The sequence below is a fragment of the Parasteatoda tepidariorum genome, chromosome 2 (genome assembly GCF_043381705.1).
Source record: "Parasteatoda tepidariorum isolate YZ-2023 chromosome 2, CAS_Ptep_4.0, whole genome shotgun sequence".
In the NCBI taxonomy this organism is placed as follows: Eukaryota; Metazoa; Arthropoda; class Arachnida; order Araneae; family Theridiidae; genus Parasteatoda; species Parasteatoda tepidariorum.
The window spans coordinates 4,811,334-5,038,213 of record NC_092205.1 but is presented as its reverse complement, the minus strand read 5'-3'; the positions used below and the strand labels follow the sequence as shown (position 1 = coordinate 5,038,213).

Genomic DNA, 226,880 nt, shown 5'->3' with positions numbered 1-226,880 from the left:
TTTAAGAATGGCTGACAAGGCATGGAATGATGTGTCTTCCTCTACGATAATGAATGGCTTCAAGAAGTCTGGATTCATTAAAGATCACAAAAGTAGTCAAACAATCAATATCGTTAATTCTGCTGAAAACCACTCCGAAAATGATTGGAACAGATTGACCGGACTCATGAAGTTTGATGATATGGAATTTCATGACTTTGTAAACGTAGATGATGCAGTAACAGTGATGCAGTCAGTGGGATGACAATGATATCATCACTCAAACAAAAGCTTCTTGTGAACTATCAGAAGAAGAGGATAAGGAAATCGAAGATTTACCGCTCAATGTTACTAACAAACAAGCACTTTCTGCAGTGGATACTGTAAGGAGATTTATTGAGAGGCAGCCGAATATGTCAGAGGAGACATTTAAAGCTGTAGTCCACTTCGAAAGTGTTATAGACAAACTTACTTACATATCTCTAAAGCAAACAACAATTGAAAAGTGTAAAAAGTGTTTCTAGAATTAATATGGACTAGTAAATAAGGTATGTAACGTGCATTTTTCTTTATTCTACCATCGATAACATGCGATTTTCGATAATTCGAATTTTCGATATCCCGAATTTTTCTCCTCTCCCTTCAAGTTCAAGATATCGAAGTTTGACTGTAATTAGTTTTAAGTCCATAATTTGAAATAATAACATTGGGGAATAATTCTTTTTTTTTTTTTTTTNTTTTTTTTTTTTTTTTTTTTTTTAAAGTTTTCGATTACATGAGATTTTTGAACGTATTTTGATATTTTCGCATCGCTGACTTTATATCTGCTATCGGTTTTTCTCTGCAAGTTACAGTTTTTATGGAATTGAGTAACTAGGATGTTGGGTTTTTTTTATAACCAAGAACCTGGTTAGGATAACCAAGTTCTAACCAGGATTTTTTAAAATACCCTCGAGTAAATACTAAGACGGGTGAATACTAATTCGAGTGAATACTATTCTGATATCTGACCCCTAAGATATAAGGGGCAGCTGCCGCAATCAGGGAAACAGGGTCAGGAGAGCGATCCAAAGTTAGGACGCCTCAATGTTCATTTTACTTTCTGCGAATTGCGCCGTATCTCGTGCACTTCTTAAGCGATATGAGAAACTTTTGTCCATAATTAAACTTCGTTTATCCTAAGATAATTCCATTCACAAAATACTTTACATACTTTAAAATGACGTAAGAAATTGTGTACCTTAAATTTCAAATAATTTGTTTCGACTATTATTAAATAGAGTAATAAAAAATAATAAATACTTACTAAAATTTATAGTATGCATGGATTTATCTTTGGATTTTATAATTGTGGGCAAAAGTTTTCTCAATTCGCTTAAAATGGTCGCGAGATATGGCGAAATACGCAAATAGTAAAATTAACATTAAGGAGTATATAAACTTTTAATCCCTCACCTGACCGAAATACTGAGACCCTATTTCCCAGATTGAAGCTGCCGCCCTGTATTTTGGGGGTCAGAAATCCTAATCCACCAAGGAAAAAAAAACTGAGAAAATACGTTTTCGTGTCTGATTTCGTAACTTGAAATATCACCTGCACTAATTCATTAGCATATTTGAAGTCATCCCCTTAAACCATTAAGAAGTCCTAGTACATGAAGATGCAGTCATTAGATCAAAAGTTATTCAGGGTGGTCAGTTTATTTTTTTGCGCGCTATAGAAGTCGTTTTATAACTGCTATATCTCCCTGACCATATTAATAGACGCACTATAAGATTCTATATAAAATTATAATTATCAGGTGATACTAGTATTGTTTTTACTCGAATGAAACCGGTTTGCATTGGTTTACGCTCCTGTATCAATGGGTCAACATTGTAAGGCAATTCGGTTAAAATAAATACAAATAGGAAGTACATAAAAAATCTCCCGAATAAAAACCCATTGCATGTATGAATAACTATAAAAGTATTGCCTATAAACTCGTGCAAATCATGTCATTATTAAAAAACTACACTGCGTCTCATCATTTGATCTTATTATTATAATATACTAATATAATGCTTGATAGAATAAATATTCTTTTTTTATGTAATCGTCAAATTTATATTCTATATCGTCTCATTTTACCAATTGATACACAAACGTAAACAAGTGCAAACCGGTTTCAGTCACATAAAAACAATAAAGCTGTGTAGTGTCACCTGATAATTAAGATTTTACACAGAATCTCAGAGTACGTCTAATAATTTGGCCAGGGACTGTAGTTGCAGTTACGGATAATTTATTTCTTTTGATTGAAAGGTAGTATTTTATATTTTCCAGTTAAATAGCATAGCTCATAACTAAAATATCATGAGGAAAAAAAGAAAAAAAAACTTCTTACAGGTGTTACAGAAAATCATCATTAATAAAAGATGCCTCTCACTTAAACATCATCAATGTTGTCAACTTTTTGAAATTAATGACGTTGAGATATAAAGNGAATAGACCAACAAAATGTCTCATTGCTCTGAAAGTTTTTCAGAGAAGTAGGACTAGTACTGCCATCAATTGAAAATTTTTCGAGATTTTTTATTTCAAATCATATAGGTAAAACATACCATGTTCACATGTGCCCCCTGTTCACATGTGCCCCCCTCTCCCCTATATAAAAAATCTCCTGAATAAAAACCCATTACATGTATGTTTAACTATAAAAGTATTGCCTATAAACTCGTACAAATCACGTCATTATTATAAAACTACAGTGCGTCTCATAATTTGATCTAACTATTATAATATAGTACTAATATAATGCTTGATAGAATAAATATTCTATATTTATATAATATATCGTCTAATGTATACTATCGTCAAATTTATATTCTATATCGTCTCATTTTACCAATTGATACACAAACGTAAACAAGTGCAAACCGGTTTCAGTCACATAAAAACAATAAAGCTGTGTAGTGTCACCTGATAATTAAGATTTTACACAGAATCTCAGAGTACGTCTAATAATTTGGCCAGGGACTGTAGTTGCAGTTACGGATAATTTATTTCTTTTGATTGAAAGGTAGTATTTTATATTTTCCAGTTAAATAGCATAGCTCATAACTAAAATATCATGAGGAAAAAAAGAAAAAAAAACTTCTTACAGGTGTTACAGAAAATCATCATTAATAAAAGATGCCTCTCACTTAAACATCATCAATGTTGTCAACTTTTTGAAATTAATGACGTTGAGATATAAAGACAATCTTCAAAATATTATTTAGCATAAAAGCATTTTTTTTTTTTTGCACCGTCGAACCTTCCCCACATAGTATGAAATTTTTAAGTTGCTCGTGCTTCTTAAAGTAATTATGATTTCGAATTTTTGAAGTCAGCGTAATGAAGAAGCACTTTAAATTGCATTGGCAAAACCTGCTCTATAATTGAGGACAATTAAAGTTAGAATATAACCCATTATTGTCTACAATATTATTCATGGGAAGGTTGCAAATATGCGTCAAAAGTTCACGGAAAATATTTTTTTTTAACGTAAATATTATTATTATTATTATTATTTTTTAATCCTCATTGATATCACATAGCAAGCATTTTGTTTGATAATATAGACTATTTTACTTTAAAATCGGACTTGAATCGACTCAAGTCTCAAGAAGAAAACTGGTAATTTAAATCTATTAAAAAAAATTAAAGATTTTTATAAATAAATTTGTTTAAATAAACTCATGTTTATTTCGATTAATTAAGTTATCATGGTTATTTTTGTGAAACTCAGATTTAAACTTCATAAAATTAATTAGGTATCTTAATATTAATAATTTATTTTAAGGAATAAATTAATTTTAAGTATTTTGCTTGATAATGTAGTCTGTTTTACTTTCAAGTCGGACTTGAAACTAGTTTTTGCGTCATGTCTAGAAGAGGAGTGGTAGCTTAAGTTATCTATTAATTAGGCTATTATAGTTATTTTTTGTAAAATTCAAATTTATTCTTTTTATGAAAATGATTAAGCATTTTATTTGATAATGTAGCATTTTCTAATTTCTAATCAGACTTGAAACTAGTTTTTTGTAAAATCAAGAAGAGAAGTGGAAATTTAAATTAAGAATAGTATTATAAATAAATTTATTTAAATAAATTTAGGTTATTTATATTTGTTAATTAAGTTGCGTTTTGTGAAACTCTTATTTAATCTTTGTAAAAGTAATTTAGTATCATGTTTGATAATGTACTTTTTTTACTTTGAAAAAGACTGACATGAAACTAGTTTTTCGTAAAGTAAAAAGGAGAAGTGGTAATTTAAATTCAGATTTTTAAAAATAAATTTATTTAAATATATTTTGGTAATTTAATTTTATTAATTAAGTTATTACAGTAATTTTTGTGAAACTCATATTTAATCTTTACAAAAGTAATTAAGCATTTTGTTTGATAATGTACTTTTTTTACTTTCAAGTCAGATTTGAAACTAGTTTTTCGTAAAATCAAAAAGAGCAGTGGCAGCTTCTATTATTTATTAATTAAGTTATTATAGTTATTTTTTGTAAAACTCAAATTTATTCTTTTTATAAAAACAATAAAGCATTTTGTTAGATTAATGTTGACTTTTAAAAATTAAAAAAATAAATAAAAATCTGATTTGAAACTAGTTGTTTGCAAAAGAGAAGTCTTACCTTAAATTACTTATTAAGTTATTCTAGTAATTTTTTGTTAAACTCAAATTTAATCTTCGCGTAATTAATTAAGCATTTTGTTTCATAATATAGCCTTCTTTATTTTCAAATCGAGCTCGGAACCAGTTGGTCGTTATGTCAAGAGGAGAAGTGATAACTTAATTTATTTATTGAGTTATTCTGTTTTTGTTTTTTTATTTATAAAATTCAAATTTAAACTTTATGAAAGTATTTTTTAATACAGATCGAATTTGGTACTTAAAGGATATTTTGTTGGATTTTTTTTAAAGAAAGAAAAATGAATTTGCTTTATTTATTTGAATTGGATTTTATTATCTTCCGGTATCCAATGCTTCATTTTTTTTCACCCATTGGCCAAATGGGTCTTGTTTTGGGTTTTATGGCGTGCGCACTTTATTTGGACGTCATCACATTTTTCAACTGTGTTCAAGAGTAATAGTAAACAGTGCGCATGCGTCGTCATTGCATGCGTTGCTATGGCGACCGCTGCTGTTTTTCTTTTTATTTTCACGCAGGCATTTTTAATGTATTTAAGTAATAATAATTTAAAGTAGCAGGCCAGGTGGCCGAGCGGTTAGCACGCCTGACTGCGAAGCCATTGGCTGCGGGTTCGAATCCCGCTCTGGGCATGGATGTTTCTCTCTCTCTCTCTCTGCTGTCCTCTGTTGTGTGTGTGATGTGTGGATGTAGCCCACCCTATAAACGGGTTTGTGGCAGTGTGGCGTGGGCAATGTTGCTCGCCTCCGTGACTTTGGTTCACAGGTGCCCACTGGGTAACGCTAAATGAGCAAAAATTCTGGCATCTTCATAGGCAAAGATTCAAAATACAGTGCCTACCATTAGAAAAAAAAATAATTTGAAGTATTTTTATGTTCCTTTTATTATTAAATTATAATTACTGGTGGTGACGGTGATTTCAATATAAATATGAATACTGATGAAGGAAAAGTATTTTGTGACGTCTTGAAACACTTACACAGGCTGGATTTGAAAACCAATCCGACGACAACCATCCATGGAGACAGTTTTTGCAACCCCATGATTTGAAATGTTTAACGGAGTCAATCCAAAAAGGAAAAATTCTTTGACCAATGGGTAACCAGTGATCGTAACTTTTTCTTCTTTTTTTTTCTCACTTTTTTATGAATTTTGTCTCATTTACGTGCTTCGGAAGAGTTATAATATGTAGTTCAACTTTTCACAGTTCTTCGGTGGTAGTAGATTTTGGCCCGAGTGCATTCTTTGTGATTGAATCAAGAGTGTTTGCATTTTATTTCCACTTAATCACTGTAGAATAAGAAAAACGATGGTGAACATTCAGAACCCGTGACTGAAGAAGATGTAAAAAAGGGATCAAAACTTAATTGTTTCCAATTTTTATTTTCATTTTTTATTTATTCATTTATTTTAAGCTGAATCGAATGAAACCAAACCCAAATCGATAGGAATAATAATTCAGAAGTCTTAAAAGTTTTCATGCATCTTTCAAAGATACCTAGAGCTCATATTATTTATCTGGAATATCAATACGAAAACCAAAAGCATTTCATCTCTACATTTTATTCAACAGAAATAAATGATCCGTAACTACAACTACCAACAGCAGTTATAAAGGAACGTGGACATGAATCGATTTGAAATATCGAATTAACTTAAATAACGCCATTCTTAGAGGAGGCTATAACGCGGAAGACTCTTTTCATGATAAATTCCCTTATACCTGTACCTCCATTTTGACCTGAAAATTTAAATTTTCTGTTAATAGCCAGCTGTCGGTAGACTCAAATAACTTAGTAGCCACTCTTTCTTCCAATTTAATGGGTCGGTGACTGACATCGATAGGTCCTTTTCATTGAATGACCACTTTTTGAAAACCTTCTTTTTTTTTTTGCTTTGATAAAATTTTATTTTTAAAAAAAATTATAGTAGAAATAATCTATGGCTACAAGAAGTTAATTCAACAATAAAAATAATATAAACGTATGACAAAATTTAGTTAAACACACTGACTTTAAAGAACTTTATTTAAACTTTATTACCTTTAGAACTTTATTACCTACCGTGAATGACAGAAATCAAGAGAATGTCGACTTTCACATAGTCTCTTCGGTGAATGTCAGCAATATTTGCTATATCCGCTTTGACATTAATTTATTCGTTGATATTATTATATATATTCGATATTTTAATAACTGCTGAGGATAGATTAGGAGAAACATCAATGTTCGAAGTACCGGTTAAATGCTGGGCGGTGGCACTTGATCTTAAAAAAACATTGATGTAGGGCATACCGGGTAGTGGCACTTAATTAGACCTATATTTCGGACATTTACTTTATTACCTACTTTGTCCGAAATATTACCTAGTATATATTTCGGACATTTACTAAAGCGACTATAGGATTGTCAACATTCACTGGTGGAAGTCAACAACCACCGTCAATAATTGAGAATGCTTCCACCAAAATCACGTGCATTCACACCATTTTTAAATTATTTTATATGAATGAATATTCTTGAATTAATACGCACAAATATTGGCATACTTTGGATATCGTCAATAGACTGTTTACAATAGAGTATATAATGCTGTGAGTTTGCTGTTTTGCACGCTGCTATAAACACTGTAGAAAGTGTGATATTGTTGACAGATGCCGCTGTAATCGCAAAATAAAAAGGGGTACAATTTTTAAAAGGGACGTACCTTAAAAAATACATGTCAGATCGAAAAAAATAAAAAATAAATGTGTTTGAGGTTTTGGCGAAAATAATGAAAAATAAAATCGAGCACTTTATGTTTAATCTGCAGACTAAAACCCATTCATAGCTATCTAGAATTTTTATAGCATCAGTAATGTGTAATAAAAATTATTTTTGGAATCAGATTATTATTTTTAGCATTTTAGTAACAAGCAAAACAATTTCATGGCTTGTGTAGTAAAAGATGTTATGTTCTTCAAGTTGTAACATTAAATTGTTTATTATCTGATTCGCTGAAAACATTCATTTTCGATCTAGGAAAACCTGAACAATCTAAACTAAAGCTTGGAAAATCGGTATTGTAAGTATCAAAACAAGATTTAATAGAAAANCTATCGTCAGTAAGTATTAAAATATAGAATAAATATAAATATATCAAATAAATATAATAATATTGACGAATAAATTAATATAAAATTGGATATAACAAATATTTCGGACATTCACCAAAGCGACTATGTGATTGTTGACATTCACCGGTGAGAGTCAGAAATAAGGGTATTTAGCAAATATTTCGGACAACCACCAAGCGACATTCACCGGTGAATGTCGACATTCTCCAGATTTCGGTGTTTCACCGTAACATATATATTATACGATATTTTAATATATAATTAAAATTTAATTAATATATAATTAAATTAATAATTGAAATTTAGTTCAAACAACCGGACTATAATGCTAATTATTTTTTTAAATAGCGAATCTACATACTGCATTTAAATGTGGACTGTGCCATTATTTACTTTAAATGAAACTACTTCGATTAGCATGTTGAAGCATCCATTTTTCATCAATCAAATCAATATTGTTCAAGTTTACGTACAGTGCTTCTTTATAATTATATTTATATTTTTATGACTTTTATATTACCTCGTTTGTTACTATTCTCTAATTATTTCGATGCTTAAAAATGTCTAGTAAGCTTTAGACATGCATTTTCTTATATTGAATTGTTACTAAAGAAAACGTTTATTTCATTTTCCTGTGAGTAACAAAAGGTATATTAAAAAAATTGCATAAAATTTTTTTGTTCAATAATTTACCTCTAAGTAAATATATATTTTTATATGCAAGGCAATATATATTCAGATAACTTTTACAAAGTTGTGAGTCTCAAAAAGGAAATCTTCTCAAATTCTTTACTTCAAAAAAGTTTTTTTTTCTTTCTTTTTCAATTATAATGCATCATTAATATTCCATTTTGTTTGTATTACTACAATTCAAAAACAAATATTGATAGTCATATTTGTGTCAATCTAACAAAAACATATCTAAATGATACAGAAAAATGTGAAACAGCAACAATAGATAATTTCTTAAAAACATACAATAGACAAATGAGTTGGCTTTAATTTTTTAGCAATCATAATTTTTTTATCATCTAATATAAACGTTTTTTTTTAAAGAGATATTTCGAAAAAATAGGGCCTTAGTTTTTTAATAAAATAATTTTGCGAAAATTCCACTTTTCTTTTCTTCTTAAAATTCCAAAAACAAGGGCTTGGCAGCAAAAAAAATAAAAAAATAAAAAAATCATCGATTGACACCTATAAAATAATTATAACAAATCCAACAATTTACAGACGCCATAAAGTTTCCAAAATATCAAAAAGGACGCTTCAAAAATTACAAACTCCATGGCTTCGATTTTTTTTTTCTTCTTCCTGTTGCTCAAATGGTAGTTGCAGTTTGCAGTGAACTTAAAAATTACGCCTTTTGCTTATTAACATTTGATTTGCGAAGGCCGAAATACGATTATAAAACTGAATATTTATATTTTTATTTCTACCCCACGATTCATTTTTTTTTTTATATTACAAACCTAATATATATGTTACTGTGAATGACCGACATCAAGAGAATGTCGACTTTCATCGGTGAATGTTAACAATCACTTTGGTGAATGTTTGAAATATTTGTTTTAACCGATTGATATTAATTTTATTCGTTGATATTATTATATTTATTCGATATTTTAATATCTGCTGAAGATAGATTAGGACGGAGAAACATCAGTGTTTGGAGTAAAGGTTTAATGCATGCCGGGCAGTGGCACTTAACTTTAAAAAAGAATCAGTGTAGGGTATACCTTTCAAATGTATACCATGCAGTAGCACTGAATCTTAAAAAAAGCATTGATGAAGGGCATATCGGGCTAATGTATACCTGGCAGTGGCACTTCACTAGATCTAGTATATATTTCGGACATTTACCACAGCTCTGTGATTGTCAACATTCACCGGTGGAAGTCAACAATCACTCATTTCGGCCATTCACAGTAACATTACAATTTTAAAATGTGTGAATTGTGAAGGAGCTTTCCTTTCACATGAATCTCTCAACCACAAATTTTTGGATTCGGAAGGATTGAAATTTTGATTAGATACATTATTGGACATCTTGATCGAAATTCTGTTATTCAGAGTCTCTTTCTACACTGATGTACTTTTATCATTAAGGGATTAAAAAAAATACAATGGGGGGAAAATGAACAGTTGATTATTTAATTTTGCCACTTTCTTTAACCCACGTGGTGGTTAATGGGTGGCGAGTGGTTATTTTGAGATCTACCTCCATTGGTAATTTACAATTTTAAACATGCAAAAAATAAGTTCGGATAAACTATGAAATTTCGAACATAGATTTTTTTCTTTTCAAACTATCAAACCGTGAACAAATTAATTAAAAATTGCTTCTCCACAACATAATTTCAAGTAATTCTGCCATAATTTGTTTGCATTTTAATCATATGAAAAATCCATTCTGATCCATTCTTTCTTAATTACGAGTATTATTATTATTATTACGCTTCATTTAATTAAATCAAAATTACTACAATATTTAACGTCAGACCTTCTAAAAAATGAAGGAAATCATAAAGGTTAATCTCGTCACTAGAGCAAAAGTTTTTAAGATGTTAAATTTTTTTTATTTTTTTTAATGCCCTGTACGACAATTTTATTCAGCGAAAGCTAGCCAAACGCGTAGTTCTAAAAAAGCAACTAAAAATTTCCCACGTTGCAACCCTGCTCTTTAAATGCATTTTTAGTATGTTTTGAGAAGATGGTACTTTACATTCAGTGATATCACCTAAATACCCCTCAACAAATATGGAGTACATCAAAATCTCTTTATCTGGTGCCGCGAGAAAGTTCTAATAAAGTCTATAAGACCGCGGGGTTCCAGGTTAAAGTGATGCCCCTTTCAACAAAGAGCGAGAACAACTGAGTGTGCAGAATGGAAAGAAAGAAAAAAAAATCTGCCGCAAAAAATAGAATGGAACACAATAAAAAATTTCTATTCTGTTCGAGAGAAAGTTCTATTTTTCTTTTGCACCAGTTGATCGTGATTTTTGGGACACCTTAAATTTTATGTTGATTGTTATTCCTGTCATTTAATTTTATGAGCTTTTCGATACCCTGAGTTACCAACGTCTGTAGAACTGTCGCTTCATTTTGCGGGACAACATATTTTGCAGGACCGTCTAAATATTTCATTTCTGTGGGGGACAACCCCTCTAGACACAGTGCCATCTAAATAATTAAAATAGATTCTGATTTCCCTCGAATTCAATATCCTTCGTAGAATCACGGTGGCTCAGGGTATAGATTTCTCGCCTTCCAATGAGGTGAACTGGGTCCGAATCCCAGTGATAGCTAGTCGATACGAATTCCGCACCCGCCTCGCACCGACCGAGCTGACGTAAAATATCCTCAGACGGATCATGGGTTATAAACCCCTTGCTGTCAGACGAACCGTGGGAGGTTTTCCTGGTTTTCCTCACCCTGTAACGCAAATGTGGGTTAGTTCCATCGTGAGAGTGCTCCACGAAGGCAAATTTCTCCCAATACGTGATCCAAGAGTTCCTTTGTCTTCTGGATTGGGTTAAAAAATTACAAGCTTGCGTAGTTGAACATTAGGAGTCGTAAACCCAAAATTGGTTTGGCCGTTCAACGACGGTTATAAAATACAATAAAATATCCTTCGAATCGAATCGAATAATACCATTCGAAATAATCGAATTTCCTTCGTAAGAGTAGTCAATTTAACTTTTTTTTATTATTAATATTTTTCATTTGTTATTGTTATTTTCAAATTTATACTAACTTGTAAATTTTATCAATCAATTATCGAGCGAGAGACACTTAAAAATAGAAGTATGAAATTTTGTGTTAAAGGGAACCGCTTAAATAATAACCTAAAACTGCTTGGATTTATATTATTTTCTAATTCCAATGTTTCGATTTTTTTCAGAATAGTTTTCTTTTGTGGGGAGCCTGAAAAAATGAGGAGAACCAGTAAATTTAAAAGCCACATAGATTATCATGTAAGAATCAAATAGAAAACAAATGTTACGATTTCGAGTAAGAAAATAAATTCAAGGGCATAAGGCAAAAGAACGCAAGCCCCTCTGCATTGCCTTCTTTTGCCTTACGGTTAATAAAACACCGGCCTTCTTTTGGGTATGGTTAATAAAACAACGAACATCTTCATAGAAATTTCATAAATCTTTATTTTTAGAAGCAGAATACAAATTTCTGATTTTTAACTCCTATTTATTTTTTTCGCTGCTATAAAACTCTTCTTTCTTCAATTATCGACCCCAACAGTGACAAACAAAAGTGCATTCAAACATTTCAATTCTATTTTCTCTCTTAAAAAGATTAGCAAAAATTAAAGAAAAAGTATTAGTTGAAAGTTTTAAATTTATGACGTAATCAGAGAATACCGGGCAGTTTTTCCGGGCCCCACATCAGACCAAATCGAATTAAAAGTTTATTTTACGTTTCCTTCTTTAATGAACTTTTTTTAAAACAAATATCAGTACAGTGTAAAATCCGTTAGTTTTATGTTAGCTTCTTCATTAATCTATCGTATGGCACAAAAAATCTATATTTACTAAATCTATTGCTTTCTAGTGCGGAATTCAGTTAAATTTTCGCAATGACGATGGACACATTTGGCCAATGAAAAGCCTATATATCGCAACACTTTTACATATCGCAAGATACGATATGTTTACAAAAATACAGGCTTCTGGTCAGGGACCTATCAAGACAAATTCAGGCCCAAGGCCCACAAAATTTTCCCGGCCCCTAACAAAATATTTTGAAATTAAATTTCTGAAGAGTAGTCCTAACAATAAAAAAATATCTATTGAATTGCATGATTCACGAGAAACTTTCTCAAAAATTTTGAAAGCAGGCAATTGAAGATTATTTTTCTAAGATAAAATTTACGCATCTAAATATTAAGGCAAAATATAAAATGTTGTGTGAAAATAAAAATAGTTTGGCGACCACAAACAAGTGAAATCGGTGATTTTTGCTAAAAATCACTGATTAGCTGAATTATTTTAAAAATTGTAGCCTTCCATCTGCAGCTTTACATATTCGTTAAGAATAAGTTTTTAGTTTTTGTTGACACTAATCATTTATAAGAGACTTTGCGAATAAGCATTCTCGTTACATTTGCTTAAGCAGTTGGAGTAAAATTCGCACCAATTAAAATTCAGCTGTACTTTCGAATTTGATAAGTGCAATGTTTACACGAGTTTGGTTTGTCACAATATAAAGAAAATTTGAAATTAAAAAAAATGCTCTTTTTGAGAAAAACTGTTTCTTTCAGTATTTAAAAAAAAGTAATATTGTGGACTTTTTACTAATTTTCGAGGCCCCCAGAAAGTGTGGGCCCCAGGCCCGTGCCTATTGGGCCTAGGCGATAATCAGGTCCTGCTTCTGGTTGGCTAAAGTGAGCCATCGTAATTGTGAAAATTTAGCTGAATCCGCCCTAATGTCTGCAAGGATATGAATTTTTCGCAGCTAGATGACAAAGTTAAGAATCAGAAAGCTGCATTCGGCGTGATGGACACACAATTGTCGAAAAGTTAATAAAATGGACAGAACGATATTTCGTCTGACCATTAGAGGGGGAGGAAATTTATAGCTATTTTAGGTTCTAGTCAATTTTCTTTTAGGTTCTAGTCAATTTTCTTGTTCAGATGTGTATAATGAGGTGAAAAATTTAAATACCTCCATAAAATTCATTTCTTCATTACGGAAGTAGTGAAGCAGAGGGGGGGGGGCAAAGACGTTTTTACCTCGGGCCCCAATTAGGCTAAGTCGGGCCCTGGATGTAATATATTCTTCTGAATGTACATAATTTTTAAAAAATAATTCTTTTCAAATAATTATTTAATTAAGTTTCTTTTATCAAATAATATTCATTTAACGATTATTTTAGCGTAAATGGCATACAAATAAATGTTTAACTACCATAAGGATCAAACGAAAGTTACGCCGAAGAGTAAATTAAAAATTACCATTTACACGTTAAATCCACCCATTAAGATTTACTCAACTTTTATTTGAGTTTTGATTTGAATCAAGTATTTAAAAAAATATTTCTTTTGATAATAAAATGTAATTGTGAAAGAAAAAACAAAATAAGATTTTTAAAATTGTAAGTTTTAAATCGCAAATTTATTTTTTAATCAGCATTATTCACAATTTCATACAGAAATCAGGGGTGCTGCCATCTATTGAAAATTTAAAAAACTTGAACAGCACCCGAGATATTTTGAATAGCAGGAAAATTTTCTTATTTTCCAACTTTATTAATGACACGGCTTAATAATTTCTGTTATCAACCTATAAAAAGGTTAAACTATCCAAATTTTTTAAGCATACTCAGAAACTTCTGAGAAATTAAATTTTAAAAAAATTTATAAAAATTATTGAAGATTATATATTAAATTACTGTATTTAAAAAAAATAATATTGCTTTAGAAATTTTTTATTATTATTATTATTATTGCTAACGAAAATAAAGATCAATTTCAATTTATCCCAGAAGAGCTCAAATGTAGTTCAATAAATATGTGCTAATAGATTTTGCCCTAACGGACATAGACATTTCAATACACATGCATGACAAAAAGTATATTATTATGTATATATTATGTGCTAGTAAGTATATTATTATGACCTCCTGAATACAAATGTAAACACTGTTTACTTCCACCACCTATTGTTTTCCGGGCACTCCCGTCCCCATTTATCACTGTGTTTATCACTTTCCGATAATTTTCTGTTTATGAATTTGATTATCGTTTAATTTCGTATGAGGTGCTAGAGAGATGAATAGTTCTAAAACACGAAGAGTTGAAACAAAAAAAAAAATACTTTCCTTTTAAAATGTAAGGAAAAATAAATTTTAAAAAAACTAAGAAAATAATTTTAAAAAAAGGTTTTTTAAAAAAAGAAATTTTTCTTCTTTTTTTTTATGGTTTTGCACGAAAAAGTAAAAAATTTAAGATTGGGTGGAACATAAAAAAAAAAATAATAATAATAATAATAAATAAATAAAGTTTATGTTGTTTCAGTTAATTTTTCAGACATTATGTTCATTTTGTACGAAGTTCAAACTAAAATGTGATGAGAGAATTTCTTACAAATTTTTTAAAGAAAGCTACATAAGATATCGGTGGTTTACATCATGATGGAAGTTTACATGTTATTGTTATTTGAAAACATCTAACATCGCTTTTTACATGATAAATAGTTTTTATGCCCTGAACAGCAAGAGAGATAAGCATTTTATTTACGTGGCACTAGAGCTGCACTGTAGGCAATTGCCTACTATCTGAGAAACATCCCTGAGAATGATCCGAAGACATGTCATCACAGTTTTGATGAAACGTTTAATAAATACGCTCTTAATGTTGTTCAAGCATAAATGGAACACTGTCACTGCATGCGACTCACATATGCCATTGCATGTAAATGCAATTCCCTCATATGTGATCTTACCTCGATGCGATTTCTGCTTATGCGAGCGGCTCGTCTTAAAGGCTCGTTTTAAATTTCCCCTTGCTTTTGGTTTACGCATTTCCGATCACAGTTAGAAAAAATGGAAAACCTGATTGGTGCCTTTTTTCACTTATCAGGTTCAGAGCCGTGGTGGCTCAGGTGGTAGAGCGTTCACCTTCCAATGAGTTGAACAGGGTTCGAATCCCAGCAGTAGCTGGTCGATACGAATTCCGCACCCGGCTCGCATCGACTCAGGGCTGACGAAAAATATCCTTAGCGGATCATAGGTTGGAGTCCCCTTGCCGTCGTGCAAATCGTGGGAGGTTATTGTGGTTTTCCTCTCCATCTATCGCAAATGTGAATTAGTTCCAACAGGAAGTTTTCTACGAAGGCAAATTTCTCCCATTACAGAAGTTCCCTTCGCTTCTGGATTGGGTTCAAAATTACAAGGTTACGGAGTTGAACATTAATAGTCGTAAAACCAAATTGGGTCGGCTGTTCAACAACGGTTATGAAATAAAAACTAAGCAAGCTCAACCCATGGTGGCTCAGGGAGTAGAGTGCTTTTTTCCCAAGGAACTGAACCGAGTTTGAATCCTTGTGATGACTTGTTGATATGAATTCCGCACCCTGCTCGCCCGGACCACAGTGCCAACGTGAAAAGATATCCTCTGTGGTAGACGGATCATGGGTTAGAGTCTCCTTGCCATCAAGCTAACCGTGTGAGGTTTTCATGATTTTCCAATCCACATAACGTAAAGGTGGGTTAGTTCCATCAAAAAGTTCTTCTGGATTGGGTTCAAAATTACAAGACCATGGAGTTGAACATTAGTAGCCGTAAATTCAAAAAATTTGGATCGACCGTTCAACGACGGTTATAAAATAAATAACTAATCTAGTTCTCATTCTTCCTCGACGGCGACTGGAATAAAATCGCAGATGTGATGTTTGGAGATGTGAACGAGATTCTGATTGGCGAATTTGCGTATGCGAAATTTTCACATCTATTGAGAAAATGGATAGGTAGCATCCCGAAATGAGACCAAAGTTGAAGGTTAGCATTAGCAATATTCATTATGTAAATTTTAACTGTCACTGTCACACGTTATCAGAACTGAGCGATCAAGCTTTCTTGTTGACGTTAATTTGAGTAGCCGAAAATTCACGAAAACTATTTATTTCGATTTCATTTTGCAAAAATTTTAGTGATGGAGTTTCCGATATTAATATATCCCCTTTTGTAGCTTTTGCGAAGCAGATTTTCTGAAACGTATAATAACGGCGCATTGCTTTTACTCCTTAACTCTATTTTATCTCATATTACTTCAAAGGAGCCCTTTTAAATATCCTATTGATTAAAAAATAGTATAAATATGTTTGGCTCATTAAAATTTTTTTTTATTTTACACTTCACTCTTCTTAATTTGAACTCAAAAGTAAAATTGTCCAGCACTAAATCAAACTCGAATAATAATTAAGATTAAAGCAGTCTAAAATTGTTCCTTTCCTTTTTAATAATATATTTCACTTTTCGATATTTAAAATTCTGTAGAAATAATAACTTATACTTTGAGTATGATGATGCAGAATATATCTGTTGACTTTCATTTTGTTAATATTTAATAAAAATAAAGTTTTTAAAAATGAGAATTAAAACTGGAATGAAATGACTTGACAGAGTTGATATTTTCTAGAAAAGAAAATGCATGGATTTTAACATGTTATGAGTAAAGAATTGTATTCTATATTCTCATAATTATCAAATCTGAACCTGAATATTTACCAGAACAGCTAATTCTTTTGTTCACTGTGCCTCTGATTTGAATTGACTGAAAATATGGGAAAAAATTCCAGAAGAAAAAAGTTATGAATTAAACATGTTTAAGACTATGTTGGGTCAATGTAGCCACAACTGGGAAGAATTATTTTTTCTGATTCTTATCTATTAATATATATATGAAAATGTAAGAAAATATATCTAGATATGTAATTATGATGATGCTGAATATATCTGTTGACTGGCATTGATTAAATATTTAATAAAAATAAAGCATCTAATTATGAGAATTGAAACTGGAATGAAATGACTGGACAACGTCGACATTCTCTAGAAAAAAAAATCAATGGATTGTAGATGTAATGAATAGAGAATTGCGTTCTATATTCTCATAATTATCAGAAATGGACATGAATATTGACTAGAACAGTCAATTTTTTTGTTCAATGTGTCTCTGATTTGAACTGACTAAAAATATGGGAAAAAATTCCTGAAAAAAAAAGTCAATAGTAAAACATGTGTAACATAATGTTTGTTCAGTGTGGCTGCAATAAAGGCTGATTTATCATGAGGCGTAGAGCTCCCTTATTTTCTGGGGCCTCTTAAAAGTCACAATTAAGTTGTTTTTTTATGTGTGTGTGCTTTTTGTCTATTAGAATAATTAATTAACGAAGAGTGAAGTAGATATAAGCTCAAATTTACTAATATATAGAAATTTATTTATGTTATGAATAATTTAAAAACGCTGACAATTCTGTGCCTAGGGTCCTCACAATTCTAGATCAGGCCCTGGCCACAACTGGGAAGAATTTAAAAAGTAGTAGAGAAAAATTGATATAATTTTTTTTTGCTGATTCTTATCTATATATATTTGTAAATTAAACAAAGTATATCTAGATATATTAACTATCTGAATCCCTGAAGTGAAATGAACATTTTTGAAGTTTCCAACAGCTTCGTGAAACTTAAAACATTAATATTAAAAATATTTTCTCTTTGTGACCACTGTGTAGTTTGATAGAAATATAGAGAAAATGTAAAAATATACATTATAAAAAATTAGTTGAATGATTTTAAAGTAAGACTGTTTCAAGTTGAAATACTTAGCATTTAAATTAACGATAATATATTTTAGATGCTATCTGAAGCATCTTTATCCTAACTACAATTATATACTGGTATACAATGCAAAAGTACTTTTGTTACTTTTACTCTTGTTGATTCATCTTCATTTTGGCCAATCCTGAAACAAGAGAAAAATTCATAGTTTATGAAAAAAATTATTAAAGGCACGCTATAATTTGAAAATTATAAAAAAAAAACTAGCATTTACAAGTACATTTTTAAAAAAAAAAGATTTTTATTTAAAAAATACTTTTAAAATTGAAAGTTGCTTAAAAATTTATTAATATGTCTTCCCCTTCCTGAAAAAAAGAAAAGCAATTAATAAGTTTAAAATAATCCTAACAAAGTAAATATTTGTAATGGCAATCAGAATTAAGCGCCGATAATTTTACCAGTGTGTAGTTATTATTTAAACAATGAGTTATTATTATTATTTTTTTTTTAAGATGGAATAAAAAAAAAAGTGTTTTAAGGCAGTGTTCCCCAACCTTTTTATCACCGCGGACCTGTCAACGTTTGATATTTTTACTGCTGCTCTCTGAGGGGGGGGGGCATTGATTGTTTATATTTTAGATTATTTTGATTTATTAATTTTAATTTAATTGTATTTAACTTCAAAATAACAAAAAGTTACACAAAAAAAATATAAAGTGATTTAACATTTTAACTTACTAGAACTTTAAATCAATGAGAATCCTGAGCTTGTTTCTTTGCAATGAGACGGTTCCATTTGGGGGTAATCGGAGACAATGACACATTACAAGCATTAAAAAAATGTATGTCACTACCTTCGAGGGCCCCTTTTTTTAAGTAAATAAAATTTTAATGGAACACAGATATTTTTAATTTGGGTTATAAACCTAGGAATTTAAATTTAGTTTCAATGAAATGGGCGGCCCTGTACTATTTGATCCACGTTTGCTCCCCAACCCCCGGTCCGCAGACCCGGGGTTGGGGAGCAGTGTTTTAAGGGATGGTGGTTTAGGGCGTATTTATAGGGCTCAAAAGGCAGATAGAGCAGGCCACTCTTCTCAAAATATTTCAGAAGAACATTGTATATTAGATTATTTTTTAAGCTGTGTATGATATAAAACTATAAATATTGTTTAATGGTTTTTTTTATAAGATATTTGATAAGATATTCTTTCAAAAAATGTTTTATTGATCAGGAGAAAATACCTGATTTATAAATAAGGTTGAACTTTATTCAGATCCATCAATTCGAGAAGATAACTATATCGATGCTTATGCCAGTAATTACCACTGACAACCAGGCAATGAAACTAAAAAAAGCATCATAGGAAGGAACCACTTTGAAGGGTTTAACTCATACTTACCCTCATGCAAATCTTTACACAGTTGTCTTTTTAAAGTTTGATAAGTACATAAATTATTTTGCACAATGACTATAATAGATGGTATAAAAAGTTACCAATGCAGTAATATTTCATTCACGTCAGATGCGATAACGTTTAGTTTGAAGCATAATTCTATTATGCTTTAGTCTAAGTTGATGCATGATTTTAAAATTATTTATTGTTATCTTTTTATTTTAGTCAGCCGATCTGCACACAGAGGAAATTTTTGTCCTGTTTGTGAGAAAAAGTTCTCTTCGAGGCAGCGGTTGTCGAGTCACATGGATACTCATAAAGACGTGAGACAGTTGCACAGATGTTCCATCTGCTTGAAAACATTCACCTTAAAAGATAACCTTAAAAAACATTTTAGATTATTCCATCAACTAAATATGGATTATTCATCATCAAGGAATCTTTTAATAGGATGAGTTTTTTTTCTACATTACACATCCTATTTCATGGAGAAAATTTTTTTTATCAAAAAGGTCATTTGACACTATATTTCTTATTAATATTTGTAATAGTTAATGTGATAAGTTAACTCGAGTTTCCATTTTTCAAACTTTTTCCAGGAACCTAAAATACTTTGGAGGTTTTCTTCATAAAATAACTTCCAATATTTTTTCTGTTTAGAGAACTTTTCCTCTTGATCTGATTTTTTTCTCCTTATTTCTAAAACCATTCAAACTTATTCTTTTAATCCTTTTTTATGACTCAACAAAAGAAAAATCCGTGTGAATATTCATTTTATCTGGAAAAATAAGAAGCTTTCTCGATGTATAAGATAAATTGATATTTACTTAAGTGCAAATAAATATTTTTTAATTGTATCCAGTGTTTATAAATTTGAAATATATTTTGTGTTGTTCGGAACATGTTTAAAAATTAATCTTCATTGTAATAATTTTTTGTGAAATATAGCTATTTTGCTAAACATAGATTTGGCTGTAACTTTTTTTATAATTGCCATTTTTCATTCCCAAGGTTTTGTTTGTATTAATTTTATATTAAAATATAGCTCTGACTAGCGTGATCAATTGGTATCTCTTATTTGGATGATTAAATAATTAGATAACCAATAAAAAATAAGTTATTTTCTGAAAGAGAAGAGAAAAAAATTGGTTTTATTGGTAAATTAATTCATTAATTACAAAGAATTGCCATACAAATATTTTCACAATGTTTTCTGCTATTTTTGGATTTACGAATAATTTTTCATTTCTACTTTGATTCTAACTCATAGAGGTGCCACAGCTTTGAAATCTAAAAGCTACACTTTACTTATGTAGTTTTGACAAGAGTTCTGCATTGTTAGTGATATGAATGATTGAAGTATGAACAATTGAAATTTTGTTGTATTAGAACACATATTTTTAACTCAATATGCTTTCATGCTTAGTATTTTTTTTAAAAGCCTTTTCAAATCTGATGTTGAAAATACTTTTTTTGAATTTGTTATTGTTATCTTTTTGTGTTCATAATATTTCTTTTTTCATGTCATTTTAATTTAATTTATAAATAGTCTAGAGTTTAGTTCCAGAAATTGTTCCTTGATGGTATTATTATTAAAAATAATTAATTTGTAAAATGCAATAAATTCAAGGCATTTTATACTGCTCATTCTTAAGCTATTAATTATAAAATTTACAAGTATGAAGTCCTAAAATTTATTACAACTCTAATGCTATTATGCTTTAAAAATTTTTTTTGTACATTTGCATTAAATGTGTTAATGTCATCAAAATTATAAATTATTTCTAAATTTGCATTAAAAGTAGACATGATTTTCTTTTATAATTGTTTAAAATAGTATATATATTTTGTAATTAGTATTCTGGCCTTAAAATTTTTGTTGTATTTTGTAGCCATTTACTTTATTTTATTTATCGATTTTATTTTAGTAAAAAAAAATCCCAGTGAAATAAAAAGAGTTTTAGTTTGATATATTTTATGCATTTAGTATTTCTGCAGTATATATTTAAAAGCACATTATGGAAAAATGGTAGAGTTTAAATTATTTTATAGGGTAATTGTATGCATAATATTGTTGCTGTAAAAAAAGGTTTTGTTAATTACATTAAAATAAAAGTCCTAATAAAGTAATATGTTTGATTATAAATTAGTTCTTTTCTCAAATTAAAGTACCTTATTTATTAATTTGTTAAATTTACTCTGATTTTGTTTTATTGAATTGATTTATTTGTATTAAACTTTTTCTCTATATAAAAGAAGAAATTTAAAAGAGCATTCCACATTACCTACCAAAATTCTACCTATAATTTTGAATTGTGATTTGTTTTCTTTGTGATTGTTTATTTTTCTTAAGTGTGTTTCTTATAATCATTTTAAAGGTGGGGCACATTGATCACTATCTTAAAAGAATTAAAGACTGAAATTGAAAGCAGGGGAATTATAATCTTAATTACACGATAGATAGCAATACACTACTACATTCTACAACTTTAAAGGAACTTCATGTTTTATTATGAAATTATCGATAAATAATCAATTTTTTAATTAAAATTTTAATTTCTTTCCTCATATCAATAAGCAATAAGCAATCAAGTTGACTAACAAAAAATGTATTTTTTAATTTGATTTTATAAATTAAGATTGAATTTTATGAATATCAATTTATGATATACAAGGGGAAAATGAATCATTGCCTATACCTTTAATTTGTCAATTATTTCCTCAATTTTTTTTATTCATCAGCATTATTCATTTCCTCAATCAGTTTTAGTCTCCATTGTGTTCTGTGTAAAATTTCACATTAAATTGTAAAAAAAAAAAAAAAAGTATGAAATACTTCATTTTTACAAACTTGTACTACANTACTATTATTTCTTCAATTTTTTTTATTCTTCAGCATTATTCATTTCCTCAATCAGTTTTAGTCTCCATTGTGTTCTGTTTAAAATTTCACATCAAATTGTAAAAAAAAAAAAAAAAAAAAAAATGAAATACTTCATTTTTACAAACTTGTACTACAGGAATGATTTTTTTTTATTCTATACAATATACAGAAAAATTTTGTATTGCAACATTAGAAGTTGGCAATTTTATCAATTCCCTAATATTCTTGATAGTTTGTATCTAATACAGTCCAACTGATTTTTTCATTTTAATTTTATTATTTTTCATTGAAAAGGTAATTTTTTTTTTCTTCTAGTGATATTTGCTGGTAAAAATGTTATTCATTGCTATATGTGTGGCAAGACATTTTCTTCGAGACAACGAATGTTAACTCACGTGGATACGCATAATGACATCAGAACATTACACAAGTGCTGTCATTGTAATCGTACATTTACAAGAGATGACAACCTTCAAAGGCACATTAAATTGACTCATGTGTTTGGAAAACTAAAGTAGTTTTAAGGAGTACTGAATTACTGCAATATTTCTATGTATACTACTTAAGTGATTATGTTATAATTGTTTGTCAATACATTAATCACTATTCTACTTTAGCAATTAATGTATTGACACTAACATTAGTTTCTTGATATTTATTTGATAATTAATAAATATTTGCTTTTTATTTTTCTTATAGTGATATGTGTTGACAAAAGAGCTATTGAATGTAGTATATGTAGCAAAACTTTTACTTCCAAATGGCGAATGAAGACTCACATGGATACGCATAATGACATCAGGACATTACATAAATGCGTGCTTTGTGATTCCACATTTACACGAGATGATAATCTCCAAAGGCATATTAAATATGCTCATTTCATCAAACATTGTTAAAAGTGTTCTAAATCAGAAACTTATGTAAAAATATCTCTTTTGATATTTGTCGAAAGAAAGATAACGTTCTAAAATGAATGATTGAAGAAATAAAAGAGGCTACTCTATTAAAAGGGAAACCTAATATACCAGACATTGTTTTTTTTTGATTTTAAAATTTTAAAATAAAAAGCTGGACTGAATATTCTAAATCATTATAAAAAGATTTTTTATTTCAATCACTGGGAGATTGTTTTAAAATAATCAAATTCAGTGATTACAATATGAATTTAAGAATTTTCAATTACAATTGTTGCACATTAAAGTATATTTATAGAAAGGTCCCAATTCAGTCTGATGCAACATTACTGTAACTGCCAATATTTCAGCATTTTGCAGAAGCTTTCTGCATAGATTCATTCCTTTCTGCTTTAAGGTTGTAATATTCGGTATTTTGACGGTAGATATTAAAATTTTGTAGATTTTTCTAAATACTCGTGTATACACGTGTGTGATAGTCTGCCATTTCTTTGTTTAGCCAATGACAACTTGAATTTTCACTGTGCTTCATCCTGATTGATGTTAACAATAAACAATTAATGCAAAATATAAAATTTTAAGCTTCTGATTGTTCAAAAAAATATTTATTTTCTCTTTCTCATATATTTGATCTGATTAGTGTTAAAACAGTATGTCACACTCGAGGAACACTATATCCCAATAACCTCTGCTGACCGTTTCATCAATTTTTTTTATAAAAGCGTTTAAATTTTTTAAGGTTACTCAGAAACGTTGTGGACAAACCACGACTTCTTTGCTGCTAGTAAAGGGATAAATAATTATAACTTTCAACTAGATGTATTATTTAACAGTTAAATATGTTTAAACTATCATTTATAAATTCAGTAAATGTTTTTTGTTGAAAAAAAATATAACTGTAGTGGTTTTACTTTGAATAAGAATAAAATGGAATTTTTTATTGAATCTTATGCATTTTTACAAAATGGGAGGTTTATGTATTTCACAATTCATTTGATAAACATTGTTTCCCACCAAATTATCTGAAACTTTGTTTCTATTTTTAGTGTCTAGTGCATTTAATAGTTGAATATAGATTTCTTTTCCTAAATGCCAATGAACTCACAAAATTAATTTTACTAAGTTAATGGAGTGTAAAGGATAATTTCACATGTTTGTTTACAAACACAAAATATTACTTACTTATTAATAAAAGAAGCTATATGATTTGTCTTCTCACAAGTATGTGTTTAAAATGAGTAGACCTACTATTAGATAATTAGTCAGGAATGTTATATGGTTGATAAAAAAGACTATTGAACTTTAAGTTTTGGATAATAATGCACTATAAATACAATTTATATAAGTAAGGTAAAATAAAATGATAAATAACCTCTAAATATTGAAAATAACAATGGCTTTGATCCATGGCCTAGAGAAGTTGAAACATCTGTTATTCATAGTAATGTCTTATTCTATGAAATCTGTAGTTATCATTGTAATTCTTTCATTGTGGTTTTGGATATTTAAAAAAAAATCAATGACTTTTTGTTAATTTGCTTTCTTGTTTAAAATAAAATCTAACATGTACTATATTCTTGCTTTATTTTAGTTACGTAGCTTATAAAATCTCCAATTAGGATTTAACTGATTGTATGAATTTTTAAGGACTTAATTTGTTGATTAATGCAACTTGTGTCACAACAACATTATTCAGTTATTTGGCGATATTTTATGATGTATGATTATTATTTATCAGCAGTTATTATCTTTTCCTTTTTCATTTATTTTTAGAAATCTACTCTGATGGGAAACAAAGTTTTAACTGCATAATTTGTGGCAAAAGTATGACTTCAAAATTTCGATTGATGACACATATGGATATTCATAATGACATCAGAAAATTATATCAGTGCCAACATTGTTATCGAACTTTTACTTGGCCTGAAAATCTTCAAAGGCACATAAAATATACTCATGTTTCTCATAATAATCACAATTATCAATAGCTTGTTCAAATGTGGGATTGAAAACATGTGCTCTAAAAACTAAATAAAAATGGAAGTTCATATTAATTTTAGTTGCAATATTTTTTCAAGGCATTTGACAATAGATATAAAATTGTAAATTTGCATACCCAGATAAAAAAAAGAAACAGCATTCAAATCATGTTAATTGAAATAGATTACTCTGGGAAATAATAATTTCCCTCTTCCAATTTTTCTCACAGTATAGAAGCATTTTTAATGTGAAAAATAAAAACAGCGCCATTTACCATGTAAAAGTTTGAGCCCTATCCATCTTTCATTCAGCACAATCGTTTGTGGGTCTGTTTACAGAAAATGAATGCTTTTTTAACCAAAAAAGTAAAATAAAAAAAATCTATTTGCATTGTTTAAATCAGTTGACATCAGATACAACTATTTTTCAGGCTGGTAGTTCTTAAAACAAGACATATTTTAGCTTCCCTCTGATAGCTCTAATCTGTCTTCGCACCAGAGAATGCATTTTAGTAAACACCTCTACACAGTTGGTGACACATTAGAACGGCAAAAAATTTTGTTATATGCAACTATTTCATCGGCAGTCTTTAAGACTATGATCATTTTTTTTTTTTGTTAGTTCTAATTTGTCTCTGTACCAAAAGATTCTTAGTAAAAATCTCTTCACAGAAAATGACTCATTACATCGGAAACTTATTCCCATCTGAAGTGTTTTTGAGTTAAAATTTATTGTTGTGTTAAATGCTATATGGATCAGCTGTTCAGTTAAAATAATAAATAACGTTTGCAAAGTTCAGACATACCATATTTACTTGCTGTTAATCTCTAGAACAAATGTTAGATTCGTTTAATTTCTTTTTAAATTTTATTCAAATGAATACTTAAAAAATTTTTAACAATGCAGGTTAGTTAGACTCTCATTGCAATTACTAAATTTTCTTTTTAAGTTTTAATTTATTAGTATTTAAGTCTGCTGTTTTTTTTAATTTCTGAATGAGAGCACACATTTTGCAATGGATTCTGTCTGACAAATAAATTAAAATTTTATGGCACCAATTTATTCTTAATCCCATACTTCTTTTTGTTCCAAAAGTGTATAGCTTTTATCTATAACCCATCAAGCTTTTTCTTCAGACTATCTGTTTGTTTCACCATGATAATCTTATGAGGCATATAAATACTTATTTGAAAAAGCTTGCATTGGGAAATTCCTAGCAAAATTTCAATCTAATGTGTGCTTCGATCTAAGATATTAATTAACTCCTAATTATCTGCAAAATTAGATAGAGTGATAGCCACAGATAATCTACAAAATATTCAAATAATTTCAGATCTATATGTTTTATTATGTTTAAAAAAAACTGCTTTATTGTAATTGTCACTTTTTAACAATATTTTTTAATGCAAAACGAAATTGTTTAAGAATATGAAAGTAAGACAAAGAGCACACTCTTGTGCAGACGTATACTAAGCCAACAAATTCTTACAAACAGGGTGTTTTGAAAAAAATTCACCCGGACAAAATATGAAATAAAATCTTACCCAGGGATAATCTCTTGACAAAGTACTATCTTTCAAAAATTATATTTTTTGTAGCAAGAGTTTATCCTAGAACCTAATTGTGTAACAATCGTAAAGCAGATAATTTACTTTTTTTTCTTCTATCGTTAAGAATTTCAATTTTCCTGAAAAATATTATTTTTTAATTTTTTTAGAAGCTTTAATTCTACAATAGATGAATTGTCTAAAATAATATGTATCAAAAAAAATTTTAGTTACCTAAAATGTTCTAACTTCCTATTTTATCATAATGATTAATTTTTATATCTATTATGAGCAAAGTTTAAAATCTGGCACTCTTTTAAACATTAGACATTTTATAGATTGCTGATTACTAGGTGGCTGAGTATGAAATATATCAAGCATGCTATAAAATATCTAGGTATTCTTTTGAATCTTATGCATAACTGATAACATATAATAGGTCTCTTTATTGGATCTGCTGTTCAACAACGGTTATAAAATAAAGTAAGTTTCCTTAATGGCAGTCTTTCTAAATTACTTCAACATAATGTTTTTAACAAACTGAATGTTATTTAAATAATCTTATCTACTTTTTTTTATACTGAGCTTAAAGAACTTTTTTTTTTAATAGAATTCCTAGATATTTTAATTCAAGGCCTTGGTTAAGTAACTAATAATACTCTTATTTCATATTTTAAATAAAATGCCAGACGTTCTATAAAATGCATAAATGCCGATGTTTCTTACTATGCTGATAACATGTCAACTTTATAACTTATTTATGTCATTACAGATTTTTGTATGTCCTGAAAATTTGTTTTGCATAATAATATTTCTTATGTTTACTATAAGTTTTCTATTATCCCTAAAACTGTAAAAAATATTAATTTCCTGTTAAGTTCTCTCCCTTATTGCTGTTTTTTAGTGCACTATTCTGGAAAAAAGAATTTCAGCTGTGAAACTTGTGGGAAGACATTTACTACAAGATACCGGTTAATGACTCACATGGAAATTCATAAAGACATTAGGAAAGTGTATCAATGCTCTGAATGTGCTCGGACATTTACTTGGCCCGAGAGTCTTCAAAAACATATGAAATATGCTCACATTTATAAATTTCAGTTCTAAAAACATATAATTTTGTGCTTGTTATGGGAAATAGGGTACAGAGATGTTTTTTCACCTGACAAACAATTGGTCTATTAGCAAGCTGATTATGAGTATAAATTTAATTCAGCTCAATGTTTAAGACAAACACAACTTCAATTTCAGCATAAAGTTTTGAATATTTAAAGCATATATCAGTACTATTGATTTCCATCATTTGTTGGTTGGTAATGATCATTTGTATAAAATATTGAAAATTTACCCAAATACTTGGTCATTGGCATGTATTCATTAAATCTCTTGAAATTAACTATCATTTTTGAGTGCAAATAATTTATTTTGTTTTGTTTTTATCATATTGTTTTATATAATTCATTTTAATAAATTTTTATTATGTCATTTGTGAAAGCATGATTCTCACTTAATTTTCATTTTGTTTGTTTGCTTTTCTTCATACTATATCTACAAAATTTTCTTCTCTCGCCAATTTATTTTGCATTTCTTTTCTGTATTACGTGAAACTTTTAAGTTGCCATGCTATATTGTTTTATACAAATCTTGTGTGTTTTTATATCTGGCTAATATATATTTGTTAATATACCAAACGATGAATATATGTAATATCTTTTTTTACCATTTTGTTTAAAGTAATATATGCTTTTTATTTCACCAAGTTTAATTATTAATGATGTTTAATTTTATGTTTCCATATTAATAAATATTACTATAATTGCAAACTGCTAGAAATTCTTTAGTAAATTATACTGAGTATTTATTTTAAATTTTGTTCTATTTATTTATTTTTTATTTTTTTGCTACTCAAACAAGATTTTTATTCACACTTATAATATATTTTAGTTTCTTTCATGATATTTATTTTCAGTTCATTTTTTGACTGCAGATAATCTATCAGCATTGTTAAAATATTAAAATTTTCTAATTCATGTACCACAGAGACGACGATGAATTTAAAACTAAATGATAAATTAAAAAGCTTGTAAATTTTTAGAGTTATAAAATATGCCTGCTTTATTAATAATATATATTTCTATTGTATTATAGATGATATTATACACTGCATAGACTTCAAAATAATGAACTGCTCCATATTTTCTAAGCCTAAAACTTTTAATTTTGTTGTATTTATCACAGACATACTTGTTTTAAATAATGCTATAAAAACCATTTGAAAATTTTTTTTATTCCGTTTTATACGATGGTCAGTGTTATATAACTTGAAAAAAATTTGCAAATTTAATTATTCATTTTCTTCTTCTGAGGATGTGAAGTTAGTAGTTTAATGATATGACTTTTATAGATTTAGTTTTCTTCAATAAGGAGAAATTTATTGGTCAATATTTACTCTGCTCAGGATAATGAAGTCAATTAATTTAAATTTGGAGTCTTATGATGAAATACTTCATAGGTCTTAAAATGATCTAAAGAGTTATCTTTAGATTCTGAAAATAAAGCAAAATTGATGAAATTAATTTTATAATTACTGTATTTTGATGAAGCGCATAAAAAAATTTTATAAATGAAAAAGATAAATCATTTTTAAATCTTTTTTTTTCTTCACTTAATCCATTAATATCCGAATTACAGTTTTTTTCTGATACATAGTTAGCACATATGGAGAAATAAATTTGAAATTATTATATTTCCAAAATTATTAAACATATTACAAGAAATGATGCAAAAAATTTACCAAGTTCTTTTTTCAGACACATAAGTTCCAAGTTGAACTTTGAACTTACGTGACCGCTTATGTGAGTTACACAACAAATATCTAAACTGTTATCCATTTCATTTCATGCTGCTAATTATTCTTAATGCTGCACAAATTGTGTTCTTTATATTTGTGCCATGTTTTCAGCATTTTGAATGATAATGATTCATCCAAAGAGATCCCCTAATCTTATGCCATATAATTTCCTTTCATGGAGTTGTGTCAAAATAAAAATTTCTTTTAAAAAAATGCATTTTGTGCAACATTAGTAACCATTGTCAGTGTGAAACAAACTTTCTTCACAGATGAAATATTTGTTGTGTAACATTGGACATTTGTATAATTTTCTTTAGTTTCATATCATTTATTGTAATTTTTGAAATAGTTTCAAAAACATCATTTGTGCTAACAATATATTTCGTCTGTTGTAGGAAGGTTTTATGAATCTACTATAATTGTGTTCATTACAGGATTATTGATTGTGAAATCATTCATATTACTCGAATGAATATAGATATTCATTTGTATGAATGAATCCAATTGTTTGATAACACCTTTTAGTATTTTCTTTATCTTTTCAATAACTCTACTTGCCTAATGAATTTTTTTTATTTTTCTCACTAAGTTTAAAATTTTAAAGAGTATAAAATTTTATTTAGTCCATGAGTCACAATGACTCAGTGATTAAGGCGCTGAACTGTCGTTGTGAAGAACTGGGGTTTAATCCCCAGCGGAAGTTAGAAGCTCCCCCAGCGTCACATCAATAAATACTAGCTTGTCTGAGAAGTAAAGCAGCCTGTGTGCAGTGCTGACCATATTGCCACAATCATGCTATTGGTCATGAAATTGTAAGAGCTTTCACCTCCTTGATTGCCCTGGCCCACAACGGGCTGTTACAAGGAATGCTTGACTTTTGCAATTATTAATTAATATTTGTCAAAATAATAATCATTTCTCTTGGCATTTTTATTCCTTATAACTCCTCAGTGGTAAATGTTTTATTTTACAAAAAAAATATATAAAAACAATTTAGCTATTTTTAGTGACTGCAATGTTTTAGAAATAGTAGGAATATTTTGTTTGAGTGAAGTGTAAGCGTAAAAAGTGCATACACATGGTTTGAATCTCTAAAATTTTTATGATGTAACGAATAATTGAAAACAGATCTGGTATCAATTACTTACCTTAGATGACAAAAAAGAAAATACCACTGCAAAGTTAGTCATGTAATAAATGTTGTGTAATCTATCGCTAACCATTTTATATAAACATTAAAAAATTCGCTCTTTCATTTTGAGAGATTCTCTAAAGAAATAAGGAGGTTAAGCACTTTTGCCTTATAAAAATAAAGTTTTCATTCAATGCATCTCTTAAATTGTTGTAAAAAACATGTTACAATAGAACGTAAAGTTCAAATTTGTAAGTGTTAGAATTTAAACTTTTTTTTCTTTAGATGAGTCAATGCATTTTAGTGTTTTATTTAAGCCTCTTATTGAAAATAAAGGATGCTTATACCCTAAAAAGGAATAATTGCACTAATGCCCAGTAAATCGACTTGTTATTAGAGTTTATAATTCTAGTATGTTCTGATGTATTGTTAAATCTTACAGGTGCCATTATAATTCAAGCCTACTCCATCAAAACCTTCCAGTGTGACATTTGTGGTAAATCATTCACTTCAAATCAGAGAAGAAAAACTCATATGGAGATTCATTCTGATGTGAGAAATCTACACAACTGCCCATTATGTCATAAATCATACACACGCAAGGATCACCTTTCTGCTCACTTGAGACTTAACCATACAAACTATCTTTTAAGCAATTAACAGAGAATGTTTGGAAAGTATTTTTTATCACTTCTTAGCTTCTTCAAAAATTCTATTACTAGTTGTTTATTGTTTTATCCGACATTTAGAATGAATAATTATCTTTATAGGATTTTAAAATGAGGCATATGCATTATCCTCTCGAATTGTAATTTATAATATACAGTAGGGAACCGATTATCCGGAACGGTCGGGACCAACGCTGTTCCGGATAACTGATTTTTCCGGTTTTCTGAATCGCTACAAAAAGCCGTTTTTTTTATTGTTAAACACAACTAAAAAAAAAAAAAAATTGGAAATAATCTTAAAAGTAAGAAAAAACGATGAAGTAATACACTAATGATTATTTCCAAAATGTTGGTAAGGTAAACATCTTTAAAAAAAGAGAAAAAAAATCTTAAAATCTTATGAGGAAAAAAAAATTTTTTTTTAAAAATGGCGAGAAAATTTATCGAATATTGTTCCGGTTTTTCGGTTTTCTGGGTTCCGGATAACGGGTTCTGTACTGTATTAGCTAGACTGACCAAACTTCAATGATGAAACTTTTATAAAACTGTCCCGAGGGGTTGCAATGTCACTTGATGTTTAGGCGCTATTCTAAAACTTGTCATGAAATTTGCTTGAAATTTTGCTATACATCAATACCTGCTTATCCAAAGTCCAATCCAGTTATGATCATAAAAGATACAGAATGTCGGAAATTCTGATGTAAATAAAAAAAGAAATGATTGCCTGCATAGTATAATGGGAATTATAAGCTACTAGTTTGTGATTCTAATGTACAATATTTTGCTTGCAAATTTTTCTCAGTTTTTCAAATAAAAAATAAAATAAAAAATCTTCTCAATTGTAGTTTTTGAAATGAAAATCAGTTAAGACCATCCAGAATCTAACCTAGAGTCTAACCTTACTATGATAAACCCTGGATTCAGTGAACAGGCAGTTAAAGTACACATTTTTAGTTGTCCTGTCGGAATTGTTATTTAATGAATGATATTTCATAAAATTATAGTGAACAGCTAAGTTCATTTATAGTAGACTCAAATTCCTTTTTGCATGAATTTAATAAAATTCTATTGAGTTCTTAGTCTCTGTAATAAGTTCAAAAATATGTAATTATTTCTTCTAATCAAAAGTGAAATAGCGTGCATGATGGAGGATCTTTAAAATAAGCCATTTCTCTAGAATCAATAATGCAAGTGGTCCCAAAGTCAGGCACATGGGAGTGTGTATTGGTAGCACAGAAATCACAACTTACTCTGAAAATTATAGAAATAACGAAGATAAACATTTAAAAAATTTCAAAAGTGGCAAAAATTTAAAATATAGATGTCTAAAAAATTCTTTAAGGTGACAGGCACTTTGTTTTGTTAAGAATATTTCGAATGTAATTTAACAATCTGATTAAAAAGTTCATTTTAGGAAGAAATTTACTGTTTGGAAATAAAGCTTTATTATGAGGGGACTATACATGCTCAGTTAGTTAAAAATTTATTAAACAAATTTTGTGCTATTGCAATTATGTCCAACCATGCTACTGCAAAATGCTAAAACAACGATTTTGGACAAAGTGTATCATCATTTATAGTGGACTCATTTCTGAGTCCAGAGACAATTCACTGTAGTGGGCTGACTGTATATTTATAGTGTTAAAGTTTTTTTTATTTTATCTTATATTTTTTTTTTTTCAAATTGAGCTGAATAAATACTTCTGTAGTGTGTTTTGATATTAACTCAGTATAAGCTTTTCTTGATTAATTTAAAAACTTCTCAAAAATTTTAAACAATGAACATACACTACCGGTCAAAAGTTTGCGAAAATTTTGAAATCTACAAAGAAAAGGTCTAAATTCAAATGTTCANTTAGAACATATCAAATTTTCATGCCATTTGAATGATTTTTCGCAGTTCTATGAACATTTGAATTTAGAACTTTTTTTGGTAGATTTCAAAATTTTCGCAAACTTTTGACCGGTAGTGTATATCTGACAAAATTTGTTTTCATTTGTTTGTTTCATACAGATTGCTTAGTGTAATAAAAAAATATATACTTAAATTAACAAAGAACTTATTACCCACCATAAATTATTGTTTGATAAAATATGTTTTAAACTAAAAAAAAAAAAAGAAAATGAACTAAAAATTTTATGTGCTATTAATTTTTTATACAAACCATCTCCAAATAAAGTTTCACTCTAATGCCTTGAATTTTGTTGTTAATATGAAGAAAAAAAGTATATTTTCAAAATATAAACTAAAAGAGAATAATTTGAGCAGAGAAGTATTCGTAATTATGAAAATAAAGGTTAAGATTACTTGAAATTTTTTTATGATTTAATTTAGATATATTTTGGTTTTTGAAAATTTTTAATTCTGTTTTAAAAGTCAAGGGTATGTTACATCATTTAACTAGTATGAAATATAGTTGAACTTTCACCTCAAGTGCTTTCCCTCTCATTCAATCTGTCACAACTTCAAATGAGATAAATTGTTACTTATTATATAACTTGTTTATGGTAAATTAATTTTGGATTTTCTTCAATCTTGAAACTTTATTAAATTAAATAGTATGAAGAATATGAGAGAACTGTTATTCCTAATTGTTTTGTTATAAAATTACTTGCATTAAAAATTAAAAAAAATTATACATTTTTACATATGATCTTGCTTGTTCTTATACTAAATATGCTATGTACTCATAACTTTCACTAACAGGTGGCAAAAAAAATTTTTTTTTATAATTTTTGTTTTATAGAGAAAACTAATTTTTGAAAATCCTAAATCAGATATAATATTAAGGAACACTTTTGTTTTCATAATTATTTGCTTATATATATATATATGCAAAGTTAGNTATATATATATTTATATATAAAGGATATTTGAGGAAATTCTGATAAATGTAGAACAGGCCTTTCCAAAATTTGTAGACTGTAAGAAATTCTAAGACTGTCCAGAAAGAAGAATTTCTATCCAGTGAGAGTTATCCAATATTTAAAATTATGCAAGTTCAGATATATTGGAAGAAATTTCTGTTGAAAGTAAAATTTTAATGCTTGGGGGTAATAAGAAAAAAAATTTCCTAAGTGAGTTACATTATATTTCTAAGTATTCAAATTCATATTAAAAATGGGGGTAGGGGAGCATTGAAGAAATTTTTATTATAAATAAAATTCTAACATTTGGGAACAAAAAATTCCTAGTAATGAAATACCTAATGTCAGTTATTCAATACTTCAAGAAATATGTTCAATTCCTTTTTTTAAGAGAGTCCCATTGTAAATGTGTATGCAGTGTTATAGTTATATAATTAGATTAATTTCTGATGGCTGAAAATGTTTTAAAAAATCAATGTTTAAATCAATGAAGTCTTGTTTAAGTGAAAAGTAATTTTTCTTTTAAATTAGTAACAATTAAGAAATAAGTTGAATGTCTGAAAATAAATCGCATGCTTCTACTGTCACTGATAAGTCTAGATTGATTCATATCATTTTACATTTTTTTTATGACAAAATTTCTATCAGATGAAAATTCTAAATTCAATGAAAAATTAATTGCCTCCAATTATAAAAGTTATGATTGACTAGCTCAATAGATAAGGAAAAAGCTAACTAAATAAACAACATCTAGGCCCATAGTCATTAAATAGTCTTGCCAGATATAGTTCCTATTACCATATAAAAGATGATGTAAATTTTCAAAAACAATATTACATTTCTTACCAAAATATTATTTGAATTTTAAAACATTCTTTAAGACACTTTTCCCTTTCGATTGTGGTTCTTTTAATTTTTTTATTTTTTATACCAGAATTTCAAAGAATGCTTTATTCTTTTACAATTCTTTTAGCTTGGAATATAAACAAGTAAAAATTTGAGCGATTTTCCTTTCAAAAGTAAATTTTTTGTGCCTATGAACTGTACAAGTGTTTAAAAGGCTTTAATGAAAACAAGATAATACATTAAATTAATGTTTTATTTTTTTCACTTTTATGATTAATCAGTTTTTTTAAGAGTTAAAATATTAGATTACATTGTTAGTTACATTAGTTATGTTAGAACAAAAAGGTTCACATTGTAAAATTACAAAGATTATAATCTTGAATATGTATTAATACATAAATATATTTTTATATTTTCTTTCTTGAATTTATCTAAAGTAAGAATGCTAATACTAATTTTAACTGAAATGTGATGGACTTATTATTTTATGTATTTTAAATGTTTTATTAATGTATATTGTTTATTGTTTTTATGGGTTATATTTCTCAGTTGTTGTCATTGCAAAAAAAGTAACATTAGTAAATAAAAATTAATTTATATATTCAATTGATGTATTTTTGTTTTTATTTAAAATATCAATATGTTTTCTGTTCAAAACAGTTCTATAAAATCCAATATTTAGTTTTTTGTAGTATTTCCCATACATTTATTACTGAAACACAAAATAAGTTTGAAAGAGTGCTCTTATATTTTAATGTCTATATAATTTTAACTTTTCAGATTCAATTCTCGGGTTTGCGCTGAAAATTCCCCAATGTCCAGTCTGTGGAAAAACATTTGCTTCTAAACAAAGAAGGGACACTCATATGGATATTCATTCTCAAGTGAGACGAGTTTATCCTTGTTCTGCCTGCAACAGAACATTCACTCGTAAAGATAATCTGCAGTTACATGCAAAAATATATCACTTAAATAGAAATCTTTATTCTTGATCAAACTTTTATATATCCTGCTTGCAACAGAACATTCACTCATAAAGATAATATGCAGTTACATGCGAAAATATCATTTAAATTGAAGTCTTATTCTTGATTGAACTTTTATGTGGGTTGATTCTTTATATGTTGATACTATTATTATATTTTAATGCAATCTTTATAAATTTCATATACTTCTGTAAAAAAAAAATTTTTTTTCGAGATAAGTTCATTGTCTTAAGATTTGGTTATTTATTTTCGTTTTTACAATATATTTTATGTTTAATACATTTATACTGGGACTCTGAAATTCATGTACAAAGTTGTTTTGATAGAAAACATAAAATTATAATTTTTATTTTATAACCAGCATTGAATAGCCAACCCAATTCTGAGTTTACGACTATCAATTTTGAACTCCGTTGCCTTGTAAATTTGAATCCAACCCAAAAGACAAAGAAACTCGTGTATCAAGCATTTTGATAAACTAGCCATTTTGGAAACCTTTTTATTAGAACTAACACTAATTTGTGTTACATTGGGGGAAAAACTAAGAAATCCTTCCACTATTAGCCCTACTGCTAGGAAATACTGACCCTTGATTACAAATTTGTGTTGTATGGAGAAGAAAACCACCCATATTTAGCCTGAGGGTAAAGAGATTTTAATCCGTGATCCGTCTACCACTGAGGATATTTTAGAATTAAAAATTTGGATTTTTATTGATTCATAACTTACATGGTATGGAGTTATGTATCATATCAATGAACCCTCAGTTTTACTAGCACATTCTTTAGTCAAACTTTTTAATGGCCTTTTTTATAAATGCGGTTGAATTTTGTAATTTCGTTCTCAGTTATAGGTGTTTTTTTGGCAAAAGCGTTTGACTTTAAAAAAAAAGACTCTTTAGCATTGAGTCACATGATCTGGAGGACTAAACTTGATCACTAAAACCAGTGAATGTCTCAAAATATTGCTCACCAATGAAAATGAGTTGTTTGATAGTCAGGGTTCATATGCACCGTGAAAAGTCAGGGAAAACGAGATGACAAAAAAGTCGGAGGGAAACCAAATTTTACCCCAAAACCTAGAGTTGTCATTTTTCACCCTATCAAATCTCTCACAACATGGTATTTCATGCTTTTATTTGATACTGTGAAAAATGTCAAAGAGTAATGAAATTAATCTTTTACTCTTTAGCATTTGTGGAGACAACAATTCCAATTGGTTATCTGTGATTTAAAAAACTCAAAACTTCTGTTTTTACGTTGAACGTAAGAACAATGTAATAAAAACAGTGATAGAGTGCAATGAATTTTATACATACATATATGGATGTTCCTATTATAATGATTTTATTTAACTAAATGCTTTTCTGATCATTAGTGAGAATTTTTTCAAATATTTATATTTGTGTGAGTAATATTCCACCCTATAATTTTATTATAATACTAGACTAATAAAATTGTTTCTTTATTTTGATTTACACCTATTTTGTTAAAATGGGTAAATCATCTTTATTTTTTGAAGATTTCAGCTCTCTTTTGAGAAACTAAGAAATTTTTTAAATTAGTACTTTTTTGAACAAATTTGACTTAAGTTTTTGTTTAAGAAATTATGTTTTGTTAAATATTGATTTTTAAACATTCATTCCTCTATAATAGATTTTATTTATTATTTTATATTACACTGTTAAAATTATGTTATGTTGTAATTTAAGGTTTTGCCAAAATAAATAAATTGTTTTTACCAAACTACTTCCTATCATTTTTTTATTATTAACTGTCACTGGTATTACAAATTAATGTAAACTATTTTGTATTAATTTACTATACATAGATAATTATATATTTTTTAAAGTAACTAGGCCTTTTTTCTTTTAAATATTTTGATAATTTAAAAAGCGTTTGTATCATATTATATGAGCAACTATAAAAATGTCTTTGCTGTATTCGTTATTATTATTACAGTTTTAGAAATTTTCTTTGGTAAGTTTACATGACATTGATTTTGTACATTGGTAATTGTCATATTTTGAATTAATTTAGGTACTTGAATATTTTTTTAAGAAATAATATATATTACTTGAGTAAATTATGGATGTAATTATCACATTTAATTATTGTAAGTATTATTCTTGTACTTAGACAAAATCATGTGCACACAAAATTTTAAAGTAATACAAAATTTAAATTCTAATACTATTTGTATTTTGTCACATGATACTTTTCTATGGGAAATTCTATTCCTTGGTGCTTTTACTGTAATTCTACTGCTGCTTTTTTCTTTTTCTTTTATGTTTAAGTCTGAAATTAGATTTTGTTATGTTTAATAAAAAATAATCATTATGGTTAAAAACTAAGTCTCATAAATTATCAATGCATTACTTTTTTTTATATAATAAAATAGTTTATTCAAGGTGGCTACAGAGTAGAGAAAAGTCAAGAAATTTTATAAATCTGCAAAAATCAGAAAAATATCAGGGAATTTAATTTAAATACTCAACAAGTCTAGGAAGATGAGTTAATTTGAATTTGGGGTTCAATAACGTTTTCAAAAATATTTTTTAGAAAGATAAAAAATTTAAGTGTTTTGTAAAAAAATTTGGGTGAATGAGAATAATGCGTAACTGTGAAATTAATAATAAAATATATGTGACCATTTACTGAAATTAGGGAATTTTCATAAAATCACTGGAAAAGTCAAGGAATTTTTTTTTCTGAGTGTTTGTGGTCACCTTAGTATTTCTCTGTAGGCTGTTTTTTTNTTTTTTTTTTTTTTTTTTTTTTTTTTTTTTTTTTTTTTTTTTTTTTTTGTTCAAATTTGTTATCTAATTGAAAAGGACTATAACATTGTCAAAATTATTTGCAAACAGTCTACAATAATAAAATACTGTGCCTCAAAACTTACAAATTTATAAAAAACTGCATCAAATAATTTGGATAAATCAAGTCTTTTGAATTATCATAATACTTGATTTATTTTTATCTTGGGGCAAGTTTTTAGATGTTGTGAGCACATAAAACTAAAATCTCATTTAGCAAAAGAAGTATAAGTTCATATAAGGTGTGAATTAATTTATATAGTTCCCTAAAAATAGCATATTTTCATAATAGGTTAAATTCTTTATTCTGAAATATGTTAATATTATTCTATATATTGTTCTTTTCATTACGATTGCAATTTTCACCTAGTAAAAAATAAAATTTTAAAAGATAACAAAATTATTTATTTTGTCCTAAAATTAAACTCAGCGGCGCGACAGCCCATGAGGGCCAAGGCCTACCGTGCCCATCTCAGTTTTCTTGACCTTGGGCTCTGGGGTGCACGAGCAGATGTTCCGGTCAGGTGGTCAGCCGAATGCGGAACCCCCAGTGTTTAGTTCCCAAGCATGCTTGGTACTCATTTATCGACCCACTGAGGGGATGAAAGGCTGAGTCGACCTTGCTCGGCACGAGGATCAAACCAGGGACCTGTGACACGACAGCGCGAAGTGTTTATTGTGTCCTAGTAGTTATTAAAATTCAACTAGTATGAATTCATGGCGACTCTTAAATGACATGTGAGGACATATGATAGGTATCTAGTATTAAAATTTAGCACCATATCTTAATAAATACCTTCTTCTTTGTTTGTCAATAAATAAATAAAAATGATGAATTTGACACTGATGATTGGTACGCTATTGCATTAATTGTGGACACAATTTTTATGTTTAATTTATTTTGCTATTTTGATTTAACTTATTACTTTTCTTTTATGAGTTATTTGAACTTTTTGTTTTCAATGCAATTCTTTGTTTAGTATTGCCATAATGAAAGAAACAAATTCAGCACTTTTCAGGGTTATTGATTGCCTTGACAAAATTTGTTTTGAAATCAAGTACTTTGCATAAACACAAAACTCAACACATGTAGTAATAATCTAAATGAGGTTTGTGGCAGAAGTGTTCAGTATTTTTTTGAAAATCTTTAAATTTATTTATTTATGAATATGCTGTAAGCATAGAACAATAATGTATAATACCTAGTCTTTGAATAGTGCAATTTTTAAAATGAAAAGTCATTTTCATAAACTCCTTTTCCAATGTTTTAATTCTTTTTTAAGCCATTTATTTTTAATTCTTTAAAATAACATGTTCTTCCAATAAGCTCTTTAATTGCAGTCATGCCTTGTATTGACTGCATGATTCTTTCTGATTTACTCATGTTGCCATGGTAACCAGTTTATTAAATTACTTAATTCATTGTAGCAAGTACAAAAGTTGAATTAATTTATACTTTACTCCATTGTTCATTAACCTACAAATGCTAAGTTGGTAGCAAAGTTGTACTGAAATCCAATGCACACTAATTTTTCATTGAATATCATGCACAAAATCTGTTTTGTAAAGCAGGAAAGCCACCAGCTTAATGTTAAGAAAGAACAGAGATTAATTATTGATGCTTAATGCTGAAGGAAAATATAAACAGGAACTTTACTTATTTTTCGTAAAGTTTTAACAGTTTCTATTCTTATGTATGTATAATTTATATTTGAATAATTTAGTTTACAAATTTCTTCATCATATATATAACTTTATTCTGTTTAAATGTTTCAAAAAAATGTCAATATACACAGTATTTTAACTTAAATTTTGTTATTTATGATGTTTATTTAATACATTATTTCCTGAGAATCATTTATTTCATTATTTAGATGTTTTTGATATGAGTGTTTCGAAAAATTGCTCATTTCATTCTAAAACTCGAGCCTTAAATATAGTAATTATTGAAAACATATTTTTTAAAGTTTTTTTTAAATATTATTTATTATTTTGCTCAATTATAAAAAAATAAAAAAAGTTTAGTTTCAATTAAATTAGTTTGTGTTAATGATATTATAATAAATTTTTCTGTATTGAGTGGTTACTTTGTATTAATGGAAAAAATTTAATATTGAAACTAAAATTTCTTAGATTTAAATTATGTATTGATTTATTCAGAATATATTTTGAAGAAAAAAATGTTAGGCTGTCTGAAGAAATGTTGAAAGTTTCCAAAAGGGACTTATAATTTAAAAGAAAATTAATGTTAAAATATTTCTTATAATTACATTAACTTAGCACTTAGGTGTTTGTATAACTTTAATTTTTATGAATATTATTAATTTGAAAAATTAGATGAATTTTAATAAATTTTCTCTTTTTTTTATATCTTAGTTTTGATTGAAAATTTTATAAAAATTAAAAAATTTTCTATCTAAAAAACTATTGGTTAAGAAAATTTTTTATGCAGTGTACATAACTTACTGAAAATGGTTTAATTGTTTAAATAATGCAAATGTTTAAAATATGTTTTGGAAAAATTCTTATTTCATTTTTTAAAAAAATCCTCATTTACTTTTTGTTGTGTAATTCATTTGTGTCTAAAAATTCTTTCCTTTTATTGATTTTTTCATGTTGACAACTACAGTATACATAACGTTTTTGCTGTTTTTTAAAGAATTATAAATGTTAGCAATGATGGCTGAGTGGTGGTGCTTTCTGCTTCTGTGCCACAGGTGCTGAGATCTATCCTTGGATCAGTTGTCTCAGGTCATCTCATTTTTGGATGCCTCTGTAGTGTGTACCAAAAATGAGTTCCAAGGATGCTTGTGGACTAGAAACGAGGCGTTCCGCCTTTGGCTGACCACCCAAATGGAACATCCACCTTTACTAAAGTAGAGAAAACTGAGATGGGCACAGTATGTCTTGGCTCTTCATTGCTGTTGTGCCACTNTTTTTTTTTTTTTTTTTTTTTTTTTTTTAATGTTAGCAATGATTAAATACATTACTAATTGTCAGAAAAACAAAGATGGGCACTGTAGGGTTTGGCCCTTCATGTGCTGTTGTGCCATTGAGATTTTTTTTTTTAATGTTAGCAATGATTACTAATGATTAATATGCCATTACTAATTGTAATAAGAAATTGACACTTATAAACTTGATATATTTACTGTTCGCTTTTTGAAGACTAGTTCTGGCATTTTTAAACTTTGACTTAGTTACTTTCCTACAAAAATAAATCTTAATGTTATTCAAAGAAAAAAATAGTCTATGGAGTTGTAATAACTAAGCAGGTGGCAACAAAAATATTCACTATTTAGGGAATTTTGTCTGAGATTCAACAAATTTTAGAAATTCTCCAATTTGCTAAATGTGTTTCAAATGGAGCTAAAACTCCTTTTTGATTTAAGCAACAAGAAAGATCTGCTGTGTGTCTTAGACTCCTGTAGAACATGTCCTTCACCTTGTTGCCAGTTCAATACTTAGATTATTTAAAAATCGTCTGCATTCATGGAGTTCAGTCGTAGAAGTTTTGGTCATCCTCTGTGTTCTGATACCAATTGGTTTGTGTTTAAATATTTTATGTGCCCTGTTTTATTTAAATAACAAATGTGTCACATCTCGTGCTGTTTAACCCTATAAATTTTATCACATCAATGTTTTTGTAAATTTCTATATTTGTCCAGCAATTATCATTCTATTTAGTTTTATAGATTTATCAGATCAATGTTCTTATAAATTTTGTGAATTTATATATTTGTTTCACTTTTGACTACTCCAAAATGGTTTCTTTGGCAAAGTCCTTGTTTCGAATGCATAGATCAGGAATAGATAGTTTTGTATAATAGTTATGTTGCATCTCTTTTTATGTATGTTGATATGTGCTGTTGATCTAACGCCATTTAAACATCTGTTTCTGGATATAATTCGTTTTCTAACTTCATTTTTCATGTTAACTAAGCTCATTACCAAAGCTAAATCAACAAAAAAGTACCAATTTAATCTCAAAAACATAAAAAAATTTGATAATGACTAATTAATTTTCGTTTGACAAAAACTGTCACCAGGTGGTTGTTTCTTTCACTCTAGTCAAAGTCGAACATTCTTTTCACAAATTGTATAAGATTTTATTGGTTTAATTATGGGCTGTTTAACATTAAAATTTTGTTTGACTGATTTGGTTCATTAGGAATCCCCCTCCCACGAACATAAGCTTATGGCATTCGTAACCTTAAGGAGTTACTTTTAAATTAAAAAACTGTCTATGAATGACAATGTGCTTCTCTGGTTAGAATCATTCAGCATTTCTCCTTCAGTCTTTTGGTGCATTATAAATTGTTAATTATATTGAATGGGTGTGCTATTAGTATGATGCTTTAATTTTGCAGGTTCTTCTAAGAAAACTTCTACAAAACTCTTTCAATGTGAAATATGTGGCAGATGCTTCTCTTCTAATCAGAGAAAGAAAACACATATGGAAACACATTTGGATGTAAGAAATCTGTTCACTTGTTCTCTATGTGGGAAGACATTTACTCGCAAAGACACTCTGCAATTACACATGAAGATCGTTCATAGGGTTGTTCCTATAACATTCTAATACTTGAACTAAGCACATACAGTTATTTGTTTCTTCAATTCTAATTATGTCACATTGTTAAAATGTCTGAATCATTGAAAATAATCATAATTTGATTTCTCATTACATTTTTAAAAGGTATCAAAACATATGTGAAAGTGTATATATCTGTTTTTCAACGTGTTCATTTTTGTTATTTCACTATTAAATATGTTTATTTATGCTCTTGATTAATTTTTAACAGTTGAACTGATATAAGGAGAATCTTCCTTAAATCTGCAATTATCTCCTCTTTTCCTTTTCTAGTTTTCTAATTTTTATTTCATCTAATCCTAATTTTTTGTTACTACTTTTCAAAGATGTGGGAAAATTTGGGAAAAAAATTTGTTTTTAGGAAGAAAAAAAAGGGGGAAAGACATATTTGTCATATATTCTTATTCAATTAAGAAAGTACAGGAGTACATGTAATCAACATTATGAGCTGTATTTCCTAACTGTATGTTTTTTGATATATTTAATTTATGACTTTAAAACTATACTATTTCAGCTTATGATTTATTTATTTTTTAAGTTACAAGGGTTGGACGAAATAATGGAAACACTTCTATACTAACACGTTTTTTGAGCTTTCCCCAGAAATACTCAAGAGAATCATTTTACAAATTTAGAATTGTTTAGGTTATGGGATTTCTCATACTTATCAATGAAGTTTAGAGGGACAGGCAATAAATTACAATTTCAAAATTGTGTTATGGAACACCCTATGCCTGCCAAAAAATATAGCGAGACGTTAGTGACAATTATTTTGGTTATTATATGTTAATTACACAAAATTTTATAAACCTAGCTTAAACATTTATGGATATATAGCCTTTTTTTATAAAAAAACTCACTTTTTTTTGTCTTACATTTTTTTTTCTACTATAACTTTAAAAATATTCAATAAAATTAAACAAAATTGTTGGACTAAATTAAAATTAATTACAAAATTTGTGAAAATTTATTCGAAACTGCGCAAGTTCCTTTTAATCAAAATTGTGTGTTCATAATTTTAAATTTGTTTTTTACAGAATCATATTTGACAACTAATTAAAAAAAGTTTGATTTGAATATCTTAAAAAGTTTGAAGTCATTTTCTAAGTAGTTTTGTACTTTTTAAAAGAAAACTCAAAATGATAAGGGGTTTTCAACAAATTTCATTTTGTACAATTAAATGTGATTTATTGAAAATCTCCCTGCCATTGTTTTATATCTTTTCTTTCCTCATACAAACATATTTCAGTGTATGAGCGTTTATTATAAGGTATTATCATTTATTATTTAATTTTGCCGTATGATACAAAATAATATTTGCAAAAAACCCCTTATCATTTTGAGTTTGTTTTAAGAAGTAAAAAAAAACTACTTAGAAAATTGCTTAAAACTTTTTAAATTTTTAAGCTATTCAAATCTAAGTTTTTTTCATTAGATACCATTCTCTACAAAATTATGAAAAAAGAAAGCTACATTTTTTCTTCCAAGCGCAGTATAAAAGAATTACTTTCATTACTTATATATTGCACAGTTTTCAAGGAATTTTTTTCAAATTTTAACACAAAATTTTTTTAATACATTTTTAATTTCTTTAAATAGTTTTTTTTAAAATTTTATTGAATACTTTTATTGTTATAGCAGAAAAACATAGGACAAAAATAAGTTTTTTATAAAAATGTCCATATCTCCTTTAATATTTATGCTAAGCTTACAAAATGTTGTGCAATGATTGCATATGATCAAAATAGTTGTTGCAAGTTACAAATGTATAGCTAAATTTTTTGGCACAGGGTGTTGAGAAATACTATTATCCTTTTGTTATTTATTCTCAGTCCCTCAAGCCTCAAAAAGCTATTAACTTCATTGATAAGTGTGAGAAATCGTATGATCTAAACAATTCTGAAGTTATAAAATTATTCTTTTTAATTATTTCTTGAAAAATGTATCCGTGTAGAAGTGTTTCTATAATTTTGTCCACCACCTGTAACTCTGTTAAAATGGGAACTCAATATTGATCAGGAAGGATAATGTAACTTTATGCCGAACATTTTCGTATTATTTATTTTTTATTTGCAATTATTTTTTACTGTACCTAAAATAGTGTACTTTATAGCAATAGAACTCCAACAGGAGTTTTCTATGCTTTGTTTGTGCTATGGTCCATATAAAGTTGTACTTGTTGTTAAAAAGCATCAAGTAGTTTTTATTCTCTTGTCTTAAAGACTGTAATGATATTGTCTCTCACTTGTTACTTTAAAAAAAATTATTATAATACATTTTGTTTTATAATAAATGACAAATTGTTAACTCGAATAAACATTTTAAACCAAAAATATGTCATGACATGATTGACTCATTATTTTAGATATTTTGTTCCATTATTTTTCTCCGGTTACATTAAATGTTACCTGCTCTTTTAAAAACACTCGTCTTTGCAATCTTTATCAAAAGCTTTTTTTTCTTGTTATAATTTTTAATGTACTGATCATTTTTTTTATTTAATTATGATTTTAAGTAGTAAGAATTAGTTCATTCCCTAATTTTTAAGGATTGTACTATATTAATAGATTTTTATTTTTCATTGGTGTTGCAACTTAAACTATATTTGTTTTGTTATAGTTTCAAAAATTCTTTCAACTTTGCAGGTTCCATTAGAGCATTTTCCATAAAACAGTTTCAATGTGAAATATGTGGTAAATTTTTCTGTTCTAATCAGAGAAGAAAAACGCACATGGAAACACACTTAGATGTAAGAAAACTATTCACATGCTCTCTGTGCAGCAAAACATTTACACGCAAAGACAGTATGGGTGTGCACATGAAGCTTGTTCATAGAGTTATTGCTTATAACTGAACACATCTTTATCTTTCTTTCTTTTTTAACATTTAAATTTGTATGGTTTTTATAAAATAAGATTTTAAAAATTAGTAATTTGAGCTTTAGACTCTTTTGTGTTTTTTTGTAAAATTTAAGTTCTTTTTTTTATGTACGCAAGACTTATAATGATTTTTTTTCATGCACCAATTCTTTGTTTATGTGAAACAAGTTAAATATTAAACTTTTATGGTAATATTGTTTGTTTTTTATTACAACATTTGGTTGCTTTAATATGTTATTTTTGAAAAATAAGTTTTAAATATTTTTTTTTAAGTTACTATTTTTATTGCTGTGAATATTAAGTAAACTGTGTCCTCTAAAAAATATGTTACTATTTATTTCATTCTTTTTTTAGAAGAATGGGTAAATATGTATTTTATGTTTTCTTTTTTCTCTTATTTTTGAAAACATCCTCTGCAATGTTTATTTGCATTAAAAATTATTGCTGTTACACTAGAAGTTCATGTAAAGGAAATATATTTTATTTTTAAGTATTGTTTTACGAAACATGAAACTAGAAAAAAAATTAAAGCAGTTCTAATATATTATTTTTTGTGCATGGTTAAAATTTACAAAAAAATTATTAATTTCCCTAAAGAAAAACTATGATATAATATTTGTTGCTAATTTTTAAACATAAATAATGTAATTTTGAACTGTGTGATAATTTGAAATTTTTTATAAGTAATTTTAACAATATTTTTGTATTTTCTGATAATCAAATAAAATATTTTTCAATTATTTGAAATTATATTTAAAAAATGTTGTGAACAGTAAAATAAAAATATGTATTTATTATAAAACTAAGGCAAACAACGTTAAAGAGCACAAAAATATTTATAAAATACAGACAGCTGTTTCGGATGCTCAAAGGGCAACCTTCATCAGTGCAACAGAAAGATCATCAGTGCAACTCTTCCTGTTGTACTAATGAAGGTTGCCCTTTGAGCATCCGAAACAGCTGTCTGTATTTTATAAATATTTTTGTGCTCTTTAACGTTGTTTGGCTTAGTTTTATATTTTAGCATTAATGTGGCTCACTTGTGTATTTATTATATTTAATTTTGTAATTTTTAAAGCAACCGTTAGTTTCTCTTATTGTATAACATTAAAATAGCTTTTAACAAAAAGCTATTTCTACCTTAAAATTATAAAGAAAAGGGGAAAAAGCAAACTCATGACGTATTTAGTGTATTTTAAAAAAATCAAAATTTTATATATATATATATATTTTTTTTAGTTCAGGTCAATATTAATATATTTAAACCTGTAAAATTTATTGTATTTCTTTATAATGATATAAAAAATTTTAACATTATATTTAACATGCACTGGTGTCATGTTCAACTGAATTTTAAAGTTGCATATTTTAAATGTTACTTCCTAATTTTACTCATAGGTGAGGTTTACCAATCTGAATGGAAAATTTCTCCAAAGCAATTTTCATGTGAAATATGTAACAAAAGTTTTACTACAAAACGAAGATTCCAGCAGCACATGGAAAGCCACTCTGAGAAACGCAGTATCTTTTCTTGTCCTATTTGTTTTAAATCGTTTACTCGCAAGGACAACTTAAAAAACCACATGAAATTAAGCCACTGAAGGGCTGTCATGCAAAGTTATATCACTGTTTAGTACAGTACAGAACCCGTTATCCGGAAATCAGAAAACCGAAAAACCGGAACGGAATTCGATAAATTTTTTCGCAATTTTTAAAAATTTTTTTTTTTTCCTCTTAAAATTTCAGGATTTTTCTTTCTTTTATGAAAGATGTTTACCTTACCATCATTTTAGAAATAATTATTAGTGTATTACCTACTTTATCATTTTTTCTTTTTAAGATTATTTCCAAATATTAGTTTTTTTGTAGCTGGGTTCAACAATAAAAAAACGGCTTTTTGTAACAGTTTTGTAGCGATTCAGAAAACCGGAAAAATCAGTTATCCGGAATAGCGATGGTCCCGATCGTTCCGGATAATCGGTTCCCTACTGTATCTCAAATCAATATGTATAAAATAAGTCTTCTAATGTTAAAGGAATTTCCAATCTTTTTTTTTTATTTTTTATTATTTTTTTTTTTAGTCAATTCTGAACCAGTGACTAGTTCAACTTAGTAACTTTCAAGGAGTTATTTTAAAGATAATAACTATAAATTTTTATGTGAAATTAAGTGCTTATTTTTAAATCCAGTACATAATCAGAAGGGTTTTTTTTAGAAAAAGTTTGACTCCATTAACAAAAGTTTTATTTCAAAGACAATTCCTTCAACAAAACAAAACTCTGCTAATAATCATAATTTGAAAATAAAAAACTTCTTGAAAGATATGTTATTTGTATTTCTTTCCCCAACTAACAAAACTTTATTTTTGCTTATTCGTAAAATTCTAAATAGCTTTTTCACTAATGCGGACCTTTCACAAAAAGTTAAAACCAACCACTAATCTTTGAATTTTTTTTAAAAAAATCAAAAAAAATTTTTTTTTTAAACTTGACAAAATATTAGATTTTTCCAGACTTCATAAAATGGATTTCAAGCGATAAAATGAAACTAATTAACTTCCAATGTTAAAGCAGAAATGGACAACTAGTCATCTTATAATTTTGTTAAAAGATGACTAAGCTTACAGACAAAATGCAGAATTTACCTTAATATTTTAACTTCCTCTGAAATCTAAACAAATGCCGGTTTTGAATTGTGGTTGTTACTCTATTAACAAGACTTGTTACATAACAGAACTGCTTTGAATAACAAAACTTCAAATATTTACAATGGAAAAAAAGAACAGCTATGAGGCTTCACCCCTTCCTGTCGTCTTTTCTGAATCATTTTTAGTTAAGGCTCAAAACTAATGATCTGATCAGCTGGATAATTTTCAAGGATATTTTTTTTTAAACTGACTAATCTAATTTTTATTTCTAATTTTGAAGAAAAAAACAGTAACCAGTGGATAAACAAATGGTGAGGTTGAATTTTTATCTATAAATCCTTTATTTTTCCTTCTTATTTTTCTACATGTTTTACAGGAAAATTCTCTTTGTGTAAGTTTTGTTCACTACCTATATGTTAAAAAAAACTCTTAAGTTGTCTTATTAGGAAAATCTGCCTTTATATTTTTTAAATAAGAAATATAGTAAAATATAACTAGTCTAGTACTATATTTAGTATGTATAAACAAGTTATTAAATATTTCATCCAAGAAGATTTGAAGTTTATTACAAAAGAATAATTTGTTAACTATACAAATGTCTCTGTATTATTTTGTTCGAAAATAATATCTTAAAAGTGAGAGTTAAACTGTTATAACAGTGGTTACTTTTATTAAAAAAAAATTTCAACTTTATTCTTTAAGGATCTTAACTATTTGGAATTGTTTTCAATTTTAAACTTTTGTTGCCCGATAAATTCAGTAGAAAATATACTTTTTGAATTAGAAGTTGTTCATTTCCTTCATAATTAATATTTTAAAGTAAGAAAATAACAAAAATTTTTGAAAAAATAATAAGTATAAATTTGAAAAATAACTTCCAACATATTTTTTTCATAGAAAACACAAATGCGAAATTTTCATATACTTTAACATTAGAAGACAATGGCTTTAACTTTACATTTTTTGTATTTGTGTTAAATATTTATTCAGGTCTCTGAGAGAACTTGCTATTTTGTTAAAATGTTTTGTTTTTTTTCTCTTCTACTGCAATATTAATTTAATATAATTCTCTATTCTCCTATCTTTCTATTATTTAAAATATTTTCCTATTTGATATATTTTCCCCTTAATTTAATATATTTCCTCAATATAATTTTTTTCTTATGATTATTTTCTATAATGAAGTTTTATTTTGAAATGAAACTGTGTTTTAATAATTGATCTAGTTATATGTGTTTCCCGATTTTATTTTAACTTAAGGTAATTGCTTTAATTTTTTTTTTTTAATGTATAAGAAACGTTTGACAAAATTGCAGTTAATTATAAGATATAATTTAATTTTATTGAAAAAAATTTTTTTTGAATATTTTTGTTTTGTTTTTGTAAGTGGTGTTCTTTACAATTTCATAATAGTTACATCTTAATTCCTTTAAAAAAATTTGTTATTTTTAGTTCAGTTTTTTAAAAAAAAGATCATTCTTTTGTAAGCTATCATTTTTGTGTTACAATCTCGAATTTTCAAAACCCTGCTGTAAATGATTTTTACAATAATAAACAGTGTTAGTATAATTCCGGTGTGTAATTTTTGTAAGTTTTATGTTTTTATTTCATTTTACTGATTTTTAATGTTTCAAATCTATTAAATTTTCATTTCAGATGCATTATAATTTAACCTGAACTATACAGCCTTCTTATAAAAAAAAAAATTACTATATTCCTTGTTGAATTTTCTAAAAAGGCGTAAAAATTGTCGAAAAACTTTCTTTTTTTTTTATAGAATTTGATTACTAGCTGCATGATATGTAAAATTCAGATATTTTTATTATGAGATTATTATCGTAAGTATTTGTTGTAATTATTAATGATAAATTAGAATTATCCCGCTGGTGGCGCTGAAACGTTGTGTGCGTCACCAGACGCCTGAATGCTGTATCTATTCAACATCTCTCGTTTTTTGTGTCCGTGCTGTCTATGTTCATAATAAAATCTATTCCAAAGAAACCGGCTCAAGGTAAGCCTATTTATTTCAAACTTATTTAAAATTAGTTGATAATTGAAATATGAGATTTGTAAAGTAATATTTTACAGTATTTCCTTGGTTGCGGACATTATTTTGTACTGGATTTGGCTTTTGTACTATTTCATTCTATAGCCAACCTAGTCACCATAGCAACTATGATGAAAATGTGCCATCTAAAACGTTTTCTTTTTTTTTGTGTCTTTTTTTTAAGACAGTTTTACTTTGGTCACCTTGCATATTACATTATTTTACTTGTACTAGTGACAATCTCCTTAGAAGCTCCCTATTTATTTGGCAATCATATTTTACATTTTGAAATTAATAAATACTGTTAAGGGGCCGTTCAAAAAGTACGTACACAAAAATGGAGAAATTTTAAACCCCTCCCCCCTTCGTACATTACCGTACATAAGGTCTTACTCCCCCCATTAGAGTACGTACATTTTATTAGTCTACCCCCCTTTTTAATAAAAATTAAAATAATTATGTTTTAAATAAAATTAAATATTTACTTAAGGAGTGTGTAGGATGATGTCAAATTTAAATTTGGGGTATGTTTATAAAGTACGTACTTTGTATAAGACCTCCCCCCCTCCCCATCGTACAAAACCGTCCATAATAGCAAATCCCCTCCCCCCCTTCGGGATGTACGTACTTTTTGAACGGCCCCTAAGTGTCCCTTTAGAACGAGGTTACCGATGGAGAAATATATCAACTATATTTCTTTAAACTAATTTTCTTAAGCTAGATAATTATGTATTATCTCGATAGTTTGAGTTTCCCATTAACGGGAGCTAGTGAAAAAAAAATAATCAGTGTAGCTCCCAAATAGTTGCTCCCCCTTCCCGCACACACAATGCATAGAACGATTAATACGGCTGGTTTGACTGAGACTGAATGTTGAAAAATGAAATTACAGTTAGAGATCACGTCATTGATGAAGACCATTCCAAATTCACCCTGATAAAAGAAATTTCTGGTTGTGAAAACACTGATGGAACGGTGGCAGACGAAAAGCTAACTAGTGATAATCAATTAGTGAAAAAGAGAATCTGACAGATTCCATGCAATGAATGAGTCACAGTGAGGATCTCTCTGCTCTAGAGTCTGCAATGCAATACACAGAACAACAGCCTGGGATAACTTTCGCCGACAATATGCTATTTCGATGACGAANATTTTCTTTTAACTAATTTTCTTAAACTAGATAATTATGTATTATCTCGATAGTTTGAGTTTCCCATTAACTGGAGCTAGTGAAAAAAAAATCAGTGTAGCTCCCAAATAATTGCCCCCCCCCTTTCCCGCTCACACAATGCATAGAACGATTAATACGGCTGGTTTGACTGAGACTGAATGTTGAAAAATGAAATTACAGTTAGAGATCATTGATGAAGACCATTCCAAATTCACCCTGATAAAAGAAATTTCTGGTTGTGAAAACACTGATGGAACGGTGGCAGACGAAAAGCTAAATAGTGATAATCAATTAGTGAAAAAGAGAATCTGACAGATTCCATGCAATTCATTTCCAGGGGAAAATTTGAATGAATGAGTCACAGTGAGGATCTCTCTGCTCTAGAGTCTGCAATGCAATACACAGAACAACAGCCTGGGATAACTTTCGCCGACAATATTGCTCTGTAAAAAAGGAACAGTGTGTAAACAAAGCATTAGACAATTATTAAGTACAATTAGCCTGATGCAGTAATGTAACTTGGTGTAATGCAGTAAATGTACCCTAATCCCCCAATGTAAGTAAATTTTCTTTAAATATAATATATTTTTCAATTAAAAACAGAAATTTAAAAATTGCCTTACCATTTATTTTAATATTTATTAAATTTTATGTTGTGTTTTCGAAATATAAAAACTATAAAAAATTCTTCGAACTATAAAAAATTGCACACAAGTTAAAAATCACAACTGGCTGTTGACACCACTCATTATTAACTGTTAACTCTGCAAAAAATGGCCAATAGAAAAATACATAATCGTAAATTTTCATGGCTAGCTTTGTCTTTAAATAAAATTTTTGAAAATTTCGTTTGTTACAAGATATTTCTCATTAGAACGCGTACTCCTGCTGAACTGTTCCCGTACCCCCAGGGATACGCGTACCACACTTTGGGAAACACTGAATATAATTTTCCATCAATGGAAAATTATACATGTACAATAAGTTCATCTGAGGAAAGTAGGTAGTATGTTTTTTCCTGTCAGATTATCCCTAAATAAGAATTGATCAATTAAAAGAGTAATTAATGGTTACGCTGTTGAATTTTTATAAACTGCACCAATATTGGCTTAAAAAATAAAAAGTACAAGCAAAAATCTATCTGGTCTTCTGTCCTTACTTGACAATGAAACATTAAAAAAAATCCTTTTAATTTCTTATTTGACTTGTAAAATTTTTTGTTTCATTTTGCATGTAAATTTAAAGAGTATTTTCGTTGTCCAAAATTTGCGCTATCTTATGTATGTTTTTTTTTATGCAGTTTCGGTCAGTTGTCATTTTCAATGTGAGGTGTGTGGAAAAGTTTTATCCAGCTGGCAAAGAAAGAAATTGCACATGATTTCTCATGAAAAATCAGCAAAACTTTATATTTGTGAAATTTGTGGGCTAGAATATTCTTGGAAAAAAACCTTACTACGTCACAAAAGACAATCTCATGACATTGTATGAGCTGATATCCAATGTGTAATATTTTATTAAATATTTATTATTTTTGCCATAAATTTTCCTTATTATATGACTTAAAGGTAATATTTATAATCAGTTATGTTTTAGCTTCTATTGTATTTTGTATGCATTATTTGAAAATTATTTGACTAATGTGTAAAGACTGTTTCTTTATCGCATCTATTTTTAATCAGGGTAATAATGTTTTGTGCAATGTCTAATTTGTGTGGTGTGTATGTTTAAGACAATAAAAAAGACAATATACTTTGTGCGAAACATATTCAGTGACAAATTACAGAGTTGGCATATAAGTTCATACAGAGTGTTCGAAATTAAATTAATGGTTTTTAAAGTTTTGTAACAAAGCAAAAGTGTAAAATGAAAATATTCTTGCTGTGAATTAATGTGTTCCTTGTTTTAGTTCAAAAAGTTTTTGACAGATGATGCTGTATGTTCTTTTCCCTGATGTAAATGGTGAACATTTTAAAATATTGTAATTACTATTTTATTATTAAAAGATTTCAAAAAATTTGATTTTTCAATTGGTTTTCATTGATTTATAGATATACTATATGCAGTGTTTTCTATCTTAAAGGTTTTGAACTAAAACCTGGTATTGTGACAGGATAAATTAATTAATTCCCTTTCAAATATGAATTTGCTATTTGTGGCTGGAATTGTTTTAACCTTAACCCTTTTTGCTAGTTAAAAATTTTTGAAATTCTTTTTTTACAATAATGCTAAAAGAAATCATTTTTTATTGTTATTATTTTTCTGCATTTTTAACTTTGTTTGCCTAAACATAATTTAATATTTCAAATCAATATTTAATAAATTACATCATTTCAAAGTTATACAGTTATTTTTTTTAAATTTGCCTGACCTTTTACATTGCACTCCATGTTTTTGAAGACTTCTTAATCAACTGTATTCAATTTGCTTTAATTCGTGCTAAATTCTTCAGGTGAACAGGTAATAGAATAAATAAATTAAAATTTGTGTGGATTTTTTTAAAATTTTCTTATTTATTAATGAAAATTATTTATTAATATTAATATTTGAAGCTTTAAAACATTTGTATATTAAGAAACAAAAATAGGTAGGCCTAGCAGAGATTGTTGTAATAGCAATGTTTATTTTTTATTATTTTGTTTTAAATTATTCTAGTTTTAGTTATAAATGGGTTCAAAATATTTATTTATAAATGGGTCTTCAAAATTTCCATTAGAAGGCATGTTATGGAATATGTTAAATTTTAATTAAAACATTGGGCACCAGCTAAGATATTTTAGGCACTGTGATTCCCAAGATGTGTGTAAATACCTGTATTTATGTGTCGTAACTAATATTATGAGCTCTAGCTATGTTCTATAACTCATTAGTTATGTTGTAAACAGATATCTTTAATAACCCACCTTTTGAATGGGTTAAAGTATGAACTTTTTTTTTATAAGTGTGAATTATAAATTTTTTATAAGAGACTTTCATTTAACATTTCAATCAAGTGTTAATTTAATTTATATTAAAACAATTTTGTATTACCTCGTTACGTCCTTTTCAAGAATTCCTCAATTTTCTATTGATATTTTCTATATTTAATTACAATAGGTCCAAAAAGAGACATATATCTTAAATTGTCTATCGTATAATGTTCATCAATGTTCCATGAGTTAGCACTTTTTATAACCAATAATATGTTTTGAAACCTCTAATTATATTTAGTTTACAACCAATAATTAATAATTTATTTAATTTTTTGATTGCTTTTATGAAATTATTTCAAACAAAATGCCAATGAAATAGAAATGGCATTTTTTTTGTAAAGATATTTCTAATAACAAACAACAAGTATTTATAAAATATTGCATTAGTACTTCCTATCGCGCTTTTCAAATCAAAATTAAAAAATTCTTTAATAAAGAAATATGTTTCCTTAATAACCATTTTCAACTCCATCTCCAAGTTATTCATAGTTTGGTTTATTTTATTCACTCATGTTTACAGACCAAAAACAAATTCATAACTAGACTAGAGATAGAACAAGGACTGCAAATTTAACTGTCGGAAATAAAACCCAATTTAAGATTATTAATGATAAAACGAGGAAAAATATTCTTATCTTCATTTATTAAATCGGTCTTTCGCGAAAGGGAGTTAATTATTTAGAGTTCCGTAGCTGCTATTTCAACTCTGTCACATGGCAATGATGATATATATCGGATATTTTCAGCTTTGAAGTGGGCCTAAGTGAAATTAAAACTACAAATGACTAAGATATTTGTATGCAGTTTTGATCATTCTTCATTAAGGATGCTTTAAAAGAGTACATAAAACTTTCCACATCTTGTGCCAATGACTGAAAATTTATTATGCATACTGAGTGGAGGAAAGCAAAGATAAGAAGATAATGGAAGAGAAAGGAGAGGCAGAAAAACAGGAAAGAGACCTGGAATTACTTCAAAAAAAATAAATAAAGAAATTAAAAGGAAAACTACAGAGATGGTGGATATTGAATTGAATTAAAAGAAACCAATACACAATGATATGAAAGAAAAAGCTGGGAATTAGCTGAAGAAATCGCCAATCGAATTAAAAAAGTGAAGCTAGCGCATGGTATGCTAATGGGTGTCCAGAATATGAAATCCAGTGAAAAGACAAAGGCAACCAAAATTAATAAAATAAAAAGGAGTCTTGAAAAGAAGAAAAAAATATTACTTGAAAAAACAAAAATCATTGCATCATTTTTTTTTCTAAAAAAATTCTGAGACAAATAATTTAAAAATTGTTGGAATATTTTTGTTATTATACCCAGATTTTGTTATTTTATAGTCAATTATTAAAAACTAAATGTCATGAAAGAAAATACAAATATTATAAAATTTGCAGTAAAAAATATTAATGAAAGCAGTACTCCATCCAGGACCTCAACCAGCTTATTTTGGCCGGTTGCAGATTTAAATTAAATTTGTTTTGTTGCAATTTCCTTTTACCATAAACTTCTAGCTATATAATCTGATAATGGTTTATTTGTGGGAACCTTGAGAAAGAGAAATATGAACATTGATTAGCAGCTTCAATGTTCGCTTGTACTAGTACTTGAATTGCAGTAAAAAAATCACTATAATGCATCGAGTGACTACAGAAAAAAGCTACTTATACTTTAAAAAAATAATAATAATAATCGCCTGTTATTATTAATTGCCTGTGTAATATGCTCAATATCTTTTTAAATTAGCTATTATTTTTATTGTATTGTCATTTTCTTAATTTCAAAATTTAGGACTTTTAATGAATTTTTCCATGGATACCTTGGAGTCATTATGGTTTGCCTTTAGGGTAAAAATTTATTAAAAAATCCGATTAAGCGTATGGGCAATTTCACCATCTACAAATTTCATGTTTCCACACTTCTCAGTTAAAAAAAAATCAAGCATTTCTAATAATATTTGTTAAATTAACTCTTGTGTATCCTTTACCCATAATAATTTTATAAACATTTTGAAATTTAAAATTTTTTTAAAAATTAAAGACTGACTGTTATGAATGTAACATATTGGGTTACTTCCACAACACCCAGTTAATGAAATTTTTTAAATACGAAAGTTATAAATTAGAGTAAATGTAAATGACGCCAATAGTTGTTACCAAAATAATTTGAACTGCTTGATTTTTTTAAACTGAGATAATGCTTTTTAAGTGTGCAAATATGAAATTCATAAATGTTGCAATTACTCATATTTTAATAAGATCTCTATTAAGTTTTTATAAAATCACAAGAAACTAGCTTTGTGTAATGTAAGGATTTTTTTAAATTAATCATTAATTTGGTTATTTATAATTTTTATTTTGATGGTGTGTAAATTTATTATGTAATCAAGTAAAAAATTTGAATTAGTAAATATTATTTTGATAATACAACATTAGAATTATTCTGTAATTTTATTTAAAAATCATTGAGATAGATAATATTTGTGATATGAAATACTATGGTTAAGATTTTAGGAAGCCTATTTGTGAAGCAGTTTGATTTAAGGTAAGAAATCTGTTAATGAACAAAGTGTTTTTTTTTCCATTATATTTTATATTATACAGTTTTAATAATTTGCCATATTACTCTAATTATAAATTTTATTTGTTTAATTTTTTACTATGAAATTATACTAAAGCGTTTTCCATGAATTAAATTAAAAGTGCCATTGATTACTGTAAAATATGTTGCATTATTATATATGTTTCATTTAACTAGTGTTTCTAATTTTGTAAATTAGTATATTCTATAAATTTATATTAGTTTTAAATTTTGAATAAATTAGTAATGTTTACTTCTAATAATTGCTTTTTTTTTACAATTAGTTTTGGTTAAATTCTGTGAAATAAATGAAAATCATTCTTATTAGTTTATTTGTAGTTTTTTTTTTTAATATTTATCTTTATTATTATACCTTACATTACAAAGAAGAATAAAATTATGCATTTTATTTCTTGTATCATTTTATTAAATTATTACTATTCTACTAGTAGTTACTAAAATTATTTTGTGATGGCTAAATTGCAGTTTCTTTTATGACAACATTGTATCTGTGAAAATAGTATTTATGTTGGACGGAACATTAAGTTTTATTAACTTTCTTAGTTTACTTTTTTTTCCATTATTGATAGCGTTCCTCTTTGAAGTCTTAAAACTCATTGATTGTATAATTCTTGAAGAAATCTTATTCATAATTATAAAAATGTTGCTGAAATATTAAATTTTTTTTAAATTCTCTGATTTTCGCTTCTTGGTTAGCTTGATCTGCTGCAACTTACAAACAGCGTGTGCGCTATCTGTGACCTGCAGATGGGCTAAGGAGACTTGACTAATACATCAATAAAACATTAAAACTACTAAGACTAAAAAAACTAAGAAAGAGACTAGAGAGAAAGAGAGAGAAAACTAAGAGACTACTGAGATATTTATAAATTAATTATTTGCTAACTTTTTTGTACTGATTATATAAACCTGGAATTGATTTGACATTTATTTTTGCTAAATATTGTATCACATTTGTGGAATATCAATTCTAAAAGTTATCATTTAAATGATAATGCTTGGCAATTTAGAGTTTTAAATTAGTTTAATAAATTTCATAATTTTGGTGAATTACGAAAAATAAAATCTGAAATGTACTGAAATCTTATCTATGTTTTTTTCTTTAGAAAGGAAAATTTTTAAAGCATATATTGTATTGCATTTTGCTTACTTGCCTATAGGTACTAATTAGTCATTTTCTAGCTAAATATATTTACATATTTATATTTATAAGCTTTGATTCTAATTAGGTACTATTTATATTGTACATTAACTGCAACGATTTAAGTACAATTCTGAAAAAAATAAGTTTAACCAGTTACAGTCTTTTCATAGAATTATATGTAGTGAAAAGTTCATTATCAGAATCCTCGACTTTTTTGAACTAGATTTTTCTGGATAATAAGTCTTTAAGACCTATTGCCGATAAAAATCTATTTCTTACATGTAATTCTTATACATAATTTTATTATACTTAAGATTTTTTAACAAATTGCAAATGTAAAATAGGATATTTGTTGGAGTGTGTGGGGGGGGATGAAAATTGTTTATTTTGATTTTTAAAAAATGGAATTTTCCAGAACACAGACGTCCAAAAATGGGATTTTATACTTTACTTTCTCCTGGATTTAATTAATTTTAGTCTAGAAAAAGCAAAAATGTATATAAAAATTGAGAAGTTGTAGATACAAGGTTTAAATTCAAACAGGTTATTTTGTTGTGCCTTTAAAGTAGTATCTCAAAAAAAAAATAATCATAGATCTTGTGAACTTGAAGAGCTTAATGAAAGGCTTGTGTGATATTTTATTAAATTTAAGAAAGTAACCCTTATATTCTATAGAAACATCAATTACAAGCATGTTTTTTTCTTAAACCTTAATGACATTTTCCTCCAATATGCTTTTTATTAGCATACATGTATGTAAAATGGGCGGGGGACATGATTAAATCAATACTCAAATAACACTAAAATTATGAATAAGTTTAAAAAAAAGAGATGGATTGCAATTTGCCGCTTGCTGCTTGAAATGCAACTAGGAAATCAACAGTTAGCATTTAAATTGCTCGAAGCTGAAATATAAGTTTCCGTTTGCATTTTACTGCAGCACCTTTAATTGGGGATAATGTAATTCATCTCCAGGTGATGCAATCTTCAATCCGTATTACCAATACTGTCAACAATTTCCTACATATATATATTAGTTAAATAAAGAGAATGCATTCTTGGTTATAACATCAACTTTATTATTGCCACTCTATTTTATGATGGCTCTTTGCAAGCAAAAAAAAAAAAAAATTCTTTATTTTAAAATGTGTTTTTTAGAGGAAAAATTCGAAATAAGATATAAGTAGTGTGATATATATTGTTACACTAAACAGGCAAGAACATTAATGTATGCATAAAAATCGTTTGGAATAACACATGATAGATGCAATCAAATAAATAAGTTTTGCATTCATTTAAAATAAATCCAAACAAAATCTAGCCATTTATAAAAATGTGCCAAAAATAATATGTGTAATTATAGATAGAATAAACTGAATCTTAGGTCATAAGACTTTTTTATGCACTGCTAGTTAAATTAATTATATAACCTCTTACTATATTTAAAAATATTTGAGTTCACGTCTTCACTGATAAACTGAATCTTAGGTCATAAGACTTTTTTATGCACTGCTAGTTAAATTAATTATATAACCTCTTACTATATTTAAAAATATTTGAGTTCACGTCTTCAATGTTAACCTGTTCGCACCTTAAACCCCAGCCTATTAAAATATGATAAATGATGCACAAGCTCCCTTAGTAAGCTAGTGCATTTCATATGCGTGTAATTTTTATATATATAAAGGTTGTTAATGTTGTGTCTTATTGAATTTACCTGTATCTCTGCAACTCCTCATTTTCATTCATAATGTTAGTAAATTTTCATTCCAAGTAAAGGTTTTTATTGATTTTGATTTTATTGATTTCAGGTTTTTGGGACATTGAAATGTTAGATTTGAGGAATCTACAGTGCCACATTTGTGGTAAAGTATTATCCAGGAGACAGACATTAAGAATTCACATGCAAACACATTTAAATTATAGGAATGTCTTTGCCTGTAACATGTGCTCTGCAGAATTCATGTGGAAAGAGAGTCTTAACAGGCACATGAAACTCAAACATGAATTATGTTGATATTTACAGTGTTAAAAACACACCTCCGTGAATATTCATCTAGAGCATTCTATGTTCTGGATGAACACATTCCTGATGATGATATAGGACATTCTGTGAATATTCATCTCCCTCATATTTTGTTATATTGATTTTCCTAGTCATGTTATATTTAATAAATCAATACAAAATTATTCAATCATAGAAATATATTTTAGCCAATGTTTTTTGTTAATATTATTAGTAAATTTTATTCATGATCTTTAAGTTCAATTTTTATTTTAATTAAGTGCAACAATAGAATTATATTGTAGTTGTATTTACTTTGACTAGAATTTCCTATTTTTATTTAAAATTATTTTTATTCGAATGTTTTAAAAATTATCTTAGTTGCTATAGATTTTATTGTATCTACATTAATTTACTTAGATTATAGTATTTAATTCATTGAGTCTAGTCATTTTTTCTGAAGGTTGTTTAATAGCCATAAATAAGTTGATGAACATGTAAGTGACTTATCTGATTTGAAGTATCTTTATTTTACATTAGTTTTACCTAATGAAAATGAATTCCTCCAAATTTAAATATAATTCTCTATTTTTGATGCATTTCTATTTCTCTTTGAGGATAGGTTAATATTAGTTAAAGAAATATTTTTTCTTAACAGATAAATATCTAATAAAATTTTTTAATTTTTTTGAAAAAATATTGTTTAAAAATAAAGCAATATCTATTTCAAAATATTTTTTTAATCATTTTTAATACAAAAAGAAATTTTGAAATGGGCTGTTTACAAAGCCATGTAATTTACTTTATTTTTAATTGTAACTTTATATTAGTGATATATTTGTATAAATTTTAATTTCTATTTTTCACGCATCTTATTTAAAAAAATATTAACCATTTTTAATTTAAATAAAATGAATTTGTTTATGAAATGAACTTGTCTAAATTTATTAAACTCTAATGTGATACTAGTTTGATTACTCAACACTGAATGTGTTTATCGAGGATTAAATTTTTCTCTTGCTTGTTCAGACTACTTCAAGTTTTTGCATAAAACAATGTCTTATTTCAGATATGGATGGACTTACGTGGAAGTGTTCTGTATGTGGAAAAGATCTTTCAACAAAATATTCTTTAGCTAGACATATGCGTAGACATTTTGAAGAAAGACCCTTATATTCATGTAAATTGTGTGGTTTGCAGTTTTCATGGAAAGAAAGCTTAAACTTTCATATTAAAAGAAAACACCAAAATGCTTCAGATGCAATCTTATTAGAATATTAAAATAAGTGATAATTATGGTGATGAAATGTTGATTCTAATCAAATTATATTCCTATCATGTCTTGTTACGTTTTGTGTCTAATAACAATGAAAGCAAGTTTGAAATTGAGACGGAAAAGCGAAGTTGTAATTTATGCTCTCACTATTCTTAACGGGCAGCGGTTTGATGATCGAACCGAGGTCTGAAGGACCAGGGTTTGATCCTCGACACCGCCGAGACCCCAATCAAAAGTTTTAGGGTCAGTCTCTGAGCAATACCATAGGTGCAGAGATCTGAAGAAAATTTCTTTCCCCTTCAAATCTATGTCTAATTTGAGGAAGTGGCCTCGCGAATAAATGATGCTGCCATCTATCCGTGGGATTCTGAGCAGAAACATATTTTCCGACATTACGGTACTCTCTTCTTCAACGAAAGGCTCATCTTCCTGAATTAATTCGCAAAAGACCATTGGCTGGTAAGCTTTGACTTCTCCAATTGTCATTAGAAACAGCAATATTCTTAATTCTAAGTTTTTCAACATTATTGACTTTTTCTCGGGTAAAAAAGAATCCTATATATGTGTTAAACTCTTAAAACATTGGATGGTCATAAATATTTTGCTCTTTCCAAAAAAGAAACTTGCATAAAAAAGTTTTCTTACCAGTTTTAGGTTTTTTCCGTCTTGAAATATACAAACTTAGAGCCCTGAGTCAAATGCTAGTCATATCAATTTGATCTCGTTTTATATTTATAGTTTTCTAGTATAGCCAAGAAAGAAAAAATTATCTTCATTATGAACTTTTTCTTGCATATTGTTGGTAGCTTGTTTTGTCAATTTGTTCTTAGAAAGTTAAGTTTTCTTATTAATTTTTATTGTTTTTTTTTTATATTTACATTTTTATGAATTTTTGTATTGAGTATTTGTATGTTTCTGTAGAGCAAGTAAAATACATCAAAACAACTATGGTGTTTGTTTCAAAAATGCTTATTTTTTGCATATTTATCGAAAATTAATATGTATCTGTATGAGACTATAATTTATGAATGTGAAAAAATTCAACATTTTTATTTATTTGACCGGTTTTTGTTTAGATATTGTTAATTAAGAAATTGTAAAGAAATTCATATAGAATTTTTTTATTCTATTTTTATAGCTAAATATATGAAGAACTCATAAATTAAATATGTATATCCTAATAAATTCAATTTTATTAACTTCCACCTTGTATAACAGGTGTTAAGTGCCAAATCTAAAAAGTTAACTATTTAGCTAACTTTTTGGCTGTGGTATTATTATTTATTACTAACTATTATTAATAAATGTTTAAGTAATAAAGAAATTACATATATAGAAACTCATTTATCTTCTTGAAAATATATGAAATTAATGATACTTCATTAAATTGCCTAACCTACTGAGAGATATTTTGTTTCTTGTGTATACATAATTATTAAATTAAACCTGTAAAAAAAAAATGCAATGTTCATAATTTTAAAAGTTATAAAAAAATTTATGTGATTTATGACCATTTTAACTGAATATTAATTTAGGATTTGTTTTTAACTTAGATTCTGGTGTGTGGAAAAGACAAGAATGGCTAAACATGTTTAAAAAAAAAGTCATGTCTAAATTTAAAACATGTTAAAAACAAAGAGTGATCAGAATACTCCTATTTATCCTTTTTTTTTTTAATCTTCGATGTTTATTTCTTTGCATAGATTGTTTATTTTAGTTATTTATTATTTTAATTTTATTTAAAGATAAAGTTTTCTAATAACTATTTCTTAAGTCAGCAGACGCAATTTTTCAAACAATAATTTATTTATCAATCTTACTGTAAATTTGCCCATTTCCACATAGATTTGAATAGTCCAGGAGTTCTCAAAATATGTTATGGCACCCTGGGGTGCCCTAGAGTGAGACAATTGTTTAGATTTTATGAACAATTGTTATTTTTTACATACAACTGCCAAAAATTCTAATTTCAGATTATTTATGTATATGCATATCTTCTTCTCTCTGAAAATATTTCGTTTCTTGATTTAATATAAAGCTATTACCAGCTATCACAAAATTACTTTGTCTTAAGGGGTCTGAAAAAAACCATCTTTCAATGTGAATTTCCAAAATTTTTCAGAACAGTGTTCAGAACTAAATGAAAATAATTCATGCTCTATGAAGAAAGGAAGAGCAGTTTATGTTCACAAAAGCTGATTTAGAGAACTGATTTTTCACATTATTGAATTGTTAAAACTTAGTAATTCTCAAAATGCAACAGATAGAAATCAAATCTTTATTTTTGTGAAAAATGGACTTCAACAGTTTTTTCCCCTTGGTCTTCAAATTTAAATTATGTTAAACAGTGTGAATAAAGCACAAATAATGATCCAAAAACAGATATTTAAATTTCTTGATTCGATTATCGAAAAAATCCTCACTGTGGAACACTGAATCAAGTGGAACTCCATTGTTGTCGGAACATTCTGACATTCAGGAAGGCTTATATTATCTTGATTTATATATCTTGATGATTGTTGTTTATATTTTGATGGCAATATTTTTTTTGTTGTTAAAAATAGTATACAAAATGTGCTCTTATATATATATTTTTCCTTTTAAAACCTTTTAATCCTCACTATTTCAAGGAAATGTTTCAATATTAATTTTATGCATTTAACTTCGCTGAACAATTTTGATACATCTGATAGGGAATCACGTGAATTCCTCCTATCACACATCATTTCTAAAATTATTATAATTCTACAATCCTAACTTCTTCAATCCCAAATTAAAAGATCTCCCGATTGCTTTAATTTTAAAAGAGGTTTCTTTTTTAGATATAACTAATTTTTTCTTGAATAATTAATTTTTGTTGAAAATTTAAATCATGGGTTGTATTTATCAATGTAAATTTTTTTACAGTTTCTTTTAGATTTAACTAATGTACGTTTATATTACTTTTACTAATTTTAATTGAAAATCTTTTATTATTTGCCTTATGTCAAATGTTATATGCATCATCTTATGTCAAAATAATAAAAGACTTCTTTTTTACTTAAACGACATCTAGTTATTATCGTACTCTATTTTCGATAACTCCAAAATATAACAATCTCAACATAAGGGGCCTAAAATTTTAATTGCAATTGGGCACCCGAGTTTTACCTATCCATGTGTAACAAAATGACTGAATAAATAAAAAATATAAAGTAAAGCAATTTTAAAGAAATAAATTCTAAAATTCCATATTTTAATTTAGTTTTGTTGACATCAGCAGCATAAGGCTTCCTTTTTCTCAAAATGAACATCACATGGGTAGGATGTGCAATAAGATAATTATACAATGAATATCTGTTCATCCATCACTATTACACTCATTTCTAATTCCCCTCTATTTTCAATGACGCCTAAATTCCATTAATGTTCAAGGTTTTAAAACTTCAGCTTTCTGGAAAAAGCATTAATACATATATATTGTAAATTTATAACGTTTTCAAACTTTATTCATACATATTGTTTTTTTTTTATTACTTTATCACATAAAATCCAGTTTTTAAATGATATAATTCGAAATTTACTTAAAAACTACATTGATGTACATATATGAAAACAAAACTTTTAAGATTAACTCATCCCCCGTTATTTTGTGGCACATGGCCGTGTCATACAAACGATATAGAGTTCTTTTAACATGCCTGTAATTTTTCATTATTATTATTGTTAAATATTGTAAGCATTTTTCTCATAATAACGAAATTTATATGTATTTAGTTTCGATTATGATAATTCAGATTTTTAATTAATATTTTTATTATGACAATCAGTAACTAAAGAAATTATAAATCAGAATTCAAATATAGCAGATATTTAAATAAAAGTTTTATATATATATATATTTATTGGAGTTGCAAATATCGAACTTTCCATAAAAATGACATTGTCACTTGTTTAAAATGCTTATCAAATAAGTTTTCTCTAGACAGGCACGTAACTGATCATAATGAATTAAAACATAACTACGAATTCAATTTGTGTAATCAACCTTTAACTTGGAAATTTAGTATGTTACGCCATATAACATTTCCTTGATGCAATTTTTCTAATTTGGTGGGAAATGTTATAAATTCCCAAATTAACATTTTTTTTGTATTTATTTTTAGAATTGGACACAAAACAAATTCTTTGCAAAAATGGCAGCGTCACTTGTGTTGAAAATACTTATCGTATAAATTTTTTCTAGGAAAACTTGTAACCAATTAAAAATTCACACACATAGTTTTTTTTTTTTTTAAAGTCAAATGTTTAATTATGAAATTATAAATAATATTGCAATACAAAATGGGACAAAAACTATTAGTATTCAAATGTTGCAAAAAAAAGTCATATTTTGGGAGTCAATTTAGATGACTTAGCTAGAAATGCTATTTTAAAATAGATTTCTGAAATTTTTAAATTTTTGGGTACAATTGGGAGAAATTGGAGCATTTATGCTAAAAATTACATAATTTTTCCAAACATTTCTTAAACTCAATGCCATGTTCAATAAGGAAAAAAAAATATTTAACTGATAATTTTAATTCACTTTAGCATATTTATTATTCTAGAAAATTACAATATTATAGGTTTTGGTATGTTTTAATAGGTTCTTAGTGCATTTAACAATAACTTGGTGCAAAGAACAATAAAAAAAGTAATATTTATGTTAGCATTTCTAAACATCAACATATAATCAAATAAAAATAGTGATTATTTAGAACTACAGCAATTTAAGTGTAATACTATCTGTATATAAGCAACAAAATTTTTTTCAGAAACACGTGATACTCCTTAAGATTTTACGACTTTCAATTTTACCAACTTTTGTTTCAAGTTTTTTAAATGTATTTTATAACTATTAGAAAAAGGATGGCTCTCCTCCTCCAGACTGAAATTATAACACTTTCTCATCTATGTATGCATTTTAATGGAGAATGTTAAGAAAATTCTTTAACCCACGGGAGGCTTAGAAAATGGGTAAAATTGAGAGAATGTTTCACCACAATATACTATTTCCCTATCTAATAACATGGAAAACCAATTATGCTATGCGGAGAAGACTGCAGGTTAAATTTAAGATTTGTCTTTTTTGTTAAATAAATTTATTTTGTTAAAGAAATTCACATAATAAATGTAAAATTTATAATCCTTTAGAAAGAACCATAGTACTTTTTTAAAATCAATTATTTGAATATTAAGATAGCAAAGAATCGTTATATATGACAATGATTTGCTAAAGAGTAAATTAATAATAGATATAAAATGTTCATTGAAACTGAATAAATAAATACTTTAACATTTAGTGAATGAAGGTTATTTTACTACACTACATTAAATATACACATTTACAGATACATAATATATTTATACAAATGAAACACATAAAATTACAAAACATTTTAAAACAAAACAAAAACTATAGTTAATAACTAGACTTCCCACACTCATTTAAACAAAATAAAATAACTATAAAATCAAAGTGAAAAAATATTAACAATACTGAAAACAAAGTTTAATTTTTTTATAAATGTAATTGCAAAGTGAAGAAATCTCAAAAACTGCAATGGATAAATATATACAGTTTTGTTTAATATATTTTTTTTTAAATACAAAATGTATACATAATTTTCATAAATACATTTACATACAAATAATTTTATCATAGCATAGAAAGTGTAATGTTAAATACATTTACATGTGGCGCAAATTGCAGACTTTAAATCATAGGTCGATCAACAAATTTAATATTAAAAACTAATCAAAAATGTTAACGACTTAACATATGATTAAATTTAAAACCACAATGATAGCATGAGAAATGCTTATCTCGAGCGATCTTGTGCATTAAATAGAACTTGTCCTCGTTGTTAGAATATCTAGTAGTATAAAAAATAACTGATAATTTAAAAAATTCACTTAAAGGAAAACATAAAGAGATAGAAATGTACAGTTTGCTGCTTTCCACTTAGGAAACAAAGTGTTTATCCTCGCCTATTTTAGGACTAGTTAAAAAGATACGCCAACTGTTCCAAATTCTGCAAAATATTTTAAAAAGTGGCCGAGAACTATAAACTAAAAATTTTGCACATTTTCGATGAATTTTGTCAACTCTTTTAAAGGCTCTGCGCAAAATAACTGGCGAAATTAGGTTTCATAAAAGCCTTTGAATAAGAATTATTTATAAGCAGTGATGGCTAAAAACCCTACAAATAGAATTTACTAAATCAAGAATCGTACATTAAAACATAAATGTTACTACTACTAGAAAATATCAGCAATCTGAAGCAAGTTTGCATGTCTGGTAAAAAGGTTTGGCAATAGATGGCGATGTCTACTTCAGCACAGCATCCCACATGTTTAAGTACATATGTTCTATACTAACTGCGCTGTACACATTGCCTGTATGTGCTACTAAGTACTAAACCTTTCTAATATTTTTTGCTGCATATCGGACCAACCCAACAAAGATCTTGGCATGGGTATCTAAAAATGTTAACGTCAAACTGTGCTAGGTTTTTGCAGTAATGCTTATTTTGAAAACATAGTTTTTCTCTGTAATACTACCATTGAAAAACATATTAAATTAGNAAATCTTAATACTATCAACTCAAAACTCTTTATTTACTACGAAAAAAAAATACATTTTGCAATGTCTCAGTTACCAGCGTAATTCGACTTAAAGTAACATCAGTGTGACTTCTGTTGTTGCAGATTAGATGACAAGTAACTTATATTAGGGTAATAAGATGTTAGCTTAAGCAGGATCGGTTAATTTTTTTGCTAGTTATTTATTGTTAGCTTGTGAATTTTAATTTAATTGGTAATATGCTTCATAGTGAACTTTGTGATCGGTGGCGTGCCCAAAATATTGTGTCACATGCCATAAATGGCACGCGTGCCATTGGTTCGCCATCCCTGTTCTATACTAACTGCGCTGTACACATTGCCTGTATGTGCTACTAAGTACTAAACCTTTCTAATATTTTTTGCTGCATATCGGACCAACCCAACAAAGATCTTGGCATGGGTATCTAAAAATGTTAACGTCAAACTGTGCTAGGTTTTTGCAGTAATGCTTATTTTGAAAACATAGTTTTTCTCTGTAATACTACCATTGAAAAACATATTAAATTAGTTTTAAATCTGGGTGATCTTTTTCTATGCAGAATGCAACAAATTTATACTTTCTTCTGTTTTTTATTTTTTAAATAGTGTGTAATTTTTGGGATCCTATAACATATTATCCAAAATACTTTTGTTTTTTCTTTATATTAATCTGATTTTTTTTATCTCGTTGACTGACAAATGCTTAATTAAGTTGATAAGATTTCACGATATTGTGATTTAATTTTTGTAATGAAATTCAAGGTTTAATTCAGAGAGATATGCCTGATGATTTTTATTTTATTATTTACTTTGGAGGCAGTATGATTATTTTTTTAATGTAAATTAAAACTTAAATAACAGAGACGCATATTGCGTTACTACTTTTTCGATTCCAATTCAGGGGGCAAAACTATTTTTAGCACGCATATTCTAGAAAATATCAATCGATCTCGACACAATTTGTTTTTATCTCACATTGCTCAACTCTTTAAATTTTTTATATCTTAATCATTGTAGTAAATCCCGTAATTTTAATAACACAATTCAAGAAGCTTTAAAGTTTATGCAATTTATAGGTGAACGTTACATATTTTTTTCTAACATAATTAAATGAATAACCGATAGGATTCTTTTCAGTCCTTTGGTTTACTTTTATGAATAAAAAGATATCTATAATATATCTGCAGTTTCTAGACATTTTGAATCCTTTCTGTTTCATACTTTATGTGAGGGGAAAAATAATGTTATAGCTTTTCCAGACATGCAAATATAAAACTCTGCTTCTGAGTGGTAAGATTACCTTATTTCTATGCTAGAAATTCGAAACAAAAGGTGCAACCTGACAGGAAAAACAATTAATATTTTTACTTGTTGAGCATATGAATCTCAAAAGTTTGAATGGTGATAATGACTTGATTATAGGATGGTTTTCACAGGCAATATTACCATGATTTTCTTTTTGAGAATTAATTTTAAAAACGGCTGCTTTTATGGACGACAATGTCACTGTTTTTTATTTTATTACATTAGTAATGATTTGTTTGATAGTTTATCAATTCATAATTCTGTGAGTTAATAACTAAAATATTGTGAGTCATTCAAAACATTTATTAAAAATGAAAGCCTCATTTGTGATTATTCTTCCACGAGTCACTCAAAGCCCACCATTGAAAATACAGTGTCTAAATTAGAACCCCTTCAATATTTATTGTTTGGTATTAATAGAAATAGTTTTAATCAATGTAAGTCATTTAAAAAACTACATAATGTATCATAACTATGATGGCAAATATGGCCAAAACGTTTGATTGTAATTGGAACTGATAATAATTAAGGTTAAGCTAGAAATTGTTTTAAATGCAATAGGGTTGAAAAAAATGACAAATACAGCAATTGCAGAAAACTTCACGCTTTACTTCTAATGACCTCTCTGAGATGTTAAGATCAAATGTAAGTTTTACTCTCCCAGAACTAAATTAGCAGAGAGTCTCTTGATAAATGCTTGGCACTTACTGCTCTGCATCCCCTTGTAGGATTCACCAACTATAAATGTTTGGAACAACCCGAGTACCTGAGCAAAGGTTTTGGGATAGTCGAGTGAAAATGCGTAATACGTAGCAATGAGAGTGATTAGAGCTTCGTAGAAGTTAGTCGTATCGGTTGTAATGACAGTTTTGTCACCAGCCACATATGCTTTTTGAATCTTTTCACCATCACTAAAAATGTACAGCAAAGGCGATGAGTTTTCTATACTTTGTACATTCTGCAAGATTTCCAATTCTGGAATGTTCTGAAAGAAATATCACTGCATTTAGTTGCTAGAAGGTGCAAAATAATTAAAGCAGAATATACATATTGAATCGTGACAATTTTTTACTTCTCCTTTACTTTAAATCTAACCTTTTTAATACAAACTTAATCATACTTTATTAATGAATAATAGTAATTATCACACTTTTTACTTTTAACATAAAGAGTAGAAAATATAGTTGAAGAAAGATCAGTTGGTCTCAAAAGATAGCTAGTTATAAATAAATCAAAATCATATAGAGTTTTGTCATATCTTCATCTGTTTCAGATATGGAACACAATAAATACAAATTATTTATTGATTTTAAATAACCTTTTTTAGCAAGTTGTTACAGTTACATAATAAAATACAGAAGACAGCAAATCCCTATACAACTATAAACAAGTTTTCATTTTAAAATTTGAAGTAGCAACTTTTGGTAGGTATAGTACTTTTTTTTAATTTTTTTTTATTCTAAAGTTATCAAAACAATATATAAAGCTATAGTCTTTTTATTTCTGAACATTTTAAAACATAAATTAATTATTTCTGATCAAGAAATATCTAGAATTTATGAATGAAAACAAAAGAAAAAAAATCAAAAATGTTTTGATGAATATTTTCCAAATACCCAATTGTGTACAGTACATATAAAGCACTACTCAACTGATCATTTCATACAAAACACATTTAATAACGAGCAGCGAAACCTTTGCATAGAATTTGACACATAACTGTGTGACTTATTGCAATAAAATTATCACTGAACGGTAAATAATAAACATTTATGCTCTTGTGGAAGCTTAAACACAGATAAGATCTCACTGATACTTTCCCGCTTCCAACTGTGTCCAGACGATCATCGAAGACTTGTTTGGAGACGCAGAGGGGGGATCCTGCCTTCACTATTGCACGCCACACCGGCCCTCAACAAGGCATTATGGTCTGGGGTGCCATTTCCTTTGACAGCCGGACCCCTTTGGTCGTCATTAGAGGTACACTTACTGCACAGCGGTACGTCGACGACATCCTAAGACCTGTTTTGCTACCGTTCCTTTTGCAGCGCCCTGGGCTGGTTTTTCAGCAGGACAATGCCAGACCACATACGGCACGTGTTGCTATGAACTGTCTGCAAGCTTGTCAAACTCTTCCTTGGCCTGCCAGATCACCAGATCTCTCTCCCATCGAGCATGTCTGGGATATGATGGGAAGGCGATTGCATCTGGCACGGAATGTTGATGACCTCGTTCGACAATTGGATCGAATTTGGCAGGAAATACCGCAAGAGACCATCCGGGAGCTTTATCGGTCTATGCCACGCCGTGTGGCAGCTTGTATCCAGGCTAGAGGCGGGTCAACACCTTATTGAACTTGTTACTGTAACTCTGCAATAAATTATTCAATTGTTCTGAAATTTTAATCATTTACTATTCTGTATATTGTCTTCCTATCCACCAATTTTCGTTTCAATCGGACAACTCCTTGGTGCGTCGATTTTTTTGTTATAGAGTGTATATTAAAAATAAAGCGATTTTAAAAGCAAATGGAAATTGCTAGGTTAAACATGAAACAACTGCCAAAAAAACGTTTAAAATGACATTGATTAACAACAGCATAGTTGTGAATTGAGCGTGTCAAAAAGTGATCAGTCAAATTTGAAATTCGGGTGTCGTAAAAATATCCTTATTTGAAAAACCACGAAAAAGAGAGGGCAAAAACGAAAAATAACTGCTGAGAAAATGATGTGGATTAATGATGCAATAGTGGCGAATAAAGCTCATCAAGAAGTGATTAGGTACTCAAATTCAAACTTCGGGTACCACATTATCATATTAAAAATACTGAAGTTTAAAGTTCTTGTGGGGAAAGATTAATAAATACCGAAAAAATGATCAGAAACGAAGAGGATCTATGATGGAAGTATAGCTATTCCTGAAGAAGCAGTAACTCTAATTCAAAATTTGCATGTCAAGATAATATCGTATTGAAATTTAAAAAATCACATAAAAGAGACATATAAACCGTCAAAATTCCAGATCATCAGAAAACACTAAAAATTTTTTCTACTAATTTTTTCTTTTTAACTAGCAATTTGCTAGTCACCAAAATAGCGTGCATATATTAAAACATCAGAAAATCATTTTGCTAAGAGAAAAATTGACAGGTATGATATTCTTATTAGAACAGGCACTAACTTACTAAGGTTCAATTAACATTTAATCTCATTTAAAGTTAACATATTTTCTGTTTTTTTAGTTCATAAAATTTCCCTTTTACAGCATGTTAATATCATATTAAAATTATAGAATAAGTAATTTACGAAAATGTCAAGCTTTAAAGGTACTTAATTATGAAAAAATGTAAGTATTACTTACAATTTTATGAGCAACAATACTTTTGCAATGATAACTACTTCGACCTTTATGGAAAGCTATTTGTTCTTCAATATATTTCAGTATTTTTATATTTTCCTTAAAACTCTAAAAAGAAAAGAAAAAAACAATGGACTTAATAGATCATATATGGTCTATTTAAATATTTGTAAATAATAAAATGGATAAGTGTGAAAAAAATCAATTTTAAATACTGACAGCTCGATAATGTAGAATGACTCATAAAGTATTGTTTTAAAGGAAATTTCAATAATGATAAATTAAAGGGTTGATGGAACACTTTGAAACCTTTTTTTTCAAACAATGTTTTTCACTGTTAGAATTCGAAGCCTTTTCATACCTCTTACAAAATACAATTTAATTATTTTATTTTATTAATTAATTTTTTTTAGCCTCTAGGCTAGGAGTGGCCAATCATTTTCACAATAGTGCTTTTTCTGAGGAAGGAAGAACGTACCTAGTTCAGAGATTAAGGAACTAGCTCTTACATTAAAACCTTAACTTTTTTTTATTAAAACCCATCAAGGCATTTTTTTATTAAATAATTTTTATATAATCTGCTTGTGATACTAATACAGTGAAGATTGACTTTACAAATGTGCTGAGTTAAAAAAAAAAAAAAACTGTGCTAGATTAAGACAAATAATGTATTGTGAAATTATCCAGACACCAACATTTTTACAAATAAACTGCAATTTTGATATTTCATTTCCTTTAAACTATTTCTAAAAAAAGGGGATTGAAAATAAAGAAATTATTTTAAATTATTTTAATTTTTTCAATGGTTAGAGCTAAATTGTTTTTCGGTATATAGAGAGAAAAGTTGTAGAAGTCACAGTGAAATTAAAATAAGGAAACTTAAGTTTAAAAAAAAAATCACGGCATAAGTTATTTTCTTGATTTATTTACACCTCATCCTCTTTCGTTCCATTTTAATTACATTTTTCTCCTTTTTAATTTTTGAATTGTCCATTTTATTTATTTAAAGTCCTGATAAAAAAAAAGCTTTGTTCTATCAGGTACTAATAGCATCTTATCATATATTTTTGGAATTTTTAAGAAATTATGACAAATATTTATATCAGTGTCTTAAACCAGTATCTGAAAGATATTAAATAGCTGATCGGACTTACTGAATTATTTACAGGAGGATCCATCAATGCTCCAACAGAAGAAAACAGTGATTCAAATCTTTGTAACATTACTAAAACATCTGTTTTATCCAAATGCTCAAGAAATTCTTTTATAACCTATTTATGAAAGTCACAATGAAAATGTTACAGCTCCAGTTTAATATGTAATATTAACAACTTCAATTTTTTTTAAAGTACCAAACTAAAAATATCTAAGCCCATTTTTTCAATGTTACCATAAATAAATCAGCCTAATTTTGTATAACCCAGTGTTTAAGTACAATTATTTGGTCAAACAATTTTTACTACAAATTAATTTTTACACAGTATTAATTGGTTAATTACAGAAGTTAGTTTCCTTACCTATAACTAAGTTGATTAACTTGTAGCAATTTTGCAATGTTAATTGTTTCAATTTCATACGTTTATTATTACTGTCAATGATTTATTAGGTCTAAGCTGTCTACATATAAGGTCTTACCTGAAAAAGCTATCCTGCTTATAGCGTTGGAAGACATTGAACTAGAATTTATAGAATTTTGCAAAAACATCAACAGCAAATCATTTTAATGCTTACATTGAATCCTAAATTTGAGATTATTTCATAATAAAAAGGGCTATAAAAACTTATAATTCAAAAAAATTAATTAATGGTAGTTCACCACACGAACAATATGACCATAACAATACGACAATCATTCATTCAATAGGATGCCTTTTTCTGTGCCGTAAAAAAAATCAAACAATAAAAGCAAGACTATTGAACAACAAATATCTTTTAAAAAAATATTATTGTGGGGTATATCGGGCAAATGTGCACCGGGTAGTGACATTTAACCTTGAAAAAAATGAGTGTAGGGCAATCAAACACCTTGATTAATCTTTTGGAGATGGATGGTAAAACAAATGTTTAAACAAGTGCAAAAACATAAATTTTATTTAGTACTTTGAATTGACCTACTAATTTTTATTAAGAACTTTGACATTTGAGAGACACAGACATATAATACCAAGCCTACTTTGAAAGGCATAATAATCATATAATTAATTACTAGTGAAATTAACTTCATTTTACGCTTAGGGTGACCATAAAAATAAGATTCCATAGTAATAGTTCCCTCTCGTTTTTGGCGATTTGCAAATAAACGATCATATTTGTTAATAAACTAAGAATCAATTACATAAAGGTAAACATAAGTTGCGGTAACCTGAAGGTGACGTCATTGAGAGTTAAGACGGCAAAGTATATAATGGTAACCAGAAATGGGATTTCAGCAAAACTGAACAAAAGTTATCGGCAAAACAAGGTGTCCCCGATTCTACAACAGAACCAATTCTATCACAGATCTGGTAAAAAAAACTTTATTTGTAAATGTCATATTATGACGTTATTGAGCATTGGGATGAGTAGAAGAAGAGAAGCTAGATTTTTATTTCTCTCTAGATATTATTCTAATAAGAGACAAGTGATCTAGTTCAGCCTCTAGTATTGGACATCTTTATTGGAAGCCATAAAGTTTTTTTTTTCGTTCTAAAAATATTTTTCTGTTTTAAATAGTACTCCATAGAAAGGATAAGATATGAAATATTTAGAATAAGTATAAATTACCAGAAAATATCCCTGTTTAAATTAGTTTCTTCTTTAATTAGCAAACATAACATAATCTCGAATTTAAAGTTAACAAATACATTTATAACTAATATCTATCATTTTAAAACTTTCTATCAATCTTTAATGAGGTAACTTATCCATACAAAGATAATATACTTACATATTTTCCAACTGAAAAGCATGGACAGTCATTGACTAGAGATGACATCTTTCGATGTGAACGGTTTGACAACCAAGTAACTCGACCTTTGTGAGTCGCTTTTAAGATATCGTAAATTCGAGTCTCTAAGATAGTATCGTTATACCATCCTATGGAAAGCTCTCTTAAAAGAGCTTTGTAGAGCTTACTTGGTGTATACCTTCGATCAACTTTTGGCTTATAACTATGAAACTTTAAACTATTCACTCCTTCCTTAGCCTTTATGGGTCGCCTAGTTGTCAATCCAAGTTTTTTTCGCTTTAATTTCCATTTCATATGGCGAATTTTTTGGCTCAATGATTTGCAGAAAAAGGACTGTAAGTAAAAAATTAAAATAAACTAATGTAAATTTCTTAGTAAATATTAAAATAATAAATACATTAATTTGATCTTAATACTGATAAATAAATGATAAAATTATAGTTGAGAATATATTTTACAAAATATGTGAAATTAGATAAAATTTAAATGCAGGAACTACTGAGCAATTAATACACTTAAATAGTTTTTACATTTAAATAAGTTGTATTAACATGATAACTTGGTGTTCAATTGCTAAAATAATGTTCTTTGCAAACAAATTATGAAAGTCAAAAAATTTAATAGATTCTAAAGACTAACTGACAATATTTAATTTATTTTGTACATGATATTTACAACAAATTCTTATGACTAAAAATTTTTTCACAAATATTTATATCATTAAATCTCCGTATCTGTAAGTCTGCTGCTAAAATATGGTGGCTATAAAGTTTTAGAAACTGTCTATTTTGTTAATTATGTATAAGAAAATGATGGTCATTAACAAAACAATTGAAAAAGCACTATTTCCCCATTTCAGGGACACATTGCTAAGCTATGTCAACCAGATAAGTAACTTTCTGTAAAGCTGTTTTTTGAAGGCTCCTTTGTTGCATGAAATGATGCTTTCTTAAGGAATTTGATGCTTTTTTGCTATGTTTAGAACTGCTGTGAGTTTGCAACTGTTACTCGTGACAATTAGATGAAGTTCAGCCTATCTAAAACCAGTGCTGTCTACACTTATTTTGAAAATGGTGCAAAATGTCAGTATGTAGAAAAGCCACAGTTTTGTGAACATGAAAAGTGTTTGTGGTCTAATTTTTTAATATTGAAAAACTTACTCCGATGCTGCATTACCTGGACTCATAAAAATTGCAAACACTGAGAATAAGGCAGTGATTTTGATAATTTTCATCAAAGTTAAAAAATTTCGTTAAATTGACGATTCTTAAAAAAGGTTTAATAACTTTTAAAATAAGTTATTTGTCTGTTTTAAAGCCCAGATAATTCTTCACAGCAAAGATTATGTACATAGTTTAAAATCATTACATTGCTTCAAGAGTAAAGCACTTACACTTTGGCTTTTTTTTCCCCTGGCGACAGAGCTTCGAAAAGCAGCGTTAAGAGGAAACAATATCTATACATCTACTACTTCATCTATAACTCAATTTTCGATAATTCAAGACAGTTTTATAATTCTTACTGAATGCACAGGCTTAAACCCTTGACTACTAAATTAAATTAATGTTACTACAGTAGCTTATAATTCAATGTATAGATCAGAAAATAAAAACATACATATTTAATCAAAACATTTCAGAGCTACCAGTATATTAGGACCAAAATAGTCAGTACTGAGAGACCTAATAATTAAAAATTAGAGATTTTTTTTAAGATCCCCAAAAATGCACATAATTATTCAGGCAAATCAAATATGTGTAGAAAAAATTAATTATCAAAGGAAACATCATATTTTTTTTAATTAACCTTTTTGAAGATAGAATAAAAAAACACATTTGAAATTAATTCAATTGAATGCTCTACTTCTACATAGACTGAGTTACATGTAACAATGAATGGTGTGAACTTTAAACTAAATAAAGAGAAGACTTACACCTCAGTTATAAAAGGTTATTTTAAGGACCAAATTTAAAAAAATATAGGACATTTAGGAAAGTAGGGACCAACTGACAGCCCTGAAATTTACTTTTATTTATGACAAAAAAAACAATGTAGCTTGCAAAGAATATTGATTAATTTCTTTTCAAAAATGTCCATAAGTGATAAATGTAACATTTGCCTTATCGAAGACGTTGAAGTATTATGTTGGCAAAACAAGCAAAAGTCTATTTCCCAAATGTTTAGTTATCTACGGGTAACATTGAATATTTTTTTATTGCTAAGAATTCAATGAAACAAATTGCTCAATAACCCAAAGAAAATTTTTCACAGCCACTAGATTCCAAAAATGAAGAAACCAAGAAATACATGAGAAATGAAAAATTAAAAGTTTGAAATATAATTGAGGAGACTATTTTATAACTTTATGAACTAAATATATTACTGTTTAAATAATGATTCATATACCATGAATCAAATTCAGTATCATGTAATATTAATTATAGTACATTTTCCAAACTTAAAACTTTAGATTTGATATAGCACTATTGAATCAGCAGGTCCAAAAAACAATAGCATCAGAAAAATGTTAAAATTACCTTAGGATGATGATGTAATAGTAACATATAGTTTAAATTAAATAAGATTTAATTGCTACATAAAAATAAAACAGTTTTAATGCGAAAATTTGATCAAGCTAAATAATGATTCTCATTATTATTCAATCTCAGTTTATTAGCAATAATTATAACTTAACAAAACAAATTAGTGTATGATCTTATACTTTAAAAAATCCAATTTCTCAAGTCTCGACCACAATCTTTATCAATCAACGGTTGTAAAGAATTATTTAAATAGTTTTTTTAATAAATTTTGAGAAATTCATAAAAGAACACTACTTTTTGTAGAACAGTTTTTTTTTTAACATTCTTGAAAACTAACAAAATGTTGGAAAATGGTAAAGATATAAATATATATATATAATCATAAAAAGAGCCAAAAATCACAGATCTGAGGAAAATTCTCACTCCTTGTTTTGCCTTCAAAACATAAAATCTCCTCTGCCAAGCATTATTCTTCAATATAAATTGAAAAAAGTTAATACTAATACCAAAAAATTTCCCTATCAAAGTTCTAGGTACAGAAAGAAAATAATAGCTGTAATTTCGATAGCTGTTACAAAACTATTAACGCGTTTGAAGATCAAACTGAACAAAATAAAAATTAAATTGTTCAGTTCTATAGTCAGGAACCATTACCTAGAGAAAATTCAGCATTTGGAGATGAGTTCTTAAACATTCTTAGTATTGTTTTTACAAGTAATTGTTGAAAAATTAAAAAAAAAAGCTTAATTTCTCTTGAAAAGTTTAAAATATAAGCTAACATTTTGTATGTTAGAAACATAAAATAAAAATAATTAATTATACTCTGTTCATCGAGAACTGATGGGTAAATGTAAACAAAGCCACCAGACATTTGGCATTGCTTTTTGCCAAATTCATAACAAGTAGTACGATTCTAATGAATAGTTAGTTAAGAAAAAAACCACAAACCCTGCCAGGAAGTGGCAGATGTAGGCAATGTTGATAAAAAGCAGAACAAATTTCTTGTTAATTTTTAACACAAAGTAAAATTTTTCTTTTTTTAAAGTTTTATTCTAAAAACATAGTTGGTAAAGTTTCATATTTTTGTTTAAATTTAAAAAAGACCTATAAAGTGAAATATTTAATAAAATATACACTATTAGAAAAATTGGATTAAATTTTATTGTTTAAATATTATATTAGAGTATAAAATTACGTATAATAGATATTTACCCATGGTTCTTTTCCTTCATAACCTATAGCAGGATAAGTTTCATACATTTTTCGACCAATTGCTTGATATTCACTACTATTCTGTATGTTAGGGTACTTTCCAAAATAGTACTTGGCACATTCATCTACAAAAGTTCCCCAAACAGCACTCACATTATTTTCTTGCAAATGATCATATATCATATCGCTAAATGTGGGCAGAGGGGTATCAGCATTAATAATCGGAAATTTTGAAGCTGAAAATATAAAACAGTTTTTGATTTTAGAAAAATTACCAAGAAAAAAACTCTTTTTTTTACATACAGTTGCAGGCTGCACATTAAAAAAAATTATTTCAAAATGACTGAACAAATAAAAACAATAGAAGGAATTATAATAACTCTGGCAATTGGAAGTGAGACTGGTTTATGCTCATCAAGGAGGATAATGTTTTCGGGAGACAAAAACAGGTTTTCCTACCAAAAACGTCCTCCTCCTTCCTCTACCAGAAACAAGTTACACACTTCTGGTAAAGGAGATCATGATATTATGTCTATTCTTTCTTGTTGGCTTATTATTAAATTTGTTAACAAGAAAAAACTTCATCAACAGCTTTAACTAACATACTATAGTGAATGCTGCAATTCAACCTGCAATACCACTAAATGTCTCTAAAAATATTAAATAAATTATCTGAACTTAAAAGAAAAAAATAGATGGTTTTTAACGTATACCCACTTACCCCAACGTATATAATTTTAGTTCATCTGAATAGGTTTTTTTTTTTTCTTTTTTGAAAGTGCAACATTTTTTTACCTTAAACTAATAACATGCATATTTGTTATTATTAAAAGTATCTTGCAGAAAGATATCAGTGCTAGAGAGGTTTGTAGCAGAAAGCCGGAAAAAAATTCTGTTACAGAGATTGGAACATACATTTAGCAGTTGCATAATTTAATGTTTTACAGAAATGTCTTAAATGGTGATTAAACTTTATTAGTAACAGACATTTATATAAAAAATTCAGAAATTTTTAAACAGCAATTTTAAAATAAAAAAATACTTTACTATGTAGGTAAGAAGATTCTACAGCTACATAATTTAAATATAAACCTTCCTATGTTAAACTTTAAATTGATAAATACCAGGAAAAATGTTCAATAACAGACATAGCAAATGTATAATATCTGATCCAAAAAAATTTCATTAAAAATACTTCAGAAAAAGAGCTTAAAAAAACGCCTAAGACAAATCATGTGTGTTTAATAAATTTTTAGGTTTTTATTTAATTAAAAAATTTTTTTTAATTGCAACCCTCTTGGCAAAAAATTTCCAAACACAACTCTTGTACAACATCACATTTAAAACTTGAAAAAGAAATATTAAAATTGGGGTGATATATAATTGAAACTTAAAAGCCTACTTGAATTATCAAACACTTCATCCAACACATCAGGAGGCTCTACTTTAATTTCTGCGTTAGAATTACCCAAAGAAAATTCATTCACGATTTCTATTTCACTGGGCTGCTCCCAAACGCCACTGTTAATGAGAAAGAGTTGAGGACCAGAAGGTAGAGATAACGGCAACAAAATTTTATTGCCTGATTTAATCATTTGATTTTTATTTGAAGTAGTTGAAAGAACATTTATACCTATAAAAATAAAATACATTTACCGTTTTCAAAATTGAATAAAATTACGTTAATAAGAAAATAAATAATGAAAAACTGAAAGGTATTATCTATAATAGACCATTCTTTACAGCATGCCATTTGCCCATGAAATTCCTGCATGTATGAGCAGTTCCGCTTACATGTAGTTTTTAAACTCCCATGTGCGTTAAGGGCAATCGGATTCAGTAAGAATAGTCTATTAACTATGCATTAATTGTGTACAATAAAATAATTATTTTTATAGCTATTAAATGAAACTTTAGTTTTGAAGTAGGACATAGATGCTTTCTGACATTGCAAACTGACAATTCAAAATAAAAATGATATCATGTAGGGAAATTTTTGTGCAAATTTTTCCAAGTAGCCTGATAGTTAAAATATTATATAAAATAATTATAAACTATTTTATCTCATTATTTATGAATTATATTTCAATTCAAATCAATAATATAAATATAACCTATATAAGTTAAAATTATAAACCTTAAATTATAAATAGTAAAATAATTTAAATCAATAATAACACCAGAAAGATATCTTTAAAAAATACAATTAATGTTAAAAAAGATGTCAGTTTAACATTTAAAATTAAAAAATTCAACTTTTTATTAAAACTACACTTAAAAATAAATAAGAATTAGATATAATAACTTCAATATCACAATTATATAACTTTATAACATTAATATAATAAATAAACTGAAAAACCATGTATACTTTAAACCTTTCTTTCATAAAATTGGTAAGTACACATGAAAAATCGCATGCATAATTTAATAATATACATAACAAAACCTGAAATCAGTAAAAATGAGAATTTCTTAAAAACTAACTTTAAGTGACCATAGCAACTTTCTGCTTACAATGCTTCATTTAATTTATTAGGAACAATTAAAAGAATATAATGCAACATTTAAACACAGTATATAATACAACATTTAAAAATAAAAACGTGCTTTTTTTCCAGTAAACATTACTATTTAATAATTACAAAACACACTTTTTTCAGCATACTTTTATCTTACATAAAACATTTTTTTATACTATTAAATCTTTTCCGATAGACAATTCATAATTCACATTTTCATTTATATAATTGAATTTTTCATAGATTAAAAATATAAAATACATTTTGCATTACAACAACAACAAAATATTTTTGAGAAAAACTTCATCACTAAACAAAATTTTACATTGAAAAATGTTCTTAAATCATTAAGTAAATGATACAATACTGTTTCATCTCACAATAAAATTTGCATGTTGCAAAAAGCTACATCAGACTTAAAAATTGGAAGGTATGCTGAAAAAATTAATCTCTTTAAATAGGGTGTCAAACAAATATCCAGAACAGGGGTCTGCCTAGGCTTAATTTACTACCCTTTAGCGGTACCTTCAGAAATTCAACTTTAGGAAAAACGGTAGTAAACGATTAGCAAACGGTTTCACAAAATACTTTTTCTTAAAATTTTATTTTTGTATCCCTTAAGAAACGATAAAATTTTCACCATATTTTTGTGTTGACTTTTCAATATAATTTTTCACACATTATGTCTAAATTTTCACAAAACAGGTACCTCTCAGAAAAACCTAGACAGATCCCTACAGAATTTGAATGATGCATTTAATAAAACAAAAATAAATAAATAAATATATGGTTATTATACATTATCATGAATTGTTTGATTTATCTGTCACTTAAATGTGAATAAAATAACAGCAACAATTAAATAATATAATCATAGAGTAATTAACTATTTATTGAACAATGAATTTTGAATAAAAAACTTTCAATGTTTAAAAAGATTTATCCATAATATAAAAAGGTATAGATATAATATTTTTTATCTAAAAGCTTAATTTTACAACAACATGATTTTTTAGTAAAAATCTAATTTTCTTCTAAATTTGGCTTGTAAATTTTTGATCAATGCACACGTTACGTAATTTGCGGTACTTTAACAAAACACTGTTAACATAATTTTACAATTTCAAATAACAGTAACTGAAAATAATAGTTTGAATCAGATAACACCTTCATAAATACACTTTAAGTATAATAAGAAATGGTGTTATAAATTGCGAAATTAGTATGTAGGATAAGTAGATTAGTATTGTAAAATAGGTAGCACAATAATGAATGAAACAGAGGGGAAATAGATTTATAAAAATTAAAGCACATATTCTTTTAGAACAGTTAGCATAAAAGAAAATCTTCATTCTGATAAAATAATACAGTTTAAAAAATACATAATTCCACAAAAAAGTACTCCTAAAACTGCGAATAAAATAACTAAAATATTAAAACACCGTCGAATAAAATAAATGTACAATTTGCATTTAAATACAATTTAAAATAAATCTTTGCTTATTCTATATTTATTCAAAAAAAAGAATGATAAAAACGAATACGAAATAACACAAAGAAATAAAAAAGGAATCACGAATAATCCCGAAAATATTTGATTAAATTTTATAATTATTGACCAGACGCTAAATTTTGAACACAGAAACATCGAAATCAAAACTACGAACGGCTTTTACAGTTACAGTGTTTTGAAGAAATTATGAAGGAAAGTTAGCTTAACGCTCACTCATTTTCAAAGGAATAATTTTTGAAAAACAATTTTCCGCTCCGCAGTACTGTGGCAACAAAAAATTTTTATTTGTTTTGATTTTGCAGGGTCGTTAAAAAAAGTGTTCTGGATCTATTTTCAAGACATTACGGTTTTATAATCGATTAATGCGCATTGCTGAAAATAAAATTTTACTTAAAATTTAAAAATTTTATGAGCATTTATTAATTTATCCAAAGTTTATCAATTATTGCATTTACATACTTGTTTATACAAACTGCGACACTTCAGCTGTGTTTTATCTTCATATTTATAAATTGTATTTGTGTTTTGTTGCAGAATAAAACTTTATAGCTTTGAGAATTAGCTGCTTCTAAGATTTTAACATGCTACGCTTTGAAATTCATTCTGACATTTTACCTTGATAAGATGAAATCGTAATTTCTGATATTAAAATTACGTTATTCATAACTCAGTTATATACTCAATATATCTGCTAAACGCCGTTGATTTGAAATAATTTAAAATTTAATCAAGTTGAAAATTTTATTGACCACTTCTCTCTAAAACCTTAATTGTTTTCATGTTTGTATTTTATTCCTGGATTTTTTTTCTAAAATATTTTTAACAATAATGTTTCAGTATTATAATCAATATTTTTGAATTGAGTTTTTCCACAGCATGTGAAAAAATTTTTATGATAATTTATTTTGTGCATTATTAATTTATATTTATGCCAAGTTTTTTATGTCACCAATATATTTCTAATTATATTGCTATTTATGAGATTTAATGCAGAATGTATTAATTTTGATTTGAACCATCTAAAAACGATAATTCATTTTTTAAACTTAATTGAACATTCATAGTGATCATTATATTTCTAATATAGATTATTGGTAAATATTAAGCATATATGCTCGTATGAAAGTTTAAATACTCAAATGCATGATTCTAAATATGTTAGTAGTGATAATATTTAAAATAAATAGATTTTAAAAACATGTGGAAATTGCTGGGGCCAGATGCATCAATAATGCATAAAAATCATGATATTTCTAAACTTCACCTTTTCATTTAAAACCATGTTAGAGTAAGTTATTTTCTGTTTTTTTTAATTTGCATTTGTTGTTTTGTAATTTTATGCATTTTTATTTATTATATCTATGTTGCTTTAACATTATGTTATGTAATATTTTCTTCTATCCTTATTGTTTAAATTTCTATTCATTGCATTAAAATATCAGCTTCATTAGTGTGAATTTTGTTTCTAAATATGAATTTTTAGGTGTCTTTTGTTTGTTACTATCTTTGTGAATTGTGTAATAGTGTTTCCTATTTTTAGAACGGGAATTGTAACCATTGTATGTCATTACCATTATACAGTGTTTTATTTTATTATATTGTATTTTTGAAATTGATTTTTTAACGTTTTAAAATATTTGGTTCTTTTGATATAATACTAATGTATTTTCCTTACTTTTTTTTTTTTTTTAAATTTAAATCGAATAAAAGATGTTAGGATTTAATCTTTGAAATTCTACCAGTTTAAGGCTATTTATTCTGATAAGTAGTTAAGAGTTTCAATTTTGGTGAACATTTAAACAGTCTTAATTTTAACCTGATACAACTTCTGTTTTTCGTATTTTCATACAAATAAATAATTTATGAAAAATTGTTTTCCATGTAGTACTAATAATTTGTGCTGATATTTTTATAGTTTTCTCTTATTAATATCTGAAATGTAATTTCTCACTTATATATTATGCTATATATAAATGTCTGATACATTAGTGCTTATATATAAATATATTGAATACATATGTGATGAGATTTGTGTCAATAAATAAACCACAAATTTTGTAAAAGTGTCACACATAAACGTATAATACACAGCTATTCCACTCAAGTGCTATAGCATGTCAATTACTGCAGAAATAGTAAGGAGGACAGGGGAAAAAATTATGATGTATACACAGTACTCATAATAGCACACTAGCAGATTTATTAGGGCAAACTTTAAAAAAAAAATTTTTTTTTTAAATCTTGTTCTTCTATATTGTCAGCAGATGTAGAAAATGGAAATAATTTTGAGTTGAATTGATATAGAAATTCTGGTTTTAATTCTTAAGTTAAGAGTTTTAATTCATAGAATTATTATTACTGGATTTGCAAATTAAATTTTTTTCTTAATCATAAAAGATTTCATTTTTATGCTTATGAATAATGTAGAGATTTTCATAATTTTAATTGGGGACCCTCTTTGAGTAAAAAAGGACCCAAAAGTTCAGAAAGTTTGCAAAGTCTAGTGGAATCACTGATACATAAGCAAAATCTCCTCATATTTTTTTCTGATGTTTATTAAATTATGTTATAGAAAAAACTCCTTTGCGTCAGCTGCTATAGACCATAAAACACAATTGTACTCTAACTACAGTGGGTCTTCCTTGTAAGAGAGATTCTAGAACACAATATTCATTTAAATTAAAAAATTTTTTGAGAAAATATAACATACTTTTAGGACATGTTTTATTTTCGATAAAATATTTTACGTAGAATTTAATATAATGAATAAGATGGGAGGCATGAAAACACCTCACTATTTCAATTACTGTAGAGCAAAGCATCTCAGCCTAGTGCAATACTAGAGTTTACAGCTTGGGGCCCATCCTGGTTTATATTTTAACTCAAAGTGACATTTGAACTTCACTTATAATTTGTATATAGCAAAACTGCACACCTGTTTTTTGTTATGTATTTTATCAATAACAAATATATAACATTGTATAGGTAACATTGTTTTGTACTATTATATATATCTATTGCATTTTACTATCAAAAGTTTGTGTTTTATATTGTGTTAGACAATTTTATTACCAATTATGTACGACATATATTTTTACAGTATGGAACCGATTATCCGGAACGGTCTGGACCATCGCTATTCCGGATAACTGATTTTTCCGGTTTTCTGAATCGCTACAAAAAGCCGTTTTTTTTATTGTTAAACCCAACTTAAAAAAAAAAAATTGGAAATAATCTTAAAAATAAGAAAAAATTATGAACTAAAACACTAATGATTATTTCCAAAATGATGGTAAGGTAAACATCTTTAAAAAAAGAAAGAAAAATCGTAAAATCTTATGAGAAAGAAAAAAAAATTTAAAAATTAACAGAAAATTTATTGAATTTCGTTCCGTTTTTTTTGGTTTTCTGATTTCCGGATAACGGGTTCTGTACTGTATTATCAAAATTAATCTATGTTTATTTTTTAATTTTTTTTTATGTCATAAAAATTCTTTATACTGAACATTTTTATGCATCCAATGAAAGGGCTATTATATTATTATATTTTAAGTGTGAATTTGACATAGTTTACTCTTGATCTCATTAATATATGATTACTGAATTTATTGGTAAACTTACTAGACTAGAATTGATAATGAAGTAAAACATTAGTAAAGGTAAACAGTTATAGTTAAAAATTGATGAAGTAGCTAATAAAAACGCATGCCAACAATTTTTTTAAAATTTATTATTTTTATTTGATCTAAGCTAATTATTAAGTACTAATCTAAATAAGGTCTAGCTTACATTATTCAAAGTAATAGTTACTTCTTATGATATTGAATAATAATATGTCTATTCATATTTTATAATAAAAAGTTTTATTTTAAATAATCTTTTATTGAGAATATTTATTACAATTTTTACTTAGCAATCTTTTGTTCTTTTAAATATATTTGATTTATTTTTTTGAATACTTGTTGAATAAATTTATATTTAATATCTAATATATATAATTTATTAAAATTATTTAAATATATTTTAATATTAATATGTTTAAAATTTTAAATATGTATCAAATTATTTAACAAATATATTAATATCATTTAAATATATATTAAATTCTTTTTAGTGCTATCAATTGAAGAAATACTTAGTGGGCTACCTTCAGAGTCTCCTTCTTGTGTGTTATGCTATCAAAAATTTTTCAATAAAAGCAGTCTTCGTAGACACATGGAACGTCATTTGTTAACCAACCGAAAACGATTTCAATGTGACATATGTTTCAAACTTTTTTGTCGGAAAGATTACGTAAGGGAACATAAACAACATATGCATGGCTTTAAATTTGAATCAAAATCCTCTTCTGAAGAAGCACATGCAGAACAGTTTGCAAAATGCGAGCTTTGATGAGAAATTTTATTATGTTATTGCTTTCTATTATGAAAGTACGTGCTTATAAATTTTAAAAAAATATATCAGTTACTATCTATTGCAATATTTATATTTTATGCCAAAGTATTTATGAATAAATCTTTATTGTATACAATTTGTGAAATCATTAACATAGTTTTTAGAATCAGATTATAGCTTGAAAAATAATTGAATATTTGCCTGTGACCATTCTGATATAGTAGTTAAAGAATGTATTTAACAATGTGTGATGTTAATGTTATTCATTTTTATATTTTTGAAGTAATTAAGAATATAAAAATAATTATAAATTACTTATTTCTTTCTCTTTTAAAACAATGTCTATAATATTGTTGTTTCTAATTTATTTTTTTATGTGCCGAATTAACTAAAAGCAACTTTTTTGTTTTAAACAATCAAATAGAATAGTTTTAAATTATATTTACGAAGAGAATGTTTTAATTAATTATTTTAAATAATAATAATGTAGTTTTAATCAAGTTATATTTGGCAATGAAGCCATTCAGAAATATGTTATATATATTGCTTAAAAAAATTTTAGTGGAGACATTTGCTGCATATGTGTTATTGAAGCTGTAACCACTATCCACTTATCTACCATTATATTACACTATAGTGATGCCATTTTTGAATTATATAATTAAAAGTATGATCCACTATTGCACCAAATGTTCAGAAATTTTTACTCAGCCTTTTCCAAGCATTGCTTACAATAAAAGTTGTTAATTGATAAAGATAATGCAAAATCGTCAATACATTCAGATAATATTATTAATCTTATTCAACCTATTTATTTATTTAAATTTGTTCAAATATATATTTTACAAATTTTATATTGTGCCATTAATTTTTTAGTCTAAAATATTATTTGATAATACTTGTTTTAATTGCTGTTGAAAGTTTGTGTTTATATGTTACATTCCTATTTTATTTAATGTGTGCAATAAATACAAATTTACACATTTATTTATTCTCGATTTGGTGGAATTTGTAGTTTTTAACCCCTATCTTAAGATTATAAAATTTCTCTTTCTATATTTGTATACCTCTGTTTCTTTGCTTTTTTTTTAATGTGATTGTTTGTTAAAGTTTGACGGTGCATAATTTTAACACGAGCCTTTTAAAATCTAATACATACTAGAAAGCAAAAACCCAATCTTATAAATAATAAATTATAAGGTAAGTTTAAAAACATAAAAGTTCTTGAAAATGAGTTATTTATTTTATGATAAAGCTTAGTTTTTATGATTGTTTTCTTCTACTTGTCTTAGCGAAATTTAAAATAATGGTTTTCCTTTTTTAATTGTTGACTATATGCTAAAGTTTTGTAGATGAAAATTCTTAAAAAATTATTTTTTAAAAATTGAGATATCTGTGGGGAAGATCTTGTTTTGGACTCATCAAACTAAACAACGTTAATTTGTTTTGCATAGTCTTTAAATTTGTTTGTTAATGAAAGCACTGAGTAATGATCCTTAAATGTTTTCAAATGGAAGATGGATTTATAAGTTTATGCATTTAGATGCTTGTGGTATTACTTTATTCAATTTCATTTCCTATTGTCGATGAATAAACTTCAAGGATAATTTACTCTTAAGTTATTAAAATATCTCTTTGAACCTTCATCCCTGTAGATGTTCATATACAATAGCATGTTTTAGAATTTATCTTATAATTTATTTCATGCATATTTTTATTTCAAATCTTTGACTTATCCCTTCAGTATTTGAATTTCTATAATTACAATTATGCTTAGAAGCTATTATGCATATTACAATTATGCTTAGCTACTATTTATGCTTAGAAAATACAGTGAAGCCCTGATTATCTGCAGGATTGGTTAACATTGGTACCACAGAGATGTAATTTGCAGATAGACTAAAAATAAAACTCAAAAGTAAGGTAGAAATATGAAGGGGAAAAAATTTGAAACATATTCTTACATGTGTATATATATTTTACACATACCACAGAAGTTTTTGTTCTACATCTGAATTGCTGAAACAACAAATAGCGTGTTCAGTTACACTCTTTTTTTAAAAAAATCAATGATCAATCGTGCACAATATGATTTCCGATTTCTTCATGGAACTCACGGATAAGAGCTCTACTGCACAAAAAATCATAATAATTATTAAATTTAAAATATCAAGAGCCAAAGATTAGAATTCTAGCACCTGAACCAATTTTTATCCTTTGTGAAAATCAATATTAATGCACTTGTTACCATTTTGCCTTACAACAGTGTTTTAGTTTTTTTTTAAAGAGAAAATTATTTTGTTTTAAATAAAACATTTTAATTCTCAACTTAATATAAAATGTTGTTGGAAGAGTTTCTGTGAAAAAAAAGTTATGTCAAAAACTCATATTTATTCCTAAGAATAAAAATGAATATATATATTAACCTTTTACTTAAGGCTGATTTAATCAGTGACCCAGAATGAGAGGCTTCAATATTCTAATCTTCTCTCTTTAAATATTACAGCATATGTTGTGTACTTTTAAGCTAATATCATAAATGTCAACTTTTCGACTTATCACGGGGAAAAAATTCTCAATCATAACGAAGCAACATTTCATCTTTATTGTGCAGATTAAATATAATTACCAAACCTCTTATGCATTTTTGTGTCCCCTTGTGATCATAATCATTTTGAATCACATTTCTTAAAACAATAAAATTTGTTATCTACATGCTACTATTTTATGCTGCATTTCTCTTCTCTTCATTATTTCAGAGAAAAGAAACAGACTATGTTTGTTGAAATGTTAAAGCTTACAGATAATTACACAGTTTTTAATTTGAACAATTCCAAACTCATATTTCATTTTTATTTACTTGTGTGCTTTGTTTATATTAGCATGATTTCATTTGTTACATTTTGTTTGTTTTTGTGAGAAAAATTCTTTTTTGGTTTACATGAATTATTATAATAAAAATTTAATTAGAGTTATTATTGTCTTCTATATTTTTATAATATGGCCAGTTCTTAACCTCGTGTTTGAAACAATAATATGCAGGCAAAGTTTCAAGCTTAGATAAGCTCAAAAATATTTATCAGTCCTTTCACTAATTACCTACAAATGCAGACCTAGAAACAAGATCAAATTATTTTCTCCCATGTGCTCGATTTGCAGAGGTTAAATTTATTACAAATCGGACAAGTTTTTTATCATTTAGGTTTAATAGATATAGTTAAAAATACTTTTAAAATGTATAAAGTATATGTTCGAGACTGCTTCAACACATTTAAAGAGGTCTTTCTTGATTTGTACGGATTCCACTTTTTGCCCATAGTTTTTTCAATGGTAGTGTCTACTATTGCTGATAGTTTGCTTATTGTATTTCAGATAAAATTGATTCTTAAAACATTAGTGTATAAATGTTAGTTTTTAAAAAAAGCAACAGAGAGAGGATCTAGATCTGCTTTTAAGATGTGCACGATTATGGGTAAACTTATGCTATTAGAAATACATAGTTGTTAAATAGCTAAGTCTTGCCAAACACGGGAGTTGATACAATCCTCTGAACATCTAAGGACATTCATAGGATAAATAGACCTAATAAAATACGGTTAGACCAGATTTTAAAAAAAAAAAATTGTCCCTTCGAACATTTAAGGTTCTTGTGAAATATTTTTTCATTGTAGTGAACTAACTCAGAAATTTTTTTAACACGAATAGAATTTTTACAACTGTCATCAGCCTATTCAACTGTTGATTTATTTGTTTAAATTATTTTTAAGAAATGGTGAACAAATTCCTTTTTATTGTAATTTATCAAAATAGTTCCTAAAACAACTTTCAACTCTAGAAGTAAATCATTGATAGTCTCGTCTTTAGTGCACTCTGACTGTCACATTGAGGTTGTGTCCTCAAAAAGAGCTCCTCTCTAAATAAGAGCCTCACACAAATATTTTGAATGCATTTTAATTCACTTATTTGTTTTGTTAAATTTTTCGCGTTTCCCTATATGACCTTTTCCACATTTGGTGCACATATTTGCCCGGTTGCTAGGAGAGGTTTTAATGGTCTCTCCCAGAGGTTTCTTCGAACACTAAGTCTATGGAAAAAATTCTGTGCCTCCCAAAAGTGGTCGCTACATAGAGATCGTTTTTCTAGAAGGTTTTGTATATATATAATACGTTGAAACAAAATACAAAAACTTTAGTTCCATCACTGAGAAGTTCCATTTGCTGAAACTTATAAAATAAGTAGTGTATACATAGATATCAAAGAACTCGATTTTTGTTTGCATGAAGTTAAGTTTCATGGCAATTACATTTATGAAGTGCTAAAATTTCATTTCTATACATCTGTTATACATATTTTTTTAAATAATAAAACACATCAAATAACAAAAATGTTTTTAACTATCTCCATACTCTAGCTGAGAGGAAAACATTATAAATATATTTTATTCCAAATTTAGAATGTATCATTAGTGAAAGTCTGATTAATAGATTTGACATTTGTTAGCGTGGGTTTCTTTTTTAAATTTTTACAGTTTGTTTTTAAATTACTTTTTCTATACAAAAATGCATCTTTATTGATATATAGACCTATTCACTGACCAGTAAGTGTTTGTATTTTAATACTTGATTAAATTACAGCAAAGAAAAATATAAAATTTTATTTTATAGCATTTTGACTCACTTTAATAATATAAAATCAATAATTTCAACTTTTCAGAAATATATATCATATTTTGTACATTATTAAACATTTCTTGAGAAAACATTAAAAATAATATTTATTAAATAATTTCCTAAAACAAAACAGTATAAAATTTGTTTTAAAATAATTCGAACACAGTATAATTGCAGCTATATCTCTTTAAATTACAATAGAATGTAACATTCTTTTGTGTGTCATTAAATAATGTCTTCTAGAAAATGTTTTATGACATAAATCACATCTAAATCTCCGGGGGTTCGACACGTGTCTCTCCAGCACATGGCGTTTTAGTGTTTGTTCAGTACAAAATCGTCTTTTGCAATATGTACAATATGGAACACTGTAGCTTACATCTGCAATAACTATGCCATCTCCATCAAATTCCACATCTGAAAAAGAAAATATGACTAACTGATACAGGTAGTTTATTTAAATCTAATATTTCAGGCAGTTAATTGTTGTTTTTTTTAACTTTCATTTTAAGTCATTTACATTTTTTTACTTCGAAAATTATTAAAAACAATGAATTCTCAATTTTTGCACATTTGTGTGAGCCCAAAATATGCTTGTGATGAAGTAGCGTTTCTAATAATAAAAAAATCAAGTTACCAATGCTTTTCATTATTTATATTGTTATAACTGTTGTGAGCTAGTAACAGATGATGATAATTATTTTTCTTGTACGCATTTTGAGCCATTCTCATAATTACAGCGTTGAAGGCTACAGACATAGACTAAACTAATAATTATCATCATCTGTTACTAGCTCACAACAGTTATAACAATATAAATTTTTTATCTAAAATGAAATTTTTCAGAAAAGCATTGGCTGCACACAATGTTATCATTTCAAAAGATCTGGTGCCAAAAAAGTGATACACTTAAGATTTTTTTTTTAACTTTAAAAAACAGTCAACAAAGTATTTAATTGCAATTTTCTTCTAAGTTTTAAGATTCATTCGAAATCTATCATTTTATTATGTTTCACAATAATAAAATGAAAGTGCTGATTCATTGTAAATGAAAGGAAATTTAAAAATTATGATATTTTTAATGCATATTCTACAAGTTGAGTGATTAGTTATTAAGTAAAACAGGTTTATGTTTGAGAAGATTTATACTTTCGTAGGGGAATTTATTTTTTTTCCTATTTAAATATGGCTATAATTATAAAAAATATTTCCCATCCCAACACGATCTATGCAATATTTCAATTTGAATAAAAAAAATAATATTTTTAAAATAAAATTAAAAAGCTTACACCAAAACAATATTTTTTTTAAACCTAGAGAATACTAATATGCGAAAAAAACTGGACTAAAATTAATTATCTGTTTAAATTTAAAAAAAAAAACTTTTTTTAACTCATTCATGTTTAAAAAAATCTATAATTTCACACAGTATTTTTTTCTTCCTTTTTAAATATGGCCTATAACTATAAAAAAATATTTCCTGCCTCTATACAATCTATATATATAAATTAAAAATTATATTTCTAAAATAGAATTAAAAAGCTAACATCAAAACAATATTGTTTTAGACTGATAGAATGAAAATATGTTTTAAAAAAATTGGTCTGAAATAAATTATTTTTTTAAATAGTTAAAAAAACATTTTTTTAACGTATTCGCCCATTGTAAGATGATGATTAAAAGCCACATCATAGTATGAATTCATTATTTCAAATCAGCAATGACATAAAAATGCTTTTATGTCAGGCCAAAAAAGCTTCATACAGATAAAAATTCTATAGATCAATAATCCCCCTATTTATAAGTCAACAATCTGAAGGTCAATCATCTTACTGTTGATGGATTTAAATTAAGGGTAGAAAAATTAATTGAAGAGCAAATGGAAGAAGATAGCAAATATCATTTTGCAAAAATACTAAATTTTTGTTTAAAAAGATGTTATTAATAGCTGTATACATTTATTCTGCAATACCATTAAATAAAAGTTTTTATTAGGATAATATGCTTTGTAAAACAACTTCCTGCTATTGCTATGTTTTCCACAGCTAATATTTCTAATTTCTTTAAAATAAATTATCATTTGGAACCTTTTTCCACTAAGCACTTGAATTCAATATTTCATATGCAATAACTATTAGTACATAGGAGGTACAGCACACCATGACTATTTGTTTCTAAAATTGAGTGCATACCACATGCCCATGCATGATATTTCACTCTACTTTGTGGTGTAGGGCACTATGACCTGTCACAATAAATGGCAATCTAAAAACTTACATTTTTTTGACAAGGTGTCCTTTACCTCCAATGTACAGATATAAATTTTACAAATGTATATCAAAAGTTTATGAAAAATGCTGCACTTTAATTTTTCTCTAAAACTTATTCTGAAACTTAACACATTAAATATGAATGCATATTCAACAAATGGGTAGCAACACACTTAAAAATTAATATGCCTACAAATTTTATTACTTTCAAATTTATTAACTTTCATAACCTAAATGGCTATTTATTCCAATATGATAGAAATGTAAATCCAAATAAAAGCATTCATTCTCAATGAGTTAAGAAACAAACATACATGTTTCTTCAAACTTTAGTTCAATATTTAGAAGACAATTGAACTCAGGAATATTTTTAAATATAAAAACCATAAACTAAACTTGAATAAATAAATTTAATAACTTGTTCATATTTTATGTACTAAATATCATACGAGCAAAAATGTTAATTAAGGTGATTCAAGTATAATTTATAAATGGCAGTTATTTGGGACACAATTTAAACTATTAATTTTAAGTGTTATCACATTTATGAACATTTTTATACCATAAAATAACCTTAGTAAAAACAGTTTAGTTTTTATAACTTTTCGAAAAGACAAATTACAAATGTTGAGGTTTATTAAGTTTTAAAATGAAGAAGGCATACAATAAAATAACAGATGACACTGCGAACATTGAGTTTTGGAAATAGAAGAATAAATATTAAGAAATTTACAATTATGAAAACAGTACTGAAAAATTTCCACATAAATTCAATCAAATATAATTTAAGATAAATTTAATTTCAAAATTTATCTTAAATTATATTTAATTCAATTCTCATTTACCAGATTCATCAATTAGCATTTTTGCTAAAAGTTATAACAGGAATTCTTAGATAAAACATATTTTTGATTTAATATTTGAATGATATCCTATTAATTGACCATAGTATTTTATCAGCACAAAATATGTAAATAACACCGATCCTGTCCGATTATTGTAACTTTACTTAAAATTGATTGCATATTTTTACTTATTTCAGCATATATTTTTAAATAGTTTATGGTAAATATGATGTAATATCTAACTAATCTATACATAATAACACCAATATGAACTAAAAATATATATGTATTATCTCTTTACACTCATAGTAATTATCTCATCATTGCCAAGAAAGCAATTTTATTTATCTATAAATTATGACACATTATTCTTTATTAATTTCAAATATTTTAAGGATCTTAAATAATAAACAGTAATATTTCTCATATTGAAGTGAAGTGTTTGTAGTAGCTTCATGTGATTAAAACCAGACTAAAATACTTTTCAAAAATATAAGCTATGAAAATAATAAAAAAACAAACTAATATTTAACAAAGAGTGCATATCCTTTGTTTCAGCAGAAAGAAACACTATTGTGAGAGAGTAATATTTATTAAAATATGAGTTTACAAAAACTGATAAAACAATCAGCAGAAGCTAAATGTTACAGTAATCATAAACTTAACCACTCAAACAATGGTGTTATAAACTCGAAGGGACACAAAGTCTCATATCAAAAATTGATAATTTTTTTAACAATTCAATTCAGTCAAAATAATGACAAAACTGACGAAGTTGTAGGGCATGTATTTACTCCAAAAATAATAATAAATATTAATTTATTTCTAACAATGTGAATATCTTTGCTTTTTCATTTGTTTTTACGTATTGAAGTTCTTCGATTTATCATCTTCTTTTTTTGATATATCTCAAGATACCAGAGCCCAATGATTAAGATTATTTCCAGTTGAAACATTTTGGTAATCAGTTAATACTTCCTCATAAATATCAGTTTCTTTTGGATTAATTTAATTAACTAGTTATTTCCTACTTTATGAAAAAGTATTCCCATCTATGTACATATCTTGCCTATCTACTTTTTTAGGAAGTGATAATTCAGGCAATTTTTATTATTTTAAGCTTTTCTTATTAGGATTTCAAGAAATGATTCATAAAATTTTATATTTTTTATATATTGGAATTTATAAAAGCATTTTAAATTGTTCAGAAATTGGAGAAAAGTTTTGGAGATGAAAAAATCCTTTGTGAAATTAAAAGTCTCATACTTAAAGAGAATTTTTGATTACCGACAGAGTAAATGCATAGAGAATGTAGATTTTTTGTGATATCAAGATTTGACTGCATTTGTGTTCATTTAACAATTTAACTGAGAAACTTTACTGGTATAGGACTTGGTCTATCCCAAATTGAGTTATATCCTGTACTACAAATTAGATTTTTCCAATATTACCCTAAGTATAGGAGAATTTTTTCATTTTATTATTTTACCTGAAGAAATAGTTAAAAAGTTAAAAAACTGAAATAGACATAATTATATTACAACAGGAATATAATTTATTGTAAAAACGAACAATGAAATAGAACTTAAATAGATCAAGTAATCATACAACAATAAGTAATCATACGATCAAGTAATCATAACTTGTAGCCAAATGTAGTCTGCTAGGAAACCATTTAGGTTTCTATGTAAACTTCTACTGAAACTGTAATTGAAAATTGTATAAAATAGTGTATAAAATATTTTTAGAAATTTTTTTAACAAACTCTGATGTAATATCTAAACTATAACAAAAGAAATCCTAAATAATTAAGTTGATCATTAAATTTTTAAAACAAATATAGTTAAAATGTTAATTTTAAAAACAAAATATGCAATTAGTATGCAGTTAAAAATATTGATTTAAAAGAAATTTACGTATAGAGAAATGTTTAATTTTGTAATAAAAAATCTGTGCAAGCTTTTTAAATACTTTTAAACTGTGGCACGCATTTGATAAATATGTATCAAAACTTTTAAGTAGAATAAGGTAATTAGACATTCTCAAAAAATCGAATAAGTTCTATTCCATAGGAGCAATTGCTCTTAATTTATATAATTTTTACATCATTGCTACCCTTGGAAGAGTAATTATTCAGTCCAATTGCTCTTCTTTCAAAAAGATTGCGCATCACTAGCATACATTATATAAACAATTTTATCTGAAAATATACACATAAAATAAAACGAATTTTTTAAAAAAATATATAAATACTTTTTCTAAAATATACTTTTGAGAAGAAAAAAGTATTGAAGTTTTTTTTAGCAATCTATTAAGAAATTTTAATTGCGGCAATACACTTATTTCACTCTTTTATATTCATGAAATTTCAAAAAAGTGTGCTGCACAGATATTTTTACATATGATACAATATCATTGGCAAACCTCTCATTCAAAGTTATAATATTTATTTTGTTATTTTTCTACGGCTATTTTTAGGTATAGAGTATATTTTGTAAAGGAAAAAACATAAATCATAATATTATAAAAATTTACTTAGGCCTAAAAATTTTATAAAATATTAATTGAATAATGCAGAATAATTGAATAATGCATTATTCAATTAATTGAATAATGCATATCAACAACATTTTGCAGTTAGATGATAAATTTATTATTAAAACAAATAGATTTTTTCTGCTATAGCTTTTAATTTATTAAAAAATAAAAACAATACAAACATGCTGAGTTTTAATATACATATGATACTGAAAAAGTGGAAAATACTGACACTGCATAAGTGTTGGATATTTTAGTGCTAAGTATGAAATTTGAAAATTAATATACACTTTACCTTATCGAATAAATGGTACAATGCCATACAGACCAAAAAATGGCCCACACACCCTTAAAAAGTTATTAACCACTGTTAATATGATTATTAATAATCTATGGCAATTACTAAAAATTCACATCCTTATTATAAAATAAAACAAAATAAAATAAAATCTACTGGTTGCACCAAAAAATTACTTTTAAATAATACTAATTGATATAAAAATACTAAATATAATTATGTAATAACTTTTATTTCTGACTTTGATGACATTATGTTTGACATTAAATATAATTACTCGGCAGGTTTAGAAAAATGTTTAATCATTTCATTTTTAGCTGGCATATACGGTTCTAATTTTAATAAATTGAAAATAATACATTTTGATAAAACTAAAAACATGGAACTTAGTAAGCAATGGCTAAAAATAAAATAACAATCCTTTTAGGGTTTACCACAAGAAAAGATTAGATAAAAAATGTGACTCACAAAAAGTTTAAATTAATTTACATAAAAATAAAAAGGAGAAATATTTATAGTATGTCATCAAATCTACAATATTGCAAATAAATTATGCAGTATGAATTTTTTTAAATACTATAAATTTTAGAGAGATTAAAATTTCTCACAGGACAATGATACCAAGTACAGACCTCAAAGAGCTTCCTAAGCTCGACAAAAATAAGTGAGAACACCAAGCCTAACTGAATACAATGTAAGATTATAAACAAAATCTGCTTCATCTGGCATTTATGAAACAGTAAACAGCTTATTTAAATATAAAACAGACATTTAAAAACATTAAAAAAAAAATTGCTCAGTTTTTATACAATATAAAATATATGAATGTAAATATACCAAAAATGCGTAAAATTTTAAGTCACTTCAAATTATAAACTAACTTCAAAATAATTTATTTTTTATTTAAATAAAAATTATCGACTTATGTATATGATTAAAAACTATTATTGTAAAATGTTGATGATTGTATTTCAAAGTTAATTAATAAATTTTACCAAAAAATGATGAATGAGACTTTAAATTTTATGAATCATCTTTTTGTGGATGCTAACATAGTCTTTTCTATGAAATGTCTTTAAACAAATATCGCATTGCATGGTTAGTAGCTCAGGGAAGTGTTTTTCTCTCAGGTGCCTCTTCAGTGTTTGTTTTGAAAGAAAGCTTTTTTCACATAAAATGCAGAAAGGTTCTTCGGTAGAGTCAAGGAGAGCCTCAATCGCAGGGTTCTTCGGTGGTCGCTTATTTTTTGATAAAATTACTTCTAAAAATATATTAAATTTATTAATTTATGTCACTCAAACAAAACTAATAAGTACAAAAATGAGTGTATACAAATAACAATGAAAATTCTTTCAATCCCTTAACACTTTTTTAAAAAAAAGTTTAATTGTTTTTAAAAATCAGAAATTGTTATGTTCGATGAGATGTAGATGAAAAATAAACTTTTCTAAGCTGCATCCATCTTGTTTATAAAATATTAGAACAATGAATCTTTTTTTAAAAAAAAATATTTTTAAGATAATTCTTCAGATTTGCTAATTGATTTAAAATTGCTGTTGCCTCTTTTAAAAACTTTAAAGGGAATTTTATTGTTGATAAACATATTACAGTCAGTATGAAAAATACAATAACTTTCTTTTTAAACTAATAACAACCATTGGTTTCAATTCACACAAGCACATCTCAAGTTTTATGATGAAAATAAAAATAAATAAATAAAACTTTTTATATGAAAATATATAAAGAGAAAAATTTGCAAAAAATACTGAAATTAACAAATGAAATTTTGACACAGTTGGGATTAACTCAATTTTGTCGGTTTATACAAAATAAGACAATGAAACTAGCAGTTTTTAAACAATATGTTATTTTAAAATTTAACTTTGTAAAATTCAAAATTATGAATCTAAGTTAGAAAATTGTATTCTTTATAACAAGAAGTAAAAAAGCTAAGTCTAAATGATCTAGAATATAAGTTTGTTAAAAAAAAGATTGAAAGGAGTGAGAAAAAACTGAAACATCATGCTTGCAAATAAGATTATTTTTTATAGATCTAATAAATGCATAAACACTTTACAATGCTTCAGAACTCATTAAACACACTAGAGTAAGAAAGTGGTACAATAATTAATTAATGCAATTTAAATGCTACAATCTAAATTAAAATAAAAGGAGATGCAGCATCATTTAAAAGTAAAATTCAACTAAAATGTTTAAAATTTTAAAAAAAGACTTTACTTCAATTAATTATCAATATTTTCTAATATAAGGAATACACATATTATATTTACCTCTCATATATGTAATGAAACGTTTTCCTACAGATATTTATAGAGTTGACTAATGAAGACACTGATAGATTTTCTTGACATAAAATGTTCATTTATTTGAGAGTAAACATGCAAGATATTCATATCTAACTCTTTTATGGTTTTGTACCATTTCAATATTTTGTTTAGTATTTATTTCATCAACTGTTATAACATAAAATTCAATTTTTTTTATATTGCAGTTAAAGATACCTTTACCTCTTATTGTACATAGAAAAAATATATACATAAGTTGAAATTAACATTTATTTAGTAATTCTATTAATAATTTCCTAGGATTTCATATAAATTTTAAAATAAATTTAGTGGCCCAACAGCCCATGGAAGACTAAGGCCTACTGTGCCCGTCCTAGTTTTCTTGACCTTGTGCTCTGGAGTACAGGAGCAGATGTTCTGATTAATGGTCAGTCAAACACAGAACTCATCCCCAAGCATGATTGATGCTCATTTTATAAACATACTGAAGAGATGAAAGGCTGAGTCAACCTTGCCTGGTCTGGGGACAGAACTCTGTACCTGTGACGTGGGAGTGCAGAGTGTTACACCTCAATACTGAGCATCAATTTAACTTTTAATAGAGTTTATAGGTCGAAGTCAAATTCTCAGGAAAGTTTGAACTTGAAAATGACACCCTTCAAACTCAAACACTATACTTAACAAATCCAATATTATAAAGTTTAAGAGTAAAACAGAATTTTCATAAATATCACTTGTGATATTTATATATGTTTAGAAAATGCCTCTTTTGTAAATGTCTTATCACAATAAATACATTTAACAAGGGCCTTTTGAACTCTGCAATTTGCTATGTGATTTTCATACCGTGTAGATTTACGGTCAAAGTTTCTATGACAAAACTGACACTCTTTTAATTGCGACTTATTCGTTTTTAAGGTGACCGGTTCATCGGGATCTCTATCTTTTAAAGTTGCATCATCTCTTATATAAACAGTGGGATTATGACTTAACCGTATGTGTGTCTCTAGATCTTTTTCTTCAAACGTCTTCTCACACAGAGAACAATTCTTGCTTAATAACTCAAACGATACATTACTCTCTGCATCTTCTACAAATTCAGATTTCAGCACAACATCCAGAAAGTGTACACCCTTCTTTGGCCTTTCAGCTTGCATAGATTCCTGAACATAAAAATTTCCATAGCCTAAAGACTGTTTACCACATTGAACTCTCAGGTTTGGATCAGATTGATTTAATGAACAGGCAAGTTGACTAAAGCAGAAACCCCCTACAAAAAAGATAAACTTTAGTGTTAAACTATTCCAAAACAAGTTGAATACTGTAGATATTGATATCTTAGTAATAAAACCCACATTCTTAAGAATATAAAACAATTTTCGTAAGAATGCAGTTGTATATAATAAAAGTGAATTTGCATCTGGCTTTCTATACAGACAAATACATTCTTGTGAAACTTAGTTTATATTCATAAGAATGCATGTGTATAGGATACAAGTTCAGGAATGGACTGGAGGACCCCATTTGGTATACATAATAAAAATACAATTAGAAGACAGAATAAATAAAAAATTTGCAATATAAATAATTAATAAATTTAATTTTTGATAAACAAAACTATTTTAATGATATATAGTGAATTATATAAAGCATTTGAAACTAAAGATTTATTCAAACTTGTTTGTAATTATAAAAATGATGTAATATTTTTATATTTGTAAACAAATTAAATTTAAAAAACATGTTAGTTAACAAGTAGAATTTGGTAGCTTCATCCAGATGTTAGAATTACCCTACATCTTATTATATAAATTAATCCCCATTTTTGATAAGAAATAGCTAGTTTTTTGTTTGAGAGGTGTATAACTTTCTGCCAATAAGTCGATTATTATTCCTATAGACTCAAATGATACTAGAGGCATGACAAAATGTGAATTCACATGTTATTGTGAAATTATATTAAAAGTGTGGAATCTCGAATTCTTTGATGTGGGTTGAGTCGATGACTCAGTAGATGAGAATGAAGTAAAATTCATTGCCAATTGAGACATATATAATAATACGGCAAACTTTATTGAATCCAATACGGGTATGTTTTGAAATCTTTAAATGTGTAACTTTAAGGTACGTTTTAAAAGCTTTTATTGTGTCATATTTTGTGAAGTACTCTTGAACAAATTATTTTAACTTTTCTTATTCTTAATTTTTCAGAGTTATTCATAGCTATTTAATTGTTCATAATGCATTAATATTTCACAATGAAAGAATGTCTAACTTTACTAACGATGTATAAGTTATCCCCCTGATTTCTGCCAATTTTGGGGGCTCGAAAAGTCGACTTAAGCACCAGGATACACGATACTCAATTTTCGAAAGAAATTAAACACAAATAAATAAATCATAGGTAACAAGGGAAACTGTAACGAAAGCAAAATAACTTAGATAATATTTTAAAATATAAAGAAACACTATATCTATTAACAGGTCAACTAGGCTAGAAAATGGCAGTAGAGACGGCACACTTGAATATGCTCCGATGGACCAGCCTATTCCTGAACAAGTCAGATTTATAAGTGGGGCAGTTGTCGGGACAAAGCTGAAATGTAGACTAATTAAAAGATCAATGAACTACTTTTGTTTTAAAGTGTAAACAATCTGCCTACTATATTTCTACCACTAAGTTCTTAAAAATTGTGCCAGGTTTTCACTTTATTCTTTCAGCATAAAGTTTTAGTTTTTCTAAACAGTTTAAAATAGATCTTGAGTAAATCTTACAAATTTTATCGGTAAGGTAACGTATTTTTAAAAGTTTACTTGGCAGTATTTTTGCACACAATTTAGCATTTTTCCTTTTATATAATATCATAGATTAAAATAAATATTTATTATAATTTTATTTAAACAATAAAAGTACAAATTATATGAATCACAGTAGAGAACCGTTTATCAGGACACCTATTAAGCATATTAATCCGATTTCTAATGAATAAAAAGGCCATCTTTATTCTCAGAATCCATGAAAGTTAAAAAAAAATGGTTTCGTTTTCCATTGGTGTCCCTCAAAAGAGTGTACAAGTAGAAAAAATTTTAACATCACACAGACAAATTTTTTTTCAGAATTTCAAATTTGATCCAGAAATTGATGGGGTCTTCATCACTGATGAAGTTGGCTCGACGGACATTCTTAGCTAAAGAAAGCATTAAAATTTTCAAATGAGAGTAATCTTACATCTGAAAGTCCTGAGGCAGGAAAAAGTGTAACAGAAAGTTACCGAAACCTAATCATATGAATTTTTCCATAAAACAGATCAGTCTTCATTCGATCAGTAATCGTGACTAAAACCACAAAAGAAAGCTAAACTTAATTTTCAAACTATATCAGTTCTAAAACATACTTTGAGTAGATAATAACTAGATTTAAATTAATTACAACTCATTAATTAATTAAACCGTTAATTATATACAACATGAAAATATGGATATACATTAAACAATAATGAACAATACAAAATATGAAAAATACAAAACAATGTTAAAAAAATTTTCAACTGCAAAATGAGTTTCAAATTTTTAATTAAATATTTAAAAATGAATTTAACATTTTTTAAACTCCATGAAGAGTACTTATATGAAGCAACAAATATTCTTTTCTACAATAAAATTTATGACAAATGTGGCACTGAAATTTTTTGGCATTAGCTTTTTGATGAGTTTCTTTTACATGCCGCTTCAAATTACTTTTATTTGAATAGATTCTCTGACAATATGGACATCTATAGTCACCAGTGGCAAACTGTATACCACCTAAAAAAAACATGCGTTATGATAAAAATTACTTAATATTCCCACAGTATATAAATACATAAAAATATATATTTTGTTGAAAACATAAAAGTTAAAAGAAAAAAATAATAATTTTCAGTCAGTGATAAAACAAAAACACACTTTTCTTTTTCAAAACATTTTTTATTATTTTCATAAAACTTAAGGATCTATAATTTCATGATTTTATATAATCAGAACTTCTTATTAATGATAAAAATTTATTTTAATTGATCAAACTTAGGATGTATAATTTAATAATTTCATACTACCAAAACTTTTTAGTACTGGTGTGAATATATTTTAATTTATAAAACTTAGGATGTGTAACATCATGATTACTAAATACAATAAAAACTAACTTTTATAGCATAATTTTATTTTAATTATATTTTGTGCTGAGATTATTTTGTTTCCTTCCTTTATTTTTTACATTATCACACATTTTTATGAAATCTTAATATAATTGCACCTAACTTATTTAATGCAGTTTCTGTACAGAGAAATGGAAAAAGTAAATATTATAGCAGCATCTATTATAATTTAAGGAGTTTAAAAAAAATGTAATAAAAGTAACTAAACATAGTGTCCAAATTATGTGAAATGACAAGCAAAATATTTTAACATGTAATTTAGAAAAACTAAAAAAGTAAATGCCATTATTTTAATAAAATAGCATAAAAATTATTCTGTAAAAGGGGGGCCTTTTTCTTATTGCCCCTTTTAAACAAAATTACAAAGTTGCCAAGTATATTCACATATTTTTAAGTCATTATAGTAAATCCGTTTATTAAAAATATTATTTTGCATTTAATTATTAACAAAAATATTGTGAATACATAATTAGTACAGATGGTATTTATTACACCTTAAAAATAAGAAACTTCACTAGATTTACCTAACCATTGCAATTTGATTATTATTACAATTTGAATAACATTTTAAGTTTATCGTAATTAAAATTGGAAAAATTTTAATAATGAGATACAGTTTTCTTTATATTGCAAAAGAAATTGTTTTTTTTTTTTCCTCCTGAATATATATGCTGAACGTATATACTTTTCCTGAATATAGATGCTAAAATGCTAGAACTTAAAAATTTAACTTTTTTTAAAATTTAATATCTAACTTAATATCTTAGATAAGAAGGGCATTACAATTTATCTTCAAAAACTTAGATAATTCTAATAAGTCTTCATACACTCACATTGTTGCTGTATCAATTTTTCAAAGCTTTGTGAAAATATGTTTGCGATAAATCACTCAGCCCAGAAGTAACATTATTAAAAATAATCAAAATTAAAATAAATGCTACAAAAAAATATAAAATTTCAACTAAATTTACTTTGTACTAAGAAATATTACTCGAAAATATACAAAGAAAAATAATAAAAAAATAAATATAAAAATAAAAGAGCAAAAATTGAGTGAAAAAGGTTTGAAGATTTAAATCTCCAAATAATAGGGTCTAAACTTTATTCTTTATTAGACTTTTAAAAATATACTTGTTTATTGATAGTATTTAACACAATTTATTCTTATTTATACTTATAGTTTAACCATCTAGAAAATTTCCTTGGGTTGATTTTTATGTTTCTTTATTGTATGCAGTACATTTGCATGCACTTATTTATGTTTTGATTAAATTAGAAATTATATTCAGTCAAATGAAAACTTTCGCTCTTTCAAAATGTTACATTATGGTACTCCTGGTAACCTGAAAAAGATTTAAATAAAGAACTCAAAATCAAATGTGTAGAATTGGGAAGAATGGAAGGCTGCTTTGAGTCAGGTTCAATTCCTTAAGAGACAGTTAGATTAATGAGTAATTTCAGTTTTAAGTAATAGGAATTTAAACTTAGGTCTTTTTTTGTTAACACTCCTAAACAATATTGTTATAAATAAAATAACACAGTTGCGTGCGACAGATTAAATATTTTTTTAATGCCTTGACATAAAAGTAATCAGGAATGTTACAAATTGAATCAAAATTCTTCTCATTCTTTATTAACCAAATAATATTTAATAACTTGATACAACCTTAGCTTAAACTAACTATCAATGGTAAACAGTTTTTCTCATAAAGAATATAATTCCTACAGTTTTTAAAATGCAGTTTCTTCTTTCTTTTTTACTTAACTAGGATGTTAATCTCATAACATCTGCCATCCCCCCCTCATAAAAAATAAAAAGATATTGGAAACAAAAATGTTCCTCAAAGTTAAACATCATCTATTTTATAAGAATGGAATTGCAAAAATATTTATGCACAATAGAACTAATTATACTAACATAAAAGAAACATAGGTATATTTATATTCTAAATATTAAACATTAAAAAAATCACAGTCGTTAATATGAAATAGGAACGTATTTGCTCATTAAATATAAAAAAACAATTAACAGATTCAATTAAATTAAATTAATAATTAAGTAATCTTAAACTGTTTTTAAACGAAAGAAAAAATATATAATTTAGAAATGGATATTATATTTTCTTTCTTATGGGTGATAAAATCTGTCTTAAAATTTAAAATATTAACAAGAAATTTTTGATTCAACCTTGGGTTCAACCTATCTCTGCAGTTTTGAATTCAAGATTAACGCAATCCAAAAACATAATCTTAAAAATAAAATAAAAAATGGAAAAAATAATGAAAAGAAATATTTCAGAAAATCAGGTCAGTGACTAGAGCAACATTTAAAGAGACTATATTTATAGTCTCTTTAATTTTTTTAAATAGATAATTTTATCTATTTAAAAAAATATTATCAATTTATGAACATATTATTTAAATAAAATAATAATAAAAATAGAAATAAAGGTGTAACATAAAATGTTTTGAAATAAAAAACATTAAAATATAATAATTACTCAATATCTAACTTTTTGAACTCAAATGTAACTATTGTTAAACTAATAACTTTAAACAAAACTAATGGCTCCTACAACTAACAAGATAACTTTTTTTTCAAAATCTTAAAAAAATAAAATGTTTAAACTAGTATAAATTTGTAGAATGAATGTCTGTATCCATGCCTATTCTTCAACTTATCCTTAATAATAAAATAATAATTAAAACTAATCAATACAAACTATTGAACTAATTACCAAGTGCAGATTTTAATCTTTTTACTTCAATTTCAGATTTTAATCTTAATACTTCAATCTTAGATCTACCTAGTTCATTCGAATAACTTTTCCTTTTTTTTTTGGAATTTTTTGGTGGAATTTTATGAGAAATTTTTTTTTTTTTAATTTACCCCAAAAGAAATTGCAAGAAAGAATCATGCAATTTTAACAATAAATTATTATATTGATTTTAACCATATGATTGTGCTGTTTATAAATGTTAAAATATAAATGCAATAAAATATATAAACTGTAATGAATAGGCATACATTTAAGATGGACATTCATATATAATACTCTGTTTCTGAATAAATTTCTCAGACATGTAATAATAACAACTTATAATGCAGGCATATAATAATCATAAATTGTATTATGATTTAAAGTCTTGTTAATCGTAAATCACATCACATTATGACAGAAGATATCTTTGTGTTATAGAACAGTTCAAACTCCATGAACTGTTTGCAAATGGAACACAACATAGTCTTTTCTCAAATAACGTTTATGACAAATTTTACATTCATACTTCTTTGGATCTATATTACTATGAGTTTCAGAGATGTGGCGCTTCAAGGTAAATTTTTTGGCATACGTACGAAAACAAAAGGGGCAAACAAACTCTTTCAAACATGAAGGATTTTCAATATCATAAGAACAAATCTCACCTAAAAAGAGAAAAATACAACAATTAATATTAAAAAAAATCATTTATTAGATAAAAGCAAAAGAAAAAGAATGACAGTGAGTCTGCTTAAATGCTATAGCATCTGAAATATGCAAAAAAAAAATTGTACAGGACACACAAAAAAAGTGATCTTGTGTCCTCTGAAACGTGAAATTCTCCAATGTAAAAAATATGAGACAATAATAAATGTAAATTCTTTTAAGGAATTAAATATGACATACATCATTCACATATTTGCATAATAAAATACATAAAAAATAGATAAAAAAGATACAGTATTTGCTTTAATATTTTACACGTAAAAAAGCAATAAGAATTGAAACAATGTATAAATTTTGCTCACCTGATTTACATAAAAAATTCTATCATATAAGTGGAAGTATTCCTCCTCAAATTATTTAAAAATAGTTTCAACAAACTGAAATAAAGTTGATCTTAACTCTAACCTAATTTTTACACTCTAAAAGAAAAATTAAAATTAAATAAAAACTAAAAACAAATAAATATAATACTAAAACAAATGTGCAAAATAAATGTATGTAATACAGTCGAACTCGTTTATAACGAGCACAAAGGGACCGTAACATGTACTCGTTAAATCCGAGTGCTCGTAATAAACGGGTACTTAAGACAGGCGTGCAACCAGAAGAGGGGGGGGGGCTTGGGAGGTCAAATGATTGAATTTACTTAAAATTTAATTAATACTTACTTACTTTAATTACATTAATTAATTTAATCGCTTTTTTTTTTATTTCGCGCACATTTCTTATCATTTTGAAAAAAAGATAAGACAGAAAGACTAGAAAGATGAGAAAAAAGATTACAAGACGGAAAAATATTGCTCTCTAAAACCGGGTCTTGCTCGTTAAAAGCGACATCTGTTCCATAGACTTAACATTGATCCAACCAAATATTCTAGTTTCCCTCGGTAAATCCGAGTTCTCGTTAAATCCGAGCTCGTTATAAACGAGTTCGACTGTAGTTATATTTTCAATTTTAATTTTTTTTAATTTTTGATGAAAAATCCCTCCTCTATTTAAAGAAAAAATCTTATTTTTAATAAATAAAACAATTAGTTTAATTTTCAAAATAAAACAATCAGATTAAATAGAAATCATTTATAATTTTATCAAAATAAAAAAAGTTTTGAAATACTTAAGAACAAAACAATAAACACTCAACATACACAGAGGAATTTAAATACCCTTTCTTTTGAAATACAGATATAAAAAATTTAGAATTTAATGTAATAACAAATAAAAAATAATTTTAAGAAACATACTTAGCCACAAAAAGTTTTAATACATCAGTTTAGTAACAGAATTCTTAATTTAACATTTTTAGCAATTTAAAGTTATTAGTTTTTAAAAATATTGTAAGGTGTACATTTGAGAATTAATGCAAATAAAAACTAAAATATAAGTAAACAAGTATTTAAAGGTTTTGATGAAATAAAAATTTCTTAGTGGTAGCTTTTTGTGATATAAATTTTGGTTACAAAATTAAATTTTGTTTAATATTTTCAGTTATTAAATAATTAGAAGAATAAATGGCATCATCATGTTTAAGTACTTGACATCCAAGCAAAATTTTTACAAATAAATATTTAATAATTTCAATCAATAAAAAGAAATTGTTTTCCTAAAGTCGGAAATAGATTTAATTCAAAAAAACATCAGGTACATAAATAACTAAATTCAATAATTGCACTCTGATAACATAAAAAAATTTTAAAAATGCATTTTTGTAAGCTAACACTTTTATTTTAACTTGCTTATATATAATGTTATTTATAAACAATGAAAAAATTATTACTATTTTGTCACTAACTAAATAACAGCAATAACACTAACCATAACGCTTTTTTTTTTACATTAACTATATTTGGTACTTTTCCATTTCGCCGGCACAAACATTAAGTCGTCAGTGCAAAGTCACCTAGCGCTAGTAAACTCAACTTTTTTTTCTTCTTTTTTTTTTAATTACAATGACGACATTTTTTGCAAAAAAATTTAAAATAAAAAAAATACAAATTAATAAAAAAAATAGTTGAATTTACTTGCACTGGCAAGATAGAAAAGTACCCTACATTTAATACATAAAACAAATTCAGTTTACATGAGTTTGATAAAAAAAAAAAAATATATACATTCGTAAAAAAGTTTGTTAGAAATATTAAATATAAAAAATATTAGGTATAATAATATATTTCTTTACTGACAAATAAATTTATAGTCAAAGATAACTTTTTATAAATCGTGTATCATGTTAATTAAAAAATCGTATAAAAATAATATCATACTGAATCTTTGTTTCCAGAGTTTCAATTGCAAACTATTTAAAATTACAAAACATCTAAGTTTAAAATTACATAACTAATAAATGAAGCAGATATACAACAAAATATTACAGAAAGCAATTTCAATAATAACCTTTTATACCAAAAGTAATTTTTTTTAAAAGAATGATATGCTTCATAATCAAGGCAGTTCTTCAGTTTCAAGTATGCCTTTCTGTTCAATCATTAGCATATTTACACATATATTCCTCAATTTAATTTTACAAAATGTTAACTATAAAGCAAAAATAGATTTTTTTAGACTAAATTGAATTCACATTTAAAAAAAATTCACAGCAATACAGAAAACAGAGACAAAATTACATTTTTTACAATTATAAAGCCAACAATAAATACCAAATGATATGATTTGATACTAAATGAAATGATTTGATACCAAAATGACATTGCTGTCATTATAAATTTAAAGGACAGAAAAAGTTCTCTAGGAAATTTGTTTTTGATAACATTAAACACTATGGTAGATTAAATATGTAGTCAAAATAACAATAGAATTTAAGAATAGAAATTGAAGAATTTATTAGAAGATCAAGAAATTAAAATATTAAATATATAAATCTAATATATTTTAATACATAAAAATATTCATAAAAATGTTCCATTGTTGTGGAATTATTAATTCTGGTATAGATAACACAATAAACATTTTATATTATGAGTTGATAAAACAAATCACCAATTGTAATTCTACTTATAAAAACTTATCCTCCTTTAAATTTCATTTTATGCAATCAATAATTGGTAACAAGATTATTTATTAACAAGAGATTTTTAAGTTTTCAACGAAGAACAAATTTATAATTTCAAATTCAATAATATTCAATATAAGAACAAATTCAATTTCCTGATATATAACATATTAAAATGGGAAAAAAAGCACTAATATAAATAGCATATATATTTTTAATGTTACAAAAAAATTTAATATATATATTCTGATTTCAATAGTACAACTAAGTTTGATTTATGATATAAACTATTTTTTATTATTGGAAAACCAATCTAGTAAAAAACAAAAAATATCTGACTCCAGCAAATTTAGTCATTTATACAGGCAAAAAACTTAAACACTCTAATTTGCTAAAAAATGTTTTTTTTTTTTAAATAAATCAATAAACTAATAATTTTAACACAAAAATTGGACATTCCTAGGATGAAAATTGGACATTAGACATACAACCAGCCTTCTATTTTTAAAATATGTTGTGCTTTGTGGTCAAAGTAGAAATTTACTGCAATAATTTTTTATATTAATTACAAATAAAACATAATTTAATCGAAAGGGATAAAAGATACAGAGAAAGTTGAGCAAGTTGGGCAACTTTAATTGTTTTGCTAGTTTGGTACTTGATCATTCAGATCCACTAAGTAACGTAAGTGATCAACATACAGAGGTTGTCAATATAACAAGTTTCATGATAATATGCTACATTAAAAAAAAAAAAAAAATTAAACAAATGTGTGTCAAAATCAAGGATATAAATAGAAATTAAAAAAACTCATTAAGTTTTCATAAGTGATTCCTACTCAATAGAATAAAGTCCTTCAATGAAATTTACTTAAGTGTTGAAACAAACCAAAATAATTTGTATTAATTAATATTATACATAATTTGCAATAATTTCTTTTATTCATAAAATAAATGAATAATATAATGCATAATTAAAACGAAATAATTTGTTTAATTCATAAAAAAATTTATTAATAAAATAAATCAAATAATATAGCATAAAAATTTTAAAATTAAAAAGGTATTTTAAGATACAGTTGTTGTGCATCCAATTTTCAAACAAGTTTTTCTTACTCTTAAAAAGGATATAAAACACCATATAGTAACAAATATAAATGTATTCATGTTCATCAAGTAGTAAACAACAGTTTTAAAATTAAAATGTTTATATCATTGTCATACAAATTATGAAAAGGCAGAATTAAAAGTAATTTAATGTATCTGGCATAAGAAATAGTGAAAATGTTGTCATACAATACACATTAAATTTATTACATTAGCTAGAAAGCATTAAAGTGGAGAACAAACATTTCAAATCCCAAAATAAAAATTAATTTTAAATGCCTAGTTAAATATTAATTTATTTTATAGTTATAATGAATGGTCTGTTTTTCAATGAATTTCATTCCAAAATAATCTATTCTATTCTATTGCAGTTCAACTTAATTTTTACATTTATGTCAATTTATCAGTTAAAAAACTTCAGTTCATATCTAAGATTTAATTTTAAAACTTACAAAAACTTTTAAAATTATGTATATTTATATAATCCAATTTTATTTTCCTTCATATGACCTGATTTATGTAAAACTTTATTTCTATAAATTAAAAATTTCTTTCAAATTAAATTGTTCCTAATGCTAAAAACAATTATGTCATAATATTTCTTAATCTTTTTTCTTCATTCCCTAATTATGAAAAATAGTGTTATATTAATATAGGAAACTAATATAACTATTTTTTTACATAAACATCATGCTTAAAAATAAATAATCTGATTTATCTTGATAAATCACAGCAAAAGTGTCAATAAAATAAAGCGATTAGTACTCAAGAAAAGAAAATAAATTTTTAAATTGAATGAAGAATTGGGTATTAAATTTTTGAAGAAGAAAATTTAGACCGATGAAGTTCCGAATTAAAATTCGGTTCGAACTTAAATAAATAATGCTCAAGTCTGAGTTAGTTTTGGAATATTAAAAAAGAAATTAGCTATTATACTGTATCCATAATATTGAGGAAAACAAATATGTATAGGTGACTTTACAGCAAGTCCATTTCATAGTCAGAGGCTTCATAAAGGTTAACTTATTTTTCTAAGAGCATAGCGTGAAATATACAATGTACAGTTCCTCACTCAAGTAATTTTGCGAAATTAAATAGAATTAATATTTTAAACTATGCAACAAAAAATAATAACTTACTTTTCCAGTGGATTATCAAATTTACTATAACTGATGAGGTGTTATATTCCAATGGTATTAAATTTATTACCTGATTAAATGAAAAATAAAATATTTTTGTCTATTTAAACACAACTATTCAAAGGTGTGTATGTAAATCTGAAATACTTTAATATAAATTTTTAAAAGTGAAGTAGTACGAAAACTAGAAATTTTCACTAAGGTAATCAATTCCAAACTCAAATTATTTCAAAACTCATTTCATAACAGAAACAGATATTTAACTACTTTTTGACAATAATTTTTAAATTCATAGCAATTTTGTTTTCAGTGTACAGTTTTTCAAAAAATAAAGTTATCCTTTATACATACTTTCCGAAAACTTTAACAATATCTTTCTGTTCTTAACTCGGATGAATAAAAATTTACGAGCTATCACAGCAATGAATCAAATAAAAAAAAAATAAAAAAAAGAGTGTGCTGAAAAAAAACTATCAAAGGTATATCAAATGAGTTCAAATAAACAAAATCTCTGTTTAAATGTCTTCAATCTAATTTTGAACTTTGTTGATTTGAACAAAAGCATTAAATGGGTGAAAGAACTTTTGCACAAGTAAACATTTTATAACAATGCCAAAATTTACCTAAAAACTTTTTAACAATTTTTAATGAAATTAACAAAATTTCTATTACAAAAAGACAGGCAAAATACTTTAAAACAAATTGGTTAGGAAATTTAAAATTTTTTAGCTATAAGAAGAATTAGACTATTTTTAATATTTACTAGTTAAAGTATTAAAACAATTAAAGTCTTAGAACTTGCTATAATAAAGATTTTGTCTAAAATTAGATGACTGTTTTTTACTGCAGAGTAATTCTATCAGACCAATTGAATCCTAAAAGTTAAGGTATTCAAGGAATATTGAATATAACTTTACAAAAGGAAGAAATAAACTATATTGAAGGAAAAAAATTTCAAGAAAATTTTTTGACAAATATTATTTGTTAGTTAATGTGCAATCACTCTTATTCTGTGTTTAATTAAAAAAACAACACAATAAAACTAAAAAGCTTCATATATGGAAGATTTTTTATTCATAATTGTTAAATATACAAAAGGTACCCATATCCAGTCAAAAAAACAAAAACTTACAAACAGATATAAAAGAATTTTGATCATGATTCATTTGCATGTTTGATCTGCCAAACTTAATATATGTAACAAAACCAACAAAGTAACTGCATATACAAAGTATGATATGATATAACATTTCATTCACAAAACATTTAAAGCAAAAACTTTAAAAGATATACAAGATAAAACATCAGCTAAACAACTTGTAAAACAATAACATGTATGAATTAAAGAAAACATAAACAGATAAAATGCTTATTGAAAAAAAGATTGCAGTCTTCCATTGTTTAATAAAAATACAAAGCTAGTACCCATTTAGAAATAAATGGAACCACAATTTTTAAGTGCAATTGTGCACAATTTTGTACTTTATGTTAAAAGTATTGGCAAGAACAATTTTAAAAAACTATCAACCAATAAAATATTGAGATGTAAAAATAAGAAACTAATTGCAATCTACTTTTTTAACACATTGATAATTAATTTTTAAAATACTCTTAATGCATACACTAATAATGCACACTCACAAAATTAATTCCTTTTAAATAATAAACTCAAAATTATGACCTTAATCAAATTTTACTTAAAAACAATGTAATTGTTTAAGATAAAACAACAGAAAAAAAATTATTTACATTTAGGCAACATCTTGTTTTGACACTTTATTACCAACAAAGAATAAAAATGTTGATGTTTTCCTATTACTATAAAGTTGTGATACAAAAATACACAAGAAAAAAAAAATGCTTCATAAAAATTGAAAACAAATTACATAAATATTTATAAGAACTCCTTGAGTTATAGCATAATTTTGATTGGACCAGACTGAAAATTGGAAATGCATGCAAAATAAAAATAAATACGAGTTTAAAATTTCATTATTTATTTATTTTCAATATCTTAAATATTAAATTTATATTTTAAAAATGGACAGATCCTCATGAAGTTTGAGGATTTTTTTTAAGGTTTTTGAGAATTTTTACTGAATAGTAAGCTATATAAACAGTATTTAATCTTACTAATGTCAAAATATCTAGACACAATGCATTTTAAACATACGCATCACTTACATAAGGCACAATGGTATTATAGACATAACTATTGATTTAAAATATAAAGGCACTTGTTAAAGTTTGTATATTAGTACATTCAATTATAAAAATTCAACAAGCATGCAAATTGTGAAAAGCATATTTTGTAGCATAGTAAAGCTTATAAAAGATAATAAAAACAATATATTTTATCGCATACTTAAAAAGTATTTTTATCTTAGTATCGAATTGTAACTACTGAATACTTTCCCAGAGTATTACAGAAGATAGCATATTTTTTCACCCAAAAAATATTGCTCAACTTAGAAGTGGTTTTCTTAATGGGCAACACAGAAATGAACATTGTTTTAATTCTTATATATTATTTTTACTAATAAGTGAATTTTTAGTTTCATCCACCATTTAAAAAAACTGTTATTGGCATTGAAAAAGCGGCTTTTAACAAATATATCCCATTTTTGACAGCAAGATTGAAAAAAGATTCAAGTTACTGTTTATAAAGTTATGTAACAATGAGTAACATCAATTATTTACAGATTGCATGAAAATTAAGAACAAAACAATGTTTACAAAAAAATGAATAACAATATATACATAAAAGCAACTCGGTAAAAGTTAATACTGTTTTATTTACTGGCAGAAGTATTTTTGAAAGAATTTAAACTTGAGCAAATATATCTATTTTAACTTAAACAGGCACATTAATTTTAAAATGTCCCACCATAAAATTACAAAAATGAAATTAAAATCCATTTCATAAATGAAGAGTATGAAAAGAAAAAATTTTTAAATATATTTCTTTCATGAGAACTTGAAAAAATAAACTAATGAAAGATACAAGTTTTGATTTATTAATTTTAATCAATATGTCCTGTTTATTTTTTTATCTGTTCAAAATATTAAATTGTTGCAAAAAAATGCAAAATTTTAGAATAAATACTGAAAATGTTATAAATATGTATATTTCATAGGGCAGATTTCCATATCATGATCTGCAACAGAATAATCACCAAGCCTTGACAACTTCAGGGTAGTGGTTATGAGAAATTTTAAAAAATAAAACAAGAGGACCCATTAGAAGGGTGTAACTAGTAGTCATCCCTGGGCAAAAATCTTTTTTTTTAATTTATAAGTTTAAAATCTATTTGGCGCCTTGGTGATTGTAGTTGACGTGACAAAACACGATAACCCCCATTTCATTACATAGTTTTCTCTCTCTGAATACAATTTCAGCTTATTTTCACCATTTATTTAAACTTTTTTAATGAACTCCAAATTTTACATACTAATACAGTGTAAATCCCTACCTTAAAAGTTGATACAAAAAATAATGTAAGTAACCAATTATTGGCAATAAATAAGAAAAAATTTGCCATAGTTTTTACGTCATTCACACATAAAATTTTAATTTCAGTCACCATGCAAGAATGAACATCTATAATCCTAATTTTTACAAACTTACAACTGATTTACGGGGAGATTCATACTTTTTAGTACTACTGAAAAACAGCCACAAAAAAAAAAATTAAGTATCTTCCATATTTATAACATTCATGAGATATTTGAACCAGAAATTCGTATTTTTTCCTACTACAAGACTTCGGCATAGAAACGGATGAATTATTTTACGGATCATAGTTATCAAAAAAAATATTAGTGAAACAAAATAACTGTAAAAAAAACTAGCAGAAAAAAAAATAATTAATGAAGAATTCAAAAAAATAATTGTATTTGAATACAACCATTGAGCTAACCAAAACCTTGAGCTTAAATATCTATTATGAAGCACAATAATAACGTCTAAATGACACAATCAACTTCGCATTACCGCTCATCCCCAGAGAAAACATCTTTCATTAAACATAAAGGATTGTTCCTGAAAGTATCTTTCATGCTATAATCCCTGCAGTAATCATCGTTCGTCGTTACCCGTAAAAACTTCCACTTGTTTTTAGGACTGTGTACAGTCATTTTATGTTCTTTCAGATAATCTTTACGCTTGTATTTCTTTAAGCATATATCACATTCAAATCTTTTACGATCGCTCATGATGTGAATTTCCATGTGTCTCCTCAAATTACCACGGCTGGAGAATATCCGTTTGCAGTAAGGGCATATTGGTTCATCTAATTCGGATAGTATTTTGTCAAAATCGGCTCTCTTCAGATTAGGATCTTTTTTCAAATCTAAAAATACAAATGCATAAAAATTATTCAACTTTATATCATCAAGTTTTTTACAGAAAAATAAAGGGATATTTCTGTAATGGATCCTTATTGTGCCACTGCTTGGCTTTAGCAAATACACTTCATTAAAATTTATATGCAGAATTGGTTTATGCCTCATTCTGTGATTTTTTATTTAAAATTTATTTTTTTAAATAATCGCAGATTCTGGCACAGGATCCTAAACAGAATTTTCCCCCAAAATCATCTTACAAAACACAAGTTATTTTAGATGGAAGATTTCCGTATCATGATCTGTGGCTGAATAATTGCCAAGTCTTGCCAACTTCCGGGCAGCGGCACGTAAGAAACTAAAAAAAAAAAACATCCCAAAAAGGGACCAACTTAAGGGGTATAACGCATAGTCAACCCCGAGCAAGCCTCTATATTTATTTTTTTTCAATTTTCCCCCCGTTGAAAATCAATTTGGCGCCTTGGCGATTGTAGTTGGCAGATAAAGATACAGTAATATCCCCATTTTTTAAAGCAAAGCAGTCACATTCTCAAATTATAAACTGATAAAAAAATAATCAAGCAAAATACAAAAGCTATTTAAATGAAAGGAATAATACAAAATATGAAAATAAATCATTATTATACCTTAATATACAATATAAAAGTAATAATTAATGAAAAATTCTACATCGTAAAAAATGTACATAAAAAAAGTAGATAACACAAAACTTGGAAATACTAAGAAACTATGAATAAAACTTTAAATCAAAAATATAGATGCATAATTTAAATTGAAAACTAATAAATAATTATGAAAACATAAGATAAAAGAGCTATAAAAATGAATAACAATAACTATAAATATAAGTAAACTATAAAATAGCTAAAAAACACATAACTAAAGAATAAATATTTTTGTATAAAACTGAATGAAATAAAAAATTGAACAGGATAACAAATAACAAATTATTGCAAAATTATAAAATGAAAATATACAGTTTTGAGAAAAATTTAGACAAATTATAAAGAAAACACACAATAAAATGAGTCATGAAAACATGCATAGAAATATTCTGAAACAAAATGTGTATTATGCATAGAAAACCATATTTTTTAAAAATTATAGTTCAATAATTCAGTCAAAATTATAATTAATAAAACAATCAATCAACAAACTTAATTAATATAAAACAAGGATAAAAATAAAACAGTAACATCAAATTAAATAGCCAAAAAGAATTAAAAATTATGAATAAAAGCATTTTTGTGTAATGCTAAAAGTTTTATAATATTTCAAACACGAAAGTTTACAAATTAAAATTACTAATTAGCAGTTTATGAAGTTAAAATTTTCCGCAGAAAATAACCTAATAATTAAAACATTGAAAATAAATGTTAAAAGTTTTATAACGGATTAAATAAATAAATAAAAACACTTAATTGTTTATCAGTGATTAAATTAAGTCAGTTAAAAATTACTGATAGTCAATCACAACATTAGAATCAAATTCAAGCACAAATAAAAACAAAATTCTCAATATTCTCTCATTTTTACAGTATTAAAAATTTATGCTTTCACATGCCCAGAAAAAATTTGTTTATTTACATAATTTCACACCAAATCTAAGTTTTATGCAAAGGTAAAACATTTGTACTAACTCACGATTTGATTGCGCAAATAATTTAAAATTTATTTGTACAACTTGGTTGGAAATATTTTTAAATAATTTTATGGAACACGAAAGCAAAGAGGAAATAATAAAAAGTTATTTCTTAGACCCTTTCTCTACAAAAATGCGCTTTTAATAGTATATTTTTTTGCAAGAAAACCTGCACAAATTTTTAAAAAAAGTTAAATAATGTGTTTTTGAACTTAATAATATAAATGGAAATTAATACAAATTTTTAAATTTGTTTAAAATAATAAGCAAAATAAATATTTCTTTTGTGCTATCACACTTATAATAGAGTTGCATGGGTCAGCGCTCAAGGTGATTAGTGAAATATAATAATAATAATAATAAAAAAAAAAAAAGTTCTAGGCTCCCACTAAAGTATAAACAAAATTCCAGCATTCCAAACCCCATTTACTTTCGAAAATATTCACTTTCTGAAGAACATACTACACTCAGCCATCTGGTGGCAACTTGTGCGATTCAAAATCTACCACCTGTATAGCCGAAAACACTATTTTGTGTACAGCCTGTTAGATTTTTCTCAAATATCTTTCTAACTTCACAAACAATCTTCAAGATGATCTCGAAATATCGAGTCAACAGGCAAAGGTCTCCGAAATGCGCAGAAACGACGATAAAAAAAGTTCTATACTTACCTCCGGGAAACAGTTTTAATGGCGGACGCCAACAAAACTGACAATCCGCCAGGACCGTAGAGAAAACGATTCGAGGGGGAAAAAATAAAAAAAGAAATGAAAAGAACTCCGGGAAAGACGAAAGCGGAAAAAGAAAAAGAACTAAACAAAAAAGGAAACAACCCAAACAGGATATGGAAAAGACATGGGAGTCAACTTTTCTCCTCTGACGTCACGGAATGTACGTGCTGTTTGAGCTGAGACGCCTGCTCCAGAAAAAGAAGGAAAATATTCGCGTAGCCGGTTTTTTCCCAGCCGTTTTTAGGCCAGCCCAATCCGCGGTCGCACGAGGAACAAGTTGCAAGAATTGCGAAACCCTGGAGTTCAGCAGATAGCTCTCTCTATACAAGGAAAAACCGACAGAGTGAATCATTTTCCTTTCCTGCGAACTTATTATTTCCCTCTCCTTTTACTCGCCTCTTTTACTTGTTACAAAATAAATCGACATTTTAAACATTTTTTTTTTTAATCCTCTACTAACAAATGAATACTTTAATCAACGCATACATATATATTTTGAATTTTTTAAAAAAAAGCAGCTTCGAAACAAAACGAATCTAAAAATAAGTTAATGCATTTTCTACTGAATAAAACTTTTAATTTTTCAATGAATAATTATAATTTAAAATTCATCATTTAAGAAAAAAGTTCTCGAATCATCCTATTTTTATTAAATCTTAACTGGGATGAAAGTTGAAAAAAAAGAAAGAAACGCCGTTAATGAAACGAGAATTTATAATTATTGAAAATAATTAACGAATGATTTAAAAAAGCGGCATAACTTCATTTAAAATGCAACTGCTATTATATAATAAACGTTAAATGTATCAAATCTATTAGCAAATAAGTCATAAAATGTTTTTTAATTTGGAAACAAATTTTAAGCATTCCGTTCAACTGTTCCTTTATCTAGTTTTAAACTAAAAAAATAAAATAAATCTACGTTCCTGAATATATAAAAGCAATTAATCTGTTTTTAACTATGGCTTTATTTGTTTGTTCTTAAAGTTCTTTCTTTTTTACGGGTTAATAGAATTGGAAATAAAATATTCATTTTAAGAACATGTAAAGCTAAATGCAGTGTATTTACAATTAACAAGGTTTTAATAATTATTACTGTTACTATCTCCGAACTTTATTATAGTAATTTTAAAAACCTTTTTACAATAAATGAAATTTCTATGTCTGATTGCGAAGTATTATATGGTCACAAAATTTAAATTCGCATCATTTCGATTCATAAAAACAATAAGATTTAGAATTTTTTTTCCCTCTGTTTAACAAAAAGATATTACTTTAAAATATATATGTTAAAAAATATATACTTTAAAATATAAATGTTTTTTTTTTTATGTTTTAACAAAATAGTAAAATGACTAAATTTAATTAAGGCAGTCATTTTACACAAAATAACTGGAATTTAAAAGATTATATAGTAAATCATTTATTTTTCTGTAGCTATTGACTTGTAATCGTAAATTATATTTTCACGGCATATTTCTAAGACAATCCAAAGGATTTTATACCCGCTGCATCAGTTATCACTTTACGATTTATTGATCACAAACAATACTTTTCCCCTTTAGCCTTTATTGATAGGTGATAGCTTATTAAAAACTTATGTAACTGATTTATCATAATATTTACCTTTTGTAGATTAAAAACAGAGGCGTAGCCATAGCGTCGTGAAGGCTTTTAGGGATCACGTTAATCCAAAACTACATTTTTAAAATTTTCATTCGGAAAAATACTTCCTACCTTTTTCAAAAACTACATTTCAATAATAATTTTCCAAAACTGTAGATCTTTTTCAATATTATTTCTAAAATAAGAAAACGAACCCCACAAATAGATATTTATCAATAACTAAAAATTTTAAATGGTTTATAAATGATTAACAAAATAATTTCATGTAAAACAAGCCTTAAATATTATTTAATGATTTTTTTTAAATTGAAGGTTCGAAAGAAACCATTTCAATTATTCAAAATTCAAGCACTATTGCTAGTGTATGATTGTAGTTAGTAGTTATTCAGAGCAGTTTAATAATATGTGTATAGATATACATAATTTGTTCTTGTAATAATTTTTCAATATAGTGTAATAGTTTTTATAGATACTTATTCTTCTTTGTTAAACTTTTATTAGCATTGAATTTATTTTTATTTCAAAATGCTCAAATTGTAGAAGGAGCTTGTTTTAAATTCGAAATTTATCTTCCGATTTATTTGAAGTATAAATTTCTACGGAAAAATTAATTAATGGAATTATGCTTAATATTCTTATACCTTTTAACCAGTTGTTGCCATAAATTTCTTTTGAAAGGAAATATTCTTTTTTAATTCTAATTAACTTTAGCTTAAGATTTTTATTTAATTTTATTTTTTCAATGTTTGAATAAAATGTGTTCTAAAATATTTTATTAAATTATCGAATAGCCCCTTGAAAATTCGGCACCGAACTTGGAGAAGACCGAATGGTGCAAAGCTTGTTAAAAATTTTCAAGTTATATAAAAATATGAAGTAAAAATTTCATTCTTTTAGTTTCCTATTCACGCATTTCGAGAGAATTTTATGGTTAAATTAGGATTATACATTATAATGAATGCTATTTTCCTGAAATGTCCCAAATAAAAGATTAAAATAAAATCAATTTATAATAACTTTTTCCCATGTTTTGGATATTGATTTGGACTCTCTTTTTTATATCCTATATCCATAAAATTCTTCTTTAAATTTTAAGACATATTATTATTTTTTTTTTTTTTNTTTTTTTTTTTTTTTTTTTTTTTTTTTTTTTTTTTTTTTTTTTTGCGTACATCTTATATAGTATCTTAGTTTTAAAAGAAGTTATTCCATGAATCATACCTTGCATTGTTTCACTTAAAATAAACACAACTATATTTGCTTCAGTATAAAGAAAACGTGTGCATCCAAATTTCTTCCACACTACGCCTAGTTTTTAATTAAAGAAGACTCCTAAATATAATACGCAAGCAACATTCACGCTTTCAATTTATATCCCATTATACATATTAAATTCAAATTTTGCGCAATAACCTGAGCCACACAATTACTTGACTCGCAATTAAATGCATATTTTATTAAATCATTTACTTAATCACATTGAAACCTTTTAGACATAAGCTAGTATACAAATCACGTTACACGCAAAATAAAATTTTAACCGTGAAGGTGTTTTAACGAAATATTAACATAGTTATTGTTGTGTACGTAAAGTTCCTTAAGTACACAATAGCCTGTGTCGGTTAGTTATTTGTTAATTTTAATGCTTTGATCTTCCTTTACTTTTATGTAATGAATTAGTTAATAACTTAGCTTATTAGGCTTTGTAATTATTATTTTCTTCTAGGCTTATCATTAAATACACCCGCACATAGTGTGGAGACACAGAGAACTGTCTGTTGCCAAACTTGAAAGACTCTACCATAATTAATTAACATTCCCCAAATCTGCATTTTTTAACGAGTGATGCAGGCATTGCACATAAGAAGTATTTTATTTTTTATAACCGGCCTTAAACAGTCGACCCAATTTTAAGTTTACGATTATCAATATTCAACTTCGCAGACATAATTTTAAACCCGACCCAGAAGACAAGGGAGCTCCTTGATTTAGCATTATTACAAATTAGTTTTGTGATGGACTTTTTGATGGGTCTAACCCGCATTTGTGCTACATTGAGAGAAAAATATTCCACTGTTAGCCCGACGATAAGGGGATTCTAACCCACCACTCAGAATATTTTACGTCAGCACTGTGATCAGAGCGAGCATTGAGCAGAATCAACCAGTATAACTAAAAAATGTGTATCAACCAGTTACAACTGGATTTCGAACCTGTGTCATCTCATTGGGAGGTGAGTGCTCTATCGCCTGAACCACAGCACGTATCAAGTAAGAAAAATAAAATTAAAAAAAATATGATACGTTTTGAGGATTCATATTTATTTTAAAAGGGAAAAAAATGAAGGTGTTTTAACGATTTATGCCACTTAAAGCATTTTTACTAAAGGAATACTAACTCTTCGTAATTAGCAGAAAAGATTGTGATTACTTTGTTGGATAAAATAGAATGCTCAATGGATCCACTCATGGGGCCCTAAAATAGGTAGTTAAGCATAATGAAAGAAAATAGAAACGTATTCAGGTATGGTAAATAAGGTTACAAAACTCTACCAGTAATAGATTTTATCAGTCTGGTAAAAAGATAACATAATAAATGATAAAAATATTTTTTTTCACGCAAAAATATATAAATAAATAAAACTCATTTATCGGTCACCATCTGAGACCCTTTCAATCCAAAAAATCTCCCCGCACCCCCTTTTATTTCCAAGGTCGCCCCCCCCCAAGGCAAGGATGTCAGAAAAGTGATATTGTCTGAAAAAGTCAATAAATGGACAGTTACATTTTGCTTCAAAATATTATAATTTTAACTAATTATACATCTTTATTATGTAATAATAATGTGCCAACTGAGCAGTAAAGTTGAATTTTTAAATCTTATGCTATTGAACTAATATATTTGCATGGTGTATTCTGCAAAAAAATAAAAATTATTTTAAAATTAAACTAATAAATGAACACAAATACAACAAAATTAAAATAATAAAAAAAAAGGAATTTTCTGTTTTTCTAGTTCATCTATTTAAATAAGAGCGTCATTTTTACATGATTTTTAAAAATTTAAATGTCATGCCTTAAACTCTGGGTTTAATAGCATTTATTAAATTTATTTGTGAAAATTTCCAAGGGAGGCATGTAAAAAAAAATTTTTTTAAATTAAAAAAAATAGACAATTTTGGATTTTATTTTTATTTTCTCTTGGTGGCCCTCTCTTAAAATTTTTTTTTTGAAGTACCCTTGATTCATCTACGTGATGAACGTTTTTGCCGTAAGAAATACCTAATTCATTAAAACATATGTGTAATTACAATTAATAATTTTTTTTCAACTAAGTGTAACATTCACCAATATTACTAACCAAATTGTCATTACTCATTCGCAAATATACTTTTCGATTTTTTCTTTTTCATAAAAGAAACATGCGAGGGTTTTTTGAAGATGAGCTAATTCATGTCTTGACGCCAAATTTCTGATGAAACTGGCTCGTTTGTATTCGTAAATAGAAGCTCCATGACAAGCGATTGAAAAAATGGCCTCTTCAATGACGGTATTTGATTTATTGCGGAAGATATATAAGAATTATGGAATGGATACCTCAACTGATACTTGTTGTATATACATTTTTATTATTGCTATTTGAAAAGGTTAAATAAAGGTATAATATCGACTCATTTCACAGTACATTTTAAAATAAAGAGAGAGAACATGAAATTTCGTTCATTTGCAGAATGGTCAAACGAATTATAATAATATTTGATAATCTTAGTGATAATCTTTGGGAGGTCACAGAGACATCGCGTGACCTCCCATCCCGGCAATTCTAGATGTGTGTCATAAGCCCAAAATCCAGCTAAAATTTTAAAATCCTCAGATTGACACACTGAGTCGACGCGATACGAATGTGATAAGTAAAGGTTTCTTTTCCAACCTCTAAAATCAAATAGAATACCTAAATTATCTAATTAGACTCTGGCAAAAGTGAAATCAGTTTATTAAGAACTGAAGGTATAAAATCATTTTAACTAAGCTTCAAACTCCTTTTTTCAGTTTCTAAATATTTTAATTAACAAAAAAAAAAATTGTGTCATCGCTGGATAATGGATACTTAACTTAAAATATATATGTAAGGAAATAAACAAACAAAGACCACAATTCAAATATATCAATAAAAATAAAATTGGAAACATATGGATACAATTAGTATTTAGGAAATTATGCTTTTAAGCAGTTTCTTTTTTTGTAGAACAGCAGCGAAGCGCAATACATATACTGAAATTTTGAAATTCGAAACTAAAGAACTTTAAAAATATTATAACAATTGATAAAAAAAGAAACACATTAATAAGGACTCCCAGAGAAGGAAGGGGGATCTATTATTTTGATTTTAAATTAGATGATAGAGAAGACTCTTGTTTCTTTTACCCTTCCTATACTCTTTGCGAATAATTGAATGACTGGGTGCTGCTTTCATTTGTAAAATCTATAGAATATGTAGAGAAATTTCAGAAAAGGTAAATATCCATTCTGAGAACGGATTAGTGCGCGAAGTTTTTATAGGGTTGGTCTATAAATTAAGTGAAACCTGCTTATAAAATTTATCTCCACCCTTTTTTTTCCTCTCATTTTTCTTTACTTTTTGAAAAAATAAGAAAAAGGGGGAGATTTTCTTTCGTTTTCTTAGCCACATAATATATTTCTAACAATTTCTTTTTTTTTAAGTATATGCTTACACCCCTATTTTTTACCACCCCATTAACATCCACCCTTCTCCGCTTTTTCATTTTTTTTTTCTTTTTAGCCACAAATATATTTTAAGCATTTTTTTTCCCGTTTCCCGTCCTCTTTCGGTTTCTTCACCACATAAAATATAATTATAATAATAATTAAAATATTACTTACTATTATTTTAAATATCAGCTTCATAAATAAGTAAATTTGATATAATTTCTAGTAACATTCAATGTAAAAAGCATGCATTAACATTTGTGTAGATTTTAACCTTTTTTTTTAATTTACAAGTCAATTTTTATTTTAACTTCTCTTAGTTTTTGCAGAGCAAATAAAAAAATCAAATAATCAATGAGTAATGTTATAGCAGGCATAATTTCAATTGACTTATGCGAATTTTGAATTTCTTCTTAAAAGATCTTTTAAATTTATGGATTCCTTGGGATTGTTATTTTCATGGTTTTCATTGAAGCATATCATGTGCTCCCTCAAAGTCCGCAAACAGATTCATGTTTGAAAGTAACGCACATTTTAAACAAACAAAATTTTAATTTAATTTTTTTCCCAACTGCTACAGAAAACTAAGAATGTTTCATTATGTTCATATTTAACTTACTTTATCAACCCATTTTTAACGAATGTGGCTTTAATTTTTTTTTTTCACTGTATAGTATTTTCTGTTTTTTCTACTTATAGTTTCTAAACTTTCGCCAACTTGAAAGTAAATATATTTTATAACCATCGTTAAACAGGCGATCCAATTTTGAGTTTTCGGCTACCAAAGTTCAATTCCGTAGCTTTGTAATTTTGAACGTTATTCGGAAGACAAGGAAACTCCTGGATTAAGTATTGGGAGAAATTAGCCTTCATAGAGGACTTTTTTGATAGAACTGATCCGTAGTTGCGTTATATGGAGAGGAAAACAATGAAAACTTCCCACGATTAGCCAGAGAGCAAGGGGACTCCAACTCATGAATGATCCGTCTACCACTGAGGATATTTTAAGCCAGTAATATGGCTGGTGCGAGCCGGGAGGGATTCGTATCGACCAGCCATCGCTGGGATTCGAACCCGCTTCACCTCATTGGGAGGCAAACGCTCTATCCCCTGAGTCATCACGTACAGCCGTTATAGATTAAATCTGTATGACACGGAATCGATTAAAGAAAAATAAAATGTTGACTAGATCAAAAATAAATTTTTTTAAAAATTGCACACTTAAATAAGTGTTTGTAGAATACGTTCCTGTGTTATCAAGTCTTTAAAGATGCGTTATGTTAAGAAAAAGTCTTTTTCTTATTTGAATTGATTAGAGGCTAAGGTTATCTAATGTTTTCTATGTCCTTGAACAACGTTTACATTAATACAAGGAAAATCAGGAAATAGAAGAACGATATTTGTTAACCTACCTGCCTGATATCATTTGTTCATCAGATCAACTTATGTAAGACATACTCGCATTAACATCGGGGGGAAAAAGATCATATTGCATCAATTGTTTGAAATATAGCTAACTAATATTTTCAATTTGAATTGGATCAAATGAAGAGTTTAATGGCTAAAAATCCGAAATCGGCTATACTGCGCCAAAAGTAAACGACACTGAGTAACATACATTAGATAAATGAACGGTGCACAAAACAAGTATGACAAAAAAGAGGGGGAATAGAAGATACTCGAAGCTAATCGATCAAGTCTTTGAAAAATAAATTAAATTTTTTTTAAATCAGTTATTGACAAAGCACTTTTTAACTTTAAAATAGGTTTCTCTCCGCTAGGTGGGGCTGAGCTCCACCTAGCACCACTGTCTTCTCTCTCCCACTTGGGTACGGGCCTGCATCAAATACACTAATAATCATTTCTAAAATCTTTTTTCTAAGCTCTCATTAAAATACAAAAAAGAAAGAAACACTGTGATAATGGAGCTTTAAAGTTGTTTTTGATGATCAATATACAAAAAGAATTTTACATGTAGGTAAATAAAAGCTTTTTTTCCAGAATTTTTTCTTCTTTCTTATTTGTTTGAAATATCTGAAAAATAAAAGAAGCAACACATTCTTGACTCGGTTCTGTATTCTATTTAATTTAAGAGAATTAGTGATACATTAAAAACTTTTCAGGGTTATATTAAAATCGGAAATAGTTTCAAATACAAAGAATAATAGCAAATAAGACATGCATCTTCATTATGAGAAAATAAAGAGTAAAAAGATATATATATATACTGATGCAGATGTACTTGTTTATTCATCGCTACGCAATTTTAGATTAATTGCAAATTTTTTATCCTCATCTCCCTGGCTAAAAATGAATTAATTAACTAACTAACTTCTGAGAAATAACAATTTTATGTTATATCTCAGTGGTCACAAACTGGCGGTCCACGAAACCTTTTTTTGTGGCCCGCGAACTAAAATATATCAGTTGTTCTTTCTTGCGGACAATTTTTGTAAAAAATCTATATGGGTTTAAAATACTTTTCTTTCGTTTATAAAAAACCTATATAAAAAACCTAATTTCTTCATTTCTGTGAAATTTAACATACCAATGGTGCAAAAAAAATTTTTTCTCAGGTTTTGCATAAAAGAAAATATTTATTCAAGAAAATATTTATTATTATTTGTAATTCAATACTTCTTGTTTAGTACAACTAGATAAAAATCTGACAGTAATATTTAATGTTCCTTCAAACATTAAAGAGTCCTATATAAAATTTTGATAAAGTTGCGGCCCGCCATTTGACTGGTGTTTTTAATTGCGGCCCCCGGCCTCATGTAAGTTGGAAACCCCTGTTATATCTACAATCAAAATACTAAACATTTTGAAATCAATAATTTTGTTTTAATTCTCAGGTGTAATATATAAAACAATTTCAGTTCTTGAAAAATATAGACTCATTAAGGGAAAGGAGAAGCAAAATCTAAAAAAAAAAAAAATTTAACAAAAAATCAAAATCTACTTTAAGTAAGCTCATCCAAGGAAGGGAGTCATATAAAAAAAATCACAAACAACAAAATTTATAAGAAAACTATCACTTACCCATGGAGAATCCCCTTGCATTCTTTGATACATATGAAATCAGCAAACAATAAAGTGAAGTTGCTCAGCACCAACTTCAATACAATCAAGTGAAATTTCAGATATCCACTGATTTCCAACCATTGCGATACATCTGGAAATAAGAGGGCACACGGGATAGTCGAACATCCTCCTTTTGCTTCCAGAGTCGCCTTTTGCCCTTCCTTATAATCAAATTTATTCCTATATTGATAGGGGGACTAATTTGTTAAAAACAATCCAAACTGCTGATGCTGTAGGGAAAATGTGGTCCAGCCTTGATCCCATTCCCATGGACTTACCTCGTCTAATTTTCTCTATAAAATTCAGAATTGTAAATGGACATGCCTATCTCTAAAATCGCAATCGCCGTATGAACTTTCTCCTAACTGCCTCCTGCATTTCACAGGAGAGGCTATGAACTTAAATCACTTGACAGTTAGCTCATCCGTAAATAATATTACTAATTCTTTGATCATTGACAACTTTCATTGAGTTGCTCACTTTGCTCGGGGCTGCTAAAAGAAAAATAACCAAAGCGGTCGACTATCCACATAGGAGAAAGACATTGAAAACAGACAGTCATTTGAATACAAATTTTTTTTTAAATATATCCTTCAGAGAAGACGTTTGATGCAGTGATTTTTGTAACGTTAAACATTTTAGAAATAATAATTTAAATATAATACTTATGTTCATTTAGCAATCATTTGAAAATTCTTTTTCATCAATATTAATGACCAAATTTACTCTTTCAGTACTATTACAGAAAGTATAAAAAGTTTAAAAATTTTTTTATTTAATTCAATTTTTTTACGTATATTAATTTTTTTTTTTTCAAAATATTTCTCAGGAAAATATCGAAGTTAATCACTCTATTATGGTTAGTCTTAGTACTTAAAGATTTTTCAGCAAATAGCTGAAGTTATTATAAACGAAAAATTTAAACAAAAAACAACCACAAATTAAAAAAAAAATATTAAGACTAAGAGGCCATTAAAAAAGTTCAGAAATTGGATTTTTTTTCGTAAGTTTTTACTTCTTAGAAATTTGAGATCTTAGAAATTGGAACTAAAATCTGTAGTTAAGTGGCATTTTTGGTAAGTTAAAAAAAAATTAGATTATTATGACAAAATAATGAATGATTATTAAATCTGGATACTATTTAACCTAATTTTTCCATATCTTATAATTAATATTTCTTTAAGAATAATCTAAAGTAATTCAATCGATCTTTCAATGCAAATAAATAAAGATTCAAACTTATGATTCTTTAAAGAGTAGCATATAAATTATCTTAAATTATCCAGAAAATTAATTAAAATAATTATTTTATCATAAATCTGAAGCAAACATAATCGTTTATTAAAGCTGTATATTTCCTTACAAATTCTGAAAAATAAATTTAAAAAAAATCATGATAAAAAGAGATTGCCTTGATTACTTAAACTTAGTAAAAACAAATCTTTAAAAGGAAATAGTATTAACATATATAAGAGATAAATCAAACAATTAATTATTCATTTACTTATTACGATAGTAAAATGAAATATTCATTTTTATATGTTTTTAAAAAGATTTGATAGTCAAATAAAAAATTTATTGTTATGAAAAAAGTGGAAAATTTAAATATTTAATGTATTTCAAAGAGAATTTAAAATTGAAATGAAAAGTTTTAAATGTTAGATATATCAAAACACAGGGTGTGTAGCCAGATTTTTCAACAAGAAATAAGCACCTTTTAAGCACTCAAAAAAATATTTTTAATCACTGTCCAAAAAACAAAAAAAAATCCTGATTAAGATCTGTGCAGCAATAAAAAAATTTTTTCTTCAGTGGTTTGAAGTTCTTAATTTATGAACAGAAAATCAATAAAATTCAAAAACATTTTCACAAACTTCACATAATCATGATAAAATAACTAGTTTCTGATAAATATTGCTGAGAAAATCAAGCATTTTTGTAATTTAGAACGATAATCAACACAAAAAATCTCTTTTTAAGCACTTTTTACAAACCCAGAATAAAAAAAAGCATCTTTAAGGGATTTTCAAAAATGTAAATCAAAAATAAGCACTTTTTAAAAACGTACCCTGAAACAAAAAATCTTCAAAAGAAAACAGGAGATGAATCCAGAAAAGTAATTCAATGATTCATAACTTTTTACAATAGTAAAAAAAATGAAATATTCAATATTCATTAATACTTTTTTTTAACAGAATTTAATATACATAGGTAAAGTTAATATTTATTTTGCTTAGTATCAAAAGCAGGTTTTATACCTATTATTAAATATAAATTTTCAACTAGAAAAAATTGCAAATAAATTCTAAACAAAATAATATCTGAGTCAACTTAGCTTTATAAATAATTTATTTTCAGTGCTTATTTACAAACATATATTTCATAAAATTTAAACAAAAAAAAACACATTAAAAAAATAATAAAAGTTAAAATAAACATAGGATAAACATAAACTTACAAGTGTAAGATAAGACTCCAGTTGGAAAGCAGCTTCTTACTTCAAACAAAAATAAAATAAGCAAACAGGCAACTTTGATAAAAATTTTATCACTGTTAAACACTGTAAATAAAAAGCGATCATCAACTTTTTAGAGTGATTTTTTGTTCCAGAGTTTTTTGTCGTTTGATACGGAATCATATTGCTTCCCGTGAACACACATCATGTGTGCTCTGAGATTATCTTTCCAATTGAAATTTGCTTGGCAAACGGCACATTTGTAAGGTTTAAAATTAGGATTATGAATCGTTTGATGCCTGCGTAAGGAATAGGAAGTAGTAAATTCTTTGAGACAAATATCACACTGGTATGCTTTTGCTGATGATGTCAGCAGACCTGAAGCCATCATATGGAATCTTATATCTGGAAAGGGATCTGGAAAACAATAATACATTTAACTCATTAAAATAATTTTAATGGGTATAGTACTGATGGATTGGGGATATTTCTGTATTGGCATCTATGCGTACTAACTACAATAACCAAGCTGCGGTGCACAAATTTTAATAAAAATATGTTGAATATGTATTTGTAAAAATATGTATATGTTTGCTCAGGAGTGGCAACAACCTCCCTCAATGGGTTCTTTTCTAAGATGTTTAAGTTTCTCATTAACTACTACCCAAAAATGGCCAAACTCAACGTTTTTTTTTGGCGTAGATACGGATACAGAAATTTTCCCAATTGATTAAAAAATAACAGATGTTTAGAGCCTTGAATCGAAACAAGTTTTTAAAATTATAAAAAATTTTCATTTTTTCTTAAAAAAGAGAATTAAAAATATTTGTACTCCAGCCACTAGACACTGATACTGAAATTTTCCCAATTGATTAAAAATAACACATGTTTTGAACCTTTAATCGAAACAATTTTGTAAAATTACAAAAACATAATTTTTTTTTTTAAAGAGTATTAAAAATACTCGTATTCAAAACAGTAGATACTGATACGGAAATTTCCCTAATGGGTCAAAAAATAACATGTTTGGAGCCTTGAATTAAAACAAGTTTTTAAAATTATAAAAACAATAATTTTTTTAAAAAGAAGTATTAAAAATACATAATTTTCTCTGTAAAAAAATTTTTTGTCTCAGAATTTTGAACGAGTTTAGCTTCCAAATTAAATTGTACTTCATCCAGTAATTCTTGAACACCAAAGCTCAAAACATTTCTTACTACATTTTATATGGGTGTTATAATATTGTAGAGTATAATCATAAACTCAATATAAGAATAAATACTAAATATAATAACACCTAGATATAGATACAATATTAATTATAACATCTATACAGTACCTGTAAATTATATAGTATATTATAAATACAATATAGAGATGTTCCAAATACTTAAAAGTTATAGACAAAAAGATGTTAGAACACCTACATACCTACAAATAATATAGTATTATAACAGGTATGTATTATATATACAATATTTAACTGTTCTTATACTGTAAAATGCAATCATAAACTCTTAACTAGTATTGTTGATAGATGTTACAACATATGGATATAATTATAACAGGTACACTAATTATAATTAAAACATCAACTAAATATTAAGTATCAAATATAAAAATGCTATTAGTCAAAGTTGGCTAATATCTTTTGATGCAGACAGTTATTAATGTTTTAAAATAAAATAAATCAATAATTAAGAAAAAAAAACTTACAGTAATATACTTACATTTAAATTATGCAGCATTATTTAATGCAGTTCTTCAAAAACTGTTTAATCTTATTACAATACTTAAAAAAGAAAATACTGAAGCTTTAGAGTAGAATTTGAAAATACAGTAAAGCCTCGATTATTCGGGAAGAGGTCAAAAATTATACTGCACATTGATCATCTAAAGTGTAACTGAACACTTATATGTATGAACTTTTATGTATGAACATTTTTATGAATTGTGTGCTAATTTCTTCTTTACCATTCATTGCTATAGTGAGACAAATATTTTTGTTGTTGGTTTAAAATATATCGAACTTACTTTTTGATTTTTTTGGATTACTCGCGATTTTTTTTATCCGCAATGCCCAAGACACCCGATTCCGCGGATAATCGAGGATCTACTGTTGTACAATTTATTTTGAGAATTGCAATATGAAAGTTAATCTATTTCAAAAGACTTCGGAATACCAATTAAATATGTATTTACTCTCAAGATAAAAAATACAGAAAAAAAACTATAATATAATTAGTTGTAGGGTTAAAAAATTTAATACTGAGAGGGAAAAAAAAAGCAAAATAATTTTGTGTCTGAATATTAAATTAAAATTTATAACAAAAGTAAGCAAATCTTAAAATAAATAAATAAATAAGTAAAAATAATGAAACGTATTAGTCACAAAATAAGTTTTCACACTTGCATTAAAATGTTAGACCACATTAGAGAGAAGATTTATCATTACATGCAATATTTGTTACCATGCACATGGGAAATTTCAAAATAAATTTTTTGTCATTTTAAGAAAACTATAAAATAATGAATATGAAAAAGGAATATAACTGTATAAACAAATTTTAAGATTTATAAATTATTACAATTCTATATTAAGTAAATTCCGCAATAATAAATGAGAAATTGTAAAGGAAAATATTTAAATCTGAGCAAAGTTTGTAAGAACAGCAAGAATTTGTATATTAATGAACCAATCGTGACAAATAAATACTGTACTGTACTACCAAATTAAGTTAATAAAAAAAAATATGAATAAAATTATACTAAATATTTCAGTAGCTTTGCATTATATTAAAGATATAAAATCTCTGTCACCTGTTCAAAAACTTCATTCAAAAATTATCATCAAAATTTCCATGTCATCACGGAAATATCAACATATTTTAACCCTTCTGACAGCTTTTTCGAAAATGAATTCTTTTCAGTTAAGGGCTGATCAAATATTTCATAAGCAACAGAAGGGGGGGGGGGTTGTGATTTGCCATTTTCGCAGACTAAGTGGGAGGAGTATAAACAATGTTTATGTAAGCTCTTAAAATCTGTTTTTTTTTCCTTACAAAAAAAATAAAAAATAAGCCATAAAAAATTTGAAGAAAAATTTCATTTGGAAAATTTTAAATAAAAATTAAATTGGAAAAAATGAAAAAAATTTCTTCAAGGAGTTTAAAAATTTTATGAACTAATTTAAATGTAAAGCTTTGTTTTACACCAAGTTACATCTTTTATTTTAATTTAAGTCTAAAATTTTTAAAATTAAATTAAGAAATAAACAAGGGAAGATTGTGATTTGTTTATTTTTGCTGACAAGGGAAAAGAAGGAGTCACTCATTGACAAAAACATGCTTACATAATATTCCAATGGCTCTTTAGATAGAGCATGTTGGAATATTTTTGGGCTTGACACCAGTAGGATTAACACTTAAAATTTCAAATGCAAATAACATGATTAATCCATAAAAAAATAACAAGAATAAGCAGGTTTTTGAAAGCTATTATTTAAATAAGTAAGTATTAACACATACATATACATTAATAAGTATATAAACAATTAAAAACATTTAAGGACTCAGTTTCACTAATGCATTAGAGAATTTGCTACAAAATGAATGCAGGTACATCTATAAGTTTTTAATATGTGAAAGAACAACCTCCACTGTGCTCTTTTTAACAAATCAACACATTTTATGGCACTGATTATTTCAGCAATTTGTTTGAAAGAGAAAGAATAAATACTAAAAACAGCCATAGTTTCATAGCCAGAAATAATTGTTCTGTGTTCATTTTATAGCAAATTCATTCGTAGTTTATATTCTAAACTGAATTTTGAAATTCTAATTTACAATAAGCACATAAATATTATTTTGTCTAGTTAAAATAATAAATAAATGGGTACTTTCAAGACTAAATTTAAATAATTCAAAACTTAATATAAATACTTCAAGACAGGATGATTACTGTTAAAATACAACCTCAGACAAGCAGAAAATGTGTGCTTTTTTTTCACATTTTGTTACTGCTCTGACACAAGTCATCATTGGTTAGTAAAGCTACAAAAATTATACATGCAACATTTATAAAGTGTTATTCAAGTATGACAACACATCATGCTTTATATTCTTCAAGACAACAAAATAATATAAAAGGTCAGTCAAAATGAATTTCATAGATGCAACATGTAGTAAATGTGTTAAAAAAATGTATGTGCATGCAGAGGTAATTTTGAATAGTCCTTATCCAATCCTTATCGACATTTCAGCAAAACAAAATGCGCAGACAATCAATGCTACATCAACACCACAACAGTAGATGGGTTGCGTATATACCGCAGACAATGCACTCTTGCCTTAGCCACCATGATCTCCAAAAATCACATTTTTTGTGGGAGTACATACAGGGCTGTCTTAATAGCAAGCAAGGGCCCCCGGTCACAGAAATGTTTTGGGACCTTATAACAGGTCATACTGCTTAAAATCGAACTAAAAAAACTTCACATACACAAAATAAAGCATTTTTAACATACGCAATAATTTGAACAAATTTAAATACATTTTGATTTAAATGTATTTAAATTTGTTTTTAGTAGACACAAAAAAAACTGAATTCACAAAAAAACTTCCTTGGGACGTAGAAAAATAGATTTCGGCTGTTTTCTTAAGTTTCCCTGGTGATTAACAACTAAATTTTTGTTGTTTGTATGATAATCAATCACTATTTGTAGAAAGAAAAACAAAATACACACTTTATACAATAGAAAACATTTATTTTAAAAAAATATAAGGCAAAATTTTTTTTTTTTTTTAGTTTTTTAAAAAGTGAGATTTTCAAGGGACCCCCGAGTGTCTGGTGGCCTCGGGCACTGCCCGGTGGTGCCCATGCGTGAAGACAGTACTGAGTACATAAATAAATTGTGTGTAAGTGCTTTCAATTTCAACAGTTCGTATCACAGCTGCGTTCACCAGCATAAAATGCAGGGAGAGAGACTTAATGCATGTCTTATTTAAAAAAAAAGGAGTGCATATCAAACATTTATGAGGAGTATATTCAAAACTTGCTTAGATAACCAATGTGCACATTTTTAAAGAATACATTTATTACACTTTCGTAGTGTACTTATAATATTGTGGCATTCATCTTGACTTCATACCCTGTATATACTAAATTTGTAATCAAAAGACTGAATTTCGTAACCTATATCACAAATGTATGGAAAAAATAATAATTTCATTCCACTTCAAGGAAAAACATGCAAACACATATTTAATTTTTAACTGCGTTAAATTATTACCTTTGTTATTGTTTATGTAGAATCACACAAACTATTCGAAATTTAAAAAAATCACAAACATGCAATAAACAAGTTTTGAGAAAAGAAAGAATATATTATTAATCTAAAATAATTAAATCAACATTCTTGAAATGAAGTTTGTATCAGTAAGAAGTAAAACATGGCAAACAACTAAGCATAATGAAGCCACTCAGCATAGATAAATTCAATTCCTTAGAAACTTTTATTATTTTTTTATTTATTTTGGAATTTTAATTAAATTACTTCTTACTAAAAGAGAGTAAAAATTTGTTAAATTTTGTAATAGTAAAATAAAATTTGAGAATTTTTTTAAAATTTTTTATTTACTAAATCTTTAAGTTTCAATCAATTGATTATCCTTCCCAATATTTTGAAATAAATATATAATGCGGAAAAACTTTATAAATGCATCTAGTTAAAAAAACATAAAATATTTCTTTTTAAAATAATTTTTAACGATCAAAAAAAAAAAAAAAAAAAAAAGATTGAAAAACAATATTTTTTAAAAAACAGTTTTTAAAACGAATTTCATGCTATGTGAAGCAAGTTTCAACCTATTAATTTTACTTGTAATTAATTAAGGTAAAGCAGTTAGATTACAGCAGAAAAATTTCAGCCAATAATTAAAAATTTTAAAAATATTTATGCATAGAATTCATTTTAGAAATCTATTTTTTTTCAAGTCCGAAAACCAAACTATAATTATAGGGATTAAGAATCTTTCTCTAAAATCACAACAAATTAAATGGAAAAAAAATCACACACACAATAAAGATTCAAGGTAATTAATGAAACTTATATAAAAAGAGTGTAAAAAATTTAGATCTTCGATAGCAATAACCTGAAATCAAAGTAAAAAGTTCATTCAGTTTTATTTTAAAAAATAATATTTACAGTATAACACCATTAAACTTCTAAGCAACTATGTTATGAGAATTAAAAAGATGAAGCTTATAATGATCTGGCCTTTTGAAAGTAAGTTCACAAATAGGACATTGAAATACTGGTGCATCAATATGCATAGACCTGATATGTCGATACATGTTGGACTTGGTTGAAAATTTTGCAGAACAAATCTTACATTCATGTTCACCTATGAAATGAATTTAAAAACAAATCAATTAAAGTAAGCAGATATTTCAATAAGCTTCTTTAAAATGTAAAGGATAAAAATATTAAACAGAGAAGCGATAGGGTAAGGAAAGAAATGAAATTTAATTATTCATAAACAAACAATATTTCATTATCAAATTATTTAAGAGTTAAGGATTTTAATTTAAATAAGGGATTACAATTCATACTATGAGTTGTCCACTTACAAAACTTCATAAGCCCCATAAATGAGAATAACTTGTAAAGACAAAACACCCTGTTGCAAACAATAACATTAATTCAAAAGAACAGGGTATGCTTTGTGCTACGTAGATTAAAGTAAAAAATAACCTGAATAAAGCACAAATCAAGAACAGAAATGAACATGTTTTTGTATCACTTTTCTAGATAGAACCTCAGTGTCAAAACATTAAAAGGTGTTTAAACACTGAGGATGGTGGCTATGTTGTTTTTCACTTTAGAATAGCATTAATTAACTTCGTTAGTAGAAATTAACCCACATTATTATCATTAATTTTTAATGAACAAACAATCTCACATTTTTATTTCTGAGTTCATATCAAGATTGCAAACTAATTAGTTACATTTATTTGAAATGATAAAGGAAAAGAAATTTAATAACATACTTTTTCAAATTAAATTAATTTATAATTTGTGTATATTCCATATAAATATTAAGAACTGAATATTGAAAGCTTACTGAACTTGTAAAGCTTATTTTCAGAAAAATTTATTAGATGCATGTTTTAGTGTACACTTTTTAATTTATTTATAAAAAAATTACAACCAGTAAAAAAAAAATTGGTCTGAACAATTAAAATCACAGTGATTGTAATACATTGTTGCCCTACATGGAGGCCCACAGTTTATTTATTCATTTTTATTTTATGACTTTAGTATTAAAGTTTTCAAACGTCTTCATTGTGAAAAAAGATATAACAATTTTTCAAGAAGCAATATATGTGTGTCTAAGGAAATATTGTTTAACTAATGAAAGATGTAGCAAATAAAATATGCAACTAAAACATGACAAATCAAAATTTAAAGCTTAATATAAATAATAATATAATATAAAGCCTAAGAAATAAAATTATGAATAGATATGATTTCTTTCTTTATTTTTTAAAAAAATTAACAATACATTGGAAATATTTAAACCATAATTTTATTGGGAAAATAACACAATTACAATTATCTTTGGCTATCAATTGAGATTTTCACATACAGTATAATATTTCAAAAATAGTTTATCCAAGAAAATTCCATTTTTAAAGGATGAAGCTATAAAAATTCAAAATATAGTTCAATTACACTTCACAATAATCAGTCTTGGTTTATTAAATGCTAAATATGTTTTATAATCAAATAAAAATGAGTTTAAAACTTTCTTATATATTTTTAATAAAATTTTTAAAGGATGAAGTAATAAAAATATAGGTCAGTTACACTTGATAATCAGTCTTGATACATTGAATATTAAATGTGTTTCGAAATAAATATGTTTTATAAAACAGGATCTAAAAAACATTCATACTTATATTAAATCAAATACAATTAAGTAAAAATCTTTTCACATCATACAACTTTCATAAAACAACAGCAAGATCAGATATCCTTATGATTACATGAAAAACAATGATCATTATTGCTTGATAAATCAAAAATTGTTTTTGATTGAGATGGCAAAACTTACTAGCTAAACTAAAGAACTTTCAATTACGAATAATAAATAAGTATTACATTAATCAGTATAGGTTCTAATCTACTCATCAGAAACATTTTAGTAATAATATGAAAAGCTATATAAACAATAAAATTAGAATTTAAAAACAATAATATTAAGCTTACAATTTAAGCTTTTATTTTATTAAAATATTCAGTACAGTAGCTGGCTTGTTACATAAATGAAAGAACATTACATTGGAAGACTACCTTTTCGTTTATCATATAAACATCAAAATTGTTAATGTAAAAGGTTTTAAGACATAATTAGCAAATTATTTTGTTGAACTTTTATTTTTTTATACTAAAAATTTGTACAATGGATTTTATCAAATTGAGATAAAAATACTGAGTTTATTTACTTAAGAATGTTTTTAAATGACAAAAAAATAAAAATGTCAAAGCAAATCAAAATCATATTGGAATACATTATACATATGGACATGCAAGTTTATAAGGGGAAAAACTATTTTATAATATGTATAATTAGTACTTTCTCACATGTAAGATTAGCTGAATACAGAAGAAATATAATATTTCCCTTTATTATTTTGCTCTCAATTAAAAATATTTAAAAAGAAATTATAAGACTACTTATTAATAAAAAGTAATGAAATGCAAAAGAGAAAGAAAATTAATATTATTGAGCACATATATGATGATTGAACAAATAAATATTATTTTATACTTTGTTTATAATTGTTCGAATGCATAAGTTTTTTTCCCATTAATTAACATTTCCGGTTTCTGAACTTTAAATGAATTTATAATTAAAAGGAAAAAATTTTGTCACAAAATATAAAAAACATATTCAGAATACATGAAATAGTATTGGTTTGGCAAACACTATTTAAAAAACAATTATTGCATAACAAAAAATAATGCATTCCTCTAAACAGGAACTTGTAATTATATTTAAGAGAACACATATATTATGAAATTGTAATTGAGGTTGCACACTTCTTGAAACTGGAAAAAAAATTCAAGGCCTTGATATGTTTATAAATATCAGTTCAGATTTTATATTAATGTTTTTGATCATGACAAAAACAATGACAATTGAAAAAGTTAAAATTCCACAATTAATTATGGTGCTCAAATTTGAAACAAAATCAAATTAACGTAATTGAAAAATTCATAAACCTACAATGAGTGTTAAGAGTCTCTATTTTCATTAAAATTTGAAGCACTAAAAGTTGATGAAGGAGTTCTATTAGGTCTACTATTAGAAGGCAGCTGCATATGAACAGTTTGCATATGAGTCTTAAGATTACCAGGCCAATTAAAAAATTTCTGGCATATTTGACACTGGAATCTACGGTGGAATGGCTTGTGCATCAATAAATGTCTCTTCATACTATGCTTGGTGGAGTAAGTCTTTAAACAAATTGGGCAAACATTTTCCATAGCAGGCACTAACGCCACTGCAGAAGGATGCCTCATTTGCTGTAAGTAGCTAGTATATTTCCTTAAAAAATCTTCAACATTTGCCAATTGATTATCAGCTAGAGATATAATAACAACAGAATCAGTTACATTTCATTATTTGAGTCATAGTAAGCATGAAGATTTCAAGGTTATGCAAAACTGCGTGATTGTGGTGTTGGCATTTAATCGTTGGGGAAATTAAAGTTTAAAAGATTAACAAAAAATTCATTCTTTGAGGATAAGATTTGCATGCTAAGCTAAAAATTGTCATATTTGATTTAGAGATTATCACAAGTAATTTCCTACCATAATAATTTAAAAGTTTTTAAATGGTTATAACCATTCAAGAGAAAACTGATTAATCTTTTTTAATGCATTTTATCTAAAAAAAAATTTCAATTTAATGTATCTTCTTCCATTTGAGAAGGTAATTAAATGATCAGTTTTTTTCTTCCTTTTTTTACAAAAAGAAATTCAATAAAGATAAGGTAAAAAAGGTTTATAACTCACACACAATCACGTTCACATAAGCCTTTCACAAGCTAAAATATTCTATTCCACTTTACAATTCATAAAGTTTAAAAATTTACAAAGTAGGTTAAACATTAGACCTTAAAAACATGAATTTGCAAGTAGATTATACTCTACCCTAGTTTTTTTTTTCGAGATGCTAGTTTGTTTATTTTTTTTATTTTTACAACAAATTTATCAGTTTCTATAATTTTTAGCTTATGAAAAGCTTATATATAATTACTAAGGAAATGACTGAATTTTTGAAAATCAAACAAGAAAGATGATAATAGTCTAAATGTATATAACAATAATCTAAACTAAAAATAATATATAATTACATAAATAGGTAATTTAATAAAAAAAGTTATGATAGCACTATAAATAATAAAAACAGTAGATTTTTTAAAAACTAGCAATTATAAAGTACAATGAATTTTATTTCATATAAGTATTAAATTCAATAATAATTTGAAGTATTTTTAAAACAAAAGTTTTAATACATAATTTTAAAACAGTGAATAAAGTAAATTAAATATAACTAAAAATAGAATAATAAGTATAAGTTAAATTACTACACATGTATCTTAAGAGATATCTTACAACTAATTGAATTAATATTTCCACATCTAAATAATTTTAAAAAACCATGAGTAAAGTCTTAATAATGGTGTAAAATAACTCTGCAGAAAATATTTATTTTAAAGTAACAATTTTAACAACAAAATTGAAATAAAAAAAAGCAGTTATTTTAACCTTATTCCACACAAGCAATTTAGCAACTCAAAAAATTCATTTAAATTAGAAAAAATATTTTGCATTAAATGATTCCTTCAGATACCATTAACAATTTTTCTGTTGTTTACAAATCATTTGGTTCTAAAGGATTGATTTTACAAAAACTGCAAATTTGCCAAAACAAAAATCTAAGCTATGAAATCATTTAATTTTTAAGGTACAGATGGAGTCTGTTATACCAACAAAGTGACAATAGAAAAAAAATTATCCTTATGGTGAGCTTATTATTATGAGCATACATATACATATCTTTAATGTTAAAATCGCAGTATAAAATACTAAAACAAGAAATGAAGTACAACAGCATTTGACATCATTGATAACACAAAATGTTGATTTCAACAGTAAACTGTTAAGCTGTCAGAAAGGGAAGTAAACAGTCGAAATGTGGTCAATAAAAACACACATTCTTTTGAAGCATATTTACCGAAAATAGCAGAATTTTTCTTTTGAGAAAAGAAAAATAACTTTGAAAATGATAGCCCACATGATTGCTTTACAAACATAAAGGGTAAATATCGTAGATAGATAAAAAAATTATGTAAATTTTTCCCTTAGCTGTATTAACATACGATACTAATAAAAATGTCTTCCACTTTACCTTTTTTTTGTTTAGCAACTCTCACTTAAACAATAGAAAATGCATTTACCTCCAAAAAAAATTTTTTTGTCGCAATAGCGAAAGTCTAGAAATTTTCAACTCATTATAAGCATAAAAGTTTTTTAATCTTTGATATTAGCATTTTGAAGATGAACTGAAAATTTGTCATAATAGAAAACTTCTCGTAAAATACCATACTCCTTATATTGTATAACTGTATTTAAATCAGAAAAAAAACTAGGAGAATGTTCATAAGCTCTATGACAATGAGTGAAAATGCTGTGTTATCTAAGATTGTATAAAGAAAGCACACAAATCCAAGAACAATGCTAGAATGCTAGAAAAATTTACCAAATGCTAGAATAACTTTGACATTTTAGATTATCAGACATTTTTGCAGATTTTAATCAACTGACAAGCCATATCAACAGATAAGAAATGTTTAAAGATCATAACCAAAACAGTTTCCTATTACAATCATAAAAGTTATCATAAAAATATTTTTAAAAAATTTATAATTATAAGTTTTTCTTTTGTACATAAGAATAATCGCATTGAAAAATTACTTGAGCTAAGGAATATAAATAGTTTCTAAATTATATGACTATATTATTTTAAGAGTATACAACTAGGTTAAATTTAACTAAGAATTGGTATAAATTAATAGAGAATCAAATTCTTAATCAATTATAAAATATCACTGATAATTTTTAAAACTATAATTAATAATACTTACCAACTGAACTGATTGTTAAATACCTTAAGCAAAATGTTGAATTTTCATAATGCGTATCATAACAAAAACCTAACCAAAACAAATGATCAAATACAATAAATATTTTTGCATTCAATACAGTATCTAAATTGCTTCAAAACTTTGAAAAATTTCAAAATTTATTAAAGGAAATGCTAACTAGTATGTTACATATTGAAAACACAACAAGACACATACATTTATAGCAGGAATTAGGTTAAAAACAGTAGACTACAGTTTTTAAAATGCTTTAGATCTAGCATTTTAAATCAAACTTACAGATGGGAAAACTATGCTTCCTAAATGGATCTCGTAAACTTTTTTAAAAAAAAGTATTAAAATATAATTCTACATTTAATAGAATCCTTTAATAAATTAAAGAAAATTTTAATATATTTTTAGACTTATTTTTCTTGCTTTAAATGTTATCTATTTCCAACCAGACAAATTAAATTTTCATACATTTTCAAAAGATTAAAAAAAAATTTATTAAACTTTATAACTGCATAAATTTTTAAAGTTTGCTAAAGCTGATTCTCTGGGACATATATGCAAGCAATTTAGCTTGAAAAATTTGATCTATTTTTATTAACATTTGACTTTTACGGTGGAAACAAGACCTATATCAGACAGACCAAATCAGAAAGACATGCATAAACACCATAAATGCATGAATCATCTTAGTAACAAAAGAAGAATTGATAATGAAGATTACAATAAAACTGATCATTTTTGTTGTTTGTTCATTACTTACAATTAAATAAAACAACAAAAAATGTTCTGAATAAATTTCAGAAAGCAATTTAAAGTAAGCATAAAAAAAAGATGTTGTTGTCTAAATGAAACTCAAATAAACAAAAAAAATTTACGTAAATTTGAATATAAATTTATTATAACTTGAACTTATTTACAAGAAACAAGAATAGTTTTACAATTGCACAACCCTGATACTTCTTTACAATATTTCTATATATATTCCTCCAAATATCTTTACAATAAAAAAAAATTATATAAAATAACGGTAAATATTCAAAGAATAACAAAACTATTAGACGAATGCTGTAATTACAATTTTTTAATAAATTGCAGTTATACTCTCTGGTGTATGAGGTTAACAATTCAAATCTAAAATATATATTTCAAGAAAAATAAATAAAAATGACAGTTGGTAACAGAAATATCTTATTTTTAAAAACAAATGAAGCATATAAGCAAATGAACCTATTTACCATTTTCATATTTAATTTATTTTAAGGAGAAGAAAAAAAAATTTCTTTTAAAAATTATTGAATTATTTAAATTATTGTTTTAAATTATTCACTTTAAAACAATATTTTTTAAGTTTTATTTTTAAATTACATTAAGATTAGCAGTAGATTGCTTCTAAAAAAACAATTAGATATAACTAATGAGAAACATGGCATAATATAGTTTGTGTGAAAGTGCTAAAATACAGGAAAATTCTATTCATATTTTCTGTAATAAAAATGGCACCTTTTCAGAGCCATTTGCTAACACTTTTGGTTTTCATTTTTTATTATTGAAAAAATAAAACATATCTAGATAATTTAAGTTTACCAAATTATTCTCAGACAATAATTTACTAGTTTTGAAAAAGCTGAAAGTTATTTTTACCATATTTAATTTTTTTTTCTTAAAAAAAAAGAAGAATGCACAGTTATCCAATATTTTAACATTAGATGACAATACCCTTAGAGAAAATGTTCCATAATTAGGTATATACAAAATAACAATTCAACAATACTCTAATTTAAGGTAATTATTAGAAAAAGGTTTAAAATTGATTTAAAAAAATTCAATTTGAAATAATAATGAATATTATATAACAAGAAAATAAATGACATGGCAGTTGAAATTTATTATAGAGAATATTTTTGAATATAAAAGATCCATCAGCATGTTAACATAGTGCATGAAAATTTTGAATATTAATTCTATTACTGACTGAGATTTTTCTTATTGTTTTTTTAATTTCTTTTCAATATTATTTCTTACAAAATATGTAAAACACATAAATTGGAAAATATTTAACATTTATTTACAAAAACCAAGTATTAAAACTTCTAGAGGATATAATATCAGGGATACCAACTGCTCTGCTTTCAGTAAAATATTTTCTAATGTGATAGAGAATTAACCATTAAATTTCCTGAATTTTAGAAAGTTCTGAAAATACTTTAAAACCTTCACTACATGGTAAGTGGCGTTGAATAGGCAAGTTTGAATAATGTATATGTTGCGGTTACCAAAATTTACTTGAATAACATTTATTAAACCAGATCTTAGATATCATAATAACACAACATTTGCTATCATTATGAAAAAATATCTTTCCAAGCTAAGCAAGATGGCATCTCTGTGACACAGGTTTTCATAGTTTTCAACAAATAGCTAGAAAGCAAAAAATATATACATTTTAAAACTAATAAATTAGGAGATTAAGTTGTGAGTTTTTTTTAAGTAGCTACCAAGACAAAAAATGATCTTTATTCACATTCTCATTTGAAATTTTATTTTCATATGCAAACTAGTTGTATTTAGAAGAGAATAAAAATTAATCTTAACACTCAAGGGCTTTTTATCTTAAAATATTCAAATTAAGTGGTGAGAATTTCAAATAATGCCAAAGCATAAAATGTAAAAAAATAAATAATAAAGCAAAACAAATTAAGAAAACTATAAAACAATGATATTAATCTGATATATATATTTATAGTTTTGATCCCTGTTAAAATAAATTGGAACAATATAATTATGAAAGAAATATGAGACATGATTATACAAACTAACATTCTACAAAGATAATTTTCTAGGCATTCATTTTAGAATTAAAAGAAACATTCTTGAAAAATAGACAAAAAGTAACCAATCTATATCACACAGGTAGATAGTCAAAATAGTGTCTTGTACTCTACTATCTAAACATCACAGCCATTTAATTGCACTTGTAATAAAACAAAATTTTTAATAGTAGTTTCAAGTGGTGTGGTTTGAAGGGGGGAAGAGGGGAAAATGTTATATCAATACAAGTATCAAACCATAAAACATGGAAATGATAAAAAAAAATTATATATATATATATATATTAANTTTAAATTAATCTTTCTTTATTAATATTTTTAATATATATATATATATATATATATAATTTCATAATAAAGCCACAATACAGTAACAAATGAAATTATTTTCACCCAATTTCATCTTTTTATCTTGCCTGATTGTGCTTTTATCTTCAAATAATTTAAAAGCTTCATTTTTCGATAAGGTCACTAAATTTTATAAAAACTCTAGTTTAATTAAATACAGGCTCAAAAGCCCTTAAAATGTCATAAATTAGTTTTGTGATAATTTATAACTTAAATACTTATAATTGTCATAATATTCTTTCAACTAATAATTTTAATCACATAAATTATAAACATTTAATTAGATTATTTCCGTGAAATCAAATACTTTATTGTTTTTTTCTTTTAATTAATAAGACCTGATATATAATTAACCAGAGTGTCTTCTGACTCCAAGACCTGGTAAAAAGTTTTTGTGAGGTCTAGGAAAAATTCAACTAATAAAGACTGTTGACATCTTAGAAGAAATTTGAAGTCTCTAAACCATTTTTGCACAGAATGCTGATAACATTATCAAATACTATAAAAGTTTTATATGAGATCACAATTTAATGGTTATTATTATTAAACTTACGAGTAAAAATACTTAATTTATTACCGAAATTAAATCATACTTTAGGAATAAAAAATAAAATAACATACTACAAGTAAAAATTTTAAAAAAAAAATTGATTCCATTATCCATGCATACAAAAGGCATTTAGCTTTTTTAGTTGACAGCAGAAAGAACATCAAAATAAAATATATAAATATCTTAAATTTATAATGCATGGTAATTTCAAACAGAAAATAAGCAAATAAATAATAAATAAATTAAAAGAAATTCTTCAAAAATTTAACATGAATAAATTCTGCCTAAAAAATAAATATTGTAGATGAAAGATCAACAAGCTTGAAAACTCTTACCCTTATATTAAACTTGAAAAACATCAAAAAGATGTGAGGCATTGCTGTTAAATAATAAATTAATTAGCTTACTCTAAGCATCAAATGTTATTGATTTTATTCACGAGATGTGGATGACTTAGATAAATATGTTGCTTCAAATTATCTTTCCTGTTATAGATTCTTGGACACCAATTACATGCGAATGCTTGTGGGCACGGAGCGTGAACTACTTGTTGGTGACGTCTTAAGCTTTTCTGTCTAGAAAACACCTTATTGCAAATATCACAAAACGGCATAGTGCTGTACGTCTTTTGCGTTCCAGTAATTGCATTTTGATACCCAAGAAGATAAGCTATAAAATATTACAAAACAATTTAATTTCAAATATTTAATACAGCTGTCTTTAAATTTTGAAGATTGTAAACAAATAATAAACTAAACTTGAAGCACAATTAGAATTCATATCTAAACAAAAGGAAAACATTTGTTTAAGTTAAATTATTTAAGTTTAAGAGTTTGAATAAATATTTTTAAAAAATGCAATTAAAAAATGAATAATTAATCAAATTATAATCAATTTAATCATAGAAGTAATTTAATGTTATCTATAACAAGAGTCATGTTATAGATAACAGAAATTTAAGTAAAAATTATTATTTAAAAAAACTCAATTATTAATATTAAAAATTAATTACTAAAATGGGTATAAGTTAAATATTTTTAAAAACAAGTTTAAAAAAGGAAAAGGTAGATTTTAACATTTACAAGTAGCATAACATTTTACAATATCTGAAAGAGTTTAAAAAGTACATAAAGTATTTTCGTAAAAGTATAATAGCTAGATTACAAAAAAAAATTAAAAGGATATAAATTTACCATCAACTACAAAATTATCCCTTTTATAAAAACAAAACCACAAAAACAATATTTTTCAAATAAGCAAATAAAATTACTTATAATATAAAGAATTATAATTTCAAATTCAATAACTGTTGTATTTCATAAAAATATTTATTATGTTTATAATATTTACAAAACACATTACTTATAAATTAGCAAACGTATAATAAAAAGATAATTTTAAAAAAAACGTATAGTGTTGGACAACATTTATTACATAGAGGTACAATATATGTTCTATGTTATAAATATAATTTACTTATTATCACATTCTTTTAAATTATGACTGCCATTTTATAACTACAAATCATCTTTCCCTAATAATTCAACACAAATTATGAATTTTAACATGTTTTAAATATGCTGATGTTTCTGATAATAAGTAACCTATTACTTCTAAACATTATAAGGTTCTATACATTTTGTTCGATAGTGAAAATTACAAAATAGTTTTAGGCTCTCAAAAGAAAAAATTAAATTAGTGGTTAAGAAGTGTGAAGGAAATATATTTGTTGCTTAAATTTATGAAGAATTAAGTTTTATATAGGTATTGGATAACTTAACCAAATTTTTATGCACAAAAAGACAAATATTAAAATGATTTATGCAATTTAAGATTTTCACAAGTTGTTAGTTTATTCAATTCCTAAACATCAATGTTTCCTTTTATGATTAAACAGAATTTAAGCAAAGAATGCAAAGATTAAAGCCAGTCGGGTATTAGCGTATTGGTTCATAAAATAGAAGATAGATTAAATTTCGATCCAAAGTATATTTAACTATAGGAAATATTAAAAGAAATATTAATATTGGACTATACAAGAGAATACTATTTTATTTCAATAATAATTTATTTTGTAAAAAAAAGAGGCACTAGCAAACTACTTCTAGGGCAATAGATACTGACGTAGAGGTTCGCAAAATGGGGATTTATTTAATTTCAAATATTTCGTTTTACAAATTTAAATCTCAAGGACGTTTAATTAATGAAAATTAATTAATTTACTTTTAAAAATTAATTAATTTACTATTGAAATATGTGACAATAATTTTTTTTTTGTTTTAATAATGATTTATTTTTCTTAATAAAACATACTTCTTAAGTTTATAAATTTTTTGGGAATTTGATTTCACAATCCTGCTCAAATTATAATAATTTTCAAATACTTCTCTAATATGAAATTATGCATTACAGCTTATGTTGGTAAGTTTAGCTTCCCAGACTTAATTAAATACATGAATTAGAAAAATTAGACAATTACATAGAATACAAAAAAAATATTACAAATTTGAAGTAGAATACTCAACTTAATTTTTGCCTATTAAAAACACACAAGCGAAAACACAATATTAGTAAATGTGTTTTATTCAAAAATACCGACATTAATTCACGTGTGGTTAAATCTACAATATTCACTACTTAATTTTTAAAATTAAATTCCAAATCCATTATTATGAAAGCTACCCATTATTACATTAGTGTTTTAATAACCCTTTTACAAATATATAGTATTCTAAAAAAAACATATACATTAAATAAATAAATCATTTTTTAAAAAATAATTAATTAAGTATAAGTAATTCCTAACTAAGCAAAATTTAAATAACTTTGACTTAAAAATTAAAAAGTACAAATTCTTTTAAAAGCAAAAAATTTTATATTCGAAAGAATTACTAAGATATAAAGATTATACTTATAACAACGAACCCGCTGTTACCTTTATAAATTAATTCTGTGAAGATAAATAAAGATAAATGCATAAATCTGATCATAAATATAAAACAAAACAAGTACATAAAATAAGTCTAATAAAATTACAATAAAAGTCATAGTTAATAACAAACATAAAAAGAACAGAACATGATAAAATAATAATTTTGAACTCAACTCTAATGTGAAAAAAAAAAACATTTAAAAAAGGCGTTTAATTGATAAAAAAAAAATTAAAAAGGAAACAAAAAAGTATAGAAAATGAAGAAAAATTCTTAAAGTGCTCTGAATAGCTGAAATATACAATAGTGAATTAGAGAAAATCTGCAAGAGAATATATAGAAACATCTGGATGTTGTTTGAAAAAAACATTTTTACCAATATTATCCTCCTAATTCAAAAACTTCATAAAATAAATAGACTTTCTTTACTTACAGTTGAGTATAACATGTTCTTATACTTAGAAATACAATATTTTCAAATATGTTTTATATGCAAAACAAATGGCATCAGTAAGTTCTTTAAAATAAATTATGAATTCAAAACTTTACTTATGAAGAATATAGCAAATGTTCATTAAAAAAACACACACACAAAAGATTTCAGATTTACAAAATATAATTATTTTTAGAGTGATGTAAATTTTATTTTAATGTTAATAACTCATGATGGAAAAGATAATTTAAACTTATAAGCTTCATAACTATTTTTAAACAATAAAATAGAAAATAAAGAAATCTTTGCACTCTAAAGTAATACATGATTACATTAGAAAAAATATTTTTATTTTAAATGATGAATATGTAACACAGGTTATATTAACAGCAATAATATCAACTAAGGCATAAAAATATTAAGAATTAAAATTTCAATTTTTACTCTCTACTAAACATACATCTCTTCGGGTCAATGGCTCCTTATGGCTCATAACTATGCAAACCCAACAACATTTTCTAACTTATAAAACAAAAATACAAAACATTTCTCATAATAAATATAAAATAAAAAAAATATTAATTTCTTTATAATAATTATTCCATTTTTCAAATTAAAAAAATGTAGCTTATGGTTAACTAAAAATTCAACAATGTCAAACGTAGATTCAGTAGAAATAAAATATGAATAAAGCAATCAATTGAGTTTATAGTGTATTTATAAAGTTTAACTTTATAAATACACTTAACATTTTCTTTCCTAAGTGTAGACATTCTGGTTTATAAAATCAATCATCTCATAAAATTCAATGTTAACAGAACGAACGTGAAATTTCGGATTAGATTATCTAATCAAAGCATCCAATGCTGATGCAGAATTAATTTTTTTTTAAAAAAACACCAAAAAAAATTAATGAGAAGAAAAAGACATTAAAGTAATGAACTCAAATAATTTTTTCTAAATATTTGCTATGTAACCATACGATTATGATCAGTGCTGTAGTTAGGAGGGGGTACGCTGCTTAACAAAATATTTAGTTTGCTTTAAAAAAGAAATTTAAAATATTTGAAAGAAATTTCTGGTCGAGTAAACAACCCTGAAGATGCTCCGATCACAATTTTGATCCAGTTTAACGAGGACCGATATCCCACACCCTCGGTCCCTACACAGGCTGCTCAAAGTGGTCACCCACCCGCTTACTGACCGCAACCAGTGATGCTTGACTTCGGTGTTCTACTGCGAATCGTATCTTTATGATAAATCCACTGCGGGACTATTTATTTATTATTATTTTTACGCAGTGAAACAAAAATTTATGATTGGTTCTAGGGAAAAACAATTCCACTTTGACAGAAGTGCAGATTGTACTAATCATATTCAAAAGCACAAGTGAGATTTCAAATTTGGATGATGCAATTTTTTAACTCATCTGTAAGCAAGCGCAACGAGTCCAGTTAAAATAATATATATAATTTCGGAAATGCTTGAAATTTTTGACAGAGCTCAAAAGCTAAGCAATCAAAATAAATATTTACCAGCATTTAATGAGAACAAATTCTTTATATAAGGTTCCTTTTAGTTAACTTAATGTGGTTTGTAAAATTTTGAATATTAAATTAAATTATTTTTCTCTACATACTTTATATTATGGTAGGCAAGGAAATCAATCTAAGAGCAAATAATTATGTTCAAGCAATTAAAAAAAAGAGCTAAGGGAATTCACTAACTTTTTATTTCAATACAGACACTTTTAAAGTAGGTAACGTAAGTTATTACTAATGTTATTATGCTATCCTCTTACTGTTAAACTCTAACAAAGCAGATCTGTATCTTTTTTGTATATATGGATGCATATATTTTCTTCCTTCTAGCTATGTGTTTAACAATTAAGTAGTTCATAGTACTTTTCAAGTACTATTAAAGAATTGTGTACTCAGTAATATTTAATAGAAATTTTTATAGTTCACTATATCATATAATTATTTTACCAATAGCTTTTATGATGAATACACCAAAGATAAAAATAATGTAAATTGGCAAAAACCACCTTTTTTAAAAATATAAATGTCTGTTTTATATTAAAGCTGGCCAAGTCGGTCATTTTTCGACTCATATAAAAATCAGTCAACTATAACATACACCCGATAAATAGATGAGAGTTTCCCCAAATATTTTTTTCCAACTGCAGCACTGATTATGATTATAAATGAACAATCAGTATAGTTGTTAGAAACAGAAAAACTAAAACTGAGAAGGATGAGTTTTGGAAAAAAACAACCAAAAAAAAAAACTGAAAATAGAAATGTAAAAATGATGTGCAAAACACATTAGAAAATAATAGAAAAAAAATCTCTTAAATTTGAGCAAGAAAAATGTGTATGCATATTGAAGAAGCATCATAGATCCATTCATAAAATCAACATTTTAATAGAAAATATCAACATGCAATTTTTTGCGTGAATATAAAATTCAAAGTGAGATTTTCAAATCCTGCAAATATGAACTACAATGTTTCAAGTTAAATCGTGTGAAAACAAACCTTGATATGCGTTTTTAAATTGTGTGAATATGGATCACAACGTGAGATTTTAAATAGCATGAAGGAAATTATAAATCACATTTACAAAGATAGAAAAAGCCCAAAAAATAAACAACTTTTAAAAAATAAAAATATTTTTAGAGGGGATTTTATTTTGTCTTTGGCAAGCAGAACTTTCTTTGAGAAAGGGGATTCTTTTTATTAAGTTGAAGGAAAGAAACGGAATTCCACCAATTAACTGAAAAACTGTCCCCCCGATTCAGCATCATTTTTTAGTATATAACAATTTTTTAATTCTCTAAGCAATTCTTTGCATTTAGGCTCGAAGTCTGCAGATTTATGTAGGTTAAGCAGTATAATATTCAGAAATGAAGAAATATGTTACATACAGTTGGTGAAAAAAGTCAACTATATCTAACATATTTTTTCAATTCGGAAATAACGTACTGAATTTGTTAAAATATTGTTTGTGTTCATGATAGAAGTCTGCATGTTTGACGAATTACATTGATTCTGAAATAAAAAAAATATGTCCGATGCATTGGATGAAAAAATTTATCAAAAAACAGTAGAAATACAACTTAAATGATTAGCTATATCTGTAAAGATTAATGAACCTAAAAATACAATCTAGTTGTTAATAATAAAAGAAAGAGATATAAATACCAATACTTAAGTTCAACAAAAAAAAATTTACAAAACTATTTAATAACTGTATAAAATGTATTTTCTTAAACATTTAACATAAATCTAATTAAAAATTAGTTACATTCAATACAATATTAATAAATAAAAAAAATTTATAACTTTAGCTTCAATATATTCTACAATGCACAAAGAATTGCCATGTATTCAAAGGTAATAATGTTATTAAATATATAATTGATACAAACAAATTTGAAGTATAAATGTATGGGATTAATGAAATCAACTGCAAATAAAGTTACAGCTGCAAGAACTAATCCCAAATTTAATTTAAAACAATAAAATTTTAAATAACTTACAAGAACTATAGGGATTCAAGTAAGTTCCAGAATTTAATGTCTTCTTTTAAATAAACAATACACATGCAAATAAATATCTTTTTTAATAAAAAAAAATTATAGCTATTTACATAAAGCAGAATTTTTGTAACATGCATAGTAGACACATTCACTTAAAATTTTTAGAAACTAATAGGTTTCTAGCTGTATATATATAAGGGTCACTTTTAAATTTAGAACTGATTGCGCGTAGTGTCTGTGCATCATGTCAAGTGAGGTCAATTCAAGGACGAAAATTCTCATCAAGTCTCACCCTACGCCATAACGTTTCACGTCTCTACGGATGTTGCTTGTATGGTTACACCTTTTCGTCAGTAACCTAATCCCACCAATTGTAAAAGTGCGTTCAGTTATTCGGTTTTTAAATGCAAAAAAAAGTTCGTCTTGCTGAAATTCACCTGCAGCTTGTTAAAGTTTATGGTGAAGATTCTTTAATGAAGGAAGAACAAATGTTCATGATAAAGAACGATCTCAAAGGCTTACTTTCATGAATGGAAAGTACTGGATCATCCATCATACAGCCCTGACTTAGCACCATCAGACTTTTATTGGTTTCTGAAACTTAGAAATTTCTTGGTTGAAAGCACTTGAAAAATGATAGCATGTAGAAAGAAACTATTACTCACTGGTTTAACAGCCAGATGGCAAAGCTCATTGACCTAAAATCTGTTGCCATGACTTAGTGACTGTTAAAACGTGAATAAATGTTCGTATTTTAGTTTGTGATACAATTTACGTTAATAAATACAGTTTCTCTTACTCTATTACAAAATAGTTCTCACTTAAAAAATGACCCATGAGCCTCGTATATATATATATGTATGAGAAGTATGAGAGTATGAGATACTAAAGTCTATTTTTCATGATTTAGCAAACTATATATTTAAAAAAAATTAAAATAAATAAATCTATAGAAAAGCATTTAAGCCAAGTACTCACTTTAAAAACATTTGTAATGAGATAATAAATAATAATTCTAAAATTAAAAAATCATTCATGTCATGATAATATTTTATTAATTACAACACAAACAACTACTTAATTTAGTTTAAATGCTTACAATTAAAACACATTACACACAAACATATAAATAAACATTTATATTAAGTAAGTAAATGCTTAAAAATATTGAATTCCTAACATAAAAATAAAATAAACACGCCCTTCCATTTTTTTTAAACATTTTTATTACTTCCAAATCATCAACTACATTTCAATATAAAGTTTTCAGTCAAAATAGTACAAATGCATTGCACACAAAGCATCAAAACACTTTAAACTAAATTACTAATTACTAAGCATTTAAGTATAAAATACTGTCCATATCGATTGAAAGAATCATTTCTGCTTCCTGTCACACATTTTAATACACTTACAGTTAATCGGTTGAAGTTCAAATGTTAACGTCAATCTGCCTGAGTATTTTCTAATTCTTTGAGACGCAACTAAAAACTTTATAAGGCACAACTCTCTTAATCGAAGCAGTCATGCAAAGTTCTACAGCATTTTTACCTATTCTGAGTTGAAGTAGTTTTCTTTTCTTTTGTAAAAAAATTAACACTTTAAGGATTGATTAACAGTTGAGGATGAGGAATTGTTAGGGTGATACTTTTTCATGTGGTTTGATTTTGATGATCGCCACCTGAATGATGCTCCACACAGATCACAAAATAAAGTGTTCCCAGAATGGATATTCATGTGTTGTTTCAATGATTGCAAGCTCCTAAATGTTTTAGAACAGATCTGACAGGGATAAACTTCATCAGAGTTCTTGTAGTAGGAGAACTGATCAAGACTTGTAGAACTAAGAAGGATGGGCAGGGGATAATCATCTAAAAAAAACGCACAAATAAAAGTCTCAAAGAATAAAATTCAAATCAAGCATAATGATTTTACTATGTTCTAACAAAAAGTTAAGATCAATATGCTAAACTAAACAATACAGGTAAAGCCAACATTGCAAATCGGTAAATAACTAAAAATCGGAGGTCTTAAACTTTTTCTTTTTTTATCATTTTAAGAATATATTTATATATAACACAAAAAAGACAAAAAGGATAAAAGAAAACAGAGATTAACGAAGAAAATTAAGAAAAATAATAATAAATTTTATTTACTGCGCATAAGCTGCAAGTACATAGAACTCTTAAAATAAGTTAAAAATTTAGAGCAGACATGGAAAAAATATATGAATATTTTTAAAACCACACATAAAATAGTTTTTCAAAAAAAATTTTAAAAAAATTTTTAAAAATTAAAAAGCTGGTAAACAAAATAAAGAAAAGATATAATCTCGTCATCAGTTCACACGATTATATCCACAAAAAAGAGAATATTAAAAAGTACTCTTTTTTGCGAATATAATCACGTGAACTGATAAAGATTATATCGTTTCCTAGTATTGTTATACGGTTTTTAATTTTTTTTAAAGTTTTTAAATTCTTTTTAAAAACATTTTATTTTTTTCTCCTTTTTTTCAAAATTATTTATTTATTTTTTCCATGTTTTCTGAATATTTTATCCTATATATATATCTATAATATCTATCAATAATTTTATTAATTTTTGCTCTTAAGCATGATATTTTATAAAAAATATTAAATTGACACAACATATCAGTTCTAAGTAATAATAAGATAAATAAATGATAAAAAAAAATCAAGCTACATTACAGTTAAGTCAGAAAAACTTAAATTGAAAGAAAAAAAAAGGTTATTTCTGTAGAACATTAGACCTGAAAACAGTTGTAGCATCACTATTTAGTGTAACAAGTTCTACATTAGCTACATAAGTTTTAAACACAACGCTCTAGAAAATTTACAATTAAAAAAATTGAACTTTTTGTTAGATTTACCTGAACTGTTTACACTATAATTAGTCAAATAAAAATCATACATCCTGTAACAAAAATTTAGGAAATAAACACAATTTAAGAGTGGACAATATGGAAATACCAATATATTTTTTTATAAAATTATACTTTTTACATCAAACCAGTTTTAATTCTTACAGTTAGTAAATTCAATTTGTTAGAATGTGATGGAAATATTCCAGTTGTTTAGAAGTACTAATTTTTCAGATATCTTAAAGTATAAACTAGAAGTGTATACTAGCACTCTATACTTATAATTAAGTATAAGATACATAATAATAGGTAATTAAAAAAGTTTTAAATTAAGAAATTTTCTCACAATATTGAATAAAATCTAATTTGCATAGATCAATTTTACAACTCGTTAGCAAAAGAAGGCAACAGTTGGAACGACAAGAACTATCAAGTAATTTAAATACCTAAAAATAAACTTAATTCATGGCAAAGACATCAAAGTAACAAATTAAGTCATCAGATTCATTTCAGTGTTACAATATATTTAGAAATATCAATTAATTTTTAAAGAAATTAAAATATTGTAAAATCTAGGTTGTCTTGAAAAAACTAAGTATTCTAAAAAATTCTCTGCAAGAAATATGGGGAAAATCTATTAGTATACCAAAATATATTTTCATTAAATTACATTTTATAAACTAAAATGCAGTATTAAAAATATAAAAAAATTCATAGATTAGGTTTAGTTACAGATCAAAAGTTTAATTGATGTAGATGACACTGCTCTATCATCTTATAAAATATAAATTTCAATACTTATTGAAAATCTGAGACAAAATATTGAAGGAGATTTTTTTCTCCTTAAGAATCTAAAGAAAAACTTCACCCCAGTCCTTCAAGCATAGAAAAAAAAAAAAAACGAGTAAAAATATTCTGATGATTTCAAATAAACAATTATAAATTATAACAAGAAGAAAATGTTTTAATTAATTATAGAGATTTAATTAATTGCTTACGTGTACAAAAGTAAATCATAAGGGAATTATATAAAAAACATACTAGATCTTTTTTCTTTTACATTTGTAATAAATTTCGTGTAGGATACTTGTAAAAATAATTATCTAATTAGCAAAAACATAAATTATTTTGATTAATAAAAAAAGTCCCAGCATACTAAGCGACTCTAATCAGGTTTTTTCAAAATTCCATGTTACAAAACTCCTGTTCATTAATTTTTATTAACCTTTAACGGGCTAATACCACCCATAAAATGCTTTAGAATGAAGTATAGTTTACCTAATCTCTTATGATACTCAAGTAAAAAAGTTTGCATGTTTAAAATCTAAAACGATATAAAGCTATATGATCTAACGTGATTATAAGGTGTATTTTCCAATAATTGCCCAACTCTTAAAGCTAATAAGACAATTAAATTTCAGTGACAAAATAAAAAAATTCAAAAATAGAATAGTAATAAAAATAATAATAATTTAATAATTTATTTTCAAAATGAGATTATTTTATAAGTTCAAACCTTAAAATTACATACAAACAATCCAACTTCTTTTAATGATAATCATAACAACACACATTATTAAATGAGTAACAGTATTGCTTACATTAATAGAACTTAATATTGTATATAACTTAAACATAGAATAGGAAGCTACAGTAAAATAAAAATCAAAGATTTAGCTTAAAAATAAATAACTAATTTAAGAACCTAAGAAAAAGCAATAGAAATGCTACATAATGAATAACTTTTTTACGCTAAAAATACATAAAAAACAATACTAAATGAAAATAACATAAACATATGCAATTCCTTTAATATGATTAATATCAAATAAGAGTTTATTTTAAAACTTCTTCAACTAAATAATATTTAGCTCTTAAATTTTTAGTTATACTAAATCTATGAAGCATAATTTGTGCAATTATATCAATCAAATATTTAATCATACAATCTAAGGAAATAAAAAAAAAGAAAAAACAAACAAAATAAACAAAGAAGGTTGCCATTTATAAGTTGTTGAAATCAATATTTTATTTATCATGATTTAAACTTCAATCAGAATATCAAAATTATAAAAGTAAACTTCAGTTTGACAAACAAAAATGAAAGGAAGAAAATTATTTAGTGACACTTTTAAACTTTTTCCCGCAAATTAAAATTTTTCCCAAAATTAACTCACCAAGTATAACAGCAAAATTATACGATACAACTTTTTAATGGTTCGAAGTTCAGAAAGAAAAGTCAGAACTACACTTGGAGAGTTAAAACTTTGACTCTCAAATATATTTAAATGACACCCTTAACCTAAAAACAATTCATTCACTTATTTAATGTCAAAGAAGGTAATAATAAAAATCAATGACTCTTTCGGCAATCATACATAATACAACATATATAAACATAAAATTTGATAAAAAATGAACCTTACCTGATCAGTAAGTCTAAGTTGGGCTTGAAATTTCAATTACATTAACACAGTGACTGCCCTTTAAACTTAGAGTACATTGTTCAAAGGATTGTACATTAAATATCTGCACGTGAATGAATAGAATGATGGCAAAATATTGATTGAAAAATCAGTAAATAAGGCAGTCAATGTGTCGAAATATTATATAGACCTTCCAATAATTTTTTTCATTCTTTAAATGCTGCCTTAATTAGGAAAACATAGTACAAAAATTTCTATGCATAAATGTTTACGATTGAATATTGAAAAACATGGAAAAGATTAGCTCTCTATGTGTGGTTTTCCGTTGCGAACTTAATTCAAAACTAACAATCAGAAGGTTGAACGTATACAACAAATTTTAACCAATTTAAAGTCACCTTAAAGAGCTGAACATATACAATATATTTTAACCAAATTAGTCATAATTTACATTATACAAAATCTACTTATGCTTTTAAAATTATGTAGAAAAATAAAAGATTTTGCTAAAAAAGTTAAATGTGTATACATATTTAACTAAACTGGGTTTCGAAAAATTACTTCACAAAAAACTTTTAGACATTGACTTCTCAAAATATTCACAAAAATGAAGTTAATTTTTTTAAAGATCTAAAAAAAGAAACAAATTAATAACAATTAAAATTGTATGCAATAAAAATTATAATGAATAATCAAAATTTCATGCATGGTGGATTCAATGAAACAAAGGTAAAATAAAAATTTATTTTGAATCAACTTTAAATAGCTTAACATATTTTTAAAATATTTAATCAAAATGAAAGCATTTACTAAACTAAATTAATTTACTTAATAAAATTTACTTATCAAAATACTTAAAATGTTTAAATTTATTTAAAAATAAATTCATTTAGGTAAAAGTTTGTAATTTATTTGAGAATCGAAATGCATTTAATTAATATCAAAACTGCAGGAAAGCAAAACAAATTGTTTATTAATTAAATACCTTGATGCTAAAAATGTCAATGTTTCATACAAAACATTTGGACACCAGCCTTTTAGCGGCAACAAACACACATATTTTAATTAAATATATTCATGCGTGATATGTGTTTACGCAAGAATCAAAAATTTTATAATTGCAATATATTTATAACCAACAAACTGAAAAGGTAATTTAGAATATACAATAAAAATTTTAGGTGAAATTTTTCCTATTGACTTATAATTTCCATGATATAATAATTCATGTGACCCAGAATGGCAAGAATTAAATAATCCAAAGTTGAGTTGAAATATTTATTAGCAATCAGCATTTTAATATACAATGAAAAAAAATAGTATTTAAAATTTGAGGTAGATTTATAATGTTATGCATATAACTGGACAATTACACCATTGAAAATAAAACCACATAAGTAAATATTGCTTGAATAAGTGTAAATCTAAAATTTCACTTGTGAAAGTTCATAAATGGCAAAAACAGAAACCACATCTATTTTAACAAAATTAATTACATTGTAAAAAAAATTACGAAATTAAGAATAATATAGAAAGGCACTAGTGAAATAATGTGCTTTGAAGTTCAATATTATCTAAGACAGCACAACTGTAATAAATGTCTTAAAATAGACAGGGAAAAAACTTATCTCAAAATAATAAAGTATTTTTATAGATTTTAATAGTTATAATTGAATTACAATAAATTTTTCAATATATTGAAAATCTTAACAACAAAATTGCACTTACATAACCCATCAAACAATAATAATTAATTTAAAATGTATTTCTAATTCTGACATAAAAATAAATTGCATAAAACAATAAAAATGGATCTTAATCGTTTTTATAGAATGTTACAAAGACATATTATAGCAAATTTTTTAACAAAACACTTTTTTTAATAAAAATTAAGAAAACATTTTTCTATCTTTTTCCAAAACCTATTTAAAAAAATCAACATATTTAAATACTTTATACAAAAACAACTGAACTAAAATCATTTTCAAACAGCAATATGGGTACATATTATTTATCACTGAAGATACAATTCTTTTAAATAATATGCAGAAATTTCTTTACAAATTGAAAGAGTATATCAATCAATAGTAATTTATGTGATACAATAAAATGCGAATAATTTCAATAGTTTTCGAGTGCATTTCATTACATAGTAACAGATAAATAGTATGTAACAGTTAAAGCAATTCATGATATATTTATATAACACCATGAAAAATCTCAAAAACCATTATTTTCTTATAAGATCACTTTTGTATTCTAAAATCTAATATATGTCCAATTTCAGAAGGACAAACTGTTTGTAATATAATTCAAAATGATATGTAATGTAAATGCAGCATCATTGTTTCAAATGATTTAAAATATTTAAACCATTTGAACTTTAAACACATTCCCACTCTCATTTTACATCTATTAACAAACAATTTATGTGTTGAAACAATTATATATTCACTCTAACTGAATTGATAATTTTTTTAAATGCAATTAATTAGCAACTAACGAAAATTATTTTTCTAGCTGAACACATGAAATAGAACTTGAAGATATTTTATTTTTGATTTCTTTTTTTTTCAAAGCAGTTAGAAATTTCCCATCGAAAGACTCAATGTGCAAAAAAAATAATAATAGCTTTCTAAGATTTTTAGAGGATGAAAAATAAATTTAAGTGGCAATAAATAGGAAATGTATAATTCATCATACCTCTATATCTTATAATAGAACTTTTCTCTAAAGGAACCAATGATACGTTCAAGAATTTTAAAAGAAGAAAATAACAATAAATATGAAATGCCTAACTCTTCATACATCTATATTGTATCCACATTTCATATTAAAATATTTTTCTGAACAATATTTTCAAATAATTTCAGGCGAAAAAATGTACGATAAGTATGAAATGCACAATTCATCACACATCTATGTCGTGTTCGCGTCTCATATGAGCATTAAGTGCGTTTTGCCAAGAAAACCTTTTATTGCATAAGTGGCACCTGTAATTTTTTCTTTCCAAGAAGTGTATTTCAATATGCCTGTTAAGAGTACCTGAGTTGTAGAAATGTTTATTGCAGATTGGGCAACAGGGACGAGAAATTGATGATTTCGGACTCAAATCTAGAGTCTCACTGATGAGATTGCTCGATGAGGGAGAATGTCGTTTAAGCAAAAATCTTTCTTTCCAAGAAGTAGAAAGCAGCAACTTGGTCACTAATGAATAAAACTACAGTTATAATTATAAAACACTAATACTCATTTAAGAGGATGCTATACTACAAGAGAAACCCTTCAAGACAAATTCTCTTTCTTTCACCTAATTCATTAAGTTTCAAATACTAAACTATTTTTTCCAAAATAAAAATAAATTATGGCAGAAATACTTATGATTATGGAGTGAGGAAGTCATGATATAGTGTAGTTTCTACCATGGTATAGCCTCCTCTTAATGTGAAGAATAGAGGTACATTTACAGAAAAAGCATTGAAAATAAACAAAAAGGCATACACTCATTTTTACATCAACGCATATGAGAAGGAAATTCTCAAATTGAATGAAATGGAGAATAGTTTTTAGCAATCTAAGCTTAATTGATAAAGCATTTAACAAATTAGACAATTGCCTGAATCTACATCTTGTCAGGCAAAAGTTTGTAAATTCCTGAATAGTGAAACATTTTTAAAAGGCTTAATTATCCTATCATCAAAAGGCAACTGTTTGTGAAAACCCTGCAGTCATTTTGGCATTGCAATGTGAAGCTCGTTTAGAAAATAAAATAAAAATCCAATTTTAATTTATTTTTAAAAAAGTTTATATTTTATAAAGCACCTAACATTTGGAACATCATAATTTAAGTGTCCTGAAATATTGCTATTAGCTCAGAAAAATTTTGTAAGTCCTTTTACATGCAAAACATATCTTTATTTAAAAAAAGCTTTTAAAAGGATTTATAACATACATTAACCTTTATGCCACCTTAGCAAAAATTCTTCCCCTAAAATATCATGTGTTAGAAATAACATTCCTGTAAAAATACTATGATGAGTATATGCTTTTTTTTGTCTTAATTATATCAATAAAAATAAAAACTAACTAACGTAAATTAAATTATACATTCAGAAGTGTTTCTCAGTCTTTTTCCTTATTTTTAAAAGTAATTTGAATTTATAATGTTTATAATTTTCCTTTTTTCAAAAATAGGGATGGTAACATTAAACATTATAGAGCACTATATAACAGGTTAAGAGATCAGAAATAAAATAAAAAATACTATAGTTATTAATAAAATAAAAAAATTTAGTATTTTTTTTTTTCTATAGCACAATATGTACTAAAACTTCCTGAAAAACAAACTTTTTAAAACAATATTTATAAGAGAAAGTTGTTCTTTTAATTTCATTAATCAATGCTTACATTTAAGCTGATGAATAAAATTAAGCAAAATACATATGTATTCAGTTCTAAACTTGAAGAATGAAATTTAGCCAAATAAACTTTATTTATTCATCCCCCACTTCTTTTAACAGTTTATTCACAATTAGGTCCCATTTTCTTTTTTAACAGTCAACACCTGAAGTAAGAAAATCATTTTTAAAATTAAAAAATTATAAAACGTATTAAACATCATTAATTTTCCTGTTCTTTATGGTGTATAAAAATATAAAGCATAAACTTATTTTCTACTTATTCATAACAAAATAAATTTTATAAATTTTATTCACTTTCTTGAATAAGAGTAGTTTAAGTAGCAAAATACATTCATACACTATTTGTGCAAACTTTCCGTAATGTTTTTTTCCCCCACCCAAAATAAAGTTTATTTGATTTGAATAAATGAAGCTTAAGAAATTAAATAAACACTCAATCTAATACATTCTATAAAATCATCTGGAAGTCTTAATTTAATGAGATGTTTTAATAAAATGTGCATCAAGAGTGTGTGAAATCAAAGAGGTAGAGAAACACACTAGTAAACAGAATACTTTATCAATAATATTCAAAAGTTTAATATAACTAAATAGATAAAATATTTAAAGCGGAAGAAATTAAGCTAATAAAAAAACTTTTATTACAGAAGATTGCATTAAATATCATAAAAATTCATATAATTACAAGAAAAAACTATGATTAGAGCATAATTTACTTAAATAAAGGGATATGTATTTTTTAAACAATGAGCAAACATAACAAAAACACAAAGTAATGAGAAAAAATGTTAATCAATATTTTTGTTAGTTGTTTATTTTATAAATTTTCATATCAATAGTAAACTTATGAATAAGATGTAATAAAATAGCTACATCTCAGGCATTTTTTAATTTCATTTTATCACTAAAGAAATATGTGATTAAAATAAGGACTAAGGTCTTAAAAAATATGTAAAAAATAACAAAGAAAAAGGATAATTTTTAAGCATCTAAATTCAAAATAAATAAATCAACAAGTTATATTAAAATAATATCCACTATTTAAAAGGTATTTTGCCATTCAAGTTTTGATTCAAAAATTTACAGGTAAAAAGGTTAATTATAATAAACTTCAATTACAAAATAACATTATGTATATATTTATAAAAACAGTAGAAGAAACTCACATTAAGTATCAGTAGAATACATAGTTGCAGTTTTTCCATCTTCTAGTATTTTTAATCAATTTGTGTGACAGAAGTATAAATGGAAAATTCTCTAACCTTCCAGAATACTTTTAATTCAATTTTTTTAAGTACAGTTACACAAATTAAAATACAGAATAGTAATTAATAAGTGCTCTAACAGTTTTTAATTTATTTACAAATTTTAAGTTATTTAGAAAAATCATAAACACAACTTCACGATTTGTAGTCCTATAATTTAAGAAAATAGTAATATTTAATTTAAGTGTGAAATTTTTAGTGAGACAATTGATTACATTTTTCTAGAAAAAAATTTATTATGATTTCTAATTTTTAAAGCTGGTAAAACTAAGCATACGTAAATCATCACAATAACTACTTGTAATTTGATACGTACCAAGTTTTGAACAAAAATTTGCTGGGTGAAAACAAATTACAATATTTACTTTCCCTAACTATTATTAATTAATTATTATGATATAGTCATAAATAAAAAGTTAATAACAAAAAGTTTAAAAAAATATAGTATGGGATAAATAGATCACAAACTTAATATCAAAAACAAAATAATTAAAAAAATTAAAATTTTAAAAAATAAATAACAAATTAGTATCTAGCATTAAAAAAATATATATTACTAAAATTTACTCATCCCTTCGCCTTGAAGATAAAATACTAATAATTTTAAAATTCTTGTTCTTATATCACGTGAAAGCTTACTTTTTAATTAAGCTTTCAATGGACATATTATAAGGCAAAAATAAACAATAAATAAAAACAATTAACTATTTTTAAAAAAAACTTTCTTTTTCACTTGCAATCGTATTTCTTAAAGAAAATATGCTTAATTAAAATTTTATATCTAAAAAGGTCACAAAAATTTTATGGGAATTAGATTTCTGTGAAGTATATTAAATTTTATTATAATGTTATGCTTTTAATAATATAATTTTTATTAACCATTTAATACAGTGCTTTTAATTAAAGGGTGGAAACTGTTTCAATGAAAGAAAAGTTGCATAAAAATATTATAAACTGAATTACATAATGTGCTGAAATTACAGTGTTTCTTTAAATTTATAGATAATACTGAACTCTTTGACCTTTCAAACCTAAAGCAGATATTGCAATAAAAAATAAATTACCCACATTAATTGAAATTATGTTAATAAGATTCTTAGTTAGTAATTAAAAAACCTATTTCTTTAAATGTAAACAAAATTATCAATGATCTGATAAATATAAGAAAGGAATAATGCTACCTCACTAAACAAAGCACTAAAAATGACTTTCTGATGTGAAAATAAACTTTAAATTTTTGATACATTTATAATATTAAAATTTTAAAAAGGCAATGAATGTTAACTATTCACTATAAACATGAACAAAATGAAAGACATGAACATGATGTAACAATGTAAACATGAACAAAAAACATAATAATAATATATATTTCCACTCATCATTAGAAAATAAAAATATTTATTTACATCAATGAAAATAAAATTTATATTTGTAATTCTCATGTGAAACTACATAAATAATAGAATAATTTAATAAAGATTGTAACATTTTAATTGATTCCTGAGATATTATTAGGTAATAAATAGTTATTTCGACAGGTTAAAATAACACCAAATTACTTAAAACAATGTTTCTTGATCTGTAACAAGACATCACTTTCTCTTTAGAATGAAGAATTAAATTAACGAACAAAAAATTTAGCCATAAAAAAAATATATATATATATATTCATGCAACAAATAATTTCAATTTTTTAAAATAGTAAAATAACTCTATTAGCCTTTGGTCCTTTCTCACATTCTCTTGAAAGAATTAGAATAAGAATACGAATTAAAAAATCTAGAACTTAAAATTGTGCACAGGGCTATATATCAATGTATTTGTAATTAAATTAGCAATAAATAGTAAGCAAATGTCCATGCATTTTTACACACAAAAAAAGAGCTGTATAACTTAAATTTTTAAAGGTAAACAAAGTGTAAAGAAAACTACAATTACAAATAAAAATAAAATTATATTTTAAAAATAATTAAGAAATAAATTTATTTAAATGCAGTTGAAAAAATAAATAAAATCTAATCTAATTGATCTTGTAAAAGGAATGACACAATTATCATTCATTTTTAAAGCATAACAACTTAATAAATCTTATTTTCACACTTGAAAAATAATTGTATTTACACTTATCTCAATTAATTTGTAGTTTTAAAAGAAATTAGCATTTTTGCTATTTTTAAAAAAAAAAATCCTCAAATGTAAACAAAACATTCAAAATTATAAATGATTAAAAATATTTGCGAATTCCATAACATCTATAATGGCAATATCACAAAAAGTATAAACTTGACTTAGAATATTTTTTTTATTTGTGTTAACAAACAACAAAAACTAATTTAATCATAATACTCCTTTCCTCCTATACCAAGGCTCTAAAAGAAACCTCAGCCTACAAAAAGCATGCTTGGATAAAAATTTTACACATCCCTACACCTTTTTTTAATTGTATATGGAAAACTTATGAAGTACCTATTATTAATCTGTCAAAAAAATATGATATCACCAACATTATATCTACATCAACATTATATCTACATCAACACTTCCACTTTAACCATAAACCAAAATTAAGAATTGTCAACAAAGTATTAGGTATTGTTAACAAGGAATTATTTAGCATGAATTAACATTAATGGAGTAAATGTAGGACATTGTTAACAAAGAAGTAATATCAAAATTATTGCGTAATATTGGTTAGTGCATTCCAATAAAAATATGACTTCAAAGCAATATTATAAGCATTTAATTTCTTATTATTTTTGTTATTCGAGTAAACTTTTTTTTAAAATATAAATAAGCATGATTAGAGGAATAAAAAAAATTAGCTAACTTTATTTAATAAATTTTCATTTATATAATTAAATTCAATAATATTTAGGCCTTATCGAATATAATCAATTTTCTTTTCTTTTTGTGTAAACCACATTGGAACTGCTCATTAACTCTGTCAAATATTTAGGTGATTTTTGTCAAAATTTGAGGGATACTTAATCAATATTTCTGATGGCTGAGCATTTAAGAGTAAACAAATACAGACCCAATCATAATTTTTACATGCCCGAGCAAAGTCAGGCAATATAATTTGGAGCCCTGCCTCATACTATATAGTATTTATTGGCATTTTAATCATTTCCAATTATTAATTACTATATAATTTGATTATAATATAAATATGGAGTAAATTTTCATGACTAGAGAAATAAAAAAGAATAAATTAATAAATTTTCATTTATGTAATTAAATTCAACAATATTTAAGACTTATAAAATGTAATTGAACAATATCAAATATATTTAGAGCTGTTCATTTGCTCCGTCTGGTATCTTGGCGATTTTCGTCAAAATTTGCAGAAGGCTTAATCAATATTTCTTATGGCCTGGGCATGTAAGATTAAACAATTACAGACCCAATCAAAATTTTCATATGCACCGAGCAAGTCGAGCAATATAATTTAGAGCCCTGTCTCATACTATATCATATTGCCAACCACTGCCAATTACTATATTATTTGATTACTTAGTGATTTTAATATAAACTAATGCATATTTTTACATGCATTAAATTAAAAGAGTAAATAAAATAACATGCAATAAAGTAGAGTTCATAATAGTTAAACATTTGACAGTTAATTTTTATTGTTTTTAAATAGCAAGCAACGACTTTTTAGCATAAAAAGGAGTTTCAAAGAAACTTAAATAGTTAGAAATTTGTAAGATTTTTTATTACAACAATTTCGTTTATGAAAACTTTAAAAGATGTTTTCTTTGATGTAGAGGTAAATACTAAATTTTCTTAACAAAATAAAGCATTTTAAACTAAATTCTCCAAGGCGAAATGTTTACAAACTTACAATATTTTTTTAGATTTTGAGCATGAAGTGATTATTCTGTTAGATTAAATAATATATAAAGTTATTTTCTAAATAAAATTAAATTAAATAATGTATAAGAAAACAATTAGATTAACATATAAACAGGTTACAGAAAAGAAATTCATAAACAATTTCAACTAACACATCATAATTATCATACATTTATTCAATGTATCATTTCTAATCATAATTTCAATTCTGGTGGAATTCTTATTCAGAAATTTTGTTTATCATGTACTGAAATTATTTTACTACAAGAACCAAAAAAAACTAAATATTTGTTTCATTTAACAAGAAGAGCTTGAAACATTTAAAAAGCAAAAATAGAAGCTTTCGTTGGGCACAGAAGATTCTTGTGATTATAAGAAGTCTTCGATTTTTAGGTTCTTCATTAAAAAAGTAAATAAAAGTTTTTTTCTTTTAATTAACCGCTAAAATTTAAACTTAAGCTCCAAAAGGCAATAAAACAAATAAATAAATAACTAATGTGCAAATAAAAAGTTTAAAAATTAAAAAAAATTTCTTCAATATAAAATAAAATTAAGAATTTCAAAAATTAAAAAATATACTTTAATTGTAACTCTAGAAATAATACAAGGTGACCAAAAAATATCCACACTATGTAACATAGTTTTTCATTCCATTAAAACTCTAATCACATATTAGATTTGATAACACATTTTGGACCTAATTTAAAATGGAAAAAATTATATAAAAAGTTAAATGGTAAATATACTTACAATTTTAACTTTAAAGAAACTAGATGAATTTCATAAAAAAATTTAAATCATATAATTACAATCGTTACACAAATCTATTAAATATTTTATCAAAGATTTTTTACTAAGATTACTAAGATTTTTTTGGCACTTTAAAACAAATTTCAATGAAAACTGACCACAGTTTTACTTCACACACATAAAAATCACATTATATATATATGAACATTACAAAATCTTTTTAGACATTAAACTGATTAATTAAATGGCTATAGACAGAGCCGTCAGTAGATCTTGTGAGGTAGAAGGCAACAATTTTTATAAGCCCCTTTAGATATTCTCTTTTCAAGGGGCCCTTAAAAAATTGGTTGAATTTTATTAGATTTTCACCTAATTTATTAAAACTGATTAAATGATTTTTTTCCTCAAATTTTAATCCTAAAAACTGTCATTTTAAATATATTTCTTATTATCATTATTTTTCAAATTTTAAATTAATATTTAATTTTTATCAATGATGTATCAAGCATGGGACATATTGATGAGATTTATTGATCTAAGAAGCCTGATGTAAATAATCAAGTAAAATTGCTTGAATATAATTTTATGAGTTCCATTTTTATGAATATTCAGTGCCCTAACCACTGAGCTATCATGTTTCAGTGCCTTAAGCGGACTAAGTTTCAGATCGATGGGTTCTAGCTTTTCTGAGAAGTAAAGGTGGCGTGCATGCAATGCTGGACACATAGCCACAATCACGCTATTGGCACAAAATTGTGGACCGTTAACCTCCATGACCTCCCTGGCCATCAACCAGCTGCTGCAAGAATGCTTTTTTTTTTTTTAAATTAGAGACCACATTCCCTTTAGGAGACATACATACATGATTGAAAAATTAAAATGTTTGCTTGTTTGAAAACTTAAAATGATCGAATGTTAATGTTTTCAAATTAAAAAACCAAAAAAAAAGTCCAAGTTTCTTAATGGTAATAAAATTTTTACATTTAACAAGGGACTCCTTAGAAAACTAAAAATATCCGAGCAAAGGCCGGGCTTGCTGCACCCTTAGGACGGCTCTGATTATAGATCTTATTATATCTTTCATATGACACATGAAAAAAGCTTTCCAAGAGAAATGTTTACTACAAATGTAACAGGAAAAGTTTTATTCTTTACACATTAAAATTATTAGTTCCTATTGATTAAATGATTATAGATCTTAATATCAATGAGATTTCATATGAGATGTTAAATGAGTCTTCCAAGAGAAGCGTTTACTACAAATGTAACAGGAAAAGTTCTTCCGTTTAAAATAATGGATTTCCATGTGTCTATTGCGATTGCTAGCATGCGAAAATGATTTTTTACATATGGGGCAAATAGCCATTTTTGAAAACTTCATTGGCAAGAGTAAACCTGGCAGGGCAGGTCGATAAACTTGTTCACCTGTAAAAACAAATAAACCACTGCAGTAGAAATGTTAGTATTTTAGAGAGTAACATTTAAACAAGAAAAAGGAAACAATTTAAAAACATGAAAAGTGATTATAATTAGACCATAAGAACCATTAGTTAGATACCAGACAAAATTTACAAAGATTGTCGAACTTAGTCAACAATGCATAAGCTAGTCATTTATTGGACCTTAATGGATTTTCATTCTAAGTAACTATGGAGGAAGTTATGTATTTCATTTTATTAATCCATTAATAAAATGAAACACATAAAAAAACATAATAAAGAAAACTATTATGAAGAATTACAAAAAGTGAATGCCTGTCTTTTTGTTGCTCAAAATTGACAAACTTGACAGGTTATCATAGCACTTTAACAAACATTTTTTCTAAAATTAAGCTTATTTTTTAAAAGATTAGCTCTTTAAAAGCATGTTACAAGCAGGTTCAAGATGGTTAACTAAATTTAGTTATACCTATCCTTTTTTTTAATAATTAAAAAAATTTTTGTGCAAGGATTTTCGTGAGGAACATTACTAACTTTTAAAAACAGATCATAGTTACTTATATTGGAGTCATTAAAAAAAAACTATTTCAGTTAGAATCTGCAATTTAGTAATACATTTAAATAAGGATGTAAAACAAAACTCTTTAATTTTTTTTTTCATTTGATAAATATTAAAGGACAGGCAAGCTTGGAAAGAACACATAAAATTTACTCGAAGTACATATAAAATTGTCCTTGTAAGTATGGCAATAATTTTTTAAAAAAAGCTACATCATCTATTTTTTTTTATTTGTTGCACTACTTTTGGCAAATTTGCATGCAAAGAAAATTTCTGTGTAAATAACATGGGATTTTTTTTCATTTTATTTTCGTTTATTATGTATGAAAAAGCAACAAGATAACATTTTAAGCTCAGTTCAGGTTTGACAATTAAAGGATTAAAGTAAAATAACTGAAAAAGTAAAAATATTAATTCTGTTAAAAAGTAATACTTTAGTATTTCAAGTTGTTCTAAAAAATAAAATATTGGTAAGAAACACACAACAGTTCAAGTTATGTAAGAGAAGAGCAATATAGAAGAAGTATGTACTGAAATGCATCTCTCACCTAAAAATTTAAGGTAATTTTTTACTGGTCCAGCTTTGTCAATTTCAGGATAAAATTACTGAAACAACACTCAGAAGAAAAGATAATACATGCTGGTATCAGATTAAGTATACCTCACAATAAGAAGAAGCGGACTCCATTTTAAAGCAATGCAAATCATATTACTTACAAATCCTATAGATGAAAGGCTTGAGGCAATATAAGCCACATGCTTCTATGCATTGTGCAGTTATCTAGTGGACATTGTGCAAACATTTAGAGTATATATCAGGAAGCAATATTAAGGAACAGCTGTTCCTTGTAAATGTATAAATTTCTGCTCTAGAAAAAGTGTAGTTTATAACCCTAAGTCCTTGGTGTATTAACTTTACTTGGATTATAATAAAAATTTAATAACAAGTTATCATTCTTCCAAATTCACAAAGATAATAAATATAAAATTGTGCGTACTACTAATAATTAATTAATCATTCACAAATATCATCATTAGTGAAGTAAGTCTTGACCTTCAATATGTTTAAAGCTTGGTCTCAATGTAAAAATATAAAAGAAAAAGTAACTTGATTTTGTTTTCATAACCAATTTTAAGTAAGATATCTATAAAATGTTAGAAACATTAGCAAACATAAGCACAACAAACATGCTATGAATAAATAATAATCAGTAACAGATTACTCATTTTAAATACATTAGAAATGTTCCAAAAAAGATTAAACTTGACACAGAACAGGTCTTTGAATAACTAGTACTAATAGTTATGGCTGATATCTCTAACTTAAATTATATTGCTACATACTTTGATACCCACAAGAAATATTACTGTATCAATAAAATTTACTTTAATTTATTTTTAAATAATAAAACAAATAACTTTTATCTTCTTCTACAAATTCTTTTATGTTTACATTTTGCTATACTATGTTCTACATTATATAATGTTACTTTGTTAGGTTATATACAGTTTAAGCATTTTAATTGTACTATTATTTATTATCTACTACAAATCCATATGAAGAAAGTAAATACGTGTACACACTCTCTTGCATAAGTTCATTCAGAATATACTATTGATATTATATAGTAATATTTGAGAATACCTTTAAAATTCCCGTTGCAAACTATATAATAAAAGCTATTTAAGTTTCAAAAATTTTAGAAAAAATATGAACATTATTTTAATTCATTTTTCTCAGCAAAAAAGTATTTATACACAAAAAGAAAAAACATTCTATCATAGAACATATAATAATATTAAGATAATAATTGTTGCTTGTAGTTTATGACTTGCATGTTTAATACCAGCAGTAAAATTTAATTAATAATAAGGTTGGAAATAAATTAAATAGTTTAAACTACATAACTAACTTATAATAGTCACACAAAAAAATTATGAAATACAGTATTATGATAAGTTTAACTTACATATTTATCATTAGTTACAAAAAGTTAAACTATTATAAAAGAATAGTTTACCCAGAATATAAGCATACAAACCAGAAAAAAAAAACGCAGATGTGATAAATAAAGTGACCTATTACGACTTGAACATCCTTTATAATATAAATAATTCTTTATGTATGCAAAATGTTGCGATCTATACAAAACAGCTTTCCAATATAACAAAAGTAATTTCAATGCCAATGAGATTTCACAAAAATTTTTTTAGTTGGAGTTGTGAAATAATACTCAATAAGAAACTGGCCGAAGTTCAAAATATTAAAACTTTGAAATAATTGACATCGCTTACAAATTACCTATAACTGATTAAAACAGTGTTGAATGTCAAAATAATAATAATAATGTAATATTATAAGCTAATCATTGAGTAATACGACATTTATATATTCCTAACCATATTGCGATCCAGTTTTCATTTATTAATTTTATTGAAACATACAACATAATATTGTATTTATTTATACAGAAATGAAGCAGAAAAATTTACAAATTCATCAAAAATTTTATTTTCAACATTTTATTTAAATAGCAAAATACACGAATAATAAATTTAAAATACTGGATTTCGAGCTTTTTGGCTCTCTTCAGGCAAAAGTAGGCTAGGAATATATTTATTTTACATTGAATATCCTAGAAAAATAGAATATAAATTATATATACAAATTCTTATATTTTGAATCATATCAAAAATGTATACACATTAAAAATATAGTAGAGCACACAATCTAAAAAGCATATATATTAACACACCTTTTATATGTATAAAAAGTTCAAAAACTATAAGCAAAAGCTATTCCTATGTAAGTAGAAGAATCCATTTTAGATTAAATATTAGTAAATAATGAAAATAGCTATTTCTAAATTCAGGAAAAAACATTTTACTAGAATTATAATTTTTTTAAATACTTTTTCCCCATGTGTTTTACATTTCACAATCTAAAGACATTTATTTGTATGTTAAAGAGCATATTATTCTGGCAAACATAAGATTTACTTTTTTTTTCTGGAATTGAGATAATAATTTCCATTTTGGCAAATTCTAGCCTTGAAAAGAGACTAAATTTAATTTAAAAAATAACTAAATGCTGCTATCTAAACAAAACAAAAAAAAGTCCAAGATATCAAAAATAATCTCAACACCAGTGAGATTTATAGGGTAAATAAATTCAAAAAGAGCTTTACGTGATTTCAAAGCTCAACATGCTCAGCTTTAATATTACAAAGATCTCAAATCAATAAATATAATTGTCTTTTTAATATTTTCAACTTTAGTGAGTAAGCATGTTTATTGGTTAATCTTATCCTTGAAAAATAGAATATAAATTTTAAGAAACTATTTTGACAAAGTATTGGCAAAATTATGCTTTCCACTACAAAATATTTAAAAAAAAATTCTAATAATAAAAAACTAACTATAAAGCACAAGGTTATTAAAAACCTTATATATACTCTAGAAGTAGGCAATCCACTTTACGCTATCCACTTATATTAAAAACAGCAAAGTTTATCATTAGAGAGATTTGAAACTTTTGAATCAATATAGTTAAATAGAAAGTGCAATGCCCACAAGTCAATATTTCATATGAAAACAAATTTACAGCAAAATTTAACAAAAAGTTTACACTTAAATCTAATGATTATTATTTTAAAACTAAACAATTTCAAACATAGTACAAATCCAACGAGTGTCCTCCTTTTAACATTTTTACTTGAAACAAAGATAAAAATTTCATCTTTCAAACAGTATATAATTTTTTTTCTCTTTTTAAAGCAGATAAAAAAAATAGATAATAATATAATCACAGCAGTGTGCCATCATTATTCAAATATTTAATAAGCTTACAACTACAACAAATATTGCACTTCAGAAATCATTTAATGTTTTGTATAAAAATCTACAACATTATCAAAAGTTCTACCTTATAAAACCAAAACACTTTGATTTAGAACTTTATTACAAATTGCAAAATAAAATGTTCATAATTATGTGCTTAAAACTTTAAGAGACCACCATTGTTACAATTTATGCCCAATAACACAAAATAATATTTCTGTAATATTGCATAACTATTTTGCACACAATAAATGTGTAAATAGCATAAGCTCGGTCAGGGGAAAATAACTAGTTTATATAGCATACAAATGTTAACAATATTTAACGTAGAGTTTTAAGGCGATTAATATTTAATATAATAACATTATAATTGCCATTAAATTTTTTAAAAAGTGGAACCAATATTTTATAAAAAGAAATAATAACACACACCTTTCATTGAACTTATTATACATTTGTATTTTACTGATACAGTGAAACCTCAGTCCATCATTACTAATTGCATCATCCCTTTAAAATAATCAACACCTGAACAAAAACTGAATGTTGGTCAACTTAAGGTATCATCATTAATAGGTATATACATTGTATAAAAGGCATGACAAAGACAAGTTAAGATAAACAATTGCATTTGGGAAATAATTAAATAAATCCAAAAATAAAGGTAATTTAGAGTTAAACAGCAAAAGAAAAAATTAAGAGATAGAGATTCCACTGTATCAAAGTTAAGTTTAAAAATGAAGTACAGAAAAACTAACAAAGTAAAATTAAAATAACAATCACAACATTTTGGCTCAAAATTGAACAATCAAAAAATATCTACACAATCCAGATCTTTTAAAATTGTAAGTAATATAACTGAAATAAGCAATATAGAGAAAGAATTAAAACATATAATACTTAAAAGAATATCAGACATTTTATTATGAGAATAAGATATTACATTTGCAGCATTATTTTTAATAAGACGCGAGCAAGCCATCAAAGCAAGGAGAAGAAGTCCAGCTCTTTGAAAACATAACTAACATGGGGAACTGTTCGGTGCGGTACACAATACGAGAAAAACAACTTGCACGGTGAGCAACAAACTCAGATTTAGCACAGTATCATAAAGTGACAGTCATGACAGGTATGTCACCTGCAAACCGGTTGTTGGACAACTCTACATGTATGGTTGATTTCGATGCTTCCAGCCATTTAAATTTTTCTTTTCATGTTGAAATGCTATTAGCTAATTAAATTAATATGGATGATAAAAATGTATTCTCGAAGAAATATCTTAATGAATAGTACAGTACAATTTATTAATAGTGTAAAAATGCAGAACAAACCAACAATAAATTAAAAGATAAAACTTTTCTTTACCCTAACCCCAGTAGTGATGGAGAGGTGTGGAAGGGGCAAACCTGTTTCATAAACCTCTGCTATTGTGGGATAATGTGTGGATAAGCATAATGTAAACCTTGGGAGCTGGTTTACATGATGCTTATGGCAGCTAGACTTCTTCTCCTATACACATTCTTTGGTAAGTATTTAATCATAAACAAAAAAGACTATATATGATTAATCATAGTTTTTCGAGGGAGGTGAGGAGGGTAATTAAAGGCAATCAACTATTGATTTCCGTTATCTTAGTCAAACAAGAGTAATAGTAATAGTAATAATTTAGTACAAGAGTATAAGTAATAATTTCAGAGATTTTTTCAAATAACAGCAACTTTAGGCATTTTAACAATAAATTACCTATTTTTTTTATCCATTAAACATAATAAAAATTAATACAATGTATTTCATATGTGCTCGTTTACCAAATAACATCCATTCAGACTCATTCAGATACCAAAAAGCATTCATTCAGGCATTCATATTCATTTTGCAGAAAGTAAAAAAGTTTCAGACCCCCCCCCCTTTCCAGGCAACACAAATAATATAAACCAAAAAGACAATTTTCTACCTCAAGGCCAATACAATCCAAACATATATTCTTTTACAATATCTATTTTATGGTTTTAACTACAACTCTCAATCAAAACTTCTTCCAACATTTCTAAAATTTGTATAATCAAGAAAAAACAATGAAATAAATTTTCTTTCAATGTGTAAAAAAAAGTAAAAAAGAAGAGTCAATAAGTAAAAAATTAATTAAAAAGCACAATACTTAAGTCAAAAGTGAAACAAATAAAAAAAAATGATAGGTGATAATGGATTCTGAAGAAATATAAAACAGTATGATTTTGTCTAAACAATTAGAGCAGAACAAATTTTAGTTTTTTGGATTATGGACTTTACGAACGTGAGATTGCAAATGGTTTTTCCAACAAAAAGTTTTATTGCAAAATTGGCAAACATATTTCTGTCGATGTGGTTCATGAATTTCCATATGGCGTCTAAGAGTTGTTATGTCATAAAAAGATTTTCGACACACAGTACACACAGGGCGCTCTTTTTCCGTTGGAGTTAATGAATCAGGCACAACATAATAGTTATAGATGGAAGACATATAGTCTGAAAAATGTAACATTAATTAAATAATAAAAACATAAAATAAATTGTAAACATTAAAAATTTATAAACAAATTAAAATAAAATAAAAACACAAAGAAACGTAGTCTGTGCATAACTATTCAAACACAAAATCATATCCGGTTAGAAAATAATATTTCAATGGTTTAAAACATAGTCATGACTTTTTTTAATAGACAATAACTATCCAGAAACTATAATAAATTGCCCTTCAACTTCGATATATTATTTCAGCTATTGCAGTGAAAAGAAGAAGAAAAATTCAATTTCAGGCTTGTTTTTCTTATTAAAGTTTAATTTGTATGATTCAAAACATCAAATACTAAGCAAGATTGTTAGTTGTTTTACTTCTAAGGAATATTTTTCCAAAGAAGAATGACTGGCAGTTTATTCCCTTCAACTAGCAAATTGATGTCACGATACTTAAATTTTATTCATAAAAAATCTCCCAAAAATATTGAGCCCTAATGAAAAACAATATTTATTTTTCAATTAAAACTTAGGATATCTCTTTCAATATTTTTACATAAATAACAGCTTTTGAATACCATTACGAACATAAAATGCAAATCCAATAAACAATGCATATATAAAAATACACAGACAATCTTACTAAATATATATTAATCTAATCCTAAAAAACTAAATTAATACCAAACATTTATTTATAATGCTCCACATAGAAAAATTACTTAAATAGTATAAATTACTCAAGGAAAAGGTACTAAAAACTTGCCATGATTTTAACTACAAAGAATAACAACTAAAGTTTTAACTATCTATTAGAATTTTTCCCAAAATCATTCTAATTTAAATAGCTTTAACAAAACTATGACCTTTAATAATTTGCAAATTTTGAAATTCAAAAGGCAAATATGACAGATATGATTATTGATAAATTAATTCCCAAGAACTAACATATGTATGTAAATGTTAAGTATGATAATAGAATTCTTTGAAATCTAATTCTAATTAGTTAAAAACTTCTTAAAACTAAACAGAATAAACTGATGTTCGCAAAAGAGAGATAATTACTTAGTTCAAAATGAGTTTGAGAATAATAATGAACTTTAAATTATATTAAATTAATTTAATAATGTTAGTAAACAAATGATTTTTTCAACCTGTATTGATTTAGGATTAGAAATTTTTTGCTTATTTCGAAATTATTCCCACAAATTTCAATATTTATATATATATATATATATATATAAAAATGCACTCAAACTTTTATTTTCATTTTGATAATGGTGTTAGCGAATGTGCAAAAAACCAATAACCCTACAAAAAAGTAAGATGAAAAGTTTGTTTCGCTTCGTCTATTACACAAACTTGCCATTCATGTTTATGAATTTTATTTTATTTTTATTATTAAAATTACAGTAAATTTTAATAATGTTTTATGAACTATAAATGATAATAAAAATAACTTTATAAAATATGTCTCAAGACACTATAATCAAGCAACATTAAAAATAGAAATTAATATTAAAGTCATTGTGATCCCTGTATAGTTCCAATTTACAAAGCAAATTAGTTACGCAGCAAGATAAAAAAAATATTTATAACAAAATTCTAATGAAATATAAAATAAATTTAAGTATAATTAAAATAACAGCCCATTATTCTATAACTAAATACTTAATTTTTTACTAAAAACAAATAGACAATCATGTGTTCATTTTTTTGTATAAAATACAACTAAACATTAAATCTATTAACTAGTAATCTATTAAGTATTAACTAGTTTTATAACAAATAATTATTACAACAAAAAACACATCATTCCCAAAAAGATCAGAATCATTAATACAAAAATAATCAGTATATTTTCAAGAATGGCAAAAACAATCAAATAAAAAGATAAAAATAATCAAAATGATTCACAGTAATAATGAGAAAAAATAATAATAACATACAAAAAAGAAATTATACAATAACAGACAAGAAATAAAACATACAATAACATACAAGGTAAATAAAATAGCTTACATGAAGCACAAGAACATTAATGCTGCGGAGAACAATCTAAAAAAATAATAAATTCTACAAATCATGCAACTGAAATATCTTAAACTGAATAATAATAGCAAACCTAGAAATGATAATAGAGATTGTATTCTAATTTAAATGCAAATTATTTAAAATTTCCACTTAGCAAATAAATCTACATTATTATAAATTACTTTTAAAATAAAACAAGTAAATTACTTTTATATTCCCAAAAACACACAAATTACTATTGAAAAAAATTTTGATAAACTTCTATCTAAAAATTAAACACATTTTGTATTGATCTAAAAATTAAATTAAAAAAGGGTAATAAATATAAACTACATGAGTTTAAAATGATTTGCAATTATAGATTTTAGTACATCAGCTTAAAAAATAATTCTAATTTAATACATATAACTTAATATTTGAATAGTAGAAGGCGTAGTTTAAAGTTAAACTGAAATAAAAGTAAGATTAACTCTTAAGTGAAGAAGTTAATCCATATATTTTTGTCAATTTTGTCAGATTTTTGAGTTATAAGAATTAACACATTTCAACTTAATAGAAAAATTAAAACAATTTGGATAATGGTAGGATTTAAAAAGCTACTTACAAGTTATATCATATTACATAATTTCATAAAAAATAAAAGAAATAAAAAGTATCAACAATCAAATGCACTATGTTTTATTTAAGCAAATAATAAATGGAATTAAAAGCATCTACATTAAAAGAGGGTGAAAATTATTTCCTATTTTTATATGTAATTGATTGTAGCTTAACTGGGGTTATTTCACGCTCTAAACTAGCACATCAGAAATGTACTTGTAAGAAGAAATGTACTTGTATATAAGAGAAAAATTTCCTTTTTCATTTCTTATATACAGTACTTAAGAAAAAATGGGGGTGATGGATTTGTAATATTGAACTTAAAAACTAAACACGCAGATTTTTCATTTCATCATTGCTACCTCTCTTTACATACAAAATGCAATCATTTATATGTATTAGTATCAAAAGTAATTGCAATTAATATAAATTTTTTACAGGACAAGTAAAATAGAAAATGATTAGTATCGAATCTGGCAAATGTAAAAACAATAAAAAATTATTATTTTCTTCAACAAAAAAAATAATACCTTGCTGAAAAACGACCAAATTTTCAATTTGTAAGACAACTACAGGCTGTAGAGGATTACTTTTAATATATATAATTTCTCATAAATTTCATTCCTTTATGAATGTAAAATACATAAACGATTAATAGTATTTAAAATTTTAATTAATTATATAAATAACAAGAATAAATAATGTAAATATTATTAGTATAAATAATCCTACCACAAAGTATCCTTAGATTTGCATTTCTATCTATAAAAACTGTCACAAACTAAAACTTCCTCAGCACCTTTTACAACACATCTAAATGTTGTCATACAACTACACTTACTGACTCAAATCTGCGACTGAGAATTCATTTATTGAATAAATAATTTATTAGAAAAAAAAATTAAGAACTAAATATATATTTTTCATTAATTTTTACTATAACAAAATATTTTTTAACTCCAAAATTAATAAGACCTCATTTTAAAAAAATTTATAAAATAAAAATAAATAAATAAAATAAAATAAAAATGTATAAATAAAACAAAATACAGATTTTGTAGGAAACCAAGTCCCCAGAAGCCAGTATGCACTGTAGCCTGCAAAATGCTACATATAAAGAACTGAGTAAATTTTTACTCTGAATGAAACAAATAAAATATTAACAAATGTTGAATAAAAAATAATCTGAACACTTCAATTTTAAAAATATAAACAAAAAATAATTGAGCAAGCATAAGTAGTAACAGCAGTACCCTCAATTTCTACTCCTTACACATACTGTCTGTCTAACAAAAGGACTCCCTCCACTGGGGCTGTTTCCTGCTAAGGTAACAAGAAAAGTGGCATTTCAAAGAAAGGAGATCTTAATACATCTCTCACCAATTAAAACTAAATCCTATCCAAAAAAAATTTACTTCATATTTCTGCTTGAAATAATTTAATGTCATAAACATATTAGTAACTATAAGTACCCTAAATCACAAGAGAAAGAAGTTCTTTCATTAGACAGGCAGTACATAAAACTACTGAAAATTTTTTGAGGTAAATAAAGAATGTTTATATTTTTGGCAATGACACAGAAAGAAAAATTATTTGCTGAAAATTATGAGATTGAGAAAGAAATCACTATGAGTACTTTTAAAAATCAATTTTTCAACTACATAAAAATTAAGTAATATGATTAACTTTGGATGACCCCTAATTTTAAATCACTCTTCGAACTACTGAAATAAATTAGATATACATACTTAAATACATATACTGTGAAACCTCTCAGTAGCGGACAGCCATGGAACCACAGGTTTTGTCCGTTACTCGAGGAAATCCTCTATTTAGAAAATAAGTACATTAATGTGAAATACTATTATATGTACTATTATAAGTTTTCAATCTTTTGTAAAAAAAAGGAAAATACAAGATGAAATATCTAATATATATATAAATCAGCAGCAAGGCGTTAAACACATAATACTAAAAAGACACACATTTTCCCTCACTTACATGATTGCCAAAATGTAATTTTTTATCATTGTTAAGCATTTCATTGCTTTAAATTAAACTTTATTTTGCAAAAAACCACTTAGTAAATGCAAAAAAAAGAATTTATTTAAAACTTTTTAGAAGCTATTTAAAGAAGAAGAAAAGTTTATAGTGCACAAAAACATTCATCACAGAAATTTAATTTCACAAAAATTGCATTGTGAATGTAAAAAAGCATTTCAAACTGTTTAGTAGCTACTTAAGGAAGAAGTTTATAGTACATGAAAAAAAAAATTCATTTACAGAAATTTGAAGAAAGTATATTTTATTATGCATCACTTATTTTTTTCTCTTTAATTATTTATAAATGTTTACAAAGATATCTAATTTTTATGAGCATTTTTTCATGAGCTATATGACTTAAAAATTTTATCTTTTGTTATTCCATCACAGCAAATAAAAGCTTTTAACTTGAAGTCAATTTGAAATATAAATTATTCAAACTTACAATATGAGATTTCACAAACATTATATTTTAGATAAGAATTAGTTTACAGAAATTGAATAACATAATTTACAGAAATTTCTAAGCGTTAACAATAAGATTTAACTTTTCCAAATGTTTTGTTTAAAAAATTTCATTCTATTACAAAAAAGGCAATAAAAATAAAAGTATTAAACTATTAAAATAATTTAATTATTACTTATTCTCATACATCAATAACAATAATATGCAAAGAAAAAAAGCTATTTACTTTTAAAACAATTGTAAAGTAAATGCAATGACTAACGATTCTTCTGCAATTGACAAATTTTACACATTATAGAACAGCATTTAAATGAAGTTACTATATTATTTAACAGTATTAATATTCTAATGAAACTGAAAATTACTTTGTAAATTTAAAAAAAATTACTTGTATTATTATTAATTATTCCAAGGTTTTATTTCCAGCATAGCTTGTACTTGCACGGAAAATAACTATTTTCTATTAGAAATAATGCATAATAGAAAAACACTTAAATCTTATAGTGCATACTGGAATACAATTTCCTTACCGACATTGTTTCTAAATCAGATTATTAATAAAAATTAATGCTTTAAATATATTTGTTCTTGGCTTCAACTTTAAAATTTAATAACTATAAATAAGCATGCAATATTTGTATTTTTAATTTAATATCTTGTTACTAATGTAAACAAAGCATTTCAATTCTTAAAATACCTGGTTATTTAACTTAATTCCCTTTGTAAATTTTTGACAACTGAAAAAGTTGTCTTAGAAAACAAAATATATTAAATTTAGGCAAATAAATTATTTCACATCAATTTGTATTTTTATACATAAATAAATCAATACAATAGTAAACATATAATTCAAACCTAACAAATGACTCTCAATATAGTTCACTTCTAATAAATGCGAAGAATCTTTTTTTAAGCTTATTTTACAGAAAAGTAAATGCTTTTATTTTTTAATCTTTTAAAAAAAACTTTTTCGTGAATCTTTTTAAGGAATTTCGAGAATGCATTTTTAGAGGTGCTTTATACAGTCTAAAAAAATCTGTAAAAAAATTAATAAACTTCTTAATTAAATCATACCTCCTCAAACCATCTGTAAACACAGTTTACAACAGAATATTACGTAATTATTCTTGCCAATTTCAAAAAAAAAAAGTTTATTGACTAATTATTATTGGTCATTGACTAGTTATAAAGGTTATTGGCTATTGATGTTTTTAAACATCAAATTAATTTTGTCAATGAAAATTACCCTGGAAGTAGTATACATCGAATTTCAAAAGTAATTGAAACAAAAATATAAACTTAAAATACAAAACTTGCATATTTTTATTGTCTCTTTGATAAAAGAAGATGAATAATTTTATATGATAGTATTATTATGTATCTTCAAGAAATATAATAATGAAAAAAATATTAATAAACAACAACTTTCACAAAATGAGCTGAGAATACACGTATTCTTCAATGGCCCAAATTCATTCAATTAGTTAAGCACTATACATTCAAACATCTATACCACAAACTTCAGTGATATTCAGAGAAACTTTGATTTTGATATCACAAAAAATTTTTAATTCCCATTAGCTATTCTGATAATAGAAAAAAAAATATATTTTTTAATGTAATACATTTCTTGGTAGTCTTTGACTTTATGAAATAGTTTTTGATAAGCAAAAAATAGAAGATTCTATTCTTAATTTCTGAAGAATTCAAAATGTTTTCTGGAACTATTTTTTTGAAGTTACAATAAGTCTTGATTATCATGTTTGAAAAGAAGAGTTTGAATCATACATCTGAAAGAAGTAGACAGGTAAAATATGTGCGCGTAGATAAAAGAAGATCTACGAATAAGTTTACAAATAACTTGTTAGCTTTAATGATATGTATATAAAATGTGATAGTACACGGTATAAAAAGCATTTCATTTCAACAAGATATATATTCAAATGAAAAAACGAAGATAGTAATGGTTACTGTAAAAAAAAAAAAAAATTGAATCAAAACAAGAAACATTTAGAGTTATTCCTCTCTAATAATAGAAAAAACTTATTTGGTGCAGAAAAAAAACTGGAAAAAACTATTCTAGGTTATGATTTTGAATGTAAATAAATCATTTATAATAAATTAATAATTCTGTTAACACTAAATTTTCAGTGTCTTCCTTTGAGTTTGTGAGATCAAAGTTTAGCAATAATATATTTTCTAAACTTTTAAAGAAAAATTAAAATCTTCTGTATAACAAAGCATAAGCGAATAATTAAAATGTGACAGTTCAGTTCATATTCGAATTAATTTCCTTAAATGGGAAGAAACACTTCTACCACATACAATTTATAAAACAATAATAAATTAACAAACAAATTAATATAGGTTATAAAATTTTCAAAAATATTTTTACCAACAGTTACACAAATTCAACGGAATGAATCAATAAAGAATTGAAAATATCCACAATGAAAATAGCAAATTTAACCACTAAAACTGTATCATGACATAACAGAAATGCATCAAAATATATTATAAATATCAACAAGAAATAAATTTATAATATAATTGAAGAATTAAGTAAATTATATTTTACTTGTATAGTTAATTCCTCAAAAATGTTTCATTTTAATGTGCAGCTGTAAGTCATTTTTCCAAGAGAATCTTTTGCCACATACTTGACATTGAAAATGTTTGCGATTAAAAATATGCATCTCCATATGCCTCTTCAAACTTCCTGCTGTAGAAAATTGCTTACCACAAACAGTACACTTATTTATGTGTACTATTTGTGTACTACTTTTCATAGATGTAAAAGAATGGTCTCTCAAAATCCTGTGTTTTGAAGAATGATGTATATTTAAAAACTGAGCATTATCTGAAAAATAAAAATATCATACAATTCATAATGTTAACATTAGATTAAAAAATACCATCAAAAAAAATTTCATGAGTACAGAAAATGTAATAGTATTGTTTAAAATATTTATTTATTTCAAACTAGATATAGATTAAAAGTTGCATTCGAAATACTAAAACTTACAAAAAAATCAATCCTTAAAAATGTAATCAAGTAACTTAAAAAAAAATTTAGAATAAAGAAATCATTTAAATTAACAGTTTTATCCATTTTAAAATGTCAAATACTTCAATTTTTTCTATATAGCCTAGAGTATTTTTAAACACATCCATTCCACACTTTATTTTAAGCAAAAAATATATAATTTTATTTATTATCAAATATTTTAAAATTGTTTAATTCTAAAATACACATACTTCAATCGATCGCATATAGAACTTAAGGAAAAAAATCATACAAAGAAATAATTACCGTTTTATTTTTTAAAATTTTTGTATTCATTTCCATGCACAATAAAAAAATATCATATAAGTTTTTTTTTTTTTAAACAAAGTAAGAGAGACATCAAATGTGTCATAAAATAATATAAATAACTTTGATTTTTTTAAAAATAACAAATCTCAGTTTCAAATATTGAGAAATTCCATTTAGTTGCAGCCCACACTTGACCAGTAAAATTCTTCATGAATTTCTTAATGAGAGTATGGAATCTGAAAATACATCACAAAAAAATAATATAGTTAAACAATTAATGTCGGGGAAAAAAAAACATTTAAAAGCTAATTATGCCTGGTAAAATAATTTTACGCCTGAAACATAACTGCATAATTTTTATAATGTAAAATCATTAATTTGTTTTTATATTTAAACAACTGGATTAAAAAATGAGAAATTAAATATTGTAATTAAATTTATGTGATGTGGTGTTTATGATGTGATATTGATTTCCCAAAGTCAATTTTTTGTGCATTTCTTTCAAGATTGACCTTTGGTAGTACATGATGAAGAAATTTAAGATTATTTTGATCACATTATCTTTCACCAAACATAAGAGTCATTTCTACATTGAGCCACAGAATGCTTTAAAATGATCAAAAGGTAGAAAACAGATCCAAAATCTTTAATATAATTGTAATGAAGTCTGTTACCTCATATTAGAAGACATAACAAATTCCTTGCAATAGGCAAACACAGAGTTTAAATGCTCAAAAACGCAATAAAAGATGAAATAAAAGAGTCTATTCTTGTTACTTTGAACTAATTTAAATTTTAAAAAAATATTAAATGTGAATGCCGAAATTTGCTTACAAATTGTTGACTGGATAATATAGCTCTCTATATTAAGTGATGGATGTTTTCATTAGAAAATACATAAACTTAAAATTCCATTATCAGGTAGGAATTCTTAAGAAAAGACGAATGATAAACATCAAAATATTTTTTATATCTTTAATATTAATAATCATACTATGAACCTTTAATGGGTCAATGCTGCCATTTGAGCATATTGGGTCAAATACTGCACATATGATGGCTAAAAGCATTTTAGTATATTCATCACACTTATTGTTGTCATATTTGCTATTTATTTATTTGCTATCAATTTATTTTGATTATTTATATAATTATAATTAATCATAATAATTATGCCTGGTGGGAAGTAGCTTTGAAATACTTCTGGACTGTTTAAGGGCTATAATAGCGATATTCATAAAAGTGAAAAATTGTTCAAATAATGACTTTCTATGCCAATTTTAATTAAACTTGGGAGAAGCCACTATATTTAATCTGAACAAATGTTACTAAAGTTCTTCATGAAATTCAAACTATACAGTTTAAAAACAAAATTGGGGCATCACAGATTTACAACAAATATTAAAGTTATTATTAGATTAAGGGTAAAACCAAAAACTAATAGTAACCCATTTTAAGCAGAAAATTTAAGAGGAAAGAATTAGACAACTGCAATAAACATAGTCATACAGAAAAATTTTAATACTTACTTCATCTATGCTAATTCAAATATTGATCAGTAAAAAAAAAGCTAAACTTTATAAGAAAAATAATTTTAAATATTTAGTGGTTATTTGTAGCGTAGAAAAAAAAAACATTATTAGTTTTATGCCACAGCCCTTGCAAAAGTTCAATCTTTACACAAATGGGAAGGAAAAAAAATTATAACACTGTGCTGAATTGAACACTAGAATACATGTTTAAAAAAGAAGTGAAGTTAATGAGACATTTATGGGATCAAAATACAAAAAAAATAATTTGTGTTGTTTTAAATATTTAAAATTAAAAAAAATACACAGCATTAGAAAGAAAAAAAACTAATGAATAAAATTGATTCAAGATACAAAAACAGCAAAAAATTTAAGATTTTAATAAGAACAAATCATTCTAAAAATTGCACATCAATCATCAACTGCAAATAAATTTTTAAAAAAAAGTATTTATGAAAATATCACATTTTAAAAGTTATGGAAAAGAACTTCGTAACTTTTAAATAGCCTAACTCATTCACTCTTTAACATCCAAATACTTTTTCTCATATGCTCTCAATTCCAAAACACTGTGCTATCTTTAACTTTCGGTGTAAAGTACTTTTTGGAATGTCGTATAGTTTCTGAGCTTCTCTAAATGTTTTTCCATTCAAAATCGCTTGAATAGCACAGTGAAGTCTTCTTGGTTGTTTCACTAAAGCATTAAAACCTATAACAAAAATATTAGCAATAAGTTTAAAATTCATCATCAATATACAAGTATTCCTCTAAACCAGTAGTTTGTAGTCAGCAGACCAGAGTTGACAAAAGATTTTTTTTTTAAAGAAAATAAGAAATTCAGACTTTTATTAATCAGTTTGTTTTTCTTTTTTCTTCTTTACATTTATCAATTAAAGCTTGGTAATGCTTGATATTATAGAAAAACAATATTACATCTAAAATATGTAATATTTTCAACTTAAAATGGTTGAAATTATCATATTGTTAATACAAACTAATCACTGATTGAATAAAATCATAGTTGTTTTTATTTAAGCTTAACATCCTCAGGAATTTATAAAGACTAAGACCAAATTTATCAGTTAGATATCAAATAGAGAATAAATTCTTTAGATCAAAAAAAATAAGAAAACAACCCTTCCTTCATTTTTTATATGCACAAGCAAGATATTTAATAAGTTTAAAAAATACCTTTATTTATAGAAGCATAAAGTTTTACTTGTATAATTAAAATATACATAATAAACAACAAATTATTATTTTAAATAAAGTTAATGAAAAGTTATAGTTCAAAGTTTCAATTCATTGCGCCATTTAATTGTTATTTATTAGTCTAATTTGTACATCAAATAACAATTTAGATACATTTTCCCATCTCATTACTTATTAAGAAAAAATAACTTGAATGTCAATGAAATAAGAAATTTTAAAAAAAAATAATAATCATAATCAGAAAAACGTATTTAAAACTTGAACTTTCATAAAAATATTTCTAACTTAAATCATTGCTTTAAAAAAAATCAGTTAATTCAAATCGAAGACTTTCTTAAAGTTATTTAAATCATATCTACCTTGCCGCAGAGCACTTGTGGGCTCAGATATGAATTGTTTACATATATAAAGAATTGTTAGGTACAAGAAGTTGTGAAGTGACATTATCTGAATATTATTACTTTTTATTGCAATTAGTAAAACAAAAATGGATCATTTTTATCATCATTTGACTTTACTTTCTCATCTCACATTGTCATGTTAAGTAAATAATCCATAAAAAATTTACAGTAAGTTCATTTGAAAACGTGAAATCTGGAATAGATTTTTAATCAATACAATTTTTCAAAATTGTTGAAACAAATCAATTTCTTTTTTTCTTTCTTCTTTTAGAAGGGAGACACGTAAAAAAATTCACTTTTATCAGTTGGGGAACTTTCCCCTTGATAGAGATGGTGGTTGTAAGAGTAAATATTTTCTGATGGGTGGGGTCGAAATATTGGCGACCTTCACTTCAAATTACACTCATTCAAATTCATTAGCTTTTCAGCAATATTTCTTATTGTAACATTAAACATACTTTTGAAATGTAATATTAATGAAAACATTATGTTTTAGTGGGAAAATGAAGGGAAAAAACTCTTAGCATCAATCGTTTTTTTTTTTTTTAGTGAAGAAAAAGGCATTAAGGGTTTTTTTGGAATTTATCATTTGCAACTGCACTTTTCTAAAAAAGTTTTTCTATGCAATGGAAAAAAGCTACATGTTAGCTGCTAAATTCGTGAATATTTTTTTCCTATAAATTTAAGAATTCTTGTGTGATAAACCCTTTCTTGAGCTATTTATTTTTTTCGAATTTCTCCCAGTTTTTTATGTTTTATTAACAATTAAACAATAGCATTTAAAGAAATAAATTTTATTTTTCCGAATTTGTGTGTACATTTAAATTTCAGGGGTGGGAAGTTTACTCCCCAAAAACCAGTTACAGTCATAAAGATAATTGTATTTAATGTTGACTATTTGCCATGAAAAGATGAGAAGCAAGTTGCAATGCACAAGGGTACATCACATTCTGCACACATGTAGCGGGTCCTCTTTTCTTGTATCTTAGTACTACATTTCCTACATCGTCTATAGTTGGAAACCATTTTTGGCATATGGTTTCCCACATTGGCTAAGCGCACCTCATCTGGCACTGCACACTTCTTTGCTTGAAAAATATGCAAAATAAGAAACTATTATTACAAAAAAAAACAGTGCTTTATTCACATTTGCAGTAGAATCGTTGAGCAGTACAAATGTCACATCAAAACAATATCTCATACATGGCTTTCAAAACAAATGAGTTAATTTTATTTAACTGGTTAAACAAGAGATGGCTGCACTTACTGTTGTAATAATATTCAAGCCAATATGTATTATAATGGGTTTTGCGCTTTACAAAGAGATATTTTGCAAGATCATACAGGTGGTGAAAAAAAAATTAGAACAAAAAATGATTATTTACAATTTAAATATAGCCTCAGAGAATTGAGTATATGTATATAAAAATGAGAATCTGTCTAGAGTCTGTAAAAATCTACAATTTAATTTCAAATGCAATGAAATTTGTCTTGATGATAATTTGAAAGATAAAGGGATATTTTAAATTACTATAGAATATAATACTTTGCGCAACGTGAATGCAACATAAGAAAATAAACTTCCCCATCGGCATACTCATTTGCTTTAAGTGCTCCTATTGAAGATATTTTTGTTTTGATCTGATTTACGGTAATAACAAAACACTGATAATAGGTTGTGACAATATTTTCTTTGGTTCTTTTTATAAGTTGACACAAATAAAATATTTTCCTCCTTTTAGCTTTTTGTTGTAAACTCTACTCAACGCAATGACATACTGAATTTTGTTTAGTCCTTTTGTATTCATTTGATTATTTTCATATAAAAATTACCTCTTCTTGTTTTCTAAATTGGGAAAAATGCAGTGAGATTGATGAAAAATATTTCTTACAATATGTAAAAATTAAAAAGTAATTATCAAAAACTGATTTAAAAACACATTTCTAATTTAGAGCAAGAAAAATGTCACAGGTTTAGTATTGAAGAGGTTAAAAAAAATCTAAATAATTTCACGTTAACTGTTGCCATTATGTATTAAGCATATTTTGTTTATTAAGCATCATAATATGTCACATAAATATGTCATTAAATATAATTTCAATTCACACAAAATATTCTTCGGAATTTTAATTTGCTTGAAAATTTTCTGTAGACAAAGTAAATTCGTAATATAAATCGAAATTCTGTTTATTTATAATGAAAAGTTTCAACTGAACTTGTAAAAAAAAATTATACTTAGTTTTGATACTTCTGATTTGTCTTGATAGGATTAGTTGAAGCTTGATAATTGCACTTTTGGAAGATGAAAAAAAAGTTAAATATGTAGTCGTATTATGGTTTCTCAAAGTTTCAAAATGAATTCAAGCCTCATAATGGGCCAAAAAAATATTCAGGAATTTTTTTAAATAGTGCTACTTTTAAAAACATAAACTATATACTAAAAAAAAAGAAATTGCTTTGCTAAAGTATAATAATGGCAAATTTTATTGCAAAAGAACAATGAAATATACTTCACAATGTTTTATATATTGCTTTGTTTAGAACAAATTTTATTTTTATTAATGGAGCATTGGAAAGCTCATAGTAGTTTAAAATTAGAAAATTTTATAGTACTTCTATATTAAAAAAAAAAAAGGAATAATGAGTATCAAATAGTCAGTATTCCCCCTCGTACAAATATTAAATTAAAATTGGTAATAAATAAAAATAATAAAGATAATAAATAAAAATAATTAAACTGCTTAACATTTTTGTACCAATTTTGTAAATGATCCTTCAATTCCCCATTTAAAATTTTTTTATATGATTACTTCATTGTGAGTCAAGAACAATCAATTATAAAATCAGATGATGCTTCAATAGTTGGGAAACTACAAAACTCCATCCCACAAAGTTTGTTACTGCACTTGCTGAAAATAATTAAACCATAAAAATTTGATTACGTAAAATTGTTGAGTTTTTAGTTTCATAAAATGATTAAATTCCAAAAATGTTTCAAACAATGAATCCAACGTGTAAGACTTAACGACTGTGTGAACCATGTTTATAATTAGTAGTAATCCCTAAATATGAACTAATAAATGTTTTCAAATTTTACTAGCATCATTAATTAAAATTAAAAAAGATGTTGGCCTTTAAATCTTTAAATTCTTCAAATTGATTATTTTAAAATCTGCATTTGTATTTGTAAAAAATGGGATTTTCAGGACACACACACAAAACCAGGAATATCAGAACAAAAAGCCAAATATTAGAATAAAATACTTTTATCAAGTAAACTACGAGCCTAGTGAACATAGTCTTATTCTATTTTTCATAACCTTAATATTTTATTTTTTTTAAAAGGAAATTCTGTTTAGTTAACACAATTTGTAATATTGCTTGCTATGACATTTTCCATGTTTAATTTAAGCCAGGCATGTCATAATCATCTTATAATCAGTCAACAATAAATATAATGCTATAACTCTTCTTTTTTTTAATAGAACTTAATTTATTTTAATGCTTGCAGAGCATCAAATCCAATGAATGTTTTTACTGCAATGCATTAAATTAAATGATTTGGGAGAAAACCATAAGAATGTGAAACAGAATTTAAAATTTTCTCCAGTTCTAATAAAATTTATCGTAATTTACATTGCATGTTTGGCTGACTAAATATCGAAAGAGAAAACTTAAAGGGTCCCCGAAAAATTTTTACGTAGTCCAGCAATGACTCTTTGTTTGATTCAAGTCATTGTTGCCACAGACAATATGTCTTAAGATAAGCTCTGTTAAATAACTTGTCCTTTCTGTTCAACTGATAATTGTGTTACCAAGAATGAATAATTGTCTGTAAATATTTTTACTGCAGAAATGGTCATTTGAGTTTTTTTCTATACTGGTGCCAGATTATCTCTTTCTCCATGTTAAACCAGCATATTTACTGTTCTCTTTGCCTTTTCAAATCAGTCATTTTTCTTTTCTAACCTTCATATTCTGTATACTTGTTTAGATTGTTTTTCAAGCTTTCTCACTACTTTCTCAATTCTTTTTTTGCAGGTACTGCTTGATCCTCTCTCCCTTATATCTAAATAGTATTCATATTATTTTGAAACTATATATAATTTATTCATTTACTTTATTTATTTATTAAATTTTATTTTACAATTAATTCATTTCATAAAATTTAGCATGAATTTTTTTTTCAGACCTATAATATAACACAAAAAAATTTTTTAGCTGGATAAAAATTTAATTTTTACAATATTTTTGGTAAAATAATAATTATCTTAGGTTCAATATCTTATATTATTTCAAAATATAAAGTGTAGCAAAAACAACCTCCACAACATGATCTCAAATTTATAGGTTTCTTTCATTAAAAGATAATCGAATTGAATTCATTAAAGAATTAGCTTTCATTGTATCAATTTATTTTTATATAGCATGGTAATAAAATAGATTTGTGTCAATTTTTAACATATGAAAATCAACAGAATCTAGTAACACGAGTATTTATTAAGGTAACTTTTTTTTTCCATCATCAATATACTCTAAAATTATTCAAAACTCAAAAATAATGATTGAATGATATATAAGTTTAATAATTTTGATCATTTAATTTCATCTTCATTTGATCATATTACTGTTCAATAATGGTTAATTAAAAATGACAGTGAGTAACAACACTGTAACATGCCAATTTTCATTCTGCTTACCAATGTTATAGCTGTAATTTATTGAAAAAATAAAAAGCACAGTCACACAGAAGTTGTATTTCAGAGGCCGTTCTTTAAAAAATCGGGCTATTCGGGAAGATTTGAATACATTTTTGGTTCTGTTGTAATTTTCAGCAATAGTTCTCTTAATTAAAAAAAAACTTTTAGACTTGTTCCTTTTTTTTTGTTTTGTTTTTCTTGTGAAAAAATGTTTTTCCTAAATTTTTGAGGGGTCAAAAATGGTGATCATCTAGAAGTGTAAGAAAAACTGGTCAATTTACATGCATCACTATACTATTTGTGAAATGAGTGAACTATAGCACTGAAAATAATTTTGTGCTCTTCTACTGCCACACAAACTATTGGCACAAATACTAACAGTGGACAGTTGCCTTGAAAATGTCATTAAAAATCTTCAAAAAAAAGTTTCTTTCTTAGATTTTAACCATCAAAATCTACTTGTTCCAAGAAACAACTAAGATATTAATTTTAGTAAATACGCACAAATAAGTAGTACCTAAAAAATCAAAACATGTGAGGGGTATATCTGGTGTGACCTTAAAGTGTCAACAAACTAAAATTTTACAAAAGTTTCAAAGTCATTAACTGCCTTTGTGAAATGTGAACAAGTATAAAATTTACTGGAAAGAAAGCCTTCAGTATAGCAGAAATAAAATCAACTAACAGATCTATGGTTACCAATTCAACTTTTTATCTAATAACACCCTACCTAAGTAATTGAAAACAGGTGTAATTATGGAAAAGCTGCAAATTGCTTTAAACAACATGATTTAGATACAATATGAATATCTGAAGCTAACTCTCTCCACAGGCGTTTTTAAAATCTAGCAACAAAAACCTTTCAGAGCAGTTGACTTTTACCAAAATTCAAACATTTATCTGATCGTCTGTGTTTATAGAACAGCAAAAGCTGCAAAATTCTATTTAATGAGATTTTTCAAAAAACATAATTGTTAAGTAATTACAGTGTTATGTTGAAGGGATTTCAGAGCTATGATTTTTTATGATTTTCGACAAGGTTTGACACAGGAACAGTGTAGAGATAGAATGAAATAGACGTTTGGTAGTGAAGCAGCATCGAAGACAACGTTTTACAACTGGTTGAAAGAATTCTCCTGTGGGTGTAAGGATCTCAGAGACAGTGTTCAAGAGGGTCGATTAAAAAGTGCTGTGATTCCCGAAAACATTGAAGCTGTAAGAAAACTAATTTCTTCTGATCGTCACATGACATAATTATATAATAGATATCTTTGACATTACCCGCAGACATTAAATTTCACATGATCATTTAAAGGTGTGTTCCCGATGGATCTCCCACAATTTTTCTCAAGCACAAACGGACACTCGAGTGAAATGGTGCCAGGAAAATCTAATAAAAATTAAAATCAGGTGACTCAAAACATGTGTATAATTATCATAACATGTGATGAAACCTGGATTTATTCCTACGAATCAGAAACAAAACAACAATCGACTGTTTGGGTGCTCCCAAATGATCCTAGGTCAACATAAGACGTTTTTTAAAGGAGTGCTTCCAAAAAAATTACAGTTCCTTTTTCAGTAAATTTGGCTATATTGCAACTGTTCCTTTGGAGGATCGTAGAACAGTCAATACTCTTTGGTATAACATAATTTGCTTACTGGAAGTAGTTACAGGGGTAAGAAATAAAATTCAAAACATCGCATCATTTTACACCAAGACAACACTAAACTTGGCTAACAGTGGATTATTTGAAGAGCGAAAAAAAATCATATTGGTGACTCATTGTCCGTATTCACCAGACTTAGCACCAAATTACTTCCTTTTAATTCTGTTTATAAAAAATAAAATGTGTAGTCAACATTTTAACTACCTGGATGAGGCAGTTGAAGTTGTTTCTGCTGTGCCATGCTCAGAGTGGCATAAATGTTTTGAAAATTGGCTTATTCGAATGCAAAAATGTATCAAAGCTGCAGGAGAATACTTTGAAAAGCAATAATACATATACTTTTGGTAAGAAATTATTTCTTGTATTATTTTCTATAAACTTAAGAACTGCCTTTCGTATCTAGAAGAAGAGAAACAAAACTTATATGTTCCTATCCAGACAAGAGATATAGTTTCTGATGAATTTTTTTAGGCTGAATCAAATGAGATCACTCCCAAGTCGATACAACTAATAATTACAAAGTTATACAAGTTTTATAAAGAATTAATTATGACTTATACATATTTATACATCTGACATTGCTAACCTGGCAAGTGAGGTATTGATTTTAATGTATATTTAAACAATCGATAGGAACATTTCAGTTCACTAATAGTTTATAAATTATAAAAATTTTTGGGTATAAAAAGTACAGTTTGAACTTTTTTGCACTTATACCTATCTGCACGGCTACAATGCTTTATGTTTAAGCAAAGGTTAAGATCCTATACCTTTTTTATGATGAATCACTTAGGACCAAAACCTAGTCAACGAAACTAAAAATTAGGATGTTGTGAGGTTTTTATGTATAAAAAATAAAAATTTTGATCGCTATATTTTAGGCATAAAACACTTGTAACATTGAAGCTGTAAGGCTTATTCACTCTAAATATTACACCATTAAGCGTTAAAATAAAAGTTAAGTAATGATCTCAAAACTAATAGCTTTTTTCATAAATTTATGGTTTAAGGTAATCTAATATCCTAAAATTCAATGAAAAAAGTTATGGTGTTAATTTTTCAAAATAAAAAGTTATTTTTAATAGGTAGTCATCATTTGCGCATATAAGATAAATATCAGTCCTGTTTACAGTTAGCTAATGGCTAACACTATTGTTCCAACCATTTAAAAAGTGCCCTATGCACAAGAAACTATTTTTTTTTATAAATGAAAACTTTCATAACTTTTGAACAGTTGTTTTTAATTAGCTTGGGTATGATTTCATTTGATTCCAGAGTTTTAAAAAAAATACACCAAAAACATTATATTATGTCTAGATAGCAACAAGTAAGTTTTGTTTTCTTTGCCCTGCCTCAGTGAATTCTAGATAGAGACTAAAATTCATCTTCAGGAAATGTGTCAACTTCATATATTCAATTTGAAACAAATTACTTCTCTTAAAAACAATTTACAGCTCTCCCATAATTATTTTGTTATCCAATACAATACAGGCCTCCAGTTTAAGCCAGGAATTATTTATCCTAGATTCCTGCATAACACAAGGAGAATCATATAACGCAAGAATCTGCATTTGCAATCTCCACAGTATTCTACAGATTTGTAAAATGTACTTTTCTCAGAAATAAATTTTGCAAAAAAAAAATAGATAACATTACCCTCTTTACGAAGATGCAGTTTGTCCCAAATTAAAAGCAACCTCTGAAAAATGAGAAAATAGTGCCATTCTAGAGAGAGCAATTGCTTGTGCAATATTTATATGCTCAGATAAATGGCAATGATTTCACCAGGACAGAGCCACTATCCATACATTTGAGTCAACCATGAGGTTTTTAGGGATGACCTGGTTTCCAATGAACTGTGACCTTCCTTAAGTACAAACAATATCGGGTGCACAGATTGTCTGACAAATAATCCCCAACTAGGACAAGAGATCAAAAATGTATTCCCACAAATGTTGATTGATTTCATTGATAATCTTATCAAGTGTGAATTTGTCAAATGACACATAACAAGAAATAATTCTTGTCATTTGAGTTCAATATTTTTTTCTTTTCTTTGTGCAGCATGTTTTGGGTTGTATTTTATGTGGGACAAACTGAAACATCTTAAAGCCCTGGCAATAGAGCTCAAAAAATGGACATAAAATCATTGGAGTTTTTTTTTACTTTTTGTATATTGTTTCGCTCATTTTTTCGGGAGAGGAAGGGGGGCTCTGAACACAAATCTGCATTTGCAAAAAACAAAAAATTTCAGGGAGGAAAATGGAAAACATCTTGTTTTTACATATAATTATCATTTGGTTTTTTAAGATAGGAAATTTCTGATGGAAAATTTGAAAACCAGATAAAATTTCCTACAAAATCAGAACTTATTATTAAGTTATAGGATTCAAGTATTATAGTATGAGAAAAATGACAATTGCAATGGAGTGATGGTCTTCAGTTTTTCAATGTGATAGTGCGATCTAGCTATAAAAAAACTAAAATATTTCCACTCCTCGAGAAATTTACGTGCATAAATATTTACATTAATCAAAATTTAAACTAAAATTTTTATTTTTGATTAAAATTTTAATTACATTTGATCATAGATTGTAATTAGCGAAAATTTAAAAACTGGAAGGTACGAACTGTTAGAAAACAGAGCTACTTTACTAAAGGCAAATTACAGTTGTTAGAAACCTTTAAAAAAATTGTTCATTAAATTGAAAATGTCTACCCTGCAAAACCATAATGAGGTTTTAGATTTTCTGCCATTATCACATTATAAGTGAAAATTGACATGATAAACCATATTTCTGTAAGAGCTATGCTTTTTACGAGAAACGGACTGAAGTATTTTCATTTATTGGATCTTTAATTTTGGAACATAAAGACAAATATTAGCAAAAATTGATTATTTTAAGTAAGAGAAACTTATAAATAACAATAAATCGAAAAATTTGTGTGATTGATTGTGTACCAGTCACAAAACTCCAGAACTATTTGTGCTTATATCCTGAAGTTTGGAAAGAAGGTGCAAGGGGCAGTTTTAATTCCCAGTTTCAATTTATTTGTTCAGGTGGAGTATTTGAAAAATTATTTTTTTTTTTACAGGTTCGGTGATAAGCAGTCATAAATTAAACTTCAAAGGATTTTTTTTTTCTATTATTGTTTAACATAAGTGTCAATATAGCATAAGTGGCGTTAGCTAGTTTAAAGCTCTAATTGTAATTTTTAATAGGGACTTATTTTTGAACAATTCAAAGATACGTGAAATGCTCTCTCAAGAAAATATATATAACTGGCTTATTGACCTGTTCCTCAAACTATAGTTCTATTTAATCTAAAGCTATTAACATGCCAATGGCAAGTATTTTGAACTAAGAGTGGTGTGTAGAATGAGGACAATAACCGAAGGCTTCCAGCCAAAAGGAAACATTTAATGGTTAAGTAAGACCGTTATGAAAAATTTTAATTCCCCTCTTATTTTCTTCAGAAGACAAAAATATGCGCAAAAAAAATTCATCAAAACGATTGAATTATGAACATAAAAAATTGGTGATTCAAGGATTCATAGTATCAGCAAAAAAAATTAATTACGAAGAGGAAGCACTGTAATTTCGAACAAACCTAGGCACCTTACCTAGCATATGACAGAAAACTATATATATATACACATATACGTAATGCTTTGGAAAGTAAGCATGATACTCAAATCTCCACCAAATTACTAAAACTTTATACTATTATTTTTGATATGAAACTAAACTTTTAAACAATTATTTGGCTCAAGAAAGTTACTATTTATGGTGGTGAACACAATTTAAATTCAAATTTAATAATATTGCAATCACTTAAGAGGTCTCTCTTCTCTCAACTGCCGAAGGGATGGAGGAAGAAAATTCTTAATATGCTTTTCAACTCTATTTAATTTTTAGAAATAAATTGATGCTGAAAAATGACATGAAACATTCAAAGGCCATCACCTAAGCATAATGGGAGATAATAAGTGAGCGACATTTCATATTCTCTACTTGTTTTACCAGACATAAAAAAGAAAATATTACCAATAAGTTTCAGCAAACAGAAGTTTTTGAGTAGTTAACTACTAGTATAAAATTATCTGGCTTCAGATTTTCGAAATACCTTCGTTTTAATACAATTAATGTTATTCAAACAAGTATGTTTATTTCACAAGTATGCATGTTTCAAACAAGTATGTATATTTATTTCAGTTTTCATCAGTTAAAATTGAATAAAATTAAATTTTAAAAAAGTATAACGTGTAGTTTTAAATTACTTGCTAAAAAACCACATTTATTCATATAACTTAGTAGCTTCTAAAGTTATAAGAATAAGAGAAAATCAATAGAAGTTCTTTAAGTTATGAATTTCCCCTAATTTAATAACGCGAGCTGTTAATGTTCCTTTTCTAAAAGGTATTGTGCCGTCAATATTGCATTATCAAAAAATTAGTTTACAAAAAAAAAATCATTAATTTTACCTAAATTCAAAGATGGAGAGAGCAGAGGTCTCTTAAGCTTGAATTTATACAAAAAAAGAATTTAAAATGCAGATTTAAATATTCATAATATTTCTATTTTCATTGTTTTTATTCACCCCTTCCAATGATTTTTTATACCACTCTTTATAAAGGTGTCTAACCAAAAAGTTTGACCAAGATACACTTCTCAACTGTGAAAACCTATTTTCAAATTTCATTTTTTTTTTCTTTTTTCATAAACGAGTTAGATTTTATAACTTTTACATCCTATTATGATTTCAATCATTATATCTCTTCCCACATATGTTAAAATTTTAAAAAACTGACATTAACACTTAAAAGAGTAAATTTTATTTGACTACTTTCACACTGTGTACTAATAGTTTTCAAATGTGTAATATGGTTCAGAGGAAATTTATAGTTTAGTTACACTTATCAGTTGCTCTAGGGGCAGGTTTAACAAGATAACTGCCTACCTGAAAGGAGAGGGGGATGTAGATTCAAGAAAATATATGTTCTAAGCAAATGATTAACAGCAGGGTTCATTGGGGCAGAGTTAGTTATTTTATCACTGTAACTCTGTCAACTAGGGAAATTATTTTTACAAACAAAAACAAAAAATGAAAACTTTTTAAACAGCAATTTGTAATAACTATTCACAACTGTTAGCCCGATCACACTGTGCTTTCACCAAATATTAATATTGAAAAAAAAATTAAAAATAAAATGCTAGATTTCATTTTAATACTACCACATCCAAGCTTATGCACATATTTACAAAAAGTGAATTTCCCACACAGAAAAAACTGGATTAGTCATTTATCAGTTCTTCAGCCGAAATAATTCTATACAACAAAATGATAAGTCATAGTTTAAATAGCTTTACTTAGCATTTTAAGATTTTGTAGAAAAAAAAGAAACACTTAAAAACCTTCTTTAAACAATGGGAATTTAGATTGAAAAACTAAATGCTTGCTTTACAGACACTGTTTGGGACTAATTTAGTCTATTTCAGTTTTAAAAAATTTTTGAAGTGAAACTTCTAATGAGACTTCCAACAAGGTTGCGTTAAACGCTACCATGGCAACGAGAGGCCTGTGATGCTTGCAGATTTTAATCTGAATTTCTCGTTACCGGAAGCTAAAACATTATTAACCTTCCTTAAAGAAAAATTTGGATTAGAAATGACAAATGGTAGGAATGATCCATCAACCAAAGGGCGAACTACCATTGATGCAGTTTTTGCAAGAAATATTGTAAAACTTTAGTTATAACAATCCAATTGTAAATGTTATAGATTTGGATATTTCTCCACTCTAAAATGATAATTTAAAGATGCGATCAATTGTGAATTGTAAGCTATGTTAATTAAGTTTGCCTTAAAGAAACAATATGATTTCACTAAAAATCAATTTCTACCCCTTCCTATTTCCATTTCCACATTACGAAGTTTCACTTCTTCCAAGCGGAGGGACACCACGCACTATTTTTTTTCTATCCAGGTGAGCAATACCATGTTGAAAACTACTTTTACCATTACTTTTTTTTAATACTGACTTTTGTAAAAGAAATAAGATTCTGAAAAATTGAGGTCTGCAAATTGCAGACAAGGCTACTTATTTATAAATAGCTGAATATCATGCACAAAATTGAAAGGCAGCAACATTTGAAATTAAAAATAGAAGTTTTAAATTATTTTGTTGCATTTTCCAGTGAACTTAAGTTAAAAACCTCAAAAGGAAGATGAACTTTCAAGTGACAGTCAGAACCAAAAATTATGCTATTAAAATGAGCCAAAAATAAAACTGAACTTGACATGCAATTTAACACAGAAACACAGTCCTGTCTACCATCGTGAAATTCCAACATGAAATAAAACATTGTAAATAAAATTCAAAAACTTTTGAATTTGTAGCACAAGTTGAAATAAATAATGCAAATACAATAAGTCAACTCTATCATTGGTCAACAGCATTCAGACATTAAAAAGAGAACTCCTCAGTGTTTACCTCTATTTTTTCAACGCATTCGCACTTAAGACCATAGTTGTTAACTTTCATTAAAATTGCTATTACTTGATGTTCAGAGAAATACATTTTAAATAGCTATTTAAAAAAAACTAACTTCTTATGCTTACAGACTACTCATCCTGTCTGCTTACCTGACAAATTCAAGTATTTGCAAAAACAAGTACCTAATAAAGCAGAGCTACAAGTTAGCATTTTTCAATGTTTGATAAAATAATTTTAAAAGTCTTTACTTTAGAATAAAGTTAAACATACGCGGAAAAAATTAACCCTTGTACAAATCAAAGGCCTAATCTATCATTACAAAAAGTAATAACCATTATAAAAATTCTCAAGACATTCTGAAAATTTAGAAATTCTCAATAAATCAGGAAAATAACTAGTGTGGTGATGTTACAAATCTAATAGTACCAAAAGGTAAAAATAACTTCGAATACATAAAACCACTAGAATAAAGGCTGAATATTTTGACTTGAAATATTTAACAAAAGATAAGAGAAAAAGTTTCACCCTTTCAGATTTTGAAATATTTGAACAATACTTAATCACAATGTCTCGAAACCTGTCAAAAGTAAAAATATCTTTGTAGATTCTCATGCCTTTCTCTTACAGAATTAAATTCCTTAATATTTGAATACTCTTATCAATTTCATTAAAAAAGAAACTAAACTAAGGGTTTTAATAACCTTAATGGCAAGCGTTCTTTTTTTAATCCAAGATTATTTACTTGTCTCAACATATATACAACCTTACACATTAGTACAAGCTCCTCTGAAATTTTTCATTAGCTTATATATTAACCCTCCAATGACTTACATCCTCTTGTATTTTATACTTTTTTTACTGAAATATGAGAATGTAGGAAACTCTCACTGCTATCTTATTAAATAATTTCTACTTCATACAATAAACTAATATAAGAAATAAAGTAAGTTCCTGAATGTATAAGTGAAGATCTTAACTATAATAGAAGAATCAATTTAAAGCTTTAATCTTTTTATTCATCTCTTACAACTATGTACAAAAATTTGATGGAGCTACCTACCACTAGATATAGCCACCAAATAAATAAAGCCAAAGTAGCACTCAACAAAACTCTGTAAATATGCCTGAACAATAAAAACAAGCATTTCATCATAAAATTCTATACTAAACATAACTAAAGAAAAAATATTCAAGACTAGATCATTTTAAGTAAACCTAACAGAATAAATATCACTATAATTTAAAATTTGTCTTGTTACTGGGACTATAAAAACTGTGAGTAGCTCCATCTTACAAATAAATTTTAAAACATTTAACGAAATGTCAGTGCTTAAATATTGCACTTACAGTATAAATAATTATAATTTAACATTAATTCAATGTTCATTTGCAAATTTTGAATCAACAGCCATAGGACATCCATAAAAATGAAGGTGTTTCTTAACACCTCTATCACCTTTGAAGTATTTCTTACAGTAGGGGCAAGGAACTTTTCCTGATTTATTAAAAGTCTCTTCCACTTTACTAGAACAAAGGACATCAGACTCGTTTAAAGAAACATCTGCGTTTACTTCCGAGGCTTCCATATCGATAATATCAGGAGAAGCGGTATTACGATATAAAGAGCTTGAGCAAACTGGCATAACAGATGAAACAGGAACATTAGGCAGCTGATCAGAAAAAGAAACCTGAAACTGCAAACCCAAACAGACACGCTTAGAGACGTGTCGATTCATCGTGCTTTTATCGTAGAATATCTTGTAACAAAAAGGACAAATAGCTTGCTTAGGACTCCCTCTAAAACCAGTAGAATATCTAGATCCTCTCAATCTTGATTGACCGAACGACTCTGCCTGTAACTTTTGAAGTTGTTTCATGCGCTGATCCCACCACAGTGTTTTTCGACCTGTGAATAAGCAAAATGAACCTTTTAGTGCTGATTTCTGTAACAAATTCTTAACAATCATGACACCACACACTTAAGAGCACATGTTTTAGGTACAATTCTTACACTGCCTAACTGAACAATAAAACGGGTTGGCCACCATTCAAACTGTTGCATGGAAATAATCAATCCATATTAACAGAAAAAGGTGCTCTAATTAAAGACATGGGTAGAACAGATTATTGAGATATGATTTTCCAACCTAATAAATAAAAAAACATTCAATTTCAATCTGCAATTAAACAACTTAAGTACTGTGGTGCCATGTATAAACAAAAAACAATTTGACAAATTATGAATACTAAATAATTTGTTTGCCTTAACTTAATGCAAACAAATCTACTACAATAGTGAGTGGATAAAATGCATACCTGAAATAAAACTTCACAGCCTTTTCTTATTTTCACCTGCAAGTAGACTCAGAAAACTAATGGATGATTTATTTGGCTCCAAACAAATGGATCTACTGTTCTTAGTGTTAGAAATAACACTAATAACTATGTATTGGTGTATTATTAAGGTGCTTTTAAAATAGTGCTACTTAGGAGTGCTAAGTGCTTAAATATCAGTTCTATTTTAGAATTTAGAATAATTTAAGGTTTAGCATTACTTCCAACATTAAATCAGTAGATTACTTACCAGACTAGAAAAGAAGGAATATATTAAATCATAACTCACCAATGAAGAAGAAAATACTCTTCTTTACTTCCAACTTCTTTGGAAAAGAAAGGTGCTTGCAATCAGGCTCTGGAGAACAGCAGCTTTCAACAGAAGAATCCTTTGCTTGATGTTGGGGACTTCTTGTTACAACATGTAGATCTTCACAGTTAGATGTTGACATTCACTTATGCCACAACAGGCATTTTTGATAATTAACTTACAATTTCTGTCAGTGAAGTACATAGACCCACTGACAGTTTACATACAATTTTTTTTACAATACTGCAACAGTTTAAATGGTCCCAATAACATGACAAGAATAAAAACTAAATCAATGCAATAAAGCACTGATTACCATTTGATGCATAAAAATTAGCTAAACCTAAACTTATATTATCTTACATCTAATTTAAATTACTAACCTAAACTAAGCCTACTTAAAACTAAATTAAATCTAGTTATACATTAGAATACACCTAAGATAAAAACTAAAATTACTTAAAAAGAGCTTTCTTAAAGTATTTAAAAAAGCTCCAACTAAATAAATAATTTAACCAACTCTCTATTATTCACACAAGGCTTCACTTATAAAATACATTTTGAAGAACCTTGAGTGAGACAGAGGATTGGTTCTTAAACCTAGTTATAAGTAAGACAAGATACAATAACAAGTAACCGCATACATTCTGAATTTCTAATTTAATGTAAACCAAATAGATTTCAACTTAATCTTTAGAATGCAGCAAGTATTGTTTTTGCATTATGTCACAAAAGTAATAAAAAAAGAAAAAAAAAACCTGATATTGTAGATGCATAAAATTTTACCTTGAGGTTGCGAATCATGCGGAACAAGGGCACTATTGTCCTGATAATTACTTGGTCCAGGTATAGAAGATACACCTGACTGGTCCATATACATCATCATAGACCTTTCACTATGTGAGGGGCCAGCAACAGGGGATATGGGTGGATCATCAAATGATAGGATTTGGGGCTTGATATCTGAATAAAAATAAAAAACTTTGTTAAAAGCTATATACTATTATTTTTTATAAAACAAAATCAAAGACTACAAGTTTTTTGCCAAACAAAAATGCATTTTAATCAGCTACTTCAAATACCCACCTAAATTGCATTTAAACATAATTAAAAACCTAGCTCTCTTAAGTTAGTTTTTCTTAAAAGACGTCGCTCGTGTCGGCAGTGGGAATCAATGCTCTGCATACATAGTTTCCACGAATCTAGCTGAACACTAGAATCAACAAAGTAAAAATATTCTACTGTTCTTCGAATGAAATTAAGCTTTTGCTCATCTAGGGGCAAATAGTTTCTTACTCCTCTACAATTAGAATTCCTCATTTCTACAGGTGAGAACAATTTTCTGGCCAAATTTACAGCAAATTGTCGACTGTTTTGACTGCGATGAAAGATCCTGTTTAGATCGGTATCAGTTAAGTATGTTTCTTTCTTGATCTCCTCAGACATCAAGTTGAGATTGCAACTGTCATGTCCAATGGCAGGGGTATCTGTCGACCAAAAAACAAGTGTCAGGGCAATTTAATAAAGCAGATGCAATAAGAATACTGAACATTAAGTTTAGGCCTAACAAATTCATCTGCTCTATTAAAGCACTAACACTTCCTGCCATAAGACAATAATATATATTCAAAATACAATTTACCTTGTGGGCTATCAGGTGCTTGTAAATTTGAACCTAATGAATCTGATGCAGGAACTAATGCTTGGCTGAGACTATCTGTGCTACTCATAGACCGCCTGGATATTTCTAAGCCACTTACAGATGGAAGTTGTATGTGTCCTGTACTATTTTGACTACTGGAAGGAACCTGAAAGTGAAAAAACTGATATAGAAACAATGTAGAGATTAAGGTGAATAATTAGAATTAAATTTGTAAGAAATACTTCAGAAACTGAACATTATCAAACTTAAATTGTAGTTAGTGACTTCTAAGTAGAAAACACATTTGTTATATTATGTTGAAAATATATCTTAAATATTAATAAATTTCAATAATTGTATATGGACAAACACTAATGCACTCAAGTTCATCTATTTATTACACTTATTTAGAACAGGTTTATACAGCTAACGATCTAACTAGCTATATTAAATAAGAAAAAAAAGCCTTATAGCTCGTGTATAATGCAGTTCTGAAATAAAATTCACATCTTTTACTATTAAGTTTCTACAAATTTGATGCAGGGATCATACCAAATGGTGCAAAAATTCACACCGTTATTCTAACCGTGGGAATAAGATACCTGATCAAAACAAAATAATAAATGAACTTCACAAACCAGCAATTTCGATTGCATTATAAAGAGTGATAGAAATACAAGCGCTATTAATGCTTTTACAACAAATTGTGCACATAATTTTTAAATATCTACTTCACTCAACAATTGTTAAACACAATACTACTAGTAATAAACCACTTTTAAAATACAAAAAAAAACTCAATACTATACATTAATAACATGTAATTATAAAGCAATAATTTCAGAATCTGCACTTTATAAACTAAAAATCTTACTGTAACATGCATTACATACTGTTTGAGTTATAACATTTAGCAATCTTTGCATTAAGCAAGAGAATTTTAAGACATCCCTATTCACGAATTTTAACAATTTATATTGCTATTAAAGCAGCTAATAAGCAGAAGAAAAAAAAACTTACATTGTCTGTAGTTAATGTTTGTTCTAACAGCTTCGAAGGCTCTACTTCGAATTCGTTCTCGTCACCAGATGTTTCGTCGACCTGAGGATCTTGTGAGATGGACAGATGAGATTTAGAGAAACTATTTACATTGTTCGATGAATGCACCTGAGATTGTGAATTAGATGAACCTGGACCGCCACCCGAACGAATATCACTTGTGGCATCCATTGATGCGTCACCCGAAAGTTCTTCAACATCGGGAGAGTCTCTTTCTTTGATTTTTGCAGCAACACCCTCATCGTCGCTACGATTTGAGTCACTAAGGGACCGTTTCCGGGGTCGCCCCCGTTTTCTTTTACCCTGTAAGGGCGGCGTGTCTGTCCTTTGAGCAGTGGGGGTGAGGGGTGTTGGTGTAGGCGTCGACACCGTTGACTGTTGTTGCTGTTGTGTGATTTCTTGTTGCACAATGCCCGAAGCATGCCTATTTTCTCCTGTGACTTCCGCTAAACCTTTAACTTTTAGTGTTTCGGCTGTTTTGAGTAGTGCCGAGAGTTGATCGTGTGAAACATTTACTTCCCCCCGGTACATGAAGTCGATTATGGCTTTGAGGTCACAATACCTCATGTCTTTCATTATCACAATGGGGTGCTTGCAGGGATTCTCTAAAAATAGACTCTGGAAGAAGGGGCTGCAAGCGGAGAGCACCATTTTATGTGCTTTGAGGCTCAGCCCATCACAGGCTAGTGTGACGTCCACGAGGGCTTCTGTAGATAATAAACTTTCGAACACTTGAAGCATGTTCGTCGTGTGGTTGTTCCATTTTAAACAGAACTGCTGAGACATTGTAGCACAGATGATTATGAAACAATGACTAGTGAAAAACCTACAATAAAAATAATATATTTAGCACAAATGTCATATATAAACAATAACATTTCGATGTCATCTGTCAAAACAAATTCGATTAACGATACAAGATATCAAATCAACGTTCAAATACCTAATTTACAAAAAAAATTTAAATAAACAAAACAACCAAACAAAAATAAACAATAATATCAAAATAGTACTCACAAAAAATATATAAGTCTGGTATGTTTGCACCGAGTGTTCCGTGCGTATTTACAACTCGGCGTACTTTTATGAAATGCTTAGAAATTTGAGTTTACTGAGCGGAGATGAGTTCATACGGGGTTTCCCATCTAGTCACACGGGTACTTTCTCCACCAATCACGAGGAACGAGAAAGAATTCTGAATGATGTTATTAAAAGAATTTTTCTGATAGGCTCAGTTCGGAGGAGAGACTTCTTGGTTCTAGCTACAATATTTGGCGACATCTCTTCCTTTAATTTGATAATCGTGTTCCTTAAAAACAATTTCGATTTTCTTGAATGGATATTTAGAATATAAAATTTCAGAAATTTGTATTGAAAAATGATTTTATACATAAAGAAAGACAACATCATGGCGTTTTGAATTGTTTTTCTTTCTTTTCGAGAAATATAAAAAAAAGATATTGTGAAGTTAAATTAATATTTTTAAAGATAAATATAAAATTGAAAAATAAATGATTAAATTTTATTAAAAATTTTCTAGAAGTAATTTTAAAATTATTCATTTTAAAAACATTAGTTGAAATTTATTTTTACCATTAGTTTTATTTTAAATTATGTTTCAGTCTGGGATTTAAAACTTGTTATTTTAATGTATCACAAGTGAATGTTGTTGTATAATTTCAATGTTTCAAAATTCTATGATATTATTCTTATCGCTTGACTATGCAAATATTAAATAAATCCTCATCAATCCAAAAAAGATGCAAATTTTAAAAAAAATTCATAAATAAATAAAATATCCTATAAACTAGAAAAGGTACATAACTAATTTTTTACGATAAATTGTCGACTGCAAAAAGTAGTAATGCATTAAAGTTACATATAATATCTCTCATAAACAGTTATAATTTTGAGCTGTATTTTTTACATGTTATGAAAATGTAACCGTTGCAGATGCAGGGTGTCCATTAAGTTTAGAAGAAATTAAATATTTTGAGAAAATTAAAATTTGTATTTAAAATTAAAGTATAATATTATTGAAGGATTATACAATTTGTTTTAAAAAAATGACTGTCATAAATTCAGTACTTTAAAATAAACTATTTATTAATTATTCTAATAATCTAGTATATTAATTCTTTGCATCGTGGAAATGGAATGAATTGACTTTAAATTTGGAAGTTTTTCAAGATCAACAGTATTTTTAAATTGTGTTGATAGTTAAATTTTAATTTAGCTAGATCGATTAGCTTTAAAATTTTTCCTAGTTACGGGAAATATGCCTAAGAAAAATTAATGCCCTCTCCTTTCCATACATATCTAATAAAAATAGGTTTAAGTAGATTTTGATCAAAAAAAATTTTACTATACTGTATTTGCTATCCAGTATCAAAAGATAATTTGTCATTAGACCATTCAGATCTGGTTAAATATTCTGGAATGTATGTTCAGGGACAAAATCAGAAGGATCGGGAACAAAAGGAACATTTGCATTGGGGCCAGTGACACCTATGGGTACACGGGTGGCATGGCTTATAAAACTTAGTACCAACTAGTAAGTCTATTTATAATACTCATTTTAAATTTTTAAAATATTCGCTTTAGAAAAGAGAACTAAGTTATTAACACAATTTACAGAACCTATTTATTTATTTATTTAACTTTTTTCTTATTTATTTATTTTTTTTAATATGCTAACTTATAACCTCCACTTATCACTTTTTTCGCAACTAGCAAGTTCTTAATTATTCTAAATCATCGACTTCAGTTGTGGAGAAAGAAAAGCTTAAAAAAGTTAGCAAATATTGCAGGCGAACTTTCGTTTAATGGTTAATTTATTGCATGATGCATTCATAAAATTATACGAAAATATTCTTGTTCTAAATTTTTATTTCATTATGTTGTCTTTCTTTTTTTTCATTCTTCCATTAATTTTTTATTTGTTTGCATTTTTGAAGTCATTTTAGCGCAAAAGGCAGTAAAAATGAAAACAGAGTAAGCAAATCGTTATTATATAATTAAACTTTTCTTGTTTCATATAATATAATAGCAACAATGAAAATTTATCTCTCAATTTTTAAGGTAATCATATATATAATTTTAGAGAAGTTAAAACGTAACGAGCTTTAGAAATTTTGAAATACCCCGTCCTAAAAGTTTCAAACAAATAAAAAAGCATTATATATTCACCTAATGCTAATTTAAATTCCTGTGTCGAAAAGTTTCTTCTCAAAACCTTGTCATGTCGAATTTTTTCGAAATGGAATTTGAATTTTTTTCCAAAAAATCGCAATGTAAGTTTATTGTAAACCAATTATTTTCTAATAAATGCATAATTATTTTTGTCCTACTTTTAAAAATAAAATTATCATTGTTGTATCAAAATTATCATTTAGGCTTATAGGCTAAATTATCATTTAGCCTATAAGCCTAAATGATAAATATCTATATAGCCTAAATTATCTATAAGCCTAAATTATCATTTAGACTTTATCATTTACATACATATTTAATCAAAACTATTCTTATGTTTCATGACTCTACTTTTTAGAGTAATATTTTAGAATATATTTTTTTCACTTTTTAGAACATATTTAATTCTGAACACTTGTTATGTTGTTCTCGGTATCACGAAATTTTTTTAGTGTCCCTTCACCTTTGAGATATCGAGAGTATACTGTAATAATGATAATAATAATAATAATTTTGCAGATATTTAACAAATGTAATAATTTTTTTAAAAAAACGTGAAACTTTTAGAACCGAGTTCCTCTCAAAATTAGGACTCCCCGAGAATTAAGGCAGCGATTCTATTTCGCTTTGGAACCCTAATTAATCGAGCTTCTTTTCACGGAATCCTCCGTATAAAAAAAAGTTCATTTGCAGCTGTGAAAATACTAAAAGAAGAGTTATAAGTATTTAATGCGAAAAATGAGACATTGAGATACTTTAAAATCTAAATTGGTTTATGCATATTGCATATGCTGAAAATGAATAAAGTAAGCTAAATTATGATTTTAACTGTAATAAATGTCGAGAATAGTCAACAAAGAAGCATAATTTTAAATTCTTGAATTTGATCATTATATTTGAAATCAAAAAGTTCGATAAGCAATAATTATGGAATTTTTAATAAATGCATATTTTTTTCATAATTTATTCAATTAATTGTTATAGGAAAACAAAATTTAAATTTTGCCACCTCTTTTTTTTTATTGACATTTTACATAAATAATTTCATTTAAACAATCGAAATCTTAAACATGTTATGGACCATTGATTGGATCTAAATATAATTATTACTGGCTAAAAAAAATTTCCCAGTTCCTGGAACCACAGTGATCCTTCTACGTAACCCTAGGTTTCTGCGGAACACCATTTAAGAACGGCTGGATTAAGGCATTGAGCTATCTCTGTGAAGGACTGTGGCTTGATACCCAGCAGCGGCTTCAAGCAAACACAGATTCAGATCGATAAGAACTCAGCCAGTCTGTGAAATAAAGACAGTCGGTATGCAATACTGACCACATTGCACTCCACTGGTCATGAAATTATGGTGTAGGAATGGTTCTGGGTTGTCGAGTTCCTTAGTCGTGTGGGTTGTTCCTTAGTCCAATCCGCCTTAGATATGCGGCATGGCAACAAAAATACGCCACTCAAATTAGATGGTGTATTATTATTATTATTTATGATTTATTATTAATATTTTTAATTATTTTTATTCATGATTTATTACTATTATTTATTATTGTTATTATTATTATTTTTCATTATTTTTATTTATGATTTATTATTATTATTTATTATTGTTATTTATTATTATTATTTATGATTTACTATAATTATTATTTATTATTACTAGTATTTATTTATTGTTATTATTTGTTCTTTAATATTTGATCTTATTCCGAGAATTAACTTTTTTATACACTTTTAATAAAATTAATGTTATTTGCTATAGTTAGGTATTCAAAATGCAAGAAAAATATTTAAAAAGTTATGTTATCTACACTATGGCTTAGTAATTATTAATTAATAAATAAATATTAATTCTTTGAAAAATGAATAATTTAATTAATTTATTTATTGGACAGTTTCATCCATATTTTAGTACTACTTTTTCCAAATAACTCAATTTCACCAAACTTTTCTAAATATCAGCAATCAAAATATCGAAAAACAAGTTTTTTTTTAGACCAGTCGCTAAAAAATTACATTGATAAATTGCGTCAGAATGGCGTATCGCTGAGAACACTTGTTAAATATTTTAGGATATATGACATCATCAAGGAACAAATTATCACTGAAACTTTCTACAGCTTGAACAGCGAATGAATTTTTCTTAATGTTACTTTTAATCTTGGTTATGTTTACTTTCCTACCTAAAATTGATTTTCAGTATGAAAGTACGTAATTAAGATCTTCTCCTTCTGAGTGACCAGGCACTTATCCTTCGGCCAAAATGCCTAAACTTTGCCGGCCAAGTGAAACACGCACATAATTGTATAGCAGGTGCACATAAATCAGTTCTATAGAAAATTCAAGAAATGTTTTCGCTCTAGTTCTTTTTTTGTAAAAATAATGTCACTTAAAATCAACATTGCAATGGTAAATCACCAAAAATAAAATATTTCATTTCGGAGATATAAGAAAACTTTATATGAAATTGTTAGATGGAACTTATTTAAAGCACACAAATTATACGCTTTCATAAACTTAAATGTTGGAAAATGCATTTTTAAATGCTTTTCAGATAAGCTTTCTTGAAAGGGGTGCTTATGGGTATGTCACCATTGCTATTTTAACCCTTTAAAGTAGATGGGACATCGATGCCCTTTGTTTATTTTTCTGACGCTCTAATTAAACTTAACTCAGTGGCGCGACATCCCATTGAGGGCCAATGCCTACCATGCCCATATCAGTTTTCTTGACCTTGGGGTGCAAGAGCAGATGTTCTGGTTGGGTGGTCAGCCAAACGCCGAGCCCCAGTGTTTCCCCATGCTCTAATTACAAGTAAAAATATATTTTGGTATTTTTCAATTATATAAAAATGAAAAAGAAAAAAAAAAACAGTCTAATAGTTACTAAAAAAATTTTTTTAGATTATTGGAATTACATTTGAACTAAAATACTAAATCCCAAAACAAAAAAGAATGGTTCAAATAAAAAAATTTCCTCCGTATTCAAAAGTGTATCAATAATTGATTTTGTGAACTAAAGAAATTTCAATGATGAATAACTGTCTTTCTTTGATCTAATTAAATAACTACAAATATGTTCAAATTTGAAAAATTATTGTTTCGAAGTGAGCCGTGTATGGAAGATATTAGTTTTAACGCAAAAAAAAAGACTCCGTTGTCTCATGCTGTATTCATAATCATACATCATTAAAATACTAAATATAATATTTTTTATATATTTAGACCTAAATTAATATTTTTTTTTCTTATTTCCAATGAGCTGCACAATCGGTCTTGCCGATGAGCAGTATTTTAAATAATGGAAAAAGTATGAAACAATGCCTGATAAAAATTCTCCGTTAAAGTGTTAAGGAAAGGCAGTATTCTTATTAGTTTAAATACTTCTTTGTAGTTTCAAAACAGAAAAATAGTTTTGTGGGATATTTTTTTATGTTTATTATGGATGTTTGGGGGACTGTAATTTTTAAAGTTTTTTAAATAATCTTGGTGGAGAATCATTTTTTTTTTTTTTTTTTTNCTTTATTTTTTTTTTTTTTTTTTTTTTTGGCCAAATTCATGATACCTTTAGTTATAAACCTCATAAACACAAAATAACAAATAAGTAAAGCCCTTTTATAACCAGTAGTGTAGTTGAGCGTTGGAGGAATTTTTTAATTCGAGGGATGTTTTTAAAGTCTTTTTCAATGGGGAGATATTTTTCCACTCATTTTAATTAATTTTTAAAGCCAACTACTACGTAATTTTTAATTAAAGAAAAAAGGCGAAACGCAATTATAAGTAATGTAACGCCTTTTCCAAGAAAAAATATTTGATTGCCTCCAAAGAGACTGTTAAAATAAAAATGTGTGCTCCATACTTTTCTTTATCTAAATCACAATGTATAATTAATTTGATTCGCGATTACCAAATGCCCCCACTTGTTAAACTACTTATTCTTGAAAATGTGGTGTGTTTTATGCTATGAAGGATAAAGCAAAGCAAGTGGATAAAGACGTACAGAAATAGGTTCTCTAAACACAGGGGAAGTTTCGGGTGTTTAAACACTTTGCTTATAGAACCAAAACTATAGATAATCCATTTCTGTACTTTGATTAGTGCTTTTGCTTTATTAACGTTGTTCTTATTTAATCCATTTGGGGCTCCCCTTTCAAGCAACCCAACACTATCAGTTTTGTCTTTGAAATTGACGATTTACAAAATTACTAATGACTATAATTTCAAAATTATTAATTACTTATGAATGACAAAATTACTTATGATTACTCATGACGAAGGATGATTCCACTGTTTTGCCTAGCACGTAATAAATGAAACTAATTTGTATCCTTCTGAGACCCGAACTCTCAATAATGGCATAAAATGCTGCTTTTACTTAGAAATATATGTGTCTTCTTCTTCCTTATTGGCACTACTGCCCAGGGTGGGCCTTAGCCTGCCTCACAATGTTTCTCCAGACAGCTCTATCCGTGACCTTGATCTTTCGGTTGGAGATTTTAAAAGTTTCAAAATCATTCAAGACATCATCCATCCACTTTTCCTTTGGTCTGACTCTTGGCGTATTTGCCAAGGCCTATTGACTCTTGGTCTTGGTTTTCAATGCAAGATCTTTACCACTCGGTTGTCAAGTGATTTCTCAATGTGCCATGAAAGTCTCTGTTCTTCGATGAATTATACAATGTTTCTATGCTTTATAAGAGCTTCTAGTTCATCATTAGTTCTTATTCTCCAATAATTAATAGTAAACTGTATAGGGCCATAAATTTTTCTAAGTATTTTTTTGCGTCGAAGTCCAATTCTCGCAGCCATATGTCACCACGGGACGGATGATTGTTATGTAAATATTTAGCTTAATTGCTCTCAGGATCAAATTATTTTTTAACACATTCTGATATGAAATGTTCCCTTTCAGTCTTAATTTCTTCTGAAATTGTATTTGAAATATTTATATTTGAGCCTAGATATGAAAAGCTATCCACGGTTTCAACTATCAAATAATCTCTGTAGTTGCTAGTAAGTTCAGTTTTTTTAATATATTTTGTTTTTTGTTCATTAAGTAAAAGGTCGGCCATGCCGATATATAGTTTTTAATAGTATATAATTGTTTAAATGATTGTACCAACTGTTTCTCATTATATTGGACGTTGATTCTCAGGAGGAGATGTTCCTTTAAAAACATTTTGTCAATACAATGATAGGCCTGAAATATCTTAGAAATAATTATCATGCGTAGCATATCCTTATTCATTTGTTTTTTTTTTTTTAACTAGTATTTTTTTTTCAAGTCTTGGGATTATTATGGGTGCATCAGAAACCTAGTTGTTTTTTTCGGAAGAAACAAAAACTCAGCAAGTCGGGAAAAAAAAATTTCTTATCCCACCATTATTGTTCAACTACAATAATCATTTCTACTTTAACTTACTGGTACTAACAGTATTTTTAAATAACCAATAATTCTGGTATTTTTCTTGAATTTTTTATCATGCTATGAACTATCATTAGTAAAAAACGCGAGTCCTTTTTTTTCCCTTCAGTTTAAAACAAACTCTTAAATATAATCCTGCAAGATTCAATTTTAGAGTGTTGTAAAAAGTGTGCAATACTTTAAAAACAATATTGACAGCGAATATGACAAAAATAAAATCTGTTCTTATATATAAATAATAATTTATTAATTTCATTGATTTATGTATGAAATGGCACTTTTAAAAAATTGCTTCTTTTTCTAAACAACGCAGCGTACACTTATTCAAAATTTTATAGTGTTATAAACTGTATTCTCTCCATGTGAAGTTCTAACTTAATCGCATATAAATCGTATTGGAACTGGAGATTAAGTCAGAAGCAAATTAGCGGACATGACAAAAATAAAATCTATTTTTTAAATAATAATTATAAGTTAATTTCATTGATTTATGTAAGAAATGGCACTTTTAAAAAATTGCTTCTTTTTCTAAACAACGCAGCGTACACTTATTCAAAATTTTATAGTGTTATAAACTGTATTCTCTCCATGTGAAGTTCTAACTTAATCGCATATAAATCGTATTGGAACTGGAGATTAAGTCAGAAGCAAATTAGCGGACATGACAAAAATAAAATCTATTTTTTAAATAATAATTATAAGTTAATTTCATTGATTTATCTATGAAATGGCACTTTTAAAAAATTGCTGCTGCTTTTTCTAANGATATTTTAAAATTATCCTCTTTATTACTTGCATTTTATTATCATTTCACCACCATTCATTGCTCATTTTCTTCTCAACTGCAAAATGACTCTTCCTTTGAATTTGCATTTTATAAAATATTTCGCTTTATGTAATGCCTTTGACTAAGAATTTTGAAATTTGGCTAATATTTTTTATATTCAGCTAATTTCCTGGCTAATAATTTAAATTCCTTCATGTTGGTCCTGTATCTATCTCACCCTCTTTCGCTGTGTATGTAAGTATGTATGGGTGTGTGTGCTACATAAAGAGCTTCAATTAATCACTTTATGTTATTTATTTATCTAAATTTCTTTCTTAAACTATTATTCTAGACAAAAAGGTCTTTCTCACACGTTAATACTCACATCCTGTCTTTTAATCTACAATTTTGGTTTTCAAGTTCTGTATTATGTGTGTGTTAAGCATTTTAACGTTTTTCCCTTTGCTATCTCGTGAGTAGGACTTTTTCCCTCAACCTAATTAGCAGACCAATTATAACTTTTTAAATTTCCCTTATCCCCTAAAACGAAACATTTTACGGAGATGATTGTTCTCTTTCTAATAATTATTAAATAAATATTTTGCCCTCTTCTATTGCTCCCGATGTTCCCAATATTGCCCATTGAGGTTGAGGGTTGCGCTTGTGAATTCATTCACCACGATGTGGCGGTCCCTTATAACGTAACAGAACATAATATATCTGCGAATGAAAAGTTCTATCATTAGGTATAACTGGTTTCGAGCTTTTGCTGGAAGGCGGTGGTAAATCTTAGGTTTTATCAGAATGCTTGGTGAAAGTCCGAATTTTATATTAGAGCAAACTTCGGGCTTTTAGTAAGCTACTTTCGTAAATACTAGGTTTTACCAATAAATCTTAAGATTTACAAGACTTCGGCCTTTTACAGTAACATAATTATTCTCAGGCACTCTTAATTAGTAACTGTACAATCACGATCCTTTTCTGATCATTTCCTTACAGGGTTTCAAATTCCAATATTTTTATATGACATTACGACACAAGAATTTAAAATTGTAGAGTAATAATATTCTGACAAACTTGATGCATGAATTTAATTTTTGAAGTAATTAGATTCCTAAAATTATGGGATGTAAAGTTTAAATAGACTATTAAGATTTCTCTCTTACATATATATATATATATATATTAATATTCGTTCATATTTAATTTATAACTCAAAACTTGACATGAAAATAAAATAAATACAAAACTGTTTCAATAGTATTTGTAAAGTAGAAATTACAAAAAAGTATTAATTACATACTTGTATGAAAACAAGTATATAAAATACAACACATTTGTATGCAAGAAAAATTATAATTTGCTTATATGTAATATAATGTTACAAAATTATTCTGAATGACAAATTTTTCGTATATTAATAATTAAATGTTTTTTTTTTTTTCATTGTTAAAAAATGCAGAAAGAAGCCTCTGAAATTTATTAAGGAAGGTTTGGCAACATCCTGTAGCACACCGATCCACTGCACGGATATACAGTTTATAGTTGACGATTTGTAAGGTTTATCGCTAAGTTCTAAAAAAAATTCCGTTTTGCTTCTTAATGAAATGATTGAGGCATGAATTGAGGGGGAAAAAAGCTTATTAATCTTTTTAGTACTTTTTGCAGATTTATGATTATTATTATTTTGCTTAAAATTTCAAAAAATTATTTTACAACGTTCGTAATTACAGATAAGGAAAAAAGAATAAATAAAATTCTAAAGTTTTTTAAAAAAAAATCGATTATAACATTCCTGTTATGGAGTGATTTGTTCTTTTTTTTCCCTTGGTAACGTGAGTACTTGAAAATCCTACTTCTTCCTCTTTTTTTGTTTCGTTTATTTTTTTCTTTTTACATTTTTTCTTTTTACGTTTTTTTCCTTTTGAAAATGACTAAAATTTTTGGATTGAACGAAACAAGGAAAAAAAAGAGAGAAAGAAACTAAAAACTAATTAGGCAATTTTAAGAAATGTCCCAGACACTTAGCAATATTTCAGACAATCAGACGTAACTGTTTTCGAGTAATCAGTCTATAATTCGAGATTCGTATTACTGATAAAAATTCTTTTGAGCGTTTAACTTTTCCATGATAGTAATAATGATAAATATTTAATTCTAACAACCTTGTATTTCTAATATCATGTCAGTTTTGCGTATTAACATTTGTCATCAATTCTCAATCAGTATCGGGTCATTTTTGTGCGTTGCCATCAATAATTTAATTGAATATAATAGAACACTGTACCACTGTTTTAGAAAAGATTTGTTGACACCAGTATAGTATTAAAATAATAAATATTATACATCCGTTACAGTAAACATTTTAATGGTTTCTGTAAATATATATATATATATATATATTTTCCCGTCTAAATGATAGCTCGTTTAATTAAAACCAACCTCAAATACACGGGAAATAATGTTATGACGTAGTTAGCATCCTAGCCAGTCATGGAACATGAAGTTAACCTTTTCTTTAAAAAAGAAAAAAAATCTAAATCCGATTACATTACAGTCATTATTCACTTTTCTTGGTTATAGGTGGTCTCATTACTTAAAATACTGATTAAATTGGTAAATAGAACATAAACTGACTTTTAAAAACCTATGAGGTTTTCAAAAATCCATAATAATTAAACTAGACTAACATCACTAATGTTTCCTAAATCGATTGAGAAAAGAAAACGATATCATGAAAGTTTTTAAAATAAACGTTTTGTAGCTCGAATTTTTATTGTTTAATTTATATTTAGGTTGTTTTATTTGATTTATCATATTTTAGGAAAAGTAAGTCTCCGCATCTGAGCTATTATCAAAAACATATCACTGTATTAAAATGTATCACTGACTCGTTAAAATTGTATCTTTACATCAGATTCCTTTTAAGTCTGTATTTTACATGTTTTGCAGTAATTAGAATCTTTTTAGTCAAACGTTAAACGAACTGAAAAACTCTCTTTCGTGAATAAACAAGTATTTGGTTCCAGATGATAATGAGGAAATACTTAATTCCATGCTAATTTCATTATTTTTTAAAATAAGAGAATGTTTTCCTCTTCCTTTCACTACAAAAAGTTTAGCTTTTCTTTTTCCTTTTTTTAAAATAAAAAAGATTATATAAGGCTTTTCTTTAAAAAAAAAAAATTTTTTTTTAAAAAGAAAAGAGGATGGGGGAACTTGAAAAAGAGCTCAGAGCTAAAATATAAATGCAAATAATGCACTTATTCGGGGCTCCAGGGGCGGTTCAAATATTACTGGAAGCTAAAAGAAGATATGATTTGCTTGTTTTTGTTAACAAGGGAGTAAGATGGGTGTGAGCAATGCTTATTTAAGACATAAAAATCCTCGTTACGAAAGTGTTTAATTTTTCAAATAAATAAATGAGGAGAAAATTTACACTTCGAAAAATTTTCAATTTGAAAAATATCTTAAATTTGACGGAAGAAAAAATTCATTAGGGAGTTTCGAAATTATATAAAATAAATTAAAACATAAATTGTGTTTTATGCAAAGTTACATCTTCGATTTGAATTTAATTCTAAAATTCTTAAAATAAGTGCTAATTTTAAAATCTATATATACATTTCTCTTACACGGCGACAAAAAAAAGCCTCATTACAACTCCCCGAATGGCAACGTTAGAAAATCGACCAATGATTGCTGCTAAAAATGTCACATGAGGTGGCTCAACATATAGCGCTTTTAAAAACGGAAACAATAACCAGAGTGAGCATTATCAGGTTGTTCAAATCAGATTTATGCCCTGAAAACATGATAATATTTAATTTAAACTCAATTAGGAATTAATTAGGCTGGCCTTCTCCATGACTATAAATAAGTCACAAGGTCAGACTTTTGAGAAAATCAGTTTAGTATTTCTCGGGTAATGCTAACAGCCATGCATTTTAATTTATTGTATGTAAAACATCCTTATTTTGTTCTAAAATGTTATGTACTTTATCACAAATGTTAATTAATATAGAAATTGATTTCAATAATGCTGATCACCAAAAAATATTTCATTTGGCGATAAAACAAATTTTTGTGTTCTTGAAAATGAAAGACTTTTTGAGGGTTATTATCTCACAAGGAAAAGTTAGGGTTTAAAGTTTATATTTTTAAATAATAAAATTTTTTTCTAAAACTTTCAGAATTTCTAGCATTAACTAATTTATTATACACATTTAGTTGAATTTAGGTGAGTAACTGCAATATTTGATAATTTATTTTGCTAATATGTTTCTCATTTAGCTAATGTTTTGATTTTTTCACCATGTACAATCTAAATAGCTAATATACTTTTTTAAAAGCCAATAAGAACATTGATAGAATTCTTCTACATAAGTACAATACTATGTCTTTGATGATAAAATACTATGTCTTTGATGATAATATACTATGTCTTTGTGCTAGAACATTGTGTTCATTGGCGAGCGAGCGCAGCGAGCCATGGTTCACGGCGTGAACCACATAGGATTGCGTAGCAATTCTCGGGGGTTGGCGAGCGTTAGCGAGCAGGGGGCTGAGCCTCCTAGTATTTCAATAAAAGTTGGAGTTAAAAAAACAACTTGATACGACTTTCTTTCGTAAGCATGGGAGGAAGTTAATAATTTACTTATTTTTCCTGATAAAGTGAGAGGGTGCAAAAACAAAAAATAAGTACTAATAATAAGTAATAATAAAAATAATAAGTAATAAGTACTTAATAAGTATTATAATTTCTTAAAATAAGTACTAGTTTTAAAATATTACAATAAAAGTTGGAGTTAAAGCAAAAAACAATTTAATACGACTTTCTTACGTTAGCATGGGAGGAAGTTAAAAATTTGTTTATTTTCCTGATAAAGTGAGAGGGTGCCAAAAAACATGCTTACGTAATTTTCGAGCGTCTCCTCGGGTCATTTAATTCAAGTTGGTTTTTCTTACGCTTACCTACAAGTAATATTTAAAAAAAAAAAAATTAAAAAAAGATTGCGAAGATGAGATGTAACCCATAAGCTTCGATTCCATGGTTGAGTTAAAATTGAGGGGGAAAAAGGAGGATTGAGCTGCGTATAAAAAATGTATTCGAACCGTCGACCGGCCTGCGTACGGTCAGAGAACTAGTCCTGCATCAGAAAGGTTCTGGGTTCGGATCCCGAGTAAGGCATGGATGTTCTTTCTTTCTCTGTACTTATCTGTCCTTACTCTGGGGGCAACGTTGGCCCACCTAATCGGGTGCCTCTGAAAGAGTGGCAATCAAATCTGCCCTTCAGATGCATGTATGACGAAAGGTCATTCTCCAGTTGGGCATAGGAAAAAAAATGTATACATGAAGGGTTTCGGACTTAATTCAAAAGGGAACTGAATCTCCTCGAATATTGAAAAAGAATAGTTGCATCGTGAAGATAAAACACACTTCTTCCAGAGATTGCATTTTTACCTCACTCTAATCTTGATAATTGTTTTAAAATATGTACTAAACAAATTTTTGGAATTTCTATTTGTTAACAACAAGATTCGCTAAAATATCTTGTTGCCCGCATGGAAATCATGTAATATTTCTTCACTAAAATCACTCTTAAAATTTAGTCTTTAGAGCAAGCTGATCATTGTATTAACCCAAGTTTTTAAAACTATTTAATAGCTAGATTATTAGTTGAGAACTAATTAAAATCCAAGCTATTTAAAATACAAAAATCATAAACTGTTACACTTAATCTAAATTGACTCAAACCAAGACAAAGGTACCTTCTATAATCTTTTCTATATCCAGTCGTGACCCAGCGTCTAATATATTGGACAGTATTTAGTAAAATTTTATCAATAAATAAATAATATTTTAATATATTGTTTAGAGTTTTTAATTACAATGAAAAATTACAAGAAAGGTAAGAAATTCGATTCTAGTAGCCCTTCGGACACTTTCATGGAATGTAACTATTTGTTTTTTATTTGAGGCTAGTGAGTTTCGTTTCATGACCAAAATGTGAAGAAATGCACTAGAAAAATATCTTAAGATATGCAAAAAATGCTAAAACTTAAAAATGTTCACTTTTTTATGCAATAATTAAAAAATTACTATAAAAGTAATTAAGTTGATTAATTGAATTTTAAATTCTTTACATTTCGAATTGAGTTTTTTTTTTTGCTACATGCTTATATATATGCTTTCCTTTAAGCCAGTCGTTCCTATATTGTGTTCCGCTGAACGGAACCATTAGGCTCTGAGAGCTAGGAATTTTTTTCAACCAGTTACGATTTTCGAAACCTGTAATTAAATTAATATCCATTATTTATTTAATATTTTCGTTGTTTTTATGAAAGTTTTTAGTTGAAAATTAATTGAATTTTAATTGTAATTAGTGAATTTTAATTTTCCAATTACAATATAATGAATGAATTATGAAAAGGATATGCATACATGAAAAATTCTATCAGTAGCACGAAACGATTAAAAAGTAACTAATTTCAACAGTGAAGACATATGTTTCTCTGAAAACCATTCTTAACGTTTGTTTTCTTAATTTTCCTTTTCTTACATTTTTTTTTATTGAACGGAAACCATACTTTCAGCTTATTCATTTTCAGTTTATGCATGTATTAAAATCAAATTAAGAGCTAGACTAGATATCGCTCCAAACCGATGCCTGACGTAAGATCCAATTTTAAGACTAATAATAATAAAACAACATGAAAAAAAAATTTTTTTTTCTTCTTCATTCATGCACTAAATATTTTCAAAATAATTCATAAAATTTTGATCATTGCATATTTTTAAAAGAATTAAAAGTTTTAAGTTAATTGATATGTTCACAATTGCTAATGAAATGTATTCATTCGGTATTCCGATTAAAGAAGGTCGATCCATTTAGAATTCCACAACCGAAAAAAATTGGGAACCGCTGCTTTAAGCCAGCGGTTCCCAATTGTTGTTTCGCGGAACCCTCGTGCTCCGTGGAAAGGTTTAGGGGGGCTTCGAGAGTTAGAGCAACTTTATCAGTACCGAAACCCTGTAATAAAACTTTTATCCAATTAATTTTCCATTAGTTATATGATATTGATCTGATAAGTTTTTTCAACGTTCATTTTTGTTCTTTTTCATTTCATTCATACGAGAATCGTATTTGTTTTCAGTTCATGCATACAAATAAAATCAAACTAGCCGCTTTAGGCCTGTAAATTGAACTGTTTGATGTAAAACCTAACTTTAAGACTACTATTGTTAAAACTACACAATTGAAAAATTTTATTCTTCATTAAATATTTTCAAAATAGATAATGGTTCATATTCTTAACATTTGCTAATGACATTTCTTCTAAATCTCTAGGTTCCGTTAAAAGAAAATCGATCATTTAGGGTACCGTAGCCGAAATAAATTGGAAGCTGCTGCTCTAAGCTACATATTTTCTTCCATTATTTAAAGCTTGAGTCTCAAAAGTTTATTGTTGTAATTCTGAAGCACCAAAAATTTTAAAAAATGCACCGCAATTTTTAAAAGTTACGATAGAATTCATTGAAGTATAAAGTCACGAGTGATTTTTTGTGAGAGCAAAAAAATTCCCCATTCTTTTTGGAATACTTTTTTATGCTTAGATACAGTAAATAATTGACCACTTTATGTATGTACA

The 226,880-nt window shown here is 26.5% G+C and overlaps 3 protein-coding genes, 3 long non-coding RNA genes and 1 other non-coding gene across 12 annotated transcripts; 4 read left to right on the top strand and 3 right to left on the bottom strand.

Annotated features, from left to right (window-relative positions):
• The first annotated feature begins 16,341 nt into the window (after positions 1-16,341).
• On the top strand, positions 16,342-24,850 carry LOC107442207 (uncharacterized). 3 transcript variants are annotated; one of them, XR_011636037.1, is made up of 4 exons: positions 16,342-16,609; positions 19,703-19,989; positions 22,677-22,927; positions 23,061-24,850. It is a non-coding gene; the product is annotated as an uncharacterized protein (transcript). The 3 variants fall into 3 exon arrangements; XR_011636036.1 differs by having other exon boundaries at positions 16,342-17,208; XR_006226942.1 differs by lacking the exon at positions 22,677-22,927 and having other exon boundaries at positions 16,342-17,208.
• Positions 24,851-34,318: 9,468 nt separating this feature from the next.
• Positions 34,319-50,660, top strand: LOC139424924 (uncharacterized). The gene is made up of 2 exons (XR_011636038.1): positions 34,319-46,314; positions 47,843-50,660. It is a non-coding gene; the product is annotated as an uncharacterized lncRNA (long non-coding RNA).
• Positions 50,661-52,302: 1,642 nt separating this feature from the next.
• LOC139424923 (uncharacterized) lies at positions 52,303-65,354 on the top strand. Its single transcript, XR_011636035.1, has 2 exons — positions 52,303-53,812; positions 60,840-65,354. It is a non-coding gene; the product is annotated as an uncharacterized lncRNA (long non-coding RNA).
• A 4,229-nt stretch (positions 65,355-69,583) lies between these two features.
• LOC107442231 (uncharacterized) lies at positions 69,584-211,094 on the bottom strand. The gene is made up of 10 exons (XM_016055742.3): positions 210,857-211,094; positions 209,801-210,665; positions 208,781-208,946; positions 207,925-208,101; positions 81,703-81,933; positions 80,301-80,536; positions 76,525-76,878; positions 74,753-74,869; positions 73,602-73,706; positions 69,584-71,226 (listed from the first exon to the last, which is right to left on the bottom strand). The coding sequence occupies exons 2-10, from the start codon at positions 210,623-210,625 to the stop codon at positions 70,894-70,896; spliced, it is 2,544 nt and encodes an 847-aa protein (XP_015911228.2). The 5' UTR covers positions 210,626-210,665; positions 210,857-211,094; the 3' UTR covers positions 69,584-70,893.
• LOC139424926 (uncharacterized) lies at positions 88,728-91,705 on the top strand. The gene is made up of 2 exons (XR_011636045.1): positions 88,728-89,950; positions 91,191-91,705. It is a non-coding gene; the product is annotated as an uncharacterized lncRNA (long non-coding RNA).
• LOC110283475 (uncharacterized) lies at positions 93,369-109,658 on the bottom strand. Of its 3 annotated transcripts, none has more exons than XM_071177074.1 (4): positions 105,396-106,868; positions 102,021-102,927; positions 100,347-100,612; positions 93,369-93,817 (listed from the first exon to the last, which is right to left on the bottom strand). In XM_071177074.1, the coding sequence occupies exons 1-2, from the start codon at positions 105,472-105,474 to the stop codon at positions 102,401-102,403; spliced, it is 606 nt and encodes a 201-aa protein (XP_071033175.1). In that variant the 5' UTR covers positions 105,475-106,868; the 3' UTR covers positions 93,369-93,817; positions 100,347-100,612; positions 102,021-102,400. The 3 variants fall into 3 exon arrangements, 2 of the variants coding, with proteins under 2 accessions (XP_071033175.1, XP_021004346.2); XM_021148687.3 differs by having other exon boundaries at positions 101,643-102,927; positions 105,396-105,528; XR_011636043.1 differs by adding an exon at positions 109,644-109,658 and having other exon boundaries at positions 93,678-93,817; positions 101,643-105,461.
• LOC107449283 (protein drumstick) lies at positions 115,645-131,253 on the bottom strand. 2 transcript variants are annotated; one of them, XM_071177075.1, is made up of 2 exons: positions 130,727-131,253; positions 115,645-118,945 (listed from the first exon to the last, which is right to left on the bottom strand). In XM_071177075.1, the coding sequence occupies exons 1-2, from the start codon at positions 130,728-130,730 to the stop codon at positions 118,584-118,586; spliced, it is 366 nt and encodes a 121-aa protein (XP_071033176.1). In that variant the 5' UTR covers positions 130,731-131,253; the 3' UTR covers positions 115,645-118,583. The 2 variants fall into 2 exon arrangements, 1 of the variants encoding a protein (XP_071033176.1); XR_011636044.1 differs by lacking the exon at positions 130,727-131,253 and adding an exon at positions 121,434-130,696 and having other exon boundaries at positions 118,804-118,945.
• Positions 211,095-226,880: the final 15,786 nt, after the last annotated feature.

Excerpts from the sequence above, each read along its gene's own strand:
- LOC110283475 (XM_071177074.1), bottom strand. The coding sequence starts at position 105,474 with ATGTTTTTTTTAGGTGGTATACAGTTTGCCACTGGTGACTATAGATGT. Across the intron at positions 102,928-105,395 it reads GAGAATCTATTCAAATAAAA|GGGGTTTCTGCTTTAGTCAA; the intron begins GTAATTTGAAGC and ends TCTTTTTTGTAG.
- LOC107442231 (XM_016055742.3), bottom strand. The coding sequence starts at position 210,625 with ATGTCTCAGCAGTTCTGTTTAAAATGGAACAACCACACGACGAACATG. Across the intron at positions 208,102-208,780 it reads AGCACCTGATAGCCCACAAG|ATATCAAGCCCCAAATCCTA; the intron begins GTAAATTGTATT and ends ATTTTTATTCAG. Across the intron at positions 76,879-80,300 it reads ATGAAGGAAAAGAACCATGG|TCCTTTTTCTGCAAATCATT; the intron begins GTAAATATCTAT and ends TTTTACTTACAG.